The sequence below is a fragment of the Podarcis raffonei genome, chromosome 5 (assembly GCF_027172205.1).
Source record: "Podarcis raffonei isolate rPodRaf1 chromosome 5, rPodRaf1.pri, whole genome shotgun sequence".
Classification (NCBI taxonomy): domain Eukaryota; kingdom Metazoa; phylum Chordata; class Lepidosauria; order Squamata; family Lacertidae; genus Podarcis; species Podarcis raffonei.
Genome location: NC_070606.1, coordinates 74,406,625 through 74,684,482, shown reverse-complemented (window position 1 = coordinate 74,684,482; position 277,858 = coordinate 74,406,625). Strand labels below are relative to the sequence as shown.

General features: G+C 41.9%; 6 protein-coding genes across 18 annotated transcripts; 3 read left to right on the top strand and 3 right to left on the bottom strand.

Annotated features, from left to right (window-relative positions):
• Nucleotides 1-7,841: 7,841 nt before the first annotated feature.
• Nucleotides 7,842-43,260, bottom strand: U2SURP (U2 snRNP associated SURP domain containing). Of its 5 annotated transcripts, none has more exons than XM_053390187.1 (27): nucleotides 43,145-43,260; nucleotides 39,197-39,244; nucleotides 37,725-37,823; nucleotides 36,000-36,114; nucleotides 35,454-35,596; nucleotides 33,521-33,588; nucleotides 32,359-32,453; nucleotides 32,241-32,276; nucleotides 32,068-32,150; nucleotides 30,499-30,664; nucleotides 29,263-29,474; nucleotides 27,702-27,745; nucleotides 23,558-23,662; nucleotides 22,830-22,896; nucleotides 22,575-22,738; nucleotides 22,034-22,196; nucleotides 21,477-21,556; nucleotides 20,620-20,707; nucleotides 19,181-19,303; nucleotides 17,482-17,638; nucleotides 16,524-16,619; nucleotides 16,181-16,247; nucleotides 14,534-14,696; nucleotides 12,624-12,734; nucleotides 11,448-11,566; nucleotides 10,071-10,247; nucleotides 7,842-9,714 (listed from the first exon to the last, which is right to left on the bottom strand). In XM_053390187.1, the coding sequence occupies exons 1-27, from the start codon at nucleotides 43,187-43,189 to the stop codon at nucleotides 9,576-9,578; spliced, it is 2,973 nt and encodes a 990-aa protein (XP_053246162.1). In that variant the 5' UTR covers nucleotides 43,190-43,260; the 3' UTR covers nucleotides 7,842-9,575. The 5 variants fall into 5 exon arrangements, with proteins under 5 accessions (XP_053246162.1, XP_053246163.1, XP_053246164.1 ...); XM_053390188.1 differs by having other exon boundaries at nucleotides 32,244-32,276; XM_053390189.1 differs by having other exon boundaries at nucleotides 35,454-35,593; nucleotides 43,145-43,259.
• A 19,275-nt stretch (nucleotides 43,261-62,535) lies between these two features.
• On the top strand, nucleotides 62,536-64,312 carry PAQR9 (progestin and adipoQ receptor family member 9). Its single transcript, XM_053390186.1, has one exon. It carries the CDS (start codon nucleotides 62,873-62,875, stop codon nucleotides 64,247-64,249), a length of 1,377 nt encoding a protein of 458 aa, XP_053246161.1. The 5' UTR covers nucleotides 62,536-62,872; the 3' UTR covers nucleotides 64,250-64,312.
• A 42,475-nt stretch (nucleotides 64,313-106,787) lies between these two features.
• PCOLCE2 (procollagen C-endopeptidase enhancer 2) lies at nucleotides 106,788-131,965 on the top strand. Of its 2 annotated transcripts, none has more exons than XM_053390183.1 (9): nucleotides 106,788-107,052; nucleotides 113,013-113,118; nucleotides 118,083-118,338; nucleotides 118,742-118,863; nucleotides 124,357-124,493; nucleotides 125,999-126,150; nucleotides 126,848-126,934; nucleotides 128,008-128,175; nucleotides 131,451-131,965. In XM_053390183.1, the coding sequence occupies exons 1-9, from the start codon at nucleotides 106,961-106,963 to the stop codon at nucleotides 131,579-131,581; spliced, it is 1,251 nt and encodes a 416-aa protein (XP_053246158.1). In that variant the 5' UTR covers nucleotides 106,788-106,960; the 3' UTR covers nucleotides 131,582-131,965. The 2 variants fall into 2 exon arrangements, with proteins under 2 accessions (XP_053246158.1, XP_053246159.1); XM_053390184.1 differs by having other exon boundaries at nucleotides 106,790-107,052; nucleotides 126,851-126,934.
• Nucleotides 131,966-135,673: 3,708 nt separating this feature from the next.
• Nucleotides 135,674-162,722, bottom strand: TRPC1 (transient receptor potential cation channel subfamily C member 1). 3 transcript variants are annotated; one of them, XM_053390180.1, is made up of 13 exons: nucleotides 162,522-162,722; nucleotides 158,538-158,692; nucleotides 158,240-158,341; nucleotides 156,267-156,475; nucleotides 154,089-154,220; nucleotides 153,125-153,320; nucleotides 151,281-151,617; nucleotides 149,078-149,217; nucleotides 146,246-146,389; nucleotides 142,882-143,057; nucleotides 142,558-142,759; nucleotides 141,170-141,364; nucleotides 135,674-135,990 (listed from the first exon to the last, which is right to left on the bottom strand). In XM_053390180.1, exons 1-13 carry the CDS (start codon nucleotides 162,655-162,657, stop codon nucleotides 135,763-135,765), a joined length of 2,352 nt encoding a protein of 783 aa, XP_053246155.1. In that variant the 5' UTR covers nucleotides 162,658-162,722; the 3' UTR covers nucleotides 135,674-135,762. The 3 variants fall into 3 exon arrangements, with proteins under 3 accessions (XP_053246155.1, XP_053246156.1, XP_053246157.1); XM_053390181.1 differs by having other exon boundaries at nucleotides 156,273-156,475; XM_053390182.1 differs by lacking the exons at nucleotides 156,267-156,475; nucleotides 158,240-158,341; nucleotides 158,538-158,692; nucleotides 162,522-162,722 and adding an exon at nucleotides 154,488-154,643.
• A 1,886-nt stretch (nucleotides 162,723-164,608) lies between these two features.
• Nucleotides 164,609-217,603, bottom strand: PLS1 (plastin 1). The gene is made up of 16 exons (XM_053390179.1): nucleotides 217,312-217,603; nucleotides 198,106-198,209; nucleotides 196,527-196,690; nucleotides 194,104-194,233; nucleotides 191,251-191,383; nucleotides 188,835-188,916; nucleotides 186,955-187,120; nucleotides 186,669-186,811; nucleotides 186,087-186,182; nucleotides 185,008-185,203; nucleotides 175,521-175,599; nucleotides 174,381-174,495; nucleotides 171,942-172,075; nucleotides 170,531-170,654; nucleotides 168,399-168,523; nucleotides 164,609-166,767 (listed from the first exon to the last, which is right to left on the bottom strand). Exons 2-16 carry the CDS (start codon nucleotides 198,173-198,175, stop codon nucleotides 166,632-166,634), a joined length of 1,893 nt encoding a protein of 630 aa, XP_053246154.1. The 5' UTR covers nucleotides 198,176-198,209; nucleotides 217,312-217,603; the 3' UTR covers nucleotides 164,609-166,631.
• A 2,445-nt stretch (nucleotides 217,604-220,048) lies between these two features.
• On the top strand, nucleotides 220,049-274,031 carry ATR (ATR serine/threonine kinase). 6 transcript variants are annotated; one of them, XM_053390174.1, is made up of 47 exons: nucleotides 220,049-220,201; nucleotides 221,960-222,051; nucleotides 222,760-222,909; nucleotides 223,565-224,454; nucleotides 225,055-225,227; nucleotides 226,821-227,009; nucleotides 227,380-227,600; nucleotides 229,689-229,841; nucleotides 230,963-231,164; nucleotides 231,913-232,169; nucleotides 236,006-236,196; nucleotides 236,288-236,388; nucleotides 236,736-236,907; nucleotides 237,713-237,883; nucleotides 238,662-238,856; nucleotides 239,468-239,653; nucleotides 241,053-241,145; nucleotides 241,379-241,509; nucleotides 241,864-242,007; nucleotides 242,948-243,041; nucleotides 243,785-243,910; nucleotides 245,954-246,160; nucleotides 246,618-246,731; nucleotides 248,275-248,390; nucleotides 249,338-249,458; nucleotides 249,560-249,697; nucleotides 251,407-251,614; nucleotides 252,266-252,444; nucleotides 253,522-253,686; nucleotides 259,961-260,052; nucleotides 261,250-261,341; nucleotides 261,522-261,699; nucleotides 262,756-262,932; nucleotides 263,647-263,806; nucleotides 264,453-264,632; nucleotides 265,186-265,328; nucleotides 265,537-265,634; nucleotides 265,878-266,110; nucleotides 266,798-266,932; nucleotides 267,923-268,123; nucleotides 268,412-268,555; nucleotides 269,813-269,963; nucleotides 270,993-271,149; nucleotides 271,371-271,524; nucleotides 272,503-272,654; nucleotides 272,992-273,097; nucleotides 273,607-274,031. In XM_053390174.1, the coding sequence occupies exons 1-47, from the start codon at nucleotides 220,143-220,145 to the stop codon at nucleotides 273,778-273,780; spliced, it is 7,965 nt and encodes a 2,654-aa protein (XP_053246149.1). In that variant the 5' UTR covers nucleotides 220,049-220,142; the 3' UTR covers nucleotides 273,781-274,031. The 6 variants fall into 6 exon arrangements, with proteins under 6 accessions (XP_053246149.1, XP_053246148.1, XP_053246152.1 ...); XM_053390173.1 differs by having other exon boundaries at nucleotides 225,055-225,245; XM_053390177.1 differs by lacking the exon at nucleotides 226,821-227,009 and having other exon boundaries at nucleotides 225,055-225,245.
• The last annotated feature ends 3,827 nt before the right edge of the window (nucleotides 274,032-277,858 follow it).

Sequence of the window (277,858 nt, the reverse complement as noted above, 5' to 3'; positions counted from 1 at the left end):
GTTGGGCACGACTGGACTTAATGGTCAGGGGTCCCTTTCCCTTTACCTAGCTTGGTGGTCATCACTGCCTCCTGTGGGAGCAAGCTCCATGTTCAGAGGCCAATCACATTCTGCTGCAAACCTCACTTCCTGAAGTTAGGCAGGGGGTGATTGGACAAAGGTTCTCTCAATTGTGGTGGCCATAATAATAATAATAATAATAATAATAATAATAATTTATTTGTACCCCGCCCATCTGGCTGGGTTTCCCCAGCCACTGTGGGCGGCTTCCAACAAAGATTAAAAATACATTAAAATGTCACACATTAAAAACTTCCCTGAACAAGGCTGCCTTCAGATGTCTTCTAAATGTCAGGTAGTTGTTTATCTCTTTTACATCTGATGGGATGGTATTCCACAGGGTGAGCGCCACTACTGAGAAGGCCCTCTGCCTGGTTCCCTGTAGCTTTGCTCCTTGCAATGTGAAACCTTAAACATGGAGTGGTTCCCTTGGCACTAAATCTGAGTTCTTTCCTATTAGACGTGGAGCTGGCCTTGGGCATAGTCTGGAAACTCCAACTAACGTAGAAGGCAACAGCTACACGGCTGATGGGAGCAGACAGTGTGACAAGTTTGCTAAGACATATGTGCTGGCAGATGTCTCCTGGAACAGGTTCAAGGCTCATGTGTTAATATACAAAGCTCTGAACAACATGACTGTATGATACTTTGAAGATCACCTGAGTCCTTATATCCCTTATATCCATGAGAGAACTGTGGTTTGTTGTTTTCTCCTTTGTTACAGAGGTCCAATTGGCTTCAGCTAGAAGTCGACCATTGCGTGTTGCCAAGTCCGTGCTGTGGAATACAGTTCCACCAGAGGTTCGGCAGTACTGACTTTCAGGCATCTCTTGAACTTTTTATGACAACAGGGCTATTTTGTATTGCTTTTATGTTGTTCAGTGCTTTGCCATACTTGTCTATATTGTTGTACGCTGCCATGTTTTATGAGTTGGCAGGTGATAAACACACGCGCAGAGACACATACAATCAGCAAGCGAAGAATCCTTTTAGTTGGCCAGGCCTTATTACTGAGCAAATTACTGCAGTAGTTTTGATGGATGTTGGTCAGGGGTGTTAAATCAGGTCTGACAGATTTTTATTGTACATTGCTGGTTTGGCAGTAATGCACTCTATTCTGTTGTATCTTCTTGTTCCACGTCAGCCACACTAGGAGCTTTTAATTGAAGGGTAGGATATGAACAATATAAAGTTATTACTGTTAAGTAAATAAAATGTGAAATGCTACAATGCAAAATGGCAGGTATCGAAGCGAAGGCTGCTCTTCACAATGGTGAACATGGAATAATCAGGAAGCCAAATCAATACCAAGTCATTATCTGTTGTATTTGGGCAAGGCAGCACAATTGGGCAATATTTGCCTTTTGCTTTGACAGTGTTTTGCATCCTGAGAAATGCTTTGAGTTTTATGAATGTCCTCAGGACACGAGGATGAGTAAGCCCATTTTTCAGAGTTGCACTGAAATAGCAATTCTTTCTAGGGTTACATAACCGTGTAATATTCTTCAAGGCAATTCAATATCTTTAACGTTTTTCAAATATTTGCTGCGGCTTAACGGCATGATTTCTCCCTCCCTCTCCCTGGCGTTTGTGTGTGAATGCTTCCAAGCTGTCAGATAACAGTGCTCAATATTACAAACTTCAGTATAGAATGCATATAAAAATATTTTAAACATAAGTGATTGAAAACTTCTTACACCTTCTAGCTTTATTCTGTTTGGTTTATTAATCCAGTAAAACTTTTGTCACATCCCTCCACCCTAATTAATTTTCCCTAATTAATTTTAATGTAAGTGTGCATAACTACACTTACTTGTATTTGTCCTTGGTTTCTGAGGCCTCTTCCTTGCTTCCTTTTAACTTCCTCCCAGAATCTCAATTCAGATTGTACGTTCCTTGTGGCAAGTGCCTATATTAGAGTGTTGTGGGGTTTTGTTTAACTTGTCACTCTGTATATTGCAATGTATATTAATTAACACACACGTTTGCCATCTTCTTCCATCCCTGTGGGTAATTGGATGAGGCAGTTTTTTAAAAAAAAAAATAGCCATCTTCCTCATTACATCCAGTTATAGCAAAAAAACTAGTCTAAGCCTGTTTTTAAATGGAACATTCATGCCTTAATAGCTCCCACTAGGAACGTTTTCCTTCAAAGTTTTGGGCCACCTCAACAGAAAAGGCTCAGTTTGGTCCCTGGAGTTATCTTATTTCTTGGTTCCAAGCACAGCAGATCTGCATAGGTAGGGTGTTTTGCATGGTGATCAGTGTCAGATATGCTGAATTATGACTAGATGTACCTGTTAGACATTTAGGGCTTCTCTCATAAATCAACTAGCTTAGGCTACATCTGTTGTTGTTATTGTTTTGTACAAGGTTGCCTTCAGATGTCTACATAAGGCCATATAAAATTTTCTCTGTCATAAATAAAAATACCTTCATGTTTGATGAAAGATAATGTCCTTGTTGAACCAAAAACATGATGGGATTTTAGTTGCTGTTGTTTTGCTTCTGAACCTTTTTCAATTATTGATGAGCTGCAAAACTAATGGCATTAACATGGTTTAAAGCATCACTTGTGTTTTCCAGTTGTCTGGGACTGAAACTGGGATATTGTGCTCTGGTACCAATGAAAACTATAAAGGGAAGCTGTCAGATGCACCTCCATGGGGACTCAGGTTCTATAAATGAAAGGCTGCCACAAAGAATGGTGTCTCCCAGGCTTCCCGAACTTTTGAAGGTGGTGGAAATACCCCCAGTTGAAATTAAACAGAAGTTTCTCACCACAAACATCTAATAACAATTATTCTGACTTCATGTTTAAAAGTGAAAATAGATTACAGGTCTAAGAACTTTAAAAAAATTCTGATCAGTCTTCAGTAGACAAGATGGATCATTTAAACGAGCAATATTTTTTAAGGGAAGAAATCTGAACACTCATTCAATTACCCTAACTTTTACAGCTCAAACTTTACAGCAACCGTGGAGAACTGATGGCCCTCCCAATGTTGCAAAACTACAACTCCCATCAGCCCCAGAAAGCATGGCCAACGGCTGCAGCTGTAGCTCACCAACATCTCTGGAGGGCCGTTAGTTCCCCACTCCTGCTTGAAAGCATTGTTAGTGTTATGTACTGAAGTTCTCATCCTGGGCCAGCAGGGGGATACTGTAGATAGTTATGCAAATAAGGGATCGAAAGTGACGGTCAGTGATTGGATAGTTTTAGAAAAATTGTTACAGTTACGTTGTACTGGAGCTCTATATAAGCAGGCCGACTGAACCCTTCAGTTCAGTTCTGTTCTGGCCTGTGAATAAACAAGAGCTGTTTGAAGAATTGCTGTGTTGTCTGATATGTTCACCCACAACTTAACAGTTGGTTAGCCAGATTGTATTTCAGTATATATTTTGAAAATGACAAAAATAAACATTTTTCAACCTGCTCCTTTCACATCTGAAGGCTGTAACAGTGAAACTGGTTGGAGGGGAAATGTAACCTCAATAGGCTTTATAAAATATAATTTTCAAACAACCCAGATTCTGCGGTACTGATGTTTAGAAGAGAAAGCTACAGGGGAGAAACACTAGCTATTAATTTTAATATATATATATAATAATTGGGACAATACCATATCTGTATAACCCTAGAGGGATTGTCTTAAAAAAATAAAATAAAACTAGGTCAGTTCAAAATAGCCTAAATAGAAAGCAGCATATGGAAGTGCAGGGAGCATCAAGGCCTCTGGAATAATGAGTGCATCCTTATGGAAGACCCAATGGAGTTAAAGAAAAATATCTTTTCCCCCTAGCAACAAAAGAAATTAAAGTAAAAGTGGCATGCTTGCATAACTAATATTGGCAATGAGCTGTCATCTGAGATGCATGAGTAATTAAAAAAAATAAATGCCTAGCCCTAGGTGCAGACACATGCATGTTTCCCATCCCAAAAAACTCTACCATCCCTTAATCTGCTTATTACATATTTAACACTGTTTCACACTTTACAATGCAGCCAGATATTTCTCATGGGTGTTTGTCCCCCAAACAACCCAGAGGTATGTGCCAGGAAACTGCTCATTGATTGGTTCTCCATGAAATGTATTGACGGCCCATTGAGAGACACATGCATTTCCCTTCACACGTGAGTGGTTCTACCACACCAAATACCAATGGAATTTCTCCTGAAAGCTGGTCTCCTGCTTCCACTCACAGAGGTAACTAATTACATTTCCTAGCTAAATGGTATATATGTAGTAAGGAGAGCCAATGTGTTTCTCAGATTGTTAGATAACTTAAGGAGTTATGTTCAACAGTTAATGGTTAACGTATCAATTTGTGCAATATTTCACGGTATTGCACGTTTAGCGGAAGGCTGCAAAACAAAATTGTGCCTCATGCTGTCCTCTGAGCTTTGAAAAGAATGAGGTAGGTAGGCCACAGAAAATTGTACAATAGGCCAAAAGGCACATATGCCTTTTGGTAACCAGGGTAAGTATCCAGGAACATCCACCTACTTTTGAAATTGACTTCCACCACCACAAAAAAGTCCCCCCCAAAAAGGGATCAAAGGCCACAAAAGTCCAATTCTACCATCCTCTTCTGTCTGGATCTCTGGATCCATCTCATTACATACCCAAAACTGTGATCCATGACCTGCAAATCAAGAGTTGAGCTTGGTGTGCAATCCTGGTGTGTTGGGAAAATATCAAAACATAGGTTTTTTATTTTTAATATATATTTTTATTACAGATTTCTTGGTTTACAAAAGTATGTGCAATGTCTATTTTTTCAAGTTACATTTTCTACAGATCAGTTTCATTTGTTGAGACATTAGTGTTACATTAGGAAGAAAAGGGGGAAAGAGGTGGAGGGGGCCATGGTGATTGGGGGTGTAGTCGGTTGTTGATGTTTATATTTTACTTAATGTATGTGTGGGGTTTTAAACCAGGAAGTTCCATAGTATACCGTGTATAAGATGATGGGTTGCCGCCGTGAGCAGGAGATTGCCATCTTGGATTGGGCGGGTGATTGGTAGGTGCAGCAAGGGCTGCTGTCGATTGGCTGCTGCTGTGGCAATTGAGAGGTGATTGGCGGCTGATGGCGGCGAGTGGGCAGACAAATGTAGGCTTTGTGACGCATGCAATTGCCAGAGTTAGTCAGGTGGTTGAGCGATTTTCGGCAATTCCCCCCCCCCAAAAAAAAAATTGGTGTCATCTTATACACGGGGTATAAAGTACAGTACAGTGGTACCTCTAGATGCGAACGGGATCCGTTCCGGAGCCCCATTTGCATCTAGAAGCAAACGTAACCAGCGACAGCACGTCTGCGTGCGCACACGTTGCTTTTCGCCGCTTCTGCGCATGCGCACATCATTTTGAGCGTCTGCGCATGCGCAAGCAGTGAAACCCGGAAGTAACACGCTCCGTTACTTCCGGGTTGCCACGGAGTGCAACTTGAACGTGCTCATCCCGAAGCACATTCAACCCGAGGTAAGACTGTAATTGGATAGAGCACAGTGGAAGCAGCATACCAAACTATGAATCATGTGGCACTTTGTGAGAACCAATCCCTCTGCTACCATGTTTCCAAGTTCCTCTCCCCTCACCTTTCTCTCACCACCCCAAGCTTTTAAATACAAACACCCTCCTTGCGACAGGTTTTCAGAGGTTTTCTCCTAAATTTAGATACTCTTCCCCCACAGTAAATGCATATCCTAAGAATGAAAAAGATGTCAAATTCCCCCTGCCCTTTTATCACATTAACAAAAAAGACAAGCTTCGTGTATGTAGAAGATGAGCATTATCAAAGGAGATTCTTTTCATTCTTTACAAGATTCTTTACAAAACCATAATTGTCGTCCAAGCTAAGATGACTGTTTGAAAACCTATCATTCCATTAAGCTTCGCTGAAATCAGAAGTTGGAGAGAAGAGGCAAATCCAAGACAAATAACGCTTGCAGGTAAAGAGCCAGTATAAAAACAAATGGATTTGCCCTGCGCCTGGTTATAAGGCCCATCAGTTTCGCCTTGCAATTTGCTTAGCTATTAACAAGACGCTACTCAATTGCCCACTCATATTCAGGTGGTGGTCATGTTTGTCACGGCTAAAAATTGACCGCTGTTTCTTTAATGCTAAAAGAACTAAGTCAGCATGAGTCAGCGACCTACAATGACTCATGCAACCTTTCACCTAATTGTACCTGTATATATAGAGTGGTCAATGTTGGTGTGGTGGTGGATTGGTTGGAGAAAGCTGGTAGTGTAGATGTGTGTACAGTTGGTCGTTCGTTTTGCAGATGAAGACTTTTAAGAATAAAAGCAGAACATACTCTGCAAGGACGCTCTTCTCTTGGAATCTTTTAGGCTGACAAGGGTTTGAGGACCAGGCTGAAGAGGCAAAGGAAGTCAGGACTTTTTCCTTTTCCAACACTGACAGTCTTTGTATTTGAAGCTTCTTCAGTACTTTATGCTTTCAGTATTTTACACATTAAAACTGTATCTAAAGATGCATGCAGAACAGCACTCTTGTTGAATTTCCGTTCAGCTGCACACATATTAACCTTTGCTAACCTCTCAGAACGTTGTGGTTGGCTTATTTTTGTAAAAAGTTGAGTCTGAGCTGTACTGAGTCTGAGTCTGAGCTGTATTTGTAATGCAGCGTGCCAAAAATAGATCTTTGAAACAGGAATGAAGTAGCTTCTGCTAAAATACCGCACACCACACCACTCTCCCCAGCAATGTGAGATTCCAGGGGTTGCAAGATGTGCTTTGCCTAGGGTCTGTTTTCTTTTGGACACAGCAGAGATTGTGGTGTCTTCATGATATATGGTTTATTTACACATATCTACAACCTGAGTCTAGATGGAGAGGTTCTGCACCATCACTTTGCACGAGGTTTCTGTTCTTCTTGTGCCTAAAAGCCATGTATCTCTGTGTCCCCAGCTTCCTTCTGTCGGCTCACACCACACTGTTCCTAAGCTTTCATCGTCTCTGCGTTTTCAAACTAAAGTGGCGTGTAGCAAGACTTTAGCTGGCACTACTCGGAGGTCCACACAGACTGAGCGGAAGGCTTAAGAGAATCCCAGGTCAGTGATCTCATACCATCCATCTGCTCCTGAAGAGCAGTGATGTGGTGGAGCATAAGCAAGTCTAATCAGGCATCTAATGAACCCTTTTATTTGGGTAAACTCAGATGGTAACTGACCCAACATAATGTGGTGAACTTCATGGGTAATCAGGGACATGAGCCCAAGTCTTCCGAAAGACTAGCCAGCGCAACATCCTTTGCCAACTCCATTCTTTGACTACCCATGTCCTTGCTGCTCTTTAGAGAAAAATGCAGCTGGCATGGGTATGGGGGCTGTCATAATCAGATCCGGCACTTCAAAATTTACCACTGCCGGGGAGACCTCTATTAGCTTCAGAGGGTTTGGCTGTTTCATACCTTTTTATTTTCATCATTTTGAATTGTAAACCGCTTGGATATACCTTGGAAGAAAGGCAGGATGTAAACACAATTTTAAAAATTATATATTTGAATAAAGAGATGTAGCAAGAATGGAAAAAAATCAGTAGCACCTGTATGTGCAAACAATACAGGTAAGCACACAGGACATCTGGGTCCTACTCTCCCATGTGTATTTTAGGTATTTTTGCATCATATTCCTCTAATGAATACAAATTTTGTCTCTCAAACACTTTAAAACCCCATATATAGCATAAAAGAGCACGTAGCTGTCTATAAACATAATTATGGATTTTAAAAAAAACACTTCACCAGAGTCCAGATCCCTTTAAACTTTGCATTTTTATTACAATCTGCCCACTCCTCCAGGAAACAAACAGTGAACCTTTGTGACTTTTCTTTCATGGAAAAAAAGTTAAGTGACCCAGAGGAGGTGCTATGTTATATCAATGCCAAAAGAGGAAAAAAACAGGTTTAAAACAAAAGGGCATCCAAAACTGGGGAAGGAGAAGGGGGAAGGAATACAAGTATATTAGAAAAAGATACAAGTTAAAAAAATCTAATTTCTGCTACTCTTTCAACAATTTTCACAGCCAAAGGAGGAATTCAATACAAAAATGCATTTACAAGGTCATCTTCTGGAATAAAATCCACTTTATAAAGACACTTCATGATGTGCATTTTAGAGTTCTGATCATTCTGACAGTATTTGTTGTAAGGGGGAAATATAATTTGTTCTCTTTTCACTATTCATGGAAAGTAATTAAAAGACTTAATACTGTGGCTTCAATACCATTTCACTGAAGATACCAGCTGAAAGGATTTCATGTTCAGTGAAGAACTATGTGCCTTGAAACCATTCCTATGAAATATGTGTGTTTCAGACGGAAAGAGCAAATTTCACATCTGAGTAAAAGGGGAGAAAAAGAGCATGCATGAAGAAACTGAATAGTGGAAGTCTGCCAGAGTCACATTTCCAGAAATGTGTACTAAAACTGCCCTAGTGCATTGGTTTAAATCTAGTCTAATCAATTATGTGATCCTGCTACTATGAATGACTCGAGAGATTTATGAGTGTCGAAAGGGAAGAGTTTACAAGCAAACGGAAGAGGCCATAGGCCCAAGTTTGCATTTGAGGTTCCTAACACCCACAAGCCCTGCTTTCCTTCCTTCCTATGTACTTTGCTGCTCAAGCATCTATAGCACCAGACAGATAGAAAGTAGCTGCAACAGTGATAATCTCTCTCCAGTAAACAATCACATTGTTTACTAGGTATGGAAGAAGCAGACCTGATGTCCCTGGAAAGAACTATCAACAGACTCATTCTGGCTGCTAGGCTGTAAGATGAGAGAGAATAGGTGTTCTCAAAGTGCCTGCAGGCTAAGCTTGGAAATTCAAGCAAGAGCTCGTAACATTTAAGAACATCTGTACTGCATAAATGTTCCTGCATTAAGTAAAACGTATTGCCAAGTGACAATATTCATGCTATAGATCCCAACATACCCGGAAGAGTTCTATAACCTGACCATCGTATGAAAGACTCCTGCTAGAAGCTCACATTGGCAGCTCTGTATGGTGGCAAACTATGGCTGGGGTTGGGGGAAAGAACTCTTGTTTCAGAGGGGCAAGAAAACACCATTATTATTTTTTTACATTTTCTTTTCAGATTTTATTTGAAATCTAATTCAAGTTGTCAAAGCTACAAAAAAGGGGGAGAGGGGGAAAACAATTGTGTGTGGGTGGGGTTTTTTTCCTAACTCACAACATTCTAAAACAAAATATCACTACTGCCAGCAGATCAGTTATACACATTTCAGATGAAGTTTCTAAACACAAAATCTCATTCTGGGAAGTAGCCACAATGAAGGTATTTTGTACAATATAAAACAATGACAGGTCTACCGATGCAGTTACTCATGAGTATACACGTGCATTCACAAAAAAAAAAATTAGGAATGCTTTTTTTGTTTTGTGTGTTTTTTTAAACAGACTCTTCAGGCACAAAAACAAAACCGCATTTCCAGTAAGTGACAGCATCATAAAAATTAAGAGTTTGTCAGTGTTTGCTCTTCTTTGACTTCTTGTGGGATCTGTGTGGAGAGCGGGATTGAGATCTGGATTTTTTTCCTGACTTTTTAGGTGACCTGGAGCGCGACCTCCTTGATCTTTTGGGTGTCCTTGAGCCAGACGGCGACCTAAAAATAAATTGTATTAATGTCAATAGTTTATTTGGCTTCTGCCTGCCAAGATCAGCCCCATTCTTAGAGTAGTTCAGAACCATGCTGGATCTGATGCACTCTTCCCCAAACAGATTAATTCTATCCTGTAACATGTATGTATAAAAGTGGACAAGAAAATACTACCTGTACCTTTTTACTGCATATGTGTCACCCAAGAATTTTGTAACTCCACAATATTACACAAAGACAACTGTTTCTATTTATTTAGTCAAAGGATGATTCCGGGTTCAGACGACAGGCCAAGCCAAATGATGGCTTAGCTGCTGAGTTACACTGAACAAAAATGGATTTCCAGAAATGAACAGCATTACCTTTTAGCTTTTTTACTGGCATCTCTGGGAGAATCCTTATGAGATGACCTGGAGCGTGAGCTTTCTTTGTGGGATCTTTCAGATCGCTCCGAGCGTTCAGATTTTGGCGACGGTGATTTTGCTCGCCTGCTTCCACAGCTGCGGGACGGGCTGGGTGATGTGCTGTGCCGCCTTTTCCTTTTTCAAAAAAAAAGGAGAAATTATGAGCACCTATACAAAGATGCCCATCACCTCACCAAATATATTAAAGCAGTTTGACATTGCTTTCAGAACATTAAATGCATAAATATTCAAAATCTCCTTATGCACATTTCCAGAGCAATAGGAGTTACAGCGGCAATCAGGCTGCCCATCAAAACTGCATGGTTAAATAAAACTTGGGACTTAATTATACCACCTTAAAAAAACACAACTGCAACTGATTGTCCGAAAACCTATGGTAAAATTTATTTCAGATGCTTAACAGTAATGACTAATATTTGAATTAATCAGCAGTGACTTCAAGCCCTGCTGGGATTGAATACACTCCAGTTCCCAGTACTGAATGGCATTGTATTCAAGATTTGCTTTTGGCAGGGATAAGCTTTACTCTAGTGTTCCTGATTGGCAACTCAAAGGTGTAGCTGATCCAGCTGAAGTCTGTGCCAAACAGCATTTAAAGCCTTCCTGATTATTCCTTTGCAGCCACGCCTTTAGCTGCCCTACACCTGACATCATACAGGTTGGGTGTGCATGGCTTGTGGGGAAACAACCTTGCAGGTTAAATTAGGCCACCTGCTGGGCCAAAATAGGCCCACAGCCTATTGATTCCCCACCAATGCTTTAAGCTATAGCCTTGTTCTCCAGATATTGTAACTTGTATGCACCCTTGTTTGCCGTTTTATCCTGACATGCTTAACATTTAAAAAAGCAACAATTGCTTTAAATGTTCCATTTAAAATGGCTGTACATATTTATTGTCACTGTTATCAGTTGATTGGATGATAGTTTTCTTCTAAATGCCAAGATCCTTGATTGTGAAATTGTAGGGTAAACAATGGCAAGGTTGCAAAAGCAATACTATCTTCACACACACACAAAAATGATAATACTTTCAGTGGGATGCGAGTTATTTTCCAATTCAGACACTCAAATTTAGGTGACCAGAAAAACAATTCAAAAACAGAGTGGCCCCCAAAGGTTCTGCTCTGCTGGTGCAAGAGACTTCTGCTTGCGGAATGTAACTTCCCTTCCTTTCCCCTGCAGCCCACCCCCTCAAAATTGGCTCTGAAGGGTTGGAGGAGCCCCTGGAGCTAATTTTGGGGGCATGCAGGTGGAGAAGAAGGGAAAAACACATTGCCCAGGCTGTATTCTATCTAGCAGTCTTAAGTTATATACCTGTCTTTTCTTGTTGGTGTACATTCTTCTTTCTCTTTCTTCTCTTTTGATCTGGATTCAGATTTCTCTTTGTCCTTCTTGTCTCTTTCCCTTTCCCTCTCCAACTCCTTTTCTTTCTCCTAGATTAAAAGTAATTGGGCACTTCAGAATTTATCATACAGCAAGATGTATCTGTTAATTCATTTTATGCCCTACAAAACAGAGCCAAAGCTTGACATTGAGGGAACAAGAAACAGTCTAAAGCAGCTTCCTATGACCCCACATTAGATCACTGATCCATTTAGCTGAATGCTGTCTATCTACCCTGACTGGCAATGCTGTGTTTCAGAAATTCCATTCCCGGCGCTACCTAGATATATAAGAGAACAAACCTGAGATCTTCTGTATATGCTCTACTACTAACCAACAGTCGTTGCCATACAGTCAAACATTTACAAGAACAAAATCAAGTAGCCACTTTTAAAACAAGCTTGGAAACATCTTTGTCTTCTTAATCGCATTCTTTGGGATTCTCAAACATCTTTAGCTCAAAGCTACAAAACCTTTGGCACTTAACTTCTAAAAAAATGTATCAAGCTAAATGTGCCCGTTATATGTGGCAATGTAATCATTAAGCGTAGTAACCTTAAAATTGAGGTTTTGATGCTAAATCGCTTTAAAAATAGATACAGTAACAACAAATATCATGAAGTTATTGCAGGGCAGTAAATCCCAAGCTATTTATTATTTTGTCTAGTTTAAAGTCTATCACTTTAAGTCTATCACTTTAATCAAGTCTATCACTTTAATATGGTTTAAAAGGTAATAAAGCCTAGTGTCAGTTTCTGTATGCTCATATTCAATTTTAAATGCAGCCCTACCACAAAGCACCTATCACCCACAGAAATGACTTTAGATATCATGCACTTATCTGGATAAGTCTAAAACACTAAACAGGCAAACTATTAACTGCTCCAAAACTATTCTTATTTAAGATTGCCAAGTGTAATGTGAGGCCAGTACCATTCAGTGGGTTGGATCCAGACTGCAAGTGGATTTGAGCCTGAGACCTGCTGCTGCTTGTGCATATCATGCTAAGCAATAACTTAGCATTATAGTCTAAACAGGTTCCAGTAACGTTAATAGAAATCCATATCTAAACTAAATTTAAAAATCCAGAACAGTAGCACTACTTACCCTTTGGAGCAGTTTGTCACGGTAGTGTTCGACCTGTTCTGAAAAACTCTGGCCTGGCTTCTTGGGTCTTTTTCCAGATTCCAACTCATCTTGAAACTTCATTACCTTCAGCTGTGAAAATACACATGCAAACACAGTACTAAGAGTTACCTGCAAGTTTGGCAAAGTTACAACATACACATTTGGATTAGGTTTTTTATTCACTTCGTTTTGGCCCTAGGGTACATGGTTTAGATACATTCACATAAATTTCTCTTCAGTGGCAAGTTCTCAAAACAATTAATTGGTGCAATTACGATATTAAAATACGTATAAAGCTGGCATGTATTTTAATATGTACATTTAGTTTATAATGAAATTTAAACTGACTTTATGGTTTGATCCTTTAAAGCTTTGACTTTTATTTACCATTTTAATGTATATTTTATATTCTTTGTACTGTACATCACTTAGAAGTTTTATTTATCATTAAGCAGTATACAAATTCTGTTTAAAAAATAAATAAAATCCCACCCCATGCCTCAGATTATCAGTGAGGCTGAAGTCTCTTCATCAGGTTCAATAAAAGGAAAATTTAACTTGCCATTACATGAATAAGCCTTGGGTTTGGGAATTCTCCACCACAGTCATGACAAGATCTGAAATTCTTGCTTTTATTTAACCAATTGCAATTTAGCCTTATCCTGGGACAAACTGTTGTTAGCTTTTACCACTGAAACAAGCCAAATTAGGAACACAGGAAGCGACCTTATATCAAGTCAGTCCACTGGTCATCTAACTTAGTATTGTCTACACTGGCAGGTAGTGGGTCTCATTTAAGATCATGCCTGAACCCTAAACCACAGGTAAACCTGAACTGTGATTAATTGAAAGCAACCACAGAGGAGGAGAAAAAAAAGAAAGGGGCTCATTCACATAACGCTTAACAATGGCTAAGCATTACATCTCAACACAACTGCTAAATCTCAAAAAATGAAAGGAAAATTAATGCAGAGTTCCTCGCTCTCAAGTAGGAATGCAGCTTAAAACCTTAATGGAGATCATACAATAAATTTAGAGATTATTATACCCCAATGTAATGACTTTCATTGGGCATTACTACTCCTAATATTTGAGATCATGTTTAGAAAAGGGATCCTTAAAATAAGCATCCATGAATAAGAATCCATTAATCCTAAAGGACCAATCTCATTTTGCAATACAGTTATACTCTTCTCACCAGCAGAGGGCACCCTAGACTTTCCAAGTAGTTATGACTAGAATACACTATTACCCAACAGTTCTTCCTACATTCTAGGAATGCAATAAGTGCTTTAGAAATTCAAAAATAAAAGCGCCACTCTCTTCTAACAATTGAGAAGAGATCAAATATCATCCTTAAATCAAGATTGAATAAAGAGCATAGGCTCCAATAATTATGCAAAATAAGTAGCTTAGAAATATACTTGCTCAGTACATTATGGGCTTCAAAGTTCAAAATGTTCAAGGCTTCTCGTGTGTATGGCTCAATTGTTGCCTCTTCTGCCCTCCCCTATCTATTTCCCAACACTTGCTATGATTGAATAATGCCCTAATTATGTCCGCCGAACTGTGTAATAATTTTTTGCTTGTGCAATTTAAATTTTTCCTCTTCTCCTCTCACACTACCCCAAAATTTGCCCAGGAGGGTCCTCCAGCTTGTACCTATGTTTCCCTTATGTTACATCTCTCAATAATAAAACTATTAAGACCCAGTGCCAGCCTCACATATACATAGTACAAATACAAGTAATTCTTAAATATGATCAAATTTGATTAGCACTCCTGAAATCCAAGTGAAAATTTTGAAAATAGGGAAACTGATTATTTTTATGCTTGATCCATTATATCAGAGTATAAAAATAAATTTTATCAATGTTTTTCTCACACACCTCAATTTCTCTGAGTTTGGCACGCTTTTCCTCACTCATTTCTGAGTACTTGCTTGAAGATTTTGAATCTGACATTTCTTCTCTGATTGGATTGGAGTACATGTGATGCTCCTCTGATTTAGAACTCTGGGTGTCCTCTTCATCTTCACTTTCTTCCTCTTGGCTTTTTAAAAAACGGAAGTACAGGAATTAATTCTCTCTGGGGGAAATCTGCTATGTTTATCATTTTCCAATAGAGCATTTTGTCATTGCATAAAGTCAAGCACAGATACATGTGCCAGCATACTTTGCTTCTATTTTTGTTCTGTAACATCCTCTTACTATTATTATACAATATCCTTTTTATTTAAAATACTAGGCGTGGGCTGCAAAGAAAAATTGAGGAGAGGAACAGCACAGGGAAAACAGGGAGGATGGGTTATATCTGTTTACGCTTCCTCTCAACCCTTCATTCACGCTTTCACAAGCAGAAGCAGCCTTCCATATAAATGTCACTTGCTTGACCAGGAACAGGAAATATAACACAGGTATAATAGAGCACAATGAAGTGTGGCTGCAGTATATCATTGCTGGACTGATTTCAAAGTAACTATGGGAGGGGATACACATCTCAGCGTGAAACCAAAGCAGTGCAAATGTGCATCTGATTTCCCCGTTACTGACCCAGCAATGAATCAACAGTGATTGATCCAACAATGCAAGGAGTGCTTCACTGATGAGGATGCCCAGATCTATGGAAAGCCAGTGCAGCACCTCTCCTTGAGCCAGGATGTGCCTGGATTCAACAAGAAGACCATGTGCCCCAATTTGGCTCCATGCATCCAACTACTGAGAGAGTGCCGCTTCAGCTCCCTCTGAGCCAGTTTGGGGCATCATTTGGGCCCAATCTGACCCCAAATCCAAATAGGGGCCTCACATAGCCCTATGTATATGTAGGGTTTAAAACCTTAATTAAACATGCAGCCAGCAGCCATGGGAGGGAGGGAGGGAGGACAGGCAAGCGTCTTTGCTTGCATCTACTTCTGCCCCACCCCAACCATACATTTAATCAGGGTTTAAAACCCATTACTTTTGTCCTCCCCTTTGCTGAACCCAACCCGGGGTTGCCTCAACCCACTTCAGGCAAATCTCAGATAGACCTGAATCAGTCAGATTCAGTTTGGGATAGAAGCCACATATCTTTTTTTAATGTTTTCCCATAAAACCTGAAAGATCTCCCATATATCTAGGAATCCACTCTTGCCTTTTCTCTAGGCTGTTTTGGCACCCACATCATTTATATCTGAGATACTAATGGAGAAGAGATTTTACCATTACTTTCTAAAATAACTCTACAGAGCCTAACTCACATGGGACACTGAACAGATTTTCACTGGGCGTGGAAGCAGGAATAGACAGTTCTTTGGTCTAACATGCTACCAGAGTCCAGTAATTAAAGGAAACATGTGCATTAATGGATGAGGTTACAACTTTTGTATTTATCCATGGGAGGATTATCTCTTCCCTAATAAGGGACTCCAGAAGCATAGACATTTCACACCCCCATAGCATGTTTGAAATGATCCTTGTTATTGTGTAATATGTTTAGGATCAGAGTGGCCACGGGAAAAGGGGGAGAGAAGACATACAGAACACCTTAATTCTTACTTCTGATTTTCTTCCTCTTCAGATTCCTCATGCTGGTCAAAAAGCTCCCATTTAGATGTTGTTACCGCTAGTAAGGGGGGGGAAATGCAAAAACATTGGCCGGTGTTACATAAAATTATATAAATCTTATTTTTTAAAAAGGTATTTGTAACTATGCTACATAGCAGTTAAATCCTAACTTTTTTATTTAATGGCACTGTTCCAGAATAAGAGCAGCACTTGTGATGTCTGCTAGTGAATTTAAAGTATTGCTTCATTAATATTTAGCAAGAAATGCTGAACTAAAACCCATTTAACTGAAATGTACGTAACGAAAGTGGCAGAAGCTAGATATGACACTAACCTTGAGCTTCAAGTGCAGCTTCATCTACTGCTTCCCACTTTGAAGGGGCAACTTTGAAAATTGGCTCATTTTTTTTAGACTCTTCAGAAGCATCCACTGTTGAATAAAAGATTATAGCAATGACCAACGTTCCAAAGTAGTCCTGCTTAGTATGCTCTCTCTTATATAGGGCACTTGAAAAAGATAAGCCATTTTAAAAGGTGCAGGCTTCAGCATACGTTGCTGCAAGTAAAAGATTACGTGCAGAGCAAGTCTCTGCATGTTTACTCAGAAGCATCCCACCAATGGGATCTATGACCTTGTGCTTTTAGAATGGCAGACCTGAATACTCAGGAAGGGCACATAACGCAATCTTCTAAGGCCAATGCCATTTTAAAGTAAAGGCAGAGGATTCACTTCACATAAAAGCCTACTGCATATGGAAACTTGTATGTCAGGGAGAAGACATAGACAGATATCATAATTCTGGGAGACATGCACTCAAGCCCCTCTAAATTCCAGAATCTGAGCACAAATTATGAGAGGCCTGATCTAAAGCTCTGTGGGATCTAGGAACATTTGAGCTATCCTGTGCAAAGGAGTCGCTGTAGTCTTTCTGCTGTTTTATCATTTTGCACTAGAGATATCAATTTTAGGAGGCATTCAAGATAAACCTGTAATAAAAGGGTTTCTGCCCCAAGTTGATTTATGGCCTAACAAGGTAATGAAAATACAGATCTTGCTTATATTTGATTGAATACCGACAGAATAGTAATAACCAACACACCTCACATCTTCCATTTTTCTACTATTATTCTATGGAAGCCAAATTTCTAATAAAGACACCTGTTCTCAAATCTCGGCAACACCGCATTTTAAACGCCAAAGTACCAGAATAAACGGGGCCTCAATTAAATGTGCGTTTTGCAGTAAGAAAGTGCAGGCTTCTAAGTACACACTAAATTTAGATATTCCTTACAGGGAACACCATCAAGGTCATCATCAAGCGTCTTAATAGGGACTCCGTCAAGATCATCAATTGGAGCAACATCAATAGGAATTCCATCCACATCTTCTAGAGGAGCACCATCAAGCTCTTCCTCAATGGGAGCTCCATCGAGATCATCGGGTACTTCCTGTAAACCAAATGTAAGTTTTATATGCATAGTGTTTTCCTCAAGTTGTTACAGCTTCATTTCAGATACATTTTATGCATTTAGTTCACAAAAATGTGCAGAGCTATTATGTTCACCTCCTATTATGCGGCAATTCACAAATCCTGCACTTTTCCTTGTGGGCTGAAGTGGCCCAGTCTGTGCACCCGATATACAATGTGACATGGGCATCTGCACAATATGTCTGATTCCCCCCGTCTTTCAACCTCCAGCATAACTGTTTTCCACATCTGGATGCTACTAGCACCACTAGTATGCTAGCATCACAGTTCGTTGTACAACTGCACACATAGGAAGTTTCTGGATTTACTCGACACATTAAAAACCTCTGTCAAGTATGCAAAGCGGTTTACCATTCACACAATACATGAAGATGCCAGAAGTAAGACCCTGGTTAGAGATATAATACATTTTCCTCAGGGTCCATAAATGTAGTAGATGCACAATTTCTTGGGGGGAGGGGACACCAATGTTTGTGTTTAATAATATAAAAGAGTTCAGCACATGCAAACACTTTCCAAGTTTCCCTTCAGAAACCAGGTAATAGATCCCATATTCCTGTAGTTCATTTATTGTTTGCACTGCAGTAAGTCTATATACAAAAGATGTAACCTCTCCTGCTTACTTTCTTGAATTACTTCACAAAAGACATCTGGCATGAGTAGTACATGTTTATGGTTTGGATAACCCAATAATTTCGGCCTGGCCTGCACTTCACATGAAATTGTATTTATAATAAACTATGCTTCACACATGCTGCTGAAACTATGGGCATTTTGCTCCTTCCTCAGTGCTACTGTGCAGGGGAGGAGACAAACTGTACTGTGACTTCTTGTCAAACTTAGGCTCCTTTGCTTCTCTCCAAACAAACCATGAGCCGTAAGACAAGAACAACCCTCCATGTGAACCTGGCCCTAAGTTGTTTGTATCTTCTGCTCTAATTACAAAACCAACCAACTCTCAACAACTATACGTTTCTCAAAACTGCTTCTCCTTGCACCTGTGAGGAATTAGCCACAGGTTAGAAATTCTTGGCTCTAACAACTTTTTAGACACATTCCAGCTTCTTGAGACAAATGCCCTAATAGACAACATGTATTTTATTCCGTTAATTCCAACTCTAACCACATAATATGGAAGAGATGGAGGCTGGTCTCAAGCATTCAGGTATTTTAAAATTCTCTCTCACTCACAAACACACACCTGAACACTGATAAAGAGGCAATGCACGTGCTTCAGGTTCCAAGTAATTTCCAATACGTAACTGGTAAATGAGCTAGTTCAAAGGCAAAGGTACGGACAATGTTAACATTCACATTAGGGGAAAACTGTGTTTATGCAACTTCAAATGAAAGGAAAGATTCATTTGGGAACCAAGAGAAGCCTTCATGCCCTAGAGTCCAGCTACAAACCTCTGCTATGATTTCCTTACCTGTAAGGCTTCAGATTCTCTTGTTTGCTTCCAAACGAATAGTACCAATAATGGTCTTATCTCACACTTACCTCCACTTCCTTTTCTTCAATAATATTTACAAGCCCCAAGAAAATATTCTGCAGTTTGATCAAAAATGGTTCTGGATAAATCGCCCAGTCTTCCCATGCTCTGAAGCATGTCATTACCCGTTGCTAAAAGTAGTAAACAATGCTAGTCATTTGTATTGAGAAGTACTTTAAGAACATTACACAAAGCACAATGCCACCTATCTAATTAGCACTGCACCCGTCACAGAACGTTCATATCGGTTTTGATGTGTTTAGTAAACTTGGGGGGCATCCAGCAAAGTCATACTCAAAGCAGACCCACGGAAATCCTTGTTAAGGACTAGAGTCCACTGATTTCAATGGGTCTACTCCAAGTATGACTTGGGTACAGCCAATAAAAACCAATATGTTTGGTGCAGACTGCAATGGAGTGTAGACTGCACTATGTCTATTTAATTGGGTTTTTATTTTCACAGCAAACTATACACAAATTTTGCTTTGCTGAAAAACAAAGTCATTTTTTTCTGACATGAAAGGTTGTATATTTATTGACGGGCAGGTTCCTAATGCAATTTTCTCCCCAGAGAGGCTTGCACTAATTATTTTTTGGCACCAAGCAGAACAGCTTTTATTTAATACTTATATTTTTACAACACTATTTTGTTGGCTGTTCTATATTATTTACATTATATCTTTATAATTTCATTTTTTATGTCAATAAAGGAACAAATGAGGTTGGCTACTAGAGAGGGCATTTCCAGTGTTGGCACCCTCAGAGAGGTCTGTCTTTTAAGGTCCCAGGTGACATTTTCAGTCATAAGTTTTTGGGTTTTTTACTTTCTGTTTGTTGTACTGATGTCATTCTCTGTGGCTGGTTTCACTGTGTGTCAAGATGTTAGTTTCCTATCATATTTTATGCTTTTAATTTTTACTTGTAAATCACCCAGAGGACTTTTGTTGTTAGGTGGTATATAAATATTGGAAATAAAAAATAAACTTCTAAGAGAAAGTTACATGGGATACCACTGAATTAAAACACTTGATAAATTGTATCACCTGTGGCAAGAATTGATATTATTGTTCCACACTACTTGAATTAACTAGCTTACCAATAGCAAGATGTGTGTGCTATGGCCTTGTTAAATTGGTCACTGCAGCTAATCTGCTTTTAGATAAATATCACTGTCTGCTAGTGGTGGTTTCGTTCTTCATTTCCCTCTGAATCAGTTCTCTACATTTCCCATCTCTTCTCTCTGTTGCCCTGCCCAATTATGCATATATATATATGCTTGCCAATTCACAGCTAAACTTCATTTATCTGCTGAAGTGGTCTATGATCCACAAAAGTTTGCATGATAATAAAATGGTTAGTCTTTTAAGTTGCAACGGACGGCTGTTTTCACCCTGAAACTGCTCACTGCATGGAAGTAAACAAATTCAATAAATAATCATACACATACCTTAAAGTTTTCAGACTGTAAATGGCCTTGTATTGTTCGGTATGTAGCATTCAGATCAGAGTATATCTGGCAAAGTTTTGTCTCAAAACTGAAACAACATTTTCATATATTACAGTTTGCATTACTGAGTAAGCCACAGCGAAAGTCATTCAACTTGCATCTAAGCTACAAATATGTGCGCCCAAATTTCTAATTATACAGAAGAGGCCCTAAACACACCCATTTAGGAATAGGTCTAAAATTAGCTTCACGAATAAAACCTTTAGAAAGGTTACTACAATTTGTCAAAATTTATTGCTATAGGCCAACCCAGCCTTTCAAGACACCTAGCACTTGTATATACAATGGAACCTCGGGTTGCAGACGTAATCCGTGACGGAGGCACGTCTGCAACCCGCAGCATTCGCATCCTGAAGCGTCGCGTCTGCGCAGGCACGATTCAGCACTTCTGTGCATGCACAAAGCACGATTCAGCACTTCTGTGCATGCACAAAGCGCGATTTAGCGCTTCTGCGCATGCGGCGAAACCCAGAAGTAACCTGTTCCAGTACTTCGGGGTTTCCCGCGGTCCGTAACCCGAAAACACGCAACCTGAAGCGTCCGTAACATGAGGTATGACTGTATTCACACATACAGAGAGCGAAATTATCCTAGTTTAACAATGAGTGCATGCTACAGAGGAAAGTTACACAATTTTAAGTTGGCTCCAAATTGATCAAGTGTAAACATTTTTTTAAGGATTGGTACTCCTATAGATTTGTCAAGGTGCCAGACAGTACTACAAGGTAGCACATGCAAAATTCAAAATCTACAAAGGTTTTTGACTTTTCTTGAAAGTTTAAAATGTTGATACTTACAATTTTCTGTAATATGAAGCATTGGCAACCTTTGCAGAAGAATTGTACAACACATCCGACACCAAATATAATCTTGCAATCTGCAAAAAAAATTTAGAAGTGTTATCAATATTACTGTTCCACAAATAACTTTGAAAATCCAGTTGAAATTGCCATTTTAAGAGAACAGCATACCAGTTTTTAAAAAATAAATAAATAAAGCCTGTTCAAATGTGCACGATATAAACTCCTGCTACAAAATGCCAAACTATCCAAAGTTCAGCACCAAAATACTCAATGTCCCACTTCTGAAGAAAAAAGTTTCATGAACAGTTGGCACAATCTGACAGAAGGCAAATACCTATGCAATTTATTTTTAATCAAAGAAGAAAAACACAAAAGGAACATGTGGCTATTACAAAGCTTTACAACTACGGTAGAAGACAATTTTAATTAAGCAAAAAGCATCTTTCATAGTTGGTTATTACTATATACATAGATACTGATTGCTTTGCAGCCAATCAGCAATGCACAAATTTACACACAAAACATAAAAACTGTTGAGAAATCAATCATACCTTTTTAGGAAGTGGAGTCTTCAAGATGGATAGTGACTCAGCAATGCAGTCTACAATTTCTTCAGCAGCTTCAGCATTATTAAGACAGAAAACCATTGCATCTCCAATATCATTCTTACGCGGTGTTAACCCACGCAGGATTTCCTCTAACTTGTCCCTCTGTCTAAAATTCCAGTTTCAAATTTTTAGAAAACTTAGCAACACCTTTTCTGTATATTTATAAATGAGCCTTATTGAACATTCTATTTCAGAGTCAAAGTAACTGAGAACAATCTGCAATACATTTTTTTACTGAGACGAGAGAATTTTAGTAGTAGTTTATCATTTTCACCCATACTCAACAGGAGGGGAAACATGGATGTTTAGAAATTAGTTACTTCTAAGAAACTTTGTGTTAGGATGCTTTCAAAAAAGTTGGCCAGCTCTTCCACATACTGGGATTTCTGTGTAGGCTCCTATCTCTACACATTGGAATAGTGCAGATGAGCTATCACTTGTCTATGTGAAAAGATGACATATTAGGTTCTTTAAAGATGCTTACTCCTCCTTAAGTGCACCCTTCTTGCTAGGTTCCTCTACGAATGCTTCAGGCTCTTGTTCTTCTGACATCCCATGGAGATACGGATTTAAAGGAGGCGGCCTCCAAAATGACCCATTTTTAAACATACGGAAGTCTTCAGTCCTCCATTTGGTTGGTGATTCACCCTAAAAAAACCACACACACACAACCATGGTCAAAGCAACCAGTATGCTGATCACAGGTAATATTAGAAGTTGCAGTTAAAAGTATTTTTACCTGTAGAATTGAATAAAGCTTCCACCGGTAGTATACATGGGCTGGAGTCTGGTTCTCAAATAAAAACCTAAATAAAAAGCAGAGGGTGTGAAATCAGAGCATGTCCCTAGTGAGATCACTAACATAAGGAAAAGCAGCATTTTGACACCAGAAAAAACCTAGTTTCTACCACTATACCACACCCATACCATTCTTTGATCTATGCAACATTCAGATCATCAAGACCTAGATCTTACAAGTAGCAGATCTGGTAGCCTACCAGTATTTGCACTGTACCACTTCAGGCTGCAGATGAATATTCACATGAAACACTATTCAATCATAAGAGAACGGGAGTGAGAGAGATTTTGTGATTCTTATATTGGAATTTTATGTTGTGAACTACCCTGAGATTCTACAGGTATAGGGGCAGTATACAAATTTAATGATGATGATGATGATGGTGATGATGAGAGGAAGAAGAAGGCACAAGACTGACATGTCAAGGAAAAGGTTAGGTAAGTTTCCTATTTTCTGTCTTTTTAAAAAAAGAAATATAGTCAATTGTGTCTGAAAAGGTGAACTACACACAAATACTTGAAACCTCATTTTCTGCTTGTGAGAGCTATGCCTACAAAGTAGTTGGGTTTGCATAAATGCCTGTGAATAACTGCACACAGCAGTACTGAAGCAACAATGACGGTACATGCGACAAAGACAGCACTGAACGGAAATAGAAAAATAAGCACCTGAACATTGGATTGTTGATTTCTCTGTTCATAATCATGGCTTCAAACATAGGTCCTTCACGCACCACAAACTCTATCATTCGATGTATCAGCGCAAGCAAATTCCTACAACAACAACACAGTTAAAGAAAAATTGATTCAGACCTAACACTAAACAAACTACACTCCACCTAAGGTATTAATAAATGGAGAAGATTATTTTTGCTGCACAGTTAAGAAGATTTATACAAATTAAGAATTTGGAGCAGTGTTCTGAACACCATGATGGGCAAAAATAAAACTAGTATAAAGTAGTAGTAGGTCCTGTGGCTCATTGAATTATATTAGAAAGAGAAATGCAGTATTCTTTTCCAGTTTGTTGTTCACTTTTGCCTGAATCGGAACTAATGCAATAAAAACTGTGTTTCTAAATATAATAATGTAATTCTATGCACACTTATCAGGGAGTAGGACCACTGAAACTCAATGGGGCCTCCTTCTGATTAGACATGCATAGAATTGTGCTGCAGAACAATACTCTCGTTTGATAAAATCTTTTGCTTAAGCTCAATTAAAATTTAAAATGTTGTGCATACACACACAAATGCTAACAATCAAAATACAACAGAGGTGGAAGGAAACGGTATGGCAGCTTATGCTTCAGTACTGCTGAAAGTTGAGTGCCTAAGAACCTGATCTTAATCAGGTTCCTTGGATGAGAAGCCACCAGGATACAATTTTCATTTTACTTTCAAGGACACTAGGAAGAACACTTTTCTTCAGGCGAGTATTTATTCCATGAAAAGGTAGCTGTCAACTGTGACAACATACCGCTTAGTAATAATAATTATTGAGCCACAAGTTCTAATCGCTTCTCTACCATGAACAATAATTTTCAGTCATTAGGCATTTCAAATTGCACTCAAGGATTTAAGTCAACTCATAAAAAAATGTAAAAATCAACTACTACAATATAGTAAGAAAAGTTTTTAATTTTGGAATATATCAGACTTGCTTACATCCTAAGTTAAGACAGGTCAAGGAAAGAAAGTTTATTGTCCCTTCGTCTGCCTGTAACCACCTGAGCTTCCACAAATGCTTGACTGGAGAGCCAGGGGCCCTCCTCCAAAATGAGAGATGGAGTGGGAAGTTACCCAAAACAGGAGGTGGGGGATCCAGCCCAAAGTGAGCTGGCCAGCTTTGGCCACATCCAAAATTGCTGAGGAGTTCCCCCACCCCAACCCTCCAGAGAGGCTTTTCATGGGGTACAGGTGGCTGCAGTAGAAGAAAGTTGAAAACTTTTCTTCCATCAAACTCCATTAAATTAATTTATCTTCAGATACAAGCCTTTGACCGCAATCCAGAGAAGAGCAAAGAGATCCATACACACTGGGGCAGGGTATTGTTTTTTTTAAAAAAGAAGTATTTTTTCTGAACAGCAGTAGCTTGTGCTGCACTATAAGCTGCAGTTTAAGCTTTCCAGAGTTTAAAAAGAAATCAATCAAATCAATGAAAAACCCATGGTGCATGCATGCTCATTTGCACATGAAAAGGGCTTCCCTGGGTTGCTCAGTTGTATACCAAGACAGATATCACAATATGTAATAGGTATTAGAATAAAAGCAGTACATTTCCCCCCCAGCAGCCCCAATTTCATCCTACTACAGATGTTATTTGCATTAAATCAAAGCAGTATTGGCTTCCTGCCACATTCAAAAGGTGTTTGTGACTACTAAACGAGATGCATGTCTCAGTATTTTAAAACTACAATTATTCCTAAGTGTCATACTCTGCTTAATGCTTTTCATAGATCTTCAATGTGCATATCATTGCACGTTAGGACTTTGTCCAATCTTAATCACTCACAGGTAATGCACATCTGTTTGACAACTTAAAAAGGGAAATCTCTTCCTACCTTCATGAATATTAGGACTATTCTTACTACAATTAAAACATGCTGTTAACTACTAGAAGCAGCCTAGAAGTCTTATCCTAAAAACTTTCTATGATCATCCAAGAACCGCTGCTCAACACACATTCCAAATAACTTAGTAATCATTTTACTCACTGCAGTTTTCTGGAAGTCTCGAGTGAAAAAAAAATCTGAGTATGTACAAACTGTATTTGAAAATACCAATAGCAGGAAGTCATTTTTGGTTTTGACCTTTAAGAACCTTTGGGATCACATTACTTACAATAATTGGGCATATTCAGTAGTGGCACACAAGTTATAAAAAGCTATTAACTGAGGTGCCTGGGCTTCACAATAAGCCCTGATGGTAAGCCACTTCTCCTTTAGCACAAACCTGCCCTTCTTTGCATTCCTTTGATACATTTGAAAGTATTACATTCCCCCCCCCCCGCATAATGTTGATTCTGCATATCAGTCTCTTATGCTCCAAATGAAGTTTTTAAAAAATTAAACCAAACCCTTTATCAAGGAATAAGAGGTCTGCAGCATCCAATCTCTGAAAACTTTGCATCACACTCAGGTGCGACAACAGGACAGGATGGCAAAGTTGTTAAAGTTGAGCTTCAATCTTACCACTTCTTACTGTTCAAAGCTGATGCTCTTGCATTTTGGTCGCTGAACAGCATCACAGATAAAACTAATTTACTAAAAATGTTGCGGTCTCAGTAGATCAAAGCATATACGGGAAATATTCATTAACTGTTTCACCAAAATTATGTCAATAGAATTTCTAGTAGGAGGCTCAAAATGCTTCATATTAATACTTTCAAATACAGTTATAGATGTACATAGGAACAGTTTCTATGGCACAGACTGAAATGCGGCAGTGAGCAAAATCGGAGCACTGCTTTTTCTAAAAGATATTAATTTAAACGCTAGCCAACAATAATCTATCTAAATGTTTGCAAGCACGTTCTATTGGCCCATCTCAACTATCCCCCATTGCACTAGTACTCTTCAACACCAGAAGCTGCAACTCCTCTACGTTAATACTGCGTGTTTTATGTATGGAAAAGATGTCTTCACTGCTCTCTCAAAAACTTACAGCCTTGCTACAAAAGTACTAAGAATGTTCATGACAAAAAACAGTGTAGCATGAAAGGATGGTAGTTTAAAAATTTCAAACATTAAGTTGGCCAACAAAAAAGTCTTTTCAGTTATAATAAAACCACATTAATTGGAGCCGATCGTACCAGTGTCTGGTCAAAAACTGTATACTTTCCCAATCCATCCCATGATGTTTTCCTGGTCCCCCGCTGCCGCAGACAGTTCAGCTGGTGTTGCTCACCAAGGCCAATGTCAAAGAGAATTTGAATTCTTTGGTGTTCCTTTTTCTTTCTTTTTTTAAAAGCAAGTGTTTGTGTTACAATGTTTGAGAATAATTTTGTGCTTGGCTGAGCAAGGGTATGCCTAGCACTTACACTGCACTGATCATGAGTTACACCCTTGGTGTCAAATCTCTGGGCTATGTAGCTACTTCCATGTTTAGACACTCCTAACTCGGGGAAACAAAACGTAATTGGGGCAAGTGCAACAAAACAGCCTTTAAGGAAACATTACAGAAAAGAACATATAGTTATCCTAACTTCAGTAACCAAATTCTTCTAATGATCCCAATTTTATATCCTCCATTAAACCTTCTGATAATGTAAGTAGCATTTATATCTTTCTGGTTATCTGTGTTGTTAAACAAGAGTGCCTAACTTGTAGCTCTGCAGATGGTGTTGGACAACTGCCATAATTCCTTACCCTTACCATGGTGGCTGGGGCTGATGGAGTGTTCGTAATCTAGCAACATCTAAAGGGTCACAGGTTAGCTGAGTAAATGTTTATGGGATACTCTCAGGCTATCTGGATAAGAAAGACTATACTGCTATACCCCATTAAGCTATCAGTCATTTGGCAAATCTATATACCACTCAGAATTTTACTGATATACAGAAGTCTTCATTCACCTGCAAAAATAATCCCATATTTAATCCGTTTAAATTATTATTCTGAACTGAAATACTAGTTAAAATAAATGAAACCTCAATTTTAATATAGATCCCAACATTCACACTGCCAACCTGGGTGGTATAACCATTGCTCAGTCAAGCCTAAAACTTTCCTCAACATGACACTTTTTCTGTAAAATTCCAAAAGGGGATATTTGCTATATTTAGATCAGTAATAATAAAGAAAAAAATGTACCTTTCTGTTGGGATAACCACTTTGACTATGGCTTGCGACAGAGTCTGTATATGAAGTCACATCAGATAATAAACATAGAATATGTGAGTATTGTTAACAAGTAACAAGCAAAAAAATACATATGCATTGAAAATACTACACATCTATCACAAGTTTTGCAGGCAATCACTGCTGCGAAGTTATACACTACGGATTTACATAAAGAGCAAATGGCTGTGTGCAGCGAACCACTGAAGGTTCACGAATTTCAAAGCACTAGAACATTCCTGAGAGAATGCACATCAATGCACTGAATAAGTACTATACTGGCAATGGCAGCAATCTAGAGGAGTGGGCAGGATCCGTGCACACAGCAGGGCTTTTCTTTTTCCTAACAGCAATTCCCCTCTACTGCATCAGTAGCCATTTCCAAAGGCCTCTTGCATTTTGGAAACAGTTTCTTAGTACAGAATAGGGGAAAAGCTTTAAAGGAAGTGGAAAAATCAAAACCTTACTGTGCCCTGGCAAGTCCACTACATGCATATGAAGGGGCTTGCTAGATGAAAGACCAATGTAAAAAGAAAAAAAGAAATCTTCTTTCCCTTCCATTTGCTACTTGGGTCCTGCACAAACTATAGCTTATGATTTACTTAAGCATGGTTAAGTAATCAGGCTGTGAGACTATGTGCTCCTTTCCATCCCCTCCTTTCTGAAGACCGATTTCTCCAATCTGCACCATTGGCTTTAACCACAGTTAATCATTACATCTGCAGTAATACTGACTACAGTTAAGGCTAATCAGGACTCTCACTTAACCAGGATGAGAATCCAAGCTTGGACCTTTGATTTCAGATCCTGCTTGGGGGAGCGATCCCTGGGTAGCCTTACTCACAGCCAGCAACACTGCCAACACAACTGTTAGCCATGGTTAAGGCCAACAATGGCCAATTTACACTTCAGAAAGTGATGGGGCACACAACCTTGCAGCCAGCTCTCAATTCAAACAAGAGTGTTACATTTGCACTGGCCTCTAGTTCCCAACCCTTCCAACTCTAAAGAACTTTACAACTTATTATATCATTGTGACCTTACACTTGGTTTTAAGATATACTTACCATGTTCTAAAGACTAATATCCTTTTAAATATCCTGCCCTCTTCAGCTACTGAATCAATGTCTGAAATAATTTTCTTCATTTAAAAAAAAAGCTAATTGTGAGCTCGTTTTAGTGTTAATTTATCTGCCTGGATTTAAAATTTAGCCTTTTAAAATGAAATAATTTAGATAATGCAAATCTGGCAGCTAACAAAAAGGGGGACATAAGAGGGGAAAAAACCAGGGAGCGTGGAGGGGGAAAAAACCCCAAGACGGCCAGATTTAAAAGTGCAATGAAAAACAAGGCCCAATTCTGTGGCATAAATATACCAAGGCAATGCCTCTGAAATGAGGCTTCTTAAGCTAAGCCAGGGAACAACTCAGTTTTAGCTAAGACCTGGACAGTGCAATTCTATAAAGACAATATTAAAGACTACCATAGATTTAGCATTTATAAAGATGAGGTATGGCCCTGGTTAACTTTTTACCTTCTCAAAATCCTCCTTGTTTTTGGGCGGCGGCAACATTGGAGCATTTGGGTTCTTCAACCTCTCTCTGGGCTGAGCATTAAATGGCAGGCCTGAAGGAGGTGGCGGGAGAGTATGCTCCATCATGGAGGGGGGAATATATATAGGATGTGGAGGAATAGGAACAGCTTTGCCCCAGCCTAGTTTCATTTCAAAAGACATGATCATCTTGCCTGCCAAATGAAAGATTGCACTGGTTTAGAAATATGCAAGTTGAAAGAAATAGCAGTATTTCAATGAAAACAAGTGGTGTCCACATAAAAGCTCACTTATTGTGTCATGTATCAAAGAATAATGATGACTGCTGCTGCCAGAATGTGAATTCTCCCCTCTCCGCTAAGTCCTGCAATCTCAGTTTTATTTAGGAGAAATATATGCTTCCAATCCTTAAGAAGGACAAGGGTAAGAATCTGGCTGGGCATACTGTGTCTATAGCAACTAAGCATTGCTGACCCTGAAGACCAGCAAGCATAGTAAAACTTTATTACATATAAACGAGTTCTAGTTCAAGTAGCGGAATACTCACTCGCGCACCTTCAACTTTTACGAACTGCCTTTTACGACACTTCCGGGTCACGTGGCCAGCGTGACGAAGCTGCTCTGGCGAACCGGCACCAGAGCAGCACACGGAAACGCCGTTTACCTTCCCACTAGAAAGCGGTACCTATTTATCTACTTGCACTTAATTGTGCTTTCGAACTGCTAGGTGGGCAAGAGCTGGGACCGAACGACGGGAGCTCACCCCGCCGCGGGGATTCGAACCGCCGACCATACGATCGGCAAGTCCTAGGCGCTGAGGTTTTACCCACAGCGCCACCCGCGTCCCTAATACTTGCATAGGGTGTACAAAAGTGGCATTTTTTTCCCTCCCCCTTTCCTGGATTCTTTCATTCTGGAATCTTGAAAGGAATTCCAATGCTACCTCCTAGCCTTCACCTTTTATTAATTTGTGCCCCACGTGGGAATGATTAATGTAAGCAAAGATGTCTCTTTTTTGTCTTAGTTCCACTTGAGTTGACTCAGAAGGGTTCTTCTAAAATTTAGAGAACCCCACAATGGGGGGAAAAAACATGGAGCACAACTGAAAGAAAATATACCTCTACCCCCAATTAATTTCTACTAAAAAGTACATTGCTTCTCCCAATGCTTTTCCTCAAATGTCACATTTCAAAAGTTTTTTTGAAACCCTCCCTTTACCGTTTAAGTTCTTTAGCGCACGTTCAGCATCTCTCCTATTCATGAAAGCAACAAATCCACAATTCCTCTCTCTCGCTCTTTCTTCATCAGTTCTTGGCCACATAATTTTGACACTTGCCAGAGGCCCAAAGCGTCCAAATTCTTGACACAGCATCTCTTCATTCATCTATAGCAAATAGGAAGAAACCAGAATGTGATTCAACGGTTTCCTTTCAACTGGACACAAGAAGAAACCAGCTAAGGAACCAGGCATTGTAAAAGCGTTATGAGAAGGCCATGAATAAGGCAGACACAGTTTGAAGGCTCACTGTCATAGCACCAAATCATGGATTGGAACTAGTTCTAAGACATACTAATCTGGTGTACCTTTAACTTGCAATACAGATCTACTTCCTTGCTCACTGACATAGCATGTGGCCACTTATCCTGTAATTTATTCCAAGGTATGGGAATGGTGAAAAATCTGCCAAATATATGCTGGTCCAAAAGCCTAGGCTGTGTGAGGAGAAACAATTGGCCACTCCTCCCCAGACACAGCAGGAAGGTGGAGGGGAGAGTGAATCAATAGGGGAAAGGTTAGCCATAAAGCAGAAAGACTAACAAAAAAGATAAAGGGAAGTGCAAGTGGGCAAGCAGAATTTTTTTTCTTTTCTGTGGCTTTTATGCCTGGCATGAGAATGCTGGTATCTCATTCCACCAATCTCTTTTTAAGCAGGAGGGTGCACAACAAAGTTCTTGTGAAGCATCTTCACTCATGTTGTTAGAGCTTGAACCATACTTTCCACTACAGTGGTACCTCGGGTTACATACGCTTCAGGTTACAGGCACTTCAGGTTACAGACTCCACTAACCCAGAAATATTACCTCGGGTTAAGAACTTTGCTTCAGGATGAGAACAGAAATCGTGCAGCGGCGGCACAGCAGCAGCAGGAGGCCCCATTAGCTAAAGTGGTGCTTCGGGTTAAGAACAGTTTCAGGTTAAGAACAGACCTCCAAAACGAATTAAGCTCTTAACCCGAGGTACCACTGTATATTTAAACATGAGAATATAAGCCATTTTTGGAACAGCTTTCTGCAAAAAGTACAGTGGTAACTCAGGTTAAGAACTTAATTTGTTCTGGAGGTCCGTTCTTAACCTGAAACTGTTCTTAACCTGAGGTACCACTTTAGCTAATGGGACCTCCAGCTGCTGCCACGCGATTTCTGTTCTGTTCTTAACCCAAGGTACTATTTCTGGGTTAGTGGAGTCTGTAACCTGAAGCGTCTGTAACCCGAGGTACCACTGTAAACGAATAAATGGTGGCCAAGTACAGCAGATAAAGCTGGAACTCAGAGGCCGAAACTCGAATCTCTACTCAGCTACTGATAATTTCATGCAGAGAGATTCTATAAATTCCCTAGCTGTAAAATGAGAATTGGCATTTCATGATTGTTCAGCAAAAATGGTTTTAATACACCTAAGTGCTATCCTAAATAAGTACAATAATATTTGTATACTGCAGATATGGGAATATATATAAAGTTAACACAGGAAGGATTGGTCCATACATCAATTACTGCAATCATTACCTGGGGATTAATGTTTCCCAGGTACAAATTTGTCGTACTTGGATCTCCTACATCATGTGAACCTGGAGCATAGTCATCCAATACTAAAAAGAAAAAGAAAACAGGATGTAATCTAAAGTGTAAGTTTTACATTAACAAAATATTTTAATTCAATAGTTATGAAACTTTATTACCACCCGAAGATCTGTTTCTTCTTGAAGGCGTATCCACTAAGGAAAGCAAAATATGCCTATTAATTCCACAGCTTTTGTAGACTTAAATAACTACAATAAAATTATAATAACTACTTACTGGAACGGCGTTGGCCATCTGAATCCGATTGAGGCGGCTCAAAACGACTTAATCTACCTTTGGTTTTATGTCTTTCATCACGCTCTTCTTGAATTCTACAGAAGATATTTTATGAAAGTGGTAACTGGTTGGAATCCTAATGGCTATAGTTAAATGGGTTTTTTTATTTTAAAAAATTCAACACAGAGAACAGCCTGAAGCATTTTAAAATACTTTAAAATAAATGTCCCACAGGATGACTGTTCAATTATCCTTGTGTCAAGTCATCATGTTTAGCCCAAGGTAATTCCACTTCAAACAGGAGCAACTTTCCCCATTTCTCCAAATCTACAATGGGCTGGATCAAGACTAAGTTTATTTAAATCCCACCACAATCAATGAAATTAGTTATAACTCTGATTTCAAAAGGGACTAAATTCAAGAGTCTGGATCCAACCCAATAAAAACTGCATGCACAATTCAAAATTACACAGGTGACACTTTTGTCTCATTGATGTAGAGCAGCCTTCTTCAACCAAGTGCCCTCCAGAGCTCTGGACTACAACTCCCATGGGCCCAGCCATGTGAATGACAGCAGTTCTGACACAGTCTATTGTACTGTAGTTACGCTACTTTTTAATGTACAAAAATGTATTTTAAACTCAATGAAATTGTAACTTAACAGTAGGCCCGTTATATTATCTATTCTGCATTCTATGCATGGCATAGCAGGTAAAGAACACCTCCACTGGCATTTTGTTCATATTTTATTAAAGCAAATGAAAATAGCCTACATTTGTAAGAAAAACACATATAAACACCAGAAAACAGAACAAATGTAGATCCATATTTATTACTTGGCTAAAATAAGAGGAGCCAGGATTTTGCAGAACACTCAGTACGTTTTTTATTCTTCCCTAATTCATATATTTTCTATTGCTTCTATATTTTGTGCAATTTTCCAAATTCTAAACAAATCTTTACAGAAGGGGTTATAGGACTACAAAAATTCCCGGGCATTAATATTTTTGCTAATATTAGAAGACACTATCTAAAATTCAAGCAATATACTAACAGGACTTAGGCTATTTATTCATCACCAATCTGTCCTATATTGACGTTTTAACAGAAATCAAATTCTGAAAATCTGATTATCCCAACCAACATGGAGGCAAACACTTACTGTTTTAATTCTTCTTTAAAAAGCTCCAAATTGCTCTTTTTCTTTTCTTTCTCCCCCTTCTTCAAAGGCTAATAACACAAGTTGAATAATATTCAGGAACACAGAATGACCATTTTATCAACATCTCAAAACAGTTTACAGAAAGAATAAAACATTACCAGTAAAAAATACCAGTTAAAAGCAATTGTTTAAAACATTCAACAAATAATTATCATCAACAATAAGCTAAAAACCAGATTAAACCAGTGGAGGTCTGGGAGCAGAGGTGTTATATGCTGGCAAGGTCTCACTTCTGTTAGCAACCATACACAGCATTCTGCACTAACTGCAGCTTCCATATGGAAGCACAAGGGCTGCCCTACATATAGCATAGTGCAGTATTCCGGTCTTGAAGTAACCAATGCATCAACTACTGTGGCTAAGCTTCTCCAGCCCAGAACAGTTATAGCTGTCTTACCAGTCATACACTAAAAAGGATATACCAAGAGCTCAGGCCACAAGTTTCAATATAAGGAATAATTCCTACTCGAGAGTTGAAAAGAAAAACGTGTATATTCTGCTACGAATAACAGTTTGAAGCTAATAGTAAATTTAAACACAACGTGTAAGTACGATAGTTTTAAGGTAAAACGTTTAAGTACAGAAATAATGTAGTTTCAAATATGCAGTGACATAGTATAAAGGTACATAAAATACCAGTACACAACAATTATTTTGTACAAGTCTCAATGGCAGTCAAAAGGAGTCCATATTATATAGAATCAGAATAAAGAATAAAGAATCAAATAGCGCCGAAAAGGAGTATCCGGAGTGTGAATCAGATGTACGACTCAGTAGTGGTGACCAGACAGGGCCCTGTTTCGGAGTAAACGCCTTCTTCAGCTCGGTTTTTTGAGGACTATAAATCTGTTGGAAGTCTGTATCATTTAATTCTTTTATGTTTCTTTTTTGACATGCGTCTTAGATAATGAAATGCTCCCAAGTTTTCTTGCGTTTCTCTGTGCGTCTTACCAGTCATAGCTGATAAATGGCTAAAAGCGCTGAGGCTACCTGGGCCCCCAGTGACAAAGCTGTATCCAGAAGTACCTCTGGACCGCAAACCTGCTCCTTCAAGGGGATGCAACCCCATCCAGGCTACAGAACTGCTCAGTTTCAAGGACACAGGAAAAAACCTATGTAACCTCCATCCTGTCAGGATTCAAGCTCAAAACCACGTCAACACTAAAATGGCCTGCAATTCAACACGGAGAAGCTGCAATGCCATATAAGAGCATTATGTCTAGGGGTATTTCAGGTGAAGAGGAGAGCCACCAATAACTTGAACCCCATCCCAAGACCTGCAGAAAGCCATGGTATAATCCCTGAGCTTCTAATAATAGCCCTATCCTGTGCTGGCTGGTGATGAACAAGATGCCTTTCCTTATGTTTGGATAAAATGGGGAGAAGACTCACTAGTCTTCAGCTAGGATTTCACAACCTTTCCCCCCTCTTTCTGGTCACTGACCGTATTAAAGATATTTGAACCTTTTCCCCCTTATTAATTTATTTATTTACTGAAACTAATATAATTAGAAAACAGCACATTCTTCTAGAAACGTTTCTTAAATCAAATACCACCAGAATTGATGTTATTTTAAATTTTCCACTGTTTATGCTTTCACAACTGTAAGTCACTTTGAGATATTTTATGTGGTGAACAACAAATAAATGCAGTATATAATAATATTATTGACTTTTTCACTTTTCGTAAATAACACCAAAACATGGTTTGGCACTACAGGATTTCCTGTTTGTGTTTTTTGCTTTATTCCATTATTTTCATCTACATCACTTTATAAGATTCACTTGAAAAGCATAAATAACTAAAATAGTAATTGATGTATTTTCAAAACAAGATATAGGGAAACAAAAAACCTGCAAAATCTAAACTTACTGGCTTTTTGGTTTCTATTATTAGAAGGGATGGAGGCCTCTCATTAGAAGAAGATGACTGGCTCTGGCTCTGGGTTTTTTGATCTGCAAATCTTGATGAAGGTTTGTAGATTTTTCCTCGTTTCTCATCAGTTTCGTGTTCTTCTGAAAGACAGGCTAATAGTTACTGAAAGATTCTATTTGAACACACTAGCAATGTGCCTTTTAACTTTCTCCCCTTTTAAACAGTGTTTCCCAACCCGCAATATCACAAACTGAGAAATGCACACCTTTCCAAAGGTGTTTTTTTCTTCTTCTGCCAGATTACATGGGAAGCAGGGTGTTGCTGTTCAAAAATCTCAAGTCTAAAGCCCCACTGGGCTCTCAAAATGAGATGCATGCTTTGGGGGGGGCATAACTATTGTGCTTCATGGTACTTCATCATTAGAAGGAAACATGTCAGAAATATTTCTTAATCTGAAACCCAAACATTTTAAGTAGGATAAAAAAATTAAGTAATCAAAATATTCCTGATAAAAATTCTATGTAGTATGGTGGCATATCTTACCTTTAGATGCATTCACAATACCTCCTCTGACAAACGTCTTCACTTTATTACCATCACTTCCTTCAAAGGCAGCAAGGAATTCTTCATAAATTTCTGCAGCTGCCTTCTCATCCTCCTACACCCACAAAAATGTTATGCAAGTTACTAATTCTGAGAGATTTTCATATTGTTTATATTCATTTTTTGTACCCATGCTAACCTGAACTACCAACAAAGGTGTAGGATACAAATTCTCTTGCCACTATACTTTATCCCCACATGAAGAGGAAACTCATAGATTTAAGTTAGCATTACTGGCTTGGATCCTAAACTGCTCTTCCTTTAGTTTAAGGAAGGGGATTTCCAATAAGTCCTTCCTCCATTTGCAGCCTCCAACAACAGATCCCATACCATGCCCAAGATATTCATTCATGAGCAGACTTTGAGAGAAGGGAAAATCTATAGCAAAATAGAGGTAATATAATACTGGCCAGATTGGATAGCTTCAAAGTTGCAATTAACTTTTTTCAGGGGGCAGTCGTTAGGAATTGTCATTTAACAACGCTTTCATTTTTTCCATTTACCATATTTTTTGCTCTATAAGACTCACTTTTTCCCTCCTAAAAAGTCAGGGGAAATGTGTGTGCGTCTTATGGAGTGAATGCAGGCTGCGCAGCTATCCCAGAAGCCAGAACAGCGAGAGGGATTGCTGCTTTCACTGCGCAGCGATCCCTCTTGCTTTTCTGGCTTCTGAGATTCAGAATATTTTTTTTCTTGTTTTCCTCCTCCAAAAACTAGGTGCGTTTTGTGGTCTGATGCGTCTTATAGAGCGAAAAATACGGTAAATGTAAGAAGTCTGCACTATTGAGATGCTTTGTCTTAAGAGTATTCCAATAAAAATAACTGTCATTAAATGAGCTTACATTTTTTTTCTCCACTATTTAAATATTTTTGCTTCTACTCCCTATGGCCACTGGAAACACTTTTGATTCATCCAGGACACAATAGTAAACATAACTAAAAAGGGACACCTTGTTACTAAGTGAAACATGTCAGATCCAAATTGGTGATGACACTGGAAAACTTTCTCTAAAACCTACATCACCGACTACAAATAAAACTATGAGTATGAAGGATACAATCTCCATTTTCAAAGGGAAGACTCCAATCTCAAGATAGAATTTTGGACTAATTAGGAACATAAAGGCTACAAAGAACTGAGACTACAAAACCAGGACATGGAATAGCCAACTGCTGTGCCTGTCCCTGATGGCAGACATACTGGGGTGTTCAGCCCCAATTAGTTAATTTGCTTCTCTTGAACTTTCTTTAAGACTGAGATAGAAAAAAGGGACCCCCCCCAGGTTCATTATAACCAGGATTAAAAACAATAAACACCACACACAATAGCCAAACTGCGTTGAGAAGAAATTTGCATGCAAAATGCAAAGAGTGATCCTGTAGCCTAACCTACTCTTGGTTAGAATTTGCATCTTACTGGGCTAAACTTTTCTGTCTGAAATCTGTCCATTGGTTTAGAGAAACAGCTGTGTGCACAATTTAGATTTGGCAGCAAATGTTAACAAGATACAATTTTAAGAGTACAACAGGAAAAACAACACTAAACTAAGTCAGTATTATCCAAATTAAAGTTTCTGGTTTTATCAGCAACAATCTGTGAGTAGCAGCAATAAGTAGAACATATCCATCTGATTAAATAATAATAAAATAGTTCTGAAGTATTACCTTCTTTTTCAATTCTTCCTGTTCTTTCTTGCTTAAAGTTCTCTTGGCAGCACTCATCTTGCCAATACTAAATGCTTTAAGTTTGCTTTCTAAAAGTGGCTGCAAGAGGAAAAAAATATTAATTCGATCGTAAGTCTGGGATTTTAGATGCATTCATTTATCCAGTAACACCTGAAGTGCTCTGGGAGGAAACTGAATTTCTAGATCCATTTCAATCAGGGTTTAGGTTCTGTTTTGGCACGGAAACGGTTTTGTTTGCCCTGTACGATGACCTCTGTCGGGAGAGACACGGGAAATGCAGTCCCCATCAGGATAGGGATAGCCTAACTTCTGCCATCTGTGCTCTGGTAGCCTGTGGGTTAGATTACTGCAACACATTATACGTGGGGCTGCCTCTGAAGACAGTTCAGAAACTTCAGCAGCCAGGTTGCTCAACGGGGCAAGAGAGTTTTGAGCATATAATGTCAATCCTGGCCTGACTGCATTCACTGACAATTCAAAGTGCTGTGGAGGCTCCCCACTTGTGGAACGCTCTCCCCAGGGAGGCTCACTTGGCACCTTTGTTATGTATCTTTAGGCACCAGGTAAAAACATTTCTCTTCTCCAAGGTCTTTGGCAGACTAAGAAGTCCTCCTCACAGTTGGAAGGATCTTATAGGTGGGGAACCTAGACTTAGGGGACACACACCTCTGGCACCAGGAAGACAGAGAGCTTGTGCCTGTGACACTGCCCCAAAACTCCACATTTTCCTGGGATGGGGTGGATATGAAAAGACTGGAAAGTTATTTGCACCACTGGAAATCAGCAACCAAGCTAGGCAACTTTGAGATGCTGAAGACTAGGATTCTTACAGGTAGAGAAACCTGTTAGTCAAAGGCACAAGACAGATATCAGGAAGATATAGAGAGAACAGACAGAAGAAAATGTTTGGGTAGGGAAGGGCTGGGGGTTTACAGGCCAAATAAAGTTTTAGAAGAGGGAAGAGACAAGGGAACAAGACATGGTGATCTGGGAGGCAGAACAGTAGAAAAATCATAGGTTATAGAAGGGATGGGGAAAGGGTTCAAAGATTAGGTGAATTTAAGTTTATATTAAGAGATTGGATGTAGGGTGGCATACAAATTTAATTAACAACAACAAAGTACTTTGTGATTTTGAGAAGATCCATATCTCAAAGCAGGATCTATATCAATGAGCATTGTCTTTAAAATACGTTTTACAGAACACTTTTTGAAATGCTCAACCACATTAAAACTCATTCACACCAACAGTATACAATGATATTAAAGAAACTGCAGGCCATTGTACTATATCCAACATGTAGTACAACTGGCAAAAAGCCCACTTTAGGAAAGGAATGAACCAAAGTAACAATAATCATTTTTAAAGAGACAACAGCTCATACATATCAATTGGTGAGGACAACAGGAACAGTTTTGTTAAGATTTTTGCTCATCCACCTTGAGACTTACATGATTCTCTGGAGATCCAGTTACACGTGTTGTGTCCGGCACCCTGGCCTAAAAATGAAGGATATACAAGAATTACATTCTGGAGGCTTTTAATTGGTTGTCAACACATTTTACACCCATAAATGATCAATTTTCTTTTGAACTACCTTCACCATCAACTCAAAACTCAGGTTTGACCATTCTGAAAAGAATTTTGAAAAATACAGTCATCTCTCTACTCCAGGGATTCTAAAATGAGTTCAGGTTCTATAAGTAAAGGTCAATATACTTTTAAAAGGAGCGGTAATATTCTTCAAAATAATCTGGCTTATTTTTAACTGCACAAAGTGGTCACGATCTAAGAGGATCTTTGATATCACACTTTCCTTCACTTTGTAAGGCTTTTCAGCAATGATCCTGAAGTTGTCTACTCCAGGTAGTCCAATGTGACTATCTTATTTCCAGCTGCTGATCCAGAAATTCCTTTATCTACCTCATAAGTAATCCACTTGCTATAAAGGACACAACATTTTAGTAAAATTTTATATTCTTCCTATTTTTATTGACCAAAATCCAATCTGCTATTCAGACCCTGGAAAGAAACCACATAATTTCATTGCAGAATTTAATCGGTAACTTTATTGCTTTGTTTGTTTGTTTTTGACCTTCGTGACTGATTTAGCTTTTGAATACTGATTTGAAAGGAGTTGATTAAATTATGCAATGAAATTATGTGGTTTCTCTCAAATTAGTATTCAAAAACTAAATTAATTCACAAAGGTCAAAAAGCAACAAAACAAAGCAATAAAGTTATGATCCAAACACCTGCCTAGGTTCAATTTTAGTCTATTCGTTTTGATCAACTGAACTCTATACTGTTTATTAAGGTACCTGCTATTTGAGACAGAACGAGTTTCTCTAAACAAGTCTATTCTGCCATGTTATGAAGAAAACCATTTGTGAACCTCAGTCTAACTTCCTTATTCAATAAATATGTGAACACTGGAAATAAAGTAATAACTGAAACTGAATCACAACCTGGTAATTTATTTTCTAATACAAAAAAACTATCCAACTTTATTGAAAGCCAAGCACTGGTAGAAAACTGATTTTATTAGTATCTAGAAAAGAAGCAGGTTTCAGAGACCATGCATCACTATTACTATTGTTCCGTTCCCATACAATTAAAATGGCAATCAGTAACAATTTCTCATTTATTTTAACAGGCTAAATTTCACTGATTTTACTACAGCCTAAATTTTGTTGTTTGTGGGACTTAAGAACAGATCTCTCAATGCATCTGCATACAATGCAAGTGGAAGCCTTTCCCTCTTAAAATAAAGGCAAGAATATTGCATTTCCTTTACTGTACAAGTAATATTTGGATAGATAGAATTTTAGGGGGGGGGTAGCTTGCCAGTGTTTTCTACAGAAATAATCCAGTTGAAGACCGTATTCTAGGCAATGGCTGAGATTCCAAAAGCTGCTCAAACACACACAAGGGGCTTGCGCTAGGTAAGTGAAATTCATTATCCTCTCCCCTCTTGAAAGAGCTGAGCCCTATCCTGTACCACACAGTACTTTTGAAACTGTTCAGTTTCAAAGGCAGTTTGCCAGATGATGTGGCAGGGTAGGTTACAGGGTGGGGAGAAAAGAGAGTTAACCAAAAAAACTTGGGTTTCAGCTTCACAGTTATTGAATTGGGGCGAATAAGCTTAACTTTACGCAATTCCGCACTGTGCAGTCTGCTTAAATCACCACTGCTCTATAGTTCTTCAAATTGTCCCAATATTTTAGGAAAACTTGCTTTCCCATAGAAAGTACATCAACTAAAATCACTTGAAAGAAGGTGGATGCTGTGCAACATTTGGTCAGTTTAGACATAATAATCCCTGCTTCATAAATGATTGTTTTATGAAGTCACTGGTGATTCTCACCACCACTACCAAATTGTAGCATAGGGGTAGCCAACTTGGTGCCCTTCAGATCTTGGAAGTACAGTTTCCCTCTGCCCAAGTCATTATGACCAACAGTCAAGGTTGATTAGAACTGTAGCCCAGCAGCACCTAATGAACCAAGTCCTTTTTTTTGTATATTAAACTTTTAACCTGCAAATGTAATAAGAGCTTGGAGCAGAGCTGGCAACACTCCTCTCAGAAGGCCATTCCACTTGCTCATTAAACATTAAAAAACTAGTGCCTGAATTTGCTTTGCTTTCTGTTCCTTTTCTTTTTTTGTATCATGTCTGTTAAACTGTAAGAGTGTAGGTATGGACAATTTGTTTCTTAAATATTTGTACAGCATCTAGAAAAAATATACCAGTAGGTGCTTTATATTTTTTTTTAAAAAAAAAGGTAAAGCCACAACACCACATTTTCCCAGTACTGCTGATTATTTTATTACTTGGTTTAGAACAAGGATAGCCAATGTGGTCGCCTCAAGTTAATACATTGTTGGACTACAATTTCTGTCAACCCCACTACTGGCCAAGCTGGCTGAGGCTGATGGGAGTTCAACATCTAGAGAAGTCTACTGGCTACCATTATTTAGATGGTTCTTGATCTCCAAGAATGCACACATAATCCTCAAAAATACAAGCAAAACAAAAATACCTACATGAATATATGAATAAGAATATATGTCAAACAATTCATGTATAAAAAGACTAAGAAAACAACTAGCTGAAGACACATTATTCAATGTGGTTGCGTACTTTTGATGTTTAATTTATTGTTTATGACTACTTTTAGTTTTGTTATGTTTGTAATTATGTGATTTTTTAATATATATGTTGCAGACTGCCTTGAGCATGGTTTTAACTTTGGAAAGGCAGTATACAAATAAAATAATTGGTCCCAAGTTAAAAGATGCATAAGCTATAACCTCTGTACCCTCCTTTATAATAAACATAATTTAATTAAGGTGGCAGCACAAAACCGAGGGAAGTATTTTCAATCTATACCTAAAATCAAGAAACTTTTTGGGAACAAAATCAGTCAACAAAATTCTGAAACATAACTCATGTAAGGAGTAAGAAACTGCTCTAGAACTTTAACGTGTCAAATAAGGAAGGGCCATTTCACCCAAGTCTATATCCCTACCTATTTTCCCCCATGTAACAAAAGGCCTTGTACATCATAACGTACTTTGTGGTGTGTAAATGCAATGAAAAGCCAGTCATGAGAATTGTGCAGCCTTGTTAGAAATGATCTACAGTTTAATCATTTCTGCCATTTTTAAGTACTGCATCTCCTTCGTGACAATGCAGGACAGTACAAACATCCAAAATAAACTGCTACACTGTTATATCTTCAATGGCCCAGCTTCCCAAATATGTGCCAATATTACCTAAGTAAAATGATCGCCAGGATGCATAAACTGAATGTTTATGTGGCTCGGAGGCGGAGGGGATGCTCACAAGCATGGATCACACACACCAGACCTCTCTCTCCAAGCACACGAGGGCTTAAAAATGGGGAGGGGAGGTTAAAAGTCCACACCGAGATAAACTCCCAATAATAATCAATGCAGAATGGAATCGTGACCCATATACACCCCACGTTTTTGCAGCCTTTTCCGAAGAAACCCCGAAGAGACGGTGCATCGGAGGAGCGGGAGAACGAAAAAACTGAAGCAGCTCTTTCCCGGAGAGAAGGGAGAATTTTTTAAAAGAAATGTGTAAGGAAACGGAGGCGACGCGGCCGCTCCACTTCCTCCCCGCTATAAGTCCCCCCTATCCGTCGCCCTCGCACTGCCACCGGCCGAGCTGGGAGGCGGGAGAGAGACTAGGCCGCGAAGCCAACCGAGCTCGCTTCCTCGCCCGCCTGCGCACCACGTCCCGCAGCGGCGGCACGCGCGTCTCCAGGCCGGCTCCCCGCGCCAACCCTCCGTGCCCACCCACCGGCACTTGCCCGCCTGCCCCCCTCGGACCAGGCGGAGCTGCCGACTCGGCCCCAAGAGCGGCCTCACCTTCGCACTGGCCTTCTGCGAACCGCCTGGCGTCTTGTCCGCCATCTTGATTCTGTTCCCCAGCTCGAGCCTCAGCGGCGGGAAATCGAGCGCCGACTCCACGGATTGGAAGAGAGAGGGGTTCTAGGCGGAAGGAACGGCGGCGGCGGCGGCGGCGAGGAGGAAGGGCAAGGCACGGCGAGCCGATAGCCGAGCGCGAGATTTCGGAAGGTTAAAAAAAAAAAAAGGTTGGGCAAAGGAGGAAGCCTAGCTCCGCCTCGCCTGCAGGGCATAAGGCGAGAGGGGGGGCGCGTTAGCGCGCATGCGCGGTGAAAGGGCTTGCTTAGAATGGGAGGCAGATTTCTTAAATCCTATTGACGTCTTGTCAGCTTGGCATGTGCAGCAAACGCTGATCCGGACACTCAAGCAAGTCGCCCAGAGCCCCGCCGACCCATGAGCCCAATTGAGGCTAATTAAGTAATGCATAATGAATATATATATATTCATTATACATATATATATATATATATATATATATACATATATTCATATATACACACATATGTGTGTGTGTGTATTCATTATGCAGGGATATATTCATTTTATCTCTCTCTCTCCCCCATATATATATATATATATATATATGTATATGTATATGTATATAGAATCCTGGCCATAAGTAAAATATATGCATTTCCTATAGCGCTGAGTAGCTTCAGTCGTAATGTGCATAATAATAAATAGCGTTACGGGACAGAGCTTTCGGACAGATTTTATTTCAGGGATAATGTGAGTCAGAGAAGAGCTGTTGAAATCCTAAACTGGCGCCTTGGAGACAGTTCTGGCATGAGGGCAAACAGATTAAATCTGAGAAAACTGGAGGTACTGGAGGTTGCAAGATGCCCAGCTGTAGAAGGAGGCTTGCAGCTTGTCCTAGATGGGGCGGCACTCGCCTTGAAAGACCACGTGTGCCGTTTGGAGGGCCTCCTGAACTCATCGCTGGCTGGAAAATACCACGTGGCTTTGGTAGCCAGGAGTGCGTTTTTCCAGCTTTCGGCTGGTATAAGAATTGCAGCGCTATTTGGAAAGATTCGACTAGACTACTGTAATACACACGGCAATTCTGCTTGAAGGTGGTTTGAAAACTTGAGCTGATCCAGCGTCCTGTTGGGGGGAAGCTTCAGTGCATTTAAAGGCTCAATTTAAAGTGCTGTTTTTAATGTTTAAAGCTCAAAATGTTTTGGACCAAAGCTGGCTTCACCTACGCTATCCTGCCTGCATAATGAAGTTGGGTGGACTGTGGCTATTTCCTTTTTGTTTTGTTGTCTTTTTTATCTTTGAGAAGACTAGGTAAAGGGACCCCTGACCATTAGGTCCAGTCGTGACGGACTCTGGGGTTGTGGCGCTCATCTCACTTTATTGGCCGAGGGAGCTGGCGTACAGCTTCCGGGTCATGTGGCCAGCATGACTAAGCCGCTTCTTGTGAACCAGAGCAACGCACGGAAACGCCATTTACCTTCCCGCTGGAGCGGTACCTATTTATCTACTTGCACTTTGATGTGCTTTCGAACTGCTAGGTTGGCAGGAGCAGGGACCGAGCAACGGGAGCTCACCCCATCGTGGGGATTCAAACTGCTAACCTTCTGATCAGCAAGTCCTAGGCTCTGTGGTTTAACCCACACTAGGTGGTTTTATCTCTTACTTGTGTGCTTCATGTACTGCATTGTTGTAAGCCACTTTAAATGGGCACTACCTGGAAAAGCAGATCCTGAAGCTGAGGCTCCAATACTTTGGCCACCTCAGGAGATGAGAAGACTCCCTGGAAAAGACCCTGATGTTGGGAAAGATTGAGCGCACAAGGAGAAGGGGACGACAGAAGACGAGATGGTTGGACAGTGTTCTCGAAGCTACCAGCATGAGTTTGACCAAACTGCGGGAGGCAGTGGAAGACAGGAGTGCCTGGCGTGCTCTGGTCCATGGGGTCACGAAGAGTTGGACACGACTAAACAACAACAACAACCTGGAAAAGCAACCCAGAAATATTAAGGGGGGGGAAACATGAAGCTAACAACCACCACATCTTGTGGCAGAAAATTCCATACATTAATTATTGCAAGCCACTTGGGATGTCAGCTACGTAATCAAAAGGCCCAGGAAGTTGTACGTTGTCCAAGGTTGTGTGTAAAGACTTGGTACAATCATGTATTAGTCATAGAATTGTAGGGTTGGACAGGACCCAAAGAGTCATTCGAGTCCAATCCCCTGCAATGCAGGAGGTTGGACTAGATTCAGGAAGAGAAAACAAACAAGTTACAATCCATAGACTACTGCAGATCCACCAAGGGTCCCTATTTTCCAGAGATGTCCCTGATTTAGAGAAGCCGCCCCGTTTTCTGATTTGATCCTGGAATGTCCAGCTTTTCTTTAGGATGTCCCTATTTTCTTTGGGGACGCGGGTGGCACTGTGGGTTAAAACACAGAGCCTAGGACTTGCCAATCAGAAGGTTGGCAGTTCGAATCCCGGCGACAGGGTGAGCTCCTGTAGCTTGGTCCCAGCTCCTGCCAACCTAGCAGTTCGAAAGCGTGTCAAAGTGCAAGTAGATAAATAGGTACTGCTCCGGCGGGAAGGTAAACGGCGTTTCCGTGTGCTGCTCTGGTTCACCAGAAGCTGCTTAATCATGCTGGCCACATGACCCGGAAGCTGTACGCCGGCTCCCTCGGCCAATAAAGCGAGATGAGCGCTGGAACCCCAGAGTCGGCCACGACTGGACCTAATGGTCAGGGGTCCCTTTACCTTTATTTTCATTGGAGAAATGTTGGAGGGTATGGAATTATCCAACCCTCGAGCCGTCTGAAGGCAATCATGTAGTGTATAGGCAAGGGTTTTTTTAATGTTTAATGTTTTATTATGTTTTTACTTATGTTGGGGAAAGCGGGTGGCACTGTGGTCTAAACCACTGAACCCCTTGGGCTTGCCGATCGGAAGGTCGGTGGTTCGAATACCCGCAACGGGGTGAGCTCCCGTTGCTCAGGCCCAGCACGCCAATAAGTACAAGTAGATAAATAGGTACCACTCAGGCAGGAAGGTAAACAGCATTTCTGTGCACTGCTCTGGTTTTGGTGTTCCATTGCACCAGAAGCGGCTTAGTCATTCTGGCCACATGACCCGGAAAAAGTGTTTGTGGACAAACGCCGGCTCCCTCACTCTGTAAAGCAAGATGAGCACCACAACCCCAGAGTCCTCTGCAACTGGACTTAACTGTCAGGGGTCCTTTTGACATATATTGGAAGCTACTCAGAGTGGCTGGGACAACCCAGTAAGATGGGTGGAGTATAAATAATAAAATTATCATTATAGAATGGGATGTCCCTATTTTCATCGGAGAAATGTTGGAGGGTATGCTACTGTAATGTGCTCTACATGCCTTTAAAGGCTGTTCAAAAACTTCACCTACCATAAAGCACAGCTGCTCAGCTGCTTGAGGAGTAAAGTGATAAGAGTATATAATACCTAGTCTGTATCAGGACACTTAAATGAACTTGCCCATAAGGCTCCTCCATCTGGCATACTCTTAAGAGCAATCACACAGATCACACTTACATTAAGGCCAATCAGTTCAGTGGGCCCAAATGAAAAAGGTGCAAAGAGCATTTTCACTGGTGGCCCCATATTTGTAGAACTTTCTTCCTCCACCAAAGTACATGTGACCACCACTTTAGCCATTTCAGAATGGACTTTAAAAAGCTTTTTGTTCTCATTCATTTTTTATTAATGTGGGGATAGGTTTTTGAGCCACCACTGCTTATGACTGTGTATTATGTTTTCTGTGTATTGCTGATCTGAGTTTAAGTTGTTCTATGCTGCTGTTTTAGTTTTCATAATTTTTATTTGTATTGAGTGTTATGTTATTTCTGTGAGCTGCGTTGGGAGGGCTTTCCAGCCTGGAAAGGTGGGATAAAAATACATTCAAGTGCTGAAACCTGCAAAAAAACCAAAACCCAACAACAACAAATAGGCAATATATGGAAGAAGAAGAAAGCCTACATCATATTTGGTTCAGAGTGGTGATGCAGCTGTCGTATCAAAGGAATGGAAGAAATCTCCAGAACCCTAAAAGTCTTGAGCTTTTGAAACAACTGTGTATATAGATGCATGTACATCATATAAAGATAAGTCAGCTGACAGGCCTCGCATTTTCAGTAGCATGGTCTAGTAAAAGATTGTGCTCACCCACGCCACATTTTTGCATGAACACAAAAGTCTTTAAAGACTGTTTGGTGGGGTTCCTCACCACTAGGGGGTGCAGTCAACACATTTTTCTAAAGGAAAAGATGAACACTACTGAAATCTATTCATAGACGCTAACAATGTGTCACATACACCTCAAGGCAGCATATACAGTGGTACCTCGGGTTACATATGCTTCAGGTTACAGACGCTTCAGGTTACAGACTCCGCTAACCCAGAAATAGTACCTCAGGTTAAGAACTTTGCTTCAGGATGAGAACAGAAATCGTGCTCCAGCGGCACGGCAGCAGCAGGAGGCCCCATTAGCTAAAGTGGTACCTCAGGTTAAGAACAGCTTCAGGTTAAGAACGGACCTCCAGAACAAATTAAGTTCTTAACCTGAGGTACCACTGTACTCTGAAACACTGGCTTACTCTTACACTGATTTGTTTGTTTATCACATGCTTTTGTCTGCCTAAAATGATTCACAGGCTGAACTTTTTTTAGTGGGAGGAAGGCAGTTCCTCATCCAGAGGGTGATCAGCACTGACAAACAGTAGGGGTGGGGTGGGGTGGGGGTGTTGTTCCGACTGCTTTAAAGCAGAAGGTGGTACGTCTGCTCCTGAAAATACCCTTCCTGCACCCAGAGGGGTTTCACAACTACCACCCAGCCTTTAATACCTCCTTTTGGGATAAGATGCTTTGAGTGATAGCAGTTTGGCTGCAGACACATTTGGAGGAAACAGATTACTTGTTTCAGTCTGGTTTCAGGCTAGGGGTGCCAACTAGAATAAAATATTGGGGGGGTAGGGGCAAGTTAGCGCCACTCTGAATAATCGATTACATGTCATGGTGCACACACACCTTTTGAATGGCAATGGCCATTAACTTTGTGGGCGTGACCCCCTCAAATATTTTACGGGGGAGCTGTAGGATTTGGCTCCTATAATTCAGGCCTGGGTTTGGCATGGAATTGGCCCTGATCGCCTTGACAGAGAACCTTTGATGGAGCAGCCAGGGGAGTGCAAGCCTGCTGCTGCTGGATCCTTCAGCAGCTTTAGGTACCATTGAGCAGAATATCCTCTTGGACCATCTCTATGGGTTGGGAGTTGGAGACGTGGTTTTATAGTGGTTCCACTTCTACATGCATGATGGTGGCAGAGAGAAGCACTGGAGAACTACATGTTTATATCTTGACAGCACAGCTGTGGGGTGCTGCAAAGCACTATTTTGTCCCCAGTCCTATTTAAGATCTATATGAAGCCCTTGGGAACAATTCAAGAGGAGGTTCAGGGCACAGTGTCCTTAGCATGCTAATGATACGCAGCTCTACTTGTCTATTAAATCAGAGTCAGGAAAGGATAAACTGAACCAATGCCTGGATGCAGTGGAGTGAATAATGGTCAACAGACTGAAGCTCAATCTTACTAATACAGTTGGAAAGCATACCAGTGCAAGTAGACAAATAGGTACTGCTCCGGTGGGAAGGTAAACGGCGTTCCCATGCGTTCTGGCACTCATCACGGTGTCCTGTTGCACCAGAAGCAGTTTAGTCATACTGGCCACATGACCCGGAAAGTTGTCTGTGGACAAACGCCAGCTCCCTTGGCCTGAAAAGCAAGATGAGCGCTGCACTCCATAGTCGTCTTTGACTGGACTTAACCGTCCAGGCGTCCTTTACCTTTTACCTTTCTTAGGACAGGATCACTGTGGGCAAGTGGTTCCCAGGTCCATGAATTGGGGGTCTGCCTGTTCTAGATGAGGTTGCATTCCCTGTGAAAGAACTTGTATGCAGTTTAGGGGTGCTCTGGGAGCAGTCGTTGTCCATGGAGGCCCGGGCACCTTTAAAGAGCATTTATCACCAGGTTCAGCAGGTGCATCAACTGTGCCCTTTTCTGGACAAGGATAATTTGACCACTTACATTGGTAAGGAGATTCCTCTTTCTTCCCTTCACAGAGCTCCAATTCCCAGAGTTCCCTGGGAAAGAAGGACTGGTTGTTAATCCACTCTGGGAATTGGAGCTCTGTGAGGGGAATGGAGGGGTGTCTCTTAACAACTCTTAGCACCCTTAATAAACTTAATAGCGTGGAAAAGCTGGCCCTAGACCTTTAAAACCTGTCCTTGGTTCCACTACTTATGCATTTTTATTCAATTTCTTTTCCACCTTTCCTCCAAGCTCAAGATTGTGTACATGGTTCTTCCCCTCCCCATTTGTTCCTCACAACATCCCTGTGAGGTAGGTTAGGCTGGGAGACAGTGACTGGTCCAAGGTTACTCAGTGAGCTTCATGGTTAATTGGGGAACTGAACTCCCAAGTCTGACCTAGTCTAACAGTAATGTGACACTGGCTCTTAACTTTATGCTACACTGGCTGTTGGGTCTATGGTTAATCCAGTCCTCGTTTATTGGGACAGAGAATAATTTGTGTTAATTCATTCTTTTAAAATGTGATTATTGCAGCATTTTTGTCTTCAGCAATAACACAGCTGACCTGACAGGGGAATAGGGCACTTGCTTCCCACTGGATTCCTGCTAACTTCTAGCTGGCCCCTCCATCTTTCACAGCAGAACTGACACACAGTCTCATCCTCTGCCTTGCTTCTTTATTTTTGATCTGGTTCTGAGCCAAAGGGGGCCCAGCCAAAGGCCATACTTTAGAAGCAAAGCACCATGAACTAATCTGGTCCATAGTGGATGCATGCAGAGAAGTAAAAGGCCAAACAACAGGAGCAGGGAGCCTAGAGTTCTGCTCGTGAGGTGAATAGGAAGCATTTAAGGTAAGATGTTTGGTTTGGGGAGAAGAATGAGAAAATGACAGTGTCCATGTGAAAGCAAGAATGGTTGCAGAGTTTGTAGTGCTTTCCACTGTTATCTTCGGTCATAACCCATTCATTTTACTCCACTTCATTAATCCTTTTTAATTATCCACCTCATTAACTAAAACCAACTGGTGTGTGCGCGTGCACGCATGATTTCAGCTTCTGTGCGCTTTCATAATGAATAATCTTTGCCAAATTACAAGCAGGGTGGTATCAGGGAATTCTGTGAAAAGGGAAAGCATGGCAGAGATTTAGCTGGAATCTGAAAGGTCATCCCCCTAACAATTGATTCCATATGGAAGTATATCCCTGAATTTGTGCTATTTATAGCACAATGTGGCACAGCTGTTTTCCAGTACACATTAGCAGCCAGTGAATGATATCACTCAGTATGCCAGATCTTTTGCACGGGAGATCTTTCAGAGATGCTTATGACGGTACCTCAGTGTTGACAGTGGGGTAAAAGAGACTAAATTTTAAAACGCTCTTAATTTTGTAACTGTTTTAATTGATACATTTTAATATCAATTAGAGCTTTTGTTAATCAAGTTGCATATAAATGAAATAAATAAATAGTGAAAATATGGCACACCTTTCTTTGATTTTGACACTTGAAAGGATGGCATTTAGCAGTAGGCTTATGCTTATCTTTGTTGTCTTGCACAACCGAAAGAAACCCCACAAACTGTTTTCAATGGTAAACATAATGTATAGGTGTCACTCCAGTGAATGGTGATTTCAATACGTTAAGCTTATTCTGAAAACCAGGGGTGAATCTCTCAAGACACTCTGAGGGCCAGCAAGTGGGGAAATTGCTAATGTCTTAACGGTATGGTTATTTTTTTTAACCCAATTTCACTTTCCTCAGCTCCCCAGAATGCACTCTGTCCATTCTCTCCTTTTCTTCCTCTGCTTTATAGTGCTCTGTATTCCTTCCGCACCCCATAGGGCAGGTTATGATGCAGATTTATATTAAAAATAGTTCCACCCCACTTTATAGCCCCACAAAGTTTTCATAGCAGCTTACAAAAGATTCTCACAATAAAATCACACTCAGATCTAGTAGAAATCTGGTAGAAAGACGAAAAATTCACAGTATCAAGGCAGCATTTCCTGTTCATTTCCTTGTCCCTTCCCTAGCATCATACCAGGCAACAGTTCTCGCAAAAAATCCTCTGAGGCCAAGTAGCTGGACCTGGCTCATCCCATGATGGAAACAGTCTTCCCTTACTGGCAGTTGCTGGTTGCCAGGCAACAGCATCAAACTCTGTACCTCCATGTTGTTTTGCTCATTTCCTGTTGCCCTACCCATCACACTCACCCTATCTCAATAACCCCCACATTTTTTCTATCCTTCACCACTCCACAGATTTCTCTAAATCCAACTGTGTCTTTCCTTTGCTATGTCCCTTCACAACTCTCTTTGCAACCCTAATTCCCCTTTCCTTCGGTTGATTAGTATAGTTGTTATTTTTGGTGTTTTTCTGCCCCCTGCTCCCAGCCCCACTCTCTCTCCCAGAGAGGGAATCCCAGCCACCAGTGGGCTGTGCAGAATAGCCAGCTACAACAGAATGGGAAAAAACAGAGCTGGCCCATGACATTTTGGCACCTGAGGCAAATCACAAAATGGGCCTTTTTCAGGAAAGAAGGGGGTGTGAAGAAAAATTTGAAGGGGGGAAATAATGATCAACAAGGGAGAGTAAAGATCGACATTGGGAACAAAGAAGGGAATCGAGTCAACCTTACCCAGCAGCTGAACTGGTAATCTAAGGACTTCACAGGGAGAAACGGGTCTGCTCTGAATCTGGTGGGTACAGAGCTCAGGAGACCCCTGAAGGCTGTTGGAAAAACGCCCTGGGAATGGCTGCCAACTTCCCAAGTCTTCGAGGCGTCTCTCCGGTGGTCCTCTCTGGCTATAAATCTCCCTCAATCCAGAGAGTACGGTAATAGGCGACCTCTCCTGAAAAGAGCACGCCAGTCTTCTGGCATATCATAGGAGAAGAAAGACTCAATCGTAGTTCTAAAACTACTTTATTTACAGTCATATACAGAGACTCCATCAGTAGACTCCACACTGAGAGCCAGTGTGGTGTAGTGGTTAAGAGCAGTAGTCTCGTAATCTGGGAAACCGGGTTCGCGTCTCCGCTCCTCCACATGCAGCTGCTGGGTGACCTTGGGCTAGTCACACTTCTCTGAAGTCTCTCAGCCCCACTCACCTCACAGAGTGTTTGTTGTGGGGGAGGAAGGGAAAGGAGAATGTTAGCCGCTTTGAGACTCCTTAAAGGGAGTGAAAGGCGGGATATCAAATCCAAACTCTTCTTCTTCTTCTATGTCCGTGCTCTCGGAACACCAGTACAGAAACCTGTGACACACACAGAAGTGAAACTAACTAATACAGACTTCCTTTCTCACGCTGTCTCAGAGACACACATGATGTATACAATCATAGTACCACTCACTGGAGCAGCTCGGATAAAAATCCTAACAAAAGCAGCCCCCACCATTTCTTCCCTAAGGGTGGGAGGAGACAAGCAGTGTCCCCTATTCACTGAGAGGCTGCTGTGGAAGTGGCATGGGGGTGCCAAGGTGATAACAGATCCAGCCTCAGAGGAATACGCCACAGGTGACACATTATTTGGAGGTCAGATCTGGTGGCCCATTGCAGGCGGCAACCTTGTGATTCCTTTTGGAACTGTCTGGAGCAGGCTTCCTCAACCTCGGCCCTCCAGATGTTTTTGGCCTACAACTCCCATGATCCCTAGCTAGCAGGACCAGTGGTCAGGGATGATGGGAATTGTAGCCTCAAAACATCTGGAGGGCCGAGGTTGAGGAAGCCTGGTCTGGAGGATACTTGGACCCAGGAAACGTGAAAATCCAACAATGCTTTAGAAGGCTAGGCGAAAAGAAGTAGATAGCCAATGCATGTTGAGATGTGGCCTTTCCTCCACTAAATAATATGAAGGTTTCTACACCCTAGATAGAGACCAGAGATAATATTGCAGTTGCAAGACATCGGGAATAAATGTACTTAATCCACATATGGGATTGGCTTTTAATTAGGCTGTTTAATTACATACAAGTTGAAGGCAACTAAGTTTTGAAAATTTGGCTGGGGGTGTGTCACACAAATATGCCTGTTTATCCACATTTATGTATCAGGTATGCATAAATTAATTTATCTTTTTAAAGAGAATTATTTGTGGTATTTCACCAGAAAGAAAACTATCATAGAACTCTTGGAAATGGGCCGCTTTCATTTGGAAAACGAACTTGCCTGTAATTATCCCAAGGCTAATAAAAGGCAGAAGAGATTATTTAGCAAGTAATAAGTGCTGTGTATCAGCATCTTTTTTATTATTATTAAAAAAAACTGCATAGTATACAAAAAAAAACCCCAAACCTCACCATCATGTTATACTTGAATAAACATTTTTGGGGTGGACATTCTTTTTTTCAGCTGGTCCACCACAAGCTCAAGGTTACAAGGTTGAAAGATGTAACTGTTCAGACTTCTAAATATGTGATGCCTTACACTATGAATCATTTATTTTACTACTACTATTCAATATTTAACTAGCTCTAGCAGCATGTAACATGCTGACCATGCACTAGACCAGCATGCATATGTCAAAAATAGTTGATGGAAAATGCCAAAATCCTAAGAGAAGCTACTCATGCAGCACAATCCTAAGTGTGTTTATTCAGAAGGAAATCCCTCAAGGTTCAGAGGGACTGTCTAGTCAACGTGCTATGAACTGCAGCCTTAATCAATGATGGGGAAACACTTCTGCACGTGTAGTGAAAAATCATAAAACTGCACTCCCCCATTCTGAGCAGTTCCTCGTTTTATAAATCAGGGGTGGTTAACCTTTTTATCTGAAGTCTGCATTCCCACAAGATAATCTGTCAGGGGCCACATGTTGGTAGTGGGTAGGGCCACAGCTGACAGTGGGTGAGCCACCCACTTTCCCCACTCACACTCTGCCATACATGTCTGCTTCTCTGTCTTCCTGCCACCCACTTCTTCTTGCCCATTGGACTGCTGGGTGAGGGGCATATCACCCTTCCAAAGGTCTGAATTGTTTGCTTGCAGAGCATTCCCCACTCCAGTTTTAATTTAATTTAATTTTATTTTTTGCATGAGAATCATTTTTGTTTATTACAGCATCACCATTTAGAAGTGGCCCCAAGTTTGGCAATGTGGCCTCTTCCGGAATGAACTAAGAAAAGCAGGATATTATTGTCCTTTTTGGTAAGAAGTTCTATTGACTTTCTGTGTAAAAAGGGGATTCTGTTCTGCAATCTACTCCTCACAAAGCTGAGCTCTTCCTTAATCCAGAAAACAAGATTTTACTGTTTTGTTTTGTTTTTATTAAAGATTTTATTGTTTTACAGAAGTTTGTGTAATGCCTCGTATTTTTTCCGTGTAACATTTTTACAAATCAGTTTCATTTGTTGAGACATTGGGGGGAGGGAAAGGGGTGGAGGGGGTTGATTTAATGAGATATCTCTATGTTTTCCACCTACTACCCACCATTTCTCCCTCTGCCCCCCCATATGAAATTAGGTCAAAGGCTACAGGACACACACCCCTTATTTTAATTGATACATAGTGGCGATTAGAGGTAAGAAAATTACACTCTTTGCAGTTGCTGTTGTTTTAAATGAGTACTTTAATTTAGCTTCTGGAAGGGTAGGGCCCAGTTAGGGATGCAATTCAACCAGGACACCATGTACTTTAGACCAGGCACCCCCAAACTTGGCCTTCCAGATGTTTTGGGACTACATTTCCCATCATCCCTGACCACTGGTCCTGTTAGCTAGGGATATTGGGAGTTGTAGTCCCAGAACATCTGGAGGGCCGAGTTTGGGGGTGCCTGCTTTAGACCATATTTTGGAAATTGTCCATTTCTGTGTCCTGCTCATCATGTGGCTGGTGAATATGACCCTCCTCTATTGAAATGCCATCCCTGTCCACTGTTTAGGATTCCGTTCTTGCTTGGTGTGGTTGTATAAGAATTTTTCCACAGTCGACATGAACTTGCTTATAGTGGTACCTCGCAAGACGAATGCCTCGTAAGACGAAAAACTCGCAACACGAAAGAGTTTTTCGTTTTTTGAGTTGCTTCGCAAGACGAATTTCCCTATGGGCTTGCTTCGCAAGACGAAAACGTCTTGCAAGTTTGTTTCCTCAATGCATTCCTATGGGAATCCGTGCTTCGCAAGGCGAAAAAACTCGCAGAACGAATTAATTTCGTCTTGCGAGGTACCACTGTACTTGCGTGATCACAATTCCTTCCTTCTTGCATATGGCAGTGACATCACACATCCACAAGCATTTCTCCAATGTGTTTCTTCTAGCTGTTCAAATATTAACAGGCTATTTTTGCCCCAAAATGTACACATAGGCGAGATCAGAGGTAGGTCAGAAGCTTTTAGAATGCATTTATGTCTTCACAGTTGCTAGAACCATCACAGTATGGAAAGTAAGCAATGTAATAATAATAATAATAATACTAATACTAATAATAATAATTATTATTTTATACCCCACCCTCCCCAGCCAAGACTGGGCTCAGAGCGGCTAACAACCAACAATAAAAACAAGTTCATTAAAATACAGTTTAAAAGATTAAGATACAACATTAAAACATTAGGATGCAATTTCTTCATAGGAGGAGAAAGGAAAAAGAAAGAGGGGGAGGGAATCAAACTGATTCTAAACCAAAGGCCAGGTGGAACAAAGGCAGCCCCGTGTAGAGCGAATTACAGTAGTCAAGCCTGGAGGTGACCATCACATGGACCACTGTGGCCAGGTTGGGGTGGGAAAGGTAAGGAACCAACTGCTTGATGCGGAAAAGGTGGAAAAATGTCGCCTTGGCTGTTGTTGTAACCTGCGCCTGTAATGTAGCTTTTCTAGACGCCTGTTACAATGAATGCCCGGAAATGCAGCAGTCCACAAGTGAATGCTGACAACCCCAGAGAGTAGGGTGGCCATGTGTCTTTCCTTACAGATAGCTGTCCTCTATTTGAAGGGTTGTCCAGTATTCAAATCTGGCTTAAAGCTAAAAATAGGAGAACAGAGACCTTGATGTTGCCCATCAATAGCTAACACCTGGACAGCAAATGGGGGAAGACTGTAGCTCAGTAGCAGAGCACCTGCTTTGCATGCAGAAGATCCCTGGCATCTCCAAATATGGCTGGAAAAGACCCCCATCTGGAACCCCGGACAGCTGGTGTAAGTCAATGTAAACAGTACTGAACTAGAAGGACCAATGGTTTGATACAGCACAAAGGCAGATTCCTATGTTCCCAGCTGAGCAAGCACACAGGCCACCTGCTTACAGGTTTCCCCAGTATCGTGAGATGCATGGTATTTACATTTAAAGTAATTATGGGAGCATCCAAAGCCCAAGTTCCGCCTCGATTAATGGAATTTGGATAGGCAGTTTTCCAGCTGAGCTGGAGTTTGCCCAGCAGGAGTTCCTCATCCCAGCTCAAGCACGGATGTACCTGTGTAAGTCTTCCATTCTGGCTCAGCTGGAGCAAATCCTGAAAAACAGGCAAGGCAAGGTAGGGCAGAAGCAGGGCAAAGGGAGATTTACCCTTATTCCAAATTCCCTTTAGCTTGCTCATGTGATCTAGCCAGGGACAGATTTAGGTTTGATGAGGCCCTAAGCTACTGAAGGTAATGGGGCCCTTTATATGTCCAGCGGTCCTTTGTCAACAACAAATTGTCACAATTTTTTGTGTTGAATATTATATATATATATGGGAGCAGGCTAGCAGGCGGGGCCCATTACATACATCATAGGAATACACAGTACAAAACACTGTTGCTGTATGCAGGTTTTATTTTATTTGTTTTTTGTCTTATGTTTTGGAAATGTACATCCAGGTGTTTTTTTCCTTTAAATTTTTTGGGGGGGCCCAAGAGAGTGTGGCCCTAAGCTATAGCTTGTTTATCTTATATGTAAATCTGGCACTGGATCTAGCAATCCAGCAGAAGGTATACTTACAAAAAAGGGTGGCATAAATCAAACTGTTTAAAAGACTCGTTTTCCCCTCTGCCAGGTCCCAGTCAGTTCAGGCAGCAGTAGCGCTGCTCCTGAACAGAGTTTGGAATAAGGGTAAGTTACGCTGGCATAGAGCATTCCTACAGTTTGTAGTGCTCTGTATTTCTAAGTGTGCATCTCTACCATCAATTAGCACATGCAGCTTTTATGCAAACACATTTTCCAGAGATGTGTTTCCTCTTCTATAGTGATAGACAAGTGGTAACCCCAAACAAGGCCCGACCCACACTTCCGTTTGGTCCTTCTAGGCATGGATTTCCCTGCTGCTTTCCCTGGGGAAACCCGCCGTTTACCGCTGAATTGGAGCAAATGTCCATTGGGTTTCCAGCAAATTGATGTTTGCTCAGATTCAGCGTTAAACAGCAGATTTTCCCAGGGAAAGCGGTGGCACAAAAGAAAAAGATCTTGGACCCATGCCTAGAAGCCATGGACCATACAGAATAAATTGTGGGGTAAAGGGAACTGCAGGTGAGCCCTGGAGAGAATTCACCAGAAGCAGGTGAATGTGTTGCATATACACATGGCTTGACCTGGCTTGCCTAATATGTGTAGGCTGGATTGAGGTATTAGAAGAGATAAAATCTCAAAGAACCTCCTGTGGTTCACATAATGTACAGGGTTTGGCCTGTTGTGCAAAGGCCTCTTATTTCTTAATTATCATTGTGACCAACATTCTCCTCACGCCAAATTAGCAATGGCGAATAATGATCTGCGCAATGCCTAAGCAGAATACCTCTCCCAGTGGTGACTCTTGTCTTGTAGCACAGAAGACAGAAGCACTTTGTCTACAATGGCAGCTTGGCAAAAGTCATAAAACTCCTCCAGTTTGAATGCTGCCTTAGACTGCAACCCTAAACACATGTACCTCTGCATAAGTCCTATACATCCCAGAAGAATTTGTTTCCAGGTAGACATGCAGAGGATCGTGCTATAAGTAATCCCATGCACAAAGAGTACTCCCACAAACACAGATTATTCAATGGGTTCTCTCCCACCAACAGTTGCCAAACAACTGCATACCTGTACATAGGTTTTGTAACCATTTGCCAACAAAGTGAAATTTATTGCTCAAGATACCATGTGAAGCATTCCTAAATCAACTAGGAAAAACAAATGCCTGCACATTTTCTTTTGCATAATTTATGCTTCCTATTTAAATGAGATTTTCAGTGTAGAGTACCAAAAGAAGCAATATTTTTTACCTTACCACAAGAAGCACAATCTTTCATAACATGGGGAGAGGGGGAGGTTTGGTCAGATTCACCCTGTATGTAACTTCCTAATCCAGATGCACAGCTATTTCTTTTCTCCTTTTTTGACCTTTTATGTTTTGCTTGATATCTCAAAGGTTTTACAATGCTAATACAAAAACATTTTACAATAAAATAAAATAAATCAGAAAAAAATAATAAAAAGGAGAAAGTAAACACCACTCTCATTAACGCTGAACAATACAAAAGAAAAATACAGGGCTCTTTAACATTATCAGAACTACTTTTTTTTACACTTAAATAAATTCAACTGAATATACCACTCCTAACAAGGAGTGTGGGGTTGTGTTTTCTTGTACCTTGTTACCCAGTATATAATTAAACATACATATATTTCTTGGCAAAATGATCATACAGTCACCTTGGTTGTCGAATGCCTTGGTACTCATACGTTTTGGCTCCCGAATCCCGCAAACCTGGAAGTGAGTGTTCTGGTTGGCTAATGTTCTTTGTAACCCGAACGTCCGACTCAGCTTCCGCGGCTTCCAATTGGGTGCAGGAAGCTCCTGCAGCCAATCAGAAGCTGTGCCTTAGTTTTCGAATGTTTTTGGAAGTCGAACGGACTTCCGAAATGGATTCTGTTCGAGAACCAAGGTACGGCTGTAATCCCGTTTGCCTTCTCTCACACAAATCAGTTAATTTGGCGATACAGGCAACATCCTTTACTTTATTTAACCAGTCATTTGGTTTCAGAGGGAAGTTTGAACATATGAGAGCCATTGGGGTAGAGTTGTTCAAGTATCAAGACATGAACTTGAGAGGTCCATGTTCAAATTTACACTAGCCATAGGGCCGACTGAGTGACTTTGGGCCAGTTACTATCTCATAGTTTACACTGCTTCCCATGGTTGTTAAGGGGGGGGGGAATGGGAGGGGAATTATGGGAGCTGCCTATGCTTTTGCAACTTGTTTTTATTGCAGCACCCTAAACAGTATGATTAAATGCTCCCCACTTCCCTGAGCAGTGGTTTCCTGTAATTAAGAAGAGCACTGAAAACTTGTGTTGTCTTTGTTTACAAATACTGTATACAAGTTGGAGCCAAATGGAAGAAAGGTTCCTTAAAGCAGCCAGAATAACCACTGATGCCATTTCAGATTCTCATAGATGGAGAAAGAGGACACAAAATAGACTCCAGTACTAGCTGGCTCTTAAGAAAAGCATTATTCCTCAATGTCACATTATATGAAGTTAAAGAGAAACATCATTCTTCATAGATACTAAGCCTGCAGATAAAGCAATATAACTGGTATGGTCAAAGATCCTAAGCTTCTCTTACTACGTACTGAAGAGAGTTTTTCCCCTGATATTTTTCCACTTCCCTGCTGGAATACAGAATGACTCTGTATATTTATTAAATACTATTTTCCTTTGCCATATGTATTTTATTATAAATTTGTTGGAGGTGCAGTATCTTCTTCTGTGTATGATCTGTTGTTCTAGTGTGAAAGCTAAACATGGCTTGTTGTTCTCTTTTCTTTCTCCAAATGTTCATTGCCTCTTATTCTGACTTGATCTGAGCGATTGCATTTTTATTCCACCCTTCCTCCAAGGAAACAGATGCCACCTCACTTCCTGAAAACAACTTGCGAGATACATTAGACCAAAAGATCATAAGCAATTGAGTTCACCCAGCAAGTTTTGTGGCTGACTGCAGGTTTGCCTCCCTATTCATCATCCATTACTCGAAGCATTGCGTCACACTGACTGGTTGGCCTGGAGCCAAACAGGAAAAGGAGGAAAAGAGGGAAGAATGTGTCAGAACAAAAAACCAAATCGTCATGTTCTAATCTGATGCTTGATCTCATGGGGGCCAGGCTGTTCACAAGTTACAGGACCACGGATAGCTCCAAGTGAATTACTTGCCCTGGCAAAAGTTGGGAGCAGACTGATATCCTTTAAACTTCTGGGCTCACCCAGACTTCCACTTGCACCACTTTCCCCCAGGGAAACCTGATCTTTACCACTGGGTTTTCCACGGATTGACGTTTGCTCCAAAAGTTGCTCCATGGAAGTGTGGAGGAGCCCTCTGCCAACTTCCTCTAGGCTCTACCCACTTGAAGAACTTCAGAACTTTAAAGGGCAAATCCTCTGGCCTCAAGACTGCTACTACTTCTCCATTCCATAGCACTCCCTGTGCTGCTAGACTGGTGAAGTGTAGTGGGAGGCATCTGATTCTTCAGGGGAAGATGCCCACCAAGGTCCCTACGGACCCTAGTGGTCCAGAGGTTCTTCTGGAGGCCCCTGTGGCAGCCAGCTTAGAACCCTGAACTTCATCTGACTCCTCAGCTGGTGCCTCTGCAGCCTCCAGTTATGTGTGTGGATTACTGCTAGATTCAGGAGCCATGACAAAAGTAACTTCTTCAAAGAGCAAATAATTAAGCTGTGGAATTCAGTGCCACCAGATGGCTCTAAAAGGGGATTAGACACTCGTGGGGGTAAAGCTTCTAGACAAGGTGGCTACTGCCTCCAGGTATTGGAGGCAGAGAATGCCTTTGGATATAAGGTGCCGAGAATCATGGGGGGGGGGTGGCATTGTTGCACTCATGGGTCTTAAGCACAGTGGCATCTTAATAGGCTTCTGATCACCCAGGATACACTGATGGGCACATCTAATCACATGGAAAGTCCCATTGTTTACAGTATAACACTCCTTTGTCTTTTCTTTTCAATTATTAATTTGTTGCATATACATTACATCTCCCTGTTTTATTATTTATTGGTCACCTAAAACTGGTGGGAAATTTAAAGTGGCTGCTTCATTTCATCTTTTGAAATGAATCATCAGTTACAGTCAGCCATCATGCCCCAGTACAATAAGAATGCCTACATTTCTGTAATATGCAATGACTATCGAAAACCCTGTTCAACTGATTTTTAAATACAGTAATGTGTTTTGAAGGCGGCTTTTAGGCAGGGAGGGAAGAGAAATGCTAGATAAACCAAAGGAATTGCTCCATACTGCCAGTCACAGATAACAGGCCTGTTTCATTCAGCTTTTTGGTGTATCTGTTTATCAAGGGCAAGAGAAGCTTACATGAGTGATTTAATGAGCATTCATCATGATTTGTGAGATTAGACAATGTTGCATCAAGCATTATCCCACAGTTTCCAGTGCATACTCCCTTTTCACAAAAAGTCTTACCTTTTGGGAAAGAGGCTTTGTTGCACAAGGGCTCAAAATCAGCATTAATAGTGCAGCCTGAATTTGCTGGGATGGGTCTGGATCCCACCCCAAAGTAATGGCAGTCTGGAAGTGCTCTAAAAATCATGGCCACACCATCATTCCACACCATCTGGCATGGAAAAAAACAGGCCCTTTACCTCACAAAGGTCAAGCATATACCAGTCAGTTTAATAATCCACAGAATGACATTGTGCTGTACATATTAATTTGCATTAAAATGCACAACACAATGTCATTATATGGGTTAATTTCATAGCACAAGCAATATTTTGTTTTTTTTTAAAGTAAATTGTTTAGCTGATGTATCTTTAAGGACTCACACTAACTTGTTTGTTTCAAAAATTCTCTATGCTCTAGTACTGAAGCGTGTCTTGTCCCCTTGAGTCCTTTTTGTTTACTGTTGTCAGAAGTTACAGCCCAGTTACAGTAAAAGCAGAACCAAGTCCTACTGTATTCAATGGGCTGCCCACAAATGAGGCTACAGATCTTTGTGTCTGTTAATGGATGCATCGCGACATGTTGCTTTAAATCAATTTTCACTGCGCCTAAATCTATGGCTTTTGTGCACGCCTCTATAACATCAGCCTCTTGCCTTCTCCCCCGTCAATGTTCAAGCACAGGAGCTGACATCGAGAGACCTCCAAGGTAAGCCTAAGGAGATCGAATTACCAGTGAGAGGAGGACAGCACCGCGGAGAGAGCAGAAGGGATCCCTTTTCTTGGCCAGGGTTTCGCCTAGTATTCAGAGAAAGTGACAGATGGGAAGGCAGGCAGGCAGGGGGGGGGAGGGAAGGAGGGAGGGAGGGCTCACGCGGCGGCGGCGGGGGCGGGGCATCCCCGGATTTAGCAATTAATCGGTGCTCCCGGAGAGCTGAAAGGCACTGCAGTCTATGCCTTGCGTCGGGGGCATCAATCATTCAACCGGCGCGCGGCACCGAGGGCGCAGTTGGGAAAGGGGAAACTTTCCCCGCAGATGATTTAAGAAACCGAAGCCGCGGCGAAAGCGGGTGGGGAGTCTGGCTGAGCTATAGAAATTGACCCAGGCGTGCCTGGCCGGGCTTGAATTACCGCGGCGATGCGCCTGCCGTTTCTCCCTGCAGGAGCTGCTGCTGCGCGCTGGCTGGGGGCGAGCGAGGCTGCTGCTGCTGCCTGCCTCCTGCCCTTGCTGCAATGAATGATGCGGGAAGAGGAGGAGGAGGAGGAGGAGGCGGTGGCCGCCGGCGCTGCTCGGGCGAAGCACAAATCCACCGCAACTCCTCCAGTAGCAGCAGCAGCAGCAAGGAAAGCGGCTTTGCCTTGGTGAGCTTACATCACAATCCCGGCTCGGGCTGCTGTTTCTCTAAGCGGCACGCAGCAGCCGGCGGCCGGCCTCTCCTCCAGCCCCACGCCGGGGAGCCGCCGAAGGAGGAGGGCGCCAGGATGCCCGCGGTCGGCGGATCCGACGAGGGCCAGGCGCCCCCTGGAGCCGCGCCGTCGCCCAAGCCTGCCCGCTCCTCGGGCCGGCCGCCGTCTCGTCGGGAAGGCGGCCCCCGGCCGCTGCTACGTTGGGACGAGGTCCCCGACGACTTCGTGGAGTGCTTCATCCTGTCGGGCTACCGGCGCCTGCACTGCACGGCGCAGGAGTGCCTGGCGTCGGTGCTGCAGCCCACCAACGAGACGCTCAACTTCTGGACGCACTTCGTGCCGCTGCTGCTCTTCGCCGCCAAGTTCTGCCGCCTGCTGCTGCTGCGCGGCGCCGGCGACGTGCCCTTCCACCACCCGGCGCTGCTGCCGCTCTGGTGCTACGCGTCGGGCGTGCTGCTCACCTTCGCCATGAGCTGCACGGCCCATGTGTTCAGCTGCCTGTCGCTGCGCCTGCGCGCCGCCTTCTTCTACTTGGACTACGCCTCCATCAGCTACTACGGCTTCGCCAGCACCGTGGCCTACTACTACTACCTGCTGCCGGGCCTCAGCCTGCTGGAGCCCCGCGCGCTCAGCCGCTACCTGCAGCAGCGCCTGGGCTGGCACGTGGACTGCAGCGCGCCGCTGGCCGCCTACAGCGCGCTGGTGCTGCCCGTGGCCTTCGCGCTGGCCGTGGCCTGCACCGTGGCCTGCTGCAAGAGCCGCTCCGAGTTTTGCGCCTACCCCTTCGCCATCCGCACCTTCGTCTTCGTCATGCCGCTCAGCATGGCCTGCCCCATCATGCTCGAGAGCCTCCTCTTCGACCTGCAGGGCCACAACCCCACGCTCTTCGTCCACTTCTACCGCCGCTACTTCTGGCTGTTGGTGGCCGCCTTCTTCAACGTCAGCAAGATCCCCGAGCGCATCCAGCCGGGCCTCTTCGACATCATCGGCCACAGCCACCAGCTCTTCCACATCTTCACCTTCCTCAGCATCTACGACCAGCTCTTCTACGTCGAGGAAGGCCTGCAGCAGTTCCTGCAAGGGCACACGCCCGCCTTGCCCACCTTCGCGGGCACGGTGGGCTACATGCTGCTCTTGATACTGTGCCTGGGCCTGGTCATCAGGAGGTTTCTCAACGTCCCGGAAGCCTGCAAACACGATTGAGGTAGCCTCCCCTTACGGTTTCTGTTGCAGGTCTCCATTTAAATCGCCCGGAGGGTATTTTTTTTTAAAAAAATTTATTTTGCTGGCTTGCCGCAGAAAAACTCAAGGAGGTTGACTCTCTAAGAAGCCCTGGTACCTTTCAGAGAAAGGTGCTAAGAAGAGCACTGAATTCGTCCAAATCAAGCACTGAACTCCTTAGGGGAAAATGAACACTTCTGTTTCTCTGGAAACAAATTTAGATTTTAGAAAATGGCGCTCTAGCCGCATCACTGTATACAACTTACTCTTATTTATTGCTGCTTAGGATACAAAGAAAAGCCATTTAGGACCCTTTCTTGAACTCTCCTACAATTTGATCCTCAGTAAATTTTTTGAAAGCAAGCCGCGCCGTCTTACTTTCAACTAATGTGCCTAGGATCAAGGTTTCAGGGGAACAATATGCATGGACCATATGAATGCTATCTACTGATTTCAGACTGTCTAGGAGATGTTATTTCAATTAGCAATATATGCTAGGCCTGCACTGACGAACTGTTGAGATTTAAAATCAGATAATGCACATGATCTTCACCTTCCTCAGCATCTACGACCAGCTCTTCTATGTCGAGGAAGGCCTGCAGCAGTTCCTGCAAGGGCACGCGCCCGCCTCGCCCACCTTCGTGGGCACGGTGGGCTACATGCTGCTCTTGATACTGTGCCTGTAATGCACATGATAAGGGACGCGGGTGGCGCTGTGGGTAAAACCTCAGCGCCTAGGACTTGCCGGTCGCATGGTCGCCAGTTCGAATCCCCGCGGCGGGGTGAGCTCCCGTCATTCGGTCCCAGCTCCTGCCCACCTAGCAGTTCGAAAGCACCCTTAAGTGCAAGTAGATAAATAGGTACCGCTTTATAGCGGGAAGGTAAACGGCGTTTCCGTGTGCTGCTCTGGTGCCGGTTTGCCAGAGCAGCTTCGTCACGCTGGCCACATGACCCGGAAGTGTCTGCGGACAACGCTGGCTCCCGGCCTCTAGAGTGAGATGAGCGCACAACCCTAGAGTCTGTCAAGACTGGCCCGTATGGGCAGGGGTACCTTTACCTTTAATGCACATGATGCACTCAAGGATGTGTGTGTGTGCATTTTCTGTTAAAGTATTTTGAAGTCATATGCACTGGAACTTGGTTTTCAACACAAGCAGATTGAGTTCTGTTTCTTTTTGCATTAACTTGCCTTGGCCCCAAGGCAAATGCAGTACTTAAAACTTCTGCATAGAAATACCTTTAAGTAACTGTGAACTATAGTGGAACTGGGTTATAATTTGATCAGAAGCTGTTGGTTAAACTGTGAGAAACAAAAGGTGAGCAGGGAACATAGCCAGCCCAACCTCTACACATAAAGCCTGTCTCTTGCAAAATGCTTTATACAGAACGCCTTGTGAGTCTAATGTTTTGGCTCCCGAACGATCGAAACTCGGAAGTGACTGTTCCGGTTTTCAAATGTTCTTTTGGAAGCCAAAAATCCAACAGGGCTTCCCTGGCTTCCAATTGGCTGCAGGAGCTTCCTGCAGCCAACCAGAAGCCACACTTTGGTTTTCGAATGTTTTGGAAGTCGAACGGACTTCCGGAACGGATTCCATTTGACTTCCAAGGTACGACTGTACTCTGGTTCTGGTGCCCATTTACAAAATATGCATCTCTTGTCAGTTGTGAAGGGTGCACATTTATATAAATGGCACGCAAGCTGAAAGTATAGCTGAAGGAGTTGTTCACTTTAGAACTAACATAGTTTCAGAACATCCTAGAAAAAGTAGCACTAAATACAGGACCAAATCACCAGTGAGTTTATGAACGTGTCAGAATATGATTGCACTATTAGTTATCCTGGCATAGCAGCCACAGAACAAACTTTCTGATTTGCTTGCATACATACATACATACATACATACATACCCAGGGGGGTATGGCAGAGTTGAGCTGAAAGAGAGCTTTACAACAATCCAATGGCAAGTTCTTTTATCATCTCCTGTGCTATATGATAGTAGCAGGGTTGTTACACCTCTTGGTCAAGTTTACAGTTTCATAGAAAAATATGTGGATGTCCCAGGATAGATGACAAGGAAGTGTTCATGAAAGATGCTGAAAATTTTATGTTCACGTTAATAGCAACTGTTATCTCAGGACTATAACTCGGGGGGGGGGGGACTACTTCTGAATTTTGATTGTGTAAACAAATCATCGGTAAAACTTATGAAAATAAAAGCTCAGAGGCACAGAGAGAAAATCCGCAACTGTACTGTTTCAGGAGAGTTGTGGAAGTAAACAAAGCGCTGGTCCATGATTCCTATTCCAAGAAGAAAAACCAGCATTTAGAAACCTACAATAATAAGCTTTTATGGACTAGAACCCATTTCATCAGGTGCATGGAGTGTTTCCTCAGCTGGAATATAACACACACACACACACACACACACACAAAACTGAGGGCAGTGATGGGATCATAAGAAGCATAGCAAAGAACAACCTCAATTGTGGGCAAGACATGCTGTGCCATTTCTGTGCAAACTCAGCACAGTGACCACTCACAATGCCAGTAATTGATTATAATCTTCTTAGCTTTCCTGTGCTAATTTGAATACCCATAGTGTGGGAGAGAACCTTGGGTACAGTCAAGCCCTAAATGAATAAAATCAGACTCCTACAAGCAATTATAGTTTGGCAGTTTTACACCGGGGGCTCCTATTGAAGTTTTCCTGTTGTTCAGCTGTCTGTTCATCAACCGCGGTGTCCTGGGTGATTTATTTATTTGTTTGTTTATTTATGCTTTTGATCATTGTGATTCTCAAAGAACGGATACAGTTTTAAAACATTAACAGCACAACTACAATCATAAATGTGCCACCGGTGAGGGACAATTAAACAACTAAGCCGAACAAATAACAAAACACTTGTCTAAAGAGGAAGGTCCTAATTGCCTGCTTAAAAGGGGCAAGCTTCCAGAAGAGAAGATTGGAATGTTCTCTCCCTGGTTTGTGAGCTTCCCCATTTTTTGTGTCAGATTTGTGTCTAGTTTGTCCCTGGTAGACAGCAAAAAGACAATGTTTGCAGGTCACTGCATATATCCAGTTCAGAGAGGAGCAGGTGAATGAGCCCCTGACAGAGTGGCCTTGTGTAATGTTATTACCTTCTTGTTGGCTAATGTTAGATTGTGTAATGTTGTTACCCTAAATTGATATAGTCTAGGTTTGTTGCAGAATCTGGTTCCTCAGGTGTGTGTCTCACTAGTTGTCCTGTTGCTGGTAAGGGAACTCTTAGAGATCAAGCCAGCCACAGGACCTATGAAAAGGAATATCATTGTCTGACGTGGTCCTCCATAATCTTGCAGACCTTTGGGTAGAGGCCTCTCCTTGCTTACAACAAACACCCTTTTGCTGTCTTGCCTAACACAAACAGGTCAGTCTTTGCCCAAAGTCTGTGTACATCAGGCATTAAAAAGAAACAGAACATTTCACTCTCCCAGAACACACTGCTGCTTACAGGAAAATCACTGCACTCCAAAACCAAAGGGAGTTTTCAGAGGGGGGTTCCAGCACGGAAATGCCAAATTTGAATGTACATATAAGGAGTTTGAATCAATTATTTTAAGAGTCAAATTGGAAACAAATCTTTCTCTTCCACTCTGGGCTTTTGAATTAGCATAGCAAAGCACAGAGCATTACTGCAGTTGGGAGTGGTCACCGTGCTTATTTTGCATACACCTGAGCTTTTCATGGAAACATTACTTACTGTTGAATTTCATGGCCTTTGGGCTCCACTGTTTACTACTTTGCACCCTCTATACCTCCGGGTATGACTGTAGAAAAATCTACCAACTGAAGATACCTCTTTATGTGTGTGATGATGGGTTCCAGTTCACAAAACCTTATGCTACAATATACCTGTTAGTCTTTTTGAGGCCACAATACTAAATGATTTTTATTTTTACTATAATGAACTAGCACAGCTACCCCTCTGTGATCCATAATCCTACATAAGAACATAAAAAAAGCCCTGCTGGATCAGGCCAAAGGCCCATCTAGTCCAGTATCCTGTTCTCTCAGTGGTCAACTAGATCCCTATGGGATGCATCACAACACTCTCTCCCCTCTGTAATTTCCACCAACTCATATTCAGACTCCCATATTGACAACATAGCCATTTTGGTTAGTAGGCACTGATAAGTAGCCTTATCATGTAGCGGTGGCCTTGAATTTCGATAGCAGAAACAACATGTATTGTGGGTTGGCCTAAATTGAATACTTTAAAATGTAAGGAAAACATCAGGATCAACTTGGAAGAGTGAACTATTTGTCAGGAACTTAGGTGAAGTAAAATTGTCATTCTATACTCTTTCTCTGTTCCTCTGCTATTTCCTAATTCAACATTGTGCAGTCATAGATGGGCATTAAGAGTCACCTAATTTCAGGATAATCCGAAGGTGGGGTTTTTTAGGTGACTCTGTTTTTTTCAGTTTCCTGTTAGATGTATGGATAAAGAGCACGCCCACCCCCTTAATGAATAAATTCTAGAGCAGTTCAGGGTATTTCAATTCAAAAGTTGTTCTGTGATGAACAGTTGCTTTTATTCTTGACCAGACATTCTGTCAGTACTCATATCATTTTAAGCCTGTAAGCAAGGCAGTATTTTTTCCAGAGGGGGAGATAACATAATCCGAGCAAATTGTGACAATAATTGTCATGACATAGTGGTATGGTACTATATAATGCAAGGATATTATACTAGGAAGTTTAGGTGGCAAACCATTGGTTTTCTCCACTGGAAATAAATGGTATTATTTGTTAGTGGATTGTTCCTGGTTTGATTTGAAACATAGGTACTCTTCTCTTAGATCATCAAATCACAGATAAGACTAGAACACTGAGGCCCTCCCATGCAGATAGAATGGTTGGGTTCTGCTTAATAAGCCAAGATGAACAATTTTTTTGCCTACGCCTGCAGCAGAGCAAGCAAACAAACCAGGAACTCTTCGGCCAACCATAGTTTCCCATTTAATCCAAACTGGGAAGCTATGGTTGCCAGCTTCCAGGATATTAAACCATAATTTGAAGTTGGTTTAATATCCTGACTTGTTCTGCAGCGATTAATCATTGTTTTCAGGTTTGGGCAAAATGGGAAACTATGAATAATTACAGGGCTCCTGGTTTAGTTGTGTGTCATGAAAAGCTAGGAGCAGAGGGGCTGTGTGAGGGGAGGGGAAAGGATCGTTCATATTGTGGATAACTGAGCTGAGATTTATTTATTTATATTTGTTTATTAAATTGTATACTGCCCTTCATCTGAAGATCACAGGGTGGTTCACAACGTAAAAATACAAAATGAGAACACAAATACATAATAAAACAAGAACACAGAAATCAAAGCAATAACCTTTCTCCCATAAACACATTTAAAAGGCCATAGAATGTTTAATCAGCCAAAGGCCTATTTATAAAGAAACATTTTCGCCGGGTGGCTGAATGATTATCAGCACCGGATTAATCCTTAACCATGGTTATGTTTTCCTTAACCATGGCTAACTGTTACATTTTAATACATTAGGATTTTTTTTTATATAAAAAAATTAAATGTGCATATATATATTCCACTCTTCAACTCCAATGAAGTTTCTAGAGCAGCTAACAGAGAGCTCCGCCAACTATTGAAAATTACAGTCATCACATTAAAACAACAAATAGCAGGCCGTGAGTCGAATGACAGGTGTTAAAACCAATTTAAAACACCAAGCCCAGTAAGATAACACAGGTATCAGTACAATTATAAATTAAGTATCGGCCACAAACTAGAATGTGAAACCACAGTTTGGTACACATTTTGTGGCCTTAACCTTCATTAGTCTCAGTTATGGCTAAGCATTATATAAAAAGGAAAAAAGGTCCTGTCTGGGGAAATACATGTTTATTGCACAATATGCAGTATATCAACATTTTGTTTCTCTTTAGCTAAGTCTGCCCAGCCTGTGACTTTGTATAGTTTCATACGCTTCTCTTCTCCAAATGAGGAGCAGCTGCAGGTTTTAACCTTTTATCGTATTCTGCACATATTCCGCGTATACGGCACAGTGAATCTGACATGGGCTTGCTAAAAATAAATGTTGTTGTTGGGGTGAAATTCATCCAGAACAACATAATTGTTTTAATGATTTGCCCCCAAAATGACTCACCCAGCCTTCAAAATAAATAATTTATCCGGAGCATTTCTCCAGGAAGAGGCCATTAGAGCATCGAGTTCGGCAATTAAGAAATGCACTGGAAAATGGAAAAGTCAAGGAGTTAACACTCTCACTGCTATGAGAAACCTCAGAGTCCAATTTAAATCTGAAAAGAGGTTTATACCGTATAATGAGTGGCGGGTGGGTTTTTTGTTTTGCTTTTTGTGCTTACTAGTTACATCGTCAGGGGCATCCTGCAAAGCAATGTCAGAAAGGCCGTGGCGAATGGTAAAAATACATTTGATATTTAGACCATGTGATGGCTTCTATATATATCTCAATTACAGATAAAAGCTTATGGTGCTGATATGGTGTTAGCTGTTCTTAGAGCTACTTACTTTACTACTCTTTCCACCTAGAGACCTAACAGCCTTTCTCCTAGTCGGGAGTAGTTTCATGATCCATGGATATGAAGCATGCTAACCCTCCCAAGTCCACCTAAGGAGTCAGTTGTTACTTGTGGTTGCTTACATGTGTTTTACTGGATCTATCAGAGGGCAAATATTTGTTTAGAAATCTTTATATACTGCCCTTCACCCCATTTGAATTTCAGGGCGGTGTAAACCCAATTTATGTCATAACAAGAAATAATAAGACAGCCAATAAAATAGATCACGTTAGATCACCATTTTTTAATTGAAAATCATTGCTAAGGCTATCTGTGCTTCAGATATCGATTGCCACATTTCTATGCAGGATATCTAGGGTGCAAGTATTTGAATGTTTTAGCCCCGTTGAATGGCACACCTATAGCAAAGGCAGCATAGTTTGCTAATTGTTGATTTATCGTCCGTAAATATGGAGAGAAAGCTTCTATAATATGAAGGTCCATCATTTTCTTTTTGTTTTTAAGTCAGTGGCAAAATCTGTGCTACGTTATTTGTGAGCAAGAGGCAGCTCCAGATAGATATGAGGGCACGACGCCATTCATTATATCCGTAGACATATGCTATGTCCAGACACCAACTCTGCCACTGAGGGCTGTTTAGGGAAGAGATTTGTACAAAGCTTTAAATATTTCTTCCTTTCTGTAATGTGTCTGGATTCAAAGCCTTTCTCTAAAACATTGTAGGGGAATGGGATGGCCATTGTTCATTGGTATTTGAGCAATGGACCCCCTTTATGGAAGATTCCCTAACAGACCAGGGGTAGGAATTCTCAGATCCAGGAACCAGCCCTACAAGCCTATTTAGCCCTCAGGGCTCCGCCCCCAGGCGACACACCCTCCCTGACACGCCTCCTCTTCCCAGGCCACACCCCTTACTAGCCCTGCTTCACACCAGCCTCAGGTGGTTTTGCTGGAATGTGATCTTGAACTCTGATTATGACCCCTTGTTTGTCTGGATGGAAGATAGAAAGGTGTACGAGTGCAGAAACTAGCCTACTGCATAAACTTAAAACTTACAGTTGCTACCCTGCCCACTTTTGCCTCTGGGCTGGCATGAGGCCCCTGGAAGGTTTCCCAGAACAGAATGTGGCCCTCGAGCCATACAAGGCTTACAACTGTGTTTGGTAAAATAATGCACCAGTGGATGTTATCCTGAAAGCATCTTTATACACACTTATAAAGGGCAGGTGCTGTGCATACCAAGGGAAACCTGCTGGCTTTGGCAAAACATTTTGTTTGAGAGTTTATGTGATATATATGCCACCAAAAATAGTGATTTCTACAGAGAACATAATGTTTCCAGTTGCTGCAGAACATATTCTGGTTCTCAGTTTGTTTATTTTTTTGTCCCAAGTTGACCATACTAGATATTATAGAATGTCTGAAAGTGGGGCCTGGAGTACATTCATTTGTATGTCACTTGTACCTACCTAAGAGTGCAGCTAAAAGTGCATTTCAAAGCATTTGTTCACCATCATTATTATTCATTAAATTTGTATACCGCCGTATACCCGTGGGTCTCAGGGCGGTTTACAACACATTTATTCAGAATTAGATTCCTTGAAATCAATGGGATTTGCTTCTGAGTGAGAACATCAAGGATTATTGTGGCACCTTAAAGACTAACAAATTTATTACGGCATAAATTTTCAAGGACCACGGTCCATTTCATCAGCTGCACTTTTTCAAAAATGGTATCCTTAGGACTGGCATCAAAATATTCATCCCTTTCTGAGGCTAACATTTTCAAGTTGAGAGGCCACAGAAAAGGTTGTGAATCCACAATTCTCCATGTTTAATATGTAGAAATGGAGCAGCCAGACAAAAACGTTACCATTCTGCCTTACTCATTCTGAGCTTCTTTTGAACTTAGTTTCTCATGTTCAGACTCCCACCTAGTTAGCCATTCCAACAGAACTATAACTTGACTATTTTCTGTGTTTGAATCAGTAGAAGCCATCTTCTGTATTCCTCCTGGCAAAATTGTACGGGGACGTTGTACTTTGAAACTAGCTAAAATCATTTGGTTGTTGTCCACATGCCTTACAGCAGGATGTTGTTGGGTGACTCCAACTCCCATCAGCCCCAGCCAATGTGGCTAGTGTTCAGGGACGATGGGAATTGTAGTCCAACAATATCTGGAGGATCACAGGCTGCACACCCCTGCCTTACAAGCAAGACATCATGCACACAGTAATTGCCCAATTATGCACGTTACAGTTTCCTGCTTAAGTTGTTGGAGCACAGAGCTGAGAATTAAAGTTGCACCTGGATTGTAATTCCAGTTTGGTTGCCAGCAGTCAGTATAGTCATTCACAAGTTTTTCATAAGAAGAAAATGTAATTAAGAACTTCACCATAAACACTTGGGACACAATCTGGTTCAACCATGGGCAGAAAGCAGGACAGAGAGCCTGGAACCCTTCAGGTGTTGTTAGAATGCAACACCCATCCGCTTCTGCCAGTATGGCTAATGGTCAGAGATGATGGGAGTTGTCATCCAACAAGGTCACGAAGGCCACAGGTTCCTCATTATTGGTGTAGAGCCTTGTAAGTCCCTGTCCTTGCCTATATTTCAGGTAGCAGACAGAGTTATTACAGACAAAAAGAGGTCTATGGCGTTTTCTATATTGCTACTCATCCAGCTCCATTCATTGCAACTTACATCGCTGCATAATGTGTGTATGAATCTGGGGAGGGGGAAACAGGGCTTATTTGAGTCTTGGGTATCTTCCAGGTGCTGATGCCATGTTGGGGCACCGTGGTCGTCGCTTTGTGGTGCAATCCAGCAAAGCTTCGGCACTTTTTAAAGTGCCGCCGATTTCAAGCACATGCTTGATTAACACTCAGAGAAATAAACAGTATGTTGTAGTGCTTAGCTTTGTCTAGATTGCTCACGTTTTTGAAATGCAGTTTTGTGGTCCTCACTGGGGAATTAAGATCCCCCTACCCAAATTAAGTCTCATTGATTGTGCATAGGAATGAACCATTTAGTCAACAGGATTATGCCAGACATGTATTCAGTCATCCTCTGTTACTCCACCTATAAAATGGGGATTATTTGCTTAACTACCTCATCAGAAATGTTTATGAATAAGTGTCTTCGAAACACTTTGAAAGCAATGCAGAAAGAACTAATGGAGTGTTTGACACTAAGAGTGTTGTTTACTTCTGGTGGTTCATTTTCTCATCTGTAGAAGAAGCATTTATGCCTGTAAGATTTAAACAAACAAACAAACACTTGCAAACCCTTCCACTTGTGGTTCAGTTTCTGTTTCAAAAATGCAGAAATGATCTTGGGAGTAAACCTTATTGAATTCAATGGGACTTAGTTCTGAATAGACATGGTTAGGATTGCACTGCAAATTCTCGTTGTCTTTACCAAAATGCCTTACCCAGGTATGGTGTGAACAGCAAAGTGTCTTTACAACAGAATACAGAATTGCAAGAGAGGGGTAAGGCAAACATGTTTCTTTTGAAAATATTTATTACTTTGCCCGGAATTTACCTTTAGTACATGCTTAGAAACAAGTCACTGTCTGTCCTGCCAGTGAAAATAAATAGGGGAAATTCTTGTTGGTTTTATATTGTTGTATTTGTTTTGGTACAACGCTGGTACAGTGTTGTTTCACCTTTCAGAGTGAAACGCAAGGTACAGTTACACACTGAAATGACTGCAATGTTCCCCAGATGTAATAATGTTACTTCAGAGAAAATTATTCACAGTCCAGTGGGGCTGACTCCCAAGTAAGTGGGGACAAAATTGTAGCTTCAAAGACTCTATCCCTTTCCCAACCCTCGTGGTCCTCTTTTTGAAACTACTTTTCTGAATGGTACATCTGAGTAGGTGAGGCAGACAAAATATATCTACTCGATAAGTGGTGGTAATCAGATCTGGATAAATTTGAAGGGCAGTCTGTGCTTCAGCCAGTTTAAAGAGAAGGGTTTGGATTAAAGCCAGTTAATTCTCAGTGACTTCCACTGGATATTTATATTATTTTATACTTGGGTATTATTTAATTTGTTTTTGCTGTCTTTGGTTTTTAAAGAGCCGGGGTGTGCCTGTAAGTACTTGATCTTATAATAATGCAGATCTCTTTCTCTCCCATGTGTTGCTTGTTGATAACAGCCTACTGAGAATTTTTCCTTCTCTGTCCTTCTGTTGGGAGCTGCCCAACATAACTTGCACAGAGTAAGAGAGATAACTCCAGCACTTATGTATTCTTTAAGGCCAATTTTATTTTCAGAAATTGTGGTATGTGTATCTCCCTGGAAAGATTGCTAATAGAGGCATAAACTGCAATCACACTTGCTGCAGAATGGGATTTTGGTTTTTAGAGTCAATTCAGAAGTGTAGCTGAATGTATTTACTTACTCATTCATTTGTCCACAATATTTATATGCTTCCCAATAACAGAGTTTTCTGGATGGCTTTTAATAACAGTAAAATGCAAACAATAAAATATAAACCAGGAGAACAAAATCAGTATAACAAATCCTCACCAAGAAATAAATTTTAGATTTTAAAATGTAAGAGTCGAAGAATTAGGAAAATAAAAGGGTCTTGTCCCAAAAGGACCACAAAGTGGGCACTAGGTAAGTCTTTCTGGGGAGACCATTCCACAGCCAGGATGCAAACTGCAAAAATAGCTGTTTTCTGCTGTTGTCACCCGATGAACCCAATAATTTCGGGGGGGGGGGTAAAAGAGGTGAGCCAAGGTGAATATAGCTCACATGTTTGGAAGCACTCATATGTCAGCATCTCCCTGGAAGTAGAAACTCTCCCTTCAGTGGAAATGTTAAAGTAGAAACAGCATATTTGAACAGGGTGCCTATTGCCCTGCCCTGGGGTAGGCTTGAGCTATTCATTGTCGAATTTGTGGAGACCTGGTGCAACATAGTTCGGAATATCAGGCACAGTGGGGGACTATGTGTATCTCGCTTAAAAAGAGGTTGATGTGCTGCTAATACAGGTACAGCTCACAGACATGCGCACACCCAGGAGAGATGTGGCGGGCCCTCTGTTCACATAAGCAGGGACGGAGGATGTGCAGCTTGCTGTTATGCTGTCTAATACCACTTCCAAGTAGTGTGTTCAGGGGGAACAAGAGCAGCCATTGAACATTTGCTTCCTTGGTGGCCTGCCATGGATTTGGGGCTATGCACCTTTTCCTTGCATGCATTCTTTCCCTCTGCCTCCTTGCAGGGTGGCAAAAAAGAGGAGGGGAGGCGTATCCCCAGAACTGGGCCAAATAAAGTTGCACTGTGTTTTTGAGGCTGGGAAGCTGAAATAAGAGACCTTCATTCAGCCACCTTCAAGAGCCTTAAATCAGGTGCCGTGGAAACTACTTATAGTCTCCCTGGTTGATGGCTGCAATGGGGGGAAAAATCTTTCTCCAGTCACTTTCCAGCCTCTCTTTATCAACCTTGCAGCTCTCCTCCCTTCTCCTTCCATCCCTTTTCTATTACAGGAAGGAGAAGAAGATATGTGTACTGTGTCAATGTCTGTTCATTTCTGGGGGGTTCTTGTCTGATCCAATGGGCAACAATTTCCCCTGGGCTACCAGTGAAGGAACTCCATGGTTAAAGGGCCTATATTGTACATCCCACTATGAGTTCATATTTCTGAGTTTGCTGCTGTATTTAAGAGTTTATTGAATGGAATTTGTTAGGGATATCCTTGTACCTGCTGGTGTGTTGAACACTTGTTCTTGCCACAGGGTTTTGTTAAGATGATGCCTGTGAAAACGAAGATAGCAAAGTGCAAGTGTTTATTTTAATCTTCTGTGTTTGCTTGTTTGCTTTTTAAAGGATTTGTTCTTAAAAGTCTTGGTTGCTAATTATATTGTCAAATCAAGGTACTGTACATTTTTTTGGCAGAAAGGGGGGAAGTAAAGAAATCCAAATAAAACTGTTTCTGAAATCAGCTTTTAGATCAACTTGTGAAGTTTGCTTATGAACATTAGATCTGCTGGACCACAGTTCCCATTGTCTCCCATGTTACATGTAAATGATGGCCTTCACAGCTGTAATGATTCCATGCAATGTGTACATAAGTGTTCTCACTGCATTTTTACTGTCACTTAGACTCAGACTGTGATGCAATCTGGAAGATGTAATGGGTGTTAGTCATGCGCATTGCAGACCCATTGAAATCAGTGGGACAAATCAGTCTTAGCTGATTTAAATCTCTTTGATTTCATTGTGCTCACTTTAAGCATGGCTCTCTCTGGATCTAGCCAATAAGAGCAAATAAAAAGGAAAACCATACGTCATAGAATTGAACCATTTTGAAATGTGTTAAGTTTCAAGAAGGCTACATTGTGGTACAGATGAGCCTTGAACGCTTTGTCAGTGGTTTCATTTCAGTAGAATCAGCATAGCTGGTCCTACAGAGATTTACATTACAAGATAAAGTTAGGGCCCTATCATTTCTTTAGTGTTAGCACAACACTGGGCACCATATTCTTAATAATAACTATATTCAGAAACGTTCTCTTTAGCTACCATGGCTCAGGAAGAAAGCAAAATCCTGACGATCATGTCATCAGGGCTTGGTTGCTTTAGGTAAAAAGGTAAGGTAAAGGACCCCTGGACAGTTAAGTCCAGTCAAAGCCGACTATGGGGTGCAGCACTCATCTCGCTTCAGGCCAAGGGAGCTGGTGTTTGTCCACAGACAGCTTTCTGGGTCATGTGGGCAACGTGACTAAACCGCTTCTGGCACAGTGGAACACCACGACAGAAGCCAGAGCGCACAGAAAAGCCGTGTACCTTCCCGCCACAGCGATACCTATTTATCTACTTGCACGGGCATGCTTTCGAACTGCTAGGTTGGCAGAAGCTGGGACAGAGCAACGGGAGCTCACCACCATCACACGGATTCGAACCATCAACCTTCCAATCGACAAACCCAAGAGGCTTAGTTTACACCAGAAGGTCACTGGTAAAGCATAACATTTTGCAAAATTCCATACAGTATCATTCGTCTTGTTGTGCAGAGACGTCTCTTTTCATTGTTTTGTTGCCAGTTGTTTCTTAGGAAGGATCCAACCTCCTTTTTAAGGAGTGATGAGCTTGTTTTGATTTGTACCTGTTATTGACAGTCATTGTGCCCAATTGACTAAACACTAGAGTCATAAGATGCCCTCCTAGGCTGTATATCAGTGCCACAGGCTTGCCAGAAGTCTGTGTCAGGAGCTTCTCCGCATCTCCTTGCAATCTCCATTGGTGTTCCTACTTGCAAAGCGCATGTAATCAGCAGGTGAGTTCTCACCTAGTTGGAAGGCAGCCTGCCATATATTCCATTTTATTTTTGCACCTGTCTTTCCAGCTCCTCCTTTTGGCTTTGGGGTGTGCTATCGTCCCTCTGATCAAAATGTTCAGGCTGGTCTTGAGCTGGAGAATGAAATCAAGGAGGCATCCTATCCTAAAAGGGAAGTGTTGTAGTAACAGGTGGCTTCAATTGCCCTCACATATACTGAGTACGTGTCTGTTCCAGTCGCAAAAGATACAGGTAGTATCTAGATATGCTAATTCTACAAACCTGCAGGCCAAGACAGGCAAGCTGGAGTGCTTGGCATCAGAGAAGAGATAGCTATTGCTAGAATTACAGAATTGCAGAAAACTGACTGTGAACCTGTTGAACATGATTGTCTCTAGATATAAACTCTACAGGAAGGAGAGGCAAAGGTGTGCTGAATGTGGCGTCATTCTTCTGGCTGCTATGTAGAAAGCTCTTTTTAAAAAATTGAGACATGCACCAAAGTTATTATCCTTTACCCACTGCTTTGGGAGTGAGCCCTATTGAGTACAGATGGCAGTGTAATTATGTCACTTGAGGTGGTGACCTGTTTTGTTAATGCAACACTAATTCACTTCCTCTCTTGACACACGGTAAAGTTGGTGTTGCATTAAAACAAAAAACACTGATCGCCATCTTAAGTGACACAATTAATCATTGTTCACTTTTAGTGGCTCTCCACCTCGGATGTGTGCAGGAGATGAAAGCAAGTGTAAGAATAAGTAGGTTTGGCCTTGTGTGTCTAAATCTATTCCTTCATTAAAGCGCACATATTCCACCTTTCTTTTAAGAAGATCAAGGAGGCTAACAACAAGCTGAAGCAAATACAGTAAAACAAAATTATTAAAAGGAGAAGAACACAACCAAGTACGAGGCAGCTGTTAAGACAATTGGCATCCTCATGGAGTAAAAACCAATACAGAATTGCAAGTTTAAAATAGATCAGGGCAGGAGAGCCAGTATTGGACTCAGGTGTGAAAGAAATCGCCACTCAGCCATGAAGCTCACCAGGTAACCTTGGCCAGTTGCTCTCTCTCAGCCTAACCTACGTTGCAGGGTTGTTGTGAATGTAAAGTAGGAAAAACTATGCACGTCCTAAGATTCTTGAAAGAAAATTGGGATATACGTGTAGGTGGGATATATAAATCATTTACGGTACAAGAGATTTTAGCTGTCCACGTTAAGGGTATTGAGAGAGCAAAATGAGCCTCTCACAGGACGCAGTTCCAGAGCCTCAATATGGCCACTGAAAAACGCCTTTCCCCTGCCCCAATTAACCATACTTTTGGGGATGTTGAAACGCACGAGGTCTGGTGCATACTTCAGGGATGGGGAACCTGTGACTTTCCATATGTTGCTGGACTCTATCTTCCATCAGCCCCAGCCACATTGCTAACGGTCAAGGATGATGAAACTACAGTCCAACAATATCGGGGTGGGTGGGGCACAGGGTCTCCACCTTGCCATATATCATGTGGGTGAGATTAATAGCAGTAAATTTGCTGTTAATCTAATTACTATTCTATAGAAAAGCACTAGTATGTGAGAGAAACCACCATCTGTGTAAGTGATAGCCATTTGTTTAAGTCTGGAAAGATTAAACACTTGTTATCGTTGGGACCCACACTAAGACAGATGAGAGCTAACCAAATAGAGTGCTACCTCAGGTTACATACGCTTCAGGTTACAGACGCTTCAGGTTACAGACTCTGCTAACCCAGAAATAGTACCTCGGGTTAAGAACTTTGCTTCAGGATGAGAACAGAAATTGTGTGGCGGCGGTGCAGCAGCACCATTAGCTAAAGTGGTGCTTCAGGTTAAGAACAGTTTCAGGTTAAGAACAGACCTCCAGAACGAATTAAGTTCTTAACCCAAGGTACCACTGTAGCGCATCATACTTTTTATTCACTGGTATGTATCTACAAGCTCCTGCTGTGGTAAATTAGGTATTTGCCATGTTGTGCTGCATTGCTCCTGAGTTGTCAGCACACCAGTGTCAGTTGTGGTCATTTCTTCTCCTGTCATGACACTTGTCACAGTAGTGACTTGCAAAAGGCAAGGAAAGGGGATTGCCTTCCACACTAGAAAGCACAATAAAAAAAGAATGGTATTTCCCTGGAAGAATTGAATTTCTTACTAAGGACATCAATAATGACTTGCTCGCCTTGGTCTCCATGTGTAGCAGTACCAGAAAGTAAGCTAAATCTTCAGCCTTGTATTACATAGCACTCTGGAGAGGATTGGTTCCCCTCTGTTTTGCAAAGCAAAATGGGAGGTTTATACATCCATGTTGCTGCTTGCTTAGTTTCCTCTGCATTGCCCATAAATACTTCCTGGTTTGCAGGCGTTTTTAACTCTGAAACACTATCCAGCTGCTTCTGGATTGCTATGTTTTAAGGAAGATTAGTCTGGGTCCTATTCTGCAAAACATTTTATGCCTTGGGTAGGAAGTACCATATTTTTCCGTGTACAAGACTAGGTTTTTCCCCAAAAAATAATGTCCAAAATTTGGGGCATCCTATACACGGATAGATCTCCCCCCATTTTCTTAAATCAGAGTCCCCCCAAATAGGGGGTGTCTTATACATGGGGGCACCTCATAGACGGAAAAATACGGTAGTTCCTGATTGTGTGCCTAGATTGAGGGATGGGCCAGTATAGAGCACACCACGCAATTACTTCTTGTACACCAAGAGCAAAATTGTAGTATAGTAATTATCTTGGTGTGAGGGACAGGTTGAAGACATAATTCAAAAAGTGTGTCATGAGTATGGATGGGCAAATCTGCCAAATTTTGGATGCTTTCAGTTTTTCATTTATTCCAGTCTTCAGTTCAAAACAACCAAAAGTTCAGCTCTTCATGTTTCCATGTCAGTTAAAAAGAAGAAAAGAAAGAGAAGGAAAGTGAAATCTTCATGGAAAGTTATCAGCGTTTAACTGAAAATCTCCTAACAGACTTGTACTGCAAAATTCATTTTGAAGGATGACTACGCTTCAGAAAGTGAACTGTTTTGGGAAAAACAACAAAAAAAATTTCCTTCCAGTAGCACCTTAAAGACCAACTAAGTTAGTTCTTGGTATGAGCTTTCGTGTGCATGTATCCGTGTATCTGAAGAAGTGTGCATGCACATGAAAGCTCATACCAAGAACTAACTTAGTTGGTCTTTAAGGTGCTACTGGAAGGGGGAAAAAATTTTTGTTTTGACTATGGCAGACCAACACGGCTACCTATCTGTTTTGGGAAGTTCAAATTAGGTAGGTTTGCCTTTAGATATGAACTGAACTGGAATGACGATGATGGTGATGATTTGTTCTCCATCCATACGCTTGAGTTAGTTTTACCATCCATTTTGTCCACCAAGAGGAGGTTCCTAATAATATAACCTCCATGCAGGATTGTTGCACATCTTAGAAATTGAGCCTTCAATCCCAAGTATGCTGAATTGTGTTGAATGCTGGGGGCCTTACTTTTCAAGTAAACAGGTATGGAATTGGGCTGTAAGTTTGCATTCAGGCAATATTTTTCTTTAGTAACGTAAAGGTAAAGGGACCCCTGACCATTAGGTCCAGTCGTGACCGACTCTGGGGTTGTGGCGCTCAGCTCACTTTATTGGCTGAGGGAGCCAGCGTACAGCTTCTGGGTCATGTGGCCAGCATGACTAAGCCGCTTCTGGCGAACCAGAGCAGCGCATGGAAACACCATTTACCTTCCCGCTGGAGCGGTACCTTTTTATCTACTTGCACTTTGACGTGCTTTTGAACTGCTAGGTTGGCAGGAGCAGGGACCGAGCAACGGGAGCTCACCCCGTCACTGGGGTTTGAACCTCTGACCTTCTGATCGGCAAGTCCTAGGCTCTGTGGTTTAACACACAGTGCCACTCACGTCCCTTTCTTTAGTAATTGTTGCAGAAAAAACAAAACAAGAAGTGCATGGGTGTGAGGCATGTGCCTCCTAAACTATGGTATCAACTGGGACAATGGTACCAAGGTTCTTGTGCTATCCTTGCTTTGTTATTCCTGCTGATCCTTTTATCCATTTTTTTGAACTACAACTCCCATCATCCCTATGCATTAGCTATGCTGACTGTGGCTGATGGGACTTGGAGTCCAGCAGCATCTGGAGGGGACCAGGTTGGGGAAGGCTAGCCATAAACATTGCAAAGGTTGAAGAATAGAAGAGGAACTTCCTCACAGAATAAGCAGAAAGGGTTTCCATTACACCCGGTGTGACTTAATATGCACTGTATATCTTGGAGTCAAATTGAACCGACTAAGCAGGTCTGCAGACCTACGCGGACCTGATACAGTTTCCACTCACAATTTAATCTGATCAGAATTAAACATTCATGCTTTTACTGGGTTTCCTATGGGCACCCTTTAAGATTTAATGCACAGGGAAAGCATTAAAGTTTTGCATTAAAAGAACTGAGGGCTGTGAGTTTTTTTAGTGCAAAGCAATACCCCCCCAAAAAAAGCTCTGTGATTCAATATGAATTGTAGCTTATGATAATATACACCAGCCATATGTGGAATGTTTCTCTCAACTTTTTAAGTGCTTGTTTTAAGAGAACAGGCTGGAATACTAAGGCAACTTACCGTATTTTTAGCTCCATAAGACGCACTTTTTTCCTCTTAAAATCTAAGGGAAAATGTCTGTGCGTCTTATGGAGCGAATATGTGGTCCCTGGGGCTGGGGGAGACGACCTGGGCTTCCCCCGCCAGCCCGACCTGCTCTTTGGGGCTGGCGGTGGGGCAAAGCCGGGCTTCCCCCCGCCAGCCCCAAAGAGCAGGTCAAAGGGAACCTGAAGTCTCTGGAGTGCAGCGGGAAGTCCCGCCGCACTCCAAAGGCTTCGGGTTGCCTTCACTGAAGCCTGGAGAGCGAGAGGGGTCGGTGCGCACCGACCCCTCTCTCTCTCCAGGCCTCCAAGGTTGCCGCCTGAAGCCTCCAGAGTGCGGCGGGAACTCCTGCTGCACTCCGGAGGCTTCGGGTTTCCTTCACTGAAGGTGACTGAACGCACCTTGAACGCACCTTGTTTTAGAGGGGCACTGAAGCGCTGAAGGGGCGCTGCGCAGAGAGGGGGAGAATTTTCTTTTCTTGTTCTCCCCCTCTAAAACAAGGTGCATCCTATGGTCAGGTGCGTCCTATAGAGTGAAAAATACGGTAAGTCCACAGTGGTTGGTTGAGTGGGGTGAGACAGAATTGTTTACTTGGCTTTCCAATGCGCAGGTTGCTGTTGGTAACCATGGTGTGGGTGCAGCAACAGGAGCATCAGATTGGCTTCGCTGCTGCACCCACACTGCACCAACCGCCCTTCTGTCTTACCCCTCCTGCTCTTGGTTACTGGCAGTGACTTCCATGTTGGGAAGTTAGGTGAACACTCCATCCTGCCGTCCACTATTGACTTAAGGAAGTTCACAGAAGAGTTTCCCACCCCTCCTTTCTGCAACCACCTGCACCCTTCTACAAAGCCTCTCTGTAGGGTTGGGGGCCCCAGAACAACATGGGAAAGGGAATAGGGCTGCTGGGGGACAGTACTGCTGCTGGGGCTGAACTACAAGGCTAAAGCCCAGGGACCTGCAGGTGATGGGGGCAGCACCAAAGAGGCACAAAAGCACAAGGATCAATCTGTGTATGCCAGGGACCCACCTGGCTGAACACAGATCATAGCAGTATCCTTTCTTCTTATCTTCAGAAACATTTTATAACCAGGGGACTGTTAACTGGACTTGCACATGGCTACAGATGCTCATTTTTAACATTTTTACTTTAAAAATTTAAATATAATGCTAGTTATTTCCAAAGAACTGTTCAGCATCAGAGCACGGAAGGAAGGGATTCTTTCCTTCTGGTAATGTTTTTAAGTTATCTTATCAGAGTATCCAGGTCAACATCTGTAATTTAACTTTTTTAAAGTATATTTGGTATTATATCTGGTATTATATCACATAAAAATTGACCGATATTTAGAATTACATAATAAATATGAGCACATGCAGAGTGTACTAAAAGAGTAGTACAAGATCCATGCTTACAATATACAATGCTGGTAAAGGAAAAATATTTATTGGAGATATTTCATATATTAAACTTAGTTGTAAGAGATTGCTAATATCCCAGACTAAGCCCCCCAAACCTCAATTAATCAGTATTATTAAACCAATTGTTAGTTGCATGTGAAGTTTTTCTCTGCAACCAATCATTTTCCTTGGTTCATTAATCAATTTTCTTAAAAAAGGTTGTTGCAGTTAATTGTCAAACTTCCATCTACTTGTACCTGTATAACATAACCCTACCACACACATATGCAGTCGACCACTGGAACTTTCCATCTTCAAAATGGAAAAGGCAAGCACAGTAGTATGACTGAGTTTTAAATAAAAAGACTGGAAAGATTCCAGGAAGATCTGAGCACCTGCCAGTTACCAGGTAAGCTGCACAAAGCATTATGCTTTCTTCCCCGCTTCCTATTGACAAAGAAGTTTGCAAAATTTAAGCAAAGTAGATAATGCAAACACCAACATGCGTTCCTCCCAGTAGCGGTTTGTCTGGTAGAAGTGTAAACAACAGTAGCACAGTGATTAAGGCATTAGGGGCCACCAAGAGTCCCAAGGAAGGAAACCTAAATATATCCGACACATTGTCATGAGTGCTTGGATTAGAAATGCATTCCAAAGGGGGTGATGATTAGTTAGGCAATGCCTAGCAAGAGGCAGAGCAGGGGAACAGAGTGTACGTAAAAGTCTGGCTCCGCCGCAGCTAAAAGAAACCTGAGATTGAGAGCACAGAACTTACATAATGCAGAGATATGAGGTACATAAGAAGAGCCCTGTTGTGCTTTATGATTTACATTTTTTGTTTTCTTTTTGTTATATTTGCACATTTCCCCCCCCCCGAATCAATTTTTTAAAAAAGCTTTTTTAAGAGCCCTGCTGGATCAGGCCCAAAGTCTAACTCAACTGTTCCCACAGGGACCAGCTGAGTACATCTCTTCTTGTATTCCCCAGCAACACCCCAGAGGTGTTGGTGCCTGTGATACCATAGTATGCTGTTATTTCTTTGCCCAAAATGTAAAAATTAATGGGTTGCTTGTTGCTTTATATTAAAAGGAGGGCCTGGTCCGGAAGAGGAGCCCATGGCCTACTTTTGAGCATCCCACAAGCATCTGCTTGAAAACAGGGAGCCAGAATAAATGGGCCATTGGCTTGATCCTGCAGGGCCCTTGTGTTATTGTGGGAGTGGTAAGGAGGTGTTTTTAATTGACCACAAGGGGGAGCAAGAGGGCCACTCAGTGCAGTCAATTGTACGCTGTCCAGGGAGGTCAAGAAATTGGGCTTTGCAAGGCGTTCCTTGGCTGCGTTCCTGCTCCCAGGTTTCTCAAGGTCAATGCTTGCTTTGCTGCTTAGAGCCCAGTCAAGAAATGGAGCTACTTGTAGCAAAGGCATCCAGACTCCTGAATGTGTTTTTTCTTAAGGGGATAACGCTGCTAAACAGTGAAATGTGCAGCTGCACTCAGGGAGAAGTGATCTCTCTGTTGTGAGGTCAAACCCAAGTCTTTTGCTGGGTTGCCACCCAAGCCATTTGCTTTAAGAGCAACACAGGATTTCCCTGGGGACCATGAAAAGGGTGGGAACCGAAATGGAACAGTACGATGGGAGTTTGACTGAGGAAGAGTATCTGTCAGAACAGCTGTTTTGATTTCATCGCAGTTGATGATAAATGAAAACGAAAAAGCGTTTGGAAAAGGGAGGAACTTCAGCTTGGGTGACTGAAAAGAAGAATTGGGTGTGAAGCACCGGCAGCTGCAGTGTGTAATCAGCCAAAGCAACCCCACATGTCTCATTTAAAACTAATTGATCTGATGCTTTTTCCATGTAAACAAGATGATCTGCACCAGTGTGAAGTGTGTGTGTGCTTTGCTTTAGGAGCGAAAGCCCATTGCTTTCAATGGGACTTTTATTGCCGAAGAAGTCTGCCTAACTAGCATTGCAACCACAGTAAAGAAAACCGGGCAAACAAAATTATAACTATGAAGGACCACTATAAGGTGAAACTGTGGGCTGGGAATGAGAGCTCTGCAGTGGAGCGTTCTAAATTTAAAAACCTAAAAATATAGCACTGGAGCTAATACAAAGGGGATCTTACAGTGACTTTTGAGTTCTCTGAAGCTGAAAATGCTGTTGTGGGTGTTTGTGAGTCATCACGTTATAGGCACGTTAAAAGCAGCTTTTTAATAATAATGTTACACGCCTTCTCAGTCTCCGCCGAGCGGCTGCACAGGATTCCAAGGGTTGCAGGCGTGCTATGAAGGGTTTGTGTTTCCTTTGGGAATGTAGAACAACAGGGGTTGTGTGACTTTATGATATATGGTTTATTTACACGGGTAAAAAACCTGGAGCTTTCAGTGGAGGGGCTCACAGCAGCAGCACCCCCAAAATATGCCAGATTATTCCACAGTATCAACATCCCTCCTCTGCAGCCTCTCTGGTTCCTGACTGCATCACTCTAGTCCTAACCCCATTGCTCCTAAGCTTTCCTTTTGTACCTAAGGGAGAGTCCCTACATTTGCATTCTTACAGTATTTCCTTTGATCCTGTGTTGCGTTAACACTTGCTTAGCCATGAAGGTTTCTGAATAACCTTGGGCAAAGCTTTGTCTCAGAGGTGTACCTTCCTGGCTAGCCTGTTCTGGAAAGGTAAGTGAGATTCAAAATAGTGGGGCATTTAGTAATGAGCAATTTTTAGAATTAGTATTTGGGTGGTCTCCATTGATTCTAAAATAAAATGCCTTGGATGTGGGGTGGGGGGAGTGGAACCAAAGCGATTGGCCCACTTCTATTTACACCCAGGTATTTTTTTTCAGTTTATCATCTCTAATGATTAGGAAAATGGGAGGGGGGAGGATTAAAAAAAAATCCCAAGTAGAGTGGTACCTCGGGTTACAGAGACTTCAGGTTACAGGCACTTCAGGTTACAGACTCCACTAACCGAGAAATAGTACCTCAGGTTAAGAACTTTGCTTCAGGATGAGAACAGAAATCGTGTGACGGCAGCGGGAGGCCCCTTTAGCTAAAGTGGTACCTCAGGTTAAGAACAGTTTCAGGTTAAGAATGGACCTCCAGAACGAATTAAGTTCTTAACCTGAGGTGCCACTGTAAAACAAGAAAACACTGCTTTAAATCAAAATGTTATTTAAGGAAGAAAAAAGTATAAGCACAAGAATGGAAGTAGTAGAAAATAAACACACTGGTTAGACTGCTGTTTGGCAGTGCTGGCCCACGTTCTCCAAGGTTGTAAATACATAACCTCTTGCAGTTCATTATGGCTGGAATCCCAAAAGCCCATCCAGAAAAGCTGCTGTTCCTGACCTGGAGCCCTAAGCCAGTGTATTATTTCAAACTGTCAGTCTTTCCCCCCACATCAGAGACGCAGTACAGGTATGGTCAATGCAGACCAAGTCCCAAGAGCAAACAGCATTCCTCCTGTTTTTACAAGACTTCAAAACGTAGCTCAAGGGGCTGGACGACATCAATTGCAAGGAGTAGGGCTGCTGCTTTTTGTAACATCCTCTCCTTGCAAGTGGAGGGTAGGCTGCAGCCATTATCCAAATAATCTACTTGCGTCTAAGCCTTTTAAAGGGGGGGGGGACTAGTGGCAAGTGATTTCTGCAGCTCTTTGCATCTTTGGACTGTCCCTATTCTAACAGCACATGCTGTTACAGGACAGTGTGGGAAAAGAAATTTTACCAATGCAAACACACTAAGATAAAATGGTCTGAGGTTCAAAACAGAAGCTTGTAACAGAGAACTTCCTTTGTCCTATCCAAGAAGAGCATCCGGTTCTATTTCTTCCCCTTCAAACATAATTCCTCTTGCAAAGGAATTGTGCATATTATTCATGTGATAAAGGTTGGCTCCAATATAAAGTATTTTCCATTGGGGTTTTATATTGGACATCCGATAGATGGGCAAACAAATCAACACTCCACCCAGGCAGGCAGGTAATATTAGTTTAGATTAGGGATGAATACAGGAAGTGATGTTGCTTTAGAAGTGGTACATAATTTGGAGCATGTTTGTGTGTTACAAAATGCCCCTGAGGTTGTCAGGGATGGTAGGCCAGATCAACCACTGTGTTTGAGCTTAACAAGCAGAAAGCTGCTCAGCTCTGGATCAAAAGGCTGGGGAACGTCCAGAAAGGCAGTCACTGAGCCAGTCAGCAGGTGTGCAGTTGAACAGAGCAGCTAGAACAAGCATAGGCAAACTCGCCCCTCCAGATGATTTGAGACTACAATTCCCATCATCCCTGACCACTGGTCCTGTTAGCTAGGGATGATGGGAGTTGTAGTCCCAAAACATCTGGAGGGCTGAGTTTGCCTGTGCTTGAGCTAGAACAAGCACAGACCCTGTCTACACACCCCTTGAAAAATTATTTGCACCAATCTGCATCAGCCAGCCAGCCAGCCCTCATGGCCCACCCTGTCTTCTTGGCAATCCATATGGCAGACCAACTCCACCCCACCCCATTATTGACAGCCCTGCCATGTTGCATTCCAGCCGGACTGAGTTCCCCTTCCCACCACCCTGGCAGCAGAATCCATCCTACTTGTGTGCCTGGAGAAGCTTGACCCCTCGCAATCCAGCTTTGGAACAGAGTACAAGCAGGTCATTTTTCTAAAAAAAGTATTATTATCCAGCACATCTAAGGTATCCCACCAGCATGTTTGTGTGTGTGTGTGACAGGCACATCTGTTGGCATAGCAATGCCTCTTCTGAAATCTGTAGCCCCACAGCTGGTAGATCTCAGGTATAGTATCGTACCCTTCATTACTCCAAATAGACCACTGCTTAAATTTATTTAATCCCAGGCAGCACATTAAAAAATTCCATAACAATCAACTTTGAATGATGCTATTTCTTATTTTTATTACTTAGGACATTTACAAGTGCAATTTACTTCATAAAAATATTTATTATCTTGGGACGTTTTCTCAGCATGTTCTTAAAACACGAAATGATTGTGCAACCCAACCCCATTCTTCTGGTCGTTAAGAGAAGTGTCCTTATTTAAAATGAGATTTGGATGAGATGAGTTGATGCTGTTTAGCAGATTTAGTTTGGTTGATTCCATCGAGTTGTAGTTTTCCTATATCTTGCCCATTTTCTTCAAGTACAAATACTCTGGGGTCTGCATTACTTCAAGGCAGTCTTAACCAGACTGAGGCGCAGAAGAGGGAGAATCCTGGCTAGGGAGAGCGATTTGGGCAGGGGGAGGGAGGAAGAGAAGGCATGGCTGATAAAAAAAGCAAAAGATCACTGGAGATAAGCTGTGGGGAAAAGCTTTCAGCGCACATCTAAGAGAAAATGGGCAGAGAGGGAAGGTCTCTGAGGGATGACTCCCAGGCTCAATATCTGCTTTCAGTATCTACTAAGTACCATATAGGCAATCAACCTGGAAAATGTAGCAAGAGAAAAGGTGGAAACCTCATCAGTCCATCCCTATAGAAAGCCCTTTCTGTTTACCTTTGAGGGAAATCCTTTGTCTCTGCCTTCTGTCATACTTTGCTGTTTGAAGATTACTCCCCAGCTGCTTGAATTCCCCCCCCCCCGGATCTCTATTCTCTAATATTACATCTTTCATCACCATCCAGAGCAACAAGGAGTTTAGTTTATATATATAGCTAAGTAAATATAGCTAACTAAAAAGCTGTCCTTCTGTCCACATGTAGGAAGGATTCTGTATAGGGCAAAACTTGTTTAACTCCTTCATCCAAGCCAATGGGCAGCAGTGGATGGGAAGACAGCATAGTTCCAGCACTATACAGTGGTACCTCGGGTTACAGACGCTTCAGGTTACAGACTCGGCCCACCCAGAAATAGTACCTCAGGTTAAGAACTTTGCTTCAGGATGAGAACAGAAATCGCACAGCGGTGGTGCGGCAGCAGTGGGAGGCCCCATTGGTTAAAGTGGTACCTCAGGTTAAGAACAGTTTCAGGTTAAGAACGGACCTCCAGAATGAATTAAGTTCTTAATCCGAGGTACCACTGTACAAACAAACAAATGCAGGATCAGCCAATCATGTAAATGAGCAATGTACTTTATGACACTGAAAATGGCAACAGCAAGCTATACCAAGAGGGCTTCCAAAGATCAAAGAGACTTGGCTCTAGCTGGTTGCCAGAGTCTCGGGGCCAAACTACATGTTAGGCAGGTTATTCATGTTTTTTTAAAAAGCACTTAATCTGAACAATTTTGTTTTGGATAAAAGGCTGTGGGCCCTAATCTGGAAACATGCTTCAGATCCAAGTTGGAGGCCCGTCCAGTTCCTGCTTTTTTCTTTCAAAAAAAATATTTTTTTTTTGAGCCAAGTTTTTAAAAAGCATAGATCGCCAAAACAAAAAACATAAAAACCAACAGAGGGAGGGTGAAAATAGGGAAAGTACAGTCATACCTCATGTTAGGTTTGCTTCAGGTTGAGCGTTTTCAGGTTGTGTCCTGCGGCGACCCAGAAGTACCGGAAAGGGTTACTTCCGGGTTTCGCCGCTTGCGCATGCGCAGACGTGCAAAATGACATCACGTGTATGCGCAGAAGGGGCGAATCGCGACCCATGCAGATGCACAGATCCCATTCGCAACCAGAGGTACCACTGTACTGGTCAAAGGATATTTGAATTAATATCTTGGTAACATAGGGAGCAATGCTATGCACAAGAAACTGGCGTCAAGCACACTGGTGTAAGTTAAGATGATTTAAAGTTGTACCAGATCCAAACCCCATTCAGCAGCTGCTCTGCCTAAGCCTGGCAGAGAGAAAACAAGTATTTAAAATAGTGCTCCATGCTAGGTTGCCAGGTAATGTGACCGAGCTGAATGGGTTTCCGATCCAGCGTTGGATGCAAGGATCATCTGTTCCAACCTCCTCAACTCGATCATTCATGACAGATGGCCATCCAACCTCTGCTTTAAAACCTCCAAAGAAGGAGACTCCACCACCTCTCGAGGAACCTGCTTCACTGTTGAACACTTCTTACTGTCAGAAAGTTCTTCCTGATGTTTAGTTGGAATCTCCTTTCTTGTAACTTGAAGGCGCTGGTTTGGGTCCTACGCTCCAGAACAGTAGAAAACAAGCTTTCTCCATCCTCCTAAATAGTCCTTTAGCTATTTGAAGATGGCTATCTCAGTCTCCTCTTTTCCAGGCTAAACATACTCAGCTCCCTCAACCATTCTTCATAAGGCTTGGCTTCCAGATCCCTGATCACCTTGGTTGCCCTCCTCTGCACACCTTAAATTTGTGGTGCCGAGACCTGGACACAGTACTCCAGGTGTGTTCTAACCAAAGCAGACTAGAGTGGTATTATGACTCCCCCTGATTAGGACACAATACTTCTGTTGCTATAGCCTAGAATAGCATTACAGTGGTGCCTCACAAGATGAAATTAATTCGTTCCCCGAGTTTTTTCATCTTGCGATTTTTTTCGTCTTGCGAAGCACGGTTTTGGAAAAGTTTTGGAAAAGCTTCAAAAATCACCAAAGTCTTCAAAAACCTCAAAAAAGGCTACCACACCGCGTGCTATGAGTTGCTCCTCGAAGTCAAGTCGCAACTGTATTAACGGTGTTAAGAAAAAGGAAACAAACTTGGAAGACGTTTCCATCTTGCGAAGCAAGCCCATAGGGAAAATCGTCTTGCGAAGCAGCTCAAAAAACCCTTTCGTCTTGCGAGTTTTCCGTCTTGCGAGGCATTCGTCTTGCGAGATACCACTGTAGTTCTTTTTGCTGCTGCATCACACTGTTGACTCATGATAAACTTGTGGTCTGCTAAGACCCCTAGATCATTTTCACATGTACTACTTGCAAGCCCCATCTTAATTTTTTGCAGCTAGTTATTCCTGCCTAAGTGCAGAACCTTGCAATTTGTCCCTATTGAAATTCATTTTGTTAGTTTCGGTCAGTTCTTCAATCTGTTAAGGTCATCATGAATCCCGACATCAGTGTATCTTCAGTAGAGCTGGGGTTGAGGACTTAACACTAGCTAAGCTATGAATCAGTCATTTCAGCCACATATCTGCTCAATCTGGTAAATCTTGCCCCCACTCCCCCACAATTATACCCTTAAATGGTGAGAATCTAACTACAAACACAGCAGAGCTTATAATAGCCATCTTCAGTTTGTGCAACCACAGACAAAGCAGTATATTATGCTTGGCAAGTCAAGTACCTTTTTAGATACAGATCTCAAGGATTGTTTGGCTTCAGCCATGTAACAATTCCAGTTGATTTATGTAGAAGGAAAAACAAATTTGATACATTGGATCCAAAGGTTCCTTTCCTCCGATACTGGAGGAAGAGTAAGTTCCTTAATGCTGCTTCTTAATGGGAGCTTAATATTTGTAAATTGATTTTTTCAGTTACCACAAATGGGTTCTTGGCAACAGCCTTTTAAACTTGATGTTTCTTGGAAAGGGTAAATGCAGATTAAACAGAGGAGAAATATGACCTGTCGTTTTTATGTCAATGACATTCTGTAGAACCTGCAAAAGCAATTGCATCGAAACCCCCACCCCACAATAAACACCCATCTGGAAGCATCGTTTATCAGTCCAAGTAGTAATTACAGAACCTCTCCCCACTCCACCCCAGTAACTGCTTCTGGTCTGAATCCCACAGAGTGAACTTTTTCCTTTAAAAACACTTCCTTTCGCAAATACTTTTCTGCTTTAATGTAACCTCCATCATCGTACATATTAAAAGCATTTTAAGCAAAGTCTTGGTTTGATTATTACAGTTCTGTGCAAGTAAATCAATACTACCTTTTCTGCACCTCTGACAGCAAAATGAAACTGTGTTCTTTATTTGAAGTTATCTAATGGTGCATCTTTTTATTTTCTTTTTTTGCAAAATGAAAATAAATGTACTGGGGTGTTCTTGAAGGTGTGTGTGTGTGTGTGTGTGTGTGTGTGTGTGTGTGTGTGTTTAATGCAACATTTCAACGGCTGTCTTACATTAGATGTGCAAGCAAACAATGGCCTCTTGTAGCATACGGATTCCATATTTTTTTTAAAAAAAATTACTCTTTTTCAAAAAGACAGTGCAGGAACAGGCCATTCCTCTGCTGATATTACAGAACATATGAAACCTGTTTGCACTTCTCTTGAAATCAACTGGAGCACTTGGCAAGGCCCATCATATTATAATCCAAAACCAAACCTGTCTTTCCCAAAACCACATTGTTTGTGCATTTATTTAATCTTGATTATTCACTTTTCTTCCCTCCCTGCCTCCAAGTGAATTTTGTGGGGAGCACCTTTCCTCTCTTCCTCTTTTCTGGCCTTGCTTCATGGAAAATGCCCATCTGGCTATATTTCTTGATTGCCTGGAATAGCTGATTGGCATTAAACATTTGATGCCACTTAGTTAAAATGTTTCTTATGCTTTCCTTGTCATCTGCTAAATTTCCCACCAAGATGGCATTTCATATTAGGAAACTTAAACCATTCCGTGATCTACTGAGCTTGGAGCATAACAGCAGCAGCATCCAACACAGAAAATGCTTAGGAATTTAGCTGAGACTGTATTGCCAGGTTCTATTAACCTGTTTATGCTTTCAGCTGAAGTAAAGCCTACAGAAAGCTGGTAGAACAAAACCAGGCTTTTACTGCATTTTCCCAAAATCATGAGCTTCACATATCCTAAGAACATTTTTTTCAAGCCTGTTGGATCAGACCAGTGGCCCATCTAGTCCAATATCCTGTTCTCACAAGGGCCAACCAAATGCCTATGGGAAGCCTGCAGGCAGATTCTTTATAAAACAATGTTCCTGTTATATTTTAACTCTCTCTGCAAGGAGTCTGGGGTGGTGAACATGATCGCCACTTTTATCCTCACAAGAACCTGGCGAGGGAAGTTAGATTGTTCTTGTGGGTCGTCCAATGAACCTGAATGTTGGGAGATTCAGGACAAGACAGAAGTACTTTTTTGCACTAAACTATGGAGTTTGCTACCGGCCACCACCAACTTGGATGATGAATTTAAAAGAGGATTAAACAAATTCATGGAGGATAAGGCTGTTAAGACACCATATTAAGTTATGTTTCTGAATACCAGTTTCTGGCTCCTGTCCCACTTATGTAAAGAATCACTGGCATTCTTATTGTATAAATTGCAGATAACTCTGCAGTGCACAACATTTTACAATGCACTCTGAAAAGGTGTTATGAGAACATGAGTGTGGTTAGCGTCATTTAGAGAAGAGCTTTATATTTAAAGGAGGGCTAAGTCCTGAACGGGAGTTTATGCTCCCCTTGTGGGTACACACAGGCTGGCCATTGTGAGAACTATATATATATATATATATATATATATATATATATATATATATATCCAATCAATGCTGAAGATGTGAATAGTCTCCAAATTAAGACGGTTTTATTCACCAATGCTTTTAATTAATTGTTAGGCTATTTCCCCCCCTGTTTCCATTGTTGATTGTACTTGCACTTCTATCTGCCAATATTTGTTTTTGTTTTAACAAGTATTTTATTAATCAGAATTTGTTTTGCTGTTTATTTACCTTGTAGAAATTATATATTCAAAATGAATTAAAACTGGACTCTTGATTTTCAACTTGCTTTTACTTGCTTAACTAGGGGGAGGATCTGTACGTCGTTCAATAGTAGATCACATGCTTTGCATGCAAAAAGCCTGCAAATCCAATCCCAGACATCTCCAGATTAGGCTGGGAAATATCCTTGTTCAAATAGCCTGGAGAGCCACTCTGCGTAAACTAGAGGTGGGGAAATATCAGACCACAGCCCAAATGCAGCCTATAAGCAGTGTTGGACCTTGAAGTCTCAAATTTCAGTGGTGCCCTGTGTGACACCAAAATTGGGTGCCCCCTCGCCTTTCATGCTTCATTCTAAATAATAGTTGTGGTGTCCCCAGCAACACTCCTGAGGCTCCATTCCCAGTGAGATCGAACCGGTCACACTGTCCTAAATCTGCCTCTCCTATGAAGCCTCCCCATTCAGCCTCAAGTCTCACCAGCTAAGTAAGTCTTGACACCAACCTCCCATTAGCTCCAATGGAAGGCTGTTTTCAAACTCAATTGCCCTGTATGTGGGGAGCATTGGAGGGTGTGCGTATGTCACATGCTGTGAAGGAAGGTTTAAGACTTGCAGTGCATTGCAAGTTCCACCCCACATACACATGCACTGCCATCCATTGGAGCCAATTGTCAGGGCTGGACTTTGGAAGCGATCAGGGGAGCTGAAGGACCATCAGGATCTAAGACAACCAAGAGTTAGAATCAACAAGCCTCTCTCTCTCTCTCTCTCTCTCTCTCTCTCACACACACACACACACACACACACTGCAAGGTACACTATTGCTGAGGTAGATCTTGTTGCTCAAGGAAAGACTTAGTTGGAAAAGGAAGACCTTTATAGACCTTCTCGCCAAGAAGGAGCCAATGGCCAGAAGAGGTAGGTGAAACCAGGTCAGATCTTCTTTAAGAGCCTGCAGTTATGCAACTGACCACATAGGACAGTGGCCAGCAGTTCCGGACACCAGTGGAAAGCTGTTTCCAACCCTAATTTCTCTGTGCAGAGAGCATTTTACAGGGCTCAGCTGAGGAAGGAAAAATTCACCATCCCATACCTATGTGCTGCAATCCACCCACTCCACAAAATTACCCCTGTGTGACAATTAGGCTTGAATGAAGCCTCCCACTGGAGGCAATGGGAGGTTGTTTTTAAGTCTGCTTTCTGCATGGGTGTAATTTTCATAGAAGATGCAGCTGGGAAGAGAAAAGTGAATCCTCTCTTCAGCTGCAATCTCCATGAAGATCAGCTCCCCCCCATTTCCATCAGTTAGGTTTCAAAATAGCTAAAATGCTGAATTCAAGCTTAATTGCAGGATTGTGTGAAAGGGAGGGAGAAGTGAAAGATGGTTGTATTCATGTATACTGTATGCATGAATTGGTGCATTAAAGTGTGAGAATGGAGGCGTGGATGTATATGAATGGGTGGGTGGATAAGCCATCCTCAGGCTTCTTTGTGAAGAAGGGCTGGATATAAATTAATTTGGGAGGGGGGGTGAATCAGGCTATGTGTGTGAGAGAAGCAGATATCTGTGTATATAGGGCCGGCTCACCCATGAGGTGTCTTTGGGCAGGGTGGTGCCCCTGTGAGTGCCCTGGCTGCCCCCTCTGCTGCTGCCAGAGAGGCAGCATCAACTTCTGGTGAGATCTTCCTAGAGTTCTGTCATGCAACCCTAATAAGTGGTGCTTCAACAGAGGGGCAGCAGCAAAAGGGGGGCAGTGAGCACGGCACCTTCTAGTTTTGCCTCAGGCGGCAAAATGGGACAGGCCACCCCTGCATGTATATATACATTCATGCACATATATATCTGAGAGAGAGAGAAGGAGAGAGAGAGAGAATGGGGTGGTCCCACTCACAGCCGCCATTCAACCCCAGAACCCAGGTTAGCCATGAAGGACTGGGTCTCCAGGCAAATAAAATTTCCCACCCTGATGTAGACAGTACTGGATCTGAACAGATCAATAGTCTGACTCAGTAGAAGTCAGTTCCCCTCTGTCCCTGTGTAACTGAGCATAGGGATCAGGCTGTTAGTGATTTTAGAGGTGGAGGGAGAAGAAATATAGATAGATATTTTGTGGTTTCAGTTGGATATTTGCTCCTCTGATGCTTTTATGCAGTTTTATGGTTCACATTACATTTCTGTAGTAACTCTAGCCAAGAGCATCCCTAGTGAAATCAGGCAGCATCAAGTATAAACTTGGCCCACGGTCCAGAATGCGAATGAAGTTTTTGGACAGTGAAAAGCTAAAGCAAGCCAAACTGAGACAAATGAAAACCCTGCTGTGCTGTCACGGAGCAATTCATTATTCTGTATTTTAGAACTGTGTAAGGAAAATGGACAGAGAAATCCTAAGGGCCAACGCTCAGTAGTAGAGCAGATATTTTTTTTGCATGCAGAAGGTTCCAGGTTAACTTTTCAGCACCTTCAGGTAGGGCTGGCTCCTGCCTGAAACCCCAGAGTGCGGTTGCCGGTCAGTGTAGACAACTGCTGTGCAAGATGGGTCAGCGAGTCTTTATCAGTATAAGGCAGATTCCTGTGTTGCTATATTCACACCAGGGCCAGAGATATGCCACTGCTGGGAGGGGGAAACCACACAACTGGAGAATACAATAATGGCATAAAAACTACAGACCCTGTTCCCACCTCAGCAATACCCACATGCTGGCCATATCTGGGGGGAGCCAATGAACTCACAATGGTGGGAACAGATGTACCCCACTCCATAAGGCCCAGTCAGCAATGCCCCTGCCCCGACTACTGTATTCCTGTCCCTACAACCTATCCCTATCAGCACTGGTTCAAATCCTCTTGTGTTGTCCTCAACCAGAGTTGTGGGACACAACACACAAAGGGAAAGGAGTGGCCTCATAATGCAGCAACTATACAACTCCTGCAGCAGGCAGACGGTCGAGAACACACACACAACTCTCCTGTGATAAGCATCCAAGACCTATTCAGGAAGAAAACGATCCTTTCCTCTAAGAGAGAGGCCAGGACACACCTTGACCAACAGCAGCAACCTCCAGTGATCACTGCATGGGGCACAGAGCTGGGAAGCAGGAGATGGGTGTTCAAGCCCCAGTGATGGGAAGGAGGCAACATGCCCCCATTCACACTTGGAATGCCTGGCCGGAGGTGGGGCAACAGTCATGTCAGGTGGCCAAAGAGAGAGCTATCCCAGGACTTGAACCCTTAGTGCAAACACTGCAGCGCCCTGTTCACCAAGCCACAGGAGCAGACAGGAATTAGACATATTAGGGGACCACTTGTGTGTGTCACCCTCATAACCAACAGTAGTTGCCAGGAGCACACCACCTACAAGGGATAGGCTGCTGGAAGAGCTTACATTTTACATGTTGGAGGTCCCTGGTCCAAATACCTAGGACAGCTCCACCCTAGGAATGGAGATGCCCAGGCACACCTGAGCCAATCTGCAGGAGCATCTGAGTGGACCAATAGCCTGACATAAGGCAAACAGTTCCGTCCCCACCCCAGCAATCCACACCCAATGTTCCCTGATAGATCAATCTTACTAGGAAGCACCTCAGCAGGAGTCATTGTAATGTCCCTCCATCATCATTCATTTCTCTTCACCCCTTATTGACTACTTCATGTACCTTGGCGGCAGCACCCATACCACCTGTGCACCCTCACAGTCCAGAAAGCCTGATGGAACAGAAAGAGGAGACATCACTGCCCCTGAGCCCTTCACACTCCCTCGCTGCCCTCCCATCACCAGGGTCTCACCTTGAGGCTACCTGAAAACAGATCCTAACAGGCAGACTGATTGAACCCTAGCCACAAAGACACAACACATTTGTCACAAACCCCTGACACATGAAAGCCCTTATTGAACATTGTGTCAATCACAGTGATTCAGCACAGGTGATAATCACCCCCACCCAGAAGTGCCCTAACCCTCTGAACTGTGTGGATGTTGTACAACAAGTATTCTTTTATCCATTTTCTTTCTTTTCTTTTTTGCATGTTAAAAGTGCTGCAGTGCTTAGGATGCAAAATTTAACATGCACTCCAAAAATAAAGGACAGGGCTTTAAACAAATGAGGAAACAGATTCTTCTACCAAGCATTTTTCTTCATTCAGGAAGAAAAGCATTTTACTATAACGTTATTAGATGGGGGGGTTGAACCAAATGGAAAACAAATTGACCACATTCCAATACAAGGTTGGAATGCTAATACAAAACCAGTCAAGTTTTTATTAGGTTAAAGTTAAACAGAGTGTTGTGCCTCAAGTACTTGGCTCTGCAGAGACATAGAAAAATATTTCCTATGATGGCAGCAAAATCAACAAAAGATGAAAAATGTAAACTTGACAGAAAGCTTATTGAAGTAAACAGAGGTCACATATATACTGTGACATTTAGGATCCAATCGAATACTGAGAAGTTATTGCAGCGGTAGCCAACGTGGTACCCTCTGGATGTTGCTGGACTACAGTTCCCATCATCCCTGACCATTGGCCATGCTGGCAGTGGCTGATGGGCATTGTAGTCCAACAACATCTGGAGGGCAACACATTGGCTATCCTTAGGTTATAGGATTTGGCAGAAGAAGCCCTACTATGCTGTTGGAACACCTCACCTATTTTCTGCTGGTGAAAATAGGGAGGTTGAACAACTGCTGAGAGACACACAATTTTGTTTCAATCTACCTTTTATTAATTCTCATATCTTTGCTCATTTTTAAAGGGGGTGTGAATTGTAATTTGCTGGTTTCGTATTGAATGAGATTACTTTGTACACTTATCTTGTGAGATCAATTGCCCTGGAAGTCAGTTTAATAATCTCCAGAAGCTGCCAACTCTCCATGGGCCACTTTGACAGGAGGGCCATCAATCATCTTATGCCCTATTACATCAGGTAATTGAAGGTTCAAGCTTGCTTCCATTCAAGCCACAACTGCAATAAATTGTTTCTTCATTTTGCAGCCCCGGCTAGGATTCAATCTGAGGCTGCAGAGAATTACAAGAGTATTTATAGCTGGCGTTTTTTTTATTATTATTATTGTGACAGCTACTTCTGTCACTGTACAGGGTAGCAGAAAAAGTTACCCCCTTTTTTAAAAAAAAAATGAAGACTTTTAGCTTCATGGAAAGAACTGGGCACACACTTGGAGCGCAATCCCAATCCTTCCTTTGCAAGCAGCTTAGAACTTTCCTTTGCCTGCAGTGATACGACACCAAGCACAGTTGTCTGTGGTTTTCTCAAAGAAGTGAGCCTCAAGCCCCAGTGGAACAGAAAAAAATGTTTTTTGCCTGTACCTACAGTTACTACAAGAAATTTAAGAATACAGGGTTACTAGTAGGAGTCATACATAAGGCTGCTAGATTGCTAGTTGGAGATTCATGCTATATGTTTAAATTAACAGACAAAGTAGAAGTTGAAGCAACTTTTGTCTCCAGCTTCATTGATTAATTTAAAGGAAATGTGTGGCCATCCAGAGTCCAGGCTGGCAATGCTATAGAAACAAAACAATGGCCACATATCTCTAAGGAAAGCTTAGGTGACCCAGAACAACATGAGCATTTGAGGAGATCTTAAATGCATGCATAATTAAAGTAGCAGTGAAAGGATGGGATGGCAAGGCAAGGCAAGGCGCACGTAACAAAGGGATTCAACACTGCACCCATTGAAAGTAAGAGAGCTACACTGCAGTCATGCCTTTAATTAGCTGTATGAGCAGGTGTGTCAAGAGTGGAATCTCCTAATGAGTTATAGTAGGTTTCCTGTTGTTGTTCATTTAACAGGCATAGTCATGGGGATTTAATGACTGGATAACAGTTGAAGCTAACAACACATAAATACTTGGGAAGGAAGTAGAAGCACCGTTCAACAGAGTATTGGAAAAAATAATAGCAACAGAAATACCCATGAGAGGATGCTCTGATCTGAGAGTTAAATGCAAGGCTGCCATGTATTATCATTATTATGCAAGTAGATAAATAGGGACCGCTTACTGGCGGGAAGGTAAACGGCATTTCCGTGTGCTGTGCTGACTCGCCAGATGCAGCTTTGTCACACTGGCCACGTGACCCGGAAGTGTCTCCGGACAGCGCTGGCCCCCGGCCTCTTGAGTGAGATGGGCACACAACCCTAGAGTCTGTCAAGACTGGCCCGTACGGGCAGGGTACCTTATACTGCCCTTTGTCTGAAGATCACAGGGCAGTTCATAACATAAAAATACAAAATGAGAATACAAAATACATAATAAAAACAAGAACAAACCAATAATACTCCCCCCACTTGCTCCCGCAAACAAATTTATAAGACCATAGAATATTAATCAGCCAAAGGCCTGGTACAACCACCAGGGTACTGGAACTATTTAAATGTGTGTGTGTAATAATAATTTTGTTATACCAGTATAATAATAATTTTTTAAAAAACTCATAATGCATAGTATATGCACTGAACCACAGGAATATAGTGAAGTGTCTATCTAAGTTTACGTAAAAGTGTGTCAGTCCCCCTATGTACCTTAAGACCAAAGGTTTACATGACTGATTCTCAATTGCTTCTAGATGCCGCTGTGGAAAAACAGCAGGCATTCTCAGTAAGATTGATTCAATGTAAACATCAAACAAACGGTTCGGTTTTTGCAAGAACTGAACTGAAATCATATTAGTTCTCTTCCCCCACCTTTTATATCATACATTAAATGCTTTCCAGTTTCTTCTGAGGTGTCAATATTTTCATCCTCAACTGCCCTTGAGGTTGTCCCACTTCAAAAAGAATTCTAGTGTTGCCTGGCATTCTGACTGGTTGGCTCCACAGAAGACCTGGATGTGTTACCAGAAATTCCATCTGATTTCCTCACACATGGAACACATTACCACTATTGTCTCAGCAATGCAATTCCTTAGAAAATTGGAGGGCCTGCTGTGTCTCAGACTAGCTCAGGTAATGCTGCGTTCCAGCCACTACACAATTATATTTAAGTGTGTGTATGTCTGCTTCTTATCTCAAATATAATGGTAGATATCAAGTGTGAGTTGACTGAAGATGAAAGGATGCCATTTTAAAGTAACAGGAAGGATAAGAATGTTTACATTTTAACAACTTTACTTTCAAATATGTGCTTGAAACCACATAAAACAGTGGATCTTGTTATTCCCTTCCCCCGAGGCAGAATCAGTATCTAATCAATGCCAGTTAATGATAATATGCAGTCTTTAAACTACATAACTGCTTTGATTCCTATATACTCAAATTTGTTCTCTTAGTTAGCAATCCCCATACTATTAGGAATTTTATATACCTGGGACAGCAGACTGAAGGATAATGCTTTGCTCCTTCAAGCTTTTGCACATCCTGAATTCAAGCTGAGTCTGTGTGCACCTGTGCTCCATGGCTTACGTATCACATCCATGTGAGTCTGGGGGTATAAGAGGACCAGCTGGGTGATGGTGAAAAAAAGGCAGCCCTGAGTCCAAAGTAGATGCTTACAAGGGCAGTGGACATGAGCCTTTGACTTTTATTTAAAAGGAGCACAAGCTGGTCCAAAGAACACAGTTTTCTACCTGGGCATAAATGCAATTGCAATTGGTAGATGCTGAACAACAGTGGGCCCAGGATAGAACCCCGTGGCACCCCACTCGTCACTTTTCTCCAGGATGATGATGAACCATTAGTGAGCACTCTTTGGGTTTGGTCAGTCACCCAGCTACAAATCCGCCTAACAGTTATCAGTTGCTAGAAACCACAGGAGGGGAGAGTGCTCCCTGTTGTGCTCCCTGGTTTCTCATAGGCATCCGGTTGGCCACTCTCAAACCAGCATGCTAGACTAGATGGGCCATTGGCTTGACGCAGCAGGCTACTCTTATGGTCTTATGCCCCCTGGGTGTTGTTGGACTTTAAATCCCATTAGCCTCAGCCAACATGGCCAATGGTAATTATAGTCCAACACAGGTTCCTCATTCATGCCCAAAATAGTCTTTACAGAGCATGGCAGTGGCTAAATAATGACAAAGGCATTGATTATTACAATATCAGTGGCGATGCTGACTTCCTTGTTCCTTTCAGCTTCTGCAAAGAGCTACCCTTGTATGAGGGTGGTCCCCTCAAGAGCTCAGCAAAAGTTTGCTTTCTTGGGCTGCAGAAAAGCTCGCCCTGAAGCGCTCTATGCAGATTATGTTCTGTGGATAATCAGAGGATGCCATCCCTCAGCTCTGTAATTTCAGCCCATTTTATGATCATTATAAAAGGAACTGTAAACATTATTAAAATGAACAGCCAGCCTTTCAATTTACTTGGGTGAACACAGCAAATAATTTCTCAGCGTCACTGGGTTGCTTATTTGAATTGTTTTAATTAAATTAAAAGTGTGACTTGATCCTGCATCAAAACAAAAATTTCAATAAACTAAAACCATCATTACAATAATATGTAACAGTACATGTGAAAAGGATCAAGGGGTCTTGGTGGACCACAAGCTTAACATGAGTTACTAGTGTGATGCAGCATCAGAAGAAGAAGAGGAAGCAAAAGCTAAGGCTATTCTAGGCTGCATCACAGAAGTATAGTGTCCAGATCAAGGGAAGTAATAGTACCACTCTATTCTGCCTTGGTCAGACCACACCTGGAATACTATGTCCAATTCTGCACCTACAATTTAAGAAGGCTGTTAACAAGCTGGAACGTGTGCAGAGGAGGGCAACCAAGATGGTCAAGGGTCTGGAAACCAAGCCTTACGAGGAGCAATTGAAGCAGCTGGGTATGTTTAGCCTGGAAAAGAGGAGACTGAGGGAAGATATGATAGCCATCTTCAAATATCTTAAGGGCTGTCATATGGAAGAGGGATCAAGCTTGTTTTCTCCTGCTCTGGAGGGTAGGACTCAAACCAATGGTTTCAAGTTACAAGAAAACAGATTCCGACTAAACATATGGAAAAACTTTCTGACAGTAAGAGCTGTTTGACAGTGGAACAGTCTCCCTTGGGAGGTTGTGGACTCTCCTTCCTTGGAGGTGTTTAAGCAGAGGTTGGTTGGCTATCTGACATGCATGCTTTAGCTGAGATTCCTGCATTGCAGGGGGCTGAACTAGATGACTCTCTATGATAAAATAGAGAAGAGGCCATACAACTGACACAATAAATACAGTATAATTAGAACAGCTTATAATTATTAATTTTTGCTAAATAAAAAATAGTTTTAGCCTTTCTCCAGAAAGACAACAAAGGACAAGTACTAGCTGAGGACCTCAGGGCAGTGTTCCAGGGATGTAGAGACAAAATTCAGGTATGACATGTGGCATACTATAGGATGCTGAAAAATCCAGTTAAGACAAAATAGTTGAACTGTATCTAAATATTTTGGCTTACCTGATTTACAGATCAAGCTTTAGTCGATTCTGGGATACAATCCCTGCCACAATCTTTTTTAAAACAGTCTCTATAAGAAGCAGAAGAGGCACACTGAAAAAACACACACCCAGTATTCCACAAGTATTTAAAATGCAAATGGTATTAAAGGCCAGCCTGTTTAAAATCTTTGTGTGGATTCCCTACAATGCTGGCTTTAAGACATGATTTTACTACCATGATTTTACTACTTTTGGTACAGTGGATGTCAGATTCCACATCTGTGTACACCTGTTGCTGAAAAACACATCTGAAGCATTTCATCCCAGCAAGGAACTTAAGCAACTCTGAAAAGATGCCCATTTTAGAAGGGATCAGTTTCAGCAGCCAAGTTTTTGCTATATTATAGTTTGGGTTTTGATTTTATTATTTGTTTTTAAAGATTGTATTTCGCTGTTCACCACCTTTGGGTGCAAGAAATTGTCTGTATATTTTTCCCATTCTTTTGTTGACAGCACAGCTTTATGCATAGTGCAGGAAATTCCCCTCCTATTCACTTCAACAGCAAGGGGGAGAATTTGAAAACAGATCAAGTGTTGAAACATGCCCCAACCATGACGCCAGGATGGAGGGTAAGATATTGTGTAATTCCACACCCAATCACAGCACACCAGCATATGAACTTCTTGTGACCCCCGAGTTACAAAACCAAAGGTTGCAGAGATCCCAGCTAAGAAGCTGGACCTTGACTCTGAGCCTGAGGTTGGTAACCAGGGGGCTGCTAAATCCAAAACTGGTGTGCAGGAGCTCCCTGGACCAGATCCCACAGCACTAGGGCCTATAGAACCAGAGCTGGGGCCCACATGGCCGTCTTCCCCTGGGCTTGAGGAACTGGATGCCTTCCAATCTACCTCATCAGTCCAACAGCACACCAGGCAGGAAGTGATGAAGAAGTGGCAGTCTGCAAACCAGAGGCCTAGCCCTTTATAGACTGCAGTTCTCACAAAAGGGGTGCAGCCTAGGAGTCCGGACTAGAGGCAGGGGCTCAAAGGCCTCAGTCCACCTCTAGCTTTTGTTGGAGCAAGTGGCTCACTCAGAGCTCTCCATGGTGCTGCTACACTTCACCCTGCCTTGGGCTCCTTTACCAGATCAAAAATAAATACAAAATATAAAGACCAATTCAGGCAACAGGGTGTGCAGTATGAGGCTGTCTTGCATTATGCCATACACATTTAGGGCTCACAAAGGGTACTGGAGATGGAAAACCTTGGAGAAAGGACACTTTTCACAGAAAGGCTGCAAAAAACAGCCCAGCCTCTCAACACTCATGGGAACTTGAGCACACTGATGACGTTTATCTGCCTAGAACCTTGCCTTGGGATACCCGGCAGAAACACCCAACACAAGCTCAGCACCAACAATGGGGGTTGCCAGGACAATGCATACACAGCCAAGTGAAGGGGGGCGGCACATATAGCTGCTGCCACTTCCTGGATCTCTACCTTGACTTCTGTTCAACAACAGGTGCTTGTTTCTCCTTCTTGCTGCCAATTGATTACGACGTCCTATTGACACCTCCTGCCTGCGCCTAGGAAACAGCAGGAGGAACAAAAGGACTCTGGAGCCGATGCTTTGCTAAATAGCATGTTGTATAGCCTGGGCCAGCAGCTCCCTGTTCAAAATATTGCTTCTATTCTGGCTCTGCTTCTGATTCGCTCTGGCAAATTTCACTATTATCAGGAGACCTGGTAGAGACAACAGTGAAATACAGTGGTACCTCGGGTTAAGTATTTAATTCGTTCCGGAGGTCCATACTTAACCTTTGTACTTAATTGTACTTAACCTGAAGCACCACTTTAGCTAATGGGGCCTCCCACTGCCGCCACGCTGCCGGAGCCCGATTTCTGTTCTCATCCTGAAGCAAAGTTCTTAACCTGAAGCACTATTTCTGGGTTAGCGGAGTCTGTAACCTGAAGCGTATGTAACCTAAAGTGTATGTAACCCGAGGTACCACTGTAGGTCTGCATCAACATCCTCAAAAGTGGATCAACATCACCCCAACTCTTGGTAATGTTGCCACCCAGGGGAGCCCAACCCCTGGGGACTGACCACGGCAATACCTGTTGAGAGTCTCACCTTCCACCAACTTGCCTAATGAAATCTCCTAAATCGGGGGGGGGGGGGGAGAGATCGTGTGGGCCTCCCTTGGAGCACCAGACGCTCAATCTCAGGGTTGTTGGTTCGAGACCCACTTTGGGCGAAATATACCTGCATCACAGGACTAGATAATCCTCGTGATCCCTTCCGACTCTACAATTCCAACCCCAGCCAGCATGGTAAATGAGTGAAGGGAGTTGTGGTCCAGTGATATCTGAAGTGCCCCCCCCCCACTCTGTAACCTTCGACGCTATCGAGTGGCAGCGTTTTGCACACGCTAAATACACGTTGCGTGTGTATCTAAACTTTTGTGAGGAACCACCTCCTGAGAAGAGGAGGAGGAGGAGAAGGGAAGAAATCTAGGCCATTGCCTTTGAAACTGACCTGCCTCCGCTCACCGTAAAATTCCGGTGGGAGAGAGGACTCTTTATTTCTTAACCGTGAAGCACGAGCTTGACTGGCATTCCCCCTCAAGAGCTCTCTCTCTCTCTCTCCACCATAAAGGGGAGGAGGCCGAAGGGGGCGGCTATTCTCTCCTCCCCTCGCCTTAAGGAACAAATGGGATATTCACGGCGAGGGAACTCCTCCAGGGGCAGCGCCGTCTCCTGCCTCAGCGAGCCGCTTTATAAAAGTGCATGCCCCCGAACCAATCCCCAACCACGCCGCCGTTGCCCAGGAGCTGACGCGGCGGCCCCGACTGCCAGCAGGACACCATGAAAGCAGCCGCCTCGTGCTCCGTGGCCCTGGGACTCCTGCTGCTCGCGGCCGCGCAGCCCGCCACCAACCGGCAGGCGCAAAGACCCAGGTAAAGCCCGTCGATGCGGGCGCGCGCGCGCGGGAGAGAGAGAGCGAGCGAGCGAGCGAGCAAAGAGCCCCCCGACGGGCAGAGTATCTCCCGCCGCCTGTCCGCTTCCTCCTCTTGCTTGGTTGCTCCTCTTGGCGCCGCGGCGCCGCCTTGCGAGCACGCGACGCGCGCGGTATCCATCCCCACGTACGAGCCCACCCAGTAACTGCGCGCGTCTGACTGGCCTCGCGAGGCGTGCAGAGTTTTCCGGGCGATTAAATTGCCGCAGGTTTATTAATTTGCCCGCTCTTTCCTGATGTTCGTTCTTGTTGAAATGTGCTGCGCCGGCGGGGAGGGTCTCTTGCTGCGTTGCCCTGCCCCGTGCAAGAGCAAAACTCAGGCTTTGCGCTCTCTCTCTGTGTGTTTTCAAAGTATGGGAGGTCTCGCTGCCTTGGCGTCTTGTGAACGCCCGGGGATTGTTGGTTTGCATCAGAGTTAGGAACGCTAGGAAAATTTGAAGTTACCAAAAAGGAGTGCTTCTGAGCGTGTGCAGATTGCATTTCCAGACCCTCCAAGGGTCCCTGTTTTCCAGGGACGTCCCTAACTTAGAGAAGCAGTCCCTGTTTCTGATTTGATTCTGGAATTTCACGCTTTTCCTTAGGATGTCGCTATTTTCATTGGAGAAATGTTGGAGGGTATGGAGTTATTCAACCCCCCCCCCCAGCCGTCCGAAGGCAATCCTGTATAGGGAAGGGTTTTTTTAAAAAAGGTTTAATGCTTTATTATGTTTTTATATATGTTGGAAGCTGCCCAGAGTGGCTGGGGCAACCCAGTAAGATGTGTGAGGTAGATATAGTAAAATTATCATTATGGAATGGGACGTCCCTATTTTCAACAGAGAAATGTTGGAGGGTATGCATTTCCAAGTAACCCCAACTGCCCCTCCTGTGCATACCTTAGGGAGAGTAAGGCTAATGAGAAAGGCATGGTTTCTAAGCAGTCAGTTGAGATTCCTGCCAGGCAGGGTTTGGACTAGATGACTCTGGAAGTCCTTTCCAGCTCTACCGTTCTGTGATTCTAGGTACCACAGCACCTCTTATTTTAAGCACAGCCTTATTGGCTATTGTCCTCTGAGATCATCATGCGTTTATAAATATTCACAAACAGGACTGTTTTGAGAGGAGAAAATTACAGTGGACTAGTAGGGTGCTGTCTCTGGTCTTGGAAATATGTGATATGCTGTGTACCAAAGCCATTTTTTGGGAAGAGGTCAGGGATATATAAGCTTTAGTTCTTCTTTCAAGTTTTCTGACTGAGCTGTGTTTCAAAGTTTTGTGCAAATAAGGAACTGGGAACTAGTAACCAACTTCTGAAGAAGAGCCCCACTGTTCTGTTCCATAGAATTAAAGCTGATTTACACTTAGGTGGCATCCAGGTTTGCTACTTTGTTCACCACAGTGTCACCCAGTAAATATGGTGATGTTTGAATGGGATTTTTTTTTTTTTTTTAAAAAGGAAGTCTGCAAAGACCTGAGAGGCACAGTGGACAGATACCGCTATGAACAGCCACAGCTCTCCAGAGCATGCCAGCCACATGTTTATGGATGCAATGTTCTGTTTTAAACATATACAGCACACTGATAGCCACTGCAAAATATAGGGAGTAAGGAGTTTTACATATGCCATATGTTGGTCTAAGGAAAAGGAAAATTATTTATTTTATTTATTATATTGATATGACGTCCACACACACACACACACACACACATGCACACACACGATTTAACAGGGCATAGATTGTTTACTTAGCCAAAGGCCAACTCGTTAATTAAATAATGAGTTTACAGGTCTCTTCATCTGACCTTTTTCCTTCACAGCTGTAAGGAAAACCTGTGCATTTGTGAAGACTGCAGACAAATCTGTTTTGCTGCACAATACATTTGGCAGCCAAAGCTGTCACTCTGTTCCTAACACACACACACACACACAGAGAGAGAGAGAGAGAGAGAGAGAGAGAGAGAGAGAGAGAGAAATAGACATGTGCAAATGAGGCATGCAACAAAATGTGGCAGCATCTCCCACCCTAATAGGAAGGCTCTTGTTTTTCACAGTTCTAGGCAGCCATGTCCTCCTGTAGGATGCATACTGTGTTCTATCCTATGCCCCAGTTTTCTATTTTTCTTTGTTCAACTGACATTCAGCATTCCTAAGTTTGCATTGAGTGTGCTTGAAGGGCAGTTGCCCTGTTAGCTTTGCTTTTGAAACTATTATTTGAGCATCTGCAAACCCTGGAGCTTCCCCCAATGAAGCTGAGATCTCCCTCTTGTTTCTGGTACCCAGTTTTAGCTACAATTCTGTCAAAGCCACCTGAGTTTGCTGTTAGAGTGAGTGATGCTATCTACAAACGTGATGTCCTTTTCATACACCATTGTAAGGCAAAACACCATGGTTGAAATGGTCTAACTTGTGTCATTGATTATGTGAAGGACTCCCATCTAGAATCTGCAGAACTCCCAAGTGTGGCTCTCTTATTACAATGCAGCAACTTGAAGCCTTTTTTTCAGGAATGGGATGCTTTTGTGGACTGCACGCAATCCCTGCAGAATCCTTCAACATGGCCTGATCCTTTCCTGACCCCCCTTTCCATCTGTATGGCAGATGGAAGTAATAGCAGGAGACAATTCAGGTCCTTCTGTGTGCGGAATCCAAAATGTTATGATAGTACAGGACTTTTTTTTTTTTTACAGGGTGCTGCAGTTTGGGGAATAGATTTATAAAAGTGACAAGTGGAACTTGCCACAAAGTGTTGCAGTATACCACAGGGATGTTCCTGTTTGGGGTCCCAGCCAGCCATGTCCTCTCAAAGGATACTTCATTCAATTCCTCCCACTCTCATTCCTCTTTTCCTCCTCTCTGCATTTTCCCTTTTCCAACTGCACTCAACATTACATAGCTACTAAACATACTCATTCCTTAGTTGGCAGAGGAAGCAGGGGTTGTTCCTCTTAAAACATTATCGTATATCTACAGAGCTTAGGGTTTCTACCTCCCAGAGCCTGCATTTTGGCTCCGGTCCTGTTGGCACTCACTACCTGAGATTGCTATTAGGGTGAGACAGTGATTGTCCAGCCTATTGTTATTCTAAATTGCTTTTCTGCAAGATAATGACAGGCAACAATTGAATTGTGCAGGCAACGATTGAACTGGTGATATAATACTGCTTCTGAAGGTCCATGAGTCTTTATATTCAAGCTGATGATGATGATGATAATAATAATAATAATAATAATAATAATAATAATAATAATAATTTATTATTTATACCCCGCCCATCTGGCTGAGTCTCCTCAGCCACACTGGGTGGCTCCCAATCAAATGTTAAAAACAATACGGCTAAATATAGGATAACAGCTTATTTCCTTCACATCTGAAGGGAGGGTGTTCCACAGGGTGGGCGCCACTACTGAGAAGGCCCTCTGTCTGGTTCCCTGTAACCTCACTTCTCGCAATGAGGGAGCCGCCAGAAGGCCCTCGGCGCTGGATCTGATGAGTAAACCCACTGAGAATCAAATCGGTGCACCTTCACATGAGCCTTTTTCAAGGAATGCTTGATTCATCTGCTTATCTCCACAAGTTACATGGAGCCTTAAGCTCTGTCTGCCCAGCTCCTCTTCTGTTTGGATGGTAGATGTTGCCCAAAGCAGAGATGCTAGAGTGGAATTCCCCTGCATCACACCATATTTATTGGTCTTTGTTTCTGCTTTAAACAGTAGGCCGAGAATTCATGAACTATGCAGTGCAAAAACACTTCTAGGGAGCATCAGAGCTAAATTTTATAAAATTTGCCACCTCAGTAACAGTAGTTCAGTGACCCATCTGAATGTTGCACGAGGATAGGGAAGCCCTAGAAGCAGCCTCAGAACTACTGTCCTCCCTTCTAAAATTACAGTATTTATCAGAGACTTAGGGATACACCCTTTGACACATGAGACTCCAAATGCTTTTGCTTTAAATCCATATGGTAAATGTAAATCCTGGACTGAGTAGACAATTTAATTTTCAAATGTTTGTCCTCTGCATCCTATTCCTCATGAGCCCGAAAAACACAAAAAGAGGCTCCAGTAAGTTATATTCTGGTGTCAGCCTAGTGATATAGGAATGAATCTAAACTTCTGTCTTTTTAAAGCCTGTAATATCTGTAGGATGGGACACGGGTGGCACTGTGGTCTAAACCACAGAGCCTAGGGCTTGCCGATCAGAAGGTTGGCACTTCGAATCCCCGCGATGGGGTGAGCTAGGTAAAAGGGTTACTGTTAAAGCGCTCTGGTTTTTCAAAATGTAATATTCTCATTCAACTTTGTGAGTAAATCAGTCTCATAAGATTTTCAAAAACCTATTTACTACTAAATTGCTGCTTGCCAGTTATGCCTCAATTGTTCAGTCATTCTGAGTATGTAGCCTTGGTTTGTAAATTTCAAATACTTAGGTGAACCACAAGGCTTCTGGTAAAAAAGAAAAGTAGGCCATGCAAGTATGAAGTCAGTCCATTGCTGAATCTAGGTTATTCCTTCATTTGGCATTATTCAATTTTTTCAGTCACTTTTGTGCCATCTCCTATTCCAAGTTAGTCTAGATGGAGATGAGTCAACGGGTAAGTCTTGTCCAGTGACCTTGCCTTTGCTACTCCACCCAGCCATGTGGTCTGTTGGGTTTTTGCCTTTTGTTTACTGCTTGAAGACTTTGGTCTCATTTGCCTGCCTGATAATCTTACTAAGTCATGTCTGTACCATCTCTTCATTCTAATACAGAGGATAATGCTCTTTTCCCCTCAGTACTACTGCAGGGGCAGTTATCCATTGTTCCACGTTACCTAAACACATTGAGTGCTGCAATTATAAGATATTTCCCTTGCTCTCTCCTACCTAAGTCCTGAATTCCCAATATATCAGTTTCTCATTATACAAGAATCAGATCTTATAACCTTCCATAAATATCCAGTTTCATTATTATTCACTCTGGCTACTTTAAATAGTTCTTCACCATCTATCTCCCTTCTATGTTAGACCTTTTTTGGTTGTCCCTAAAGGTAAAGGGACCCCTGACCGATAGGTCCAGTCGTGGACGACTCAGGGGTTGTGGTGCTCATCTCGCTATATATTATCCATACACATTTAATTCGTTGCTCTGGTTCACCAGAAGCGGCTTAGTCATGCTGGCCACATGACCTGGAAGCTGTACACCGGCTCCCTTGGCCAATAAAGCAAGATGAGTGCCGCAACCCCAGAGTCGGCCACAACTGGACCTAATGGTCAGGGGTCCCTTTACCTTTACCTACTCTTCACAAAGCAATTTAACCGTAGCTAATCTAAAACAGAAGTGGGAGCTTCCAGTCTCCTCTTCTTGAGGCCATACCAGAGGAGGAGAGGGGAAAACAGGGAGTATGAGAGCCTTGAGTGAGGCTAGGCTCATTCTTCTCCTACTAAACTATAGTCTAGCACTATGTCTGAACACAGCTAATGCATGTAAAGCATTTTTAATACTTTGGGGGGAAACTGCTGTATACACACATCAAATTACCACCAGAGGCAACTGCAAAGTGCTACTAGACAACTGATAAACATACTGTAGTTCTGCTAACTACCTTGGCAGTGGTGTGCATGAAAGAGCAAGATAGAGATGGGTGTTAGTTAAGTTTTCCTTGGAATCCATCTGTTTGGCATCTCCCTATGCAGAACAATCATTCTGTTCCTCCACACACCCACACACCCCATGGCATAGACTTCACCTATCAGTAATAAATTGCACTCTATAGATATAGATGCCAGTTATTTTAGGCAGTTGTATTGTGTTACATTTTAAATAGTTTAATTCCTTTACACGGATGCTCTAGGAATGGTGTCAGCAGTACATATTAGATAACAGCCATTCTACTCCGCCTTTATAATACTGTCTCAGAAGTAAAGCTTTTCTTTGTTTTCCAGGTCTTTTAAATGTGGTGGAATTCTAAGCGGAGCATCGGGGTTTATTGGCAGTGAAGGATTTCCAGGAATCTACCCTCCAAACAGCAAATGTACTTGGAAAATCACAGTAAGAACTTTCACTGTCACAAAACACATTGAAAAGAATAACATGCAGTCCTTTTCTTGTTATGAAGTATGCAGTATGCATTCAAATCTGCAGTTCTCACATGCAACATTGACACTTAAATTTTAAGACCTTTGAACCTAGACACAATCTGGTTTCATCATTTAATGTACTTAAGGACAACCAAGATCAAGCTATCTAATTTAACAGTTCTAGAAGCAGTCATTTGTCTCCTTCTGTTTAAGTTTTACAAGTGGTAAAGGAAGGCTAGAAAATCAATAAATTCACCAATACAGGGATTGTAAGATAAAGTGGAGGGGAATCAGGTTCTAAACCACTTTACTCCACTCCTTGTATCCCATTTTTGTCTCAAAAGAACGGAGACAGGCAAAATCCAATAGTTGCTGCAGAGCAGTAGGCAAGCAGCAATTTAGTAGTGGTTTTTTGAAAATCTTATGAGACTGATTTACTCAGAAAGTTGAATGAGAATATATTACATTACAGTAAAAAAGCTGGTTATTATCTTTTTTCTAATTTTAGAAGTTGGTCATTCAGCACATTGTATTGTAGTCACGACACAGCCTATGAGTTGTAGTGCTACTACAGCTGTTACTCTTACCATCTCTCATAGAGTAATTTATAGAGCACAAAGCATCACATACCAGTGGTTTTAACACAATCCCTCTCCTCAGTGATTTAGGGTGAGTAATCTAAGAACACTCAGTACATATATATAGGAACATGACATAAAAATAGCATTCTAGTCTGTTATAAGTTCTTTATGTAGATAATTTAATATGTTCAGTAGCTGAAGTCCATTAAAAGGTTGGTGACAGGAAGCCTGTTTTGAAAAATGTTCCCTATTAACTGGAGGTACTCGGTTCATTTTTCTTATAATGTTCTTTTATGGGAGGAATAAGGAATGAAGCATTTGTATTGTTTAAATACAAACAAATGGTAGGATTTTTATTTATGAAATACATATTAATGGATTCGTTGTTGAACTGTGGCCATACCCCACAAAGCAAAGGATAATAGTTGCTCTGCAATTATATGGATACGTGTATTTACTGCTATATTATTATTATTTATTGAATTTATATACCGCCCTATACCCAGGGGTCTCAGGGCAGTTCACAGAATAAAATCAAGATATAGAAGCACAAAATACATAATAAAAATAAAAACAACAACCCAATAGCCCCCCCCCAAAAAAACGCATTTTAAAAGGGCATAGGATGTAAATCAGATCAAACAAATGCCTGGTTAAAAGGAATGCTTTTGCCTAACACCTAAAGGTGTATGATGAAGGCGCCAGGCAAACTTCCCTGGGGAGAGCATTCCGCAGATGGGGAGTCACTGCAGAGAAGGCCTGTTCTCGTGTTGCCACCCTCTGGACCTCTCGAGGAGGCACATGAAGGAGAGCCTCAGAAGATGATCTTAGGGTCTGGGTAGGTTTTGTTAAGGGGGCTGAGAGGTATTAGGAGCCCCCTGTTCCACTCTGAGAGCTACCATTCTGAGAGCAGTTTAACAGTAACCCTTTTACCTAGGTAACTCTGAGAATTGTAGTTCTCTGAGGGGAGAGGGGTCTTCTAACTACGCTTGGCAGCTTTAACAAACTATATTTCCCAGGATTCTTAGGGGGAAACCATGACTATTTAAAGTGGCATGGTACTGCCTGGCCTAAAATGTATAATATAGATGAGAATAGAAAAATATTTCCTTCCCCAGTAAAGTTTTTAACCTTAACACCCTATGGCTTAACAGTTATTGTTGGGGCACCATGGTAGAGTTTCATACAGTGGCATCCAGCAGAGATAGCATTGAACTAAATTTATTGTGGTGTCATAATAAGCAGCGTTAAACTTTAGCTCTGTTGCCAGAAAAACTCACAGCCCATTGAACTTTTTAACAAAGTGTGAGGAAAAGCAGCTACCAACAGTAATCTAGAGACAGTGCTGTGATTCTGTCATCTGTTCACTTACAGTTGTGAATGCAGTGGGAGCTGTAGATTAGGAACCAGGTGTAGGAATCAGTTACTTCATAAATGGGAATGAGCAGCAAGAGATGTTTTGTTGCCTGTAAATGAAGAGAGTTGACATATATGCGTAACAAGATATTAAGCTGACTGGCATTTCTCTGCCTGTACTCCAGACATCAGAGCATGGGCAGATTAGAAGCAAATTAGTCATTACTGTCAAGAACACAGACAGAACATGAAAGTCATTAAATTAACCCATTGAACTGAGACATTATCCTCATTATGACTCAAATGGGAGCAGAATCAGACCCTGACTAGCTGGATTCAGCACCCGAAAAAAAGATTAGTTGATGATCATTGGGTGAGGTTTGCTCACATAGAATTTTTCTTTTCTTTTCCTGCTGAGACAGCACTAGAAATAAATATTTTTGTGTGAAATTTATCACCGCAAAAACTGCATTGCTGTACCCCACTCAAAAAACAAATCCTTGTGCGTATTCAGTAATAGTGTTTTTGGAACCAAGCCAATATCTGCACTTGCAAGTTGCCCATTCATAAAAAAGTTACAGCATCTGGCTTTCTGCAAAACATTTCAGACTTGGGAAATGTTTATATACACTCATACATATAAAGGTTTCTTTAAAAGTCAAGGAGTGTGGGGTAGAGAATGGGGCTGCATGTTGGAAATAGGGAGCTTTCACTTTCCCCCTATCTCTTTTATGGTTTTATTAAGTCATATCCATGACCTTTGATTTCCCTTCCATTCCGTGGGATTCACTGGAAGCAAAGTCTGAGATAGCTCAAAAGGTTTTCTCAAGTTGGTTGTGTGTGCTTTGACCTCTACACATCCAATTTGTTCATGCGAACCTCCACTGCCACCCACCCCACCAACTGCCACAACTATCACAATTCTTGGGTTAACACAATGCATACATTTGGTTTCAAATTGGCTTCACTCAAAACATGTTTCTGTTTCCCTTATCGTGAGCCTAAGAGATCTAAAAATATAAAGTTCTTTTTAAAAAACCCAGCAGCTTAAGATTTTGAATTCACTCTCACAATTTTGTACTCTCTGAATGTGTGCTCTCTTCCATTCTTTGGTTCTTTATACTCTTCCCTCCACCCAGAAGTCTCATCTACTCGCTGAAGGTAGTTGTCAGCACCTTGGGTGAGCAAAAGCAACAGCCAAAGGATCATACTGCACCACAATTTCCAGCTGTGCAGCAGCTGTATACTGGTGGGTGCACTACCAGGGAGCAAGAATATAAAGCGGGGAGAGGAACTATGTATGCACAACAGTCAGGAAATCTGGGAAGCTTTGGTTGGGAAAATAGCCTTCTTTTCCCTGGAAAGGGAGGAATTGGTTCATTTGTTCCCTAGAGAAAGGGTGGGGGAGAGAGAAAGAGAAACTGCAGCTGTTTTATATTTCTTCTTCTTCTGTGGCTGGCAAGAAAGGTTGGCAAAAAAACTACATTTGTTAAATAATCAAATGGGATCAGTGCGTACGTGGGGTTGTGGGGAGGACATCTATCTAGTCAACATTGCCCAAAAGAATTGGTCTGGCTCCCTTGCTACAATTGTCCCATGACTCAAACCTTAGCTGTCTGACTGTGGTGAAGCTAAGGGGTCATGGTTGCAACAGATGCCTCATCCAGTCTGTGTGGTGGTCCTACTCTCACCATCTCACATGGCTGCTGAATACAGGAGCCACTGGGTAGTTCTTTATAAATGCATGTAATCTAAAGGATTGCATCAGTTCTACAGATGTCTTTTGAGACTTTTTGGCAGGGGCCTTCCTACTGCATCCTCTCATCAGCATATCATTTTAGATTTGTGCATGCAAAAAAAAATAGACTTAATATTTATAGTATTGTGATAGCAGCTTTCAGAGTTCTAAGACAACATTTATGGTTTCCTTAGGAAACACTTTATTACTATTTCTGTTGCAGCTGTGAAGTTTAATAACTCATTTGGTTCCTTAATTTCAGTCATGCAGTTTCACAAATGAGCCTTTTGCTTTTACTACAGCTCTATTTGAAAACACTTAGGAAACACAAAACCACCCCTAGTTAGCAAATTAACACAGTCGTTAATGCTGTGGACATAGGTAGTCCAGATACGAGGTAATAGTTGGGCATGATTTATTCTCTTGAAGGAAGCACAAAGGTATTAGCAATTGCTTTATCTTGTGGGTCCCCATGGCTGCTGTGATTTCCCCCCCACTAAGCAGGGATCATTCACAAGCAATTATGCATCTTTACATTCAGTAAATACTGAACCGTAGAGCACCTAACTTGAATGGAATCTCCATGTATTTAACAGTGAAGCATGGGTGCTTGCATAACTCTATCATACCTACAGAGCCATGCAAAGACACAAGCTTTATGCAGAAACATGGTGAAATCTTTCAACCCACACAATCAGTCTTTCAAGGGCAATGGAGGAATGCAAGCACTAATGCTGCTCAAAGTGCACACAAGAGAAGGTGCATTGGCAATGCTCTGTAGACTTGGAAGATAGGGAAGAGGAGAGGAGCAGAATGTCTTATTTGTGTAAACACAAGGGGAAACATATGGTAGATGTTATATGTTATGTATTGAAGTTCTCACCCTGGGCCAGCAGGGGGATACTGTAGATAGTTCAGGTCCACATATGAAAATGAGGGGTCGAAAGTGACGTTCAGTGATTGGATAGTTACAGAAAATGGTTACTGTTGCGTTCTAGTGGAGCTCTACATAAGCAGGCTGGCTGAATCCTTCAGTTCAGTTCTGTTCTGGCCTGTGAATAAACAAGAGCTGTTTGAAGAATCGCTGTGTCGTCTGATATGTTCACCCACAACTTAACATTATATGAGAAGAAAAGGGGTTTGAGAAGGACTTTATATTATTCTTGTAAGATATAAATATATGTAGAGAGTAAACGTTACACCATAAGGTCAACGTGTAAACCGCAGACTGTTAATCTTTAGCTTCTTTTCTTTCTACAGGTTCCTGAAGGGAAAGTCGTGGTTCTTTCCTTTAGATTCATGGACTTGGAAAGTGATAACTTATGCCGATATGACTTTGTGGATGTGTACAACGGCCATGCAAACGGGCAGCGTCTTGGCAGGTTCTGTGGCACGTTGAAACCTGGTGCTCTTGTGGCCAACAGCAATAAGATGCTGGTGCAAATGATTTCAGATGCCAATACAGCTGGGAATGGCTTTGTTGCAAAGTTTTCTGCAGCAGAACCACATGAAAGAGGTATTCTGCAAGTTATTGAAGCTTAAGGTGATAGATACACTGAGCCCTGTACTTACATGTAAGAATCTTCGGGGGGGGGGGGGGTTTATAAAAAAAGTATTTTATTATTTTCTTACATTAGGAAGGAATCTTTGTAAAGCCAAAGGGATTCATCTATAATTGGAAGCCATTTGCTAGCCATCTAAAAAGGTGAAATACATAAAACAATGCATTTGCTCTATAAAATTTGAAGTAAAAAAACCCCCAGTAATATGGAAAGGAGTGCATTGTGTGATATGATTTCAGTGTTTCACCGAAATTTAACATTTTGCAGGCTGGGATTATAATGTGCTTTATATGAGAGTTGGGCAAACACCACATGAAACTCTGGTTTTTGGCCTAGCATTATGTTGTGTATTTTTAGGAGACCAGTACTGTGGTGGACGACTAGACAAGCCTGGGTCCTTTAAAACTCCTAATTGGCCTGATCGAGATTACCCAGCTGGAGTTTCTTGCTCATGGCACATTGTAGCTCCAAAGAATCAGGTGAGCTGTGTTCACACATATGGCCTCTGCTTTCATCTTTCCTATCTGCAAAAGCCCTCTGATTCCCATCTTTCCTTCTAGCTCTGCTCCACCTGAAGAATTTCTAGCATTCATCCCCTCCGGATGCTTCCTGTCAGCAACATTCAACCACATCTTGGCTCACAGTCACAACCAGACCTACAGCATCTATGAAGTAGAGCAGGGGTAGGCAAACTCTTTCAGCAGGAGGCCAGTCCACTGTCCCTCAGACCTTGTGGGAGGCTGGACTATATTTTGAAAAAAAATAATGAACAAATTCCTGTGCCCCACAAATAACCCAGAGATGCATTTTAAATAAAAGCACACATTCTACTCATGTAAAAACACCAGACAGGCCCCACAAATAACCCAGAGATGCATTTTAAATAAAAGGGCACATTCTACTCATGTAAAAACACGCTGATTCCGAACTGTTTGTGTGATCCGGCCCCCGGGCCTTAGCTTGCCTACCCATGAAGAGCAATCAGAAGACAGTGGCTACTTATACTCTGATTTAGGCTCAGAAAATGGCTTACACTCTGATTTAGGCTCAGAAAATGGCTACTTTGAAGAAAACCCTGCTCACCAATTAGCAGATCTGAACGGCTGGGTATTATATTGATTGCTGAGTTGCCAGGTGGCAGGAGAAATAATGGTATTAGCAGCAGCACAGTGAGTTTCACGGGAGATGTTCTGAGCATTTATCTTCTCCTGTTACGTTGCACTGCAAGTCCCACTGCATAGGAACATGTTCAAATTCTGATAATACATTTAGCCTTTTAATCCTGATGATAATTTTTCATTTGTTGTGCAGCTGTGTGGCCCTTGTAAATAAGACCTGCTTTCATCAAGCATGTAACTGAGACACACACAAAATACAGCTAGGGTAAAACTAGGTTTTGTTTTCCGATTTCTACGTCTTATGAAACTGTTCTCTTTTTAGGTAAGTTATAAATTTTGCCTGACAAGAGAAATCATATTCTCACTGTTCATCTGCCCCTGCTTAACCTGTTTCCTTTATTGTTCTAGTGCACCTTCGTCTAGTTTTTTGTGAACATTTATTCTCGTTGACTTGCTCTAGTTCAGATAAGATTTTGTAGGAAAGGAAGGATTGCTGGGTTAAAAGACAGCAAGAAATAAAATATATTTTCTCATTAAATGCAGTGTATATGAACAATTTCTGAGCACCAAAGTGAATAACAAATGCTTTATTTTCAGTTTAAGAATATTATGGACTTTCTGTTCAAAATGATTGACTCAATATTTTCTCTGCATGCCTACCTAGAACCAAGTAGGGGCACTTGCTACACTCCATGGTATCTAAATATTGCCACATTCATTCAATTCCCTTTGCTTTTCACATTTTCAGGTTTTAATTCCCTAATCTATTTGCTCATTCTATCGTTTTCTTAATCTTAAGGATGCTACCATTTCATTTCTTAGGACTGAAACCACTTTGCCTTGTTTCATATCCATTTGTCAGTCACCCCATATTAGTTCTACCTATGTGCCTTTTCACACTATGGCAGGCTACTCAATCTTTGCTTTCTCTCTTTTTTGTTGTCGTTGCCTAGGTTTCTGCTCCATAAACTATATTATGGCAGGAGGCACTTAGTGATTGAATACCTTTATCTTCAAGCATATTTGGTAGGTTGGCTGCTTTTCATATCTACTTTCTGAACCCTTGTCTGTGCCACTTTGAGTTGCCTTTTAATCCACTTCTCATGATCATAATCCTCCAAATGAAAGAGCTGGCCAAGATAAATATATTCTTCTGATCCTTAATTTTCTCCCACTCCCTGCATTGATCAGGATAATATTTTCTTGAACTTGGGGCTGTAGATCAGCTTAGTCTTTTCCTGTATTCATCTTTAATCCACATTCCTTGCTTGCTACATATGGCTCATTTAACAATTTATGGATAGGCAGCGATTTAATTGAACGTGATAAATTACAAAGCATTTGTGATTGCTCTCATTTATTGCCAAACGTGCCTGAAAATCTTTTCAAGCTCTTACTGAATTATACCATCCCATTAGTGTACTCTTCACCTCTTGGGTTCTTATTCTTGAGAAACTGTATTTGCAAGTGCTTAAAACATCTAACCATGTACTTATTCTCACTATATTCCAGTAATGTACTTATTCTCAGTATATTCCAGTAATGCTTCTTGTGAAGGTCAATATCTACCAATGAATCAATGCCTCATTAGCTCACTATCAAACTCTTGCTGTATTTTTATTTCACCTGGATAGCATCAAATATTTAAATGAATCAGGAGAAAATCTCCCAGCCTGCTTTGATTTATAGAACTGTTATTGTTCAGTTAGGGTTCTGCCTTTCCATTACAGCCATTATAGGCACAAGGAAGGAAAACATCTTATTATTAACATGGCATAAGCGTAAGCTTCTAGCTATGCCTCTCAGCACTTGTACCCTGTAGTTGATGGGGCGTTGCCTTAGTACAAGGGGTAGCCACACTCCTGTTCACTTTTACAACAAAAATAGTAATTGGGACATTGTAGATCAGAACTGGAGAAGATGCATACATAGGATGGAAAGACTAATGGAGAAAGTAAGGCTCTCAGAATGCTATGGCATTGTTGTCAGCAGAAAGAGCGGCACCTGGTAGTATTCATCAACTTTTTTTAAAGACAGGACTAGTTTAAACCACAGAGCCTAGGACTTGCCGATCAGAAGGTCGGCAGTTCGAATCCCCGCGACGGGGTGAGCACCTGTTGCTCAGTCCGTGCTCCTGCCAACCTAGCAGTTCAAAAGCACGTCAAAGTGCAAGTAGATAAATAGGTACTGCTCCGGCGGGAAGGTAAATAGTGTTTCCATGTGCTGCTCTGGTTCGCCAGAAGCCGTTTAGTCATGCTGGCCACATGACCCGGAAGCTGTATTCCGGCTTCCTCGGCCAGTAAAGCGAGATGAGCACTGCAACCCCAGAGTCGGTCATGACTGGACCTATTGGTCAGGGGTCCCTTTACCTTTACCTTTAGTAACATCCTTTGGGGGGGTGCATTTTCTAAAGAATTTGAAAGAAAACTTTACAAGTGCAAAAAAACAGGTTCAGTGGAGAAGTGGATATCGTTTCACTTGCACACTAGTAACTACCAAACTAGCAGTGCAGCTTCATGAAAAACCTCAATTTTTCCGTAACAGCAATACCTCTTACAGCGGTAAGAGAAGTGTTAACTTGATGGTCCCACATAAGAAATGAGCAACTAATGCACAATAAAAAAATCAACATCTGAAAGAAAAAGTGGGTGGGGGCTTTCATTCCTCAAACAGTTCCCTTTCAGCAAGGCTTTAATCTGAAGGGCAAACTATGCTTTTGCTTGGTGCAGCTGGCAAAATATAATTTTTAACATGCACATGCCTGCTTCTATTTTCTTTCTATTTCTTAGTTAAGCATTGTTTCAGAATATCAAGGTGTCTTGGTGCAACATGAGATAGTCATGATAAAGCAAGGAGTTAAAAGAACGGTCTATACTGTATATACATAACATGTTTGGATTGAAATTACATGGAACTAAATAATAAAAAAACACACACAGGAAAAATACCAATAGAGATTCACGCTATTGTTTGGGACAATACTGTAGTAGGCTGTTCTGTCACCCAACATATTATGCTCTCTGAGAAACATGTTATCATCTTTGTTCTTACTGTCAATATAGACACATCCATTACAGCTATTCATTCACCCATTTATCATCTTTGTTAACCTGCTTTTCTACTAATAGGTCAATAAAGTTTCTTGCAAACCAGTAATTAAAATTTGTTTCTACTAAGCATAGCACAGATTAAGCATGGTTTGTTCAGGTTCAGGCAACCCAGCAAGCAGAGTTGATTTTAAATGGAAGCAAATTATTCTGAACTCCTTGCAGCTGTGCTTGAGGAAGAGGGAAGACAGGAAGAGCCTGAGGCGCCCTATTGTTTAGCGTTATGTCCAAACCAGGCTATTATATTAGCATTTGTCTTCCAGGCAATGTGTTCAAGTAAAATCCCATGAGATGTTGTTAAGAGGAGTTAGAATTCCATACACAGTATTCTCCCTAAATAAGCAGCAGGGTTGAGTTATTTTTATATATACAACCTTGGAAAAAATTATAAAACCCATCTAATAACCATGAAGCATTCCACTGGCCATGCCAATTAGCTTGCCGGACATGACTTTCATTTTGTTTTGCTTTGTACATATAATTCACTTAATATGGATATTGCCTTCAAGGATTTGTGTTTTAATTTTTTGCAACAGTATTTGAGCGGCAATATCATAGCAGCTTTCTGTTAATATTGTTGTTTCCTCCTTCTTCTTTTTAGCAACCAAAATTTGTCTTTATTACAAATACTTATCCAGAGTTTGATCTTATGTGGTGTTCAACCCACTAGTCTGAATTCTCTGTAGCACGTCCTTATTCATTCATAAATAGCAACTGTTATGATGCATGCCAGGCCTTGTTCAGGTCCCAGGCTGTGCTTACAAGAAAACAGCATTCTGATGTTGCTTTGTCCACAGCCTGTTGTGTACTGAGCCTTACATATGAGCAGGAATTCTCTCTCTGTGGTAAGATCTAACTTTATTGAAAGATTCTGCATCAGTTAAAGGCAGAGGTGTACCTAGGGTCCCCTGTGCCCTTGCAGGAAGCTGCATTGGCACATACACAACCCAGAAAAAACCACTTTGCCACAACAGAAATTACTGCATTTTATACAACCCAAGTACTTGGAAGGGTCTGGAATGAGGGCAAGGCAAGGAGGACTGGCAAAAAAATCCACACCCCTTTTGTGCCATGGTGCGAGAAGCTGGGAAACTTCTGTGTCTGATCTCGCTGCAACAATGGTATCTCATTGCCACACACATATGTATGCCATGCACTCTAGTCTCCGGCGGTCTCCCTTCATACAGCCTTGCCATTTGTCCTTCCACTCAGCTCCCAATTCTTGTCTAAACTCATGACCATATGTAACTGGAGACATATTTCTGGGCTGATTTTTTGCTCCCCACCCGCCTGGAGGGCAGTTTCACCAATCTCTATGTCTGCCTCAGGGGCTCAACCCACTCCAGCAGTCATTTACTCTGACAAGTGGAGTCTGATCGGACTAGGCCTTCTGTGATGGAGCCCCTTGCCTTAAGAGAGCAATGCGACATCCTCAGTTTGGTGGGGCAACAGTTCCACGGGCTCATCTTGCAGACTTGTTTCTGGGGCCAGCCCTGCCCTGCATGCAATTTGCGTTCCGACTCAAAGCCCTTGATCTCCTAACTGGAGATGGGGAATCTGATCCCAGGGTCATGGCAGCTTTAATGTACTGCACGAAATGTTTTAGGATCATCTTTTTAAGAGTCTTTGAGATGCTGATTAAATCCAAGGTGCCAAACTGGATGGCCTCTGAGGATCTTTGTGGTTTTAGGGTTCATTGTGTAAAGAAGTAGGCCATTAAGTAGATTCTTAATTTCCCTCCTTGCAGCTAATTGAGTTAAAGTTTGAAAAATTTGATGTGGAGAGAGATAACTACTGCAGATATGACTATGTGGCTGTGTTTAATGGAGGCGAGATTAATGATGCTAGGAGAATTGGGAAATACTGCGGAGACAGTCCACCAGCGTAAGTAATGGTATTTGTTTCATTTAAACTGCTGTTTCTATGAAAAGATGAAAACTGGATAGGCATGGTAGTTGTTTCAGTACAATCCCATCCATACTGTCCTTTCATCCATTCATCTATTTATCACTTAGATTTTTATAACTGATTTTCCTTGCCTTAAAATTTACTGTAGCTGCAAATTGGAACAACAAACTGCAGCTTTATTACAACGTTAAATAGCTTTGCTGGCTATTTTAACAACCAGTTTTACCGCCCTATGTTCCTCTGGGTGGAAGGGTGGGATAAAATTTAATAATAAATAAAAATGATAGTGTAGTTCTTTAGGAATCTTGAGTAAGTATGCAAGTTAGATGACATACGAAGATTTTCTTTTATTGTGCGTTTTGTCATATTGATGTATGCAATTGCATTAAAGCACAAGGTTTTCGCTAGCATTTTTCTTGCTGTTTTATACTTGTGTATTTCAGTGAAGTTTAATAAAGAAATTATTTTTTTAAATCAATTAGTAGGAAAAGTAGAAAGTCCTGATGAAGATAATCTCAGTACCATGGGGGAAATAATTGTATATACAGATCCAAGCAGCATATAAAAGTCCAGATGGGAAGGTTGATCCTTAGCTATGTATTGCAGTGCTGATGGACTTTGTATTGGGTGGATGGCATGCGCACATTTGCATCTTGATGCTCATGTGCCTCCAACCTCCACTGAGTTGCACCATTTTCTGTGTATATCTGTCATCTTACTAGCATGCATTTCATCTATTATGGACAACTTTTGTGAAGGGCTTCCTTTCTTCCTTCCTTGCACTGCAGAGCTCAAATTAAGGTGGCAACCAAGTTTTCCCGTGTTTCCCATTCCTGTGGACTCTGGGGCTAGTTAGGAATGGGCTCAGGGTTCCAAATGCATGAATTTGTTTTCCAAACTTGCCATTATGAGTTTTGTCTTAATCACTGATGCAAATTTATAAAGAATTGACCTGATGAAGTTCTACCAAGGGAGTATTTCAGATTTAAATCTTAAATCTACAGGACCTACTCCTGTTCCTTAAATTTAGCATGTGCACAAAACATTTCCAATGTTCTAGAGAGTCAAGACAAACCGTATACAAATCAGCAAGTGGACTAGTGGATGTATTATAACATTTCATTTTAGATCTGCTTGTTTTTTGCTTAACATATTTGAACATTACTATTTTCCTGAGAGCTTAAGTAAATATTTACCTGGAAAAAGGTTCCTTAAGGACTTGTGCTGCTAACTTCACTCTGAAAACATATCCAACTGCATATTTGATAACAGGAATCTTTATGCTCCATGTGGGGGGGAAATCAGATTAACAAAGGAAGACTCGGTTTTCCACTCAATTTTAGTAAGGATATTTACACATATAGTCTGTTTGTGTGGTATGCAGTGCTACAAAATCTGTTGGCTGCATATAGTTCAACAAGCAATAATATGACAACTACAAAAGCCCCTCCTAACATGAATGATGCATTGTTCTCTTTCAGGCCTATTGTATCTGAGAGAAATGAGTTACTTATTCAGTTCTTGTCTGATTTAAGTTTAACTGCTGACGGCTTTATTGGGCACTACAAATTCAGGCCCAAAAAAATACCTACAACCGCATCCCCTACTACCGCAACCCTCCCTGCCACCACAAGTAAGTCTGAACTCATTGTTTAATCTTTATTGAAGGTGTTGGTAGGAACAGGCAGGGAAGCTTCACGATCAGCCTTAATCCTTTTTTAATTTTTAAAAAAAATCATCTTATTGTAAAGAAGAGGCTGGGGAAAAGGGTCGCTTGAATTAAATCAAAGTAGGACCTTCTATCCTGAATGCTTGTGTGTAGTGATGTCACATTAGTCTGGAATATTGTGATTTTAATGAGCCCTGCAGTCTTGCTTGCAGTGTTGTGTATAGATTGTCATAAACAAAATGAGCATAAAGAAGGCTGGTGGTTGGTTGGTTACTTAGAAGATCTGGGAGCATAGCATGACTGATGAAATTGTAATAGATCAGGGACCTCTTTTCCTCCTTGACTGCAGTTTGCTTCATAGTTAGATATCCAGAATATCATCTGTGCCACCATGAATGTGAGGTTTGATCACTGACACACATTGTACAACTCTGTTAGAGCTGGAACTGCAGCAAACAGCAAAAGTACATGGCGCAAATACAGAATACTGGTTTCTTTGAAGTACGGTGTGTCTGGATTATGTGGGGTTTTTGCTTTGGGAATGTCAGTTCTCTCTGTATTTAATAGAGTAAACACACAGGAAAAATGAAAGTCCCTTTTAAATGACTTCTGAAACACTTGAACTGACTTCACTAACTCTGCTTTCTCGACCTCTTTGGAGAAGCGGTGAAGCCTACAGTTGCACTGTGCCAGCAAAAATGCAGAAGGAGCGGAACTCTTGAGAGCAGTTACTGTTCAAGTAACTTCGGTAAGAGCAGCAAGTATTTTTTCCCCTTTCAACCAGTGACTTGGGCATGTATGCTTAGTTTCATGGGAGGGTCAGAGCCACTTATTTGTAAACTACCATTAGTGCACAAGGAAATTCTTTCAGATCATAGTACTTGCATCTCTTATACTGTGTCTATGACTCAGTTATATGCCTTCAGATGTTTTACAGAGAAGACAGTGTGGATGTTTGTCAGGGGAAAAAACTGTTCCAGTCTAAACAAAACTGAACAAACAGAAAGTAAACTGTTGCTCTATGAAAGTGTTGATTCAGTGATGATGCTGGCATGTTGTCTTCTTGGAACAGCCTGTATTCCTTATTCACTGTGACAATTTTGTTGTATGTACTCCTGTAATTCTGGTTTCATAATACTTCTTGGAAATCCTTCTCTGCAATGCAAAAGTTGTTCATTATGGTAAAGACCTGTGCATCTTCTCCTTACCTATTTAGATATAAAACTGTGATGATTGATAATATTTGATTCAAATTGTTAGTTGCTTTAACTTGTGCAGGGCAACCCAAAGCAACTTACAACCAAACATTTATATGTGGTTGTCTCAATGCAACTGGGCAACGCAACTAGCATAATACTTAGGGGCCAACCCAAACGCTGCTAACTCTGTAGCCCAGCAGGGCCTTGCTGCACATTGTGGCTGTGGCAGAAGTTGGTAGGAACATGCAGATCACTATGTCACCCTGGACCCACCACCAAACTGCACCTATCCTACTGCAAAGTGGGGGTTGGAAGACAGAAAGATGAGTGTAAGATATTGACTCCACTTCTTGTTAATGTTACAGCATCTCCAAATTACAGTCCTTTTAAGATTCTGTGAACCACCAAGGCAGCCTTGTTAATTGGGTGGTCAGTCAATGTCCCAAACAAACAACTCACAATAAAAAAGGACACTTGTCTAACTTACATAGCCATAGCCAAAGGACGTACTTGTTTGAGACTTTTATCTTCTGTGCACATAAAGGTGAAGTGGTCATGTAACTGTTTCATTGTGTTCCAATCACATTTCAGTGTATTAATCCTATGTATTTCTTTTATCTAGTAATAACTGGATCCATTATCACAACCAACATTAAAGGTGGAAGCTTGCATGCAACGGTATCAATTATTAACGTCTACAAAGAAGGAAATTTAGCGATCCAACAAGCAGGCAAAAATATGAGTGCCAAGATCATTGTTGTTTGTAAACAGTGTCCTCTTATCAGAAGAGGTAAGTGATTAACAGAATTCTGCTTTTTGCAAATAACACTAATTTCCTAATTACTTCTTTAATTTTCAATAACTTTCTCAGGACACTTTATTCAGAATCAGATTGATCCTTTATAGAACAAAATGTCAAAGCAAACTATCCAAATATTACATACTGATGGGTGTTTTTTTTAACATACTGATGAATGTTTGAGAAAATTCAGAGACCATAACAATTTGATTATAGAATTGCTTCTCTGTAAGTTCTTCAGTTAATCAAAATTAGTTAAATAGTGCAAATTAGTTGAATGAGAAGAGAGGATTGGTTGCTGAATCCGCTGTTATAAAGGTCATACCTCTGTAGACCAAGACAAATCTAGGATAATGGTAGACATACACACATCTTTAAAACTGAAATATATTGAGGGTGAAAATTTGGATTCAATTTACCAGTTCACCATCTACTTGCATTATACCACTATTTGACTCTCCTGTAGGCAAATAGAGAAGGCTTACTGCTCATTCTGAATCAGACCGGACATGGGCTAGAGCTCAATGTCGAGCCTACCAAGTGGCAATGGCGACGGCGAAGAGGGCCTTCTTCGCCGCCTCCATTGCATCTGCAGAAAACAGCAGCAGGAGACTTTTTCAGGTGGTTCGCAATCTATCGGAACCACCTGCGCCACCGGGGCCTCGTAGGGACCCCAAGATCTCCTGCAATGCTTTTGCAAAGTTTTTTGCAGATAAAGTCGTTCAGATTCAGAAGGAGGTAGACTCCACCGTGGGAGCAGGGCCAGGGTGGGAGAGTGCTAGAGTTCTGTCTAGTCCTGTTACATGGGATCAATTCCAATCTGTTACCTCCAAGGATGTGGACAGGCTGCTTGGACAAGTGAAACCGACCACCTGTCTCCTTGATCCTTGCCCATCCTGGCTGATAAAAGCGAGCCGGGAAGGGCTGGGCGATGGGCTCTGCGGGGTGGTGAATGCTTCAATCTGTGAGGGAGCCTTCCCAGACCCGCTGAAAGAGGCGATCATTAAACCGCTTCTTAAAAAAACATCTTTAGACCCGGCCAATTTGGCCAACTATCGCCCAGTCTCAAATTTACCATTCTTGGGCAAGGTGATTGAGTGGGTGGTTGCCAAACAACTCCAAGCACGCCTGGAGGATGCGGACCATTTGGATCCCTTCCTATTGGGATTCAGGCCTCACCATGGGACTGAAACTGCCTTGGTCGCGCTGGTTGATGATCTCCGGCGGGCTAGGGACAAAGGTGAGAGCTGTTTCCTAGTTCTGCTGGATCTCTCAGTGGCCTTTGACACCATCGACCATAACATCCTTCTGGACCATCTAGAGGGGCTGGGAGCTGGGGGCACTGTTATACGGTGGTTCCGCTCCTTTCTCCTGGGCCGTGTCCAGAAAGTGGTGGTGGGGGGATGAGTGTTCAGACCCCTGGGCTCTCACTTGTGGGGTGCCTCAGGGTTCCGTCCTCTCCCCCATGCTTTTTAACATCTATATGAAGCCACTGGGAGAGATCATCAGGGGGTTTGGGCTGGGTGTTCATCAGTATGCAGATGACACCCAGCTCTACCTCTCTTTCAAATCAGAACCAGTGAAGGCGGTGAAGGTCCTGTGTGAGTGCCTGGAGGCTGTTGGAGGATGGATGGCGGCTAACAGATTGAGGTTGAATCCTGACAAGTACTGTTTTGGGGGGACAGGGGGCGGGCGGGTGTGGGGGATTCCCTGGTCCTGAATGGGGTAACTGTGCCCCTGAAGGACCAGGTGCGCAGCCTGGGAGTCATTTTGGACTCACAGCTGTCCATGGAGGCACAGGTTAATTCTGTGTCCAGGGCAGCTGTCTACCAGCTCCACCTGGTACGCAGGCTAAGACCCTACCTGCCTGCAGACTGTCTTGCCAGAGTGGTGCATGCTCTGGTTATCTCCCGCTTGGACTACTGCAACACGCTCTACGAGGGGCTACCTTTGAAGGTGAGCCGGAAACTGCAATTAATCCAGAATGCGGCAGCTAGACTGGTGACTGGGAGTGGCCGCCGGGACCACATAACACCGGTCCTGAGAGATCTGCATTGGCTCCCAGTACATTTCCGAGCACAATTCAAAGTGTTGGTGCTGACCTTTAAAGCCCTAAACGGCCTCGGTCCTGTATACCTGAAGGAGCGTCTCCACCCCCATCATTCAGCCCGGACACTGAGATCCAGCGCCGAGGGCCTTCTGGCGGTTCCCTCATTGCAAGAAGTAAGGTTACAGGGAACCAGACAGAGGGCCTTCTCAGTAGTGGCGCCTGCCCTGTGGAACGCCCTCCCAGCAGATGTCAAGGCAATAAACAACTATTTTACTTTTAAAAGACAACTGAAGGCAGCCCTCTTTAGGGAAGTTTTTAATGTCTAATGCTGTACTGTTTCAGTTGGAAGCTGCCCAGAGTGGCTGGGGAAACCCAGCCAGATGGGCGGGGTATAAATAATATATTATTATTATTATTATTATTATTATTATTATTATTATTATTATTAATTATTATTTTCATCCAAATCAATCAAACTCAATGTAGAAAAGCAAACTCAATGTAGAGCAGGCACTAGTGGGGCATAATGAAAATTAAATAAAAGTCAGTTTTTTCCAACATTTTAGTGAGCATCTGTTGATTAAAAAAATTAGACAATGTAACAGTGATTGCACTGCTGTTAACTTTTTAACAGTTAACTTTATGCCTCCTTATCACCTCAAAGTGAAAGGACCTGTTCATAATCTCATCTCAATACATCCTAATATTCCCAAAACATCCAACCCTATGCCATGGATACCTTCCACAACTGAACTTATTCTTCATTAAAGGTAAATATTCAGTTTTAAAATTAATTAATGTTCACTCTAATCCAGGAATACTCAATATCGTGCCTTCCTGATTTCATTGCACTCCAACTTCCATCAGCCCCATCTAGCATGGCAGTGTTCAAGGATTGTGGAAACTATGGTCCGGTAATGTTTGAAGGACATCACATTGGCAATTCCCTGGTCTGGTGTTTACAGTTCTGAGTAAAGTCCGATCTGTTTCCCTCTCTGAGAGGAGAAACCAAAAGATATTATACCCTGAAATCTACATATTCAACTAAGAGATTATAAAAGCTATAGAAGGCCATTGGCCATTAACAATACAGATATACAGGTTTACTCAATGATCACACTATAACAATTGCATGAAATAATAGAACTGTATTTTCCAAATTGTAGAACCAGAAATTCTGTTCCACTATTTTTTAAAACTCTTCCCCTCTCAACAGGTCTAAATTACGTCATTATGGGACAGGTAGAAGAAGATGGCAGAGGTAAAATCCTGCCCAGCAGTTTTACAATGAGTTTCAAGACGAAGAACCAAAAGATCCTGAATATCTTGAAAAACAAGCAGTGTTGAATGTGAATTTTTGCAGCTGAGTCCTGTCATCTATCCTCCAGAATCTCTCTTCATGCAAATAAAATGGGAGATTTTCCAGGAACGTAGTGTACTTTCCGGAATTTTTCAACCTTGTTTTCTCCATAGACTGATGTTGCAAAAATCAAAAGAAAAATACCATGATTGCCAATTTTATCTTTCAAAACCTTCAGCAACATCAGCCAGCCTGTACCATACCAAATTTTCACTACCGTGAATTTCTTAATTTATACTTTTCTCAGAAGGATTTTTTTAAAAAAAATGACTGATGTGATGAAGTGCAATATTTATAGTAATTCATTTTAACTTAGTTTTCCTGTTTCCTTGCAGTATAAGCTACACTTAATAAACACTTCTAAAAACTCAGTGGCTTCAGTGTTGGGAATGGATATGGAAGTTCCAGGTTCAAATTCACTTGGATATGTTGTCCACAGCGCGACAGTGTTTGCACATCGTGGCAAACCATTATTAAAGGGTTACTGTGACTCAAAACCATTCCTTCACTTTTCCCCTGGTGTGAGCAGGAGCAACAAACCATGATCCCCACATCACGGCAGCTTATTTTGCTTCCAAACAAACTGCATTCTAAAGCCAAGGTTTGCTCTTCACTTATAAGGATTGCTAATCTGAGTAAAACAACTGTTTGTTGCTCAAACGTGTGCTAGGGGAAAAGTAAGGGAGGAGCAAAATATGCATTCAAAGCAATCCATTAACTACCATTTAACATGACATTAAATTGGGCATGTGTAGCTTTGTACAAGACATGATCTCAGCCAATCACACCTTGCAAGGACTTCGAAAAGAAAAAATGATGTCCTGAGCTCCATGAAAAAGACAAGATACAAATGAAACAAATTAATCACCTGAGCTTTTAGGCAACAATTCTTTAATGTCAAAAAGCTTATTAGGAAATGAAACAACTCTTTAAAAAAGCTTAATACAGAAGTATCCAATTCAAGAATGATATGAAATGAAAATTCACTTTGAAACACAATGAAGTGTGGAAGGATTACCCCAAAGACATCCGCTGGCTCATCAGCAGAAAGCCATCAACTGCTGTCGTACCTTATTGAATTCTGCATTGTATACAGTATAAACCCTGAATTCTGCAGCAAAACACATTCTCATCAGGTTTTCTTCTGAGTTTTTTCCTGCATCACTTATTTTGTGCTATTCATGCTGTGTGCTTGTGGAATGATAATGGCAAGATTTTTTTAAAAAAACAGAAACATAACGTCTGAGAGAAGACTAGATTTGGAGCAAATCATTTGTAACTACTCCTTAAAAATAGTTACAACCACAGTAACTATTCTGGAGTAAACATTCTGGAAAGGGCCCCTCAAATTAGTTGTAGGAACCTGGAAAACACAGGTTTTCTCATTTATTTCTATAAAGCCTTTTTAAAAAGCAGAAGCACAGTTTATAATCTGGTTGCATGAAAAAGGCAGGAAAACGGGGGGGGGGGAAATAGTGTAACAAAAAAAAGTAGCTTTTGTTCCGCATTTTACAATTAAGATCTCCAAAGCACACAGTTTCATGTGATATACTGTATATGGTATCAATGGCAACAATTTTTCTGAACAGATTCTTAGATTATCCATTAGGTCAGCATTTGCCTCCCCCCGCAAAAAATAGTTATTTATTCTGTTTCTCTAGTGTTTCAACAGACAAGATATAACATATGGCACAAAGCATTCATATATCTTAAGCCACCAGCTTTTTCATAAAACTGGATTGAGTCATTATTTATATTGAAGTCTACATACAATTTTAAAAAAATCTTTAGGTAATCTGCATTCTTTCTAATGAAGTCACACATATATCTTTTTAATATACAAAATATATTATTTTTTTCATAAAAACATCATTACAATAAATAGGAGGAATATTGACTTAAACCTTGTTCCCTCATTCATCCCGATTTACGCTACAAGGAGACCAGCACCTTTTGCCCTTAAATTCTGCAAGCTAATATAAAGTCAGACAACAGCAATTCCTACTATATTTACACCTCATGACATCAATGAGACTTAAACACACCAGTGCCCTGTGCAGAAATAACATTTTGTCACTATGGGTGTGCTAAGTATTAACCATGGCATAGAATTAAGGGTTTTCCTTTCCAAGTAAACAGAGCATCAGTATTCCGTACTAACAATCCCTAGCTTATTCTTCCTCAAGTAGAATGAAACAGCAGATAATGACAATACTTATTATATAAATAAGTGATAAAATGCAAAAGCAAAATGCATTCAAAACAGGAAGTATAAGGACAAAACCATTAATGTCTTCATAAAGTATTTCCCATGAACACACAGGACCCAATCCCATTAAAATCTGGGGTGCTTCCAATTAAATCAATGAGTTTTAAGTTCACTGCATCTACCTTGACCCACTGATAACTAGAACTGGTGCCGCCATAATCTCTCAATCCTTATGCATAGGTGTAGATATACACGCAGAGAATTTCCATTCTAAGAAATGCTTCAGCATGACAGCAAGGTGTCATTTCATTAACAGTGTTATAACAAAGAGTGCTTGCCTATTGCAGCTTTCCCCAACCTTTCAGCATAACTGTCGGGAGCTGTGGTTCATAACATCTGGAAGGCAACCGGTTGGGGAAGGCTGCTGTAACAGCTAATGCTGTGATCTCAGAAGACCAGCTTTGAATTCCTTTCGTTGTCATCTGTAGGATATCTATATAGGTCCCGCACAGGTGGCGGCAGCAGGTGCCTGCCTGGCTTCACCGTGGCCTGGTCGAACATTGCTTCCTCCCCCCGCAAGCTATGCTGACTGCTGGGGCTCAGCCATGGTCTCAGCCAATCACAGGCAAGCTTGCGGGTGCAGCTTGGGGGCAGACCAGAAGGAAGACTTAGTCTTCTTGGCTTCCATCTGGTCTGTTCCCATGGCATATAAAGGAGCCGAGCCTGGGCTGTTTTCAGTCACAGCTTGGTCTCTGCCAAAGAAGGACATTGCCAGGAGGCTCCCAAAGAAGATCCTGGGCCTTGGAAATGTCTGAAACTGAAGCTGGGCCTCCCAAGTGTTTTCTTCAGTGAGTGGCAACAGATTGTTGAACAAAAGGCACTTTTAAGTGCCAATCCTTAATAGCAGGGTAGGATTTCGGGGCTACAGGAGGCAGCAGCGGCAAGTGTAGTGGGGTGCCAGGAAGCGCTCAGTGCCAGGGGTTCTCCTCACCCCCTCTCCCTCACACCAAATGCCTATGTCCAAACCTGTTGACATCTGTAATCAATAAAGTTGTGGCTTGTTTAAATCCCAAGTGGTTGCCCTGTGTTAATTTCAACACTGAGTCTGGGGCCCACAACTAAAAAATCTGTATTTCATGTACAGTACTGTGCGGTAAGTGTGAATTTAGGAACTCACTTGAAATCAAATTGATTTAAATAGAGCCAAAAGGCATGGACACTGATGACACCTTAGAATTATCTATCAGCAATTTACTCAACTATTTTCTAAAATATTATCATCGTTCAAGTTCCAAAATGATATCTTTGGTATCATTCAGTAGAGTGGAGTACAAGAATGACAAATATTATTGTTATAACGATATGGCTTTTCATAGCTTTTTAAAAATGTATTATGTAATCTTTATTGATAGCCTTTTCACAAATGTGCTCTTTTAAAGTATTCCAATATCTTCCTCACATATATACTTCTACTTGAAAGGATAACAATTCTTTTAATATTGTAAATATAGTTATTTGTACTGCCTAACCTATATTGGTATTGGGGGTGGAGATTCAATTACTGTTTCCTTCTCAAAAATGCAAATGTGTGCAAACAAATCATAATCTTAACCATGTCTATCTACTCAGAAGTAAGTCCTATTGAATTGAATGGTGCTTTCTTCAAGGGTTAGGAATGCAGCCTAAATTCTGAGATCCAATTCTTAATGACACATTACAAACTCTACATTTGCATTTGGCAGACTATGTACAAATTTTACATTTTGTACACTTAATAAAAAGCCTCAAAAGAATAAAAAATAGTTACTTTCTTCACAATTGAGTTTGGCTGCATTACATGCAATGGCATTTAAAAAAATGTAACAAGAAGAAATTTCCATCGTTTATTATTTGGGCTGAAAATAAATATATTCCAATGAATGTGTCTAAATTTAGGCGTTTTATTTAAAACCTTGATTCCTAGTTTCTTTGATAAAATATAGCATACTTTGAAGTCCGGAACCCAAGCAGGTCTCTCATTTCATTTCGGAATTTTGATAAGTCTTGCCGCAGCTCATTGAGATTTTCTACAGTCGCTTGATCAGTGCTTTGCATTCTCTGTCTCATGGAAGTCAAATAACGATGAACTAGACAGCACATTACCTTTTGGTAATTCTCATCTCTCTTTTGCTTCAGATTTCTCCACTCCTGTAAGCAAACAGTGACATATTATATATAATGTACAGATGGCTATGATCCGCCCCCCCCCCCCCCCGGTTTGCACAGTCATATTTGTGCATGCCCCCTTCATGGATCACTGCCTTGCCGTGGCGAAGGGGCTTGAAGAACTCAGAGAAGCTATGAACTACGCCGAGCAGGGCACACAAGATGAACAGGTCATAGTGGAGAGTTTTGACCAAACGTGATCCACCTGGAGGAGGAACCGGCAAGCCACTCCAGTATCCTTGCCAAGAAAACTCCATGGACAAAGACAACAGGCATATAAAAGTTATGACGCTGGAAGATGAGCCCCTCAGGTCGGAAGGCGTCCAACATGCTACTGGGGAAGAGCGGAGGGCAAGTACAAGTAGATCCAGAGCTGATGAAGCGGCTGGGCCAAAGCCGAAAGGACGCTCAGTTGCGGATATGCCTGGAAGCGAAAGGAAAGTCCAATGCTGTAAAGAAAAATATTGCATAGGAACCTGGAATGTAAGAACCATGAACCTAGGTAAGTTGGAGGTGGTCAAAAATGAGATGGCAAGAATAAATATTGACATCCTGGGCATCAGTGAACTAAAATGGACGGGAATGGGCGAATTCAGTTCGGATGACCATCACATCTACTACTGTGGGCAAGAAACCCGTAAAAGAAATGGAGTGGCCCTCATAGTCAACAAAAGAGTGGCGAAAGCTGTACTGGGATGCAATCTCAAAAATGATAGAATGATCTCGATACGAATCCAAGGCAGACCTTTTAACATCACAGTAATCCAAGTTTATGCACCAACCACTGGTGCTGAAGAAACTGAAATAGACCAATTCTATGAAGACTTACAAGACCTTATAGAAGTGACACCAAAGAAGGATGTTCTTCTCATTATAGGGGATTGGAATGCTAAAGTAGGAAATCAAGAGATAAAAGGAACAACTGGCAAGTTTGGCCTTGGAGATCAAAACGAAGCAGGGCAAAGGCTAATAGAGTTCTGTCAAGAGAACAAGCTGGTCATCACAAACACGCTTTTCCAACAACACAAGAGACGACTCTACACATGGACATCACCAGATGGGCAGTATCGAAATCAGATTGATTATATTCTCTGCAGCCAAAGATGGAGAAGCTCTATACAGTCAGCAAAAACAAGACCTGGAGCTGACTGTGGCTCAGATCATCAGCTTCTTATAGCAAAATTCAAGCTTAAACTGAAGAAAGTAGGAAAAACCACTGGGCCGGTAAGATACAATCTAAGTCAAATCCCTTATGAATACACAGTGGAAGTGAGGAACAGGTTTAAGGATTTAGATTTGCTGGACAGAGTGCCTGAAGAACTATGGATGGAGGCTCATAACATTGTACAGGAGGCAGCAACGAAAACCATCCCAATGAAAAGGAAATGCAAGAAAGCAAAGTGGCTGTCCAACGAGGCCTTACAAATAGCGGAGGAGAGAAGGCAAGCAAAATGCGAGGGAGATAGTGAAAGATACAGGAAATTGAATGCAGATTTCCAAAGAATAGCAAGGAGAGACAAGAAGGCCTTCTTAAACGAGCAGTGCAAACAAATAGAGGAAAACAACAGAATGGGAAGAACCAGAGATCTGTTCAAGAAAATTGGAGATATGAAAGGAACATTTCGTACAAAGATTACCATAATAAAGGACAAAAGTGGTAAGGACCTAACAGAAGCAGAAGACATCAAGAAGAGGTGGCAAGAATACACAGAGGAATTATACCAGAAAGATATGGATGTCTCGTGCACCCCAGGTAGTGTGGTTGCTGACCTTGAGCCAGACATCCTGGAAAGTGAAGTCAAATGGGCCTTAGAAAGCACTGCAAATAACAAGGCCAGTGGAAGTGATGGTATTCCAGCTGAACTATTTAAAATTTTAAAAGATGATGCTGTTAAGGTGCTACACTCAATATGCCAGCAAATTTGGAAAACTCAGCAGTGGCCAGAAGATTGGAGAAGATCAGTCTACATCCCAATCCCAAAGAAGGGCAGTGCCAAAGAATGCTCCAACTACCGCACAATTGCACTCATTTCACATGCTAGCAAGGTTATGCTTAAAATTCTACAAGGAAGGCTCAAACAGTATGTGGATCGAGAACTCCCAGAAGTGCAAGCTGGATTTAGAAGAGGCAGAGGAACCAGAGACCAAATTGCAAACATGCGCTGGATTATGGAGAAAGCTAGAGAGTTCCAGAAAGACATCTACTTCTGCTTCATTGACTATGCAAAAGCCTTTGACTGTGTCGACCACAGCAAACTATGGCAAGTTCTTAAAGAAATGGGAGTGCCTGATCACCTCATCTGTCTCCTGAGAAATCTCTATGTGGGACAAGAAGCTACAGTTAGAACTGGATATGGAACAACTGATTGGTTCAAAATTGGGAAAGGCGTACGACAAGGCTGTATTTTGTCTCCCTGCTTATTTAATTTATACGCAGAATACATCATGCGAAAGGCTGGGCTGGATGAATCCCAAGCTGGAATTAAGATTGCCGGAAGAAATATCAACAACCTCAGATATGCAGATGACACAACCTTGATGGCAGAAAGTGAGGAGGAATTAAAGAACCTTTTAATGAGGGTGAAAGAGGAGAGCGCAAAATATGGTCTGAAGCTCAACATCAAAAAAACGAAGATCATGGCCACTGGTCCCATCACCTCCTGGCAAATAGAAGGGGAAGAAATGGAGGCAGTGAGAGATTTTACTTTCTTGGGCTCCATGATCACTGCAGATGGTGACAGCAGCCACGAAATTAAAAGACGCCTGCTTCTTGGGAGAAGGGCAATGACAGGCCTAGACAGCATCTTGAGAAGTAGAGACGTCACCTTGCCAACAAAGGTCCGTATAGTTAAAGCCATGGTTTTCCCAGTAGTGATGTATGGAAGTGAGAGCTGGACCATAAAGAAGGCTGATCGCCGAAGAATTGATGCTTTTGAATTATGGTGCTGGAGAAGACTCTTGAGAGTCCCATGGACTGCAAGAAGATCAAATGCATCCATTCTTAATGAAATCAGCCCTGAGTGCTCACTGGAAGGACAGATCGTGAAGCTGAGGCTCCAGTACTTTGGCCACCTCATGAGAAGAGAAGACTCCCTGGAGAAGACACTGATGCTGGGAAAGATGGAGGGCACAAGGAGAAGGGGGCGACAGAGGATGAGATGGTTAGATAGTGTTTTCGAGGTTACCAGCATGAGTTTGACCAAACTGCGGGAGGTAGTGGAGGACAGAGGTTCCTGGCGTGCTCTGGTCCATGGGGTCACGAAGAGTCGGACACGACTAAACGACTAAACAACAACAACAACAACATTTGTGCATGCATGCCTGCTAGACAGGGAGAGAGATCCTGGAAGGTTGGCAGGTGACGTCTTCGTACCTTCCTATACTGCATAGTTCATCTCACCAGTGCGGTGGCAGAGCAATATAGAGTTTTCAGCAGAAGTGGCAGCTATGGGTCTCAAGTGGCCAGCAGTGAGCCAGTGCTGAGTTCCCATTCCCAAACTGCTCTGAGTGTGTGCGTGTTTGCCTTGTGCTCTCTCTCTTATCTGTTCCCTGCTGTCTCTCCATATTTCTGCCCCATATTTCTGTCTATTAGTTTTAGACGTAATAGCTCCACCATGGATTTCAAATTTCTTGGCTGAGTAAATGTTTCCTGGGTGCTCAGTTCTTTAACTATATAATGTGTATTTGTCTACAGCTTGACTAGCTTTTCTAAGCTCTCTGCCATAAATTGAAAGAGTATACTTATGGATAATACTCAGTGCATCCCATGAATACAATGGGTAAAAGTTTTGTTTCCTAGAATGTCCTCTAAATGCTTCTCCTTAATAATATGCTGCACATATGCATCTTATGATGTGTCTTGAAGTGCAATCTGCATTTTGACTGCTTCAGCCTGTATAGCACGCGCACACACACACACACACACACACACACAAAACCATCAACAAATTCTAATTTCTTCTCATCTTTAGCAATATACACAGCAGAAACTAAGAATAGGATACACAGTTACTATAGAGCAGGCATGGCCAAACTTGATCCTCCAGCTGTTTTGGGACTACAACTCCCATCATCCCTAGCTAACAGGACCAGCGGTCAGGGATGAGGGAAATTGTAGTCCCAAAACATCTGGAGGGCCAAGTTTGGCCATGCCTGCTATAGAAGAACTGATGATCTATCTGGATAAGAAATTAATGGGCTACGTCTAATTACGCCCACCAGCATGTGCAATGGAAATCACTTGCAGAATGGGACTTCCACTCTGTGCTTTGCGTTCCCATCCAGAAAAACCTCTCCAGGGGTTCACTAAACCCTCTGCAGCATATTTAGATGTTGTGTGGGAAGCAGCACAATAGGGGAAGGAGAAGCCTCACTGAGCAAGAAAAAGCCCACCCATGCTAGTTTTACATGCACAAAACATGCCTTCCCTTAAAAAAAACAAAAAAAAAAAACCAAAATTCCTGTCTCTGTACCAAGGTCTGTATTAAGATGTGTGATGATTCGTCAATTATTTTTACCTGCGAGAGGAACTCATCATGATACCTGATGAGAGAGTGCCCTAGATATGTTTATTCAAAGCAGTTGTAAAACAAAGAGGCTGCAGTGTTTCCTTTGGGTATTTTGTTTTGACATGTCACAGGGCATGCTTAAAATTAGCACATGGTAGGGGAAAACTAACAAATCTGCATCATTTTTAGAATTAACATCTTGCTATAGGAAAAAAAAACTCATTTGCCTGTACTGAATTTGCACTACTGTACTTTAAACCCTTAAATAATGTTATGAGAGGGAAAAGCAGAAAGGACTTCAGAGGTTGCACTCAAATAGCTTGCAACTGACTTGTGGAAGATTCTTCATTAATGTCTGGATGCCAGGCACTGTTTTGAATCAAGGTGGTGGACCAAAACATGCCTTTGGCATAACTTCACCCATTTTGTCACCTTGTTTTTTGTATTATTATTTTTTTTGCATGATGGGTGTAAACTCACGAATTACACACTCCATTTAAAAATCACTGTATCTTTTGGCTTCTAAAAATTCCTGGGCACTGCTGGGCACTCCCTGTTGGTATTTTATAACTTTTTGCAGGAGATTGGACTACATGACCCTCATGGTTTCTTCCAACTCTACGATTCTATGGTTCTATGTTTCTATTTCTTACCTTTAAACTATTCTGTCGCTTGACTTTGCCAGATGATGTATGAGAGCCGATCCACTTACTGAGGCTGTTAAATAGGTAGCATATAGTCTTTGGAGATGGAACAATATTGAAGGGGGGTGGTAGCGTACATTTATCATCGAAATAGCTAAGCCAGAGCTTGGCACGAGCAAATTTCCATTCTTTATCTTCATGATTCTAAATTAATGGGAGGGTTGGGAAAACAGATATTAAAAGGTTCTGCTGAGCGGTGATTATAAATTACAAAACTGACAGGGAATTAACACACACAAAAGTGCAACCCCCATACATGCACAAAGAAAAAGATGCACCCAATATTTAACCATGTGCATGAAGCTTCTTGTCACCTGTCCATCTCCCCTTTGTAAGGGTGCTGCAGGTGAGAAGAAGAGATAGCTGACAGCAAACCCACCAAGAACCAGGCTCAAACTTGGGTAGAGGCTTGGGCTCAGTTCATAATGGGGCCAGAATTCCCGACAACACCTATTTTACCACGATGTATTTACATGTCTATTATTTGTTTCATAAAATTTATACACTGCTTGACTGTAAAAACAACAACTTCAAAACAGTTTACAAAAAGATAAAACAGTAAAATCGTGTGAAATCCACAACCACACTTTAACACATACATTCCTAAGTCTCTGGGTAGGCTTGTCCAAACAAGAATGTTTTGGGCAGGTGTCAAAAAGAGTACAGTGGTACCTCGGGTTGCATACGCTTCAGGTTGCATACGCTTCAGGTTACAGACTCCGCTAACCCAGAAATAGTACCTCGGGTTAAGAACTTTGCTTCAGGATGAGAACAGAAATCGTGCGGTGGCGGCGCGCCGGCCCCATTAGCTAAAGTGGTGCTTCAGGTTAAGAACAGTTTCAGGTTAAGAACGGACCTCCGGAACAAATTAAGTACTTAACCCGAGGTACTACTGTACAGTGAAGGCACCTGCTTGATCTGAATGGGCAAGGATTTCCAAAGTACAGGTGCTGCCACACTAAATGATCAAGCTCTTACAAATGTGGAATGGGCATTTTGTGTCACCTGATGGAGGGACAATTCCGCTGATCAAAGTGGCTGAGTGGGCACATGTGGGGTAAAGCAATCTCGTACATAAAAGGGTCCCAAATTGTTAAGGGGTTTATATATGCTAAAAATAACAGCCTGAGCCCAGCCTGGCAGCAAACTGACAACCAGTGTAGATACCTGAGCACAGGTGTTATATGCTGACAAGACCCCACTCCTGTCAGCAATTGTGTTCTAGCATTCTGCACTAGCTGCAGCTTCCGGATCAAGCCCCACATTATTGTGCTATACAGAATCAAGAGCACTGTTGACACTTAAAATACAATAAATCTTGTTTTCAAAACACTTACCGCTATCAGCTGAAAGCTTTTATGGAGCATCGCCACCAAGAGCTTGGTAAGGACAATTACAACTACTACATTGTATGTGCCAACAATAACAGCACCCACAAAAGACTGTAGTTCTTCGCCATAGCTAAATCTCGTGACAAAAATGGCTACATGTGCAAGAGAGAATATGTACCAAAACAGGGCAAAGCATGTGCCAATAAATCTGAAAAAAAGAAAAACTATGGTTAGATAGTTACTGTGCATTAAAGGCCAGATCAATGGAATCAATGCATTCATATTCTATAAAAGAAAAACTGTGATCTCAATCAACACTATGAAACTCACGAGTGGAAGGTATCATTGCTTTGCTGCTCACAGAAAATCCCAGCACAGTCCTTTTCTTCATCCACAGTGAACCCTTTATCATACAGTTGGGTCAACCCAATGGTGAATGAGAACAACACAAGAAGAAACATTCCAAGAAATTTTCCGAAGTCCTGCAACATCTGCCCCATTGAAATCTGTAGGAACATATTGATTTGTTCTCAGTTTTAAACAGCTATGAAATATCAAATGGTGATTGCATATTAAGAAGGCATGCTAGAAAAACTATTTACAAGACAAGCAGATTTTCCTAACCAAATTCATGACACTACAAAAGAGTCAAGTAGCTGTTCTGAATACTGTTGGGAGAAAGCTGTGATAAAACCACAGACTACAAGAATTAAATTTTATTGTACTGTACAAACACACATGCTATTTTATCCTGAATCATTTTTATTCTCATAGTAAAAGCAAACTACAGACTGTTTCCTTAACTCAAATGATATGTCTGAAGCAAAAATAATAACTGTAACACGTAGACTCAATGATAATCTGGGGTATTGTTTAAGGAGTTATATTGCTGATATTACTTTTTGTATCTTTATTTTAGATCTTATTATGATTTATGTGGAAACTGTTCAATTTGGTTGCGTACTTTTTTGATGTTTTACTTATTTATGACAACTTTTGTTATGCTTGTAATTAGGTACTTTTTCATTTTAGAAGCCATCCGGAGCATGGTTTTAAACTACAGAAAGGCAGCATACAAATAAAACTACGTATGTATATACATATAATCTTCAACAATTTCATGACTGAAGATGGTATGAAAAGTTTAACTATGTTCAATGAGGTTTACATCCAAGCATGAGTGCAAAGGATTGTAGACTTATGAGTAAATATGCATAGGATTGGGTTATGAAATTAATAAACAGATTTAAAGCTTCTGATGTATAATTTCTATAGCAGGGTTAGCCTATGTGGTCCCCCTCAGATGTTGTGGCCTACAGTCTTCATATTTCCCAGCCAACATGGTCAATGATAAAGGATGATGGGAATTGTACTCCACAACATCTAGAAGGCACTATGTTGGCTATCCCTGTTTTACACTAACCCTAAAACAAAAATGGGAAGGGCTATAGCACTTTCTCTGGAGTACTGCACAGATACTAGGGGTACCAGATTCTTTTTTAACTGCCCAGAAAGATTAATAGAATGACAAAACAAATCTGTTAAGGGTAGCTATAATTTAGTCACGGACTTTAGTAGTCAGCATCAGTGGCGTAGCGTGGGTTGTCAGCACCCGGGGCAAGGCAAGTAATTTGCGCCCCCTAACCCGTGGATTTTAGCACTCGAGTGCGAGCGCGCCCCCCCCAGATGTTGCGGCCGGTGCGGCCGGCCCCCCCTGCACCCCCCACGCTACACCACTGGGGCTGGGGGCGAGCGAAGGAGCCAAGGACCCCCCCCAAAGGCTCAGCAGGAATTTATTAAATTTATTATTTGCGGAGCCCCCGCGGGCCGAGGCAGCCGAAGCCCCCTCCCCTCGGGCGCCTCCCCGCCCCCTCCTCTCCTTGGGCTGTAGGTGGAGCCCGCGCTCCGAGGCGCTCCAGATCCGGGCTTGGCGAGAGCCTCTCCTCCTCCCGGCCGGGTCCGGGGGCTTCCAGCCGCGCTCCGTCCTCCCCCCCCCCCCCGAGACTTGCGCTGAGAGCCGGAGCCAGCGGCGCCCCCTTCCGCCGAGAGACGCTCGCCCGCCCGCCCGCCAGCTTCCTCTCGGAGGGTTTTGGGGAGCGCAGGGCGCGTCGAGGCCCCTCGGAGCTCTCCTCCCTCCCAGTCGGCAGAAGCAGCCGCCGCCTGTGGCTGGGCCGAGGGGATGGCGGCGTCGGCGGGGTGCGGAGGCTGCCGGTGCCCGGCCAGGCGTCGGTGGCGGCGTCGGCGCTGCTGCAGCGGCTGCTCCTCCTGCGAGCAGTGAGTGGAGCGCAGCCGCAGCGGCAGCGGCGGCGGCGGCGGGGGGGTGGGCGTGCGCGCTAGGGCGCAAGGCTGGCGGTGGCGGTGGGGAGCCCGGCGGAGGAAGAAACTTGTCCCTTCCCTCTGGACTCGCGCCCCCCCCAGATGTTGCGCCCGGTGTGGCCGGCACCCCTGGCACCCCCCACGCTACGCCACTGGTCAGCATTACACTTACAAAGTGTTACACATTTGTAGAAGACACTTTTTTGTGAAAATCTGAAGCGTTTGTTACACAAAAACCATCTTATTGTAAAGATTAACTGTTTTTAGTAGCAGCTAAGTTAGGATATACCTGTCCCGCATTTTGACCCAAGTGTATCCACAAAGCAACTTACAATAAATATAAACATCAATTTATTCAACTTTTCAAAGCATTTATTAATAGAGTTCACAGTTTGAGATAAAGATGGCAAACTGCTTTGAAATTATATATGAAAATATGAAGGTGTTGCAGTAATATGTGTTTCATTTCACTGATGGGGTGCAGTTTATGGGCATTTGAAAGTCATGACCTACTTTTGGAAAAGTATGTGGGTCTGTCTATGGTCGCCAACAAGAGCAACTAAAGCTCCATTGTGCCATTGAATGGGGTGACTGTTGGCTGTTTATGTACAACTGGATTTCTGACTTCACTACATAGAGGGCTAATATAAATGCATGTTATAGTTGCAATACGTAAATAAATATGTATGTTACATAGTGAATGTCTTCAAAAATGAATACGGACTTTTTAATGTTCAATATGTTGCCTCCCTGTACTATTAATGAGGAATTTGCAATAGAAAATGAGATTAAGTTGGTAAGATGGAAAGGAATAAAAACTGGAGAATTATAAGACACTTATAAGACATAAGTGTCTTATGGGTAACATTTGATGTTTTTTCTTATACGGTATGTCTCATGTGTTAACTGTAATCGGGGATTAACACAACAATAATATGGCTCTTTGAGCCGTGTCTAACAGACAGATGTGCACTCTTTTACCTTCCTTGGTTGCTGTTGTCACACAACTAGATATCTTTAGAACTAGGCCTCTGAATTATTTCCAGAATATCTGGCACTATAAATAGGATGCGCCGCTAACGCTTTGATCTCAATTCACCTTTGAATGGCACATAAAGCAACTTCCTTTTTAAAGGATGCTGCACTCCTTTGTGTACCATGTATAATCCCATTTTTGTTTCGTTTCTAAAGTTTCTAACCCAGTGAAAGAACCACCACTTTATATGCCCCAATAAGCCCACATAATCAGGTCACTATCCAACTACAGAATGAATAACTATCAGTACACACAATGGTGGAAATTTAAACATAAGTAGAGAGTCTATCTGAAAAACCAGAGGCAATTACACCTAGCCATTTTGCCCCAAGGACGACTTACCTGAAGTGGGCCTAGGACAGAGCTTGTTGTATACATGAAGAAAAGTCGAAGGTAACTCAGAACGTTGGCAAAAGCAAACAGACCTTCTGCCACCAGGGTAGGGTGGAAGGCATCCCAATCCTTCCTCTCAGCAAAATTATGGAACTAGAGTTTTTGAAAGAAGTTGAAGTTACTTTAAATTAACAGATAATCCAGTGGCGGCTTTCATCAACCAATGACACACACTATCTGTAGCCTATCTTCCAACCATGAACAAATCGCAGCAAGCACCACCAGGGGTCACACATTTCCTTTCCCCCCTTTAAGTTGTGAGAGGCAAAGATCAGCAGTAATGGTGTATACTTTGCAGGATAATGATAATTTGCTGTTATATCAAAATGCAGTGAACACTGATTTGCACAAACCAACGCTCAGTGTATTTTGGATGTCTATAATTTGTCACAAATCCAACCGCTCATGTAAAAAGAAGAGATGGCAAGACAAGGAGGGAACACACCACCCTGAGGCTTGCTCATAACAAAGCATGGCTTGACATTGCTACTGAATGTAGCCAACAGGAGGCTGCAAAGAAATAGGAGTATTCTCCAGCCGCTAACAATCCAGGACAAGATCCAGCACTGAATGAGGTAAAATAATGGACCAATGATCAAACAGCTGCCCTACTGACTTTTTTTTTTACACTCAATTTATTTCTGTCTAAAATATAAGCTAGCTTTATTTGAATGAGATTTTCTGACTCAAGGCAATATTTTGTCAGGATAGATATAAGCCTATTTAATCTGGAAGGTTCTTACATGACTAGCAAGCAGAGCTAAGAAGATACAGCTTTATCTTGCACTCCAAATGAACACCAGACAACAAGAAAGGCAGCTCTGAAGATTCAGCCACATGAGGAAAGAATATCTGAGTGGTTCAGATTAATACACTTGCAGCAAGACGGTTTCTGCATCCATTAAGGCTGGTACAGATTTGTTTTCCCTCCATTAGTCATGACTGGGAGTGGGCAGTAGATCACATGCCCCCGTCTACAGTCCCTTCCCTCAAGAACACGTTTCCTTGTGACTCTTGGCCATTTTTCAGTATCATGTCTGTATTAACATTAACAATGATTAATCCTAATCAGGGTACATTCCTCACTCAAGATTCATAACCTGGATTCAAATCTTGGGTTGGGAGCAAATTGTGACTAATATCTACCACAGTTAACGTAGATGCAGAAGGAACACTGTACTGCAGAGACTGGTAAGATATCACACCAAACCAAGGGGTGCAAAATTAAAAAGCTGCACATACATTATTATCATGAAGAAAAACCCATATTATTATTATATATGATTATATGATTATATGATTAATGTGCCCATAACTTTAGCGGCCTGCATTTAAAAATAAAAAGGTCCCAAAAGCTTGTAATCTAAAGTGAAGAGAAAACGGAAGGGAAGGGAAGCACAAAGGATGGATGTATCAAACACAGCCACACTCCCTTAGGGCCAAACTGCACAGTACAAGAAATGTGTATCAGCATTTACATCTCTCTGTGTGTTCATCTCTACCCACGCGTGCTTTAAGCATCAGCTGCAAACCCCAATCATTATCAGGATAATGGCACTGATGGAAAGGCCTTAAAGCCTTTCTCCATGCGGTCCTGATGAAAATTCCCTCTCTTCCCCCAGTCTCGCTTCTGCCATTGGCTCTGTGGCCTTCAGCAAGTCACAATTCTAAGTCTTAGTGACTTATGCGTAAAATTGGAGTGTAAGCAGCACTCCACCCAAAGTTATTGTAAGGGAAAGAAGGATAGAGGATTTAAAGCACTTTATTAATTTGCAAAGCGATGTATAAATTAATCAGATTTCATCATCTTTAGGAAAACAGATGATTTGCTGATCATCACAAATAAGCCAATGTTTCACAAATATTCTCCAAGAAAATAAAGGGAATGTTTATTCCTGCATTGCAGGGGGCTGGACTAGATGACCCTCAGGATACCTTCTATCTCCACAATTCTATGATTCTAGGCTGTAGCTAAAGCTTGTAACACAGCCTTCACTGGAAAAAAAATGTGCCTAATTAGAATTAGTAGGTGTCTGGTGTATAAGCCTCTGTATTATATACTCATATGGCACATAAATCCCCAGTTTCATTTTATAGTATGTGCACAATACATGAGACTTATGAATGCTCTTTGGGTCACATCTGTAAGGTCAAGAGGGGGTGGCCTTGTCATCTGGGCAGACCAGGCCTTCCATACACACTAGCCAGGCTTGCACCCCAGGGAGTCACTTTGGTGCTGCTACTGCAGCAGAAACAAGGCGGGAGGCAGCAGTTACGAGTTACCAGTCTCTGCAGCCACAGCAGGCGCTGTGATTCTCCAGCAGTTTGACTTCACCCCCAGAGTCACACTCCAGATGGATGACAACAATGAATGCAACTAATTTCAGATAAGACTACAAATCTACTTGGATGAATAGTAACGTTGCTGTTGGTTCACATCCTTTTTTTCTATAATAGAATAAAAACACTCGAATACACCATCAAACACACCAAAAACATAAGAAAACAGAAAGACTCAACATGCAGCTATATCTTCACATGCTTACTTTCTCTACTAGTGCTAAATATATGGAGACTGAAATCAAAGACATACTTTGAGGCTTTAAATTAAGAATGAGCGTTCCTAGGATGCCCTCCATTTTGAAAAACAGCGTAATTTTATGCTGGTGTCAACCACCAAGATTTTTGTTGTTTTAAAACATTTTTTAAAACTTATTTTTTTAAAAGGTTGTACAGGATTCTGCACAACACAGCGTTATCAAACACTGAGTTGATGTTTACCTTGTTATGGGCAACTACTTTGAGAGCAAAAGTTGCCAAATAGAGAGAATTCATGACAAAACTAAGTTGATTTCGGGATTCCTCTAAGAAGTCTTCTAAGCCTTCATACCAGAGCCTTTTAACATCTGACCACACCATTCCTTAGAGCAGAGAAACAGAACACAGTGAGTGAGATATACTAGATTCATTTCACAGTGATTTCAGTGTATTCTATGTGTCTTTCCATCAACTACAAAAGTACCCTCCCCCCCCCACAGAGTAATGGGGAGCAGAGGAACGTAAGAACTGTGTGTACTGCCAAAGAAGCATTGGGTTAAAACATGCAAGAAGGGATCCACACCTTCTAAAAGACAGTGGGAATTATGCTAACAACATAACTGCAACAGCCAAGCAAGGGCACCACTATAGCGGCTTGGGTAGATAGCCACATTTTAACCTGGAGTCAAAACTCAAGCAATGGTGGTGCTATACTTTAGCAGCCTTTCATATTCGAGTCTCTCTTTTCAAAGTCATAATCAGTGTGGTTAAAAATAGCAAGAGGTGAGTCTCAAAAGCAATGTCTGTATCTACATCTCTTACTAAGGAAAAAAAAAACCTCTTCTATGTAAATGACATACTCTTATGTCAATAGTAAATGTTAATAGTTTTAAAATTTCTAGTCAAGGTCACATTATGCTCCCCCCCCCCCCGCAGTACATTCTATACTACTTTACTATCAAACATTTGTAATAATAGCAACATACACAATTCCAAACTGAGCATAAAGAATATATAGGGCCATTATTAGTTAAGCAGTATGCTTCACAAAAGATTAAGTTACGGTTTAGTGCCCCAAGTACAACTGTCATTTCATTTGCATTTAGAAAATAATAGCAAAGGTTGCTGAATTCATTTTAACAAACAATGTTGAAGAGTAGTGATCCATGCTCCCTCTGCTGGTTCTGTAGTTACTTCAGATAATCTGCAAACTGTTTCTGGAAAGACAGCTGCCACACTTCAAGGAACAGAGTTCTCTATAAACATGGTGCAAGTCTACGGATATTTCAGTTCTATTTTCATAAAACTTGTTATGTGGACTGTAGGAATGATTTACACAATCCTTCCTTCCATATAAAGGGGGAAGGAATAGTACAAAATAACAACATCACAGCTTTGTTGTGTATGGGCTGGAGACACACATTTTCATGCTCCCACACCTTGCATACTCTAGCTATATGTGAATCGGCCCCACAGGGACTACTTCTCATACCTGAAAACTTCTTACAAAGTATTACTTTCATGTATGAAAAAGGAATGTGCAACTATAATAAATGACAAGTCCAACTTCTTTGTTGTTGTTGAGGGGTAAAATAGATATGAATACAGATGTGGGTGCCTGTCACAGGTCTGTGTAATTCCTTTTTTTTTACAACCAAAGATGCAACCTGGTAAGAACTAAACTCATCCCCTTCCCTTGCCTTAACTTGCTACACTTTTATCACTTCAAGTACTTTTCTCCCCACCCCGACTCACTTCCAGTACTGAAGGTGGGGAAAGAGAAGAAAGTCTACACAACAGAAGATGTGAAGGTATTCAGCTTCCATGATCTGACATCCACCTTTTTTAGACCTCCTCACCCTACAGTTAGTTCATATATGAAATAGAAGAGTTGCATGAACCAACAAAGAACATGCCTGCCCACATGTAAGTCTTTTAATGGTAATTTGTTGTTTGGCTGAATTCTTATGAGACTTTCACCTCTAGGATCTGTTTAGAAACCTTAAGAATCACTAGGACATTATTTTCCCCTTTAAAGGTATGGAGTTCCCCAGTGACCATAGAGCCTTCTCCCCTTAGCATAAGTAAATACACTCAAAGGAAACTAGTAGAGGAACATAGACCAGGAGAGGGTTTAAAAGATATGGGAGACCAAAAGAGTTCTCTCATTTTCCTACTGCAGTGTTACAATGTCTGTGCACACAAACAAAACTCCCAACTCTTATGCCCTATGTAGATCCAACTAAGGCATAATCAATGACAGCCCTAGATAGTAATGGCACCTAAGCCTGGTAAAACAAAAATATATCCTTCAATTATATTAAGACTGATATGCTCCTCCCTGTCAAAATAAGATGAAATATGTCTTTTTCCATTACTAGACAATATTGCCAGGGCTCCAATATTAGCGTTGTAACAATTAATTTTATAACCATTTTATACTTACCAATTAGCCAAAATAGTAGAAGATAGTCTATTCTCTCCAATTCTGGCCCCATGGTATTTTTTTTATCTTCATTGTAGACAAGTGAGTACAAGTTAAGCAAGAGCAGAAATGTGAAATATGATGCTCCATGAATGATAAACTTCATAAATGGAGTGTGAATTATTCGGCCTATTTGAGATTTTGGAGCCAACAAGTAACAAAGAGACAGTATTGGCCAAAATATGCCAACTGTCAGGACAGTCAAAATCTTCTTAAACGTGTGCTTGCGACGGTAACCAGCCATTTGTCCAAACCAGACAGTATTGAGAAATTGCTGGCAATTAGACTGAGAAACAAACTGCAATAGGAAAAGAATTTTACATCAATAAATACTGTCCAAAGTAGCCAATAACTCATTACTCAAGCTTTATTTAAACCAGTGGGGAGAAAATGGGGTAGGATTACAATTGTATTGTACAACTTATACAGTCGTACCTTGGTATTTGAACAGAATGCATTCCGGAAGTCTGTTCAACTTCCAAAACATTCAGAAACCAAAGCACGGCTTTTGATTGGCTGCAGGAGGCAAAGTTCACAAACTGGAAACCTACTTCCGGATTTGTGACGTTCGAGTTCCAAGTTGTTCGTGAACTAAGCTGTTCGAAAACCAAGGTACGACTGTAGTAAAGGTAAAGGGACCCTTGACCATTAAGTCCAGTCACGGACAACTCTGGGGTTGCACACTCATCATGCTTTACAGGCGAAGGGAGCTGGCGTTTGTCTGCAGACAGTTTTTCCGGGTCATGTGGCCAGCATGACTAAGCCACTTCTGGCGAACCAGAGCAGCACACAGAAACGCTGTTTACCTTCCCGCCACAGTGGTACCTATCTATATACTTGCACTTTGACATGCTTTCGAACTGCTAGGTTGGCAGGAGCAGGGACAGAGCAACGGGAGCTCACCCCGTCACAGGGATTCAAACTGCCAACCTTCTGATCAGCAAGCCCTAGGCTCTGTGGTTTAGACTACAGCGCCACCCGCGACTGTAGTGGTAAAAGGTAAAGGACCATTGGATGGTTAAATCCCGTCGAATGTGACTATGGGGTACGGTGCTCATCTTGCTTTTCCAGCTGAGGGACCCAGTGTTTGTCCTCAGACAGCTTTCTAGGTCAGCATGACTAAACCACTACTGGTGCAACGTGACACCATGACGTAAGCCAGAGCGCACGGAAACGCCGTTTAACTTCCTGCCACAGCGGTACCTATTTATCTACTTCCGCTGGTATGCTTTCAAGCTGCTAGGTTGGCAGAAGCTGGGACAGAGCAATGGGAGTTTACCCTGTTGTGCGGATCCGAACTCTAATTTCATTGGTTCTGTTTTTAAGAGGTAAAATTTAGAATAATTATTCAGGAACAAGATAACAAACAGAACTTCACAACTAGGGATGAACAAGTCTGTCATTTTAGTTTCTTCTCAATTCGTATTTTTCCAATCCTAACTTCAGTTCTTCACATTTCTCCATCAATTCATGAAGTTTAAGAAAACTCATCAACATTATAGAGTGAATTTCTCCAAATACACATGTATGCAATTTTGCCCAGGATACATAGTTCAGGATACATATGTATGCAATTTTGCCCAGGATACATATGGTAGAGAAAGCAATTTTCTCTACCATAATGGATTTTCTCCATTTGATGGGACTAGTATTGGATACAACTCTTTACTCTTTACCTAGTGCTGCGGTTCTTGAAACTATTAGAAGCAGTGTGCCTATGAAGATATGTATCTATCATAGTCTGGTCTATCCCATCAATTAGTCGGACAGCTTTATAATACATTAGCAAAAAAAGAAAGACACACCTCTTTTTGGTTGTATTTAATAGCAAGCTTTAGGCGACTCAAGTTCATTCTCTCTTCTAACAGCCCCCTTTTATCCACATGCTCATCACTTGCTGTATGGTTGAGTATAACTTCAAGCTCCCGAGAATTCCGTGCTTGTGCAAGCAAATCTTTAGCAAAGGTTTTACACTGTTGAGCTAATTCTTCATAATCATTTCTAGGATATAGAGAAGGTAAAAGCATACTAACATACAATGGACATGATGAATATATTTTACTTTTAACTCTTGGGAGGCAGTATGCTGCAGAATACCAGCTGCAGGGAATCACAGAGAGTGCTCTTGCACTCAGGTCCTGCTTGTGGGCCAAGTAAGACCAAGATGCTCCACGTTATGAGCCTTTGGTCTCACACAGAGGTCTCACGATCTTATGTCTTTTTAATGTTAATTTCACCAAAGAAAGGTCCTTCAAACTGAATACAGACTGGAATGAGCTAAAAATGAATGTGATTCAAATGGATGATTTAACTCATCGATGAAAGAAGACTGATTTAAAATCAATGGGCTGGATCCAGACTAAATCAGGCAAGCTTTAGTCTAATTGAAATCAAGGGGACAAGTTAGTCATGATTCGTTTGATTTTAGTAAGTGTGACTAACTTTGTTCTAGATCCAACCAACAGACTGCAATCAATTTTTCCCATTGTGTAATTAACACATTTAGTCAATGAGTCATATGGATCATTTGCTCTAGCAACTGAAACGTATTAATTTGCAGCCAAATTGGTCCTTTATAAAATTTAGGAGCATTAGCCAAAACCAATCCTAAGCACAAATTCATAGGATTCCACTGTAAATTCTCTGATATCATTTACAACTGATCATTGGGATTTTGTTGACTCACTTGTGAAGTGCCTGCATCCAATTATATTTAGAAGCATAATACTAAAAAGGAAACAGTAGTAGGAATTACTTTGTTACTGATACCTGAATTCAACTTCGACAAGGCTGAGTTCTCTTAAATCTGCACTAAGTTCAAAGGCTCTCAGAATTGGATCCTCCTCCGTCAACATTATTAGGGCAGGACTGGCCAAACATCGATAAATATCAAGACGAAATCTGTTATAAAAATATCAAAGAATACATCTTAAGTCAACCAGTTTTTATTCAATAGTATTTTCAGCTCATAGTTTGTTTGTAATCTGTTTGATTTCAGGTGTCTGGTATATTTATCTACATTTAAAGCCATTTCCAGTATGACAAAAGAAACACAAAATGCCCTTGGTACTCCCCAAAAGCATGCATGCTAAGGCAAATTACTTAAGTGTATTTTGGCTTCAGCATTGAAGAAAGCTTATTAATTCAACTTTGTAGTTAGCAACTCACCCGGTAGCCACCAGGAGTGAAAAATTTCTTGTGGCAACTTCATGATCAGGCTGACAAATGAGGGATGGATTGCTCTGTTCCTACTCTGCCAGCCTGCTTGTTTTCATGCTAGCCATTAAGGAAGAAAACTTATTTTCTCCATGACCAGCAGAGAAATGCAAGTTGTGGATCGAGGGCCCGACCCCCGCTATGTGAAATAAACACACAAGGACACGTGATATAAGGTTAATGGGCAAGAAAAGGCCACAACTTTATTGATTACAGCAGTGAAAAGGTATTGGCTTAGGCATTGGATGACTATAGGAGGTGGGTTTATTCAACAGTAGGTGGAGCCTGTTGATGCTAATCCAACTATAGGCTCACCCCTGATGTCACCGAGGGTCGTGCCATGGCCTCCCGCCAAGCAGGCATCGGACGGAATACACGACTGCCAGATTCCTTTAACGGAATAACCCACGGTAGATAGCATAGGCGATGGCCGCACCTAGCCCTTGACACACATGAATCCAATGCCTAACCTACCCACCAATACCACAAAAGTTGTGACGATTGCTACGAGGTAGGCGAAAAAACCAAAAAGCCTAATGCCAAATGGAAAAATTCCTACCAGGCCCCCCAGACAACCGGGGCGACCAACCTAAGGTCCATAGCAAGGCCAAAAAACCTAGACCCTGAGCTAAATGGGAGTGGAGGGTGGGTGACTCGCTGCGGGACGATGACGACTGAGGAGGCGGCGGAGCTGGAGCCGCAGCATTAAGCTGCTAAACACACACCCCGGAGACACCTGGTTGGCTGCCTCCGGTGGGCGTGGGCGCCAGCCAGGTGAGGAGGGGCGGGGGCTAAGGCCCCCGGCCAGGGGCGGAGCTCGGGCTCCCGCCCACAACCACTCCCCTCTCTTCCAGGGAGGAGAGTCTTTACTAGCTGTTTGGCAGGCTACTAACAGTTTTGCACAATGACAAATATATATAGAGAGAGGGGGGTACATTAGCTATTTCAAAAGGATAAGCACACTAATATTAAAATGAAAACTGCAGCAAATACTTGCAGAATTCCCGTTATACTGGAAGCGGAACCCAAACTTTAAAGTCTGAGTACATAATTAGAGACATCCTGTACAATTCAGCTGGAATATATTTGGTTGCTATGCTATTTGCAATAATACAATAACTCACTAACAGGGGTGTCTGAATGTAACTGGCTCCCTAATGGCTGAAAAGCCTGGAGGCTGGGGCATAGAAAAGTCTGTCTAGTTTTGCTTCCATCCTGCCCTGCCATATCACCACCCTGCCACCCATTTATGTGCTGCATTACAATCTTGCATAAATAATATCAGAACACAGTACAAAGAGGGGAAAACCTCTCACGTCCCTCATGCTGAAATATGTGGCAGGCTAAAAATCTTGAGAAAAGGGACAATCCTCTTCTCAGTTTAGCAGAAGGTCATGCAATTATCTATTTCATGTCTGTGGTTTATAATGACCTGAAAGGGGGGGAAATAACCAACCCTCTTTTAGAAAAATTTCTCTCCTGGGTCACCTGAAACAAAGGAATCTGCCTTATACAGAGTAAGACCACTGGTCCATCTAGTTCAATATTGCCTGGACTCTCCAGAGCCATTTCCCAGATATTTTGCATGCAAAGCATGTGCACTATCATTGAACTTCGGATTTTCTCTCAAAATGATTCTTACTCACAAGTGATCAGGTAAGTGGTTGCTTAAAATCTAGTTCTTCTAAAAGACAGGAAGGAAATTACATGCATTAATAAACAGCTAATTACTGTAACCTGGAGTGCCGAAGGCTATCTTTTTTGTTCTTGGCAGTACATAATGTACATTCACAGCCAACAGCATGAGGTTTGGGTAGTGACACATCTTGCTTTAATAGCATAGTGAGAATTTCATAGTTGTTACGGTGAGCAGCTAAAATGACTGGTGCCACATCCATTGTTGTTGAATATTCTGGATTCTGAATACGTTCCATTAATTTCTGAAACAGAGAGAAAGAAGCCTGGCTTTATGAATTGTTAAATCAGAGATTAAATCTAAAAATTGTCAAATCTACAGCCAAAAATAATATATTTATTGCAGTCTCTCACATTTTAAAACTTTAAATCTTCAGAACTGAATGTGCTTATGGCAGAAAATATAATTCACCTTGTTAATTTTGTACCACACTGCCATTTAATAGCTACATCTCTTTTAGCTAGAGCTGCCGGAACTGAGTTCTGGCTGAAAAAAGCCCTAGTTATTGCTACTCTACTTTTGCTTAAATCTAAGATAGCCCTGGCTCAGTCCAAGTCTGAGTATTGATAATGATAGCTACAGGGTACAAATAATTTTAAAACCCCACCCATTCCTCTCCCAAAAAGGAAGCGAGAAAAAAATACCCTGCTCATTTTCAGATATATAACCAAAAGACACTTAAATGTACTCTCCAAAACTTCCACTATCAAATACAGTGGTATCTTGGTTCTCGAATTTAATCCGTTCTGGGAGTCCGACTCCTGAAACAATTAGAAAACCAAGGTGTGGCTTCTGATTGGCTGCAGGAGCTTCCTGCACTCAAGCAGAAGCCGCGTCTGACGTTTGGCTTCTGAAAAACGTTTGCAAACCAAAACACTTACAGTGGTACCTCGCAAGACGAAATTAATTTGTTCCGCGAGTTTTTTCTTCTTGCGAGTTTTTTGTCTTGCGAAGCACGGTTTCCCATAGGAATGCATTGAAAATCAATTAATGCGTTCCTATGGAAACCGCTTGCCGGGCTGGCGGTGCGGAGAAGGGCTTTTCTCCCCACCGCAAGCCTTCAGGACAGGTCCGGGAACAGAGGGGAAGGCGCGCTGCGCTTCTCCTCTGTTCCCGGAGCTTGCGGGGCTTGCGGTGAGGAGAAGGGCTTTCCTCCCCACCGCCAACATTCAGAACAGCATTCTGAATGTTGGCGGTGGGAAGGAAAACCCTCCTCCCACCGCAAGTCTTCAGGACAGGTCCGGGAACAGAGGGGAAGGCGTGCAGCGCTTCTCCTCTGTTCCCGGGGCTTGCGGTGGGAGGAGGGTTTTTCCTCCCCACCGCCAACATTAAGAACAGCATTCTGAATGTTGGCGGTGGGAAGGAAAACCCTCCTCCCACCGCAAGTCTTCAGGACAGGTCCGGGAACAGAGGGGAAGGCGCGTTGCGCTTCTCCTCTGTCCCCGGACCTGTTCTGAAGGCTGGCGGTCCACCGCCAGCCTTCAGAACAGCCACCCGAAGGCTGGCGCGGGGAGAAGGGCTCTCCGCCCCACCGCCAGCCTTCGGAGCAGCCTTCCGAAGCCTGGCGGGGGGAGGAGGTCTCTCCGCCCCACCGCCAGCCTTCGGAGGAGCCTTCCGAAGGCTGGCGGCGGGAGGAGGTCTCTCCGCCCCACCGCCAGCCTTCGGAGGAGGTCCAAGGACAGTGGGGAAGATGCGCTGCGCTTCCCCGCTGTCCCCGGAGATTTCCCTATGGGCTTTCGTCTTGCGAAGGAAGCCCATAGGGAAATTCATCTGGCGAAGCACCTCGAAAAACGGAAAACTCTTTCTTCTTGCAAGTTTTCCGTCTTGCGAGGCATTCGTCTTGCGAGGTACCACTGTACTTCCGGGTTTGCGGCATTCAGGAGCCAATTTGTTTGACAACTAAGCCATTCAAGAACCAAGGTACCACTATATGTGCTTAACACAACAATCTGAGCAGAGCAACAGTATTAAGATGGGGAATAATACTTTTAATTTATGTAATACTAACAACAATTGTTGGTCTACTGGTTCGTTTGGGTCGATGATTAAGGAGTATATCTACAGCTCCCACAACCTCTGAGTCAATGGCCACCAAGAGTGCATCTGTAGACTGAAAAAATGGAACATTAAAGCAGAAGTAATAGCAACTTGCATACTGGGGAACAAAATAATATTTTTCAAAAATGACAAAGATAGGTTCACTGAAGGAAAATGTTTCTTTTCTGAAACAATAGGTAAAAAGAAGTTAAATCTCACGATTATTCCAATGGCTATCATCATCATCCAGAAGAAGAAGATTATAGTACCTGACAGCCATAATCCAGGAGCAGCTGTAGTATGTCTAGATTTTCATTTTCAATAGTTATGGTAACAGCATTTCTCCCAAGCACATCCACACAATTTATGTTCATATCACCAGAGCTATTCTCTTCTAAAAGTTTCTTCACCATGTAAAAGTCACCTAAACAAGTAATAGACAAAAGACCTATTTTAGTGCTTTTTATTTGCTGATATTCTATCATATTATATTATAAAGGTACCCCTGCCTGTACGGGGCAGTCTTGCCAGACTCTAGGGTTGTGCGCTCATCTCACTCTATAGGCCGGGAGCCAGCACTGTCTGCAGACACTTCCGGGTCACGTGGCCAGTGTGACAAGCTGCATCTGGCGAGCCAGCGCAGCACACGGAACGCCGTTTACCTTCCCGCTGGTAAGCGGTCCCTATTTATCTACTTGCACCCGAAGGTGCTTTCGAACTGCTAGGTTGGCAGGCGCTGGGACCGAACGACGGAAGCGCACCCTGCCGCAGGGATTCGAACCGCCAACCTGACGATCAGCAAGTCCTAGGCACTGAGGCTTTAACCCACAGCGCCACCTGCATCCCTATATTATATTATACAAGATGATATTTATTTCTCTTGTCCTCCAAGGGGCTCAATATGCCATGCATTGCTCTCACCTTCTCTGTATTATCCTCAAAACAACTCTGTGAGGTAGGTTTGGCTGAGAGCTGGTAACCCAGTGAGCTGCATGGTTGAGTGAGGATTTGAGCCCCATGTTTCAGGTCCTAGTCCAACACTGTAACCCCTGCACCACAAATAAATATTACACTTGCTTTTAAATTCAGTCATCCCTACAAGCTTAGTTCTATGTTCTTCTGTGCAGCAGATGCTTTAACACTCTGACTTAGTGACACCACACTGCTTTTTGAAGTAGAGATTTTAAAAACCTACATCCTACACTTGCAATGCACAAGCACTGATCCTGCACCTTACATGTACTGCCTAGCCAATGAGCAACGCTTTCAGCTGTCACATTCCAGTGGCAAAATAAAGCTTTAAGGATCCTTCCCTCATCCTGCTCACCTAACATACTATTAGCACTAATCATATCTTGTAAGTAAAATAGATGCATAGGAACCAGTGTGGTGTACAGTGAATATGTGGAGTATATAACATTTTTATCATGTACACTTAAATACTTTATTCTGTTTGCTATGTTCCAGTCCATGAGAAGAAACTCAGGATCTGGAATAATATCCTAGATAGAAGAACTATGGTGGCAACAAGTGGTGAACTGGAAGAACCACTATCCTTTGATTGAAAATTAGTATACAAAAATACTTGATCTATCTACAAAGCAGCAGGTAATACAGCAGGTGTAGGAAACTAGAAATGATTGATGAATTGTGAGCAGTTTTATAGGAAAAAATTAGCTTCCCACCAAGTAAATTTCTAGAAATGAAACTCTTTATCTAAAAATCCCCCCCCAAGACAACTATACAAAAATGCTTGAACTTCATAGTTATTTAACATCTCTTGATGCAGGTGCAACCCCACAAACAGAATACTATAATCCTGCTTCTCTTGCTGAAAGAATAACACCCAACCTCTGCCACCATCTTCTAACATTTACCTTTCTGTACAAGATAGCAGAGGTGACATATTATAAAAGTCACATATTGTTACAGGTCATACCATTTCAAATATTTCCACAGGACCAAAGCCACACAACTCACAAGGAAACCCCCATGTTAGTTTTAAAATATGCCAAAAATATTTGGCTCCATATTTCTAGGTAAGTTACGTCTGTTTCTTCCCATTGTGTACATATTTTTAAAATTTAAACAAAACAAATTATTTGGATCCAAGTGGGAAAGTGAAAAAAGTCAGAATGCCTTCAAACATTTTGTGTATTAGACAGAAATGTTGAATTTATAACATGTGAATGTCTTTCTGATATTATATATTTTTAATTTTTAGTAAGGCAATGCTTCAGCAAGAGAAAGTGGAAATTAAATTAGCCTTAATAACGTAATGAGTAACAGCAATCAAAATAAGAGCAGTTAATAATTTTTGTACTTACTACATACATTTCTAAATCTCAGTACCTTTTATGTTGCCCACATATATAAAGAATCACTTCCAGATTATTACTGTTCCCCCCACTTTTTACATGAATGCATGTGAAAGAATTAATTAAAACCAACAGGCAGGGCAAGCCTGTCAAAAGGTATAATGAGTTAGCCAAGTCACGTGCCAGATGACTGGGGAAGGCGGCAGCATTGTTATGGTCCCCTCATTCATTCCCCATGTCAGCTGTTTAGTGGAGCACCCTGTAAGTGGTGAATCTGTCTGCCCTGCATAGGCTGAGTGACAAACTAATGAAGAAAATGACTGTGATGGGTAGGCACACAGTGCTCTGTTGACTGCCCTACTGCACATCCATAAATGGCAGGAGGAAAGGCACAAGGCCAGAACAAGCTGCAAACGGGGGGGGGGGGGGGCGGGATACTCAGGTGGTCAAGGCCTGCCTCAGTTAAATGTGTTCACTGGTTCTCCCTCCCTTCTACCATTTTACCCTCACAGCAACCTTGAGCAAAGGTGAGGCCACAAGTGTGCAACTTGCCCAAGTTCACCTAGCGTGTTTCACAGCTTGAGTGGGGATTTGAATCCAAGTCTCCTGAACCCTCGCAACTCAGAAGGTGACTGCAACCAGGAGTAGGCAGTGCATCCCATGAAAGCAAACTAGCAGAAATGCAGTACTTGGACATAAGAGAGCTCAATTGATTACGCAAAAAGCCACAGAATTTCAGGTGAACTCTCTTCCCAATAATGGAGGAAAGGGAGAAAGGCCCTATTCGTCCTCAGGGACAGAAGCCAGCAACATTTTCAACCCGTTGTGCAAAGGGTAGACCAGTGGTTCCCAACCGTTTTTTGTCCATGCCCCATCTAAGCATCTCTAAAATCCTGACCCCTTCCAGCCCGCCCCCGACATATAATTCTTATTATTCTAAAAGTGATCTCCTATTCACACAGAGGAAGCCTAAAAGGCCATTAACTGTTAATAACTCATTCTCGAATTGCCTCCCTTCAAAACCAAATTGCCCCCCTGTGGGGCATGTGCCCCACGTTGGGACATAGCTGTCAACTTTTCCCTTTTCTTGCGAGGGATCCTATTCGGAATAAGGGAATTTCCCTTAAAAAAAGGGAAACGTTGACAGCTATGCGTTGGGAACCAGGGGGGATAGACAAAACACCCCAAAGGATGCTCATTCAAGGAGATCATAGAATCATAGAGTTGGAAGAGACCACAAGGGCCATCGAGTTCAACCCCCTGCCAAACAGGAAACACCATCATTTCGCTGCCAAGTTAAATCTGACTTCCTAAGAAGGCGCTTCATCCACCTTGCCCCTGCTTTTGCGTTTTCCCTGTGGCATATATATATATATATATATATATATATATAACCACAAGGCAGTGCGAGGAAGGTTGGGTTTGAGAGGTAGCAAACAACCTGTGCAGGTCATCATCATCCCGTGAGGAAGTAGGTGCGGGTGTGAGAGGCAGAGAGGCTGAGAAAGAGCGAGGCATACATTCAAATCCAGGGCACAGCTGTCAACTTTCCCCTTTTCTTGCGAGGAATCCTATTCGGAATAAGGGAATTTCCCTTTAAAAAAGGGAAAAGTTGACAGCTATGATCCAGGGACTGGGAGATCCTGCAATCCTCACGGGCAGCCTCATCGGCTGCTCAGCATCCGTTAACACACTTCAGCCACCAATGTATAGCGGCCACAACCATAGTGGCAATATAATATTCCCGGTATCCATCACTTTTCGCGCAGCGGAGGGGGGCACGGACTCCCTCTCTCCTCAGAGTTCATGAGACCCTTAGGAGCCGAGTCGGAGGTTTGCGCGTCAAGCTGCCTCCGCCGCCGCCGCCCTAAATCCACGCCGGGCCGCTCCTCTCCATCCGAGGCCCGCAACGGCCCGTCCTAAGCGACGCCCCACCTTTGTCGCAGGCGAGCAGGAAGAGCTTCTCGTCCAAGGTGGTCTCCTCCTTCACCTGCCGGACATCCTTCAGCGCCAGCAGCTTGTTAGGGGAGGCCGAGGCCGACGGGTCCGCGCTCTGGTAAAGAGCAGCCATAGCCCCGCCAGGCGGAGGCCCATCGGGAGAGGCCGCGCCGCGGGAAGGGCCCTTCCTCTACTCCCTCACGCTCCCCTTCCCTCACGCAGCAGCTGCAGCCGGGGAACCGCTGCCCGCCAGGCCGGCCAAGCGCGCCCCTCTGGCACGCAAGAGGCCGGAGAGCAGCCGAGCGGCGATGGAGATGTCAAAGCGGGAGGGAGAGATCTCCGCGCAGGCGCAGGGAGGCTCCGCGGTGGCCTAAGCAGCCGCGCGCTCTCTTCATTCGTGCCTCGTGAGGCAGCCGGGAAACATCAGCAGGCAGGGGAGGGGGCACAGAGCAAATATTCTCATCCCTCCTCCGCCGCATTTTAGACCATAGATACAGCTATAATTCAGGTCACTGGGAGGTATTTTGAAAGGAACTGCCGCAGGCCATTAAAATTCGATTGCATCGCATTGCGTTGCAATGCAATCCCCTTTTTTTTCCAAAAAGGTCAAGGTGGCAGACAAGAGTTCTCCTCCCCCATTGCATCCTCGCAACAATCCTGCGAGGGAGGTTAGGCTAGGTGAGTGGCTGGTCCCAGGTCACCCAGTGAGCTTCCTGCCCGAGTGGGGATTTGAACCCTAGCCTCCTAGGTCCAACGCTCGTCCCACTGGTTCTGTTTTCTAGAAACTTAACCTTGAATATGCTTAAGTGCAGGCATTTGAAGCTTGTTATCAATTGCAGGAGAAGTAACTTGCCAGGTTGGCCCAAGCCATTTTGCAGCCTATGGGTTTTTTTAGAAAAAGAACCTCAGTGAAATGTGGTTCAGTGTGTGAGCTGTGATGACCTGGGTTTGAATCCCTTCTCCCAAGAAAACACCAAAAGGATGAGGAGATACTTGTCTCCCAGCTTTCCTCCCTTTTTCCTGCTCCACATATTCACAATGTGATCTTTCCAGACCCCTCTATCTGTGGTCCTCTCAACTGGCAATGCTGAGGATTAAGCCCGGAACCTTGTGCACAGAATGTGGGATGCTCCCTTTTCCCCAGTTTTTAAGTTTGAGGAAGCGGTTCCAGTCTGTCCTTGCTATTTGCCCATGGCTGCTGGTGCCTCTTCCTTCCATGCTGACCACAGGAGAAAATCCCATCCGTTTTCAATGGATGCTGGTATTGGACAACAAGGAGAGGAAGAGGTAGAGGGAAACTGGGGGCTGGGAACTGTAGTTTGTTAAAGGTGCTGAGTTGTTAGAAGACCCCTACTCTCCTCACAGAGCTACAATTCCCATAATTCACTGTGAACAGGGATTGGGTTAAACCACTGTGAATTGTGGCTCTGTGATGGGAGCAGGAGTTTCCTAACAACTGTCAGCACCCTTAACTATGTTTTCTAGGATTCTTTGGGGAAGACATGACTGTTAAAAGTGGTTAAAAAATATACGGTGCTGATGTGGCCTCACTAGACTAAGGGCTTCTACAGGAGACTATAGCGTATACCTTGCTGGCTATATGGCTTTTAAAGATATGGGAGATTTGTCATATGCAACCCATCATAACATGCTCCTTTACATTAAGCTAACACTGGTTTGTATGGATAAATGTTCAGATACAGTCCTACACTCCTTGAAGATGAATGACCAATTCTTTATGAGCCAGGAGTGTGGTATGTGCCTACAGTAAACTGCCTCAAAGGTTTCGCCTCTTGGATGACAAAGCCAGCCACACTTTGAAACAACTGTAGTTATCTATAGCATCTCCTAACAACTCTCAGCGCCCTTAAACTACAGCTTGCAGAATTCTTTGAGGGAAGCCATAACTATCTAAAGTGGTATCACAGTGCTTTAAATGTATGGTGTGAATGTGCCCAAATAAGTGTGAATCTTTTTACCAATAGTCTGCAATAAGGAGCCAAGTTAATGCAACTTTCCTATGAGAAATCAGCAATAGGAAGTGCACACATATTAAAAACATTTATAAGAAAGCTCATCACATGTAAAGAGAGGCCTCAAACTGGACCTGTCATCTCTCTTTATTGCTTCTTAATATAACATTTTAGCTTGGATATTTTCTCATTGAAAGCCTTACTAAGTACATAATTTTCATTTTGCTTATTGTCCTTGTTATACTTGTGCTTAGTTTTATTCAATGCCACAAACCACAACCAATTGTTAATTTTTCTTTAACAAATTACTTTAAAAAATATGTTGAAGTTGTTTCAAATTACAAGCATTTCTACAGAACAATATTGACAAGAAGGGATGTTCAGTTTTAAAACAGAGAATCATAGAACTGTAGAATTGGAAGGGACCCCAAGGGTCATCTAATACAATCTCCTGCAATGCAACTCATTTAAATAAACAGCAAGTTCCATCTTTCAATACTACGTTTGCAAATCAATTTTATTTTTAAAATTTGCTTTAACCAGCTACACTTTCTACTAATCAAATTGACTAAGGGTGCAATGCTGTAATCAAGATGCAATGGTTAAGGAGCTACAGGATATGGCAGAAATGCCACCACTACACCATGATAACTCTATATCAGTTTATCTTCCCCATATTGTAAAAAGGGTATAGGCAGTGCTATTTTTCTAGAAAAAGAGGTGCCAGAACTCACCATGAACTCATCCCTTGTTCTCTTATAATGGCAACGGCGCCCACCTGAGAGGTGCCGGAACTAAGTTCCAGTAAGTTCCGGCTGAGAAAAAGCCCTGGGTATAGGGTTGTTGACTGTTCCCTAAATTTAACTGAACCTGCATGCTACACTAACATTAATACAGATGTCTTTTAAATACCGAAGTTTTGATACACAAAAACTACTGCTCAGGGACCACTGTAAATGTACTGGGTCTCATTATTTGACCAAATTTAAGGGATTAGAGAAGGGCTGATTCCACAGCAAATTCCCCTCATCCTTCTCTCACCAGTCAAAACCATGATTAAGGCCTACAATCAGCATTGGTCTCTTTATGAAGCCAGCTTCCAATTCTCGATTTCTAAATTCTAATTAACTGCAAACTCTGGTTAGTATTAATCATGTTTAACAAAGGAGGTTCTCATATAATTGTTAACCATGGCATAGACCTGCAGAGGACGAGTGAAGGGAGACTGTGCAGGAGAGGGGACGGATTTTGATAAGGGACGTCCCAGTCTCACATCTCAACCTTTGTATTTTAATGAAGGCCAAGGAACAGGGTGTTATAGCCACAGCTGCCTTCATTGTTTAGTATTTTTAATTTCCAAGTATAGTAATACATAAGAACCAGAACAGCCTAACCCTTCCCCCTTTCCCAAGATCTTACCTTGCAACTCCAGCAAATTAGATTCATCCACAACAATTAAAATGTACATCAATTAATCAACTAGAACTTTTGTTGATTGCTCTACTAACAGTGCAAGCCTAACCATGTCTACTCAGAAGTAAGCCCTAAATAATTCAATGGGACTTTAGGATTGCAGCCTAAATCAATTAGTACTCAGAACCTCAGAGTTTTTACTTAGAAGTCAGTCCCATTCAGTGCAATGAAAATTACTCCCTAGAAAGAATCCTTATGATCAGAAGCTTTTAATTTGCAGCCCAAATTCCAACAGGAGTTTGGGTAGTCCCTTATAATAAGGCAAGGACTTTCAAGGTCTTTCATGTGCAGACTACGCGTTAATAACACACTGACATAAAAACTTAATTTCACTGCAGTTCCTAAAATAGCACTTTAAAATTTTGATAATTTGTGCACTATGAAAACAGCATGTATCATATTCATTTAAAAAGGCTATATAACATTGTAATCTTATTGGTGATTACTGCATTACATTAGCTCACAAATTACTGATATATAAAACTTTTCAGATGAAACCTTAAATATAAACAATTCTTATATTAAATAGTCTCTCTATACATCTCCACATTGGTTTATATAAATTATCTCTGTTTTACAGCTACTAAATTCCATTAGTCTGTAAACAATGAGGCATTCATTGTGTATATCATGGCAGAAAACATTTGTAAAAAAATCTTCTTTATTTTATTTTGTTCAGTCCTCTTCCCATCAAGCAAGCAAAGACGGTCATCACCATTTTTGGCTTCACTTCTACCAAGTCATCCGGCAGGGCATATATACAAGCACCAATTTTCCGAGCAACTGATATAGCATATCTTGGAGAGAGAGAGAGAAAAAGTAGCATTGTTCATCTGGCATTGACTAATGAGATATAACAACCTTAGCCATTATTTTGTTCTAAAGATCTATTGCTTATCAAATTCAGGCTACACCAAACAATTAGCATATCCATTTCCCTTGCCTATAAACAATTTGCAGCCATAGATGTGAAACAAAATATTACACAACTGCTATTTACTTACTATAATTATTGTTCCACCTTCCGGTATAAAATTTACTGCAGGGGTGGGTGAACTGTGGTCCTCCAGATGTTGGCTTACAACTCCCATCATCCCTGATCATGGGCACCACTGGTTGGGGCATATGGGAAATGTAGTCCAACATCTGGAGTGTCGTGATGTGTAGTATAAAACTACTATACTCAAATAATAAAAGATAACATGATTGTTCTACCCGGACACTGAGGTCCAGAGCCGAGCGCCTTCTGGCGGTTCCCTCACTGCGAGAAGCCAAGTTACAGGAAACCAGGCAGAGGGCCTTCTCGGTAGTGGCACCCGCCCTGTGGAACACCAGATGTCAAAGAGAACAACAACCACCAGACTTTTAGAAGACATCTGAAGGCCTGTTTAGGGAAGCTTTTAATGTTTGATGCATTACTGTATTTTAATATTTTGTTGGAAGCCGCCCAGAGAGGCTGGGGAAGCCCAGCCAGATGGGCGGGGTATAAATAATAAATTATTATTATTATATTATTATTATAACATGCAGTAAAAGCCTAAACAATAAACAAACTAATAGCGTACTTAGAAAGTATAAAGAAAGTCTTAGCTTGCTTCCAGAAAGATAAAGACTCTCAAGGGCCAACTTTCATGAGAAAGAGCAGCATATTATTGAAACCATACCACTGAAAATAGAATTTTATGTGCTTAAAAAAAGTCAAAAGGTAAGATTTTTTGTGCGTGTCAGCATTTAAAAAAACTTTTAAGACAGTTCCTATGTGCAGCTTCCTATGACTGATTTAGAGCTGTGGCATTAAAGGGAAAGGCATTCAAAGAAAAAGGAAGAAATTAACATTGTATTTGAGCACTGGATTATGCCACCCATGAAAACTCTGGTATCCCCCTCTTTGGATGAGCAAGCAGCTTTATCTGAGCTGACAACAGTTCCAATATCATTTGTACATATAAAGCATGCTGAATCAGTGTTGCTAACACTTGATACATAACTCAGCAAAGAGAAGTGGGTTGACATGCACACAGTAACACTGTAATGATGATCTGGGCCCCACTGAAGAGGTTTGGGTGCATCTTTTTGATGTTTATGAGCCTGAATCCTCCCAGTCCTCCCAGTCTCCTCATCCCTGATTGCACTGACAACAGTACACTTCATTAGACACATGATGTTAAAATATACAGGCAGGCAGATATGAAATAGAGGGCATTTATCTGCCAGCTGAGAATAACTCTTCATGGATCTGAAAAAGAAGGCTCTTCTCCACAGTAGCTTACAGCACAAACACTGTTAAGTCTAAGGTGCCACAGACCATTTGTTCTTTTTTTCTGTAACAGAGTAGGAATTAGTTGACATTTACAACTAGCCATGTGCATCTAGGCTGCATCAGAGCCTCCATGTATAATAAAGGAAGAAATATTCTGCAAAGACTTACTTAGCATTGTTCAGTTTGTCTGTTTCAGAAAGATCTTCCCTCTTGACCATTTCTGGGCGGATTGCTTTTGGCGCAATAGCATCTATTAAATCTAGTACAGGTAAACTAGTGCTTATGGATTTGTCCTGGAAGGAGAAGGTGTTGAAAAGTTTCACTATCAGTAATGACTGGATTTTCTTTAATACTCTTACCAGTATTTTCACCATGTATCTCCCTTCTCTTTATCCACTATCTCATTGATAAATAAATCCTAATATAATGGTGTGGCAGCTAAAACACAGTGTATGTAATAACTGCTGAATCATGAATGGTCAAAGTCATGTTTTTCAATACTTTTGAATTTTCTCCTTTTTGACAAATGACCTTTTATAACCACCTGCTGCTTCATTTCCCATGATAAAATATCTCTTATGACTTAATAACATTTTGTTATGAAATCCTATCAAAAGGTTTTGGAAAAATCTCTTGCATCTCCCAGAATAATTCTGTATGTTTATGGATATTTTTTCAGGTTGACTTTCTTCTGTGAATAGGATTTCCTTCTACTTATTTGCAAGTGGCATGATCTGCCTATTTCTAGAATCCTAATACTACTTTGAGCTTGCCATTGAGCACTGCATTTTCTTCCTGGTTACTGAAACGCACTTCCTCTCTGCCTTAAAATAGCTGACCCTGCTCACCTCCTTCCAGCAGTTAAAGCAGATGGGCAGTCAAGTGCATGACATCAAGGAATCAGCAGGAGGCACCACAGAATTAGCTTTACTCCTCCAAAGTCTCAGCATGCTATTCCTACCAGGCAGATTAAAGCTATGATTTCAGACTTGCTCTTACAGCTTCTAAGCACCACGATGCATACTGTGCCTTTAAACCCAGCAATGTTATCCTATCTCTACTAATTAAGCTGATGTATCTTAATAAATGAACTGGCCATAAAATCCCATTCTAGTGCTAATAATTGTGGATTACGTCTGTCCATTATTACTCTTCTGTCATTCTGTGTACCCCATGTTCCAATGCCACGAGACCACTTTCTAAAATAGAAAGAGACTGATCTGAACTCTGAAAAATATTGGCTAAATATTCATGTAACATTTATTCGACACTTTTATTTTCACTGGTGAATGGCCAAATCTTCAGAGAACTACATCGGCTCAAGGCCTAATGAAATTGATATTGCAACCAGACCATTCTCAAATATGTCTTAAAACCTTATGGAAATGTTGATATTTTATGAAGCAGAAACGGTTTTATTCTCAACCACACCAAACAGATTTCAGTCTCTTTGTTAGGGTTGCTCCCTCTAGTGGTTTTAATGCAACATCATATTACAAAAATGTTGAATGGCAGATGAAGATGATCGACTTTATAGGATTGGCAGAAATGACTGGCAGAATCCGTGACCAGGGAGAAGAGTCGGCGGAAGAAGACTGGAAGAAATTTAAGGACTATTTACAGAAATATTGTAAAATTAAAGAATGTTGAATGATGTTGGATTGAAATTAAGGGGTTTCCAGCTGTAATGTTTTGAGATAAGGATTTGCTGAGTAAATAATTTGAATTGGAATACAAGAAGGGGAGGTATGAGGAGGTCAGGGAAATATGTCATTGAAAATTAAGTATTGAGAACTGTATGTGTTTTTTTCCTTTTGCTTTTTTCTTTTTGTTTGTATAAAATTGGAAACTTAATAAATATCTTCATATTACAAAAATGTCCCAAACAGCACTACTGCCTCAAAAGGGGATAGATGTTTAATACTGTCTTCTAAGAAACCCATCCTGAGGTTTTAGGATTACTGGTTAAGTTGAAATCCTCCTGTCGCATGCTAAAATTATTCATTTCCATTAAGCAAAATTTCTGCTAGTTACATAGTAAAAGTTCATTACAAATACGGATTTACACACATATCATCTTGTATCTATATTAACATGTGTTACTATTATTTTGTAATCTAAATGTGGTACTGTTTTTCATGACATTCATAATCTACTTGCATTCATAATCTATTTGCAGCTATTTATACACAACTTATATACAATAACTAATGCAGAACCTTTGCTATAGATCAATTCCCATCAAAATAATTATGTTTCTGATCAATTCACATTTCCTTTCTCTAGAGTGTCTTCATTACCTTGAAGCTAGTTATTGAAGTACTCTTATTTGCATTTGCAAGAGTCTGATTCACCCATTTAATAATAACCGCATCATTTACTTTTTCCCCCTCACCAAGGTCCGATAGTACGTTCAAAGTGTACCTGTAACAGAAAGAACACAGTATTTGCAGTTGATAAGGAATTTAACAATTCCTCCGTATTTTCCTGATGTGTTAAAACAGTTACAAAATACAACTTTCATACAGAAAAAAATTATAGAAAATGTGCTTACATTGAGAACAGAAAAAGCAGGAGGGTTAAAAGCAAACTGCAACTTTACTGAAATTGACACAGCACCAGGCAGTATAGTAAAAGGTAAGGTAAGGTAAAGGACCCCTGGATGGTGAAGTCCAATCAAAGGTGAGTATGGGCTGCAGCGCTCATCTCGCTTCAGGCCAAGGAAGCTGGCGTTTGTCTGCAAACAGCTTTCCGGGTAATGGGGCCAGCATGACTAAAACGCTTCTGGCCCAATGGGACACACTGTGATGAGTGCCAGAGCGCATGGAAATGCCATTTACCTTCCTGCCACAGCGGTACCTATTTATCTACTTACACTGGTATGCTTTTGAACTGCTAGGTTGGCAGAAGCTGGGACAGAGCAACGGGAGCTCATCCCATCATACAGATTCAAACCGCTAACCTTCCGATCAGCACACCCAAGAGACTCAGTGGTTTAGACCACAGCGCCACTGCTCCCCAGGCAGTACAGTGCAGGGACTTCAGCATAAGCCAAGTGAAGCACAATACGGCCCAACTGCGTTTTGGCAGATAGAGCCAAACAAAGAGTAAACATGAGAGAGAATCAGACGCAGGGCAGGCACTACTGCTGCTAGTCACATTGGGAAGCATTTTATAGATCACCCTCAGGTGCTTAATGGTATGTCTGTTTGTGCATGGTGGGCGGTAATTTCAAACACAAGGGCTGTGGTAATAATAATAATAATAATAATAATAAATTTTATTTATATCCCGCCCTCCCCAGCCGAAGCTGGGCTCAGGGCGGCTAACAACAATAAAACAATACAAAAATACAACACAAACAACACTCTAAAATCATTCATTATAAAATTAATTATGGTATGAGTTGAGGAGCTTCATTCTTCTGCCTGCCTGCTCTCTGCTCCAAGTTTCTCCAGTTGTTTACTGAATTTTGTTGCTAAATAGTTTTATGCTGTGATTCCTAATTCTGTAGCGTATGACTTGTGCATATATTCCAGATTGGATAAAGTCAAGTTCCTGAACTGTACCTAAGAATTTTCTGACAAGACAAACACCTGAAAATAATTTATCTGACTTTACAAATAAAACTGCAGACTGGTTGCAAACAAATGAAGAACATACATTGGTTTTGAAAACATTTTGGTTTTGTGAGCTATAACACATCCTCACCTTCTCATTAACTGCCACACCAGTGCCAATGTCAATGTTGGGTTGCCTTCATTGAGGTCCTGTCCACCAATCCCAACCAATGAGAATCTGGCCTTTGACTTCCCCAGTTCCACTGCATAATTACAATTTTCAATCTAAAAGAAATGACAAATCAAGGTCAGAAACTATTTGGAACCATGGGCATTGCCAGGATTTATTGGGGGGGGGGCTGGCTTTATGTTGAGGCAGCAGAGCCGAGTTATCTGCGATGCAATTGGCCAGTTAGTTAAGTGATTTTATTTATTTACTTGATTTGGGGGAGGCAGCTGACTACGCCCATGTTTGGAACTATCGTTTATCAAAATATTTTAATTGGAGCAAACCAACCATAACACCAGTGCAGCAAGAGCACCCTATACCAGCAGATGAATGTGTTTAATATACATATGTATGGTGTCATGCTTGCTGCTTAGGCATGCGGTTAGACAAACTTCATCCAAATCTTCTGAAAATATTAGCTTTTATTAATATGAATCAAGGCACAGAAAACCTAGGCATACACTCCTAGTGAAGGACTACTAGGCAAATACGATTTGGCTAATTTAATACTCTCACCTGTGCTGGCAAGCATTTCCAACCTTTTTTCTTAACGGAACTGTACAACACACCTCCCTTTCCTAAGAACATTATCTAGCCATCTGTAAACAATAATAAGTAAACACAGATCTAAGCTCAACAAAAACAACAACATCCAGATCAGCTAAAGTAGTGGCACCAGAGGTCACCAGTACTTGGTCAACCACTTAGGATGCAATTACCAGAACCCTTCCTCAAAGCACACAGTCCTTATACTGGCAAAGTCAAGGATCTGCCTTGAGATGTCACATTTATGGGCAGCCCTCCTCCAGCAGGCAAAGCACATGCCTCAGAGGTCACAATATCACCTTCAGTAGTGTCACCTAAAGGAATGTCAAGTGGGCTATCCAGTTGGTAGTCCTGTTCTGCAAGACTAGAACCATCTTGCACTAAGCATGCACCCACGCTGGTTTCAGATACTCCACTTTTGAAGTGTTAAATGCCACCCATTATGCTGGTACCTGCAACCATGGTGAGTCACCACTTGATACTCTCCTCATGGCCCATCAACAAGCAGAGTTCACAGCTGCCCCCTCCTTATGGATATGTGGGTCATGGCTTGAAACACCTCACCACCAATCCCTGGGATAACTGAGTGAACTTGGAAAGGAGTTCTAGACTTGGCCTCACTGGCTAACATTTTCTTCCAAGTTCCTATTTGGTTTAGTGATCTTCAGATGAAGTTGCAGGAACGATTAGTAGAGGCAGCTGCCTTCAGGTAAGGAAAGCACGTCCCCACTGGGTGCAGCCTGTCCATTTGCCTTCCATATCAGATTATTATTTATTAAATTTGTATACTACCTTTCATCTGAAGATCACAGGGTGATGACATAACACAGATGGCCCTAACATGCCTACTTCCAATGACTATAGAGGCCATAGAGTGCTGTTTTCCTGTAGTTGTATCAATAGTTGTACAAGAATGCTTCTACCCTGGCTTTGTTTGTATGTTTAGAGTGTTTGCATCCTGTTCTGTGCAGGTGACTGAGTTTCGTATGCTTCATATGTATGCTCACCTACCATATGTAATGCAGAGGGACTTTTTTTACTAGACTTGTAGACAGTGGTTTGGTTTCACTTTCTTGCATAATGTGTTTTGCATTATATCTGCCTTACATGTGTTTCGAGTTCTCTGCTATAGATGCATTCATTGTTCCTGGCTTTAATAGAAGCCTTGAGGTTTTCAATCTGTTTTCTAAATAAACATGCATGTGTGAAACTTGAACTGTGTGGTCTGTGATGTGGTTCACTTTTCTTGGGTGAACTGCCCTACATGTGTTCTGAGTTTTCTGCCACAGATTCACTGATTGATATTAATGGCAAGGACAATCTCAATGTTGCCCTGATGAAACATGCAAAATTTCTTAATAATATCCTGCATGTGTGTGCAACTTGACACATGTTCAGCAGCTAAGCTCAGCCACTTTAGTAACCTGTTCTGCATATACTTTTAGTTCTGGCTCCCTGCTTGTGAAACAGCTCTAAATTCTGTTGCATTCGACTGATCTGTGTTGGCCATTTATCATGCTTATATCGCTCAATGCCTCGAGACTTGTAAGTTCATTCAGTACCGTAGGTGAAAACTGCATTTTCTGTAGGCATGTATGCCTCTGTGACATGCATGCTTCATCCCAAGTTAAGCATTTGCTGAGGTCCAGTCTAAGGGCCACACCAAGACACTTATTTCAAGTGTTGTAATCATATTAATATGCTACCTTAAGCAAGGGTGAATAATTCAGGGACACCAACACCATTCATGATAATGCGGTTTAAGCAAATGGCTGAGGAGCCACTGTAGTTTCCAAAACAGACACTTTTACAAACCTTTTTCATGTTACCCCCAAGTGCAGGATACGGTGGTTTGTTGACATGGTTCCATTGTACAGGTACACGAATCATCTCATAGAGCTGGAAGATTACTAAAGCATCAGCAAGGTCACTGGTCAGTGGAGGGAGAGGGAGAGAGAGAAAACATATATATTTACACAAATAAATTATATGTTTCCTGAATGCAGTCAGTAGTGTATCCAAGTAAATTTCTGAGGCTTTCATTGCTTGGTAATCCTCTCTTTTCCTCCTAAATTATTTACTTACTTATTTACTCACTACCACAGTCACTGAGATTACATATATATATATATATTTATACCCTGTCCTCCCCGGCCAAGACCGGGCTCAGGGCGGCTAACATCAGGTATAAAAACAATTTATTAAAATGCAACTTAAAACGAAGCCTCATTTCAATGGAAGCCCAGATCAAAAACTGTTTGGGAGGAGAAAACGTTAAATCTTCACCAAGGCCATCTATCCAGACTGGTCCTACGTGGGCCAGAAAAAAGGGAAGTCCCCAAATAGGGGTTCCATCACAGAAGGAAAAGGAAAGAGGTGGAGGGGATCAGGCTGATTCCAAGCCAAAGGACAGGTGGAACAACTCTGTCTTACAGGCCCTGAGGAAAGAAATCAGATCCTGCAGGGCCCTGGTCTCATGAGACAGAGCGTTCCACCAGGCCAGAGCCAGTGTCGAAAAGGCCCTGGCCCTGGTTGAGGCTAATCTGACTTCCTTAGGGCCTGGGACCTCTAGAGTGTTGCTATTTATGGACCTTAAGGTCCTCCGGGGGGCATACCAGAAGAGGCAGTCCCAGTTCTGAATCTGGCAGTCCCAGTTCTGAATCAGAGAAAAAATAGAATCATAGAATTGCAGAGTTGGAAGGGACCAGGGGGGGGTCATCTAGTCTAATCCCCTACAATGCAGGCATCTTTTGTAAGGCTCAAACCCACAACTCTGAGATTAAGAGTCTAAGGCTCCACCAGCTGAGCTATAACAGCCTATCATCTCTAATGATCAGAAAACAGTACTGCGTTATCATTGATCCAAGCAAAACTAAGTCCTATCAATTACAATATTTTCCAGTGAGGGTTACACCACGGATCAGTTAAATGGCCAGTCAAGAATAAAAATATTACCTGTACAAATGGTTAATGTAAGGAGTTACACCCAAAGAATTCATCCAGTTTCGGAATGTTCTTTCTTCCTTACTTTCTCCTATAGCAAAGGGTACAAAATTTCTTAGAAAACACATTTTATATGTGCCCTTACTCTGAAAAAATATAAAAGCAATGTATCTTTTCCTGAGAAATAATCTCTTCTGATCTGGCTTTTAAAAGCTCTGGGTACAAATGGAACAGGCATCACAAAGCAGAAGAGGTATTTCCTCTTTCTATTAAAAAATAGTAGGTCTGGGTGGGCAGTACTACCAAAGAGGGAAAACGTCTACTGTTTGAGAGATGTAGTTGGTGAGGAGTGCAAGAACTTAAAATCATAAAACCAAATTAAAAGTACTTAACATATTTGTATACCAACACTAGTCCACAGAACTTTGGAAAGTATATAGGGGGAAACAGTATTTCCTACTCTGCAAGTGTAATTTGAGTTTAGCAGAGATGAAAGGTAAAGGGACCCCTGACTGTTAGATCCAGTCGCGGATGACTCCGGGGTTGCGGTGCTCATCTCGCTTTATTGGCTGAGGGAGCCGGCGTACAGCTTCCGGGTCATGTGGCCAGCATGACTAAGCCGCTTCTGGTGAACCAGAGAAGCATTGAAACGCCATTTACCTTCCCGCCAGAGCGGTACCTATTTATCTACTTGCACTTTGACATGCTTTTGAACTACTAGGTTGGCAGGAGCAGGGACAGAGCAACGGGAGCTCACCCCGTCACGGGGATTTGAACCGCCGACCTTCTGATCAGCAAGCCGTGGGCTCTGTGGTTTAACCCACAGCGCCACCCCGCGTCTGTAGCGGAGATACAGGCTACCTAATGCAATGCTGCCTAATGAGTACACTGAGGGAGTACACTGAGGGAAGCAGACTGAGGGGGCATTTGAACCTTGGTCTTCCAAGTCCAAGACCTCTACTTAATTCACTATGCCACACTGACATTGCTACAATATTATGCATGTAAGTTGATCAATACCATTTTCATGTTAAAGTTATAACTCTGTTTATGTGGCATACATTTAGGGCAGATTAACTTTGGGAATTCTGCTGTAGATGAAATTATGTGGTGTTTGATTTCCGCAGAATTAAACTGCCCTTACTGTTTTGATCAAAAGCGTCCGATTTTGGCTGCGTATGCACCATACATTTAAAACCAATTTAAAGCACATGACTTCCCAGAAAGAATCCTGGGCATTGTTGTTTCACACACACACACCTCGTTCCAAGTTACAATTCTCTGCACCCTCAACAAAGTACAGTTCCCAGAATGCTTTGGGGAAAGTCATGTGCTTTAGATGTATGACATGTATGCAGCTTAGTATTTCTCAATGGGGCTATCTGTGACCTGCATCTATTTAGAATCAGGATGGAATGAGATGGTGGGAAAACACAGAATGTACCACTTCAAACTGCAGGCAAGGGATCCCTATATGAAGAACTCCCTGAAGATATAAAACTAGTATTATAGGGAATGATCTGGTCAACAATCTGTCTCACTGATGTGCAGTTTTTATTGCAGAGTGATGTTTTTACAAGGGTGAACATTCATAACTAGTGCATCCCCCTGTTGCCTAAAATACTACTACAGCCAATTCTATCTTTTCTGTATTCTTATCACATTTTGCTACGTGTGTAGACATAGCAACTATTTTCCTCTTTATTCTGTATTACTCTGCCCTTCTCTTTCATTCGTGCTCATTAGGAAATATTATACTATGCCACTGTATATAATCTTAATTATTCCTTTTTTAAAAAACACACAGTGACATCCTACACATGGCTACTTATCTAAGTCCCACTGAGTTCAATGGGACTTTTCCAAGGTAAGTAGGTAAAGGATTGCAGCCTAATTCAATATGTGATGTGTAGAAATTAAATATTTAAACAATTCTTCCTAATTTCAACATATTTTAACCAATTTCACGTTGTGAACAGTGAGCCAAAAAATAAAAATTGCCTTATGTGGCAACCTTATACAATTCTTTCCTCAAGGCTGTTTCTGCTCAAATTGAGAAACATTACATTTTCTCCACATGCTTACTTAATTGAGAAAACCTTGTGATTTTAAAATTTGGACTACAATGTATTTTGGGATCAATGATTAAAATGAGCTGTGTCGATATGCTTGATATATTTTTTTAAAAAACAATCTCTAACTCAAATGTATTTTGAACATTTCACAGACAACTAACAAACGCTTCCAGGAAAGCTTATTGCTGAAAGCATAAGAAAGGAAATATGTAGAATTTCACTCAAAGTAAGAATTTAAAAACTGCATGCTGAAAAATGCCAGAAAAATCCACTCTAGACCAATAGCAGCAATAGCGTGCAAGTTGAAAGAACGTACTTCTGGTTAAAAGGAACCGAGGAACTAAGAATAGCACACTATATTTAATATGCCACTCTAAACAGGATTATTCGTTAAAAAGGAACCTAAGAATTCTTAAGCTTTTCACCTTTTTGAAAACTGGCCAGCTTTCCATTACCTCCCCCCCCCCTCCTTTTCATTGTTCACAGACTGAATTTTATGTAATGGAAGGGACAAATAATAGAAAACAAAAACTGAGCTGGAGCACCATATATATAGCCAACATGCCCTATGGCACTTCTCTTTGTGTGACTAAAATATTATGCAGTAGCATTATGCCAATAGAATAAAGAAAGAAGAGAGGGCATGAGTCACTGAACAATATGGCACACCTCTCTCTCTCTCTCTCTCTCTCTCTCTCTCTCTCTCTTCCCTCTCTCAGTGGCACAATGCTAGGTACAATTTAATTTCTCAAAAGCCTAGTCAGTAACAACACATCCCACAATCTTTCTGTGGCAGCAGAAATAAGAATCTTCGGGCATAATTGCCACCTCTTGTTTCTCTGTGACAGCAAAAATCCTTGTTTATCCATCACCAAACAAAATCTAAAACACTAGAGCAATAGCTTGATGCATGAAAGGCCCCAGTGTCTAAGCAGTGTGGGAGAAACACTACTGGATGCTAAAGAGTCTCGCCACCAGTAAGGCAGACTATTTTCCCTTCAGTCAATTGGTCCTATTCACAGTTGTATTTGTTGTCTTTTTATCATGCCCTTCATCACCATGTGATGACGAGGTGGGTTACAAACAAGATAAAGCAATCTCTAAAATAATAAAATATAAAATATAGCACTGCTACAACTGCTCCTTCTCAATGCAAATACCAGTAACGTCACACTTCTATATCATTAAATGCCTGGTGGAAGAAGACTGTGTGTGTGTGTGTGTGTGTGTGTGTGTGTGTGTGTGTGTTTAACAACAGAGAGAAGTTGCAGTAGAATCCTAATGCCTTGGAAGATGATGGCATTTACACAGGACATAAAGACATACCCAGAGTATAGCTCTGGACCAGAGGAACTCAAATCTGTATCATTTTACTGTATTTCTAAAAGAGTATTCATGAAATTAGAATTCGAGCCAGCTGAGAGAAAGAAGAGACACTGTATTGTTCCAGAGGATAAAACACCCTATTTGTGTGTCTAAAGTCTTGACTCTACTTCAGTCCTTATTTGTGAGACTCCTAAAACAACACTGTTATGTATGAAAACAGCCTTCAACCTTGCATTTATATATGAATGAATTAATATTTTTCTTTCCATTATAACGGCATATTAAAAAGAAAAATAGGTTATATGACCAGTGCAGGAGGATAATTAGGGGGGGAAAGCAGTCATAGCAGGAAGGGAACGAAATCAATCATCTCAAGATAAATACATTTACAGGCTAAAGAAAAATACTAAATACAGTACCTACATTAGGAGGAGTCAAATCTGCATTTCATGAAGAAAAATGGGAAAATTATAAATGGTCAAATTATGAAAGCTCACCTCAGAAATAACTATAAAGAAATGGATGTGCTCACCATTCATATAGTAATATTTGTCACACACAAAAACCCACTACAAAATGCAGGCAATGAGGATAAAACTGGATGAAATGCTGGAAGAACAGTGATCAGATTTTACACAAACACTTTCTTCTTCTTTTAGTTCAAAGCAGACAGGGAAGCTTGAATCATATTGGGGAAAGGGGTGTTTTAACAATTTTGCTATTCGGGGTCTCTTGAGGGACTCACAACAAAGGACTCATACAGAGACAAGTTTATAATATTTGAACATCAAACAATAACAATATTCTCTGTTAAAATATATAATGTACATAAATAAAGCAAAGCTATAAAACTGAGCACCGTCCTCCCAAGTGTCGTTTTTCAGGCCATTACCACAGAACCTTTCCACCTGGTCATTATCAGTACCAGTCGCTTGGTTTTAGTGACAAGAGAGGGGAAATGGTTGCTGTTCACTTGTCTCAACTCCAACAGTCTTCTTTAAATGGCTGCAAGTGCCATAGCCCAATGTGGAAAACAACTCACAGGCCTTTTGTAACAGAAAAAGAATATAAGCAGGCAAGGTACTTATAGTTTTGGAGAACTTCACAACTCATCTTAAATTTTTAAAGAAGACCTCACTACTAATCTGCTCTTAAGATTTAAGGCTTTGTAGAGAGGAGGTAGCCAGGCATCCTAGCTGCACTGAGATAATATAGCCTAACTGCCCATAATGCTGGTTGCTCCTGCTAGGGAGGCCAGAGAATTCCAGTGAATGGAGTGTTGGAAATTTTGCTTGTTCAGTCTGTGGTTCTTCCTCATCCTCTGTTTGAATCGCTGCTTCATCAGCTGGTTCTACTGCTAACTGGACTTGACTCCGTGTGCATACTGGCTGCAGATTTATAACCAGTAATGAAACCACAACATTTCTACAGTTTCTGCTTGTAGTCTGTAAACAGGTAGGTCTCTCTCTTATTGTTCCACTATTATATGCACCACTGGTTCCCGCTGATCAGCAAACTTTTATTTTCACCTAAGACTAAGGGTCACCAGCTTCCAGAAATGACATATGGGATGCCAAAGTGGTTATTAGTCAATTAATTTTTTGCAGCTTGTTTGGCAGCAAGATATTAAGTGTATCACAGTCTTCAACTTAAATCTTTTACGTACTGTTGATCCATCACCACACCTTGTCCTTTTTCTTTAACTCCAAAACACAAATCAATAAGCAATAAAGATGGTCTCCGCTTAACATTTTTTCAGGTCCTCTAGTGTTCCCAACATGTTCATTCAGGTATGACTGCACCTTTTCACTGGATGTCCACTTGGGTAATTGGAAGTTGTGACTTTACTCCTGAGATTTGACCCAACTCTGATGCAAAAGGTGCACCTTAATCACTATGGCTTCTTCTAGGAAACCCATAGCGACTGATGAATATGTTTTACAATACGTTAGCAGCTGTTTGGGGCATTAACTGATCATTTTGCCACTAATACATTCCTTATTCCTGCACAATCTGGCTCCAAAGTTAAGTTGTCTATTTGAATGAAGCCTAGCAGAGAAAAAGTCTGGATTTGTACCAGCTATGCTGTTTTTTCTTCGTTGGCCTTTCTTTTACTAGCATGCTCACAGGTCTGACATTTCTCCTCTAGTGACCCCAGGCTAGTAAAAATGGTCCCAAGCCAGTTCTACAGTTCTTTCAAATCCATTGTGGCCTATTTAATCATGAATTCCCTCTGGTGCTCTAGCATGATGAGTGTAAGGAACTACCAGCTGTTAAATTGTCTCTCTCCTCAACTGTACTTTCCTGTGTAAGACTCCTGGAGAAACAAAAAAAAATTGGCTACTCATGTAGATGCAGTCTTGTCTCATACTCTTCTCCTTTTTCTTCTTCTAAAGTAGTTTTACACCCAGTTTCCAGGAAATGAAACACATGGGCAATATATTTGTCACTTTCCTGTAGCTCCTCCAATTTATAGGTCTAGAATTGGAGGGATCAAGTTTTTCAGGCCAAGTATATGGATTCTCAAATGATGGTGCTATACCGTCTTCTTGTTTTACTAACCTTGTTTTTCTAGATGTTACTGCTTCTCCATTAGAATTATCTGAGAGCCTATCAGCACTTCATGAGTTTGCATTATTGCTTTACAAATTTCATTATTCCAGACAGTCTTCTCAGTTAAAATACTTTATTGGGCTCTGCCTAGCAACACACTATTGTTTTACATTTTCCTTGTCATTTAGTGGCCCTTAGTGTAGCTTTCTTGGCTCATATATGCCATTTCTGATTTATAGGCAATATAGAAGTTGTACAGTGACAAAGCTGCCACCGACCTGCATCCGGTTTTGAAGTCTTCACATATGTCATGAGGCTATTATTTGTCATCACTCTAAATTCTGCACCATATTTAAAAAACAAAGAAATTGATCACAAATAGCCCACATTAAGGCAAGAAATTCTAATTTATGAACTGGATAGCTGCATTCAGTAGAAGTCAGTCTTCTACTAGCATAAACAATGAGTTGAGGTTTTCTGGTCTGTATCTGTCAGAGGGCAGCTCCTAGTTCAGTGTGTCATGCATCAGAATGAAGAGTATATGGAAGTTTTCCATCAGCAAACCCAAGAACTGGTGCAAAAGTGAGACACAGTTTTAAAGTTTCTAAAGCATCTTGAAAATTTTCATTCCATCTATCTTCAAGTATTTGTCCTCCATTTCATTTCTTCCCCTTTCCATCTCCAGCAAGAAAGCAATAGAAAGGTATTGCAAAAATGGAATATTGGTCTACAAACCCCTGGCAGTATCCAATCAATCAATCAATCAATCAATCAATAAATAATAAATAATAATAATAAATAATAATAATAATAAGCCGTGCAATTCTTTAATAATTTGTACTGGCCATGCTGTGATATCATGTGTTTTCTTTTTATCTGGGAGGAATCCATTCTTAGAAGTAACATGTCCCAAATATTTTATAAACGTTTGAAACCATTTACTATTTGAAAGTGCTAACTTCAATCAACATTTCAGAACTTTCATACTTCTTTACTCACAAGCGGCTGAAAAAAAATCATTAAATCATCCAAGAATGCTACTGTCTCAGTGAAATGCATGCTATGTATGACACTTGGCATATCTCTCTGGATGGTAGCAGGAGCATTTGTCAACTGCCAGTTCCAAATGGTATGGTGAAAGCTATCACTTTGCCCAACTGGGATGTGATAGTATCTGCCTTTGAGGTCCAACATGGAAAAGGACTTTTGCCCACAAAGCAAATGTTTCTTCCATCTGAAGCAGTTGGTAAGTGTCTTCTCAAGCCATGCTGTTGAGTTCTCTACAGTCCACCACCATTTTAATGAGTCCATTTATTATGCTGCAGCAGCACTGGTGAGGCATATGAGCTGCAGGCTTCCTTAATCACACCCAGTCGCACAAGCGTTGTCACAAATCTTCAAAATCAGAAGGTGATACCTTTCTAGCCTGTTCTTTAAAAAGCACATCACTTGTGGGCTCAATTTTCCCCAGTGAAGAAACTGAAACTCAGAGGTTAAAGTTCTTAAGCGTTTGGGGCTTTATTAGAGAGGAGACAGCCAGCTATCATCCAAACTGCATGCGGTGCTATAGGCTAACTGTTGACAATGTTGGCTGCTCCTTGCTTCAACTCTCTTACTGAGCATATGCAGGAACATCCTTCCACCAGAATTCATAAAGAAATATGTAGCAGTGGATTATATTTACATACCACACTGTTCTAAATTGTTCTTGAAGCTGCTATTTGCCATGTTGGGGAGAACCTACAGGCACCAAACATGTTTCTCCCCGTTGTTCAAATAGCTTAAGGGCATATTCAGGGGGGGATAAGACTTAGACCCCCCCCTTCACAGTGCTGCTTCTCCCCTTGACCAGTCCTACCCTGACAACTGCTTTGAACATAAACAACAAGCAAAAAAGTAGGAACAATTATGGTTCTCTGAGTATCAACTTTAATTTGGCCCTGAAGCTAGAAAAAATGATGCTTTGCTTTAGATAAACTACATTTGTGTAGACAGCATAATCTGTAGAAGGATAACTACTGTGTTACTTAGAAGGAGAAGATAATGACCACATTTGGATGATCATAGCTTGGTTTAATAAACCGCGACAGGAAACAGCCTCTTTGCTCCTTTCATTGCACAATCCGGCAAACCACCCAGGAAGTCTACTATTAACTACACTTTCTCATTTTGTCCAAACCAGGATACTCTGATTATCAGCTTCAGAACTGTTAAATCAGTTTCAAAAAGTGGCTTAATAACCTGGTTTTGAAGTAAGGAAATATTTCCTCCCAATGCAGTCGTCACCACCAACTAAAAAGCAATATTTATTAGGACTACAACGGAAGAGGATAGTGCAAAATCTCCTCTCCCTACCTGTTGTAATCTCCCGTCCTTAGCATAAAAAGCGCACATTAAATGCAAAGACACATTTAATACCATATCTATTTAGGCCCTCACTTTTAGCATCTGAGCTCTGTATTCCTGTCATGCAGGGAGGGCAGGCAACCCAGTAACAGTTCAATTAGTACTGGGCAGTTGTGCCATGTTTTTCTCAAAAGTTGGCCAGAGCACAATGCCGAACGATCAGCCACAGTCGGTGTATTAAAGGATAAGTTCTTTCTAAAGGGCAGGCAAGAGCTTCAGGACAAAAAAAGAAAAAAAGAAAGAAATCACTTCACGCAATGCACAATTAACTTATGGAATCTGCTGCCAGAAGAGGTGGTGGTGGTTCCTGGCTCAAGGCCAGACTACGCAAGATGCTATTAACATGATTAGCAATTGTGTGGATGAATGTCTTTTTAAAAGGAAACTCCAGGTGCGGGACTCAATCCAGATGGAAACCTGGCATTGAGAGTATTGGGCTTCAGGCTTTGCCCCCTCACCTGCTACAAGCTGGGAGTGTGAGTCTGAGTGCAAGTGAATGAGAGAGAGAGAGAGAGAGAGAGAGAGAGAGAGAGAGAGAGAGAGAAATCTAGCTGAGAACACAGCAAGGCGCAAAGGGGGTTAAAGGCTGCTTCCCACCCACAGCAAGGCTCTCTTGTCTTCAACGGAAAAACAGCCATTCACACAATCGCTAATAGCATGGATGGCTTATCATCTGGGTAGGGCCTTAGGATGGCTTTGAAACAGGACTAGATAAATTTACAGAGGACATATCTATCCCATGCTACTTGCATTATAAATGAATGGGACATTCAGGTTTAGAGGCCTCTGAATAAAAGTTCCTGGTTGAGTAACAGCTGGAGTATGTTGTGGCCCTGCATGCATGCTTTCCAAAGGCATCACACTGGCCACTGTTGAAAAGGCTATTCAATAGTGTCATCTGTTGCACCACAGATCATCTTATACCCATTTTTATGCATTTTACCTATGGACTGCATTTATACAGCTGCCCTATTACTGGAGTAGATAATTCAATAGGAGTTAACAGGTGGGTTGAATTTTCCGTGAAAACATTTTGGAAGAAAAAATATCAAGGAAATTCTGAACATCTCAGTATGAAATAACTGAGCATTATTCATCATTCTCTAATGTCACTATCAGTGTTTGTTACATTAGCTCACCTTCCAGTAAATTGACATCATAAGAAGAGCTTTCGGGCTTCTGCAGGGCAGGGTACGTATTAAAGAGATTTGCAACGAAGGCCATGTTAAGTTTAGGATTGCCTGCAACCACATCAGCAGGAGTCACAAACTGTTTGCAGCCCAGTTTGTCTGCCTGTTGAAGCATATATTCAGCCCTCCTCAGGTCATTTTTTTCCTTGAAAAACAATATAAAAAGTAAACCTCACACTTCAAAAAATACTAATTTTGACATTTTATACAAAATATCTACATATTAATATAAGATTGCACAATTCTAGATCGAGTTGCAGACCAGAAAATTGTTTAGAAACTTATTTTATTTGAGAACCATTTTTTGTTTTCAGGACATTTTACTGCACAGGAAAAGCTTGGCTAACAGCTAATTACAGCCTAAGCCAACCAGGTACACCGCCCAGATGTTTCGGACTACAACTTCCATCAATCCCAGTCATTACTGCCACGCTGGCTGGAGCCAGTCCAAAAAAAGCTAGAATGTACAAGGGTTGGCAAATGTTGACCTAGTGAATCTGCCAGGCTTAAACGTAGCCCACGAACAATGTATTGAAACCTGCCAGAAGCTTAGCAGCTGCCCATTTTTACAATGCTGGCCACTTAGCAAAACCAGTAGGTTTGTCAATATCTTGGTACACAATACATGACTGCTGCACTGCATTCAACCTGGTGGGCAGACTACTTGTTGGGCAGGTCTGAATCAAAGCGCAGTGCAAGGTTCAGAAATAAAAGTGTGAAATTACACCTTATTGGAAACACTGGAAGCATACAAAAACCTAAGTATTTCTCCTTTGGAAACTTCTGATTTTTTAATAAAATCACCTGAACAATTACAAAATGCTGTCAACAGAGTTATGGCTCAGGTCAATTTAGTAGATGGCTCATTTTAAAAGCAATATCAACTTAAAGTTCCAAAAGTCCACAAGATCCATTACAGATGCTCTACGAGTTCTGTGCACTCTGTTGATCTGTGCTTGTAATTCAAAATGGTTTGCAGCTGCTTGGTACAATGACATTCTGCAAACACACACACACACAAAACTTACATTGAGGTGTGAAAGATCAATAACAATAGCCGCTTCTCCATTGCTGCTTCCTTTTGGTGCGATTTGATTCAGCAAATGGTAGTAGGCTCTTGAGTCCTGAAACAAACAATTGAAAAAACCTGAACAAAAGTCCTTGATGCACTCTGACGGGCAGATACTGAGAAAAGGAGAGTCATATTGACATCAGCTGCAATAGTATGTTTTAGCTCTCATATAAACTCAACAAGAAAATAAGATTAATTTAGTTCTTCCTGCACCAGAAAGGAACAGGAGAAGCAAAAAACTAGTATTATTTTCTGTTGGGAGCCGCCCAGAGTGACTAGGGAAACCAAGCCAGATGGGCGGGGTATAAATAATAATAAATAATAATAATAATAATTCAACAGATAGCTACTTGAAACTCTTGCAGAAAGCAGAGAATAACAAGGGTGAATGGCAATGCTGTGATAGGCCTAAACAGTATCTCTCTAATTTTGATTAAAATGCAGCTATAAAAATATTTCTTTTATAGTCTTGGCTAGTTCCAGTTGAAAGGTTCTGATTCAAAAGTGTTTTGCTTTTATTTGAGAGATCAAGCTATACCTTAATGTCTTGACTAAAGTTGCTTATTCTCTTCCATCCAGCATTATCCAGGTGGTAGTTAACCCAACGTAGCAGGAGTTCTTCTGGAGACAGTTTCATTAATTGTTCTAATTCTTCCCCATCACTTAGCAAACCAATAAGAGCTGCAAAAAGTTTTCAGGAAAGCTGGTTTACTTTTTTACTTTTTAAAATCATTTAAGATTTCACATATATTTCTCAAACTTTAGACACAAATCAGACAAAAATGCATGCTTTATCATGTATTTCAGACTTTATATATTATTACCTTCATTTCTGGAGATTTCTATATCAGCAAAAAGCCCAACTTTAATGATTTGCCACAACAGTCCTAATACCAAATGTGGCTTCCCGTCTTTTAGATCTTGTGATCCAATATTGACTACTGTACAGCCAATAGCTGATGCAGAATTTAGTGCAAGATCTAGGTTTTCCTAAAAGGAAAAATAAAAATGCATTTTGACATTGACAATAACTACAAATGCAAAAACATACAAGTATAATAAAATGGTAATGAGGAAAAACAAAGGATGGGTGGTATCAAAGTAACATGTCCCATCCATGCAAGTAATTCTGCTTGCACACACCTCAAATCTGCTCTGGAGGATTGAGGGAACCCCTAGATCAGATTTAGGGGCTGCCCAGGGAAGTTCCAATTGTCCAAGCAGAAATCCTTGTGCTGATGGGAACGTGACTTAGTGCTACTTTGCACTGACCCTGATGGGGCTTCTAGCAAAGATTTGTATGAGTTTTTCAGAAAGTCATTAAGCTAACTTAAATGATGGAGATCCATGGTATCTGAATTCCATGGTATTCCAGTATTATCTTCTGAAATGCCTATCCTGGTCACTAAACCAGATGGAGCATAGGCACTATCTGTTATTGCTACTTTTACCTTGTTAGTCATTAAAAGAGCCATTGTCAGAAGCATAGCTGTCAACTTACAGATTTGAAAATAAGGGACCAGCAGCCTTGAAAATAAGGGACCAGCATCCAAAATAAGGGACCTGCAGCCTCACCTGTTCCAGGCACTCAAGTCTTCCTGTCCTCTTGCAGTCTGGTCAAACTCATGCTGGGTAGCTTCGAGAACACTGTCCAACCAACTTTGTAACCAGAGGTTCAACTGAATAGAATCTGAATCACATGCACCACAAGGCCTATGCAGCCTCAACTTAAGATGGCTCCCTGGCCTGGCTTTGTACTGCAAAGTTTGCAGCAGCACGTGCAACAAAATGGTGTCCAGCATTCAAAAACCCCCTCAGCTTGCATTAACCAGCCACACACAAGGCATGCCAGCTCCACACACCCCCAGTCATTCTTAGACTTCTTATTGGGTGAGCAACACAGCCAAGCAATACAGTTGGAGCCTCCCTCCTCCCTGGCTGGCAGGAAGGGAGGGAGAGGAGCTGCTTCCTTTGAAATTTAAGGGACATCATTTAAGGGACATTTAAGGGACATCCATCAATAAGGGACAGCAGCGGGACACGGCGCTGGAATAAGGGACTGTCCCTTCAAATAAGGGACACTTGACAGCTATGGTCAGAAGACCCCAAAGAACATGTACTCTAGGGTTTCCAAATTATTTCTATAGCAATATAAAAATTATACATGCTTTGTTCTGTAAATGTAGTATCCATGTAACAAAACTGCTTATTGGAGCAATACAGGGTCATACCACGGGGCACAAATTCACAATGGTTTTGCAACAACAAAAAATGTAGAAATATTCCCAGAAGCTATCTATAATCAGAGCTTCACATATCTTTATTTTTGGGAAGTGGTAGTTATAGGACTACAACAACAGATGAAAATAAAAGAACTGGAAATTTAAACAACAGTGGAACCTCAGTTCCCAAAAGCCTCAGTTGTTGAACGTTTCGGTTCCGTTTTTTAATGTTTTTCGGAACTTGAACATGTGACGTGGCTTCCGCTGAGTGCAAGAAGCTCTTGCAACCAATGGAAAGCCACGCCTCAGTTGTTAAATGTTTCGGAAGTCGAACCGTCTTCCGGAATGGATTATGTTCAATAACCGAGGTTCCACTGTACCACAATAATGCACTGTTCTCATTTTTTATTTTGCAAAGTGCGTTCAAGCAGTCCTTCTGAGGTAGATTTGAAATACTTAGGTTAGGGTTGTGCTGTACTCACAGATATAGTGAATGGAGTAAGCTTCTTCTTATTAATAGCTCTTTCATCAATTGTATCTGGTTGGGATAAGTTAATCATTTTGCTGGGGAAGAAAAGGGAAATATTTAATTACAACTTTCTGAAAAATTATTCAAAACAAAAAAATTTTTTCCTTCCGGTAGCACCTTAAAGACCAACTAAGTTAGTTCTTGGTATGAGCTTTCGTGTGCATGCACACTTCTTCAGATACCACATGCACACAAAAAGCTCATACTTCTTCAGTATTCTTCAGATACCACATGCACACGTGCATGCACACAAAAGCTCATACCAAGAACTAACTTAGTTGGTCTTTAAGGTGCTACTGGAAGGAAAAAAATTTTTTGTTTTGACTATGGCAGACCAACACGGCTACCTTTCTGTAACTGAAAAATTATTATCAGTCTCATGGAAAGGACTATTTTAGCCTTCAGCTACTTCAACAATTAAAAAGGATTTTGGCACACCAAACTGGCTGATTATTTCTCCATCTATAGCATAACATCAATAGCATAAAATCTACTACTGGAAATTGTAGGACTACAAGGAAGCAGGAAAATGGAATATTAACAATGAAGCCATATATGATTCTCTGTAGAGTCTGGGCAACTGCACAATGGATTGTAAATAATGAAGATTAGGCCACTCAGTGTCTGGCAACATCCTCGGGATTCTTATGGCACTTTCATAGCATACAGAAAGCAGAAAGTTATTCACTTAGAGTTTACATCACGCTTTTATGTTTAATGCTCATTGACTGTAGAATCAATGAATGACTAACGTACTCTGATAACTACAATACTTTCACCTGACTTCTTTGAAACCTATGAAAGAAAGGCTGCCACATAACAGCAATCACTTTTTAGTCTAGAACAAGGCAAGCTACAGATGGGGTGAAATATCAGGCTGTGGGTGTTCCTCCTTCACACACTTGAAGCAACCTCAAAGCCACTTAAATTGTGCAGAAATGACATGTGGTAATCCAATTCTTTGTAGCCTATGCCAATTGAGACTTCAGGTTGGGGACCTGCATGTTTGATGCTCCTCCAGCTTATTTTTATATTATATCTATATCTATATATAAATATACCGGATGTGTGGGTGTGGGTGTGTATATACATATATAAAAAATATTATATACCGGGGTGTGTGTGTGGGGGGGGGTGTATTGCTAGAAAAGAAGGTTTGCATTTCTTCAATTAGTAAAATATATTTATATTGTTGTTTCTAAAAAATTTACCCTGCTTTCCCCTTTCACAAAGGAGCGGATCAAAGTCGCTTACAATTAAAAAGCAACAATCAAGTCATTAAAAATACATTCACTCCATGATTGAAAAATGTAGGTTAACAAAACTGAAAGCACCAGCAAAAAGCAAAAAGACAAAACAGTACTAAGAAACCAATGCATGAAATATCAGCTTGCAATTTGAGCTTTTTTGCTGAATAAATGCAATCTACCTGATTGTCTCAATGGAAAATCTGAGACCAGCAGACACTGTGGAACACATCACCACGGAGTGTTTGCATATTATGTTTATGTGAACAAAATGCATGGCTGACTCACTGCTCATGATAGGAGAGAAATAAACCATGAATACAAGCTTATTTATTTGAACAAGCTATACACTGCTTACCCACAATAGTCTATAAGTTACAATACAATTAGCCCTAACTCAACCACTTCATGGTTTCTTTCTTTCATGGTCATGACTTACTGCTACATACGAACAAGGCCACTGTCATTTATATGTAGATACAAAAGAGACTGATACCAGCTAACAGCAATTATTTATAATTGCCTCTTCTTGTGTTTATGAAACCACCACTCATGCAGTGAGTGCCAACAGCTATATAACAAAAAAAAGCCTTCTAAGAAACAAGAAGGGTATAATAGCATGTTCAGGGGAACCCCGAGGCTTGTAGAAATACAAAAAGGAATAATAAGAAGGAAGAAAGCATGAGGAAGCAAAACAAAAACAAAACACAGTCCAATAAGGACCACGGAATGCACTGTCTGTTGTCTGGGGGACAGGGAGGGAGTGAGAAATTGGGAGAAAGGGAAGCATTAGGTGCTCTGCCTAGAGGAAACAGGTGATTGCAACCCTAAACAGGGGCATTCTTTTTAGCCTGTAACATTTTGCTGCAGCTCCCACCTTTTATATTCTATTAAGGAGTATGTGGGGCAGTGCAGAAGCTTCAAAATGAAGGCAACACAGGCTTTAATTCCTATTCATTTCATCGAGAGAAATAAGAATGCACTTAGCTGTCTCACTGAAAATCAGCGAGTTCTCATCATGCTTAACTGGATCATGCTTCATGCGTTTCAACATGAAAACTCACCAGTCAGCTAGGTTTTTTGTGATCTTTTTTTTTAAACCCAACGTAATGCTAAACATACCAAAGGAGGATGCCATCAGCAAGTGACTTAAAAAGGCTATCATCTGTTGGATCCATAGGGAGAAGGTGCTTACAGTCTGGGTCATCGTGAAGAGCCTTGTTTATCCAGTTAACAAAAGCAACCTTTTCCTCCTCTGGAAAAAGAAAGAGAAAAATCTTAATCTAAAAACCAGGACAATTACAAAACATAATCACAAACTGAAACTGAAAGGGACTCAATGGTCCATCCAGTCCTCCGGGTTAGCGCCATCGGCTAATGGCGGATTCCCTCCGAGCTCCGGAGGGAATCGGCTCCGCAGGATCCGGGTCTTGCCGCTGCGGCGACGCGGGGACCCTCAGAAATCACAGGCGCTGAAGCCTGTGAACCTGGTGACTCGGCGGGCACCATTTGCGCCCCCCCGACCCGCGAAGGAGCCTTTTTAAAGGCTTCGGAACGGGGGACGGGGTGAGCGGCGCGTGCTGAGAGTCGACTGCTTCTCCTGCGGAGTGAAGCCGCATGCCATGGTCGGAGAGTGCTGACTTCTTCTTGTGTACAATTGGACTCTAAAAGCAACAACCCGTGAGTAATACGGAAATTGGATTTGTAAAGAAAAAAATTTTTTTGAATTAGGCACGATCGGGGAAGGCGCAAACAGGAAGTCCGTCTCCCCGTCTTATAAATAATCTAAAGCAAGGACTAGCTAACTAAGGTCGAGAGAATTTCTTCTTCTTTATTGGGTAAAAGACATTAATTTCATGATTTGGCAGTATAAGTAATTTCACTGGAGGATAAGAGCTAATTTTGAGAGCTGAAGTGCCACCCCCCCGGACCCGGGAGTGATCCGCGAGAGAGCCTGTTGAGGAGATATAGAAGAGTTTGACAGCTGTCAAATTAGCTGTCAAGAAGGAAAAAGAGAACTTTGTTTCTGCTGTCTCTGCTGGATATATTTGCTACAATTTGGTTATATTTTGTTGAAAACAAGGAAGAACTGATACAAACTAACTTGATTTTTGGATTTGAACTGGAAGGAAGATAAAGTAACCAAAATCCCTCTAGAGGGGATTTTGGGACATTACAAGAATGGCTGAAGGAGGAAAAATTCAAGCTAAATTGGACAGAGTGTTTCTTCTCTTGGGAAAGTTACAAGGCCAAATTGATGTTTTGGCTACAAATGTTGCAACTCTGGACTTAACAGTAAACAAATTCATTGAATTTGATAAGGACTTGACTCATTAAGTCCATGCAGCTGGACAAGAAGAGAAACTTGAAAGATTTGAGAGTGTGGAGAAAGAGATATATGTTGTTTCTGAGGAAAAGGAAGGAGGAGATGTAATGTTGCAGATGACAAAGGAGAGCCAGAGGCCTGACATGATGGCTACAAAGGAAAATAAGTACTGGATGATGAAAATCTGTTTCGAATTGAAGACTGAAGAATGGAGAGATCTCCTTATGTGGAGATCTGAAGACCTATGGATTACAAATTTGATTAAGGTGAAAGTTGGAGCTTTTGGGACATTTGGACTTAAAAGGAGTAAGAAACAAGATTCAGGCTCCACTTTTAAGTATGGAGGTCTGGCTGGAAGAAATATGGACCCTATCGGGACAGAGCTTCTCCGAGATCTGGTGTTTAATATTAAAGATTACCAAAAAAACCGGCAGAGAGGAATTGAGAGAGAATTAAGAGCCTCGGAAGTGAGGTCTCCAGGCTGATAGTAGACTAAGACTGATGGACATTTGTTGGGGATTGAAACTGGGAAAGGGTGGGGTGGGGTTTGGGAATCCAAAGGGTGCAGAATTATAATCTGTTTTTTTTTATTTTGTTTTGTTATTAGTATGAAAATTGGGGAATTTGGGTCGACTTTAGAAAAAAGTTTTAAGAATGAGCACTGATGTTTAAATACTGATGTTTATAAGTTAAAATTGGTTTTTTTTAATGAATTAAATATAAAAAGGTCAAAAATTGGGGACAAGAACTTGTTGAATTAACAATTTGAATTGGAATATAAGAAGGGGAGGTGTGGGGAAGTCAGGGAAATATGTTATTGAAAATAAGGATTGTAAACTTTATGTGTTTTTAACTTTTTTCTTTTTTCTTTTTTTTTTGTTTTTTTAATGTATAAAGGTGGAAAAACTCAATAAATATCTTTTTAAAAAAAATGGTCCATCCAGTCCAAGACTTGAGGAAAGAGATTCTATAGCACAATTCTTGGGCAGATTGTCCCACTTCTGAACGAGTGGTTAGGAAGTTGTAATATTTCTCATATACAGCTTCTCCAGTCTATCACAGGGTTGCCATACGTCCAGAATTTCCCAGCCATAGCCAGTATTCGGCCCTCGTAAGGAGCATCAAGGCGGAAAATGCTTAAATGTCCAGGAAAATCAGGGCGTCTTATGGCACATGCGGGAAGTGTAGATTTTAACAAATTTCATTAAAAAAAATAGCTTAAAAACCTCAATTGATGCATTCAGCGTCAAATGACCACAGAATGCTGGCCATTTTGGCTGGTGCTGATGACAGCTTGAACCTGACAACATCTAAAGGACATCTTGTTGCCTATCCCTGATGTAGAATTTATCATGGTCCGAATAGCCTTATGCACCAAGGAATACGTGTATCCAGAGAATACTTTTAAATTATAAAACTATAATGTTACTCTGGAAAGTGAACTTTAGCATATAGTGATTTAATTTTTGTTTTAATATTTGCTCTGGCATACATATCAGATTCTCCAGAGAGCGCAGTAAGAATTATTGAGAAAATCCAGCAGGTCAGCCTTGAAATATCAGCGCTTCAGCCATTTTCTACTATTCAACATAAATGCTACCTTTACTTCTACAGGATTTTTTTATTTGAACAAATGACAGGTTATTTACCTGAATAAGAGTGTTGGGTCCCCTCGCTAGAAATTGGTGATGTTCCTCCAATTGCAGTAATTCCCTTTTTCTTGTTTATGGATTTCCGGAAGGATTTGCTAATATCTTTACTTTTCAGTTCCTGAATAACCTGGAACAAAACAGAGAGGAACAGTTTCTACATGCCAGACTCAACAACAGAAAATATGATGCACAAGAGCTACCCGAGGAAAGCGCTTACCTATGTACAGAGGCTAGGGGACTGCATTGAAAAATTCAGAGAATTATGAATTTTGAAGGATAACTGCGTATAAAGTTGCATATTGCTCTGGAAATTTCTAATTAGGCAAGTTCATATTTAAATGCAAACAGAACTTAATTTCTCTCACACTCCTTCCACCTTCCAATCCTTTTCCAACCAGTCCAAATAACCACTTAACCCAACCACAGTATGTTTTAATAAAGCTGTAATGTCAAATCAGCAATGTAGGAAAAGGGAAGAAAATAAGAGAAAGGAGAGGGAGGAAATAACTAAGCGGGGTGAAATAGAAAGAAGTGGGCAAGTGTACATCTTCCTGGAAGGGACTCTATAGAATAAGGAAATGTATCACTAGTGCAAAATATAACACCGATTTCTTCTCTCTCTCTCAAAAGTGCATGCAAAGATACTGTGATTTCAGATTATGCTAAAACAGCACTTTGATTTTTTTTTAATTATGCAAATATGTTTAGGATAATTTTACATTATCGTTATCAGCTAAAGCTGCATAATAGAAGCTGAAGCTGCATAATAGCCAATCAACTATGTAACCATTAAGCTCTTTTTCCTTTCAGACATTACTGGAGATTGCTAATTGTAGTCTATATCATCCCGATCAATTATGCAAGCCCTCCCTATCTTCCGATGAGACACTTTGAAAAGTTCCATCTTTTAATAGGCTACATCACTCCTGCATCATTAATCTTTAAAATGCACTACTTTCAAAGTGCTTTTAAATACTATTAAAAAAAAAAAACAGCACAGGTTAGCTGTCACCTTGTAAAAACAAAAATGCTGTACACCGCTTTTATGAAGTCTGAAAATATTACCTGGTTGATAAATGTTTCTGTGTTAGTCCTGGGCTCTTATAACACATCTGTTAAATGGCTAGCATCCAGAACCAACCAGGTAGTTTATTAATAAAAAAAGAGCAGCAAAAGAAGTGATACTCTTATTCATGTCTACTCAGAGTTAAGTTCCACAGGCCTCAATACAGCTTATTTCTATGTAAGTGTGTACAATGGTACCTCAGGTTACATACGCTTCAGGTTACATACGCTTTAGGTTACAGACTCCGCTAACCCAGAAATAGTGCTTCAGGTTAAGAACTTTGCTTCAGGATGAGAACAGAAATTGTGCTCCAGCGGCGTGCCGGCAGCAGGAGGCCCCATTAGCTAAAGTGGTGCTTCAGGTTAAGAACAGTTTCAGGTTAAGTACGGACCTCCGGAACGAATTAAGTACTTAACCCGAGGTACCACTGTACAAACCTGCAGCTTTAAGGAGTAATCCAATACTAGAAATACGCTGCCTGAGGGGCTGTAGATGGTGGAAGCCCCTCTACTCCCTTTGCACGCCATATATGCCACCAACGTAACAGACCAATACACACCCTACCAGTACATCTGATGTGCTGGTTAAAGTGTGCCCAACAAATGGATGAAATAGAGTTATGGGGAAGATCGGGGCAGCATGGGCAAAAGCACTCTGGTTTCCAGTAACTGCTTTCCAGTTCCTGCTTCTAACTGTGGAGGCACAGCATAGCAATCATGGCTAATAACCATCAATAGATCTCTTCTTTATCTTCTGAGCTAAGTGCATGTAAGATATGGCAGCTATTGCATCCTCTCTCTCTCTCCTTCACACACACACACACACACACACACACACACCCTGCCAGCAGTGCTTCTTGTATAGGATTGCTCAGTTTGCTGTAGCAAAAGCAGTAAAATATTCTTCCACCAGGTTGAGGATCAACACATTTATTGTGGCATGGGCTTTCACTGAAAAAAAGGTCTATTTTAGCCGATACATTTGATAAAGAAGGATCTTCCATTTATTCTCAAAACTATAAACCTTTAAATTGTTATTCTGAGTGCGTCTGGTCACAAGCTCTTTCTTCCAAACCCAACATCATTGATGAATACCAGTGAACGTTATGGAATCAGGAATCCTATAGCCATTCCTCAACTAATGTGGCAGGCAAATCCATTCTTTTACTGCTCACATTCCTGGTGTGCTGATACAGTACATAAAGGTGTGTTGTGTAAAGCAAAGCTGCAGTATGTAACCCAATATGCTTCTAAAAGCACAGTTTAGTAATGGCCTCATGCTTCATTTATAACCAACAGTACTAAACTAGTTTACTATGGGTAAACAACAAAGCCCGAGAAAGTGGTTCACTTACAGATACAAATTCTTCGAAGTTGATTTTGCCATCCTTGTTATTATCAGCCACTGCTATAATTTTTTCTACAATTTCCCGGACTTTATAGCCAGGCAAGGGAAGGCTTGCTTCTTTGAAAAGATCCTGAAGTTCGTAATCACTGACATATCCACTGTTATCGATATCTGTAAAGATAAAAGATCATACCTGAGGAATCACTTCTCCTCACATGAACCTCCCCAGAACTTGCATTCATCATTCAAGGCCCTTTGTTGTGTGACTCCCCCAAGGGGAGCTGCAGAAGGTGGCAACATGAGAACAGGGCTTTTCAGCGATGGCTTCCTGGTTGTGGAATGCTCTCCCCTGGGCACAACATACATGTTATTTTTTTCCAACCTGCTGTTTTGTACAAGTCAGGTATATTGGAAAACTTGTATCTCAAATCTAAAAAAAATAAATGGCCGTGAATAGAATGGATCTCAGGCTTCTGGAACTTGTAGGAGCCACTACCTTATTTTTGGGTGACCCTGTTTTCATTCCAGACTGACAGCAAACTCAGGTGGCTGAGTGCCTACTAAAGAGAATGGCAGCCCCTTTTCAACAGTCAACTAAAAATGGGGGGAAAATCCAAAGTTGCTGTCAGCTTCCTCACTCCTGCCAGAAGGTTACCTAGCTGTATCTTGAGATACTCATGCCCTCCTATATTGACAATGGACAGCTGACTGTTTTTGTAAAGCAATGAATGTTATACTCTTTCTGGGTACCTTATGTTGCCTTATTCCAATTCTAAAAGCTCAATTTTCACTGAAGTATAAATTTTCAGAGGCTATTTAAAAAAAGAACACAGCATGCTTGTTGTCTGAAAGCCTTGTGGATAAAGACTAAAGGGAACCTAAAGAAGCCAAAAGCTTTCTGAAACCATTTCAGAAAGCTGAGTCCTAAAGGTGTACGAAGGAGAAGAGCAACAATTTATAGCCTCAGTTAAGCATGCTATTGATTTTTCTTTTTTTCAAGTGACAAAATTATCATAACCTTTAGCTGTAGAGTTATTTATTAACAGTAGCCTCTACAAAATAAGCAAGTATCACAAAGTACAGTTCTCTTGAACTATAAATGAAGAGCAGTGTGAGGAAGGAAGGGAATCCTAAAAGATTAATCCATAGACCTTCAATTGCTTAGTTTACATTCTATTATAAATATTGATGGGAACTGTGGTCTTTGAAGTGAAGCTGGATCAAGATTATTATTCGCAAGAAAAAGCAGTGAATTGAGTTGGATCTGAAGGTTCCCTTCCACTGATGGAAGCTGTCCTTCCATTGGAGAAATGAGAACCTATTCCAAATTGACATATTTCAAATAAAGGCAATGTTATGCATTCAAAATCAGTCCCCCCTTTTTTTTAAGAAAGAGAGAGGATATTTCTTCCCCTCCCCTTTGGCATGTGTAGCTAGCGCATTCAAATGTCTTTAAACTAAAAGGACAGAGACAGCCTATGAAACACTCGGGGTGGGGACTATGGCATGCTTCTTTAAATGGCAATCTGTTTGCCCATCCCAGAACAGAACAGCTCAAAGGGCCTGCAAAAGCTCTGCACACATACCTATTTTACTGAATGCTTCTTTTAGTTCCTCCAGTTCCTCACGAGAAATGGTTGTTATGTTATTCTCCATCTCTTGATTTCCAGTTGTTTTCAGTTCTTTATTCCTAAGGATAATCAACAATGCATGTAACAAAGCGTAATCTAGATAGAAAGACACAAGCAACTGAGCAATGGCACTGTGCAGTAAAAGTATTCTGTAATTAATATTATATCAATTAGTATTTCCAACCTATGCTATTTTGAGTACCTAGACACCACTACCAAACCAGGGCCAATACATGCTTTATTCCCATAGTTCTCACCATGCAGATACAACTTTATCAGTAACAACAGCTGGCCCAATGAATGTCTCCTGAATGATGACAGACGCAGTGGTGTAGTGGCAATTTAGCAGTGCAGGAGCTCATCATGACAGCCCCTATAGCCATGACCCCACAGACAGTCCAAAAAAACAGGGAAGGGTCATGGCTCAGTGGTACAGCTTCTGCCTTGCATGCAGAAGGCCCCGGATTCAGTCTCCAGCATGTCCATGTAGGACCAGGAATGTTCCCTACCTGAAGCCCTAGAGACCCTCTGCCAGTTAGCATAGACAATAATATGCTAGATAGACCAGTGGTCTGACTCAACATAAGGCAGCTTCCTAAAAAGGGCAGCAACTGTGCTGATCCAAGATATATTACACCACTCCTAAGAGCAGCACTAAATTGCAGCTGAGTTACAGAACAGTAAGTTGGCAAAGGGCCACACAGCGATCAGCACGTTGGACTTTGGCTTGGGAGCCTGGGCTCACACCCGTGAATAGCCATAATGTTCACAGTCGCACCTTAGGCTACTCACTGACTCAACCAAGCCTATCCCAGGGTTACTATGAGAAGGGGTGGCGCTGTGGTCTTGACCAGTGTTTCCCAACCTTGGGCCTCCAGCTGTTTTTGGACTACAGTTCCCACCATCCCTGACCACTGGTCTTGCTAGCTAGGGATGATGGGAGTTGTAGTCCAAAAACAGCTGGAGACCCAAGGTTGGGAAACACTGGTCTAGACCACTGAACCTCTTGGGTTTGCTGATCAGAAGGTCGGCGGTTTGAATCCTTGCAATGGAGTGAGCTTCCATTGCTCTGTCCCAGCTCCTGCCAACCTAGTAGTTTGAAAGCACACCAGTGCAGGTAGATAAATAGGTACCGCTGTGGCGGGAAGGTAAATGGCATTTCCATGCGCTGTGGCTTCCATCACAGTGCTCCATTGCACCAGAAGCAGTTTAGGCATGCTGGCCACATGACCCGGAAAGCTGTCTGTGGACAAATGCCGGCTCTCTCGGCCTGAAAGTGAGATGAGCACCACACCCCATAATCGCCTTTGACTGGACTTCAACTGTCCAGGGGTCCTTTACCTTATGAGAATAAAGTGGGGTAACCCACACTCAAGTGTGCCAATCTGACCTCAAAAAGAACATAAGAAGAGCCTGCTGAATCAGGCCAGTGTCCTGTCCTCTCAGAGGTCAACAACAAGTGGGACATGGGCACAACAGCTCTCTCATTTGCTGCTTCTGACAGAAGAGGTGGAGCACATCCATCATGCTTAGCAGCCAATGAGAGCCTGATCCTCCTTATTCTCTCTTAAAGCCATCCAGGTTGGTGGCCATTGCTGCCTCTTGCAGGAGTGAATGCCAGTTTAACTATACATGGTGTATAGGGAAGGGACAACAGTTTTTCTCCATCGACTTTCACCGTACCAGGCATAATTTCCATCATGAAAGATGAGCAAAATAAAGATGCGTATGTTAAACTGCAAAGTAGCGCACAATCTGCTATTTCATACGCTGGTGAAGCTCATTACAAACCAACGACAAGAAAGCAATCTATATTTCCCAACCTATCTTTTAATATGACACTTTTGTGTCTCTTAAAATAGTGCAAGAAAGGCTTTCACCAGGTAGATGAATAAATACAGCAGATGGTGTAAAACAGGCATGTCTGAAGTCCGTTTTGGGGGCCTAATCCGGCCCACTGGCCGGTTTAATCTGGCCCCTGTAGCAGTTTATTTCCTGGGGTAAAATCCCAAAAAGGTCAACAACTTCAATCCTAAGAAAAGCTCAGCAACTTTGGGGTACAATTGTAAAAAAAAAAAAGCTCAACAACAACAATGTTCACTTCATCAAATCTGGCCCTCTTTTTAAAAAGTTTGGGCACCCCTGGTGTAAAATCAAGGTCAGTGACTACTGCAACATGTCCTTGATAAATAATGGTGCATAAATAGCAGATTTATTCCAGACTCTCCCACATATAACTCCACTTTATTAGTTACTCTGCAATGCTTACTCAATGTTTTTGAATTATTGCGACCAAGAGGGGCACTCTTGCACTATTGTACAACAAAGGCAGGAGTGGGGGGCAGAGATCTGGAACTTTTGTGGCATGAAAAGTTACAGCAGGAAGTTAAAAGACATTTGCTGATGTAAAACAAGGCAGCATGACTGCCCCAAAACTTTCACAGGGACCATTGAAAGCAGGATCACATATAACTGCCCCAATCCTATTGTATCAGCCATTTACATTTTTTAAAGCATGCAATTTTAATTTGCAATTAATATAATATCACATCTAGCCCGGCCCTTAACTGCCAAAAGCTATGGAACAGAAAGATTAGCTCTAGGATGCTTTGGGAGCTTTTATTGCAAGAGAAAACTGGACAGACCACTGGCAGTGATGCTTTATGTACACAATGGGGTGGAGGAGAAAGTACAGGCAAGCTGCATAATATGAACCAATAGTTGCCTCCCAACAATATTATTCTTTTCCTTCCCTTTATGCAAACAAAATAAAACAAAAATAGTACTGTTAATATGCACATGGCTCATTGTCTACTGCAGACACCAAACTGAACACAAATGGTGAATAGCGTCGATGATTACCTCAATTAGTTTATCTATAGAAAAACAAAACAAAACAACCACCAAGGTAATTTAATTGTTAAAGTTGTTATTAGAGACCCTTTTCCAGATGACCCAACACTGAACTTTAGGCAGGTAGTGAATGGGGAAAGGGCTTTTTTGTGGTGGCACCCCTAATTCTGGACTGTTCTCCCAAAACTGTTCCTTACGCACCCAGCTTGAGGAACTTTAACTGGCAGACTAAAACTTTTCTGTTTGTCTAGGCCTGGGATGCCCAACATGGGACCCATGGGCTGCAAGGCACCCTCTGACACCCCACTTGGTACCCAAGGCCACCTGCCCCTCCCATTTAAAAAAATAATAATAATTGAGGAGGTATATGGGGTTGTTCGGCTGAGCAGCTTGCCTTCGTTTTTCCCTGAGTATTATTTTTGGGAGTGTGTGCAAATGTTAGTAAGCATTATACAGGTAACAATCCAAACAGCAAATATAATTTTTTGTCTAAATAATATTAGATCAATTTGTAACAATTTTTAAGCAATGATCATATAACACTATGCTCTGACCTTATTGGGATTAAAAATACATTTTCTAGAAATCACATCTTGGGGGAGTTGTGAATTTTCTGTCCCATTATTCTGTCATTATTTTGCTACTTACACTAAAATGATTCAAGGTGCGATCTTGGAGTATGATTTTAAAAAAGAAAGAAATGAAAGGGGGGGAGAGAACACAAGTTGCAATCCTACGCATTTCCACTTGGAAGTAAATCTTATTGAATTTATTGGACCTTCTGAACAAACATTCTTGAGTTTGTGGGTGTTTCCTGAATGGGCAATAAACCTAGCTGCAGAAGTAGGGTTTGCTGTAAGTGTTCTGCAGTTTGCTTGTGAAAAGCAGAAGTACTGCAGTTGGGACAGGCAGGGAGAGAGAAAGTGAATGCAGAGGGACAGAAAAAACTGCAAGTTGGTGGGAAGTGGAGTATTTTGCAGTGCTGGGCATCCTTCTGGGGATCTGATGCAAGTGAGCAAATCTACAAGTTTGTTTGTGCTAACATGAGGATTAGTATTAGTGCAAGGGGATTTATTCAACTCTGAAAAACCAGGTGGGCTGAAAACAATACCTTTCCAGCATCTAGTGCTATGGGCAACGCTCACCTGAATTCAGAGAACAGAGAGTGAAAACTATGGTAGTTCATTTATTGCAGCTGTTCACAGAACAAGGACCAGGAACTGTGCCATCTCATCCGATACTTTAATTCTGCAGAATGTACTTTGATAACACTTTGCATTGTTTACGAAGACAAGACACATTCATCTCTTATGTTTTAAAGATCTATACTACACTGTTATTGTCAAAAGATGATTATTCATATAAATAAAACTCAAGACAAGCAAAATAATAAATGTGATTTGCATCCTCATCATCTGTAGTGGCTACATTTTAAGCATGCTTGTGAGAAAGTTCCATTACAACTGTGCTTCCTGTAAGTAAAACTTGGCTCAATACCACTCACTGGCTTTAAACTCCCAGGTCCATTTCCACAGTCATAAAACACTCAGTCCAGAGCAGGTCCATTCAGCATTTTAATGGGTTATCACAAACCAGCTCTTAACTTTCACCATCAGCCTCTCTTGACTTACACCAGAGAGGTCAGCAACCTTAAATCTGAGTCTTAAAAGAAGTCAATTGGAAAACACTTATTTATTACCCTCAATCCTTAAAACAATTTTTGAAGAATATTCCCTGTTTAAAAAACAAACTTAAAATCTTGGGTGGCCTACAAAGACTTCTGAGAGAATAAAACCGCTATTAAAAGGGGCGGGGGGAGAGAAAGCTTACAAACTAGACACAGTTCAAGCACGCAATTATAATTGGCAAAGCTGGCTCAGCAACCAGATTTTTTAGCTCACATTTTAATGGGCATGAGCAGCCAAAATTTAGGACAGCTTTCTCATAGGACATTTTTCAAACAGGTAGAAAGCATAGTTTTGGATTATTCCATATCTGTGACAATATGACCACACTTCTCTCACTGGTGCTACATTCTGAGAAAGTTCCATATTTGAAACCACATTCTACAGTGGTACCTCCGGTTACATACGCTTCAGGTTACATACGCTTCAGATTACAGACTCCGCTAACCCAGAAATAGTGCTTCAGGTTAAGAACTTTGCTTCAGGATGAGAACAGAAATCGTGCTCCGACAGCGCAGCAGCAGCGGGAGGTCCCATTTGCTAAAGTGGTGCTTCAGGTTAAGAACAGTTTCAGGTTAAGAACGGACCTCCGGAACGAATTAAGTACTTAACCCGAGGTACCACTGTATATAAAATTATGTCCAGTTTGTCGATTTTGAGCTCCTGGAAATACTGGCTCCACAAGTCAGTGAAGCTGCAAGTATAATCAGTTCAGTCCTTGCCAAAGCAGGACTAGGCCATACACGCTAATGCTAAAGATTAGCACAGCAGATCAAGATGCAGAGCCACTGACTATGCTATTTAGTCTCTCATTAGTGAAATCTAAAATATAATTCTCAAACACAGATTTGCACTATTACTGCCAAATCTCACTGTGTCGGGGTGTGTGGGGGGTGGGGTGGGGGGTGTTTCCTTCACACTATGTTTTAAGAAAGTCAGCAATGCCTATTTCATGAGATGTAGGTTACTTTCACAACTAAAAATAGAAGTCAGTGCCCTTGGATATAAAGGATAACTCGGCTGACTGCAGGAGTTGGGGGAAGCTAGCTAGAAGTATAAAAGTTAAGCACCTGTGTGAGTTTAGCAACAGGACAAGACGGCAAGGGAGGTCAACCTTCCCCCTTCTTTTTCGTTCTTACAAAACCCTGCTTCCTACATGAACAGACCCAGCAAACAAACAGTAGTTACGAAGGCTATGGATGGGTGAATGTGTCAGTTTCGTTTTATCTCATTTTCTCACTCTCCCAGCCTTCAGTTCAGTTCTCCACATTTCCACATCCATCTGTACTGTATTAAAATAATAATAATCATCATCATCATCCTTGTGAAAATTCATCAGCACTTTAGTGCATTTTCTCAAAAAGACACCTATTTTGCAAAACAATTTCCCCCCAAATAACGCATTTCTGTATGTTATTTTCACCAATATATGCATTTATATGCACATGCTACCCTAGTATGTGCATATTTGTACACAGAGAACTACACTGCAAAATTCGGAGAAGTGTGAACTCATCTGCAGGTTGGTTCCTGCTTTGTTTTGCAAAGTGTGAATTCAGCAAGTTCACCTTTAAGTGTGAACTTAGTCAGATTTCTCCTCCATCCCTAATGAAAGCAAGGAATATTGGTGGAAAAACTCTTTTAGGTCAAACCCTTATGAGTAAGCTGGTGGGGACCAGCAATTGGCAGGGCCAGAACAATATCCATATATACACACCAAATCCATATGCATCCAAACACCACCACCCATTCACAAGGGGGAGGGCAATTCAGATATGGAGCATAGTGGTCTGAATCCACTGGGATGGGGGCTGCACTGGATATTTGTGTAAAAACTATGTAGTTAGAGGAACAGCTAGATAGCAAAAGCAATATATAATTAGACAGCTTCAAAAAGGCAAACAAAATCATGGAGGATAAGAAAAAGGGTTGCCATATGTCTGGGATTTCCCAGACATACCCGGAATACTTTATCCGAAAGCAGGGTCCAGGCAGAAATCGGCTAAATGTCTGGGAATATCCAGACTTATGGCAACCAATGTCAGCAGTGTTATTTTTGCCAATTTCCCTTAAAATTACAAACTAAAAAATGCCCAAATCCTTTGTGATTTTGAAAGAAAAGCTCAACTACTTTTCTCTTTTCTGTCTGGATTTTCACTTTTTGAAATACAGCAACCCTAATAATAAAGACCATTAATGCCTACTAGCTGTGGTGGCTTTAGGCTACGTCCAGGATCAGAAGCCTACCAGTTTCTGCACATGAAGAAAACCCTCAAATCCTGTTTGAGATACTCTGTCCAAATGGCCAATATATCCGATTTCATACAAACATTTCAATTTGGATACTTTTGGAAATATTTCAGTTTTATTAGCTTTCATAAAACTGAAACCAAATAAAAACTTACTGGTTTACAGTACAGTTCTGAACTGGGTTTCTTTACTATAAGGAGACACTGTTCTATGGCAAATGGATGCCGGATTACTGTTACAGGAGAACATCTCCCATCCAGATTTGAAGGGACATAAGGACATAATAGCAGCCCCTCTGGATCAGGCCAAAGGCCCATCTACTCCAACATCATGTTCTCACAGTGGCCAACCAAATGCCTATGGGAAGCCCAGAAGCACAACTTGGTCCAACAGCACTCTCACACTTGTGTTCACCAGCAACAGGTATTCAGAAGCATATTGTGAATTCGGGGAAAACATCTTGACACAGCCCACATTTGCACTGCCACTAATATTTTGGTTCCATCTTTTTACTGGTGCAGTGTTTGTTTGTATGGCTCAGTACAAATGTCACTACTCTAAGGAGTCGCAAAGCGGCTAACATTCTCCTTTCCCTTCCTCCCCCACAACAAACACTCTGTGAGGTGAGGCTGAGAGACTTCCGAGAAGAGTGACTGGCCCAAGGTCACCCAGTAGCTGCATGTGGAGGAGCGGGGAAGCGAACCTGGTTCACCAGATTATGAGTCCACCACTCTTAACCACTACACCACACTGGCCGATTGAGAGGAACTCAGTTAATTCACAGATCCATATAAACCCCTAATAAGTCAATACTTGAGCATGTATGTTGCCTCCTCAAAATAGCATTGTGCTTGAGGCAATAATAAACCTCTGTGGTGTTTGTTCTTTGATGGTCTTTTTCTACACACAGGTTATCTCACTTGAGGTGCAAGTCATAGAGCAGGCATGTCCAACAGGTAGATGGTGATCTTCAGGTAGATCTCTGGATGTCTGCGGTAGATCACTGGCGCCCTCCAACAAAGCTCAACAAGTTTGGGCCCCCTAAACAAAATTCAACATTTTTGCCCTGCACCCCAAAAAAGGGGTAAATCACTGCCACTACTCTGTGAGTAGATCGCAGTCTCTTGGGAGTTGGCCACCCCTGTCATAGAGAAATGAACATACAAATGTGTACTTACACTATCAATTTTCAGTAAATCCAACTTTGATTAAAATTAAGTTTATAACATTTTAGCCACTACGTATGTGTGTAGAAGGAAAAGTGATCACTTGACGATAGCTACCTACCCCTTCACTCCTCCCCCCTTAAGCATTGTGCCTCAAGTATTCATACATAAAACAGTCACCCAAATTCATCAATAGTATCAGTTTCACAGTTTGCTTAGCCTGCATGATTGAAAAGGATCTTAGCACACATGTGCTTTGTATTGTATTCCGCTTCAGTAAGAAAACACTACAATAGAAAAACTGGATGCTATGGAACAGGCAGCATTAAGATAACATTTTCTCTGAAATACTACAGCAAGCACAGCTAGCAGCAGCACCAATATATGCCAGGTTGTCTAAAAAATTGCCATTATAAGGACTTCTTTTTTTGTTGCTGGAGTTTGCTTGACAGCCTTCTGAGATATAGTATTGTATGTCTTTCCCTAGGCGGTTATTATATCCTGATGGTGGGATATAAATAGCTGCAATTGCAACATTAGGTTTTTTCAGTCAGAAAAGTTAGAGCCTTCTTTATTTATATGTATATAGGCTGCTTTTTCACCTGAAATTTTTCAAAGGGGCTAGACAACCATGAAAATTTGATCCACTAAAAACACAAAGAAGCAGAACAGAATAGCAGTAAAACCACTACTAAGGAGCCGGGAGGTGGGGGGGGGATACTTTAAGGAATCATCTGATCATTTTAACAGACTCAGTAAAAGGTAAAGGTAAAGGTACCCCTGCCCGTACGGGCCAGTCTTGCCAGACTCTAGGGTTGTGCGCTTATCTCACTCTATAGGCCGGGACCCAGCGCTGTCCGCAGACACTTCCGGGTCACGTGGCCAGCGTGACAAGCTGCATCTAGCGAGCCAGCGCAGCACACGGAACGCCGTTTACCTTCCCGCTGGTAAGCGGTCCCTATTTATCTACTTGCACCCGGGGGTGCTTTCGAACTGCTAGGTTGGCAGGCGCTGGGACCGAACGACGGGAGCGCACCCTGCCGCGGGGATTCGAACCACCGACCATACGATCGGCAAGTCCTAGGCGCTGAGGTTTTACCCACATAACAGACTCATAAAACCCTAAAAGGAGTGTCCCACTTCTCTTAAACCAACACCTGCTTCCTTCCCCACAATCTTTCAGCTCCAGCAGTGGAGATCTGCCCCTCCACAGGACTAACTATGACAATCCAGAGAAATATGAGAAGAATAAGCATTTGGTCTGGCAAACAAGTAGGATGGCCACTTAAACTACGCTCCCGCAGAAAGAAAAGAAAGATGCATCATTAAAAAGGAAGACAAAAAGAGAGCATAGATTGCATGTACTAATTTATATGTACAGATGTACTGTAATTTAAATAGAAATAAAATACATCTTAGAGTAGAGGGAAGGTCTGTGACCAGCGTGCCTGCTCGGTCTGGGCTCTTTATGAACACAGACTTTGGGCATTTGTTTCAGCTAAGGCTTGGTCTACATGCACAGCAAAATGACCAGGCAGAATCCTGAGGCAGTGAACGCTATGACTTGTGAGTTGTAGAAAGCAGTAAACTTTACTACAACAAGTATGGGATATCGTTTTAAATATTCCCCCATGTTTTGAAAAAAACTCATTTTAAGTTTTAAAAAAAAATTTCAAGCAAACTTGGCCATGAGGTGGAAACACTCCTTGCTGTGCCGGCTTTCTAATTGCAAGTTTATTATTTTTAAAAACAGGGAATATTCAGAAATGTCACCTACCCGAACTGTCACCTTCCCAAACCCCTCTCCCACTGAGCTTTCATCAACTGGTTTGGTTTCTGTGACAATCAAAGAAAGTTGTAAGCTTGTGCTTCAAAGTGCAGTGTGGGAATAATCAATGTGGTTGTCTCCAGATGTTGTTTGACTACAGCTCCCATCATCCCTGACCACTGGCCATGCTGGCTGGGGATGATGGGAGTTGTAGTCCAGTAACACTCAGGCCACAAAGGGGGTGACCCGGGGAAAGTACCAAGGTCCAGACAGAGAAGCCTGATGTGCTACTATCAGCCTCCCTGACCTGTGGTTCTAAACCTTGGCTTACAGTGTCAAACTAACACTAGGAGACTCAAATCTCCACCCAGTCACATCAGTGACCTGGGGCCAGTAACTATCTCAGCATAACTGACCTCAGGGTTCCTGCAAAGATACAAATGGCAGTGGAAGCATGCATACCACTTGGAGGCTCCTTATTCGAAGAAATAAAAATATAGATGCAATAAATAATAGTAGTAGTAATTCTAGAACTTCTTTGCAGGTTATATTTGCAGCAACATCACCTGCAGAAAGGGAGCAAGTGAGCTAGACACAGGTTTACCACTTCAGTAAGGGCTAAGCCTTCAGAGGCCAGAACTCCTGCAGTGAAACTGGGGGCTAATCGGCTATTTTAAGGCCACTCCAGAAGCTAATAATGTAGTGATCAGCATAAATGTACAAAAGGTCCCAGCTTCAGAAACAAATCTTCTACTCCCAAGTGCAATGAAGTTAATTAGTTATCACAGTGAGCTTCAGGAATTTGTATTATTGAAATATCTGAAAGACATTAACAACGGTATTTATTACAGGGGAATATGGCCTTCTGTTACCCTGCTAATTCCTGGCACAATTCTACATGGTTCAAAAGATTATTAGATTAGATGACTAAGATACTATACTACAACCAAGACAGGATTTTCCGTCATGGAAAGACTTTCCGCCCACAGTATTGATGTTCTACCTAGATGTATTTGTCTGAAAGAGAATGTAATCTACATGGCAAGAATTATTAAATTAGGATACCCTTTCCACTTCTGTCATTTTCTTAACAATAATAAAATACTGTAATGACACCTTCAAAAAGCAGAGAATAATTTTAGTTAAGTATTTAAAATTTGAAAAGAGCTGGATAAAGCATTTTATTAGAGATCCTCAAAGCCCTTTAATGTGTACAAAATATTTTATGTGTTGGTTCAAGGAAAAATTGCCATAAAAGGAGAATTCCCTGGATGTCAAGATCCAGGTTGGGGACAAGTACTCTTTGGTGAGAAAACCCCAAGAGAGATTTAAAAATGGCAAAATGCACAGCAAAGTAAAGTGTGGAAATATACACTATTAGATCTTCCAAAATTTCCCATTGCCCCTTGCATAGGAAAAATCACACACACTTCGGTAAATTAAAGATTGGTTTACTTAAAAATTCTTTGAAGATCCAATCCATATGCTTCAGAAAATTGCTCAGCCAGTGAAACCTGGCTTAGTTACAAAGTGGTGGATGTTCCTAAATTATTGGTATAGCAACACGAGAATGGCTTGTGAGAGCCATGCAGCTAAGCTGGAGCAACCAACTTACACCTCTTCACACACTGAGCTGCTCCAGTAGACTGGAGTAGAACAAAGCCTTGATTACCTAGTTCCTCCCAAGATGAGGGGAACTGGACATAGCTAAGCCTGACAGTTTACTTTATGGTATTAACTCCTTCTTGCCCTAATTAGACTTTAGCAACTTGGTGATAGGACGCTTACCCTATAAGCATTTTGTGTACCACTCATTACTCTGAAAAACACTTGTAACATTCACTTGCCCATTCACTAGACTGGGCTGCAACAAGAGCCATTGTGGAGTAATGGTTAGAGTGTTGGACTAGGGCCTGGGAGACTGGGTTTAAAATCCAAACTTGACTGTGAGGCTCATTGGTTGTCCTTGGGCCAGTCACTGCCTCTCAGTCTAACCAACCCCACAGCCCTGTTGGAGGGATTAAATGAGTAGGGGGAGAAAGACCTACGTCACCTTGAACTCCTTGGATGAAAAGCTGAGATAAATGCAATAAATAAATAAATAAATAAATAAATAACGGTAACGCTACATGTGAATGGGCTGATCACACATGTCAAATGTATTTGCACGTGCTGGGCATTGATAGTGCAGCTGGAAATTTTTAGATCGTGGGCTTAATGGTCTGCTGTTATACTGGCACTTACATGAAAAAGCTACAGAGAGATGACACGTGAACAACTTTTCCCACATTAAGGGGAACTTGTTTTAAAGGTCCACACATTTCTGATCATTCATTCATAAAATACCTTAGGGGAATGCAGCACTCCCTCCTTTGGTTCCCTTATCTCTAAATGTGGCACACTTTGCTGTAACATGGGAGACTGTTCTCTTCACAAAAGGATGAGTCTTCAAATTCTATTCTGCAATCCCCTGCTAGCAGAGACAAGGAGAACCACAGAAATAGTGCACTCAGCTCTCTTGGGGATGCAGGACCTCATGTTACTCTCCCTCTCTCTCTCTTGACCTACTTTGGGAAACAACAGTAGCGGCATTGACAGGCTGTGATCAAGAAACTGCCATAGGGAGTGCACGGAGGGATCATAGTGGGGAAGTAGATGTAACAGATACAAAGAGACGGGTAGGGTGGAAACATCTGTGGTTCATAATAGAGCATGAAGCTTCTAGCAAGAAAACGTGTCTATAAATGTAAAGCTATTAGGAAAATTACAGGCTAACATTTCTAAACAGAGTGATTTTGGTGAAGAACACATTTGGCAGCAAAATTAAAGGATTCCAGAAGCAGTGATAAAAGAAAAAAGAGCTTGAGATAAAGGGAAAGGATGCTAATGACAGGGGAAAGAAAGAGTGTGCAAAAGCAATTCAAAGCAGTTTGCATGTTCAAGTAGAAATTACACATTGAACACATCTAATAATGTGAGCTGAAGGGCAGCGAGCCAAAATTTGAATTTATTTTTAAAGGACTGAATTACTCAGCAGTTCATATATAATTGTACTGATGTCAGCACATCTGAAAACTTTCCAGTGTGTACTGTGGCTTCTTTTCGGTTGAAAAAGTCTTTCACACTTGTGCTACAGTCTTAAAATTAGTTGAATGCCACTCCTCAAAATTACTTGCCTTGTTACAGAAATTGCTTATCAGTCTTGTCTGTAATTGCACTCCCTCAAAGAAAAAGATTGTACTAGTATTGAAAATTCTCTATCAATTCTTTATCAAAACCACTTAACAGTGTACCCACACTTTAATCTGAACTGCAACTCTATAGGACTCAGGCCCAGAACCCATTTCCAATACTGGGGCTCGCACTGGGACAGTGTAGGCACTCTGAACACACACAAAGGACATTCTAAGCCAGACTGTTATTTGGTACAGCAGTAGGTTATTTTAGCAGCATCACCAAAGCAACCTGTGATATTAGTGGGAGTCCTCAGAATCTGTTATAGCCAAGTACACATATAGAATCCAGTGCTTCCACATCAGGTACACTTCCCCCCAGGCTATGATTTATTGATTTATATATTACATTTATATATGTAAATGTATTGCCTCCAAGGAGCTCAAGGTACATAGTTCTCCCCCCACCCCCATTTTATCCTCACACAACCCTGTGAAGTAAGTTAGGCTGAGAGTGAGTGACTGGCCCAAGATCCTACAGTAAGCTTCATAGCTGATTACGGATTTGAACTCTGGTCTCCCAGGTCCTAGCTCAACACTCCCAACTACTGCACCGCAAGTGTGAACTCTGGCACTTCTTATTTTCCAGACTAAGTGGTGCTTGACCCTTATATCATTCTGCTGTACTAAAGTCCTACCTCTTGGATCCTGAAGAGTCACCAATATTCTTTATCCTACCCTTCTCCCAAGGAGCTCAGGACAGTGTACATTCTTCTTTCCCACCACCACCTGTTTTAATTCTCTCAACAATCCCGCAAGAATGAATCCACCAGGAGATAAACCCACTTCAGAAGTGACCTACCACAAGTTCTAAGAACAAGTGGAGGGAGAAGCAGGGTCATGCCTGATGGACATCCTGTTGGCTCCATCCACAGACCTCTTTAATTGTTGGGTGGGGGGGACCCACCTGCATTTGGTTGAATGCATATAGACTCCTCCATAGGACTGGGAACCCAAGAGAAGCAGGCACTTTCCCTACTACATGTATCCCTGGAATTCATGGGATAACATCTGAAGGGGACTATAGTGACCAGCTCAATGTCATCCAGTGAGTTTAATGAATGGGGCTTCCAAGCTGGGTTACCCTCAGCAGAGTCTGGCACTCTATCCTCACCACCATATTTGTCAGTTCATCTCTCAAGCATCTGTACTACAAACTTATATTTAGTTTAGGGTGTTTCCAAACTGGTGTTTATTCTGGGTTTGGTGCACTTCCCCCCGCCCCAGTGTCCACATCATTGGCATCAAAATTAAGTATATTAAAAAAGGATATTGACGACTACCTGTTTGCAATATCTGAATGACACATTTGCAATATTAAGCACCCATGGTGGCATCAAATATGACATCCTTAAGAGCCTGCAATTCTAGTCACAGATACTTGGGAATAAGTTTGATTGAATTCAATGAGAGTTCCAAACAGCCTTGTGCTACAGTTAGGTAAAGTGCTGAAAAAATTCTGTCACATATCTTTACTGCCTCCCCTATTCCCTCTTCCCACACAGAATTACAAGTATCAGAGTCTTCTGGGAAGAGGGAACGGATGTGGAACTAGTTTAAGTTTATTGTATAAATATGCCCTTGGAATTAATTGGAACAGCTCAAGTTAAAACCTGAAACAGCTTGTGACGCAAAATGTAGCATTCAGGTATATACCACCTTTTTGTTAAACAAGTTTATTGCTTTATTATAGTTACTGCCCAATATACAAAGCTATTAAGTAGGCAAATTAATTCTGAAAACCTGACATTGACAGTGGAACAGATTTATTTGGCCTGCACTTATGGCTAGTAATAGTAACTATATCTGGTTAAAGTTTCCTAGGTTGCCCTTCATCACACAAGTTGTTTAAATATTGCAGAGACTTAATGCATCCCTAAATCCTTCTTATGTCTTACTGACAGAATCTTCCTCTTTCTATTTAATTTTAGAAACATGTATAAGGTCAGAATTCCTCACAGTTAAAGAAGAACAAGTAGGAAACAATGTGGCAATTTTCAGCAGTAGTTAACAGGCATATTATTGTAAAAAGGATAGCCACTATTGTCCAGCCGGATCAATAAGGATCAAAAGTGAACTAATGCTCAAATAGAGTGATGAGGAATTACGTAACTCAGAGAGACACTCAAAAACAGAACATGCAAAGCTCACACAGAAGGCCAGTTTACTAAATACGCATTGCAAATATACAGTATCATAAGATAAGGGAAGTTTCCTTGCCCCTCCACCCAAAAAGTTTCTCCAGAGAAGCCGGAGAGGCCCTCCTGAACATTGTGGCATAGGCTCTGTGGGCAGAGGTCCTCCCAGTTTGGAAGTGATTCCTTCTTCCCCAGCAGCTCTGCACAGATCTTATCCCACATTGTTCAGGCTCCCTGACCCCTAGGGTTCACAAGGCAGCAGTGGGAAGGAAGGAATGAAAAAATTTCCTCCCATGAATTTCCTTTAGTTAATTTACCTTAGGATCCAAGCCACTGAATTATATTCTAGAGCTGGAAAGCATCTGGAAAAAAGGAACTAAAACGATCAAGGGGCTGGAGCAACCCCCTATTTGGAAAGGCTATAACTTTTGATGCATTTTAGTTTAAAACAAAAAAGTTATGGACATGATTGTGCTGTGCAAGATTGTGTATGTTGTGCAGAAGGTTGACAGCTTTCTCCCTCTCTCAAAATACTAGGATCATCAAATGAAGCTGAATGTTGCAAGATTTAGGGCAGACAAAAGAAGTATTTCTTTACACTGTGTATAGTTTAACTATGGAATTCCCTTCCACATGTTGCTGTAATGGCCACCAACTAAGACAGCTTTAAAAAGTGTTTAGATAGCTTTATCCTCCACAAATTTGTCAATGAGAGGTGGGTCACTTATTTCAAGCCATTATCAGCATGTGCCTAAGTCTTTGGATGATCATAACCTACATGCATATTTAGGCAGAGATCCCAAGGCAAGTTATTTGTTGCTAAGTTATCAACAATATCTTACTGAGGATGGTAAAACAAGGGAAATTTAGGCCAGATATACAAGGATGAAATCTTAATCCTATATAAATAATCAATAAGACTGTTATAGACTTCATGCAGCTACAGATAACACAAATCATTTCCTGTTTCCTATTCCATATTTCTTTTCTCTTATCCTTGCCTATTTAGCTAAATGGTTGGCCTACGTTTCACAACAGGATGAGGCATTGGTGTAATATGATAAATGCTGGCCTCCATCTCCCATCAGCCCCAGTCAGCATGACCAATCGTCAGACATGGAAGTTGCAGTTCAGCAACATCTGGAGGGCCATAGGCACCCCAGCTAAGCTCTAAACACACTCCTTTCAGTTCATCACTCCAAGTTCTAAGTGAAATACTGATTACAGGTTGTTCTGAACAGATTATATATAAACACACAAGCACAGCACAATACATAAAGCAGTGCGATCAAAGGTGAGCTACCTAGCCCATTAGGCTGACACTTTAATTACCATATATGGATGCAATTGCCAGTGATCACACTTGTTATCAAGAACAGCCAAGTACCCAAGGGAATAGATATTTTCTGAACTCTTGCAAACACATGCATCTGCTACTTCTCTTGCATATATATTCATACTTTATTGCTTTAATCGGTCCTTCCTTTAGCATAGATGAAGTAAACTAACCACCTGCATCAAATACTAATACTATACTGCTGAATGCAGGAAGTGTTAGTTTAACATATATATGAAGCTGTTGGGAACATTTAGAGATTTTTGACATTGAGTGGTATATAAATGCTTTAAAATAATTAAGCAAACAGGCAGTTATTTGAAGATTTGAGCAAGCTGTCATCTGTAAGTTGATGACAATTAATTTTATTTTTCTGTACCGAGTTAGGCGAGACTGAGCAGGTCTTGGACCAGCGCTTAGATGCTGACACTGGAAAATGAATTCTCATAATACAGAAGCCCTGTGGGCAGGTAGTTCCTAGGTCTGAAGCAACAGCTGCATAGGCTTGATGTGCTCTTAGAGCCATTGTTGTCATTAGAGGCTCAAGTAGTCTCCAGGGCAAGGACTGCCTTTTACTGTTGCTGGCTGGTTTTCCAGCCATGGCCATTCTAAAGAGGTAGAACCTTACCACAGTGATCCAAAAACTGGTAACCTCAAGACTGGACTACTGTAATTTAGTCTGTATGGGATTGCCCTTGACTTTGGTTTGGAAGTTGCAGCAAAGCTTCTCTCTGGAGTGACTTACTGCGAATGTATAACACCAATTCTGAAAGAACTGTACTGGGTGCCTATGTGCTACGAAGCCTGCTTTCAAATACTTGCATTGACTTACAACCCCTTATATAATTTGGGTCCTGGGTACCTGAGAGAATGCCTTCTTATGCTAGCCCGGAAGGGGCAAAAGAAAATACCTCTGCCACACAAGCTCCCAGTTGCTGCTACATGAGGGCAGTAGACCTAGCTTCAGAATCCAGCTAAGTAGAGGATGCCAGTCCAACCTCTCCCCTAAAACTCCCCATTTTGACAGGTGGGAATACAGGCGACAGCAGCTTCTGCACACTGTAGTGCTCTTCACCAGTGGGGTTTCCCCACTGGCAACCAAATTCCCCAGCCAGTGGAGCTGGCAGATCTGGATAAAGAGACACCCATGCCTCATCCATACCCCCTCCAGCACAATGGGTCAGAAGTTATTGTTCTGTAACACAAGAAAATGGACCCCCGAGTGCCAGTTGCAGTAACAGCTCATGAGTGAACTATTTCCTTCCTGGCCATGGGCGTGGCCGGGATTTTTGTTAGAGGGGCAGGCCCTTTGTTAGGGGGGACAGGCCCATAGTTAGCTATGTATTTTTATTGATTGGGGGGGCAGCTGCCCCCCTTGGCTACACCCATCTTCCTGGATCAAACAAACTTGTTCTATTTTTCTATATTTTCCCCACCATCAACTTCCATGCCTCCCTAGTAACATCTTCCTTCTGGTTTTGAGAACCAATGCTATCAATTCTCACAATGTGTTGTCAGTCAGCATTCAGAAAGTTAGTGTAGCATGTTCCTGAACCATATTAGATACGTACTTAAAATTGTTCAGAAAACCATAAGGATATTTGAGAATTTCCAGAATGCTTGTGTATTGGTTCTCTCCAGTCTACGGCACTGCATTAATTTTTCATACTCGCCCATTCCTATCTTATACAATAAGCATCAAGATAGATCCTGAGGTTAAGCAGCGCTCATTTCCTCTCCAAGGATCAAACACTGCAGGAAAAGAAAAGTAACACTGCTGCACCTGAAAGTCTGGAAATATCCCAATTCTTCCATATGATCTCAGACACACTTTTGATCTTTGAAAGGATCAAGGAAGGGGGGAATTGCTTTAATTCACTGCTGTAGGTAGATTTTATAGGGGGGGGGGAATCTGGGTGTGGCCAGTCATGGATGAAAAACAAATTGCCAAGAGCTCTCTCAAATGCATCCATCTTATACCCCTGAGGACAACTGGGCCACAAACACGCTGCCTTCATCTTGTTTCCAAAGAAGTAAAAGCAGCTTCAGCAGCACTGAGGAGAAGCAGACTCGAGAAGCAGCAATTACGCAGCAAATTGCATTGCAGCTCTGCCTTCATGTAGTAACGGGGACCAACAGCAAACTATTCAGGAAATATTGAAGGGCCATATATTGACGGTGTTACCTTTTCCCCTCAGGAGGTTAAAGTTTGGTTTTAGACTGGCACTTCACAAACACCCACCCAGCCCAACTGCGCTCTTGTAATATTTCTGCCCGCGAAGAATGAGAGGCAGAGAAAGAAAAGGCATTTTCTCTTATCCTATCCTGCCTGTGTAAAGGCACAACACAATCCCAGCCTTCTCTTGCTCTTCAGTTACAAGCAGAATATAAAGTTCCACTCGGTTTCGTACATGACCACCTCCCTTGGTAGGAGGGGACAGTTGTTAAAGGGAGAGAGGAGAGCTGCTTTGTAAGTCAAAATGTTGCCATCCTTCCTCACACGCCTTAGGCAACGCTCCCTACTAGGCCTGCTTACTAGACACGGGGGTTGTGCCAATTTGCAAATAGAAAAAACAAAACAAAAACTGAGCTGACAAAGCCCACAAAAGTTTCCACAATCCTAGAGAACACAAACCCGGCATTTCTGAGCAGCCGCCCTGTAGTTCTAAGAAAGGAAGGATGCAAAGCCCTCTGCCCTTGGGAGAGACCGGGGGGGGGCGCGGGAGATGTACCTGTGAGACACCCGAGGTTCTGCGCTGCTTCCTTTGCCCGCTGCTGCAACGCGCAGTCGGATTTAGCTGCAGCTCCGATTCCAGGCGAGGTTCCTCTAAGCGCCGCAAAGTAGAGAGAACACCTGCAACCGGCCGGCAGTCGCCGCACTTGCTGATTGGCAGCTGTAGCAGTCCATCGCCTTGCGTCCCCGGAGATGGGAGGCGGGCTTGGATCAGTAGAACGCGCTCTCGGCAAAAGGAACTGGGAGGGGATCTGTTGGCTTTGTCGTTATGGGATCAAATTCCAGAGATTATCAGTGTGCTTTAAAAAAAAAAAAAGAGTGAGAGAGAGATAAATTGATTATCGCAGAGTTCTGAACTGGCTACTCAGTGTTTGGTTGGCGATTTTGCACAGGTTTCTCCCCCCCCCCCGTGCAATCCATGCGATTTACGATGCTAAACAGTGCAATCCCATGCACGTTTACTCAGTGGGATTTACTCTCTAAGAGGCGGGGTTTTTTTATAGTATTGCAGCCCAGGGCTACAATTCCTTGTGTACACTTGCCTGGAAGTGGAATTACTCATGAGCCAACATAGATAAGATCCTGCTGCACCACTGATAGCTTCAGTTTTGTTAAATTTATGATGCCTGAAATAAGATTTTTATATACTGTAATATTTACTATATTTTGTTATGTGTCACACAAAGTAAATAGCACTCATGATCCAGAGCATATTTTCCCACCCGAATCTTTAAACTTGAAACACACATAAAAAGATTCTAGGTTTTCCTGCACCATGTGCTTTTATCTAGTTGTGAATTATGATACCCAGGTCCAATGAAAAAATAAACTATTGAAATACTAAGCGTAATTATTTCTAAGTGAGTATGGTTAGGATGTGACTCCTGTCCTCAACTGTAATCCCACAGGACATCATGTCTGAATATAAAAAGAAGAACAGAAATCAAACCAAGGTGTCATCCCCCTATTTATTTACATCTGGAAAGAAACTGTTTTGAGTAGATTTGTACAAGCACATCGGGGATGACAGTACCAGTATGGTTTTGGGATTATACTAGGATGACCAAGGTTCAAATTCCTACTTCCCATTTCTCAGCCTATCCCACCTCACAGGGTTGTTGAGAGGATAAAATGAAGCGGAGCTGATGCATGTTCACGCTTTGAGCTCTTTGGAGGTAAGTGGGATATACCTGTAATAATAAAAGCTAGTTAAAATTCATCCAGAATCAGTGCTATATTAGGAAGATTAAGTGCAGCTGTCACTAAAAACCATGCATCAAGAACTTCTATATGAAAGGTAGCTTAGGGTGAGAGAGAAACTCTGAGGTCTCCAACAGGATTCTTACCTGTACTCAACGTGATAGCATATATTGCTCGTTAGTTAACATGCATATTCCAGGAGGCATGGAAGGTGTATAGTTACCGTATTTTTTGCACCATAACACTCACTTTTTTCCTCCTAGAAAGTAAGGGGAAATGTCTGTGCATGTTATGGAGGGAATGCCCACAGGTGGCATGCCTACGGATTTTCCTCCTCTAAAAACTATGTGCGTGTTATGGTCGGGTGCGTGTTATAGAGCGAAAAATACGGGTACATAAGAATATAAGAAGAGCCTGTTGCATTGCCCAATGGACTATCTAGTCCAGCGTGCTGTGTTTTCATGGTGGCCACCCAGATGTTAATGCAAAGCACAGAGTCAGAATTCGAGCACAAGAGCATTCAAGAAGTTGGACCATGGAGAGATTGATAAAATCTGGCAAAAGGTAGGACCAAAAGAATTAACTGCTGATCTGCAGTATTTGCAGGCTCTTCAGATAAGGCACGGTGTGTGAACCAGTTTTGTTGAGGCCTGGGCATGCTAGAAACAGCTTTACATGCCAGAACTCAAGTATGACTCACAAATTAATTGACAGGAACACAGAGGGCTTTTCTGTCTTACGGTTTAATCATTACCAACCTCGACCCCACACCCCAAGGTGCAGGATCAAGGCCTTCGAGGGCAGAGACGGGTGTGATTTCCCGGAAGGCCTCGGATCTGCACGGCCACAGGCTAATATCTCGTGGACTCCGGTGACCTTGGGCTGGATTCAGCCAAGCCCTGCTCAGAGTAGAGCCGCTGCAATTATTGAACCAAAGCGAGACGTGTCCTTGAACTTCAGTGGGTCGAACCTGAGTAGCCCATTCATTGCATTTAAAAAATATTCTTTTATTTTTATTTTGTATTTTCAGGTCTGAAATCCCTTAAAGATGACCGAAAAAGGTGGAGTGAGGAAACACGTGTTGCTTTTTTTTTTTTTTTTACGTGCAGCCCTTTCAGCAAGACCTGAAGTCTTTTCGCATGCAGCAGTTGCACAACCCGTCAGCAGGGTTTTGGCCCGACGGGCTGTGGGACTCAATAGTGTGACTCTATGCGTGCCTACTCAAAAGTAAGCCCGCTGAGAATTTCCAGCAGTTGCCCCGGGTAGGGGGAAGCAAAGGCGCGTGCATAGAACATCACAGTGGAATTAATTTTGGTGTTGTGTTTTATATATATATGCTGCAATATGTTCTCCCTGCTTCCCGCTTGCACGGAGAAAAGCAATTAATTTAATGTCAGCCCATCGATCCCAGCGTTGTTTTGGCCGAGGAAGGTCGTTGACTGCAGCGCGGCGTCGAAATCCCTACTGCAAGCTGCCCTGCACAGCAGCAAAAAGAGGGCGGTACTAAACGCCTTTCCGGGAAGTTTGCCTGCTACCAGCCGCCGTCCTGCTTCCGCGGGAGCCATGCGAAGTCGAAAGTGAGCTGGCGGGAGTCGCGTCGGAAGAAAACAGAGAGGCAGGCGCGGCGCAATGGCAGACCAGAGCTTGGAAATGGCCTCTATGATTCCTGCCCTCAAGGAACTGGGCAGGTAGGTCTCAGGCCAACTTGCTGGAGTAGGAAATGCCCCCCTTTCTTTGCTTGCTTGCTTGCTTGCTTGCCTGCTTGCTTCTCCGGTGCCCCTAATTTTACTTCTCCCCAGGGAGCCAAGCAGAGTCAATACATTTATTGACCCCATTTTATCCTCACAACAACCTTGTGAGGTAGGCTAGGCTGGGAGAGGGTGATGGACCGTGTAATGGTAGAGAGATACTAGAGGCTTCGAACAGACCTAGCACTAAATTGCAATTCCCAGGATGGGGTGGAGCCATGACAGTTAAAACTAATATAGAACAGATGTAGCCTTCTTCCGTCCCTCATTCCTTTTCCTGCCAAGTAGCAAAACCAGTGCTTTTTTCCTTAAAAAAATGTTTAGGGGTGCTCTCATTTTGACTCAAGAAAACCACAATTTTGTAGTTGAAATCGGGGAAAATAAATACAGTAAATGGACAAAAGTACAAAGATTCACAAAATGTTTAGGGGGATGTGTACCCCTGCGGCCCTCCAGGAAAAAAAAAAGCACTGAGCAAAACGTTATTATACCTGTGGGTCTCAATGCATTAGTGATTCTCAGGAGTTTGAAGCTGGAACCCTGATCCCCAATTTTAGCTGGCAAGGAATATATGCAGGTGTCCCTTTAGTTTCCATCGTGGAACCACAATTGATCCTCCAGCAGCAGAGAAAGTGCCTCCACTTGGGGGTGGGGGAGTAGCTTTTTAGGTAGACTCTGATACTGTAATTTTATTTCCAATTACAATAATTAAGTGCTAATTACCTCCAACCCCTCCCCACTTTCCCTTGGTGTGTTCCCCAGTTTGACCAGTCAAGAACAGCAAGTTTCTGGTTATTTCATACTTAAGCTGCCTTACTTGTAAAAGTAAATAATTTAAACACCTGTCAGAACTCTTTCCACCTGCTACGGTGCTTTATTTCTTTGACTTGAGCACCTTTTAAAAAAACCCAACAGCTATATTTCCATACTAATATATAATACTTCCATCATTGGAAAACTTCACTCCCATTAATTTTGCAGTATAAATGATTCTGTTTTTCAATTATGTTTCAGTGAGATTCTCCTTGCAATACATGCCTGGATTAAAAAAACCCAGACCATTTATTCTCCTCTTTCATATTTCAAAGAAGATTTTAATTAGCCAAAGTGTGCCCTGACATGAAATAAATCTGTACCAGGCCTTTCCCTGCATGAAGTAATACTGTTATGCCCTGCTTTTGCTACTGGAAAATTGTTAGCACTTTTTACTGCCCAACTGAATGGCTGTTTTCTCATTTGACCCCCCCATCCCCCCCATCAGCTATGAATAAGCTTGGCTAACACAGCACATTTAATGTCTACTCAGAAATAGGTCCTGTTGAATTCAGTAGGGCGTAGTCTGTGTAAAGTGGGGTTACATCTACAGCCTTAGATCTAATCAATGACCCTTATTCTTTTTACCATTATGTAGAGACTAAACACAAAATTTGAAGGTGCTGCACTCCTTTGAAATGCTTCACAGTCTGATTGAGATTTAGGCATCTTGGATAACTTGGTGTCAACTGACAAATAATTTGCTGGTAAAAAAAAGAAATGGAAGTTCTTCCCCAGTAAGATTTCAGGGAAAGTTGGTGTTGTGTCTGATATTAAAGACTCTAATAGTTGCCTCTAATAGTAGTGCAAAGACTCTTAAATTGTTAAAATAACATATTTAAGCAGAAACACAGGTGCAACTTTTAAAACAATTCTTATTTCCAGGGCTACTCCAGAGGAATACAATACAGTGGTACAGAAGCCAAGACAAATACTCTGCCAGTTCATTGATCGGATCCTTGTGGATGTAGATGTGGGTAAGTAAAGGTACTAAAAATAAGGCCCCTTTAGTATTTAGAGCCTAAATACTAAAGGGGTCATATTTTGAAAATCTAAAAAAGGACAACCCCTGCATGATATCTGACCCCCATCGACCTATTCCCAAATATTGATGAGTGGGCAATTCTCAAATAAGCCTTCTGATAGAATATGCATGTTGGGGTAACTAATGCGATTCAAGTGGGGTGGGGAAATACCCTTTTGGAGTGGAATGGAAGATTAACTTTCCTCCAGTGTGAAAAAGTAGTTTGAGGTGGCATTTTAAATAAGCTTTTCACTGACACAGCCAATTTTGTTTCATATAATTTGTTACAATTACTGTATCAGGTTTTGGTTGGTGATAAATATGTGTGATCCATAGACTTGCAGCTTAGTATGTGAGTTTTAAAGAGAAAAATAATTCAGGCATTGCAACAAACCATTGTTGTGATGAGATTAAGCAAACCTGAGCTTCAGGCTTCTGTGCTACTGTTTCTCATCCTTTATGCAGAAGTTAAGTCACTGTAGCATTGAAGAAATTATGACAGCATGCTGTTTACCATGTTTAGCAAACCTTGAAAAGTATGAAATTCATTTTTAAGAATACAGTATTGCAGTTCAGGATTGTCTGTTGCAGCACAGCAAATGTTAAATTTGTCTTGGAACAGGTTTACCGTGGCATAACACGAGTCTTGTTTTCTTTTCAGTGGCTTTAGAACTTGTTAAGAAAACCGAGTCTCAGCCAAGCTCGATGATGTTGCTTGATTTTATTCTGCATATTATGAAATCATCCCCGCTTGTGTTTGTAAATATAACTGTACCTCATCAAGAAAGTCTCACTGATTCAAGCTGTATCGGTGAGTTTATTTTAAAATCCTTGGAATTCGGTATGGTAAATTACGTTGCAATAGTGTGCACCACAGGTACTGATTTCTTCTTTTCATTGACCCAGTTCAGATGGCACGCTAAACCATAATTTAGTGTGATGAGAACAAGCTGCAGTAAACCCTGGGCTTGTGCGCTCACAAACAACTTTCTCTTCTCCAGCACAGCCATGAGGAGGAGTTCAGAAGGTTTTCACTTCCATATCTGCTTAACCACAGCTTATTGTTTTGTTCGAACTGACTAACTGGTTAATTATGGTTTGTTTGAAGGTTAGACCTGGATTCAAATACTAATTTGGCAATGGATTCGCTTAAGCAAGTCACGGGATAGTTTTTTGGGTAATTAACACATATTAAAACAAATAATAAAATTAAGTTTAAAAATCAACAGAACCAAAAGTGGTCAGCAGCAATGTAACAACTCCAAACCAAACTTGGAGGGGGAAATGAAACTACAGCTATGCAAAGCCCAGTGAAGCAACACTTGTTTTACTGATCATTGGAACATCTCTAAGATGCACCATGTACTACAAGATTTGCAGCCTGCTCATGTACCAGTTCACCCAAAAGTATTCAAAGTGAGCATAGGACCGAAAATCTTAACATTTTCTCTCTCTTTTTCTTCTAGAATTTAGCTACTGGATCACAGCAAGGCTTTTGAGAATTGCTGCCGCCCCAAACTGCCAGATTTTGCACAAGAACATCAGTACTGTAGTTTGTTCCTTACTATGCCTTTTCAAAGTCAAGAACTGTGCCATATTCGACTTAATGACGAGAGAATTGCTGCATCTTCTTCAAGACCTCATTTTACTTCATGAAAGAAATGCGGCGGTGCACTTCCAGCAGGATTCATTGAGCTGGCCTGTGACTGTGAAAAGGTTTTTATGCAACCCCAATGTACCCCTGGGCTCTTTAAGTTCTGTCCAACTACAGTTAACGGGCATGAGCAATGTAGAATGCTTGGAGATAACTCTGATGCGGATTCTTACTGAGATAGTTTCTTACGTGTTTTTTAAACCACAAGATGTGACTCTTTGGGCAACAGGGTGTTCCTTGTTGGAGTACGGTACTCCAAAAGTTAAAGTTTTGAGCATGAAATTCCTAACAGAATTGGTGCAGCTAGGAGGGCCTCCAGAAGAGCTAGCCAACAGTTTCTTCTCAGTTTTGGGGGGTATGTTGCAGTTCCTCCTTGAAATGGATGCTGAAGAGCTGGAACTATATGAGGAACCCTTGTTAATACTGGTGAGAACCCTGTTTCCTTTTGAAACGCATTCCTATCGGAACATTGAGCCTCTTTATCTAAACACACTCCTGGAGAAGCTCCACGGGTTGTTTGAAGCTGATGTGCTGAGGCTTCTTCAGTCTGAGAAGATGAAAGGAGTGCTATGCCACATACTGCAGTATTTCATGAAGTTTGTGCCAGCTGGATATGAATCTGCTGTTCCAGTTAGAAAGATCTGTATTAACAGCATTTGCAGATCTTTTGTTGCAGTAGTTGGAAGCCAGGTGGAGCAGGAGGTGAGTTGTACGGAAAAAACAACAACAGTGAAAAATTTGTTTGGTGGCTTAGGTTGAAGGGCACAGATTTTAAGACGTGAGGAGAAAAATATATTTTCGGAGAACGCTCAAGCATAGGAACATAGGAAGTTGTCTCAGGCCAAGTCAAATCATTGGTCCCTCCAGCTCAGTGTTGTTTGCATTACTGTTATGGGTCTCTAAGTGATAGGAAGATTCTCATCAGTTTTATTTCATATGGTGGGTTTTTATTTCGTGTTTACAGATATCTCTCCCTGTGACATCTAGATTTCAGATTTGGTGTAATTATTTAATACGTTTAGTTGGATATATTATTTTTACTTGTCTCTGTGGTTCCATCAAAAATCGACAAGTAGTAACAATAAATTTAAAAAACCCCAATAATAAAAACAGGCTTTAAAACAGCAGACAACAAAATTATCAAAGATAAAATCAACAGCTTAAAAAGCAAATGGTACATAATATCTGGGTATGTGTAGCAAGGCAACGAAAGTATGATTTTTATGGTCACACCCACACCCACACCCCATTTCATAAAGTTCTGCAGCACTATTGAGGTGTGTCTGTGTTTATCTTCCTTAGTATCTGCTGAGTCCGCTTTATGCAGCCTTGGTGACAGAAGCAGAAGAGATCATTCAGGAGCTACAGTGTAGCAAGAATCCAGAGACATCTGATACTGATGGAGGAAGCAGCAGTAGTGATGAAGTTCCAGAAAAAAGACCGCGTCTCAGTCTATCCTTAAAGCACCCTAAGAAGTCAGCAGCTCCACCAGAGTATGATGGTTCACTTAGTAATTTCTAGAGAAATGTAGCTAATGCAATAAGCAATTGATGGAGTTGATGTGGTCTTGAAAGCCTTGTCTTCACTTCTGCTTTATCTATGCTTTCAATTAGGCTATACAGTGGATTGTTCCTGCATTTTGCCCCGTCCACATATTTTTATTTATTTTTATTTAATTTATTTACGGCTAAGCCCATAAACCCGTCCACATAGGTTGGGATACCGTGACTAGAATAAAACACAGGGATGGTTTGGGGGAAAACACAAATGCAGCAGCCTTACTTGCCAAAATTGTATAATGCTTCGCTGCGGCAGCATAATTTAGCAGCTTAATCTGATGTATTATAATGTAATATTTCCCTGCATTTTGAACATTAAGATATACATCGATTTTTAAGGAAATTAAGTGGATATATATTTTTTAAAAACCCAAACACAGTTATTCTTCAGGCTGTCAAAATGAAAACTATGTGATAATCACACAAGGTCATATGTATTTACACAGAGTGAAGCAATAAACTTAAAAAAGGGAGGAAACCAAGTAGAGTTTTTATAATGGAGCAAAAGAAAAAAAATGGTTGAATATTATCCTGATGTTGCAAAATATCACAAATGGAAACCAATTTTCAACCAACTTATTTTTCTATTATTAGAAAAACTTCTGTAATGTTAGCTTATATGCCACACTTTTTTTGACCAACCCACAATCGGCTGAAAATTGCTCAATTTCCTATGATGTATGTCAGTATATTTTTTTAATTATCATGTATCATATGGTAAGGAGTAAATATCTGGTTCAATTTAGCTACTCTAATGTTTTTCCACATTCGGGGTTATATTCAATGTTAGCCCTACTCAGAGAAGATCTATTGGGTTGTATACAATGAAATTATCTCATTAGTGTAATAAGTTCCGTTTGCACAATGCATCTCTATGTGATTCCAAATCTTTCTGGGCATTCCTCCCAGCACTGCGGAGCAGATTTGGATGGGTGGGGGGAGGCGTATAGGGAGAGGAGAGAAAGGAGGAGTTCTGTTGTGCAAGCAGAATTTCTTGCACTAATGAGCCAATTTTGTTGGATACAACCATTTTAAATTAACAGATGTTACAAACAGGTTCATTAATTTAAGTGGGTCTATTCTGAATAAGACTAACATTGGATACATCTGTCAGTTTGTACTGTATAGCATCAGTGCTTTTCCCCCCCTAAAAAATGTTTAGGGGTACTCTCATTTTCCTACTCATATTGAAATATGGCCCCTCAATGAGGCCAAACTTAGATTCACAAAATGTTTAGGGGTATGCGTCCCCCAGAATCCCCCCAGAAAAAAGCACTGTATAGCACCATACAAATTTCTTTTTAAAGGGATAGCTCAGTCAGTAGAGCATGGGACTCCTAATCTCAGGGACATGGGTTCAAGCCCTGCATTGGGCAAAATATTTCTGCATTGCAGGGGATTGGACTAAATGACCTTTGTGGTCCCTTCCCACTCTACAAATTCTATGATTCTAAAACATTCTTATTTTATAACATTATTTACATTGTTCTAAAATTTATTGGTTTGTAGCCCCGGTCCTATGAATATGAAAATGAAGAGCACACTGTGGAGCGCTATAATCAAGAAAGTGGAATCTCTCCTCTTGCTTTTGGAACAAGACCCTCTTCCGGTGGAATTTCTACAAAGCATAGAGGGAATTGCTTTAATAATTCAGTTAGGTGTCTTGTGCACAGTGCATTCTACACAAAATTTCAGCAGGTAAAATTACCGGTCTTTGTAAACTACAAAGTTATAATGACAGTGGATTTGTTGACCAGACATTGTGTACAAAAACTCACCCTGCTCATTGGTAGGTCAGCCTTTGCAATGGCTAAAAGGTATTTTTAAAACATGCTCTTCCATGTAGCTTAAATCTAGATCTTTTATGCAGGAGAGGGCTTTGAGTGCATTTTGAAGATTTGGACATGTGACAGAACTGTAAAATGGATTGTGTTGTGTAAGGATTCTTTGCAGATCTGAGGCTTGATTAGACACCGTTCTTGAGCTGTGAGAACAGCAGTTGACTGAAATCAAACATGTCATATGATTAAGCCATTTCAGTAACCAGCTGACTTCTTTTCTTTAACAGCATACACCATCAAGTTGGTTTACGCAACCATAAACATAATAATACTGTTTGGCCTTCAGAATCAGGGGAGCATGTCCAGTTAACCTGGATATCAGCAGAATTTATCATGAGAGCACTTAAAGCTTGTTGGAAGCTTTTAGATCCTGCTTCACGGATAGTTGACCTAGAACCAGTGATTCAAAGAGTCGTGAAAATAATTGATGCTTTACTTTATATGCAAGGTAAGGTGCCATTTAACGTAGTAACAGTTGTTAACAAATGATACTCTTCTGAAAAAAAATGCTGTTATTTAGCTAGTACCTAATAAAGGATAAATGGTGCCATTAGTTCTCATAGAACATTGTTCAATTTGGTTGTATACTTTTTGATGTTTTGTTTATTGTTTATGACTACCTTTGCTATGTTTGTAGCTACGTAAATTTTTATGTGTTGTAAGCTGCCTTGAGTATAGTTTTAACTCTAGAAAGGCAGCATACAAATAACATGATTGATGGATTGATTGTGTTGTCATAATTAAATTGACAATATAATCAAAGAAGTAAAGAATGGATCGGAAAATGTTGAGAATTTGCTGCAACTGCCAAATAGAATTGCTATATTAAATTGTAACGGTTCAGGAAACAGAAGCATAATAGTTTTGCAATAAGAGAGAATAATTTTGTTGAGAACACTAAATGGTTAAGGCTGATACCAGAAATAAATTAATGGTTTATAATCTTTTGAACAAAAGTATATACAATCCTTGAATTTACTAAATGGTGATGGCATTTACTACTTAGCAACTAATTTGTATCTCACTGGACAATGTAAAAATAAGCAGCTGTGGAACCCCCCCTATTATTATTATTATTATTATTATTATTACTTACTTATTTCACTCATGAAACACTTCCCATGAGGCATCCTGAAACATATAGAAACATATATAGAACAATTGCATAAAAACAAGTGTATGTATATTCACACACACAGTTTAAAACTCCACCACCACACATATAAAATCAATTCAGTTCCAGTACAGTGGTACCTCGGGTTACATATGCTTCAAGTTACAGACTCCGCTAACCCAGAAATAGTGCTTCAGGTTAAGAACTTTGCTTCAGGATAAGAACAGAAATCGAGCTCTGGCGGTGCGGCGGCAGCAGGAGGCCCCATTAGCTAAAGTGGTGCTTCAGGTTAAGAACAGTTTCAGGTTAAGAACGGACCTCCGGAACGAATTAAGTACTTAACCTGAGGTATCACTGTACAGATACTTTTATTCTGATTTGGGCCATTGGTCTGTTTAGCCCAGATCTGTCTGCTCTGACAGACAGCTGGCTTCTAAAGTCTTCAGTCAGAGGTCTTCACAGCGTAACTAGGATGCTTTCATCTTAATGTGCCAGGGATTAAATTTGAGACTTGAGGCATGGCAAGTATGTGGTCTGGCACTGTGGTCAGTGCCAATCGGAAGGTCAGCAGTTCAAATCCCCACGACAGGGTGAGCTCCTGTTGCTCTGTCCCAGTTCCTGCCAACCTAGCAGTTCAAAAGCATCTTTAAAAAGTGAGTCCAATTGTTGTGTAGTGCCTGTGCTGGCTAAACTTGTGTACATAAATTATCTGTGAGCCTGCAGTTCTTGGCATTTTACTCTTTAAGTGAAAGTGAGTAAAAGACAATGATTTTTTTTTTAAAAAAGAAGCTGTTTTTATGTGCCATTTTCCATACTATTTGCACACTGCAAAAGTTTTCTGCTAGGTTCATTTTAATATCAAGCAAGCATATTTGCTATACTCCTTTCGGTGCCTGATAAAAACAATCTTGTTTAGACAAGCCTACCCAGATGCTTATAAACCTGAGGAAATGTTAATCTGTTTTAGTATTTTAACCTTTGTTTAAACCACAGAGCCCAGAGCTTGCCGATCAGAAGGTTGGCGGTTCGAATCCCCACGACGGGGTGAGCTCCCATTGCTCAGTCCCTGCTCTTGCCAACCTAGCAGTTCGAAAGCACATCAGTGCAAGTAGATAAATAGGTACCGCTGCGGCGGGAAGATAAATGGTGTTTCCGTGCGCTCTGGTTTCCGTTTCGGTGTCCCGTTGTGCCAGAAGCGGTTTAGTCATGCTGGCCATATGACCCGGAAAGCTGTCAGTGGACAAACACCGGCTCCCTTGGCCTGAAAAGCGAAATGAGCATCACACCCTTTGACTGGACTTAACCGTCCAGGGGTCCTGTACCTTTACCTTAACAATGACATGATACTGTCATTTTATCAGCAGTGTAGATCTGTTTCATAAGCCACCTGAATTTGTGTTTGTTTTTTCCCTCCCCTAAAAGTAAAAATCCAGCTTAGCGATGAGATTATTGAAAATTTACTTGGAATACTATGTCTGCCATGGATTTCCAGCTACTCCAGTGACCCTTCATTCAAGTTGCCTGCACTTAATTCAGATCTTCTGGTATTGAGTAAACATACTTCAAGCCATTTTTGTAAGTAAAAAAACCTACATTTTGCTTCGAAATTTATTCATGTTTCCACCCTATCATTCCCTCCAAGGTTTCTAGAAGTGGCTATCAGCAAAGAAAAACAACAGTGGTGATGGAACAACAAAATAAAAAAAAGCAGAACAGTTTACAAAATATGCCAGCGACATTTAAGTTAAAACAGAGCCAACACTAAAATGTGTAAAAGGTCTGGGCAAATAGAAAGGGCTTCATCTTAAAAGATATTTAATGTCTGTCCCAGGCAAGTCTCTCAGGAGAGCATTCCAGAGTCAGGGTGCCATAGGCGAAAAGGCCCTGTCTTGGGTCATCACCTGACTTACCTCGAAAGATCAATGTGTTGAGGGATGAGATGAATGTGGAGACTGGTTTATGCATGGAAATAAGGCTGTTCACAGTGTTTAAAGGTTAGAACCAACACTTTGACTCGTGCCTGAAAATGGACTGGGAGCGGGTGCATTTGTATTAAGACTGGTGAGGTATGTTCCAGTCTTCTAGTTCCAGTCAGTTTTCTAACCACACTACTTTCCCCACAACTAAAGCCTCTGTGCCAAGTACATAGAGAGCCCCATGGCCAACATACCACATTAACACAAATATGTCAGAGTGTGAATAACTGGCCACTTGCACTTGGATAACTCTGCTGTCCTCCACTGACAAGATACTTTCCAGTTTGAATGCTTAAAACTCCATATACTATTTCTGGAAAATCAAGGATATAATGTGTCCTGGCCTGTGTAACCATTTATTTAGCTTTAGCTTTTAAAATATTGGCCTTAATGACTGCAGTCCTCTCAGTATGAAATAATATACTGTTGTGCTTCTGAACTTGCAGCAGTTTGATAATTAGGGGTGTTTATGAGGTGTAAATTTGTTTTCAATGCTTTATTGATCTATATATTTATTGATGGTGTATGTATATACAGTTGGCTTGTGTATTTTAGTCATCTTTTGTATATGATTAGACTTGTATACTGCTTGGAGATGATTTTTGTTATTTGTTTTTAGCAAGTGGTTTATAATTTTTTTAAATAAAATATGTGGGTGCCATCTAAAAATGGCTAGATGGTTGTCCTTACAGTGCTTTTGTATTTTTTTATTCCTTTTAGCACCTAAGATTCAGTCAAATTGCGTGTTTCTTCTTTCTCTGATTCCACGAAGATTATTACATCTGAAGTGGAGGGATTCTTTATATCAGCGTACCCTGCAGAGTCCGCATGAAATTATCAGAGCTAACTGCGTTAAAGGGTTTCCTTTCCTGTTACACCAGTCAGATGTAAAATCCTCCACCCCTTTGCTTGGATCTTTCCTGTAAGTAGTGGTTTTAATTCTAAATAAAATTGGGGAAAGGAAGAATGATCTGCCAGCTAATAGATGTACAAAGGCCTTGTCAAATATGAGTGGTGCAGGTGAGGTAGGATATGGTAGAGAGGATAGAAATGTATGACAGGCCATGCCACTTCTTCTGTCGCCCATATATAGGAAGTGTGTTCCATAACATGAGTGTCTTTGTACAGTGGTACCTCGGGTTAAGTACTTAATTTGTTCCGGATGTCCGTTCTTAACCTGAAGCACCACTTTAGCTAATGGGGCCTCCTGCTGCTGCTGCGCCGCCGGAGCAAGATTTCTGTTCTTATCCTGAAGCAAAGTTCTTAACCTGAAGCACTATTTCTGGGTTAGCGGAGTCTGTAACCTGAAGTTTATGTAACCTGAAGCGTATGTAACCCGAGGTACCACTGTATTCCTTTTCTGGACCTGCTAGGGTGTCTGGATGCAGCTCCACTAATGCAAGGGCTTTCGGCTGTGCAATAGAACTTCCCTTCCTACTCCTTCCCATATGCTGCCCTAAATATTTCTGGTATTGTCTGCAACCCTCAGGAGAGGAGTGAGAGAGAGAGGGTACGTCCTATGGCACAAGCGGAAATCCTTATCTTAACAGAAGTACTTAATTGGATACCACTCTTAGGTTTCTTTTGAAAGTGGTACATCCAGCAGCATTTACTGTTTTAAAAATAATGTTATATGTAGCAAAGGCACCGGACACTTCTTTTTATTTCAGAGACCACATAGGGGATGAATCTCTATTAGTCCAAAAAGCTTATGCCAGCATCATTGGAAAACTGGCTTGCTGTCTTTCTGGCAACTTCAGTATAAGACCTTCCACAACTAAACCTGGCATCGAGCCCCAAAGTTGTGACATCCTCTGTAGCAAAGTTATCGTGACTTCTTCTGAGCAAATGTGTGCTGTAAGAGCAGATGTCTTTAAGCCATTTTTAAATCTTCTTGAAAGCAATGTAGCCAGTTCAGTCAAGCTTGGTAAGTTCTTTAAACATACACTATATTATTTTCCTGTCTCTTTTTTGCATGTTGTCTTCATTGTTATTTTACATGGTAAACACAACATAATAATGTGAAGTGCTCTTATTCTATGCGCCAGCCAGTTGTGCCTTCTTTCGGGATTCTCCATTCCATCTCTCTTTGTGGTTTTCAGTTGCCCTCTTTCCCACTCCTGCCCACAAAAGACCCTCAAAATTTTTGTGGCACCTGCGTAGACTGAGCACCCTCAATAATTCTGATTTGGCTACTTAGCTGTCATAGCACCTAAGTTTACTATAAGCAGGTGTTAAAGTTGATCCCATGACAAGTATGGAAGCATGGGTGTTTGTGTGGTGTTCCTTGGTTGCAAGAGCTTTCTGTCCATTCTTCTGGATCAAAGAGTTGATAGGGAGGCACACCTGCAAGGTGTGAAGCATGGCTGGTGAGAAGGATACCTCTTTCTTTGGGAAATGAGAGAGCATCCCAGTGGCTTCTGCAACAGGGTCTCATTGCTGACCCTTCCACAGTACAAGAGTCAGTGTGCTGCTTTCAGTGTAGCAGATGCTGTTCTTCTTGGAAAATTGAAATTGATTGAAATACTTTATTGTCACTTGTACAACTTGTATACAGTGAGATTACATGAGCACCCCCCACTCAGCTCTCTTAGTCTTAATTCCCCTCATTTACTGACGCACACCCACCAAACCCGAAAGTCAGTTGCCCTCTTGTTATCTGTTCATTCAGCATCCTAACAGCCCATGGATAGAAGCTGTTCTTTACCCTGTTGGTGCGACTAATCATGCTTCTATATCTTCTGCCTGAGGGCAGGAGATCAAGAAAGTGCCGGCCAGGGTGTGAATAATCCCTGATAATTTTTCTCACTCTCCTGAGGCAATGTTCTTCCGCTATTTCATCCAGTGGATTCACGGGACAGCCCATAATATCTTGTGCTGTATTCACCACCCTCTGTAGGCGCTTCCTATCAGTTGATGTCAAACTAGTGTACCACACCGTGATGCAGTATGAAAGGACACTTTCTGTTGTGGACCGGTAGAAGGAGATCACCGAATGTTGATTGACATTGTTCTTTCGCAATATTCTGAGAGGTTTTTCTTCCCTGGCACCCTTCCATTGGGAAAAGGGAGAGCAAATAACATGCAAATTTCTGGGTCTCTACTGTCCTTCCCCATGTCTCACTGTAAGGCGAATCCATGGTACTGCTTACATTTCAAGTTATTCAACCAGGAAATAAGGAAGGCAACTTCTTTGTCCTTCCAGAAGGACAGGGCTTGTTAATCAATATGGCCTGTGGTCTCCTGCGCTAAAATGTAAGTGGAGATACAATATATTCTGTCTAATCTGTATGTGTTATCCAGGTTTTGAAATCTAAACAAGAATGTTGTTGCTTTTTCAAAAAGTACTTACCGTATTTTTCGCCCTATAGGACGCACCGGCCCATAGGGCGCACCTAGTTTTTTGGGGGGGGGGAATGAAGAAAAAAATTTATTTCCCCCCCCCCCCAGGTGCGGGGCTGGAGCGGGGGAAGCCTGAGCTTCCCCCGACCCCAGCCCAGAACAGGCAGCTCTCCGCAAGCCGGGGGTTGGAATTATGTGTGGGATAAACTGCAGTGAATTTTACTTTTCTATCCAGACTAGCAATAGGCATGATCAGTGTTCAAGGACACATTCTAGGCCAGCCATGCAAAAATACTCAAGGAAGGTGTGAAGAGGGGCAATGAGGGCTGTGGCCTGGTGAGAGCTGCAAGGGAGTTGAAGGGCAACCTTAGGGGCCTGGGCCTGAGGCGGGGCAGTGTGAAATGGGAAATGCTGGCATGCCCAGACTTTGGCATTGGGCTTAATTGCCTCATAATTATGACTGCTGGGGGTTTAAATAGCCATTGATCCTCAACAAGGAAACTCTGGGAACTGCATTAATATGAAGCAGGAATGGAGATTTAGGATGGAATATTCCCATCTTTCTGCTGTTGAAACAAACATTTTACCAACAAAGAGGATGCAAAAATGGAAAATAATACTATCATGGGCTGGCTGGATGCAGAGGAGTGGTGGGAGCACCAGCTGGGGAACCCCCAAGTTGGACCCTCAGGGGAAGAAGGCTCAGAGTCAGGGGACTCGCGGTGGGACATGGATGAGTAGTGCTTGCTATGTGTGCAAGACCTCTAATGGGGTAAATAACATCTGCTTAATGCCACAACCCTATTTTTGCTTACCTAGGAGCAAGACTCATTGAATTAAATGGGGCTTGCTTCTGAGTAGACAAGGATATGATTGTGTGGCATCTCTTTTAAAACAGACCTCCTTAGAACTCCCTTTCTCTCTCCCAGCCCCCATCAGAGGTAGGCTCATGGCTGGTGGGTTAGTACTTGTGGCTGGTGTGAAAAGAGAACACACTCCGCACATGTTCAAAGGCACTCTTGGAGCTCCACAGAAAGAAGCTCCCTGAAAGCTTCAGAAAGGGCTGAAGTCCTGGCGCGGTCTCTTCTCTTGCTGAGTGGGGACATTTGTGAGGGATGGAGAGAAAGAATGGCCGGTGCCAGCACCCCCGCTGTGCTTAAATGCCTTTAGTTGGCAGGGCGAGGTCGGCGGCAGCCTCTCTGTGCGTGGGTTTGTATTTGAGGGAGACGGTAACAAGCGCATGGGGGGAGCGCGCTCCCCCCCGCCCCAGACGGCAGCAAATGCAGCGCTCGCTCATCAGGGTCTTCTGCCGGACTGGGGAAAAGCGGGCGAGGAAAGGAAGCTGATCTACACGCACGTACACCTTCGAGGCGAAGAGGGCGGAACAATATACCGCGCCGGGCATGCACCTTACGCGGCTCTTCGCCTCAGCCATTCCCCTCTTCCCCCGCCCCCCATGTTGGTTGAAGCGGGCGGAGCTAGTCGCGCACTCGCGCCTGAGGTGACAGCTGAGGCGGCTGCGCTGTGAAAGGGGACCTGGGCAGGCATGCGCGCCGGAGGGAGGCACAGGGGACGTGCACGCACAAACACACGCACGGCCTGGGACTGAGTGAAAGGCAGTGGCCGCAGCGCGGATACGCACATTTACAGTCTCCTCTCTCTCTCTCTCTCTGGCACCATCCACTCGGTCTTGGGGCCGAGAAGATGCGCTCGCGTGCGCGCACTTCCCCCAACACGCAGACACGCGCGACCGAGCGTGGAGAAGGGGGAGGAAGAGGAGGCGGGTGGGGGAGGAGGAGGAGGAAGAAGAGGCGCTCCCGGTGCCGAGGGAGAGCGCTGGGCAGCTGGGCTGGTTCCGCCGAGGCGGCCGCGGGCTGTTGGCGAGGCGGGGACGCCCCCTTCCCCCGCCTTCTGCTCCCCCCCCCCCGTTCCCGGTACTGACCCTCACACCGGAGCCAATATTCCCGAAATTAAGAGGAATAATTTCTCAACACGACTTCGCGATAGACTCCCACTGCGTGCGGAGAGCTTCCTGAATGAAGCCTGGAGAGCGAGAGGGGTCGGTGCGCACCAACCCCTCTTGCTCTCCAGGCTTCAGCAAAAGCCTGCATTCGCCCCATAGGACGCACGCACATTTCCCCTTCATTTTTGGAGGGGAAAAAGTGCGTCCTATAGGGCGAAAAATACGGTAATAACGTGGTCAAAATATTTGTGAGTGAACTTCATAGTCTGTCTTAAATATTTTTATCTTTTGTGAACATGATTGTAATTTGTGGTAACCCAAATTATACATGTTTGATTTTTAAAAAAAAAGAAATTTTAAGATGTATAAAATACGGTATTCCACCATGTGGTGTTAACTTTGGTCTTACGATAAACAAAAATTGTTGAATGTGTTGTTTCTGTTACTTGCTCTTCTAGTATTAATAGAGAACATTCCTCTCCTTTGTAAACACCTGGACTTCAAAAAAGATGAATTAAATGTAAAAGCGATTGTTGGGGCTTTCTTAAAGCTAATGGAAGATCCCGACAAAGATGTAAGAATAGCCTTTAGTGGCTGCATCAAATACATACTGGATTCTTCAGACTCTGAGGAAGATTTCATTAAAGAGGTGAATTTCTTATCTTGAAGCCTGAAAGAGAGAGCAACCTTGAATGTAATCACAATAATGAATGCATATTGTTTCAAATTTGCTGTTTCAGCTCTTCGTTTCGAGAATGAAAGAAGCCTACACAAATGCTAAAATATCAAAAAATAGTGAGCTGAAGGAAACATTGATTCTCACAACGGGTGATATTGGAAGGTACATTTTAGTGTCTTCTTTTCTAACTTCTCTTAAGTATTCTGGTTTCAGGAGACTTATTCTGAGTTATGGAATATTCTTATCGGTTGCTTTCTTTACGAATCACTTTCCATGAGGCATCCCGTAGCAATTTACAGAACAATTTTGTATATAATGACAGCGAAAAGTTATGCACATATAAAAAAGGATTTGATTTTAAAAATAAATAAGACTAAATCAGCACATATATAGAATCAATTTAAATCTGCGATAAATGTCTCTACTTGAAAGGTTTCAGGCATGAATTACCTAGTGCATTGGTGTTACTTTCAAGCAATGTCTGTCTTTTCCCCCTTTTATTTTGTAAGGGCAACGAAAGGGAGCTTGGTGCCCTTTGCACTCTTGCACTTGTTGCATTGCTTGTTGTCCAAATCGGCCTCTGTGGCTGGAGCAGCATATACAGAAATCAGAGCTTTGGCTGCCACCAAGTCTATAAAGCTGCAAGCCTTTTTCAGTCAATACAAGAAACCAATCTGTCAGGTAAGAAGCCCAAATAATATAGGAAGAATACATGGCATTAACCTTTTAATTGCTTAACGTACCGTAGAGGGCTACAAGATCATGTGCCCACAACTTCTCCCCTAATGTACACATATTCCTCTTGCCCACTGTGGGGAAGGATTGTAGTTAAGATTTACACATACTCCAACCCTAACCATAATTCGTGTTAACCATGGCTTGCAAACCTTGGTTAAAGGAGGACCTTTGGTTGGTGTAGATGTAAACTTAATGATGGTATAAAATGAAAGCAGTTAGCATGAGTGGAGACATGGGTTCATTCATATATATATATATATATATATATATATATATATGACGGTAATTTGGTTGTTTTTTTATTTTAGTTTGTTGTTTTTAATTGGATTATGATGGATATGTTAACTGGCTGTTTTTACTAGAAAATCAATAAAAATGATTAAAAAAAAATATAAATAAAGGGGTGTGTGACCTGCAGCCCACTCTTGTCTCTTAGTCATGGCTGGAGAATTTTGTTCAGTCTTGGGCAAAGACAAAGACGATTCTAAAGTCAAAGCTATGCTATGCTAATATTGTCAGCGTTGGCAGGAGAGTTGGATCTTGATTGTTTTGCGTTTGGCAGGAGTTTTCTGGTGGGGACAACATTCATTAGCAGAACTGTAAGCAGCTCCAGATTGTAAAGAACAAAAACCGATTACCTTTGCTCTTTGGTCAGCTGAATGTTTATATCTGGCATAATTGTCCTGAGGTAAGAATTCTAATTTCTGTATGAGAGAAATAACAGTGAAATGTATCTCTCGATGCTTAGTTTTTAGTGGAATCTCTGCACTCCAGGCAGTCGGCAATGATTTGTAACACTCCCGGCCAAAGCAGCGAAGTACAGAAACAAGAAATTGCTCATCAAAGGGAAGCTGCCCTGGACATGTTATCTGAAATTGCCAATGTTTTTGATTTTCCAGACCTCAATCGTTTTCTCAGTGTAAGTTGATGGTGGTATATTCCAGAGCAGGCATCCCCAAACTTGGCCCTCCAGATGTTTTGGGACTACAACTCCCATCACCCCTAGCTAACAGGAATAGTGGTTAGGGATGATGGGTATTGTAGTCCCAAAATATCTGGAGGGCTGAGTTTGGGGGTGCCTCTTCCAGAGTAAGAATAAGTCTTTGCATGTGTTTCCCATCTCAGTTTTCTCAACTCTTCCTTCGTCAATTGTTGGTATTACTGGAGATGATTATGCAGATTGGTAAGATTCCTACATTTTTTTCATTTATTATATTTTTAGCTCACCTTTCTCCGCAAGGAGATGAAGGTGCTATATGTGGTTCTGCTACCCACACACCCATTTTATCACCCCAGCAACAACTGTGAGGTAGCTTATTTCCCCAAGTGAAAGGGGAGCTGAGAAAAAGGTTTCCTTTTTCCCACAGGCCTTTCCCTCTGACATATATTTTGCCTTCTTCCGCATTTTTATAGGAAGAGTTATTTTAGCCTGAAGTCTGTTGTGTTTTGTGAAAGATGCTGATTCTTTGCTAAATAAACCCATGAAACTTATTAACTGTAGGGATTTCCCAGTGTTGGTTGTTTGAGGTTTTCACCATCGTTGAAAAGTTATTTGTCTGGCTTTCTGCATGTGCCCTTTCAGGCCAGTAAGTTTGGAGCTTATCATTCTTAACCACAAGCAAATGTGCATCTTCACTTGCACAAGGGGAAGGAAATGAGGTGTCAAAGCTCATTTTGGCTGTTCTCTATTTTGCCAGCGGACTCTACAAGTTCTTCTGCCTGACCTTGCTGCCAAGGCCAGCCCTGCAGCCTCTGTGCTTATTCGAACGATAGCGAAACAGCTAAATGTAAACCGCAGAGAGATCCTTATCAACAACTTCAAGTACATCTTCTCTCATCTAGTCTGCTTCTGTAGTAAAGATGAGCTCGAGCGAGCACTCCACTATCTCAAGGTAGTTATGTTTTGCACTTGGTCTATGAAGCTTTGGGAAAATAAGAATAATTAGGTTGGGGATTATATTGAAGCACACAAATAAGTGACTTATATTCTCAAGATAAGAACTCAGTGCAAGCATGTTATTGGCATAATGAATATTTTTGGTGGGCCTAAAATAGTCTGGGTTCAAACAAGCCAAGAAACCAAAAATGTATGCCTAAAATTAATCTGGTCAAGAAAAATTCTCAGTCAACAGTTTCTGCTGTTTCTAGATCCATAACCAATCTAGATCGGGGCGGAGCAAGTGGGCTAATTGGCATGGGCCTACGATTTTGAGGGTCCCTACTCTGAATCTCCCTGGTAGAAGCAAAGGGGCCCTTTGGTAAAGATTATTGAAATGAGGCCTACATTTTCCATCTGGCCTGGGCCTGTTACCAGCTTTGCATGGCACTGTCCATAACCAAAACCAACTTGTGCACCAAGATCTTTTCTTAATGTGTGTTAATAGCAGTTGTTCACTAAAATCCTTGACTGGGGTTTGCATTTCTGTATTATTATCTCTTATTGTTGTGCATATGTCTGGTCTATTCTTTATTTCTTTGTTTGTTTTTCATTTGCGTTCCATAGAATGAAACCGAAATCGAACTTGGAAGTTTGCTGAGACAGGACTACCAGGGATTGCATAATGAATTATTGCTACGTATAGGAGAGCACTACCAGCAGGTCTTCAATGGTTTGTCAATTCTGGCTTCATTTGCCTCCAACGATGACCCATATCAGGGACCAAAGGACATCACCTCTCCCGAACGAATGGCAAGTAGCAGTGCTACCACAGTTTTCTTTCTATCGTTTTAGAAGGAAAGGAGGGCTTTTGTTCTTGTATTATGGCATGCCATTAAGTATACAGAAGAGAGGGAGAGTTTCTTTGCATTTCAGGGAGAGTTTTCCGAATATTAAAGGGGAGCTTGTGGGATAAGACCACAAGAAGGATATGAGTGAATCTTTCAGAAGAGCTCAATATCATGAACAAAATCAGCAGATTGAACAAGCAACTGGTTGTGGGTATTTTGCTATGGAAGTTACTAGTGGGAAGCAATTAGTTACAGACCTAACATTCCAAGCAGATTAGCTTTGTTTAAATGCAGAACTGCACTGGACCAACCAGCTTACCGTATTTTTTGCCCTATAGGACGTACTTTTTCCCCTTCAAAAATGAAGGGGAATGTGTGTGCGTCCTATCGGGCGAATGCAGGCTTTCGCTGAAGCCTGGAGAGCGAGAGGCGTCGGTGCGAACCGACCCCTCTCCCTCTCCAGGCTTCAGGAAGCTATCTGCAAGCCTTGCGAGCCCGGCGGGAGTTCCAGCGGGCTCGCAAGGCTTGCGGGCGGCAGCCTGCAGCCCGAAGCACGGAGGATGCCCTGTGCTTCGCGCAGGTGTCTGCAAGCCTTGCGCGCCTGGGGGGAGTTCCCCCCGGGCCCGCAAGGCTTGCGGGCAACAGCCTGTTCTGGGGACGGGGGAAGCTCGGGCTTCCCCAGCTCCCAGCGACGCAAGCAAGCTCCGGGAGCGATGGCGAGGTTGTGCAACCTCGCCATCGCTCCCGGACCCGTTCTGGGGGCTGGGGAAGCTCCGGCTTAGCCCGCCCCAGCTCCCAGCGACGCAAGCAAGCTCCGGGAGCGATGGCGAGATTGCAAAACCTTGCCATCGCTCCCGGACCCATTCTGGGGGCTGGGGATGGGGGAAGCTCGGGCTTCCCCCAGCCCCGCAAGCTCTGGGAGCAATGGTGAGGTTACGCAACCTCTCCTTCACTCCTGGACCCCCAGCCCCGAGGCTAAAAACGAAGCCAGGACAGCGAGCGGGATCCATCCCGCTCGCTGTTATGGCTTCTTTGCTCTTTGGGGCTCAGGGGGGAAATAATTCCCCCCCCTTTATTTCCCCCCCCCCAAAAAAATAAGTGCGTCCTATGGGCCGGTGCGTCCTATAGGGCGAAAAATACGGTATGTTTGAAAGCATGAACTCCTTGATTAAGAAAGATCAGCAGTTCATTGGACCCTGGGAAGTTCTAATTTTCCAGAGTGAGTGTGCAAAGGTAGTATTTTACCATACATTATTTTGCACATCAATTATGTATTTAAAGAGTGGGTGTGCTGTGGGGTTCTCTTAGTAATGTGTTTCAAAGTGGAATATTTTCAGAGTATTATTTTTATGACTATCTAGGCTGATTACCTGCAACCAAAATTGCTGGGCATCTTGGCCTTCTTCAACATGCAGTTGTTAAGCTCCAGCATAGGAATTGAAGATAAGAAAATGGTGAGTGAACTCCGTCTGGGTGGTAGAACCCATATGTGGAGCTTCATTTGACACAGGTACAATTCTGGGGTTAAGGAAGAAGTTGGGACAGAGCTAAATATCTTTAGAGCCTGGCGGGAAAAGATAGAAGTCCAAATTCAAAAGAGAATAAAGGGTGGTGAACAGTTGCATACTTTTATCATGCAACTTGGTTGTTAAAAATAATTCTTCTTTTTTCTTCTTCTCAATTGCAGGCCTTAAATAGCTTGATGGCTTTAATGAAGCTCATGGGCCCCAAACATATAAGTGCAGTAAGAGTGAAGATGATGACAACACTCAGGACAGGGCTGAGATACAAGGATGATTTCCCCGAGTTGTGCTGCAGGTAAGAACACTGTGTACTGATTTATGACTACAGTCTAAGGCAGTGCTGGTCAACCTTGGCCTTCCAGCTGTTTTGGGACTACAACTCCCATCATCCCTAGCTAACAGGACCAGTGGTCAGGGATGATGGGAATTGTGGTCCCGAAACAGCTGGAGGGCCAAGTTTGGCCATCACTGGTCTAAGTGCTTTATTGTGACTTATGGTGAATCCCTGTGTGAGTAACTGCAAATAATTATGGCGCAGACATCTCATGATTGATTTTTTTTTATGTCTGTGAACTGAGAAATATATAGCCATGCTCTGTATGTTAGGATGCTGAGATTTTAATTTTTTAAATTTGTCCTCTTCGTTTAGGGCTTGGGACTGCTTTGTGCGCTGCTTAGATCAAAGTCACCTTGGCTCCCTTCTCAGTCACGTGATAGTAGCTCTGCTGCCCCTCATACATATTCAGCCAAAAGAAACAGCAGCCGTCTTCCATTTTCTTATCGTTGAGAACAGGTATTCTAACATAAACACTGTAATAATGATTTTGGTGGTATCATACTGGCAGCCAGTTTAGAGAAGAGCTGCAGCCAAAATCGTGTATATTCTGGTGTTAAAAAATAAATAAATCTGTAGTAAGGTAAGTTAAATTTTGTGACCTGCATAAAGGAGAAACTTTGCATTATTTGTTTTGCATAATTTATTCTACAAATAAGCTGTTCAGTATTAATTATTCTGATAGGTGTGTGGAAGGGTCAGAACTATGCAGAGTCCTGAAGTTTCTCCCCCAGGAAACACGGTTGCAAAATCCCTTTCACGGGTGGTAAATTTGAAAGGGGTCCTTTCACAGATACTTGCGGGGGGGGGCAATACAACATTTTCATGGGAAGCCCATGCTGTCTGCCGCTTCTTTTTATTTTAACTTTCCTCCCTCCCCCACCCCCTGTCAGCAGCAAACAGCAGAGCATTGGAGAGTAGGGGTACAAGGTGGTTCTCTTGTCAAAACGTCTGACCCAGCTTTTATATATCTGAATCCAGTGCTATTTTTCTAGAAAAAGGTGTTCACCATGAACACCTCCCTCGTTCTCTTAGAATGCCAATGGTGCCCACCTGAGAGGTGCCAGAAAGGAGTTCCTATGAGTTCCCCCTGAAAAAAGCCCTGTCTAAATCTATATCTGAATACAAAAATAAAAGATCTCTAGATTTTCTCAACTGTAATAGAGCACTTCAGTTTTGCTCATTCTAACCAAATCAGTGAACAAATATGGGCTGGAACAATAGCAGGTCTTGAAGTTTATATAAATAGCTCCCCTTTAGTTTGTTTTTAAATTATTATTATTATTATTATTATTATTATTATTATTATTATTATTATTTATTTCATTGTACTGCGGGTTTCTTTTTTTAAAAAAAATGTTCATGAGTGTTTTGTAAGAGATTTTGTTTTATTCATTAGGAATGCAGTACAGGATTTTCTACATGAAATATATTTTCTGCCTGACCATCCTGAACTAAAAGACATTCAAGTTGTTCTTCAGGAATATAGGAAGGTATAGATTTTGTGATGTTTTGATATTTAAAAACAGAATGTTCATTTGAAGTTGGAAGTGGGGTGTTAGATATCTATGATGTCCAAAGGGTTACATCATTCCAGTGTTTGTGTAAATAAAAGTGGCTCAGTTAGCATGCTATGTTAAACCAATGGTTTACAGTGAACTTATAGATAATTCTCGCTTCATTCCTCCTCTAATGTGAAGAGTAACCGTGAGCCCTGCCTTAGCATTTTGTCCGAACCAGGAAAGGTGGTTTGTTTCGTTCCAAACTACAATGTGAAGACAAAGTTTGCTGTTGGATTACTAATTATGATTTGTTAGAAGCAAAACAAACCATAATCCCATAAATCGGGGATCGGGATTTGTTGCTTACACTAGGGGAGAAGTAAAGTGGGAGCAACCATGATGCTCATACTAAACCATGAACTATTATTTACCATGATATGCAAACACTACTAGTGGGAGAAGTATTTCTGAAAATTTATCTGTAAGATTCCCTCATGCTGTTTGTCCTAATGATAGATAAGCATAAACATGGTACAAACAATATAATGTGGCACAGACCACTCCCCTTTTCCCACCAAAACCAACTGGGGGGTATACTCAACTAAGTTGGAGTAGATTCATTGAAATCAATGGACTTCAGTATGACTAATGTTGGATAATCCCCCACTGTGTGTTGGTACATTTAACAATGGGTTTGTTCATTGAAACATGTACTCTGATGTATTTTGCCTTAGGAGACTTCCAGGAGCACAGACTTGCAGACAGCGCTACAGCTCTCCATGAAGGCTATTCAGCACGAGAATGTAGATGTTCGGATTCATGCTCTCACCAGCCTTAAAGAAACATTATATAAAAACCAAGTAAGTAAAACTGTAAAGCTCAAAGGCTCTGAGATGGGTAGCTAGCACTGCAATTCTATACGCGTTTGTTTGGGAGTAAGTACCATTGAAATATGGGACGCGGGTGGCGCTGTGGGTTAAACCACAGAGCCTAGGACTTGCCGATCAGAAGGTCGGCGGTTCAAATCCCCGCGACAGGGTGAGCTCCCATTGCTCGGTCCCTGCTCCTGCCAACCTAGCAGTTCGAAAGCACGTCAAAGTGCAAGTAGATAAATAGGTACTGCTCTGGCGGGAAGGTAAACAGCGTTTCTGTGCGCTGCTCTGGTTCACCAGAACCATGCTGGCCACATGACCCGGGAGCTGTATGCCGGCTCCCTCGGCCAATAAAGCGAGATGAGTGCCGCAACCCCAGAGTCGGTCACGACTGGACCTAATGGTCAGGGGTCCCTTTACCTTTACATTTTACTATTGAAATTAGCAGGACTTGCATCTGAATAGACAATGTAGGATTGTTCTGCAAATAATCACACCGTGTATCTAGAATCGTAAAACTACACCATTGATTCTAAAACCACATTATGAATATGAATGCAATTTAGAATTAGCCAAGATCTTGCCTTTGTGATGAATTTCTCTTAATTTCATATTAACAAAGCTACCCATTTGATTTTAGAATGAAAGAAATGTAAACTTAGCTTGCATTCTAAGAATCCTACAGTGAAGCCATCCCCGCCCCCCCGCCACATTGTTAATTCTGATCTTTATCCGAATAGACTTCTTTTGCTCCCACCAAAGAAAGAGAGTATTTCTATTTTATCCAGGGTTCCAAAGCACTCAATCATTTGTAGTATAATGTCTGTTTCTTCCTTTCTCTTGTCAGCATCGCTGAGAAAGGTGATCTATACTAGATAAATTATGTGATATTCAGTTACCAGTCACACAGTAAAGGAGCTTGTCGTTTTCAGTGTCAGCCTGACAAGAGAAGACAGATTTGTTGTATGTGGTGCATTCTTTATCCATGGCTTTTTAAAGTATCTGTTTCTTAATTCCACCTTAATGTGCACAATTGTACTCGCAGAGTAATTACTGGACAATAGGGAGCATTCCCCCACACATTCTCTAATGTTCGCCTTTTGTTTTTGAGACCATTCATTGGATTGCCCAGCACTGATTTAGCTTGGAGAAAGAGAGCTCCCTTAGTCACTTGTGGAGGATACTGAGCATTTAGATTTATTCTAATCTGTTTTCTGGCCTGGATTCAAGATGGAAACCATTTTGATTGCCTTGTTGGATGATTCATTCTGTGCACTCAGAAGTGTCAACCCCACATGCTACATTCAGAGACCCTTGACAGCCACTGAGGTGATGGGCAAGTCATAAATTTAAAGCACATGACTCTTACCCAAAGAATCCTGGGAATGGTAGTTTATCCCCTCCCAGTTCTTAGGATTCTTCGGGTGAAGTCATGTACTTTAAATGTACAGTGGTACCTCAGTTTTCAAACGTCTCGGAAGTCGGAACGTTTTGGTTTTCGAACGCTGAAAACCCGGAAGTAAATGCTTTGGTTTTCAAACACTTTTCGGAAGTCGAACATGCTACGCGGCTTCTGTATTGAGTTTTCTGGAAGTAAATGCTTCAGTTTTCGAACGTTTCAGAACTCAAATGGTCTTCTAGAACAGATTATGTTCGAAAACTGAGGTACCACTGCATAGTGTGTACGTAGCCTGAGTTGGATGGGCTAATAACTGACCTGGTATAAGGGCCCCATCTTGTGTCTATTTCATTCAGTGTCTAGGGCCTAGTTTTTCTGGAAAACACAATAGGTTCATAGCATTAACTGTACTGAGTTTTTATTTTCCTTATAACTGTGCTACATAAAAAGAAGACATTAATAATTACATCTGCGTCTGTACTAGAATTGTGCTTAGATGTTCTAATTGTTTTATTGCTTGTGTATCTGCTGCCCGGGGCTCCTTTAAATAAATAAATAACAAAATAATTAACATGGTATCACATTGGAATATGAAGTATGCATGTATAACTTGCTCTCCCCCTCCCCCTTAGGAGAAGTTGATAAAATACGCAACGGATAGCGAAACTGTGGAGCCAGTTATTTCCCAGCTGGTGACTGCCCTTCTAATTGGCTGTCAGGATGTGAATTCTCATGCCCGGCTCCTTTGTGGAGAATGTTTAGGTGAACTGGGAGCTATCGATCCAGGCAGGCTGGACTTCTCAACAAGCAACAACCAAGGAAAAGGCCTTACATTTGTGGTAAGGAATGCTAATACCAGCATCTCATGTAGTAGGTATCTTTGTATCAAGGCAAGGAGAAATCTGTAGTTGTATAGGGTTGTATGCAATGCTGCTGCTCTGCTCACACAACATACTTCTGAATGAACATTTTTTTGTATGTGGCGGTTTCTCACTAAAGGATGAAGGGGGTCCATTCCCAGCTTCATATCATAGAAAAGGGGGAGATGCTGTAGTCTGTTGCTATCTTCCTTGCCCCCTCTTGGGCTGCTCTGGGTCGGTAGAGTTGTTTTGCTGAATGCCTTTGACCCAAGTGTTATGACTCTCATTGAAAGTCACTGTGTGACGTCAGTGACCCTGGAGGACTCCGAGCCCCCATCATTTCTTAATCCCAATTTGAAACTAGATTTTGGTAGTGACCAGGCAGAGGATATCAACAAAGCAGCTCATCTAAGAAATCTTACTGCTTTCCCCTAAGACTGGTGTAGAAGATCCAGATTTTGCTTATGGACTATTCATGGAGCTAACAAGAGCGTTCCTTGCTTATGCTGATAACGTCCGGGCTCAAGATTCTGCATCATATGCCATTCAGGTAAGGAAGGTTTGTTTGATAAAACGGTGTTGACAACTGACTTTTTACCAAAAGGAAAAAAGGCGCTGGAGATTGATCTGGCCCTTGGAGCCAGTAAGGTTTCACCACCCTCTCTTTTATTGGCTTAAGTAGCTTCAGCTGGGAGCTTCGATCCAAATACCAATTGCAGAAAACCTTTGCTTTACGATAATTCCTGTTCAAAATCTGGTTTGCAACTCTCATTTGAAAGCAAACTATGCTATATATATATTGCCCATCATTTGTCTGTATCAGATAACCACAACATTTTCTTCATTGCTTCAGATGCCTCGTCAAGATTTATCTTTTTGCTGAGGCTTCTCCTGGGTCAAGATTTATCTTTTTGCTGAGGCTTCTCCTGGACCCTGTTTTATGTGTTTGAATCTGTTTCATTTGCTTTTATATGGTTTTAGGTTGTGTTTTGTTTTCATGATATATTGCTTGTTTTTTGGACTGTTGTATATTTTTTTAAAAATGGTAACATGATACAAATGCTTTTAAATAAATGAATGTATTAAAATAGTATAAAGATTGCAAATATGGTTGTGAGTGTTGTCTGGAGGAGGAAAAACTTACACATGTAGCAGATTTCCCAAAAAATAACCAGAGGCAATTGTACTTCATCCAGCAGAGCTTTTACTGCTGCTGAAGGCAAATGAGCATAATTGCCTCAAATCCAATACATTCAGGACTGGCACAGTCCATAAGACATCCAGTTGCAGCAGACTTAACTTAAATTTAGCTTATAATAAGACTAAACCGTAACACTATAAAATACAGGACACCACACCAGAACACCAGAAGGGACGCGGGTGGCGCTGTGGGTTAAACCACAGAGCCTAGGGCTTGCCGATCAGAAGGTCAGCGGTTCGAATCCCCGCGACGGGGTGAGCTCCGTTGCTCAGTCCCTGCTCCTGCCAACCTAACAGTTTGAAAGCACATCAAAGTGCAAGTAGATAAATAGGTACCGCTCTGGCGGGAAGGTAAACAGTGTTTCCGTACACTACCCTGGTTCGCCAGAAGCGGCTTAGTCATGCTGGCCACATGACCCGGAAGCTGTACGCCGGCTCCCTCGGCCAATAAAGCGAGATGAGCGCCGCAACCCCAGAAAGGATAACAGAACCAGCTTAAACCAGCTGCACTCAGCTTCCCAGAAGGAATAACCCAAACATCAGAATCCTTCCTGTTTCTTTCACATAGAAAGAAACCTTTTACAACCCTCCTGAACTAATCAGAATAGGAAAAATCTTTAAAACATCAGATCAATACTTTCTGTACTAAGAAATGCAAACTAACAGTGAGAAAGGTAATTGGGAGTGGTGAAGAGGAGGGGCCACCTGAGGTACAGTCCTGACAGCCAGACCATGGTTTTGCAGTGATGTCTTAAACTAGACTATTGTGTCCAGCGTGAATGAGGCAATGGAAGGTTTCATTTTCTGTTTCATTGCTTAAGAATAATTCATGTTGAATAGTTTATTCTGTACAGTGCAAATGTATTCATGTAAAACTTGCTCTCTCTTTTTAGGAGTTGCTTTCTATCTATGATTGTAGGGAGACAACCACTGACAGCTCAGGAGGCAAGCTTTGGAAAATGTTTCCTGATCATATTCAGGAAATATTGGAACCTCATTTAAGTACACGGTATGTGTGATGGCCACGTCCCAGCCAAGTCTTGGGCTGCTGTTTGAGTACTCACTGCCACCAGATAAGAGATTAATTATTATTTACCAGGCTAACCCTTCTCAGACAACCTCCAAAAGGCCCCCAGGGTCTCTCTGAAGCTTCCTTGGGTAACATAATATTAAAGCTCTAGGCTTGAGAGTGTTTATAATAGGCTGAGACCACACCAGGTTTACGAAACAAGGAACGAATTTAATAAGATGAAAAAGACAGTACAGTTGTACCTTGGAAGTCGAACGGAGTCCGTTCAACTTCCAAAACATTTGAAAACCAAATTGCGGCTTCTGATTCCTGCAGCCAATCAGAATCTGCGGAAGCCCCATTGGATGTTCGGCTTCCAAAAATAGTTGCAAACTGGAGCAGTCACTTCCGAGTTTACGACATTCGGGAGCCAAAACATTCGGGAACTAAGCTGTTCGAAAACCAAGGTACTACTGTGTAAGACAAGCAAATGTTACCGCAAAAGAAAATTGAGGCCCCCAAATTACAAAAACCCAAAATATTCCCTTTGGAGCTAAAACAAATCAAAATTGGATAAACACCACTCACTTGTCAAATGCTTAAGCAGCCCCAAAACTCACCGAGCTTGCAAAGAGGCCTCTTGTTCCTGGAAGCCTTCCTCCAAAGCTCATCAGAACGTCTGCAGATCACATCAGTTTCTCTTTATTTACTCACACTTGGCCACCCACATGCTTATATAGCTTTCCCATATCCATTATGTGCCACTGCTCTTGGATTATCGGCTCAAGGAAGTTTAGAGCTCCTATGTTTACTGCCCTCAGAGAGAGATGTCCAGTTAGTCACATCAGTAATGGTGGACACCTATGCCTAGAACATTGTTGTTTCATTGGTCTTCCTTTTCTGTTGAGCTAACACATACCAACAAGCTTTGGGAATTTTGTTTACAGATACAAGAGTTACCAGAAGGCTGTAAACTGGACTAAGGTTAAGAAGCCCATTTACTTAAGCAAATTAGGCAAAAATTTTGCAGACTGGTCAGCAACCTGGGCTGGTTACCTTATAACTAAGGTAAGAATTATGAGCACATACCTTAGTTAGATGAACTTTGCAATGTTACCTTGACCTCAGATTTCCAAGAGCTATGCTAAGCCGTGTAATTCTTGTTCCAGGTGCGACATGATCTTGCCAGTAAGGTTTTCAACTGCTGCAGCATTATGATGAAGAACGACTTCAAGGTGACAATCTATCTCCTTCCCCACATTCTTGTCTATGTTCTTTTGGGATGTAATCAGGAGGATCAGCAAGAGGTGAGAGCCCCTTTACCTGTTTACTCCAAAAGTACTTGTGATGACCCTGCATACGTGGTTTGCCAATCACTTCCCCTAGTTCCAGGTACAAAGAAAAACAAATTATGACTTTCATTGTAGGGAGAAAGCTAGCTAGCAACATGCCTAAGAGCAATCTAGAAATTATGTATCTCAAAGCCATGGTGGAATCCTTGTTGCTGACTGTTTATGACTGTTCTTGATGATAACTGCAGCTTCTTCCTACATTTGTCTGATTCTTTTTTTAATTTTTGGCACTCTGCTTTTGAAAAATAAGTTGGTGTCTGAATGGACTGTGGCATCCACTCTACACTCAATTCCCCTAGGATACCTGCCTCCGAGAGAGGTCCCAAACCTGTTGCTGAAAAACAACATGTGCTGATTCTAGGTGTGCTTGCATGTAGGTGGAACCCAGAAAATACACACAACCCAAGATTTGAAAAAGGAGATCTTCATTTATTGAATCCGGATGATAAGAACATATACACCACTAATTTATGTGTGGCAGTACAGAGCTATAGATAAAATTGTGGGTGCATGTGATTGTAGTTCTGACACATTCATGACTCTAAGCTGATACTTTGAGATGCACTATGCTAAGAGGCCCCTTCATGGATCACTGCCTTGCCGTGGCGAAGGGGCTTGAGTAACTCAGAGAAGCTATGAACTATGCCGAGCAGGGCACCCAAGATGAACAGGTCATAGTGGAGAGTTTTGACCACCTGGAGGAGGAACCGGCAAGCCACTCCAGTATCCCTGCCAAGAAAACTCAATGGACAAAGACAACAGGCATATAAAAGTTATAACACTGGAAGATGAGCCCCTCAGGTCGGAAGGCGTCCAACATGCTACTGAGGACCTCATGAGAAGAGAAGACTCCCTGGAAAAGACCCTGATGTTGGGAAAGATGGAGGGCACAAGGAGAAGGGGACGACAGAGGAGGAGATGGTTGGGCAGTGTTCTTGAAGCTACCAGCATGAGTTTGACCAAATTGCGGGAGGCAGTGGAAGACAGGAGTGCCTGGCATGCTCTGGTCCATGGGGTCACGAAGAGTCGGACACGACTAAACGACTAAACAACAATGCTAAGAGGAGGAAAAGAAAGAGTGTGGCAGCTGTCATACAAATTTCCAGAAAGTAGAGATTATTAGCTGTACCTTTTTCTGGTTCAGACTGAGCCACCAGAGTGACGCAGATATGGAAGAGCCCTTAAGGAGAACCAGGAGTGGGGTGTTCCATGCTTGCAAACTTCTCTTTTTCTCCCCACTTCAAAGTGAAGTTTCAGTGATCCCTCTCCAAAGTTTCAGAGTCTTAAAATCCAACAAAATATGTCTTGTGAATGCAGAGTAAAAACACACAGTGGGACTCAAATGTTGAATAGATAACATTTCAGATTGCATTATAAAAGGTGATCTGATGGGAAATGTTTTGCTTTATGTCCTGGGAAGACTGTGATGTAACTGTAAACCAAGGATAATGTTTTGGGTTTTTCTTACTAACTACTAATGTTTTGTTTTGCTAACAAGGTGGAGACAGAGAGAAAGGTTATTCACAGTAAACTGTTAACTATGGTTTGCTGTGACATGCAAATGAGGCAAAAACATGAACCAGTCCTGAGTCTCTAAATGTTGTGCCAGTTTTTATAATAGCAGTAAGAATTCCAAGTTTGCTTTTTAATTATACATTGTCCAGGTGTTTGCTGAAATCATGACTGTTCTGAAAAACGACGACCCTTTTGCAAGACAATGTGAAGATAGCGCTTCAGATCTAAGCCACTTAAGCACGCAGACAGTATTCTCCATGCTTGATCATCTAACGCATTGGGCTAGGTATAAATCCCAAAGGCTGAGTGTTGAGAAAGCTGCTAGGAAGTCAAATAAGGACCATGCAGAGCTTCAAGGTTAGTAGTTCTCTTGTGTTTCAGTTGTTCTTGAAAAGGGTTTGTTTGTTCATTTAACAAAATTTATACACTATTTGATTGTAGTAAAACCTCTAAGCAAAATACAGTGGTACCTCGAGTTAAGTACTTAATTCGTTCTGGAGGTCCGTTCTTAACCTGAAACTGTTCTTAACCTGAAACGCCACTTTAGCTAATGGGGCCTCCTGCTGCTGCCGCGCCGCCGGAACACGATTTCTGTTCTCATCCTGAAGCAAAGTTCTTAACCCGAGGTACTATTTCTGGGTTAGCGGAGTCTGTAACCTGAAGCGTATGTAACCTGAAGTGTATGTAACCCGAGGTACCACTGTACAAGAAAAATCAGAACTATCAATAAAAACTCAGTCAAAAACGGTGAAAGAGATCAAAACACATCCATGTCTCCACGTCTGAATAGACTCACCTAAACAAAAATGTCCTGATCTTGAAGGTGGTCCTGATATCACTATGCAGGGAGTTCCAAAGTTCAGGTGTTGCTACTCTGGAAGATTGATAGGCTCCTTGAGGCCAATCTTCTTGTGCAGGTGGCCTTTTTAAGATTCCCTGATCCTAAGCCATTTACAGTGTTAATTCTAATTATGGCATTTTTTAAAAAAAAAACTTTTTATTCTCTAGCACCAAATGAGGAATATGGAGAATATCAAAGCGTGGTCCGTTTTCTTGACCTCATCCCTCAGGATACTCTGGCTGCAGCTTCTTTTCGCTCCAAAGCATACACAAGAGCAGTAATGCACTTTGAATCATTCATCATGGAAAAGAAACAAAACATTCAGGAGCACCTCGGATTTCTTCAGGTTTAACTTTCTTGCTATAATGTAAACCAAACTTGAACTTCAGTGCTTCAAACTGTTTCTTTCTCTCCATTTTTAAACTATGTAACTTTATTTGCTTTTGTTTGCTGTGAGTGACCAGTTTTTGGTTTTCCCCCCACCTCCTTTACTCTGTGGCATAAAGTAAAAAAAAACCAAAACAGCTCACTTGTCTGGTAAGGCAAGTGCTGCTTACTTTTCTTGAGCCTCACCATTTCAGGTAGGCTGTGCCATGTTTGTAGGAAAGACAAGAGCTCCTAACTGGCATGAGATTTGAAGGGAAATCGATTCACATTTGAGTGTGCTGATACAATAAATAGGTTTTATATTAAGAGAAATATAATTCAGTATTTGCAAAAGTAGGTTTTGATAAACTGAGAAAACATGAAAAGTCACTTTGGATCGCTTTTCATAGGAAAAGAAAAGGAGAGTTGCCAGCATTTTGAGAATTATTAAATAGAATCTTGAACGTATCAGGATACCTGTGAAGAAGTAATAATAATAATAATAATAATAATAATAATAATAATAATAATAATAATAAATTTATTATTTATACCCCGCCCATCTGGCTGGGTTTACCCAGCCACTCTGGGCGGCTCCCAACAGAACACCAATAACAATAATAAAAAAGCAATAACGTCAAACATTAAAAACTTCCCAAAACAGGGCTGCCTTCAGATGTCTTCTAAAAGTCATATAGTGTTTATTTCCTTGACATCTGAAGGGAGGGCATTCCACAGGGTGGCCACCACTTCTGAGAAGACCCTCTGCCTGGTTCCTTGTAACTTCGCTTCTCACAGTGAGGGAACCAGCAGAAGATCTTCAGAGGAGGACTTCAGTGTCTGGGCTGAACAATGGGGGTGGAGACATTCCTTCAGGTATACTAGACCAAGGCTGTTTAGGACTTTAAAGGTCAGCACCAACACTTTGGATTGTGCTTGGAAACATACCATTGAATACAACCTAGGGAAATTGTTCACAAAGCTTTTAAGTTGCGGGTTATTTGGCTGGCCAGAATGCTTCCCAATGGCGATTATTTTTTTTGCTGTTCACACAAAGAAATTGTATGCAGCTATGCACGAGCCAGATGGCGTAGAAGGAGTGAGTGCAATACGGAAGGCAGAGCCATCCCTCAAAGAACAGATCCTGGAACATGAAAGTATTGGCTTGTTGAGAGATGCCACAGCTTGTTATGACAGGGCAATGCAGATGGAGCCTGACCAGGTAAAGCCTATATGTCTTCCTCATTCCTTTTGGCTTCCTCCACCTGTACATCTGCAGGTGAGGAAAAACAATAATATTTGCATAAATCAAACCCCTGCGTCCAGTCACACTTCCCTGCGTCGCTCTGCTGGAAGTTGACCTGGCAGGAGAGCAGAGCTGCAGCGGTCCCGTCCGTGTGAGATAAGGGATAAATCAAGTCCAGAGACAGTTCGGTTCTTATCTCTAAAAGCGTTTATTTACAAGGCAATAAATCCGTCCGAAACTTCCGACATCTCCGTGCTATTCCAATAGCACACACGCAGCTTCTGTGTCGAGCTGCTGCTCAGTGAGGAGTCAGAGCAAGTCTGGAAGCAGAGAGACGCTCTGCGTCACTGCTCTGCGACAGGCTCCTCCTTCTACTCCCCCTCCTTTTCTTCCCAGACACAGGACACCACGGAGTTCTGACCCTGTCAGTTCCAAACTCCACACCCCCTCTTGTCCTGCGTCTGGGGACAGTAGCCATCAATGCTTTCCCCATACACAGACCCTCACAGAACTCCTCGTGCTTCTGGAAGGTTAATGGTTTTGTGAAACCATCAGCGAGGTTCTTTGTTGAGGGACAGTATTTCAGAGCAACTAGCCCCTCATGAACGCTCTGACATACATTCTGGAAACGTATGTCCAAATGTTTGGTCCTCGCCTTGAATTGCCCTGTCTCAGCTAATTTAAGGCATGGTTGATTGTCTTCATGCACCACAACGGGCAGACAATTCTCTTCACAGATTTCCTCGACCAAACACACATAGAACTCCAGTTCTCTGCAAACCTCTGATAGCGCACTGAACTCAGCTTCAGTAGATGAAAGCGCTATGAGACTTTGCTTCCGGGACCTCCACCCAATCACTGAGTCCCCAAACTTCACCACTAGGCCTGACACTGACTTGCGGTCCTCAAGGTTAGCCCAATCCGAATCCACCCAGGCGGTCAGCTTAACATCACCCTCAGCTGACATCTTGAGGCAAAAGTCTTTGGTATCTTGCAGGTAACGTAGCACCCGCTTAACACCATTCCAGGCCTGCACACTAGGACTTGAAGCCTCTCTACTGAGCAGATTGACAGCAAACGCTATGTCTGGTCTGCTCCACTGTGACAGATACAACAGACTACCCAGAGCTGACTGAAAGAGTTCAGTGTTTTCGAATACCACGCGTTCTACTTGCTGACACTCTTTCACGTACCCAGTCTCCATGGGTGATCTGGCACCTGCACAATCAGACATCCTGAACTTCTCAAGCAACTGCTCAATCTTACCTTTCTGGAGAAGCAAAAAGCTTCCATCACTTGCTCTTGCGATTTCTACGCCTAGATAGGACTTGACATCTCCAAGTTGCTTCAGCTTGAACCGCTTACCAAGCTCCTTAGCAAACTTCTCCACCTGTTCACTTGTCCTTGCCATCAACAAGATGTCATCAACAAACACCTGTGCCACTTGCTGTTGCAAGCCTGAATCTCTAATGTAAAGACAACTGTCTGCAAGAGATCTCTTAAAACCTAGCTTTTCTAAGGCTTCATGTAGGCACATATTCCAATTCCTGGCAGATTGGCGTAACCCATAGATGGATTTGTGCAATCGCCACACGACGCCTGGCTCACTGACTTCAAACCCTGGAGGAGGACGCATGTACAACTCCTCCTGGAGATCTGAGTTCAGGTAGGCGACATCTACATCAAAATGGTTCACCTTCCAACCTCTCTGTGCTGCTATTGCCAACAGCATTCTCAAAGTCTCCGCCCTTGAGGTCGGCGAATAGACCTCTGTGAAGTGGACTCCGCGTCTCTGTGTGAATCCACGCGCCACTAACCTCGCTTTGTACTGTGGCTCTCCTGCTTCTGTGGGTTTAAGACGGTAAACCCATCTGCAGCCAACAGCTTGCTGGTTAGCCGGCAGCTGTGTGAGTGAGAACACTCCAAGAGACTCCATTGAGTTCATCTCCTTCTGCATCGCCTCATGCCATTTGCTGGCTTCTTCCCGAGGCAACTTCTGAACATCCTCAAAGGATTCAGGTTCACATCTAGCCACACCAACCCAGACACTCGTGGCTTCATACCTTTCAGGTGGCTTCCCTTTGGTTGATCTTGCTGACCTCCTCAGCGTGAATTCTGGAACTGCGCCTGATTCACCTGGATCAACCCTCCTATCCTCTATGTCAGAATCATCCCCCTCTGACCTGCTGCGCTGTTTAGGGCGAACAGCTGGTCCTGCTGGCGAGGATGGTTCACTCCTTGGCTCAGACTTGACAGAGACCTGTGGAGGGGTCCTGGGACTCCCTTTTGGAGAGACACGAAGCCTCTCCCTTGGAGATCCCGGCTCTGGACTCTGTGGCTGTGGACTGTGCACCTCAGCAACAGGTTCAGCCTCACCCTCCTCTTCCTCATCTGAGTCTACCAGAATATCCGGATTTCCGTGAAGCCGCTTCCACCCACTCTGCTCGCAAAACTCAGCACTGCCGCTAATAAGCAGCCTGGACTGGTTGCCAGTAGGGTATGCGAAGCGCCACGCCTTTGAACCCGGCTCATAGCCTACAAAGATCATCTTCCTGGATCTTGGCTCACCTTTTCTGCGCATGGCCTTTGGAATCAGAACCCAAGCCGTTGACCCAAAAGTGCGCAGAAAATGTACTTTGGGCTTTTTCCCATGAAGCAGAAAATACGGTGTGTCTCCTACACTGGAATTGAACACTCTATTCTGCAGGAAGCAAGCTGTCCTATAACTCTCAGCCCAAAAGCGCTGTGGCAGACCCGAGTCTGCCAGCATAGCATTCGCTGACTCCTGTAGCGTGCGAAACTTCCTCTCTGCAACCCCATTCTGTTGCGGAGAGTGGGGGGCCGTCAGTCGATGACTGATACCCTTCTGCCTGAAGAACGATTGCAGCGCAGAACCTGTAAACTCCCCCCCCCTATCGGACTGAAAGGAAATTACTTTGGTAGAGAACCGTAGCTCTACTGCTGTGATCCAATCCCTGATCAGTGCAGCTGCCTCTGACTTCTGTTGCAGCGCAAATAGCCACGCATGTTTTGTAAAATCATCAACCAGAACTAGAACCCACTTAGATCCAGCTAACGAAGGTGTCGGCATGGGTCCCGACAAATCTGCATGGACAAGCTCAAAGGGTTTACTGGTTTTCCTCTCAGACCTGGGATATGAGCATGTTACGACCTTTGATTGCTTACAGGCTTGACAATCTAGGTATTTGTCACATGCTTTGAACCTGCACCCAATGGTGTTGTCTGTGGCCTTCTTCACATATGACCACCCTGCGTGTCCAAACCTGCGATGCCATAAGTGTAAACAATCATGGTGTGGTGGGACATTTGCACACTGCCCTTGGGCATCTTCAATGGACTCTCCACTAGCCCCATTTTCCACCAGCCCCATTTTCCCACCAGCCCCATCTTCAATGGGCATCTCGACCAGAAAGAGCGTGCCTCTTCTCTGGACACTGTGGATCTTCTTCCCATTCCTGTAGAAGGAACACACATTGTTAGAAAACAAAACATCAAACCCAGCAGCCATAAGGGCTGGCACACTTAAAAGAGAGTGGGCAAGCTCTGGTATCACAAAAGCTTCTACCCAATGATCTATGAAAGAGCAATAAAGAAGACCAGTTTCAGTTAGCGGTCTTTGAGACCCATCTGCTAAAGTAACATAGCGTCCAGTTTTAACTGTCTTGCAGTTCCTCAGAAGCCCTCTAGAGGTCACAAGACAATGAGTGGCTCCGGAATCGATCACGAGAGATAAAGAGTGTCTCTGGTTATTTTCCACAGATGCCATGGCGTTGCTTGCACTCCCATCGGTTGCCATGGCCACAGCCTCTCCCCGGCTAAGGCTCTTGTCTTTTCTCAGAGACGCCATCGCAGCTGTGAGGTGATAAGACGCCTTGTCTTTGTTTTTCTCCTGGCCTGCTGCTTTCCCACGTCTATGCTGAGAAACCTGCTTTGTTGACATTCCACGCCGGCCAGTGTCCTTGGTAGCCTGGGCCTCTAGCGGATGCTTCCCAGCGCTGTTGGACGTCGTCACAAAGCACAAACAACTTTCGAAGCCTTTCGCTTTCTCAGAGCTCTTGGAATGGCCTGCCTGGCCTGCCCCCCCACTGCCTTTTGGGGTGCAGCCTGCGCTCTCTTCCACAGCTCTCAGCTGCTCTCCAGCACACAGAGGTGTCGAAGCATTGCAACAGCTTCCCGGAACAGCCCCCTCTGGGCTTGCTCCCTCTGGGCATCCTCTAGCCCCCTCTGATGTGGCTCCCACTCCGGCCTGGAGCTTGCTCCCTTGGCCCTCGGCTTCGTCTCGGCCCTTGGCTCCTGCTGAGCCTTCGCACAGACTCCTCAGCACCTGCCAAGCGGCCTCAGCCGATTTAACGCCCTCCAGGTGGGGCAACAGCAAAGCGTCCACACTTGCTTTCAGCAGGCAGAGCTCTCTCTGCTCTCTCTCACTCTGCAGAGCAGTAGCTTGCATGGGTGGGGCCGGCTCCTTCTGGACTGGACTCCAGAGCCCTGTGGCCACAAACCACCCCCTTGCTCCTCTTGACCAGGCCTCCCAGTTGGCCCCATTCAGCCTCTCACCGGGGTAGCTCTCTTGGCTCTGCTGTGCCTGTGCAGCAGCCATTCTTCCTCCCCCCCGGGGCTTCAGCGTACTCACAAGTTTGCCAGCGCGCCGGACCTCCGAAGCAGCCGTTCCTTCTGGCTCTTGGCTCCGCTCTCCGGCACCTCCCTTCTGCCCTTGCCTGGCAGGAGATTACAGCAACACGTCGCTGGCAGCCTTCTCCCTTCTCACACTTGTCAGGAAACGCGATACGTCCATAACCTTTGCATAAATCAAACCCCTGCGTCCAGTCACACTTCCCTGCGTCGCTCTGCTGGAAGTTGACCTGGCAGGAGAGCAGAGCTGCAGCGGTCCCGTCCGTGTGAGATAAGGGATAAATCAAGTCCAGAGACAGTTCGGTTCTTATCTCTAAAAGCGTTTATTTACAAGGCAATAAATCCGTCCGAAACTTCCGACATCTCCGTGCTATTCCAATAGCACACACGCAGCTTCTGTGTCGAGCTGCTGCTCAGTGAGGAGTCAGAGCAAGTCTGGAAGCAGAGAGACGCTCTGCGTCACTGCTCTGCGACAGGCTCCTCCTTCTACTCCCCCTCCTTTTCTTCCCAGACACAGGACACCACGGAGTTCTGACCCTGTCAGTTCCAAACTCCACATAATAAGCAATGCAGTTGCATCTGATTTAGTATGTATCCTAGAGAATGACACAACCAGCATATATTTTGTAGCTTTGTTTGTCACTGGAGAACCATAGTAAAAATCAAGCCAATGCTTAGCCCCTCTACCTTTTTCTGCATCTAAGCCTAAATTCATAGCCATTGTAAACTAACTACAACAATCATGCATTCTTCCCGTTTTATCCTGTCTCCACTTGCTCTAATGTCTCCCTTATGCAATTCCCTGGACGGAAGCCTTTTGAGGCAGGGAATCTATAACTTCATTCTTTGTAAAGAGAAAGCAGGTGTGGGGTTGTGGCTTGGAAGTCCTAGATTTACCGTATTTTCGCTCCATAAGACGCACTTCTTCCCTCCTAAAAAGTAAGGGGGAAAGTGTTATGGAGTGAATGCAGTCTTATGGAGTGAATGCAGGCGGGAAAAGCCCCCAAGAGCCACACACACACTCCGCGTGGCTCTTGCGGACTTTTCCCCCAGGAGAGAGGAGGGACTGACGTGGCCAGTCAGTCCCTTCTCACTCCTCGGGGAAAAGCCAGCAGGAGCCGCGCACCCTTTAAAGAGCGCACGGCTCTTGCTGGCTTTTGTGGGAGGTGGGGGAATTCCCTCCTCAGGGAAAAGCCCCCAAGAGCCGCACACACACTCCACGCGCTCTTTAAAGGGAGCGCTGCTCTTGGGGGAGCCTTAGCCATGCGCAGCCTCTCCTGGGCAGGGGATGAAGACTGTGCAGCAATCCCACTTGCTGTCCTGGCTTCTGGGATTCAGAATATTTTTTTTCTTGTTTTCCTCTTCCAAAAACTATGTGTGTCTTATGGTCTGGTGTGTCTTATAGAGCAAAAATATGGTAAATTGAACCATTTAATTCACTGGGTGATGTTGGACCAGTCACTCTCTCTCAGCATAACTTGCCTCCTCAGGTTGGCTGTGAGGATAAAAAAAGAGGAATGGGGACCACGTTTGCTTGCTTCAGCTCCAGGAGAGATACAAATGTAACATGCAAATGTGTTTTTTCTTTCCTCACTTCTAGATAATTCATTATCACGGTGTGGTGAAGTCTATGTTAGGTCTTGGTCAGTTGTCTACTGTAATCACTCAAGTGAATGGAGTACTTGCAAAGAGGTAATAAGACTGATATGTTCTTTGTTATAAAATATAAAGTATGTTCCATTGCTCAAATGATGGAAAGCTTTATATGCTAACCTCTAACGGTCTGGTGCAGATATAATGCTAGTTAGCTGAAATACTCATTCTCTTCCCACCTCTTTACTGTTGTTTCCCTCAACCGTGGATTTAGTAGTCGCCAACCTACTTTAGTGAATGCAAACCAGACCCTGAAGTAAGTTAAGAAACCTCACATGGCTGAGGTTCTAGGGAACCATCCATATCTCTGCACAGTATTACATGGGGAATAGTCTGTGAGTCATTCAGGGAGCAAGGTCTGGTGTGTGCATCTAGTTTGCCAGGAGGCAGACTTGTTCTTCCCGCTCCCACTGTCTTCCCAGAAATGCCTTTTTGAGAAATGTGTTCCTGACCAGGTATCTAGTACCTTGGATCCTGAACGCCTTGGTACTCGGACGTTTTGGCTCCCAAACCCGGCAAACCCCGAAGGGAGTGTTCCGGTTTGCGAACGTTCTTTGGAACTGGAACGTCTGACAGGGGCTTCTGCAGTTTCTGATTGGCTGCAGGCCGTGCTTTGGTTTCCGAACGTTTTGGAAGTCGAACAGACTTCTGGAACAGATGCCATTCTACTTCCAATGTACGACTGTATCCCATTTCCAAATAGGAAAATAGGAGAAGGGTACCATGCCTCTGCCTATAAACAAAAGAAAAATAGGAACTGTGAGGTTGCATGCTCCTCCCCTCCTTTGATGCTGCTGTCTCTTCGCAGCCATAATCAGGATTCCCTCTTAACCAAGATACATGGCTGTTTTCATAGATAGGAGGGAACTTTCATTAGCAGCAACTCAGGTTAATGGGGTCAAACCACTGTTAAAGGACTGCAGGGGAAGACTTAAAAGCCATTAGGACACAAGTTAGAGTCCTGTTGGATCAGACCAGAAGCTCATCTTATTGAGCAGCCTGTTCTCGTGGTGGTAACCAGATGTCTGGTGGAAACCCACAACCTTTCCATCAGCAGAAGGACAATTGGATTCAATTCCTACAGAAAAAAATCACACAAAGGAGCAGCTTGAATAATTCTCTCTCTCTCTCTCTCTCTCTCTCTCTCTCTCTCTGTGTGTGTGTGTGTGTGTGTGTGTGTGTGTGTCTTTCTCTGTATTCCGTGTACTGACCTAAGTTTGCTTTTTACCTTCCTAGGCCTGAATGGACTTCTGAATTAAACATGTACAGAGTGGAGGCCGCCTGGAAACTGACACAGTGGGATTCTCTGGAAAATTACATAGCTGCAGGTAGCTATTTAGAACAAATGCCAAGATGGTATTTATTAGGCTGATGCTGGATAACTTTTTAATTTAAGCAAATATCAGATCTAAAGTAAAATAATAATAATAATCTGTATTGTGTCACTGCTGGATTACATTGAAATGAAAAAGTGCTTTTTACTTTCTTTCTTTCTTTCTTTCTTTTAGATGAAAAGTCAAATACATGGAGTGTTAGGCTTGGACAGCTGTTACTCTCGGCCAAAAAGAAAGATGCTACCCGGTTCTATGAAACTTTGAAAGTTGTTCGAGCAGAGCAGATAGTTCCTCTTTCGGCAGCGAGTTTTGAAAGGGGGTCATATCAGCGAGGTTACGAATATATTATCAGGTGCAGCTTCCATTTTGCATGTTCAGTCTCTCGAAGCGTCAGATACTAGTTTAGCCTTTCATTTCGTGCACTGGGGGACATTTTTTGCTGAAACCATAATGCACATTTTTGACAGTGCTCATTTGGGATAACTAGGCTTTTTCTTACCCATCTTGTTCCTGCTTCATGCAAGGCAAGCATTCCAACATAGAAAATTTACCCATGCATTTTAAAAACCTTATTGGTGCCATGGCTATGGTCAAAAGGAGAGGTAGCCAACCTGGTGCCCTCCAAATGTTGCTTGTACTACAACTCACATCAGCTCCAGCTAGCCTAGGCAGTGGCTGGAGAAGATGAAAGTCGCAATTTTTCCCCTCCCGAAAGCTTTCACTTTTATCATAACTTCTGGAGAAGAGGAAAGGATATAAGATTTTTCGCAATATTGCACTAGTTTTTAGGCATCTTCCTTACACTACAGTTGTGGCGGGGGAAGCAAAATGTTAGCAGGATTTTTCCATTTGGCATCCTGATGATAAATTCACATTGTGTATTTTGAGCATTCAGTGTGCTTTGAATACATCTTGGTAACCCTCTGGGGTGGATTAATAGTATTAGTCCTTCCATCCCCATCTGCTTTACAGGGACACAGAGAAAGAGGCTTTGCATAGAACCATCTAGTGTAGGAGTTGAGAACCTGTGCTCCTCCAGATGTTGTTGGACTACAGATCCCAGCATTCCTGCCCGTTGTTCATGCTGGTTTAGACTGATGGGAGTTGTAATCCATGAACATCAGGAAGGCCACAGGTTCCCCGACCCTGATACAGAGATCTTCTAGATCTGAGATTTGTATCTGGTAATCCCAGGTTGCTTGTGCTAGGTCTTCCAGGTCATTTCAGGATGTCCAGACACCAAAGTGTATCAGTAGTTCTCTTGTGCGTAGAGGAGACTATGCATACCACTGCCAGAAGGGGTTCTTGTTAGATTACTGAGGGAATTGTTCATGCAGACAGTGAAACAGAATGAAAACACATGGCACTGTGTTGCTTATCAAGCTGATTTTGTTTTGTTTAACTGCAGGCTACACATGTTGTGTGAGTTGGAGCACAGCATTGGATCAATCCTTCAGCAACCTGATAGTGATTATGGTAAAGATTCTCTGAACTGGTGTGCTCGCATAGAAATGACGCAGAACTCGTACAGGGCAAAAGAGCCCATCCTGGCACTTAGACGGGCTTTGCTCAGCCTCACTAAAAGGTGAAACCAGGCTTATTTTGTGTGCTTTCTATCCTGAAACTTGAGTTTCTGCTCTCTCCAAGTGAGATATTGGCTAAAATTGATTGAAATGTCATATTTAAACAAAAAGAATCCCACTACCAATTCCTTCTAAAACACACAAGCATATCTGTTGAAAGAAGCTTGGGTGTGTCCAAGGTGTAGCTATTTCATTTAAGCTTTGCAACTACATATGAAGTGAAAATTAAGCTTCATGGTTGAGTGAGGATTAGAACCTTAGGTCTGTTACACCAAATTGGGCCGTAATTTTTCAGTATGTCCCGAGTCTACTGATCCTAAGTAAGATGTATTTATTCACATTGCTTGTAATGCAGACATTTGTGTTCCTAGCTAGAGGCAGCTTTGCAGGGTGAGAATGATCCAGAGTGTCTTAATGTTAGAGCTATCAAATATAATGTCATGTTGCAAGTCACCATGTAAATAATACTATGTAGTAGGTAGAACTCTGATGAATAGGATGACTCATAGGGGAAGATGCACAGGAACCAAAGCTTTATTTTAAACCAGTAGCTTGAATGAGGCTTGATAGCTAACAGTTAGCATGAACAATCGTCTTTTAAGATTGGCTAAATTTGTGGAACTGCTTCCACAAACTCGGCATCTTTGGTACCTATTGAACACCTTTCACAAGCAGTTCCTTTGATTTTTTTTTTAACTTAGTTTATATTTTTACAGAAAGGGTTACAGTGAGCAGATGGGAGAATGTTGGCTCCAAAGCGCTCGAGTCGCCCGGAAAGCGGGTCATCACCAAACAGCATATAATGCCCTCCTCAATGCTGGTGAATCCAAGTTATCTGAGCTATATGTAGAAAGAGCAAAGTGGCTGTGGTCCAAGGTAAGGAAGTTAAATAGAATAAAGCCTGCTGTCATGACACTAAGGTCGGACCCTTCTTTGTCAGTGGGTGAGGCTGGGGATTCAGAAAAGGTGAGGGAATTGCCCTTGAGGCCAGCCCCAGATGGATATAATACACCAGAAGTACATACACAAGTCTGTTGTGCCAGTGGTCCACAGTGGTTCTGATGCCATCGTCTGACTCCAGCTCAGAAGCTCACAGTCTCCTCCACTCCATCAGAGCTGTTGACTGCTAAAGCAGACTGGTCTTCTTTTAAAATGAAGCATCTCCTCTTTCCAGAGATGGAGCCAGCTGCTGAAATGCAACTGCATCCTTATTTAAGGTTCAGCCGAGGATGGTTGCTGCTGAAGCAGCGTTCAAGCTCTGTCACTGAAGCCTCGCCTTCATACAGCTGAAGACAATCCCTCAAAGCAAGAGTGTATTCCTCCGTGCATAACTGCGTGGAGCAAACAGAACATTTTATAGAAAGGTGTACAACTTGGAAATAAATAAGTGAGGCTTCTTCTATATGTGAATTTATGGGCACATATCTGTAACACTCTGGGTCATGATTTATTTACAGGGTTCCCGCTTTGTAAAATTCAGAAAACGAATGCTAACTTATTGGTAATGGTTTTTCTTTTTTAGGGGGACGCTCATCAAGGTCTTATCATTCTTCAGAAGGGCGTTGACTTATGTTTTCCAGATAACCAAGTACCACCTGACACTAAAAGTAAACTTATTCATGGGCAAGCCCTGTTGCTAGTGGGAAGATTTATGGAAGAAACTGCCAACTTTGAGAGTAATGCCGTAATGAAAAAATATAAGGTAAGCACTAAACTTAGAGCATTTACGTACTATATTGTAACATGTAGAGATGTAGTAAAGGCGTGTTGAATTATATGATGTTGCTTTTTAGTTATTTGTGTATTTTTTCTAACTTGTACTTTGTAGGACATTCTTCAAACATAACTGACTGAGGAATTATATCCAGCATTATGCAAATTGAATGCAATATGCACAGTCCAGTTTTCATTTCTGCTCTTCCTCACTGCCAGTCCTCTGCACCTCTAAAAAAAATGCTGGCAGAGGTGTCCAAACACTGTGGGGTACAGTGGATTGGGGGGAGGGAGTCACCTAATATTGGGATGGAAGAATTTTCCACCCCTCATGCAAGGTTCCCGGTTTTCGGATGATACTCCCCTCTCTGTCGTCCACTGTAGCTCCATAAGACATAACCCTGACCTTCTGGAAATACTTTTTTGGCGTTCTAGGCGACTACAAGAGGGAAGGAGGAAGGGAAGCTCAGTTGCACTGGTACAACCGAAGATTCTTAATTCTAACTATTCATTTCTAACTCCCTTCCCATTTTTCCCCCCAGGATGTTACTACTTACTTGCCAGAATGGGAGAATGGACACTTCTACCTTGCCAAATACTATGATAAAGTGATGCCTACAGTAACAGAAAACAAGATGGAAAAACAGGGAGAACTGATTAAATATATTGTTATTCACTTTGGAAGGTTAGAAGGCACAGTTGCTGTTCAGTTGGTGCACTTAGCTATATTTGGTTATGTACATTAAATATCTGTCACTATGTAGCAGATGGCTTGGGGTTGTGTTGTAGTAGGAGTGTGTACACAGCCTTAGTATGGGTTATGGGATTAAAGAACCGTTTATATCATTTACAATTTTCCTATTAAAGATTACATGTCAGCATTTTACTTTCAGATCCTTACATTTCGGAAATCAGTTCATCTACCAGTCGATGCCAAGAATGTTATCTCTGTGGCTTGACTTCGGAGCTAAAGCATATGAATGTGACAAAGGTAGGAATTTTTTATATTAAAAAAACACACTGTTTCTACATTATCTAGAGACATTTTTTTTCTTTTTTTATACTAATTGCATTAGTTTCTGTATTCTGGACCTGGATGGTCCAGTTGGAGTGACCAGAAGTGAATTGGTATTGACTTTATGATATGTGCCATGATCCTTGAAAAGTAAATATCAGTGAAGATTTTCCAGATCCTCATAGCAAAATAAGGATTGTTTTACATCTTATCATCTAGGTAGTCGTCATGATCGTGCACAAATGAAAAACGACTTGGCTAAAATCAACAAGGCGATTACAGAGCACACCCAACTTTTGGCTCCTTACCAGTTTTTGACGGCTTTCTCTCAGCTGATTTCCCGAATCTGCCACTCCCATGATGATGTCTTTGTTGTTCTTATGGCAATCATTGCAAAGGTTTTTGTAACTTACCCTCAACAGGCAATGTGGATGATGACTGCTGTATCCAAGGTAACTTGATAAATACAGTTGCATCTCTCTCTCTCTCTCTCTCTCTCTCTCTCTCTCTCTCTCTCTCTCTCTCTCTAGCTTTCTGTCTCCAAACAGAACAGCCAGTTCATTTTTCAGATACATGAGCAAATTTTGCGTGTGTGGAGTTGCCGCTTTCTTTAAAGGGTCCCTCATGCACAATGGTTTTAATATACTAGATTTCCAGTCCCTCTTTAATTTTCTAATCAAATATCGTTTTCTTAACTAAAAGCAGAGGAAGCTGCAGTTAGGTCAGTTATTCTGAGTATTTTGAAACTGCATGACAGGTCGACTTCATTTATTTTAAATTTTTTATCCCAGGCAATCACCCTTCTAGACATTGAGCTAGCACGGATCTGCTTAGCTGCTTTATAACCATCCTCATAGGCCCTTATTTGAAGCCATGTTGTCTCACTCATACGTAATATTTGCATCTCATGAGGGCTCATCTGGGGCCTATGTTAGTGTTTTTAAGATGCCAGGCAAATAAATGTTGGTTTTCCCAGTCTTTTAACATCTATAGCTTACTATTTCTGCTGTGCTGGTTTTTAGTACTGCCTTTAATTGTTCTAAACTGACGTCCTGTGGTGTTGTTGTAAAACCACCCTGGAACTTTTGAATTGAAGAGTGATACAGAGATATTTGAAATGAACTCTTTCTTTTTTGTAGTCCTCCTACGCAATGCGTGTGAACAGATGCAAGGAAATCCTCAACAAAGCTATTCACATGAAGGCATCTCTGGGAAAGTTTATAGGGGATGCAGCTCGCCTGACAGATAAACTCCTAGAGCTGTGTAACAAATCGGTAAAGTTTATTCCGCACAGAAGTTGCTCCTTTCCCATAGTTTAGCGTTGCTAATCAGATTTAAAGGATTCTTCTGCTTGGTGAAACAAGAATGTACAATCTGATGTTTTTTTTCTGGAGGAGGCCCCAACTTCCTGGAGCAGATATGGGGTACTGCTGCAGGACAGGTGCTGCAGAATTTATTCCATCAACGGTGTCAGTTCTGCTGGGAGATAGATACTGTTGGACTTTACCTACAACATTATTATCGTGCTACTTGACACTTGAAGATAATAATTTAGTTTCAATCCTAAGCCCATTTGCTTGGTAGTAAACCCTATTTAACCCAATGGGACTTACTTAGGAGTGGATAGGGTTAGGATTGCTGCCTAAGACGATTTATAAAGATGAAAATGCTAGGTTACATTTCCCCGAGGCTTCAAAATCATCATTTCAAAGTGATCAGATTTTCAGTAACTTTATTGGTTTTAATAAAGACATAATTGATAAATAAGCACACTTTGGTATTAAGAGGTCTTTGATCAGCTATGCTCAGTGCTTTTTTCTAAAAAAAATGGTTGGGGGGGTACTCTTATTTTGAGTAAATCACCATTTTATAGTTCAAATCGTGGGAAATAAATACAGTAAATGGACAAAAGTACAAAGATTCACAAAATGTTTAGGGGTATGCGTACCCCCGTCTTCCCCCAGAAAAAAAGCACTGGCTATGCTTATTGTTGTACTGACTAAAAAAAAAAAAAAAATTCAGCTGTTTGCTTGGTTTTCCTTGCACAGTTTAATTATTGCATTGAGGTTAGTTCTGACACAAGGAACTCCCCTGAACATAGTTTGTGGAAATGAAGTTCAGTCCCATTTCACAAAAGGGAGGGAAGAATTGGAAATATTCCTAACTTGTGAAATAAAAGTTGTAAATGGAAACTGTTAAGAGTGTCGGTATCTTTTAAGTATTTACCTTATCCTTTGAGTAGTGTGCATTAACTTTTTTCCCAGGTTGATGGGAGCACCTCCACATTAAGCATGAACATTCATTTCAAAAGTCTCAAAAAGCTGATAGAGGAGCAGACATTTAGTGAAATCCTTATTCCTTTGCAATCGGTGATGATACCTACTCTGCCTTCGGCTCCTGGCACACATTCGAATCATGATCCTTTTCCTGGGTGTTGGCCTTACATCGCTGGCTTTGGTGACACAGTGAGTATTAAGGTTCTGTGTTTAAATATATATTGATGCAAGTTAGCTCTTTAACATACAGTAAATTACTTGGCTGCAGAAGTGAATAGCAGAAAAGAAATAGAGGGGAAAGGGTCTTTGATAAGGGGAAGGATGAACTGGAGCCCTGAGGAGCTTGTCTGGATAATCAGTATACATTTATGGACCGATGTAAAGTTTTAAGATGGTTTGGGTTAGGTGTAGATTTCAGCAAGAGAATACATTAAGCATTTTTTTTCCATGCTAAATTGTTGCTGTCTTTTTCTTTAGGTTGAAATCCTTTCCTCTCTTCAGAAGCCCAAGAAGATTACTTTAAATGGTTCCGATGGGAAGTCCTATATCATGATGTGCAAGCCAAAAGATGACCTAAGAAAGGACTGTCGACTCATGGAGTTCAATTCCCTGATAAATAAGGTTCTTTCACTCTTTAAGTGTGTTTTGCAAAGCTGGATGTTGGCAGTCCAGCTAACCTTTTTCACCCCCTTACTTTCCATTGGGGCTTTGTAGGAGTATTGCCTCATTAATTGCCCCCCCAATCATGAATTAATAAAGAAATAAAATTTTATTCCCAAAAAGGAGAGACTTGAAACAATACAATATACTGTTTGCTATATCAACTATAGCGACCATTTATGATATTTATTCAGGAACCCTCCTCCAGACTCTTTACTTTTGCAGTACAGTTGTACCTTGGATCCCGAACACCTTGGTACTTGGATGTTTTGCCTCCCAAATGTGAGTGTTCTGGTTTGCAAATGTTCTTTGGAACCCGAATGTCTGGCGGGGCTTCCTGCAGCCAATCAGAAGCCGTGTTTTGGTTTCCGAACGTTTTGGAAGTGGAACGGACTTCCGTTCCGGAAGTCCGTTCAACTTCCAAGGTACGACTGTACTGAGAATTCTTCATTGCTAGGCATCGATGTGTGCATGCATGTACGCATAAAAGACCCTTGAAGCATCCAAATCATAAATGAGCAATCTTGACCATTTTAATTCCAGTAGCCACAACCTTTCAGACGTTGATATTTTTTATACAGAGCAAGTGTTTGGTCCAAGGATATGAGAAGAAAGTGAAACCTCTGTATCTGTTTTCATAACTCTTAATACCCCATGGGCTTAGTCTAGAAGGCAACACTTAATTTCTATCTAGCTTTCCTTTTCTGAAAATGCCAAAAAAATTAAAAATCTCATCCTCTGATGTCACATACCATCCTGACCACTCTGACAACTCTTGGCTCACAGCAATCATCTGATATGCCAACCGTTACTGAGGAAGGCAGATGCTGATACATGTAACTAAACAGTTTGAGATACTGTACATACTATTTTTCTTATTTGTACAACTATAATAAAGAACTATGGGATGGATCCCAGCCATTGCCAGAGTCCAGCAAATATTTCAGCTAAGGTCCTTTTCAAATGTGACATTGGGTATGTGGTGGTGGTTTCTTAAGCTGTACAGGGTTATCTTTAGTTAGCCTCCATGAATTGCTGCTGCCTACTTCACATTACTTTAGAACACCATCTATGTATGCCCTTTTTGGCAGAAGAGAGTAGCATGGAATAGCTGGAAGAGAATGAAATATATAGGGGTGGGTATGAGTGAGTGTGTGATTTTATTTATATGGTATATATGGCATTAGTCTTATGGTTGGTGATATGTTTCTTCCATAGTGCTTAAGAAAGGATGCCGAGTCACGAAGGAGAGAACTCCACATCCGAACCTACGCTGTTATTCCTCTGAATGAAGAATGTGGAATAATTGAATGGGTGAACAACACTGCTGGCTTAAGAAATATCCTGATCAAATTATACAGAGAGAAAGGTAGGAAACAAAAGCCCTTTTTAAATGGGGGAAAAATATATGTCTGTGAGTGACAACAGAAGATGTGGAAGGGAGAGTGTCGAATGTTACACAATCCTTCAAAATATGTCATGTTGGTCTCCCATGCTCTGATTAGTATACAGCGGCTGCGTTTTCACATAATGGTAAGCAATAAACTATAGCTTGCTACACATCAAAGTGTGCCTACTTTTTTCCTCCCTACTAGTGCTGAACAAAAACCAGCTACAATACTTTGTTTACGGTTGTGCCCAGATCAGGGATCATATTTGCTTTACTCCAAACCAAACCATGATGATAAGCCATGGTTTGTTCCTGGCTTACCTGTTGTGGTTTGAGCAAAACAAGCCACGACTTGGGATTTCAGGTCCCACCAGCTGCGAGCAGCAGCTGCATTGTTGACATCATGTGATGTCTCTGAGCGTGAGACAGGAAGTCTCTGCCTTTTCTCATTGTAACCGGAGAGTGACTGAGTGTTACTTTCGCTTCTGAGTTGAAGCTTGAGTCGAGTCGGAGACTCTTGTGTTATGCTGCTCAGGAGAGCAGTCATGTTTGTACAGTCTAAATAAAGTAGTTGAGTAGACTACGGACTGTCTCTTTCTTCTGTGATGAGATGCCAGAAGAAGGCGAGTGTGCACCTCTCAGGAGGGAGGGGTCGCTTATCACCGGTCTCTCTGGACTGAGGGAGAATTCCAGCCAGAGAGTGACCACCAGAGAGAAACCCCAGTGTCTCAGGAAGTTGGCACCCTTCCCCGGGGGCGTTTTCCCCAACAGACCCCTGGTTTAAACGTTCAAGCTAAGCCAGGGACCTTGCTTTGCTTCCTCCGCATGTGTTTGGGGAGGAGCAGGGAAGGAGCAAAGCAGGTGTGATTTGCTTGTTCACTGAAAGCTGTGGCTTATGGCCTATCAAAAGGTGTAAATGTAGCCTCAGTGTTTACTCAACCTATCATCGCTGACTAGCTTAACTGTATAGCATTAGCTTACTGTGTCTAACTGATTTTTCTTTCATAGGTGTCTACATGACAGGAAAAGAGCTACGTCAATGTATGCTTCCAAAAACAGCACCTCTGTCGGAAAAACTGAAAGTTTACAAAGAAACTCTGCTTCCCCGGCACCCTCCGATTTTTCATGAATGGTTTCTGAGGAAATTCCCTGATCCTACTTCCTGGTCAGTTTGTTGCCCTTTACTATTGCATTTATGTTGCTTTCATGCCAAGGGTTAAAAAGAGAGCCAGTTGTAATGTAGCAGACGCTGTGAAGGCAATAATTTTATTCATCATAGGGATGATGAATGGGATCTTGGTTTCTTTGCCGTGATCAGAAACATTTAAGTAGAAGGGTAAGAAGGCCCAAATAACCATGTGCTCCTATGGTATTTCTTCTTTCTAGGTACAGCAGCAGATCAGCCTATTGTCGTTCCACTGCAGTGATGTCAATGGTAGGGTACATACTAGGGCTTGGTGATCGTCATGGAGAAAATATTCTGTTTGATTCCTTAACAGGTGACTGTGTGCATGTGGATTTCAACTGCCTGTTCAATAAGGTGAGAAACTAAAACACTTCCATTGTCTCAAGTAATTGAAAACAATTTTCCTTTTCAAATGACGTTGCACGGTTCAAAGAAGTTGCACAGCTGAACGCTTGACAAACTAAAGGATTATGTTGGAAGTTACGGCAATATATGGAAGTTACATATATTTTTGTGGCGTCTGCTTGAGGTACTCCTGTAAATGTTTAAGGCAAACTTCACTTCAGAACTTAGCATTACCGTATTTTTCGCCCTATAGGACGCACTTTTTCCCCTCCAAAAATGAAGGGGAAATGTGTGTGCATCCTATGGGGTGAATGCAGGCTTTCGCTGAAGCCTGGAGAGCCCCAGCGCCAGCCCCACAAGGTCGGGGAACAGCGGGGAGGCAGAACGCCACCATCCCGCTCTCTCCCAATGTGGTTTGGAGGCTGACGGCGGGGAGACGCGTGCTTCTCCCCGCCGCCAGCCCCGCAAGCTCCGGGGACAGATGGGAGGCGCAGCGCGTCTTCCCGCTGTCCCCGGACCTGGTCTGAAGGTGGGCGGCGGGGAGAAGAGCGCTTCTCCCCACTGCCGGCCCCACAAGCGCCTGGGGGGAAAATAATTTTTTTTTCTTTATTTCCCCCCCAAAAAACTTGCTGCGTCCTATGGGGCGAAAAATACGGTATATGATGCCAAAAATATTTCGTTTTGGCATCCACCAAATCAGTTGCTAGCAAACAGTCGCTTTATATAGCTTTTACCTGTTTATTATGCTCAGAGAAGATCATGACAAAGCAAAAAGCAAAATACAAAGACATCAACTATAACTATATGTATATGAGATCATTCAAAGTATCTGTTCGCCTTTCAGATTTTACATAACAATATTAAATTTACAGTAGTGTACTGGTTGGTTAAGTTTCGTTGGAATTACAATCTTATGCAACAGTTAATGTGCACCACATGAGAAGGGTAGTCTTACGAAATCCTACAATGAATTATTTTCTTTTGAAGGGAGAAATGTTTGATTTTCCGGAGATTGTTCCATTTCGCCTTACACATAACATGGTCAATGGTATGGGTCCAATGGGGACGGAAGGTCTCTTCCGAAGAGCTTGTGAAGTTACACTGAGACTCATGCGTGATCAGAGAGAACCACTAATGAGGTACAACAACAGATGTGAAAAACTTCATATGCTATCTAACTTTACAATGTGAACTATTTAACCACTGTAAATTCCTAGCCGCACTTTAACTTTTCAGGGTTGGGGGGGGTGCGGCTTATATTTGGGCCAATACGGTACATGCAAGATGCTGTGAGCATTTTGAAGGAAGAGTGAGGTGTAAGTAACAACAACAACAACAAAGTTCTGTTTGTTTAATGATTTAGAATTGCAGAAGTTGAAAGATGTATAAATGATGTTTCTTTCCCACCGAAACTACAACTGCAACTAAATGAATTGTCTTCAACCGTTAACTTTCCTTTGTTTATATGTCATCTAGCGTTTTGAAGACTTTTCTCCATGATCCTCTTGTGGAATGGAGTAAACCAGTCAGAGGCAATACAAAAACCCTTGTGAATGAAACTGGAGAAATTGTCAATGAAAAGGTGACTTGGTGGGGGTGGGGACACCTTAAATACAGACGGGACAGTTAATTCAAATTGTGTACCAAAAATTCAGATTCTGTGCTAAGGAGTCCAACACTTCGGCTACATACACATCGTACATTTAAGATACATGACTCCCCCCTTCACAATAATCCTGGTAGTCTACCCCGTATAGAGCTACAATTCCCAGCACCCTTAACTTCCTAGGATTCTTTAAGGAGTCCATGTGCTTTAAATGTATGGTGTGCATGCAACCTTGGTGTACCAATAAATTATGCAAATTACAGTTGCTTAGTTTACAAGTTCCCTTTTTGAGCCGAATATCTGAAGTGGAGTGCAAGTCAGCATGAGTAACTGGAAGAGAGGAATGCCTGGCAGTAATTAATAAAAATAGCTATTAATGCAACTTTCAGGTGGGGGACAGATGTAACTGCTGCTACTAAAAGATTACCTTCTAGTCTATTAATGCCACCCTTTCGTCAGCTTGACTATTGTTTGCTTGCTTTCAGGCCAAGACCCATGTTTTGGATATAGATCAGCGACTTCAGGGTGTGATTAAAAACAGAAATAGAGTAAAGGGCCTGCCTTTGTCAATTGAAGGACATGTTCACCATCTCATTCAAGATGCAACAGATGAAAACTTTCTGTGCCAGATGTACCTTGGCTGGGCTCCGCATATGTGAATGTCTAGCATTTACAAACGGGTTGCTGTAAAAAAAAAAATGGGGGGGGAGGGTTAGTTCAGGAACACCTGTTTTTTGTTTTTTAAAAAACATTTCCTATCATTTCTACTTCGGTATTTTCTGCTAACACAACTCTGTGTTTCAGTGTGTGATTTTGTTTATATTTCATATTTGTATATAAATGCCACTTGTATTTGAAAAGTCATTTATACAGATTATTAAAGAGCCGAAACCTTTCATTTTAAAAAGTTTGAATGCAGCATTTTAGCTACTCAATATTTTTATCTTTTATCTCTATTAAAAGGGTATGTGCAATACCTAGATTATCTCCGCATTCCACACCTGAAAGGCATTTTTTTAAGTGCCCCAACTACTAAGTTGGGTTAAGTAGTACTAAAGTGTTAATAAAACTGGTCCCAATGTAAACGTTTCTATATTTCAGTTGCAAAATCCTGTTAATGCACAGGATTCTGGATGCTATCTGTGGCAACTTGTTACCATTTTAGCATTCCATACAGCAGATCTTTCCAAACTGCTCATGTTGGTGACACACTTTTTAGACATGCATCATTTCGTAAAACAGTAATTCAGTTTTACTAACAAACTGGAGTTTAAAGTAACCCCTTTCCAGTCCCAGAAGGAGCACAGGGAGCTTTCACGCGACACACCTACACAGGGCAGTCATCACACTAACCCAGGTCAGGTAAGTGTGGCGGTGGGGTAGCAATGGGTAGGACTGGGTGCGCCAGAGCTGCTTGTTGCTGCTGCCAGTGCTGGGCCCAGTGGCAGCCTGGGCCCGACTCTGCAAGACTCAGGGTGACATTTACTCCAGCACGTAGTGGATGTTTGCCTTTGGATGTTGCCAAGGGGCGCAGGCCCTTCGACAGTGTTGGCCCGGCTCTGCAAGGCGCAGGGTGAAATCCACTCCAGCGCCTAGTCAAATGGGGTTGTCTGGTGCTGCTGACTTGCATCTAGTCATGGGTATAATTCATGGTTATTGTAAATGATGGTTGTATCTAACCAAAGTGTACTCAGAATTATTGGTGGAGTCTACTCCACCAATGCTGTATGGCAGAGCTTTTCAAATTGTCATGACACATTAATGCAGTGTTTCCTGACCTGGGGGGTTCTTATTCCAAGGATGGAATAAGACCCCACATTAAACAAAAGTGGTGTGAGAGCTTTCTGAGCTGTGATACTTTGAGAGTTCTAAGAGAAGAGGAGAAAGGGGTTGGCGAGAGATATTTTAGTGTATTATTGGTTTCTATGGAAGCCGCCCAGAGTGGCTGGGGAAACCCAGCCAGATGGGCGGGGTACAAATAATAAATTATTATTAAAATTATTATTATTATAAAGGAGGGCAGAGGCTCAGTTATGTTGACTTCCACTGTCTGAATACCAGTTGCTGGTAGTTCCGCTTTTTGGCCATCTGGTTTGGCCATTGTGAAGGAGTGGATGTTAAGAGTTGCAAGTAGAATCCCTGATTTGGACCTTGAGTAGAGTAGAAATGAATTTGCTCTCCACCACGAGGAGTCTTAAAATGGTTACTTCATATTTTGTAAACATTTGTTTGTAACACATTGCTCTTAAACTGAGGCATCTGATCATAGCCTGCATTTTAATCAAGGCTTATATTTTGATCAGATTCCTGTATTCTAAAAATGAGCTTAAATTCACAAATGTTTCTTTCGAGGCAGGAAACCAGCAGGCAAGGTCTTTGTCAGAGGCCCCTTTGGTTTATTGCGGTCATAAAAAGGCTGAAGAGCAAAAGGTCACTGACCCTACATATTACAGAATATAATTAAGCTGTAATAAAAGCGGCTAAATTAAGAATTAGTAAATAGTAAAAGGTTTTGCCATTTGGCCTCTCAACATACAAAGAGTCATTTGCCTAAAGGTCAAAAGGGTCAAAGCATCTGGCTGGCAGGAGGGGGAGTAAAGAGCCGTTTTTTTAAGCTGTTCCTTGTTCCTTTTAAATTGAGATCCTTTTACTCTGCAAAGATTTCTTTTCCTTTTAAAAGGTTATTTATGTTATGTATAATATGATATTCTGTTGCCTGAATGCAATAAGCATCTAGAAAGTAATAAATGTTAAATTCTTATTTCATAGAATCATAGAAGAGTTGGAATAGACCACAAGGGCCATTGAGTCCAAACTCCTGCCAAGCAGGAAACACCATCAGAGCACTCCTGACATATGACATCCAAAGAAGGAGCTCTTTCATAGATGGTGTGTGAGAAGGTGAACAAAAAGATCTGTTCAGATAAAATTAGAACCATTAGCCATCTGTTTTGCAGGGAATAGGGCAAGAGGGGCCAAAGGTTATCTGGTAATTAAGGTGCCTTGTAGAGGTTAATGGCTACTTGTTTGCCATTTATAAATAGAAGAAAATATAGCTCTCTGTCTCCCATAAAAGGTAATAGGAAATGGGTGTATCTTTTATGATTGGTTCTAGCAAACAGCCAATAGGAATTTCAACCAGGCTGATTGGACAAAGGCAGCCAAAGGGAGGAGAAAGGGGGCTGGATTGAGGAAATATAAGTGCTGGCCATAATGGCAGGAAGGCAGGCCAGAGCTTGGTAACCATATACCACTGTGCCTCTCATTTATTTGTCTGACAAATAAATTATTATTTTAATTTCTCTATTGCTGCGTTGAATATTTCATTCCAGCTAAGCGTTAACCACAAGCAGGGTGCTACAAAACAAGCAAGCAATGCTGTCCAGTCTTTTTAGTCCTTAATATAGTTCACTAAACCTGCCTCTATCTAGTCTGAGAGAGATCCTGAGCTAAACAATCTGTTTGTTTGTTCACCATTGCTGAGCTTAGCCACTACTGCTGCTGCTAGCTCTCCATTGCTAACTTAAGAAGCTGAGTTCTCAGGTTTCACCTTCCTTCTGTGAGACAGTTTTTCCTGTGATGAGTCATCAATTATCCTTAAACACTCTCCTTGCTGTATTTACCTAGAGACAAACCTCTCTTGCCTAATGCAAGCTTTTCTACATAGGTTTTCAAACATTCCTGCATAGCTTTTAAACCTATATCTTTCTTATGCATCAGAAGAAGTAACCTATTGTGCTAAGAATTTTAAGGTCTTAGATACATAATAAATGTACCAACCAAGCACGTACATACATCAGCACAGGAAGACCGACCTGAAACCATTTTTGATTCCCAAACTGACCAAATGTTTTCTCTGCAAGGTCAAAGGAAAATGGAAAAGCCTCCCCATTGTCTTTTCCTTCACAAATCCTGTCTTAAGGGTATGTCTGTGTTTGAATAGGGTGAGCCTGTGACCTGGCTCAGGAACTAAGTATTTATCATTACAAAGTATTTGTCATTACGAAAGACTGGCCAGGCTCTCCAGGGTATCCAATCAAGTAACCTTCCAGACAGGAGATAAACAACGACAGTAGATAAACCACTCAGATTTCTGCTGTAGACCGCCCTTTCTGGGGTGGTCTTGAGCTCCAGGGCAGGGAATTTAAAATATACAGTATAAGAGCAGGCACACCTTGGTTCTGGGTCTTCAACACTATCAAGCAAGGCAAAAGCTGCACTTTCTAAAATTCCTCCTTTTGCACCACTTTTGAAGACAGGAGAGGGGCTTCCCATCTTGGTCTACTCCAAGACAGTGACAGCACCACTCTGGCTTCTCAATCTGCTTCTTGACCACTGTGACCCACTCAGACTTCGCATGAATTTTTAAATGATCTAGCGCAGGGTTTCCGGTTATTTTTCTTGCAGACCTTTTATGCCTTCAGTAGTTGTGTGGCAAGCAGGGGAGAAAACTCTTAAATACTATTTGCAAACAACAGCTCAACTTTTGAGGTCGAAAGTCATTTTACTCCATCCCTTCTTAGACACCTCCCCCCCCCCAGCAGCAAATTAAAGCAGCATATAATTTTTAATGAGATAAATAAAACAAAGGCGGGTAGGAAAAAAGGCCTCCTCTCCACCTTGAGTGTCCGGGAAACTCCGGGCGCATGGCACCACATAGAGATTTGGGAGATTTTCATTTAAAAATAGCTCAGAAACGTTCTTTGAGATTTCGAAAAACAAAACTTTTGCGTCCGG

Bases quoted from the DNA above. Each gene is read 5' to 3' on its own strand.
- TRPC1 (XM_053390180.1), bottom strand. From the start codon at position 162,657: ATGGCTGCTCTTTACCAGAGCGCGGACCCGTCGGCCTCGGCCTCCCCT. The intron at 158,693-162,521 runs GTGGGGCGTCGC...TTACTTGTTTAG, and splicing joins CCTGCTCGCCTGCGACAAAG to GTGACTTTTACATGGTGAAG. The intron at 153,321-154,088 runs GTATCAGTAACA...TCTATATCCTAG, and splicing joins CTTGTCGAAGTTGAATTCAG to AAATGATTATGAAGAATTAG.
- PAQR9 (XM_053390186.1), top strand. From the start codon at position 62,873: ATGAATGATGCGGGAAGAGGAGGAGGAGGAGGAGGAGGCGGTGGCCGC.
- ATR (XM_053390173.1), top strand. From the start codon at position 220,143: ATGGCAGACCAGAGCTTGGAAATGGCCTCTATGATTCCTGCCCTCAAG. The intron at 224,455-225,054 runs GTGAGTTGTACG...TATCTTCCTTAG, and splicing joins GAAGCCAGGTGGAGCAGGAG to TATCTGCTGAGTCCGCTTTA. The intron at 241,146-241,378 runs GTGAGTGAACTC...TCTCAATTGCAG, and splicing joins GAATTGAAGATAAGAAAATG to GCCTTAAATAGCTTGATGGC.
- U2SURP (XM_053390187.1), bottom strand. From the start codon at position 43,189: ATGGCGGACAAGACGCCAGGCGGTTCGCAGAAGGCCAGTGCGAAG. The intron at 32,277-32,358 runs GTAAGTAGTTAT...TGCTTTCCTTAG, and splicing joins AGATGGCCAACGCCGTTCCA to TGGATACGCCTTCAAGAAGA. The intron at 29,475-30,498 runs GTAAAGGGAGGG...TTCATTTGGCAG, and splicing joins TGCGCTAAAGAACTTAAACG to GCAAGATGATCATGTCTTTT.
- PLS1 (XM_053390179.1), bottom strand. From the start codon at position 198,175: ATGGAGAATAACATAACAACCATTTCTCGTGAGGAACTGGAGGAACTA. The intron at 188,917-191,250 runs GTATGTTTAGCA...TTTCTTCCCCAG, and splicing joins GCTGATGGCATCCTCCTTTG to CAAAATGATTAACTTATCCC. The intron at 185,204-186,086 runs GTAAGTTTTGTG...TTGTTTTTCAAG, and splicing joins TTGATCTTTCACACCTCAAT to GAAAAAAATGACCTGAGGAG.
- PCOLCE2 (XM_053390183.1), top strand. From the start codon at position 106,961: ATGAAAGCAGCCGCCTCGTGCTCCGTGGCCCTGGGACTCCTGCTGCTC. The intron at 118,864-124,356 runs GTGAGCTGTGTT...CCCTCCTTGCAG, and splicing joins TTGTAGCTCCAAAGAATCAG to CTAATTGAGTTAAAGTTTGA. The intron at 126,151-126,847 runs GTAAGTCTGAAC...ACCTCTTTGGAG, and splicing joins AACCCTCCCTGCCACCACAA to AAGCGGTGAAGCCTACAGTT.